At 45.1% G+C, this 287,990-nt stretch overlaps 2 protein-coding genes and 1 long non-coding RNA gene across 5 annotated transcripts; 2 read left to right on the top strand and 1 right to left on the bottom strand.

Annotated features, from left to right (window-relative positions):
• Nucleotides 1-44,424: 44,424 nt before the first annotated feature.
• On the top strand, nucleotides 44,425-111,693 carry RILP (Rab interacting lysosomal protein). 3 transcript variants are annotated; one of them, XR_011319787.1, is made up of 8 exons: nucleotides 44,425-44,776; nucleotides 78,189-78,312; nucleotides 82,127-82,248; nucleotides 99,850-100,044; nucleotides 104,285-104,445; nucleotides 107,084-107,206; nucleotides 109,252-109,767; nucleotides 111,248-111,693. XR_011319787.1 is itself a non-coding variant. In XM_069761343.1 (8 exons), exons 1-8 carry the CDS (start codon nucleotides 44,501-44,503, stop codon nucleotides 111,357-111,359), a joined length of 1,194 nt encoding a protein of 397 aa, XP_069617444.1. In that variant the 5' UTR covers nucleotides 44,429-44,500; the 3' UTR covers nucleotides 111,360-111,693. The 3 variants fall into 3 exon arrangements, 2 of the variants coding, with proteins under 2 accessions (XP_069617444.1, XP_069617445.1); XM_069761343.1 differs by having other exon boundaries at nucleotides 44,429-44,776; nucleotides 109,687-109,767; XM_069761344.1 differs by having other exon boundaries at nucleotides 44,440-44,776; nucleotides 109,687-109,767; nucleotides 111,232-111,693.
• Nucleotides 111,694-124,962: 13,269 nt separating this feature from the next.
• Nucleotides 124,963-210,037, top strand: SCARF1 (scavenger receptor class F member 1). Its single transcript, XM_069761342.1, has 11 exons — nucleotides 124,963-125,234; nucleotides 139,350-139,411; nucleotides 143,894-143,995; nucleotides 146,907-147,432; nucleotides 168,058-168,276; nucleotides 175,475-175,603; nucleotides 192,604-192,707; nucleotides 197,487-197,598; nucleotides 200,261-200,385; nucleotides 206,122-206,259; nucleotides 208,854-210,037. Exons 1-11 carry the CDS (start codon nucleotides 125,122-125,124, stop codon nucleotides 209,903-209,905), a joined length of 2,682 nt encoding a protein of 893 aa, XP_069617443.1. The 5' UTR covers nucleotides 124,963-125,121; the 3' UTR covers nucleotides 209,906-210,037.
• LOC138672901 (uncharacterized) lies at nucleotides 196,417-284,121 on the bottom strand. Its single transcript, XR_011319786.1, has 4 exons — nucleotides 283,936-284,121; nucleotides 199,741-199,921; nucleotides 197,453-197,565; nucleotides 196,417-197,347 (listed from the first exon to the last, which is right to left on the bottom strand). It is a non-coding gene; the product is annotated as an uncharacterized lncRNA (long non-coding RNA).
• Between the last annotated feature and the right edge of the window lie 3,869 nt (nucleotides 284,122-287,990).

Here is a 287,990-nt window from a genome sequence, read left to right as displayed (position 1 = left end):
CTGCCAGGCTACTCTTCCCCGCCCTCAAAGCTCTCCCCTCTGCTCTGCCTGCGATGTCCCATGTGCCCAGGAGCCCTCCACCGCCACCGACTCCGGCGTGCCTAGCCCCCCCCCCCCCTGTGGGTCGCTTCACTTTCGCAGTCCGTGGATTTTTTAGCCAACGCCATCAAATCCATTCAAAATCCTCCCGGGGAACGGGGCAATCCGTTACAGGTCCTAAGAGATCCCTCCGTAGCAGGGGAATCGTCGCCCAGCAGGGGCCGCTCTCTCCATAAAGAGGCACGGTCATCCAGAAAACGGACCCGCACTACCTCTCCTGAGCGTTTACCTCGCCACTCAGACTCTGGCATCTCCACCTCTCGCTCACCCTCTTTGGGGGCTCGCAGCGTTCACGACTCTGAACATGAGTCCGAAGTATCTTTGGACCCGGAGGCTCCGGAGTTCAGAGCTACGGTTGACTCCCTCATTGTAGCAGTCAATCACGCACTTAAGGTGGATGATGACTCTAATTCCGCTCCGGAACACGCTGTCTCTTTTACCAGAACCAAGCGTTCCCACAAAACTTTTGCCTCTCACCCAGATTTTCTGGATATAGTCAGGCGACACAGGGAGCGTCCAGATAAGCGTTTCACGGGTAAGAAGGACCTGGTATCTAAGTATCCCTTTTCAGCAGATCTCGTGAAAGACTGGACGGATCCCCCTATAGTAGATCCTCCGGTCTCGCGCCTGGCCTCTAAAACGCTTCTTTCAGTCCCGGACGGCGCTTCAATTAAGAGTCCCACCGAACGCCAGCTAGACTCTCTAGCTCGCTCTGTGTACGAAGCCTCAGGCTCTTCCCTATCCCCCTCCTTCGCCGCGGCTTGGGTGGCCAAGGCAATGGTTTCCTGGGCGGATGCTCTAGCGAAATCCATTCATGAACAGGACCTCCCGTCTGAGATGGCGGACCTGGCTAAACAGATAGCCATGGCTAGTGATTATGTGATGTACGCCTCCCTTGATGCAGCGAATTGCGTAGCATCGGCGGCTTCTAACGCCATCTCTATCAGAAGGGCTCTTTGGCTCAGAGAGTGGCGCGCAGATTCCTCCTCTAAAAAATCTCTGATCTCTCTCCCTTTTCAAAGTGGGTGCCTTTTCGGTGAAAAGCTAGACCAGCTGATTTCCGACGCCACAGGGGGAAAGAGCAAGTTCCTTCCCCAACAGAGGCCCAAGGCGGCCTTCCAGCGCCAGCCTTACTTTCGTTTTCGGCCCTTTCGTACCAGCCCAGCCTGGTCCAATCCTACCGGTCTTTCCAGATCAGACCGATCCGCTTGCACAGACAGAGACACTCGTCCCTCCTTCAGGCCGAATCCTTCCTGGCGCGGAAAGCCGAGGCAGTCCAGAACCAGAGGTTCGAGACCCCCCAGATTCCCATCTCAATGACTCGGGAACGGCGCCAGTCGATACCACCAGAGTAGGAGGACATCTACTCCTTTTTCAGCAAGCCTGGCTCTCCGTCATTCACGACGAATGGGTCAGGGATCTGGTATCGTCTGGCTACAAAATAGAGTTCTCCGCGCCTCCTCCAACTCGGTTTTTCCCCTCTCGTCTCCCCAGCTCGGGAGCTCAGTCTCGCGCCCTCCGTTGCGCCATTCACTCCCTCCGCCAAAGCGGGGTCATTGTTCCGGTCCCGGAGCACGAGAGGTTCAAAGGTTTCTACTCAAACCTCTTCGTCGTGCCAAAGAAGGACGGAAAAGTGCGCCCCATTTTGGATCTGAAGCTCCTGAACAAGTGCGTAAGAGTACGGCACTTCAGGATGGAATCACTCAGATCGGTCATCTCGTCGATGGAAAGAGGGGAATTCTTGGCATCGATAGACATCAAGGATGCCTATCTTCACATTCCGATATTCCCTCCTCATCAGAGGCTCCTCCGCTTTGCTGTTCTGGAGGACCACTTCCAGTTCACGGCCTTACCCTTCGGTCTTGCCACGGCGTCCAGGGTATTCACAAAGGTCATGGCGGCTGTCATGGCCATCCTTCATTCTTGAGGAGTCGTCGTGTTACCTTACTTAGACGATCTCCTCATAAAGGGCCCGTCTTTTCAGGCCTGCGAGTCAAGCGTCCACATTACCCTGGATTCTCTTTCGCGCCTGGGCTGGTTGATCAACTTGGACAAGTCCTCTCCCGTTTCTGCCCGTCGGATCTCCTTTGTGGGAATGATCCTGGACACTTCAAGGGGGCTGGTCTTGCTTCCTCGGTCCAAGGCCCAAGCGCTTCAGCAGGGAGCCCGAACGCTCTGCCATCCTCGCCCGCGAACCATTCGGTTCGCCATGAAGATTCTGGGAAAGATGGTTGCAGCAATCGAAGCGGTTCCTTTCGCTCAACTCCATCTCCGCCCCTTGCAAAAGGCTTTGCTGGGCAACTGGGACAGGAGTCTCCCATCTCTCGACCGCCCTTGCCCCCTGTCCCCACGGGTCAGACAATCTCTCGTATGGTGGACCCTGGGTCAATCTCTTCTCCAGGGGAAGTCCTTCCTCCCGATCCGCTGGTTAGTGGTAACTACCGACGCCAGTCTTCTCGGCTGGGGGGCGGTGTTTCTTCACCACTCCGCCCCGGGCCGTTGGACAGTTCGGGAATCCAGGCTCCCCATCAACATCCTGGAGATTCGTGCTATCAGACTTTCCCTGAGTCGCTTTCACACCCTGCTCGCAGGTCACCCAATACGAGTCCAATCGGACAACGTCACGGCGGTGGCTTACATCAACCACCAGGGGGGTACCCGCAGCAGGGCAGCGATGCAGGAAGTCTCTCACATCCTTCGTTGGGCCGAAACCAACCATTCCATCATCTCTGCGGTGCACATTCCGGGAGTCGAGAACTGGGCGGCGGACTTCCTGAGCCGCCAGGGCCTTGACTCGGGGGAGTGGGAACTCCACCCAGAGGTCTTTCGACAGATCTGTCTTCGCGGGGGACCCCGGACGTGGATCTGATGGCGTCCAGATTGAACGCCAAGGTCCACAACTTCATTGATCGCTCTCGGGATCCCCAGGCCATAGGAGTAGACGCGCTGATTTCTCCGTGGCATCCGGTTCAACTCCCTTACGTGTTCCCTCCTCTCCCCTTACTGCCGAAGGTGATCCGGAAAATCAAGACGGAGGGAGTTCCGGTCATTCTGGTCGCCCCAGACTGGCCACGCCGCGCTTGGTACGCGGAACTCGTTCAGCTCGTAGCCGACGTTCCCTGGCGGTTACCAGACCGCCCAGACCTACTCCGCCAAGGTCCGATCTGCCACCAGAGCTCAGGGGCCCTACGTTTAACGGCGTGGCTGTTGAAACCTGGATTCTAACTCGTGCCGGTTTCTCTCAGCAGGTCATTCCCACCATGTTAAGTGCTCGAAAGGCGTCTTCCGCCTCCATTTACCACCGCGTGTGGAAAACCTTCTTCTCATGGTGCAGGCTCCGAGGGCACCCTCCGCTCGTTTTCTCTATCCCTTGCATCTTGAATTTCCTTCAGTCCGGTCTGGACTCCGGATTGGCACTGAGTTCCCTCAAAGGCCAGATCTCAGCGTTATCCGTGCTGTTCCAGCGCAGGAACGCCGCCAACCTTCAAGTCAAGACCTTCATTCAGGGAGTCTCCCATGTGGTTCCCCCTTACAGGATGCCATTAGAAACCTGGGATCTCAACTTGGTCCTGGGGGTTCTTCAGGAGCCCCCATTCGAACCCCTTCAAGAAGTTCCACTCTCTGTCCTCTCATGGAAGGTTGCCTTCCTGGTAGCGGTGACGTCCATCAGAAGGGTTTCAGAGCTCGCTGCTTTGTCCTGCCGGGCACCGTTCCTGGCCTTTCATCAGGACAAAGTGGTCCTACGCCCTTCCCCGGCGTTTCTTCCGAAGGTGGTCTCATCTTTTCATCTTAACGAGGACATCATCCTTCCCTCTTTTTGCCCGCAGCCCAAGCATAGGGTCGAGAAGGCTCTCCATACTCTGGACGTGGTACGGGCCCTCAGGAGGTACATTTCCAGAACGGCTCATTTCAGAAAATCGGACGCCCTTTTCGTGCTCCCGGAGGGTCACAGAAAGGGTTTGGCTGCATCTAAATCCACGATAGCCAGATGGATCTGATCTGCTATCCAGGAATCCTATCGGGTCAGGGGCAGTCCTATCCCGGCGGGGATTAGAGCTCACTCCACTCGGTCGATGGGTGCTTCCTGGGCCATCCGGCACCAGGCAACAGCGGAGCAGGTTTGCAAGGCCGCAGCGTGGTCCAGCCTGCATACCTTCACAAAGCATTACAATGTCCACATCCATTCCTCTGCGGATGCGGCCCTTGGCAGGCGTATCCTGCAAGCGGCCGTTGCGCATTTGTAGTCAGATGGTACACGGAGTTATTTGGTTGTTTTGTTTCCCTCCCAGGGACTTCTTTGGGACGTCCCATGGTCCTGTGTCCCCCAATGAGGCAAAGGAGAAATAGGGATTTTTGTGTGTACTCACCGTAAAATCCTTTTCTCCGAGCCACTCATTGGGGGACACAGCACCCACCCTGGTTGCCTTACGGCTCGTTACCTTTTTTGGTCTTTGACTGTTTGTTTGACATGTTATATACTAATGATACTTGATATATTGTTATTATCCTACTGCTTTTGCACTGAACTGGGTCTCTGGAAGCCAGCATGAGGGTGTATACTGCAGGGGAGGAGCTAACCTTTTTTTGTCTCAGCTTAGTGTCAGCCTCCTAGTGACAGCAGCATAACCCATGGTCCTGTGTCCCCCAATGAGTGGCTCGGAGAAAAGGATTTTACGGTGAGTTCACACAAAAATCCCTATATTTCATGTTTGAATGCTATAGCACTACAGAGTGCTACTTTATTGGTTGGTTGTGTATGGAGATGGCTACTCTTAGTAAGCACCTGTTCATCACTTCCAAACAAATCAGGTGTTACTAAGAGTAGCCATCTCCACACACAACCAATCAATAAAGTAGCACTATAGCATTGAAACGTGAAATATATGAATTGCATTGCTGCTCTTGAAAACTCTGAAACTTATAAAACCTATGTGGACAATGCAAGGACTGCCAAAAATTAGAAGAAAGAACTGCAATATACCCTGGAAGACACATAGAGAAGGGCCTAAAAAAAAAATTTTTTCCCATTTTAAGGAGTGGGACTCTTAGACTGGTAAAACCTATGCATTAATTGCAAGGCTGACAAATATTAGGAGGGACTGCAATGTACCCTGGAAGACACACAGAGGAGGGCCTCAGAAAATATTTTTTTCCCATTTTTAAGGAGTAGGACTCCTAAACTGGTAAAGCATATCTACTAAGTGCAAATGCTGAAAAATAGTTAACCCTGGGGCATATAGAGAGAGAGAGAATTGTAGAGGTAGGCCTCATACACATGTTCTGCTATCCAACTGACTAGCTGTTTGCACTGCTCTCGGTTTAAGAGTGGTGACCTGTACCCCCCTGCAAAGAGATAGGAAGCTAGGTCTCATGGATGAGTGTGTTTGTTGTGCTCCCGCTAGTGGTGGGCAGTCCGGCTCTTTTTTGGTGATCCAGCTCTCATGGCTCCGCTCACCAAAAAGAGCCGTCTCTATTTGGATCCTAAATGGATCCCTATTGAATAGGTGTTCAGGTGTCTGAAACCCCGCCCACCTACTGCAGAAACGCCGCCCACTTGTTAGGAACCAATTAAATTGATAAGTGGGTGGAGTTTTGCTCAGGTGGGTGGGGTTACGCTTGCCGATGTCCAGGATTTTACGCCCAGTGAGAGGCATTCAGAGAATTCAGTGTCTCTCACTGGGGTGCCGGCTCCCATCGTTCACAGCAGGGAGCCGACTCTCGCGAACGACACATCACTAGCGCCACAGCAGGCACAGTTTCACCAGGCCCACGGCCTCTGCTTGCACCATCGCAGCACATCCACTTGCCTGGCCCTTACTGCATGCCTTGTGCATTTTAAATTAGGTATATAATATATGCCTGCAAACTTCCCAGTGTTAATAGGGAAAAGAAAATATGTAGCCCTGAAAAGGAGGTTTGTTTTTAGGTTGCAGCAGCACTATACCTATAGAACGCAGCATACCTTTAGAATGACTATAAGGCGATACACCCTACCTATATGCCTGTAATCCAAAACTATCCCTCCTCCACCAGCTATCCCTACACTGAATGCAAGTGGAGGAGGGATAGTTTTAGATTAGAGGCATATAGGTAGGGTGTATTGCCTTACTAGAGAAAATATAACAGCAATATGTAGCCCTGAAAAGGACTTTTGTTTCAATGGTGCAGCAGCGGTATACAAGTACTGCAATAGAAATTAAACACTGCCTATATACCTGCTCCAATCTAAGCTCTCCGTCCTAGATCACCTCTGCCTGAACTTCCAGAGGAGAGTGTGCCAAGCATAGTCTCCCGGTCTTATATAAGACCTGATGACGCGATGCTAGTAGCCAACATGGCTTCGGCATTACCGTGTATGGCAGGCAACTCCTTCATATTTATATATGTTTATATTTACTACATAACCGGTACAAAACAAGCAGGGAGGGGGACTCGAGACTGGCGCTCGAGCATCCGCGATACTCGATCAAGTAACGAGTGTACCCAAGAACCCCGGTGCTCGATCTAGTATAGAGCAGTGGCGAGCACGCTCGCTCATCACTAGCAGGCACAGGAAATCCGAGAGAAAGTCACCAAAAATCAGAGAAGGATTTCATAATGGAACATTTCCGATAATTATTATCTAGATGTAAAATTCACTGATACAAATTCTGAGAGTTGTGGAAACTGGAATATACAGGAAGGAAGTTCTACCAAATCCTGAATAAAAAGCTTTATTTAGGGAAATATAATTTCTACAGTTCATGGCATTTTTTAACAAAGAGGATTTATCAGAAGGAAATATAGACTTCCGAGAGAGCTTGGCTACGGCTATGTCAACTTTAGGAGGATCATCCTATAATTCACATACTTTGCCCACCAGATAATGGAAGGGCTTGGTTTGACTGCCCGTGACATTGTAACTTTTTTCAGATTTATCTCACTTCAGCAGGAATTTGTCAGGCATAAAATCAGCAGGAAAAGCTTTAGCATTACAAATTGGAAGGTAAAAAAGAGTGTTTCCTACCTGTATGAACTTTATCCAATTTTAACAGTCCTAATGAGCTTTAAAGCATTTTCCTTCTTTACCAGGAAATAATCCTTTAAATCAGTAGCTTTAGAGTCAAAGGACTCAGGGAAAGAGAATAGGAGAAAGGTAGAACTGTAAATCCTATATATAGGGGGATAGGGGCTTCTTTACAAATCGATTTTTGGGATGGGGCCTTAAAGGGGATCTGTCACCCCAAAATTCGCCTAGAAGCTAAGACCATCGGCATCAGGGGCTTATCTACAGCATTCTGTAATGCTGTAGATAAGCCCCCGATGTAACCTGAAAGATAAGAAAAACAAGTTAGATCATACTCACCCAGGGGAGGTCCGGTCCAATGGGTGTCGTGGTCCGGGTCCGACGCCTCCCATCTTCATACGATGACGTCATCTTCTTTGCTTCCTGCCGTGGCTCCTGCGCAGGCATATGTTATCTGACCTGTTGAGGGCAGAGCAAAGTACTGCAGTGCGCAGGCGCCAGGAAAGGTCAGAAAGGCCCTGCGCACTGCAGTACTTTGTTCTGTCATCAAAAGGGCAGACAAAGTACGCCTGCGTAGGAGCCGCGGCAGGAAGCAAATAAGAGGACGACATTGTATGAAGATGGGAGGCGCTGGACCCAGACTGCCCCTGGGTGAGTATAATCTAACTTGTTTTTCTTATCTTTCAGGATACATCGGGGGCTTATCTACAGCATTGCAGAATGCGTACCGTCAACTTAATGACAAAACTTGTTATAAAAAAACTAACTTTCAACCCTCTCTCAAAATTTAGATTACAATTAAATTCTATCCTAGATAGAGCCGTTGATGGTGTTATCAAAAAAGAACTGGCTTCGGCACTCATTATAGCAGAACCTACTATCTCAACGTTCTATCTACTACCTAAAATTCATAAGAATAACATCAGCCTCCCTGGACATCCTATTATCTCTGAAGCGGGGAATTTCTTGGAACATGTTCATCGTTGGATAGATTCGATATTGCAGCCATTTGTAGAAAGTCTTCCTTCTTGAAGGATACCGGTGCGTTCCTCAGGTCAATTGATGACCTCCATTTAGATCCTGATGCTGTTATGGTAGTAGCAGACGTCGAGTCTCTACGAGCATCAGGCATTCAGATGGTCTTCGTGCAGTCAAATACTACTGTCCAACTTCCCGGTTAATTTAGTGTGGGAGATCCTGGAATTTACTTTAACTCATAATTTTTTCATATTTAAGGGGTCCTTCTTCCTGCAGCTCCAGAGGACAGCCATGGGGGCGGCCTTTGCGCCGGCCTATGCCAGTCTGTTCCTGGGGCTGTGGGAGAGGGAGCTCTTCCTGTCGGATCGGGCCTCATCTATGGACCGCGTTCCTCTTTGGACGCGGTACATTGATGATGTTTTCTTGATCTGGCAGTGACCTGTCGATCTTCTACAACAATTTATGGGATCTCTGAACAATAATGACTGCAATATTAAATTAACCTATCCAGGGCCGTATTTAGAGTTTCTGCTGCCCTAGGCACTTTTAGTGCTGCCTCCCACTTTGGTGAGTAAGACACTATCGGCAGTCGCCTTTTGCATCAGATCGGCAGTTTTTCTGCATCTGCCGCGTACCGGATCACTTACGGCAACACTGTGTTCAACCTCATTCATTCCCTATGGGATTTGCGGCACTTGCCATGATCTGGCAAATGTGGTGCCATACCTCCCAACTTTTGAAAAAGGGAAGGAGTTATGAAGTTTGCGGCGCACTACGTGCGCCGCGGCAAATTTTAGGCCACACCTCTGACCACACCCATTTCACAACTAGTCACACCCATATCCACGTCCCAACCACAGCCATTTAGCACTGCTGATCACACTGTTTTATATACAATAATTATAAACAAAAAAAAATATGGCCACACAGTGCTCCATACTGTATAATGGCCACACATGATGCTCAATACTGTATAATGGCCATTGGCCACACATGATGCTCCATCCTGTATAACGGCCACACATGATGCTCCATCCTGTATAACGGCCACACATGATGCTCCATCCTGTATAACGGCCACACATGATGCTCCATCCTGTATAATGGCCGCACATGATGCTCCATCCTGTATAATGGCCACACAATGCTCCATCCTGTATAGTGGCCACACATGATGCTCCATCCTGTATAATGGCCACACAATGCTCCATACTGTCTAATGGCCGCACGTGATGCTCCATACTGTATAATGACCACACATGATGCTCAATACTGTATAATGACCGCACATGATGCTCCATCCTGTATAACAGCCACACATGATGCTCCATCCTGTATAACAGCCACACATGATGCTCCATACTGTATAATGGCCACACATGATGCTCCATACTGTATAATGGCCACACATGATGCTCCATCCTGTATAATGGCCACACATGATGCTCCATCCAGTATAATAGCCACACAATGCTCCATACTGTATAATGGCCGCACATGATGCTCCATCCTGTATAACGGCCACATGATGCTCAATACTGTATAATGGCCACACATGATGCTCAATACTGTATTATGGCCACACACAGTTCTCCATACTGTATAGTGACCCCCCCTCTTGTATGAATGGCTCATATTCCACCCCCCCTGTATGCATGGCTCATATTCCACCCCCCCCTGTATGTATGGCTCATATTCCACCCCCCCTTGTATGCATGGCTCATATTCCACCCCCCCTGTATGCATGGCTCATATTCCACCCCCCCTATGCATGGCTCATATTCCACTCCCCCCGTATGCATGGCTCACATTCCACCCCCCCCCTGTATGCATGGCTCACATTCCACCCCCCCCCCTGTATGCATGGCTCACATTCCTCCACCCCCCCCCATGTGCATGGCTCATATTCCTCCACCCCCCACACCTGTATGCATGGCTCATATTCCTCCACCCCCCCTTGAATGGCGTGGCTTATCGTCCTCCTTCTTCCCCCCTCCCCTGTCCCCCCATCCCTCATACTCACCTGCTCCTCACCACGCGGCCGCGACGTCCCTCTGGCTGTCCCGACTCCCGACGCGCTGCACCTTCTTCCTGCGTGAGTGGTCAGGTGATACCGCTCTGCTCATTAAGGTCATGAATATGCGCATATTCATGACCTTAATTAGCGGTACCACGTGACCGCTCATTAAGGACGAGCTCCAGACGCCAAGACCAGGCATCGCTGGAGCAGCAGGGTGAGTATTGTCTTCAAGGAGGGCGGGTGGGAGGCTTCAGGGAGGGTGGGAGGCTTCAGGGAGGGAGGGAGGGTGGGCGGCCAGTTGGGGCGGGCGGCCAGTTGGGGCAGGGGGGCGGGGTCGTTCGGGAGGTGACCCAGCTTTAAAAAAAAAAAAAAACTTGCTCAGGTGCCGCCCCCTGCATTGTCCCCGCCCTAGGCACGTGCCCTCACGTGCCTAGTGGCAAATACGGCCCTGAACCTATCACTTTGACAGAGGAAGTGTTGCATTTCTGGATGTATTGGTGAAGCGTGATGACAGAGACCTCATTCAGACTGACATTTTCAGAAAGCCTACATCTACAAATACCTTGCTGCATGCCTCATCCTCAAATCCGAGACATGTGATCCAGTCTGTCCCGTTGGGCCAGTTTCTTTGTCTTCGTAGAATCTGTTCAAGCGATACAGATTTTGAAAGACAGGCGACTGATCTTAAATTGAGATTTTACGAACGGGGATACAGTCGCCGAATGGTAAAAAGAGCATATAACCGTGCTAAGTATTCCTCTCGACTCGACTTGGTTTATAAATCAGAAAGGAAATTGCCTGTGGATAAGGTCAGATTTGTTACCAACTACCATAATCGCTTTGCACTTGTGAGGGAGGCCCTTACTAGATCATGGCCTATTCTTCAAGCTGACCCAGTTATCTCTAAGTACATACCGGAGAGACCAGCCATCACTACCAGACGCTTTAAGAATCTCCGTGATATGTTAGTGCATAGCCATTACACTGGTAATTGTAAACCTACATTCTTAGATCTCTATGCCAAAAAATGTGGATGTGCCCCGTGTGGACGCTGTGTGGCCTGTCCAAATGTGGAAAACTGATTCATTTTTCAATGCTGACAAATCTAGGATTTTTGAAATAATAAAAATATATCACTTGCACTACCCGCTATGTGATCTATTTTGCTACATATCCCTGCAGACTTATATACATTGGACACATGTCCTCTTAAAGTCCGTATAAGAGAACATGTATTAGGTATTTTGGCAGCTGCTGAACATACTGACACATCCACTCTAAAAACTATCCCCAGACGTTTCTGGTTATGCCATAATATTGATGCTACCTTGCTTTGTGTAAGGGGCATTGACTCCCTTGACGTGAATATTCAGGGGGGCAAGATTTCTGTTAATGTTGATGATTATGGCTTACAGCCAATGAAAACACAAAAGTCATTATCTCAGTAAATTAAAATACTTTATAACATCAGCTTGAAAAATTATTTTAAAATCCGAAATGGATTTAACAGTCCACTAGCCGCAGTTTGGTCAAACACACCAATAACTATACAGGCAAGGTAGAAACAAACCTAACAAACTAGGAAGACCAAGAGTAAAGGCAGGGCCGTAGGAACCAGAAAGCACCAAACACCAGAACATTTTGGATTTTAAAATAATATTTCAAGCTGGTGTTATCTAGTATTCTAATTTACAGAGATAATGACTTTTGGGTTTTCATTGGCTGTAAGCCATAATCATCAACATAAACAGAAATAAACACTTGAAATAAATCACTCTGTTTGTAATGACTCTATATAATATGAGTTTCACTTTTTATATTGAAGAACTGAAATAAATTTAGTTTTTGATGATATTCTAACTTCGTGAGAAGCATTTGTAGATATTCTCCTAAGAAAGACAACAACTCAATTTTACTTTCTTATATTGAGGTTTCAGGTTGATTAACCTTTTGGATTGACCAACAGCACTGTGGTTGTTCAATAACATAATAAATAATCAAAAATACAAATTGCCTAACAATTGTGTGCACAATGGAACCTGAAGCTAACTGTTGAAGATTACACCAGGTGATAAAGAAGTTCCAGACTCTAAAATAAAGCTTGAAGGGATATTCTCAAATTATTAAATTGCTTTTACTTAGCATGAAAATAAGCAAGTTTGCAATTGAATTTCTTTTTCTGTCTGCTGTAATTCTTCTGCCTGTTAAAGCTTTTATCTTTCATAGTGTACAGCTGATTTCCATGTAGCTTGGCTACTAGAAACCATGAAGTGGTTATATTCCAAGAGAGGAGTTAATGCCTAATATACCAGTCATCTCTCTTCAGCCCATTAATTTATATACAGTAATTAGCTGCTCACCTCCCTGTTATGATTAGGTAGCCTTGGAGCAACATGAAAACCTTCACTGGAGTAGGTGGTAACTATACTGACCGCAAACCCTGATCTTATCACCGCAACTAGAAGTAGCCGTGGGGTGTGCCTAACAAAACCTAGACACCTCGACACAGCCGGAGGACTAAATTCCCCTAAAGATGGAAATAGGAAAACTATCTTGCCTCAGAGTAGACCCCCAAAGGATAGGCAGCCCCCCACAAATAATGACTGTGAGTTGGAGAGGAAAAGACACACGCAGGCAGAAAACAGGCTTAGCAAAGGAGGCCACTTCTAGCTAAATAGAAAAGGACAGGACAGGATACTAAGCGGTCAGCATAAAAATACTACAAAAATATCCACAGCAGAAAATACAAAACTCCACCACCTAACTAAAGATGTGGAGAGTATATCTGCAACTCCAGAGAATCCAACCAGACTGAGAAAAACAACTGACACAGTCTAAGCTGGACAAATAGAAACAAAAGATCAGCACTGAAAATAAGCACACAGCAAGTGTGCTTCAGAAAAAGAAACAGACACTTATCTTTGCTGAACTGGCAGATAAGCAGGAGAGGCCAGGCTGAGATCCAACACTTCCAAAGAAACATTGACAACTGCCAGGACTAAAGAGTCCAGGAAAGCTAAATAGCCCAGTCAGAATTACAATTAGCGGATACACCTGTCCAAGACTGCAGCCCAGAGACAACTGCATTACCATCTACAACCACCAGAGGGAGCCCAAAAGCAGAATTCACAACACCTCCCTTCCTATCCTCTCAGCTTCTGACAAGCAGCTACAATCTTGCAAAATCACCAGCCCTCAGCATTGGCTGGTTTCAGATTTTTTTTCCTAATTATGGCTGTCACTGTTGGAAGCTGTGTGCTTGTTTAAATGGCCTGTTATCTCTCTGTGTAAAGTGGTAATAGGGTAAACTCCAGAACAAACCAATAATAGGTGAATATATTATAGCAGAACTTGTGCTGCACTTTAGAGTTCTACTAATACTACAGTTCTATTGCTCACCAGAAATGGCACTCAGGGAAGCGTGAATGCCTTGCTAGAAGCCAGGAAGTATAAGAGTGTGTTATTCTCAAGATGCATCTTGAGAATAACACTTTAATGGTAGGCGGTTGTTTCGCAGCAGCTAGAGTATTATTACCTTTTCTGGAAACTGTGCCTCGGGTCCTTCAGCTGAAGTTTAGACAGACCAGGGTTGAGATAACTGCCCTGTGACAAGAGATTGCAGTGAAGATGTAGTTTCCATAATCTGCCTCTCGAAAGAGAAAATACAAACAAAAATCAAACCATTTGAGGTCAAAATGGAAGCATGGCTTCCACTTCCCTTCTGATCTTGTTGAGAACTCTGATCATAAATTGTAGAGGGGGAAAGACATAGATCATCATGTTTTTCCACAAAATGGAGAGACAAAATGGAAAGCCCAAGGATGATTTATTCTCTGAAGGGAGCAACATTTTGTTCTTTTTGTATTGCTCCTGGTTGCCATCAAATCAAAATCTGAAATTCTCATTTTGAGAATTGAGATAGAGATTCTCTTCATCTTGACTCCATTCAGAATGAATAAGAATCCACCTAAGCCAATCTGCTCTGAAGTTTAGACCTTAGATGTGAACCCTTGTGATATTTTTTAGATTCTACTCAGCCCAGATGAATATGTGGCGACATTTGTTGGCTAGTACTGGACTTCTTGTACATTTCAGTTTATTAAGGTACAAAACATGAGTGGAAGTGGAAGAGTGCTAGTTTGACCACCCTTAAATCTCTAAGGTTGTATAAGAAGATAAGTTATTTCGAGGTCCAAATCACCTTAACACAATATCCTACATGAGCAGCTCAACCCAAGTGGAATGCATCTGAAGTGAGGACTAGATGTCAGTGGCGGAGAAGACATTTGTCTATCAGTAGACAACCTTGAGTTTGCTACAACCTCAGATTTTCTTTGGTGGATGTGAGAATGTTAAAGGGAACCTGTCACCCCCAGGTGAGCTAAGCCTACCAGCATCAGGGGCTTATCTACAGCATTCTGTAATGCATTACAGTATGCTGTAGATAAGCCCCTGATGCCGATGGGCTTGGCTTACCTTCCATTTGACAGGCTCCCTTTAATGAGAACATTCAGGAAACAAGGGTTTTGGTCCCAAGTTCAAGATGTTGGATTGAAAAGCTCGGAAATTAGCTTTTGCCTATTGGACAGCTTCTATTGCATAGGTGATTAGGGGAAGAACACTCATACTGGAATCTGGAATGGGATCTGAGAGCTATAAATCAGAGAAGACACTGCTGCATGAGGCTTGTGGATTCTGTCAACTTAGAGACTTAATATCATGAGTGTTATTGGGAAATACCATAAACTTGAGGTTCTTAAAGGAGTTAGCAGGGATTCCTTGTTCATGAGAAACCCATAAGTTCTTAGGCAATTCAGAGCAGTATGAAGATGATGAATCGGATCTTAATCTGAAGAAGCCTTGATTAGCCAGTCATCTAAGTATGGAATGACATGGCATCTTTGCTATTGCTACTCAAGTTCTATATGCCTTGATCTTCGTTTATTTAGTACTTGCCATGTTTCATTATCTGATGCTATTTGGTGTTATTTCAATGTTTCCAATCATTTTTGGTCCTTTGAGTCTTTGCACTGCACCTTACTTATGCTGCTAAATTTGACTATCTTTATTGTTTGCATTGCACTTTATCAATAGGACCAAACAGTTGTGACTCATTAATTTCCTAATACTTTAAAGGACTTTGTGCTTTTTTAGACCCCCCTATAGGCCACTTGGTCTTATTTTTGCACATCTGGCCAACTGTCCCCTATACATTGACGCTATGTCTATTAGTATTGTGTATGTCATACCTTATTAATTGAGAAGTTAGTTTTATGAATTTGTGACCGTATTTATTGCACTGCACTTTACTTATGTATTTTGGACTAATTAGCATTTGGCCATTTCTGAACAGCACTTTCTATTTATTAATTTGGTGTTTTCTCCTGTTTATTTGAATGTTGGGTATATAAATTACACTTTATGTGGATCATGTTTAGGAAAGATCTGTATCATCAATTTTTGGAGTGACCTAGCATACTTTGCATCTGTTTCTCTTTTTAATATTTATGTTGTCTATTATTCTGTGTTGAAATTAATAAATATTTATTCATTTTATTCAATTGGGCATCGGATTCCCCTTTTCTTGTAAATTTTTACATTGTATGGAAGTACCTATTCTATTTCTTGGGCCATAACTGGGATTTCTTGTTGTTGTTAGACAATTCAGAGTAGTATGAAGGTGATGAATCGGATGTTATACCGAAGAAGCCTTGATTAGCCAGTCATTTAAGTACAGAATGACATGGACATCATCCGTCTGAGGGCCGCAAAGTAAACTGCTTCCCTCTTTGTAAAAATTCTCCAAGCTACCGAAATCTCAAATGGAAAACTAAAGAATGTTGAGATATTTCCTGTGAATTGGGAGAATTGGGACATGGTGATAGGTAAACATGAGATCTATAGTGGCTAGAGAGTTTTTTTTATAAAATGGTTGAATATATAGACTCAATGTTTAACTTTATCTTTAGTTAAAAGTTGTTCAAGTAAATCAAATCTATTACTAAATGCAATTTCTCTCCTGGTTTGGATACAGTAAAAATTGTAAAGTAAACCCCCATACCTGCGGCATGAAAAGGCACTTGTTCTAAGGCGCCTTTGATGACAAATGTTTGTATAAGATGCATGACAACTAGATGTTAAGCTTTTTTTTTTTTTTTTTTTTTTAAAGTGGTCTGGTGGAAACTTTCTAGCTCCAGAGAATAGCCTCTTGTAACAATGGCTGTTACCCATGCGTCTGATGACGGTGTGGACTAGATGAGACAGAATGAGGACAATCTTCCTCCTATTGGAGGTCAACTTTGGGAATCACATGTCAATCTCTGGAATTTTTTCTTGAGGCAATGGGATCAGACTTGGGTCTGGAATGTATCCTGTTACAGAATTTTCTGTTGAACTTTAGAGATCTCTTGTCTCGGGAACAAAAAGGAGAAAAAAGTATTAAGGAAAAGGTACATAGTTTTCCCTTCACTATGGGACTTGAGAATTTCTTCCAGCTGAGAATCAAGCAGGGTTGAGAGTTGAAATGGCAAGGTACAGAAGTGTTTTTTTTTTAAAGAGATATCTCCAGACTGCTGTTTAATCCACAACAATTGCCTGGCTGCATTAGACAATACAACATTATTATAGCGCCATTCATTCCATGGCGCTTTACATGTGAAAAGGGGCATACATACAAAAAAACAAGTACCATAATCATGAACAGTTTAAGTCACCAACTGATACAGGAGGAGAGAGGTCCCTGCCCGTGAGGGCTCACAGTCTACAAGGGATGGGTGAGAATAGAGCTGTCCGTGCAGCATTATAGTGGAGTGAGGTAGGTCTTCAGGTTCCTTTTGTAGGTTTCCACGGTAGGTGAGAGTCTGATGTGTTGGGGTAGAGAGTTCCCGAGTAGGGAGGATACATGGAAGAAATCTTGTAAGCGATTGTGGGAAGAGGAGATAAGAGGCGAGTAGAGAAGGAGATCTTGTGAGGATCGAAGGTTGCGTGCAGGTACAGTTGGACTGAAAAGTTTAAATACCCCAGTAGAATTTTTGCTTTCTTGACTTTTTTTCAGAGAATATGAAAGATAACACCAAACCTTTTTCTCCACTCATTGTTAGTGGTTGGGTGAAGCCATTTATTGCCAAACTGTGTTTTCTTTTTTTAAAATCATAATGACAAGCCAAAACATCCAAATGCCCCTGATCAAAAGTTCACATACTCCATTTCTTTATACCGTGTATTGCCCGCTCTAACATCAATGGCAGCTTGAAGTCTTTTGTGGTAGTTGTGGATGAGGTTCTTTATTTTCTCAGATGGTAAAGCTGCCCACTCTTCTTGGAAAAAAGCCTCCAGTTCCTGTAAATTCCTGGGAGCCTGTGCTTCACATAGCAGAGCTTTAGCTCTGCTATGTGTAGCATAAATCATGACACTGACCACGGGCTGCCGCTCATAGGAGATGAACAATAACAGTCACAGGGGTCTTCTGCTGAACCTCAGCTGCCATGACAACCCATCGATGCCCCGCAATCACTTGACAGGGGAGCTGACTGGCATGTCTTATGACACGCATCTGACTGACGCGAGTTAAATGTCACAGATTGACAGCGGCATTTAACATGTTAACAGCCGTCAATCCACCCATGGCTGTTAAGAGGAACATGACATTTGATCAGATCAGCCGTCATGGGCAGGGAAAGATGTGGGCTCAGCGCAGGAGTCTGTATTAAATGCAGGGAGACTACCTTGGACGTACCTACAGTACAGACCAAAAGTTTGGACACACCTTTTCATTTAAAGATTTTTCTGTATTTTCATGACTATGAAATTGTACATTCACTCTGAAGGCATCAAAACTATAAATTAACACATGTGGAATTATATACTTAACAAAAAAGTGTGAAACAACTGAAATTATATCTTATATTCTAGGTTCTTCAAAGTAGCCACCTTTTGCTTTGATGACTGCTTTGCACACTCTTGGCATTCTCTTGATGAGCTTCAAGAAGTGGTCACCGGGAATGGTTTTCACTTCACAGGTGTGCCCTGTCAGATTTAATTAGTGGGATTTCTTGCCTTATAAATGGGGTTGGAACCATTAGTTGTGTTGTGCAGAAGTCTGGTGGATACACAGATACTGAATAGACTGTTAGCTGCTTTTTTCTTGCCATAATACAAATTCTAAGTAAAGAAAAACGAGTGGCCATCATTACTTTAAGAAATGAAGGTCAGTCAGTCTGAAAAATTGGGAAAACTTTGAAAGTGTCCCCAAGTGCAGTGGCAAAAACCATCAAGTGCTACAAAGAAACTGGCTCACATGAGGACCGCCCCAGGAAAGGAAGACCAAGAGTCACCTCTGCTTCTGAGGATAAGTTTATCCGAGTCACCAGCCTCAGAAATCGCAGGTTAAAGGGAACCTGTCACCCCCAAAATCAAGGATGAGCTAAGCCCACCAGCATCAGGGGCTTATCTACAGCATTCTGGAATGCTGTAGATTAGCCCCCCGATGTATCCTGAAAGATGAAAAAAAGAGGTTAGATTATACTCACCCAGGGGCGGTCCCGCTGCAGTCCAGTCCGATGGGTGTTGCGGTTCGGGGCCTGCCCTGTTGAGGGCAAAGCAAAATACTGCAGTGCACCGGGAAAGGTCAGAGAGGCCCGGCACCTGTGCAATGCAGTACTTTGCTCTGCCCTCAACAGGGCAGACAAAGTACGCCTGTAGCGGAGCCACAGCATGAAGACAAGAAGAGGATGTCATCCTATGAAGATAAGAGGCCTCGGACCGCGACACGGATCAGACCGCCCCCCGATCGGATCGGACCACTCCCCAGGTGAGTATAATCTAACCTCTTTTTCTCATCTTTCAGGACACATCGGGGGCTTATCTACAGCATTCCAGAATGCTGTAGATAAGCCCCTGATGCTGGTGGCCTTAGCTCATCTTCGATTTTGGGGGTGACAGGTTCCCTTTAACAGCAGCTCAGATTAGAGACCAGGTCAATGCCACACAGAGTTCTAGCAGCAGACAGATCTATACAACAACTGTTAAGAGGAGACTTTGTGCAGCAGGCCTTCATGGTAAAATGGCTGCTAGGAAACCACTGCAAAGAACAGGCAACAAGCACAAGAGACTTGTTTGGGCTAAAGAACACAAGGAATGGATATTAGACCAGTGGAAATCTGTGCGTTGGTCTGATGAGTCCAAATTTGAGATCTTTGGTTCCAACCACCGTGTCATTGTGCGACGCAGAAAAGGTGAACGGATGGACTCTACATGCCTGGTTCCCACAGTGAAGCATGGAGGAGGAGGTGTGATGGTGTGGGGGTGCTTTGCTGGTGACACTGTTGGGGATTTATTCAAAATTGAAGGCATACTGAACCAGCATGGCTACCACAGCATCTTGCAGCGGCATGCTATTCCATCCGGTTTGCGTTTAGTTGGACCATCATTTATTTTTCAACAGGACAATGACCCCAAACACACCTCCAGGCTGTGTAAGGGCTATTTGACTAAGACGGAGAGTGATGGAGAGCTACGCCAGATGACCTGGCCTCTACAGTCACCAGACCTGAACCCAATCGAGATGGTTTGGGGTGAGCTGGACTGCAGAGTGAAGGCAAAAGGGCCAACAAGTGCTAAGCATCTCTGGGAACTCCTTCAAGATTGTTGGAAGACCATTCCCGGTGACAACCTCTTGAAGCTCATCAAGAGAATGCCAAGAGTGTGCAAAGCAGTCATCAAAGCAAAAGGTGGCTACTTTGAAGGACCTAGAATATAAGACAGAAATTTAATTGTTTCACACTTTTTTGTTAAGTTTATAATTCCACATGTGTTAATTCATAGTTTTGATGCCTTCAGTGTGAATGTACAATTTTCATAGTCATGAAAATACAGAAAAAATTTTAAATGAGAAGGTGTGTCCAAACTTTTGGTCTGTACTGTGCATCAAGGTCGTAAAGAGGTTAAATGGAAAAATGTAACATTTTAGAGTCCTCAGTGGTTGATACATTTTAATGGCTTACTGAAAAGATGGTAACAAATTGCAAGCTTTCCTCAGCCCTCTTCATCAGGCATAGGATAACACAAAATCTGAAGAGTCACATATTTATACACAACTGGATGCAGGAACAGTGCAGCAAATAAGACAAGTGATGTGAAGCAAAACTTTCACATTCCTTATCTATAAACTGCTCCAATATTTAATGACACAACTATTTCTCTCCTTCCCACACTGATAGTGATACTACGTGAGTTGACATGTCTGCTCATTAAAGTCCATACGACAGTGTAATGGGGTATTGTTAATAATAATGGCATCACTAACGCTAACGATCTGGACCGTTGCCCTGAATTTGTGGCCCAATGTCGGCCACTGTGAACTGTGTCAACATGATGAAGACACAGTTCAATCCAACTCTCACCATCTTGTAGTCCACAGCAAACCTGAGCAACAACATCACTGCCCTGTGTCTCCAGAGCTGGCCCGCTGTTTATACTAGTCATAACAGGTGATGTAGGCCTCAATGGACAGGGAGTCAGGAATAGGTAAGCAAAAGCTTTATTGTTTTTTATATTATGGGACCCATTAGTCAGAGGCATCATTCTGTGTATTGAGGGTTGTATGGGGGCATTAACCTATGTGGGGGGTAGAGTTATATGGAGGACTGTGGGGGCATCATACTGGGGGGGGCTGTGGGGGCATCATACTGGGAAGAGGGCTGTGGGGGCATCATACTGGGGGGCTGTGGGGGCTATAGGCGCAGGATACTACTTTGTGGGGGCTGTGTTGGAGGTTGTATGAAGAATATTGTGTGGGGGGCTTTCGGTGTATTATACTGTGTGTGGAGTGACGTCACAGTGTGGAGAAATATACTATGCTGAGGCACTAAGGGGGCATCATACCTTGCTGTGGGCACTGTGATATCATACTGCGCATGTGGGGATAACGTGGGACATCATACTGTGTCTCTAGGGCATTTTGGGGATATCGTAGACTTTGGGTTTCAAGAAAAGGGGTATCATAGTAGGTGAGAACACTAAGTGGATTTAATAAGGGCAAAATGACTGTGTAGGAGCCACAAATCATGTCCCTCTTTCTGTCTTTAAATAAAACCTGAAAGGATACGATGGCTAGCACTTAACTTAAAGATTAGAATGATGGTGCTAGGGAAAGGAGCCAGTGGTCCCAAAAACAATAGTTCAAAAAAATCACTGCACACATACGAGTTGAAAATTATGCTTCAAGTGAGAATTTATTAACCGTGATTGCTGAAGCTACAGGCAAAATAAAAACTACTATTTAAATAAAACCTGTCAGCAGCTTTTAGTTCCTCCAACTGGTTTAATCTGTGTTAGATCGCTGTAATGTAAAATAGTTCCGTACCTTTTCAATCCTTTATTCCATTCCCGAATAATCACTTTTCCAATTTTTATGTAAATGAAATGCGGCCTCTTTCCTCATTGTCCTCCGGTCGCTGAATAATATGTGACTTGTGAGTGATCTGCCTTCCCCGCCAGACATCTCGTGCAGGCACTTCCATTGCAGGGCCGGCACATACATAGTGAAGTCTTTATGATGTTCTAAAGGGAACCTGTCACCCTCAAAATGGAAGGTGAGCTAAGGCTACGTTCACATTAGCGTCGCGTCGCTGTTGCGTCGGCGACGCAGCGGCGACGCGCCCCTATGTTTAACATAGGGGACGCGTGCGTCTTTTTGCACGCGTTTTCCGACACGTGCGTCGTTTTAGACGCTAGCGTCGGACGCAAGAAAACGCTACAAGTTGCATTTTTCTTGCGTCCGATTTCGTCAAAAAACGACGCACGCCGCAGGGCGGCGCAACGCTAGTGTGAACGTAGCCTAAGCCCACCAGCATCAGGGGCTTATCTACATTCTGTAATGCTGTAGATAAGCCCCCGATGTATCCTGAAAGATGAGAAAAAGAGGTTAGATTATAGTCACCCAGGGGCGGTCCCGGTCCGATTCTGGTCCGATGGGCGTCGCGGTCCGGGGCCTCCCATCTTCATAGGATGACGTCATTTTGTATTCACGCTACGGCTCCGGCGCAGGCGTACTTTGCCCTGTTGAGGGCAGAGCAAAGTACTGCAGTGCGCAGGTGCCGGGCCTCTCTGACCTTTCCCAGGGCCTGTGCACTGCAGTACTTTACGCTGCCCACAACAGGGCAAAGTACGCCTGCGCCGGAGCCGCAGCGTGAAGACAAGAAGAGGACGTCATCTTATGAAGATAGGAGGCCCCGGACCGCGACGCCCATCGGACTGGACCGCAGCGGGAACGCCTCTGGTTGAGTATAATCTAACCTCTCTTCCTTATCTTTCAGGATACATCGGGGGGCTTATCTACAGCATTACAGAATGCTGTAGATAAGCCCCTGATGCCGGTGGGCTTAGCTCACCTTCGATTTTGGGGGTGACAGGTTCCCTTTAAGAGAAGGACTATGGCTCTCCACATGCTTCCAGGGAGTGACAGCGCCTGCGTGAGATCTCTGGCAAGAGAAGCAGGTCACTCAGAGTGCTGCAGACTGGCTGCGCTCAGCTATCTCCGCCACTCCCATTAACAATAAATGGAATTAGCAAATCACATGATCAACCAACGCTCCATTCACACGGGGCTGTGAGAACATCAGACTGTATAGGGGGCTGCGGGAACATCAGACTGTATATGGGGCTGTGGGAACATCAGACTGTTTAGGGGCTGTGAGAACATCAGACTGTATATGGGGCTGTGGGAACATCAGACTGTTTAGGGGCTGTGAGAACATCAGACTGTATAGGGGCTGCGGGAACATCAGACTGTATAGGGGGCTGTGGGAACATCAGACTGTATATGGGGCTGTGAGAACATCAGACTGTATAGGGGCTGCGGGAACATCAGACTGTATATGGGGCTGCGGGAACATCAGACTATAAGTGGATGTGGGAACATCAGACTGTATATGGGGCTGCGGGAACATCAAACTGTATAGGGGGCTGCGGGAGCATCAGACTGTATAGGGGGCTGTGGGAACATCAGACTGTATATGGGGCTGTGGGAACATCAGACTATAAGTGGATGTGGGAACATCAGACTGTATATGGGGCTGCGGGAACATCAGACTGTATATGGGGCTGCGGGAACATCAGACTGTATAGGGGGCTGTGGGAACATCAGACTGTATAGGGGGCTGTGGGAACATCAGACTGTATAGGGGCTGTGGGAACATCAGACTGTATATGGGGCTGCGGGAACATCAAACTGTATAGGGGGCTGCGGGAGCATCAGACTGTATAGGGGGCTGTGGGAACATCAGACTGTATAGGGGGCTGCGGGAGCATCAGACTGTATAGGGGGCTGTGGGAACATCAAACTGTATAGGGGGCTGTGGGAACATCAGACTGTATAGGGGGCTGTGGGAACATCAGACTGTATAGGGGGCTGTGGGTACATCAGACTGTATATGGGGCTGTGGGAACATCAGACTGTATAGGGGGCTGTGGGAACATCAGACTGTATAGGGGGCTGTGGGAACATCAGACTGTATAGGGGGCTGTGGGAACATCAGACTGTATAGGGGCTGCGGGAACATCAGACTGTATAGGGGGCTGTGGGAACATCAGACTGTATATGGGGCTGCGGGAACATCAGACTATAAGTGGATGTGGGAACATCAGACTGTATATGGGGCTGCGGGAACATCAAACTGTATAGGGGGCTGCGGGAGCATCAGACTGTATAGGGGGCTGTGGGAACATCAGACTGTATATGGGGCTGTGGGAACATCAGACTATAAGTGGATGTGGGAACATCAGACTGTATATGGGGCTGCGGGAACATCAGACTGTATATGGGGCTGTGGGAACATCAGACTGTATAGGGGGCTGTGGGAACATCAGACTGTATAGGGGGCTGTGGGAACATCAGACTGTATATGGGGCTGTGGGAACATCAGACTATAAGTGGATGTGGGAACATCAGACTATAAGTGGATGTGGGAACATCAGACTGTATACGGGGCTGTGGGAACATCAGACTGTATAGGGGCTGCGGGAACATCAGACTGTATATGGGGCTGTGGGAACATCAGACTGTATAGGGGGCTGTGGGAACATCAGACTGTATAGGGGGCTGTGGGAACATCAGACTGTATAGAGGCTGTGGGAACATCAGACTGTATATGGAGCTGTGGGAAAATCAGGCTGTATAGGGGGCTGTGGGAACATCAGGCTGTATAGGGGGCTGTGGGAACATCAGACTATAAGTGGATGTGGGAACATCAGACTGTATATGGGGCTGTGGGAACATCAGACTGTATATGGGGCTGTGGGAACATCAGGCTGTATAGGGGGCTGTGGGAACATCAGACTGTATATGGGGCTGTGGGAACATCAGACTATAAGTGGATGTGGGAACATCAGACTATAAGTGGATGTGGGAACATCAGACTGTATATGGGGCTGTGGGAACATCAGACTGTATAGGGGCTGTGGGAACATCAGACTATAAGTGGATGTGGGAACATCAGACTGTATATGGGGCTGTGGGAACATCAGACTGTATATGGGGCTGTGGGAACATCAGGCTGTATAGGGGGCTGTGGGAACATCAGACTGTATATGGGGCTGTGGGAACATCAGACTATAAGTGGATGTGGGAACATCAGACTATAAGTGGATGTGGGAACATCAGACTGTATATGGGGCTGTGGGAACATCAGGCTGTATAGGGGGCTGTGGGAACATCAGGCTGTATAGGGGGCTGTGGGAACATCAGACTATAAGTGGATGTGGGAACATCAGACTGTATATGGGGCTGTGGGAACATCAGACTGTATATGGGGCTGTGGGAACATCAGGCTGTATATGGGGCTGTGGGAACATCAGACTTTAAGTGGATGTGGGAACATCAGACTGTATATGGGGCTGTGGGAACATCAGGCTGTATAGAGGGCTGTGGGAACATCAGGCTGTATAGGGGCTGTGGGAACAGCAGACTGTATAGGGGCTGTGGGAACATCAGACTGTATATGGGGCTGTGGGAACATCAGACTGTATATGGGGCTGTGGGAACATCAGACTGTATATGGGGCTGTGGGAACATCAGGCTGTATAGGGGGCTGTGGGAACATCAGGCTGTATAGGGGCTGTGGGAACATCAGACTGTATAGGGGCTGTGGGAACATCAGACTGTATATGGGGCTGTGGGAACATCAGACTGTATAGGGGCTGTGGGAACATCAGACTGTATAGGGGCTGTGGGAACATCAGGCTGTATAGGGGGCTGTGGGAACATCAGGCTGTATAGGGGCTGTGGGAACATTAGACTGTATAGGGGGCTGTGGGAACATCAGGCTGTATAGGGGCTGTGGGAACATCAGACTGTATATGGAGCTGTGAGAACATCAGACTGTATATGGGACTGTGGGAACATCAGACTGTATATGGAGCTGTGAGAACATCAGACTGTATATGGGGCTGTGGGAACATCAGACTGTATATGGGGCTGTGGGAACATCAGGCTGTATAGGGGGCTGTGGAAACATCAGGCTGTATAGGGGCTGTGGGAACATCAGACTGTATAGGGGCTGTGGGAACATCAGACTGTATATGGGACTGTGGGAACATCAGACTGTATATGGGACTGTGGGAACATCAGACTGTATATGAGACTGTGGGAACATCAGACTGTATAGGGGCTGTGGGAACATCAGACTGTATAGGGGCTGTGGGAACATCAGGCTGTATAGGGGGCTGTGGGAACATCAGGCTGTATAGGGGCTGTGGGAACATCAGACTGTATAGGGTGTCGGGATCACACTCAGTCGGAGCAGCCTTTGGAAGTGGGGATCACCAGAAATAATACACAAGACACGTCTTGTATAGTGTATCACTGGGAAGTCTCTGAAGCACGCCTGCCTTCAAGGTGCTATCCCTTCTTTATATAGTTGTTTCAGTAGGTTTAGTGGTTATACAAGTTTTGCATGTTTAAACAAAGAGACAAAACAGGAAAGAAAGAAAAGAAAAGAAAACAGTTTCGTGGGCGGCAGTTTCACAACAAACAGTACAAAGGCAATTCCACAGACAGGAAAAACAGGATTTCATACTATAGCTAAAATGTCCTTGAATGGACAGGTCAATATTTATCACAAATTCTTTTTTTTTTTTTTTTTTTTTTGTTCATTGAGGTAATCTTTTTTGTTCTGCTCTTCACAATCCCCCCTTTGACATATTCCATTCAAAACCTTGTCGATCATTTTAGTCATTCTTTTTGTGATATTACAAAAAAAAACTTTATATTCTCGCATCCATTACACAAAATTTATTTGTGCATACCGAGATACCCTTGAGTACAACCTTGAACAATACATATATAATTACAATAACCATAACTGTATGTATTAGGCTTTGCATAATCCCGGTAACCCACCCACCGATCCCTCTGAACCAATTGGCCGGGTTAAGAAAAGAAAAGGTATCTGACCACCAGCTATCCTTATTTTGGTCATTGTCTTTGTCATACTGATCCCTGAGTCGTTGTACGTCTTTTAATTTAAATCTCATACTCATAGTACTATTCGGGTCTATATAATGACAGCAGGTAGGTCCGATGATTTGACACATACCCCCTTGTGAGGCAGTTAGGTAATCCAATACCAGGGTATGTTGGTTAGTGACTATTATAAGCTGATTCTGTACAGCTATACTAGTATTTAATATGTCCAATATATCCCAAATCTGATCATCTAGATAATCCGTGGCTCTAACTAATTTATCCCACATCTGTGTTAACATAGGATAAATAAAAATGGTACTAGCAATTTTGTTGGGAATTCCCATTTGTACTATATGCGGCCTCCCCGAGGGATGTGGTGAGTTATCTGCAGCTCTTTTATACAGTGTGTGCTTGGGCACGGCTTGCATATTCACTTGTTTATTTGAAATTATGAAAGTAGCCGGGGTTAGGCGTCCTAATGTACAAGTACCCTTTATACCTACGGGAAGCCATTTATATGCTCCTTCTCCGCATATCCAAAATGTACCCTCAGGCAGATCCCACAAAGCTGAGTGCTGCAATACCAATCTGTGAGCCAAATCCACAAAACTAGATACATTCTGAAGCATACACCAAGAGGGTTTTTGTCCCAAGGGGCTACAGTACCCGGCTGCGGGATTCCCACATTCATGCATTCCGTTGACATACTCATTGGATTCATTACAAACCAGGTTCCCCGGCTTACTTGTACAACTGTTTGCATCACCTTGGGGGAACAACTCAGAATGTTCCCATTTTCTATTATGTATGTATCTTTCCAATACTGTAGGTTTGAAAGCATCAGAGGAAGGGGTGGTTGTACTGAAACTGAGCTGTAGATTTTCAGTGGGGACCTGTCCTAAATCAGTTAATCCAGTCTTATTCCTAGGTACCCATTTTCCTCCCTTGAATGCTAAATATTGTAAGTTGTCTATTTTTCCTGTAAGATTGCCCTGCCACCAAGGAAATTCTACCCATCCCACAATTGGTATGGCGATTGTAGTATTCCATAGTCTAGTATTGCCAGGTTGGTTGTTGGCCAGGTTGTCTGAACAATTAGGCCAAGCGAATATTTCTTCAGCTGACACGGGAACTGCTAGAAAAGGTATACTTGTGGCTGATACTGGTGAATGGGTACAGATCCAACAATCTGCCAGGGGTTGCGTATTATTTAACAAGTCATGCACTAATTTTCTATGATGTTGTACGAATGTATTGTTCAAAGGGGCTAGAGAATTCAGTCTTTCCCATGCCTCCGTTGAGGTTAACATTATTAACATCAATATCATGAGTCTTATACTGCTTTTTTGCAATGGCTTGCATGTATCCATGATGCCTTTCCTTCAAGCTTGACTGCTGTTGGAGTTGTTAACAGGACTTGGAAAGGTCCGTCAAATCTCGGTTCCAGATTCTTTCTGGTGTGTCTTTTCATGTAGACTTGATCACCAGGTTCCAACTTGTGGCCTCCTTCGAGATTTTCTGGATCTGGAAGGGAAGCAAAAACTTGCGAATGCACTTTAGTTAAACGTTTTTGTAATTCTTGTACATAAGCAGTTAAAGTCTCAGTATTCAACATCAGTTGTTGTGGAAAATAACAACCCAAATTTGCTGCTCTACCAAAAAGAATCTCATGTGGTGACAGCTTAGCCTTCCCCCTTGGGGTGTTTCGGATGGAATACAGGGCAAGTGGTAGACACTCGGTCCAAGGCTTTCCTGTTTCTGCCATGGCCTTCTGGATTTTTAATTTTATTGTCCCATTTAATCTTTCCACTTTACCTGAACTCTGTGGATGATATGGAGTGTGAAACTGGTTTTCTACTCCCAACATTTTCATAACATTCTGGAATATTTCCCCAGTAAAATGGGTACCTCTATCTGACTCGATCACCTCAGGCATGCCGTAACGGGGTATCAGTTCATGTGCTATTTTAATGGCAGTAGTTTTTGCTGAGGCTCTACGAACTGGATAAGCCTCTGGCCACCCTGAGAACATGTCCACACACACAAGCACATATTCGTATCCATTGTACCTAGGAAGTTGGATGTAGTCGATCTGGAGTCTTTGAAAGGGATACAGTGGTCTTACATGATGCTTGGTTGGGGTTTTAATGGCCTGGATTGTGTGCCAGGCATATAGCGCATGCAGCACACATGTTCCGAGCAAAATTACCAAAACCTGGAGCCAACCACCTTTCTTTTACCTTGAGCGTCATACCATTTGCCGACACATGCGTGGGTAGGTGGAGGTCACTTGCCACTGCGGGGTACCAGGCTCTGGGTAAACACATCAAACTTCCTTTTTTCCATAATCCTTGCTGATCTTCTGCCCCTTTTTTCTGCCACTGCCCTCGTTCTTCGTCGTCTACCTGTTTCTGAGCTTCCTTCAATCTTTCCTCATCATCTTCAGAGCTATCTAGTGTGTGGGCATGATGTAAGGGTTTACGTGCTGCCTGTTTTGCTGCCTTATCGGCTTTATCGTTACCCCTGGCTTCCTCGGTGTCGAGTCTCACATGTGCAGCTACCTTTATCACCGCTATTTCTTTAGTTTCTTGTGCTGCCTCCAGAATCTGTCTAATGAGGGAGGCATGTTTAACAGGTTGGCCTGAAGCAGTCATATAACCTCTGGCTCTCCATATTACGCCAAAATCGAAAATAATGCCATGTGCATATCTAATACAAAACTCCCAAATACATATTGTGAGCGCACGGGGTCTGGCAGTAAATACGCCAAAAGACCCCGACCTCACCAAATCAGCTCAAAACAAACCATGCCAAAAGGAGAGCAATTCAGAGCAATGATTTATAAAACAAACTTTAATTGTCATAAATAATACAAAAACATATATCAAAATATTACACTATCTAATGACTAGAGCACAGGATGAATGTCCCAGGAATGCTGGAAAAGCGCCCATCCCCCCGCTCCCCCAGATGTAAATACCCTTGTAATGGTATGCATAAGAAAAAGCACCTACACTATCCAACCAAAGTCACCCCAAAGCAGTGGGACTCTATAGTAATGCCATTAAGTATGGTGGTGGAAAAAGGGTGCTAGCACTTACCACTACACAGAGGTAGGGGGGGGCGGTCAGGCGATGGTCCCCAACGCACGTTTCGTGGCCACCAGTGCCACTTCCTCAGGGGGATAACCATGTACTGCCTAACAGGACCTTAAAATAGCCCTTGGCCCCGGTCACATGGTACACAGCAGCCAATCACAGTGGCGCCATCGGCACATGTGCATTGTGTCCGGCAAGTCCCAGCAGTGGAAATCAGCGTCAGACCAGGTGCGCACGCCCAGGACAAAGAAAAAAAAAAAAAAAAGTCCGGAGCGCACACACCGAGCCCTAAGACGCCGGTCCACACAGGGACAGGACGAATCACAGCGCAATGCGCACGGCCACTGGTGAGGGAAAATACTGGTGAGGGAAAAACTGTCTACTAGGCGTACTTATGATAACTTAACCGCTAAACAACGGCAGGCTATCGGGCAGCTTCAATCATTGCGGGATGTTGTATTCAAGCCTGCGGACAAGGGGGGGAACATTGTGGTCTGGCCAAGTGATAAATATGAGCGTGAGGCATTTCGCCAGCTCCGGAACTCTGACACCTACATTAGGTTGTCCTCCAATCCGATGGTGATATACCTGCGGGAGTTAGAGCAGGTTCTATTTGGAGCTTTTGAGGGGGGTATTATCCCCAAAAAGGTCTTCGATGGTTTGATGGTCAGATCCCCCAGAACTCCTACTTTTTATTTGTTGCCCAAAGTCCACAAGGATGCCCTCAACCCCCCGGGACGTCCGATTGTGTCTGGGATTGGGGGTTTATGTGACCGTGTGTGTCAATTTATTGATTTCTATCTGAAGCCCCTAGTCCAGACATTACCTTCTTATATTCGTGACACCACGGATGTCCTAGCGCGGGTTGACGGCATCCTTGTGGACAAAGCAACCCTTCTCGTCACTGCTGACGTTGAAGGGTTGTATACTTGTATAGAACACTCTTGTGGGTTGGAGGCGGTTCGCTTCTTCCTCGGGACTTCCGATCTGGGCGGCCCTTTACGTGGATTGGTACTTGAGCTGCTGGACTTTGTTCTCACACATAATTTTTTCGTCTTTAAAGACGTTTTTTATTTACAGAAGCGCGGCACAGCCATGGGCGCGGCCTGTGCGCCTTCGTATGCTAATCTCTTCCTTGGTTATTGGGAGAGATTCCTTTTTGGCGACGAGGGCCCACCGGCCGCGTCCCATGCTCTGTGCTGGTATCGCTTCATTGATGATATTCTTTTTTTGTGGGATGGGACTGTCCAGCAGCTCCAGGACTTTATGGGTGCTGTGAATAACAACACTCTTAATATTAAACTTACGCATGTTTACAGTGAGGTCGCGGTCGACTTTCTGGACGTCCGTCTTGAGATCGACAACCATCGTCGCATCCAGGCGGATGTCTTCAGGAAGTCGACCTCTGTTAACGCACTGTTGCATGCCTCATCGGCACATGATCCGTCCACGGTTAGGGCCGTCCCGATCGGACAATTCCTGAGGATGCGGCGAATCTGTTCCTCTGAGTCAAAGTTTGAGGCACAGGCCTCTGATCTCAGGGACCGATTTTTGGCTCGGGGGTATAGCCGGCGATCCATAAAACATGGTTATGATCGTGCCAGAAAGACCCCACGTGAGACTCTACTGCATCCACGTGACCGGCAGATTGGCAGCGATGGGGCTGGCACCATTCGCTTTATTTCTACGTACAATCATGAGTGAAATGGGATGCGCTCCATCCTTGCCAAGCACTGGTCAGTTCTTGGGGCTGAGCCCTCTCTGGCGGCCTCCCTTGGCCCATACCCTCAGATGACCTCTAGGAGATGCAAAAATTTGAATGACCTGCTGGTGCGTAGCCACTATGTCCCCAGTCCGAGTAACCCATTTGGTTCGAGGGGCCCCACTTTGGGGTGTTTCCCCTGCGGTCACTGTCTTGCCTGCACCAATGTCCTACGATGCTCTAGTTTCACTTCTACTGATGGAACGAGAGAATTTGACATCAGGGAACGGATTTCATGCGGCACAACCAATATAATCTACTATGCGACATGCCCGTGTCCCATGATTTACATAGGTCTTACCACACGGGAGCTGAGAGTCCGTGTCCGTGAGCATGTCCGGGACATTGGTGCTGCCAAGACAGTGACCGACACGTCAGATCTGAAACCCATTCCACGACATTTTTTGCGGCACCATAAGTGCAATGCAAATCTATTAAAGGTGAGGGGTATTGATGCCTTGCACTTGGGTATTCGGGGTGGGGACAATAAAAAACTTCTAGCACAAAAGGAAACTAGGTGGATAGTTAGACTTGGTACTATGTCACCAGCGGGTCTGAATGAGGCTCTGAGCTTTGCTCCCTACTTATGAGTACTTAACGGCCACACTAAGCAGAATGTGCCTGCCCTCGTCAGAATGCTAAGCAGCTTTAGGCTAGGCAGGGACCAGCATGGGAGACTGGCTGGGAATCCCTGGTACCCTTTGTACTCCTTATTATTTATTCCTTATTTGTGTGTGTGCCAAGGTGTCATCCTCTGCCTCCTTTTGTATTTAAATATATGACCCTTCCAGCCCTGGGCGTCCTTAACCCCTGTATGGTTCGGGATTTTTTGGTTTTAGCATTTGTTTTTATGTTTGTGTTTGTGATTTTAACCTCTGGTTTATTTACATTATTAGTGATAATAATTGATCCGTGGCCTTAAGGTATGCCTTTTGAATATGTCCTTGGCTCCATTTAAGTAACCAGCGTGGATACCATCCAAACCGGGGCAAAGTGGACTCATCAAGACATCTGCTTCAGAGAGAATGGGACAAATATTCTTACTATGAAGACTGTTAAACTGAAGCGATGCACTTTTTCCACTATAATGTGATGCCGATGTATAGAAAACGGTTTAGTTCCACTTTGTATACTTGTTCATTTACCGGTTTTTATTGTGAGCTGTATTTTTGATGGGTCCCCAATTGTCCTGTATTGGTAGCAGCTATGAGTAGTGGATGTGGAGGGAGTAGCTTTTATACTTATATTGTGCACTTTTAGTATTTTCCCTCACCAGTGGCCGTGCGCATTGCGCTGTGATTCGTCCTGTCCCTGTGTGGACCGGCGTCTTAGGGCTCGGTGTGTGCGCTCCGGACTTTTTTTTTTTTTTTTTCACTTTTTTTTTTTTTTTTTTTCTTTGTCCTGGGCGTGCGCACCTGGTCTGACGCTGATTTCCACTGCTGGGACTTGCCGGACACAATGCACATGTGCCGATGGCGCCACTGTGATTGGCTGCTGTGTACCATGTGACCGGGGCCAAGGGCTATTTTAAGGTCCTGTTAGGCAGTACATGGTTATCCCCCTGAGGAAGTGGCACTGGTGGCCACGAAACGTGCGTTGGGGACCATCGCCTGACCGCCCCCCCTACCTCTGTGTAGTGGTAAGTGCTAGCACCCTTTTTCCACCACCATACTTAATGGCATTACTATAGAGTCCCACTGCTTTGGGGTGACTTTGGTTGGATAGTGTAGGTGCTTTTTCTTATGCATACCATTACAAGGGTATTTACATCTGGGGGAGCGGGGGGATGGGCGCTTTTCCAGCATTCCTGGGACATTCATCCTGTGCTCTAGTCATTAGATAGTGTAATATTTTGATATATGTTTTTGTATTATTTATGACAATTAAAGTTTGTTTTATAAATCATTGCTCTGAATTGCTCTCCTTTTGGCATCATGTGCATATCTAGAATCAGTGTATATGTTTGCTGTCTGATCTTTGGCTATTTTTAGAGCTTCAACTAATGCCGTAAGTTCTGCTTCTTGTGCAGACTGATTAGCAGGGAGAGGTTCTGCTTTCAGCACTTCATGCTGAGTTACTACCGCATAACCTGTATGAAATTGTCCATTCATATCTGCATATCTACTGCCATCTATGAAAAGTTCAAATGTAGCATTACAGAGTGGCTTGTCACGTACATTACATAAGCCCTGAGTCTCTTGTTCCATTAATTGTACACAATCATGCATTGACTTTGATGGGTCAAAGGAGTTGGAGAGTGCAGTTGCAGTTTCCTCAGGTATGGTACCCCCCTCAGACTCTAAAGGGAGCAAAGACGCGAGATTAAGAGTCTGAATCCTGGCAAAGGAAATGTTGGGCGGCAGTAGTAGGGCACATTGGAGACGGAGGTGTCTGGCCATTGAAATATGTTTAGGTTGGACCTGGTTAAGAATGCCATGTACATCATGAGTGGTCTGAACTAGAAGTGGGTGATCAAGAACAATCTCAGAAGCTTTATCTAATAACAGTGAAATTGCGGCTACTACTCTTACACAAGAAGGTGCGGCTCTAGCTACAGGGTCCAGATGAGCTGATATGTATGCCACAGGTCTCTGTTTGTTTCCATGTTTTTGTGTGAGCACCCCTGTAGCATGTGAGGATATCTCAGCTGCCATCAATTGAAAAGGTTTAGTGTAGTCTGGGAGTCCCAAAGCCGGAGCTGATACCAGTGCTGTTTTCAAAGAGGAAAATGACTGTTTAGCCTCTTCACTGAGTGAATATGGTGTGTTGGCAATACAGTCATATAAAGGCTGCATGAGTTGACTTGCATGTATGATCCACTGTCTACAGTGTGAAACAATACCTAGGAAAGCACGCAGCTGTTTGTGATTCCTGGGTTCAAGCATGTTACGTATGACTTCTGTACGTTGAGGTGTGAGGTGTCTGATGCCCTGTGATATGCAGTGACCTAAAAACACGACTGTTTGTTGACAAGCCTGGAGTTTCTGTCTATTTACTTTACAGCCTTCTTGCGCTAGGAAAATTAAGAAATTAACAGTTGAGGTAACTGCCGTCTGTTCATCAGGGCAACAAATAAGTAAGTCATCTACATACTGTAGAATGACTACTCTTGGTTCTGGGATGAAATTTTTTAGCACGGTCTGCATTGCTTCAGAGTACAAAGTTGGTGAGTGTACCATACCTTGTGGCAATCTTGTCCATGCTAATTGTTTACCCTTGAATGTAAAGGCAAACAAATGCCAACAGTTCTTATGTAGTGGCACAGAAAAAAATGCGTTTGATAAGTCAATTACCGTAAAATATGCAGCAGTGCTGGGAATTTGAGACAGTAAGGTATGAGGATTCGGTACCACAGGGGTGACCGGTGCCAAAACCTTATTGATTTCCCGTAAGTCGTGCACCATGCGATATTTCACCATAGTTTCTTTGGAGGACACTTTCTTTTTAACAGGATATAAGGGTGTATTGGCGGGTGACCTGATTTCTACCAAAACACCTTGTAACACATAATCCTGAATTTGTTGAGAAATCGCCTGTTCTTGCTGGGCGCTGATGGGGTATTGCCTAAGCTGAGGTAATATGGTTCCCGGGGCAGTTTCTAACAGTATAGGAGCTACTGATAAAAATCCTACATCAGTGTCTCCTTTTGCCCATAGGCTGTCAGGAACCCGAGACAAGTCAATTTTTGCTTGTTGAGTGTAAATTTCGGGAAAATCCTCCATTGCCTGTATTCTAACATATGGTTCCAGAGTTTCTGCATCTTCAGGGATGGTCAGCATAACTGTGCCATCTTCTCTAAAATGGATGTTTGCATGCATTTTACTTAAGACATCAGTACCCAACAAGCAGGTAGGTGCACCTTTAGCAAATAAAAATTTGGATACAAAAGTTTTAGGGCCAAAGCTCACATTTAAAGGTTTTGTAAAGAGCAACGCCTGAATTTTACCATCATACCCTTCTGCATATGTAACCTTTGAGGATATATTGTCAGGATATGGTAAAAAGTCCTGATTTAAAATGGAGGATGTTGCTCCCGTATCTATCAGAAAAGGTACATTTTTACCCTCAACTTCAACTTGTATTATTGGTCTTCTAGAAGGAAGAGAGACCTGCATAACTTTCAGTCATTCTGAGCTGTCTGTTTGATCAGGCACTGGGTTATTTATCCTATTTTTGGGTACAAAGGTTCCTGAATCTATATCTGCTTTTCTCTTCCTACATTCCCTTTGGAAATGTCCTGGCTTCTTACAGTAATGACAAGTAAACTTTTGATTAGCAGAGCCAGTATTAGCCTGTGCAATTCTTACTGGCTTAGAATTTTCTCTTAAGTCCATTTCTATCCCTACAGCTTTCTGTCTAGCCAGGTGTGGGTCTTCCAAGGTTCTCCAATCAGGGGTTGCGGCCTTAAGCTTTTCCTTCACTTTTGGAGACAATCCATCTATAAAGGTTTTTGTAACTAACCTCATCATTCCTGGAGCGGTTAGATCCATGCCTTCAACTCTGAAATTATTTTCTACACTTAGATAATATTCGTCTACTGATTGTCCAGATTTCTGAGCCACCACTCCCGTTGTTCCTCTCTGCCTCTGTCTCTCCCTGATGAAAACCATTAAGTGATCTACAAATTGTGTACCTGATTCTATCGTTTGTAAGGCACCATCTCCTGCTTGGGGCCTATGTACCTGTAGATTCGCTAATAGCTCCTGGAAGAGTCCAGGAGTCATTTTCATTCTACATAATTCAGATAATGATATCTAGTTCCCATTACTCCGTCAGCACCAGGTTCCCTAAAGGGTCTTGGTACTACCCTAACAGGGGCAAGTACAGCGCCATGTCTAGGTGTACCACAGGCTAGGCAATCATTTCTCCAGTCTGGATTTTGTTGTCCACAGTGCGGACATACCCATCCTCCTGGTCCGGCTAAACTTTGAGGTGGTGTTTGGAGAAAAGATGGGGCATGTGGGTTAAGGTATGGGGGTGGGGTATTTTTAGATTCCACATTTTGTTTTTCTCCACAGCCTGTGGGTCTAATACACCACTTTTTACTCTGTTGATTATATGTCCATCCCTCATTTTCTGCTACCCTAGAGACATCAATCAATGCTTGGATCTGATCTATCCATTTCTTGTCTCTGATTATGCCTTTTTTCCTTTCCTGAATTCCTTCCCATAGTTTTCTACAAAAAGCTTCTGCCCTAGTAACTCCAAACTTACTAAAAATCTTTTTCAGCCCCTTAGTGGCATCTTCACCACTTCTCTCCTTTATGATAGTATAGATATCTAATTCTTCTGGTTCCGACTTTGTTTGCTTATTCCCCATTTTCTTATCCTGAGCTTTCTTGCCCTAGGTGGCGTTTGGGTATGAGAATACCTCGTTACCTTCTTCCTAAGGAGCTAGGATGTCTTTTTCTTGCCCTAGGTGGCGTTTGGGTATGAGAATACCTCGTTACCTTCTTCCTAAGGAGCTAGGATGTTTAAACTGTGTTGATGTAAGAAAATCCTGATTCCTACACCTATAGCAAACAACACAAATGCAACCAGACAGAAAAAGAAAAAGAACATACAACGTATCTTGTCCCAGGCTAATTTATCTGTCCTGGGCTTATACTACCGTATCACATACAACGTATTCTTGTCCCAGGCTAATTTATCTGTCCTGGGCTCATACTATCATACACTTATCCGTCACCAGGTTTTTGTCAAAGACAGGATCAGAGATTGAACATAGGCGCGGAGGTCTCCCCGAAAGGACGCAACCACGTTGCCCAGTGGGACAGTCACTTCTTCTGTTTCAACCCCCTGGGCGGCTTATAGGGCTATTCCCAAATTCCACACACCTTCTATTCACATTCACTCTCATTCAATGCCGTACTCCGTGAGGTGATCAATTCCTAAATAGTTCAAGAACCCGAGCTATAGGTATCCTCCTCTACTAGAACTACCCGCTAAAGAACACGACACAGAAAATCTTACGGACAGTGCAGGGCAGATATAAGAGATCTAACAGTGTCTCTTACCTGGCCAGGTTTTTGTTCATCTGCCGTCCATTATCCCAGATTCTCTTTTCGTTCGTATTCTGCCAGTGTTCTTGAAGGAATACACAGACCTCGGGTCCCTGTTCGGGCGCCAGGAAATGTCGGGATCACACTCAGTCGGAGCAGCCTTTGGAAGTGGGGATCACCAGAAATAATACACAAGACACGTCTTGTATAGTGTATCACTGGGAAGTCTCTGAAGCACGCCTGCCTTCAAGGTGCTATCCCTTCTTTATATAGTTGTTTCAGTAGGTTTAGTGGTTATACAAGGTTTGCATGTTTAAACAAAGAGACAAAACAGGAAAGAAAGAAAAGAAAAGAAAACAGTTTCGTGGGCGGCAGTTTCACAACAAACAGTACAAAGGCAATTCCACAGACAGGAAAAACAGGATTTCATACTATAGCTAAAATGTCCTTGAATGGACAGGTCAATATTTATCACAAATTCTTTTTTTTGTTCATTGAGGTAATCTTTCTTGTTCTGCTCTTCACAAGGGGGCTGTGGGAACATCAGGCTGTATAGGGGCTGTGGGAACATCAGACTGTATATGGAGCTGTGAGAACATCAGACTGTATAGGGGGCTGTGGGAACATCAGACTGTATAGGGGGCTGTGGGAACATCAGACTGTATATGGGGCTGTGGGAACATCAGACTATAAGTGGATGTGGGAACATCAGACTGTATATGGGGCTGCGGGAACATCAGACTGTATAGGGGCTGTGAGAACATCAGACTGTATAGGGGGCTGTGGGAACATCAGACTGTTTAGGGGCTGTGAGAACATCAGACTGTATAGGGGCTGTGGGAACATCAGATTGTATAGGGGCTGCGGGAACATCAGACTGTATAGGGGGCTGTGGGAACATCAGACTGTATAGGGGGCTGTGGGAACATCAGACTGTATAGGGGGCTGTGGGAACATCAGACTGTATATGGGGCTGTGGGAACATCAGACTATAAGTGGATGTGGGAACATCAGACTGTATATGGGGCTGCGGGAACATCAGACTGTATATGGGGCTGTGGGAACATCAGACTGTATAGGGGGCTGTGGGAACATCAGACTGTATAGGGGGCTGTGGGAACATCAGACTGTATAGGGGGCTGTGGGTACATCAGACTGTATATGGGGCTGTGGGAACATCAGACTGTATAGGGAGCTGTGGGAACATCAGACTGTATAGAGGGCTGTGGGAACATCAGACTGTATAGGGGGCTGTGGGAACATCAGACTGTATAGGGGGCTGTGGGAACATCAGACTGTATAGGGGCTGCGGGAACATCAGACTGTATAGGGGGCTGTGGGAACATCAGACTGTATATGGGGCTGCGGGAACATCAGACTATAAGTGGATGTGGGAACATCAGACTGTATATGGGGCTGCGGGAACATCAAACTGTATAGGGGGCTGCGGGAGCATCAGACTGTATAGGGGGCTGTGGGAACATCAGACTGTATATGGGGCTGTGGGAACATCAGACTATAAGTGGATGTGGGAACATCAGACTGTATATGGGGCTGCGGGAACATCAGACTGTATATGGGGCTGTGGGAACATCAGACTGTATAGGGGGCTGTGGGAACATCAGACTGTATAGGGGGCTGTGGGTACATCAGACTGTATATGGGGCTGTGGGAACATCAGACTGTATAGGGGCTGTGGGAACATCAGACTGTATAGGGGGCTGTGGGAACATCAGACTGTATAGGGGGCTGTGGGAACATCAGACTGTATATGGGGCTGTGGGAACATCAGACTATAAGTGGATGTGGGAACATCAGACTATAAGTGGATGTGGGAACATCAGACTGTATATGGGGCTGTGGGAACATCAGACTGTATAGGGGCTGCGGGAACATTAGACTGTATATGGGGCTGTGGGAACATCAGACTGTATAGGGGGCTGTGGGAACATCAGACTGTATAGGGGGCTGTGGGAACATCAGACTGTATAGGGGCTGTGGGAACATCAGACTGTATATGGGGCTGTGGGAACATCAGGCTGTATAGGGGGCTGTGGGAACATCAGGCTGTATAGGGGGCTGTGGGAACATCAGACTATAAGTGGATGTGGGAACATCAGACTGTATATGGGGCTGTGGGAACATCAGACTGTATATGGGGCTGTGGGAACATCAGGCTGTATAGGGGGCTGTGGGAACATCAGACTGTATATGGGGCTGTGGGAACATCAGACTATAAGTGGATGTGGGAACATCAGACTGTATATGGGGCTGTGGGAACATCAGACTGTATATGGGGCTGTGGGAACATCAGGCTGTATAGGGGGCTGTGGGAACATCAGGCTGTATAGGGGGCTGTGGGAACATCAGACTATAAGTGGACGTGGGAACATCAGACTGTATATGGGGCTGTGGGAACATCAGACTGTATATGGGGCTGTGGGAACATCAGGCTGTATATGGGGCTGTGGGAACATCAGACTATAAGTGGATGTGGGAACATCAGACTGTATATGGGGCTGTGGGAACATCAGGCTGTATAGGGGGCTGTGGGAACATCAGGCTGTATAGGGGCTGTGGGAACATCAGACTGTATAGGGGCTGTGGGAACATCAGACTGTATAGGGGGCTGTGGGAACATCAGACTGTATATGGGGCTGTGGGAACATCAGACTGTATATGGGGCTGTGGGAACATCAGGCTGTATAGGGGGCTGTGGGAACATCAGGCTGTATAGGGGCTGTGGGAACATCAGACTGTATAGGGGCTGTGGGAACATCAGACTGTATATGGGGCTGTGGGAACATCAGACTGTATAGGGGCTGTGGGAACATCAGACTGTATAGGGGCTGTGGGAACATCAGGCTGTATTGGGGGCTGTGGGAACATCAGGCTGTATAGGGGCTGTGGGAACATCAGACTGTATAGGGGGCTGTGGGAACATCAGGCTGTATAGGGGCTGTGGGAACATCAGGCTGTATAGGGGGCTGTGGGAACATCAGGCTGTATAGGGGCTGTGGGAACATCAGACTGTATAGGGGCTGTGGGAACATCAGACTGTATATGGGGCTGTGGGAACATCAGACTGTATAGGGGCTGTGGGAACATCAGACTGTATAGGGGCTGTGGGAACATCAGGCTGTATAGGGGGCTGTGGGAACATCAGGCTGTATAGGGGCTGTGGGAACATCAGACTGTATAGGGGGCTGTGGGAACATCAGGCTGTATAGGGGCTGTGGGAACATCAGACTGTATATGGAGCTGTGAGAACATCAGACTGTATATGGGACTGTGGGAACATCAGACTGTATTTGGAGCTGTGAGAACATCAGACTGTATATGGGGCTGTGGGAACATCAGACTATAAGTGGATGTGGGAACATCAGACTGTATATGGGGCTGTGGGAACATCAGGCTGTATAGGGGGCTGTGGGAACATCAGGCTGTATAGGGGCTGTGGGAACATCAGACTGTATAGGGGCTGTGGGAACATCAGACTGTATAGGGGGCTGTGGGAACATCAGACTGTATATGGGGCTGTGGGAAAATCAGACTGTATATGGGGCTGTGGGAACATCAGGCTGTATAGGGGGCTGTGGGAACATCAGGCTGTATAGGGGCTGTGGGAACATCAGACTGTATAGGGGCTGTGGGAACATCAGACTGTATATGGGGCTGTGGGAACATCAGACTGTATAGGGGCTGTGGGAACATCAGACTGTATAGGGGCTGTGGGAACATCAGGCTGTATAGGGGGCTGTGGGAACATCAGGCTGTATAGGGGCTGTGGGAACATCAGACTGTATAGGGGGCTGTGGGAACATCAGGCTGTATAGGGGCTGTGGGAACATCAGACTGTATATGGAGCTGTGAGAACATCAGACTGTATATGGGACTGTGGGAACATCAGACTGTATTTGGAGCTGTGAGAACATCAGACTGTATATGGGGCTGTGGGAACATCAGACTGTATATGGGGCTGTGGGAACATCAGGCTGTATAGGGGGCTGTGGGAACATCAGGCTGTATAGGGGCTGTGGGAACATCAGACTGTATAGGGGCTGTGGGAACATCAGACTGTATATGGGGCTGTGGGAACATCAGACTGTATAGGGGCTGTGGGAACATCAGACTGTATAGGGGCTGTGGGAACATCAGGCTGTATAGGGGGCTGTGGGAACATCAGGCTGTATAGGGGCTGTGGGAACATCAGGCTGTATAGGGGGCTGTGGGAACATCAGACTGTATATAGGGCTGTGGGAACATCAGACTGTATATGGAGCTGTGGGAACATCAGACTGTATATGGGGCTGTGGGAACATCAGACTGTATATGGGGCTGTGGGAACATCAGACTGTATAGGGGGCTGTGGGAACATCAGACTGTATAGGGGGCTGTGGGAACATCAGGCTGTATAGGGGGCTGTGGGAACATCAGACTGTATATGGAGCTGTGGGAACATCAGACTGTATAGGGGGCTGTGGGAACATCAGACTGTATAGGGGGCTGTGGGAACATCAGACTGTATATGGGGCTGTGGGAACATCAGACTATAAGTGGATGTGGGAACATCAGACTGTATATGGGGCTGCGGGAACATCAGACTGTATATGGAGCTGTGGGAACATCAGACTGTATATGGAGCTGTGGGAACATCAGGCTGTATAGGGGGCTGTGGGAACATCAGACTGTATATAGGGCTGTGGGAACATCAGACTGTATATGGGGCTGCGGGAACATCAGACTGTATATGGAGCTGTGGGAACATCAGACTGTATATGGAGCTGTGGGAACATCAGGCTGTATAGGGGGCTGTGGGAACATCAGACTGTATATAGGGCTGTGGGAACATCAGACTGTATATAGGGCTGTGGGAACATCAGACTGTATATAGGGCTGTGGGAACATCAGACTGTATAGGGGGCTGTGGGAACATCAGGCTGTATAGGGGCTGTGGGAACATCAGACTGTATAGGGGGCTGTGGGAACATCAGGCTGTATAGGGGCTGTGGGAACATCAGACTGTATATGGAGCTGTGAGAACATCAGACTGTATAGGGGGCTGTGGGAACATCAGACTGTATAGGGGGCTGTGGGAACATCAGACTGTATATGGGGCTGTGGGAACATCAGACTATAAGTGGATGTGGGAACATCAGACTGTATATGGGGCTGCGGGAACATCAGACTGTATATGGAGCTGTGGGAACATCAGACTATAAGTGGATGTGGGAACATCAGACTGTATATGGAGCTGTGGGAACATCAGACTGTATATAGGGCTGTGGGAACATCAGACTGTATATGGGGCTGCGGGAACATCAGACTGTATATGGAGCTGTGGGAACATCAGACTGTATATGGAGCTGTGGGAACATCAGGCTGTATAGGGGGCTGTGGGAACATCAGACTGTATATAGGGCTGTGGGAACATCAGACTGTATATAGGGCTGTGGGAACATCAGACTGTATAGGGGGCTGTGGGAACATCAGGCTGTATAGGGGATGTGGGAACATCAGACTGTATAGGGGGCTGTGGGAACATCAGGCTGTATAGGGGCTGTGGGAACATCAGACTGTATATGGAGCTGTGAGAACATCAGACTGTATAGGGGGCTGTGGGAACATCAGACTGTATAGGGGGCTGTGGGAACATCAGACTGTATATGGAGCTGTGAGAACATCAGACTGTATAGGGGGCTGTGGGAACATCAGACTGTATATGGAGCTGTGGGAACATCAGACTGTATATGGAGCTGTGGGAACATCAGGCTGTATAGGGGGCTGTGGGAACATCAGACTGTATATAGGGCTGTGGGAACATCAGACTGTATATGGAGCTGTGGGAACATCAGACTGTATATGGGGCTGTGGGAACATCAGACTGTATATGGGGCTGTGGGAACATCAGACTGTATAGGGGGCTGTGGGAACATCAGACTGTATAGGGGGCTGTGGGAACATCAGGCTGTATAGGGGGCTGTGGGAACATCAGACTGTATATGGAGCTGTGGGAACATCAGACTGTATAGGGGGCTGCGGGAACATCAGACTATAAGTGGATGTGGGAACATCAGACTGTATAGGGGCTGCGGGAACATCAGACTGTATAGGGGGCTGTGGGAACATCAGACTGTATATGGGGCTGCGGGAACATCAGACTATAAGTGGATGTGGGAACATCAGACTGTATAGGGGCTGCGGGAACATCAGACTGTATAGGGGGCTGTGGGAACATCAGACTGTATAGGGGGCTGTGGGAACATCAGACTGTATAGGGGCTGCGGGAACATCAGACTGTATAGGGGCTGTGGGAACATCAGACTGTATAGGGGCTGTGGGAACATCAAACTGTATAGGGGGCTGCGGGAGCATCAGACTATTTAGCGGCCATGGTGGGCATATACTATTCTAACAGCCACAACAAACGTGGAAAAACCCTGATACCTGCATTTTTTTGGTGGATTTCCAGCATTTTTTCACCACCCATTACATTTAATGGGTGTAAAAAACAGTGAAAGAAGTGACAATGTCTAAATAGCAAGCAAAGCATAAAATACTGATGACAAAAAAAACAGGTGTGTGCATGAGATTTCTGAAATCTCATCGACTTTGCTGGTATTGTAAACGCAACTGGACATTTGCATGAAAACATATAAACCCGCTAAAAACCGCCTGGTGTGAACACAGCCTGAGACGTCTGCATAGAGCAGATTTGCCATTTCTTTATACATTCACTCATTTATCTGAATCATTTAAAGCACTGTAGTGTATTCCGGGCCTAGCAGTGAGTGTAGCGGCCCGGATAGCGGTATCCCGGCACCAATACACGAGGGTGGCCAGAGTGACCTCTGACCTGCAGCCGCACTGAGGGCACCGGCGCGACAAGGCGAAGGTCATCCGGTGCGGTGGGCGGGGCAACACATTGCTCAGTCAGTGGGCGGCATGTTTGTGGGCGGGGCAATACATGGCCAGTGAGTGGGCGGCTGCTGTTTGTGGGCGGGGCTACTATTCGCCTTGTTGCTGCTCTTGACAGCTGTGGCGGCAGATTGCAGTCAGAACGCGGCGGCGGGATGGAGGCTCCGGAGCGAGTGTGGCTGCGGGCCCCGGGGCTCCTGTCCCTGGAGGATGTGTACAGCATGGCGAAGAGCCTGGGCTCCGAGCTGCAGAAGCTGACCGAGCAGTACGGCCCGGAGTCGGTGTCCGGGGTGGTCCCGCAGGTGGTGCGCGTTCTGGAGCTGCTGGAGGGCTTCGCTGCCACCGGGAGAGAGCGGGGACCCCCGGAGCATGAGCTGCTGATCCGGGCGGTGCAGAGCATACATATGGGCAGAGACGAGCGCCCCGCACCGGTAAGGCTGGTGTAGTTATAGCGTTATGTAACGTGTGGAACTACAAGTGCCAGCAGCTAGCTGTGTGTTGTCCTGTGGGAGTTGTTGTTCTCAGCTATCTTCTTAAGGTCCACGTTCAGGATTGCTTCAGGATTTGGTCAGGATTTTATGCAGGTAAAATCTGCACCTGAGGTCACTGGCAGGTCACCTGCGCTGTCCTTGAGTTATTTGAGCATTGTAAGGGTATGTGTCCACGTTCAGGATGGCCGGCGGTATCGCCGGAGCGGCTTAGCCGCTCTGCGGTAAGCCCCGCCCCCTTTCTGGGACGCGATGATGCTGGATGTGTTCACAGCACACATCCGGCATCATCGCTCCCCACCATAGGGCCCTGTGCTATATCTTGCGGCGACGCAGCGTCGCCGCAAGATATACAGACATGCTGCGATCTGAAAAGACGCGCAGCATGTCTGGAGTCGCAGGGCCGCCGCGTGCGTGTTACCACGCATAGTGGAGACGGGATTTCATTAAATCCCCCTCCACTATGCTGTAACATCTGGACGCTGCGTGTCTGACGCTGCGGCTCTTTGCAGGGTCAGACACGCAGCGTTTCCTGCACGTGGACACATACCCTAACATGCTGTGTTCTTAAAAGACGCGCCGCATGTGCGTTTTCGCGGGTCTGCCGCATGCGTCTTTTAATGCAGGGGTCCCCAACTCCAGTCCTCAAGGCCCACCAACATGTCCTGTTTTCAGGATTTCCTTAGTCTTGCCCAGGTAATAATTGCATCACCTGTGCAATGCAAAGGAAATCCTGAAAACATGACCTGTTGGTGGGCCTTGAGGACTGGAGTTGGGGACCCCTGTTTTAATGCATAGTGGAGACGGGATTTCATGAAATCCCCTCCACTATGCTGTAACATCTGGACGCTGCGTTTTTGCTGTTGCGGCTCATCGCAGTGTCAAACACGCAGCGTTTCCTGAACGTGGAAACACACCCTTGGGCTACAATCACACCATGAGCTTTTATCGCGTTTTTGACGCTGTGTATTTTTGCTGCGTTTTACATATCGCGCACAGTGGACGGGATTGATAATCTGCTGCTCGCTCTGCTTCTTAGGCTACTTTCACACTGGCATTTTTTTTAATACGTCGCAATGCGTCGTTTAGGGGAAAAAACGCATCCTGCAAAGTTGTTTGCAGGATGCGTTTTTGCCCCATAGTTACATTACCGATGCATTGCGACATATTACCACACGTCGCAACCGTCTTGCGACGGTTGCGCCGTGTTGTGGCGGACCGCCAGGAGCAAAAAACGTTAAATGTAACGTTTTTTTGCAGCCGACGGACCGCTTGTTCCGACCGTGCACGCGTGGTCGGAACTCCGCCCCCACCTCCCCGCACCTCACAATGGGGCAGCGGATGCGCCGGAGAAATGCATCCGCTGCACCCGTTGTGCGGCACGACAAACGCTAGCGTCGGAATCTCGGCCCAACGCAATGCGACGGGCCAAATCCGACGCTAGTGTGAAAGTAGCCTTAACTACGCTGTGCTGCCATTTTCCGATCCGCAGCACGTTAATTTCTCTTGTTTTCTGTGCAGATTTCCCCATGCACTTGGATTAGATTTGGAAAATCCGCAGGTAAAAATCACACACATTGTTAGTGCGTTTACGAGGCCTAAACACATGTAATCTGCATCTAAGACCGTATGACGGGGCGAGGCTCAGCGATAGAACGTCGGATGGCTCAGCCCAGTGTTCCTCTATGAGGCAGCTCAGAGCTGAGGTTTTCTTATGCCGATTCAGCATCAGAGAACAATGGCAGCGATTTTCAGCGACACTCTGCTCACAGGCACTCATACAAGTCTATGGGCGCTAGTGACACATCAGACTGCGCTCAGATGTCACCCGAGTGCAGGCCGATATACGCTGTGTCAGGCCATGGAGGAGAAAGAGGAATTGCTTTCTCTGTCTCCTCCTCAGCTGTGCTCCGATCCTGTCATGTGAGGGGCTCGGAGCACTGACACCTGGAGCCCAGGGTCATTACCACATCGCATCCCACAAGGTACACTGGGGTGATTCCAGCATTAGAATGTTTCAAAAACAAAGCAGCTTTATTTAAAGCATGATACACCAAACAAAGACAAAAAAACACACAATAAAACGCAGGTAAACTAAGAAATTCTACAGCGTCAGAAACTCAACAAACACTGATCGTGGAAACGTAGCTGTCTCCTACAGGACCACCGCTGAGCTATCAAATCAGGACCCCTTAGGAAATGAAACGAGTCACATTCACGTTCTGCAGCTGCACCTTTCCAGTGATAGCAGTGCAATGTGGGTCACATGACATTGTTGTCATGTGATCCCTGCAACCAATCAGCAGCTGCTGCTCCTCAGTATTCCAGTACCGTGGACGTCCACTGAGGGAATAATAATGGCTGCAGCCAGTCAGGAGACACAAGACACGGCAGTGTCACATGAGCGATGGGAGAACCGTCACCGATGTGGCTGGGACAGCGCCGCTGCGTGCGGTTACTATAAGCTCTTCTTATGTTACTCAGGAAACTCCTGTTCAAGGTGTGGGAAACCTCTCATCAGCTCCCACCCCAATATTACACCAGTGGCACCAATAGATCGGACCACAGCAACTAAAGGCTTCGTATTATTTCTCAGAACAAGATTTAGAGGCCATGTATCGGATTAAATGGTCCCCCCCAATTGTTAGCAGGGCACATATTGGCATTGGATCTGACTTCTGCGATGTTCAGGTGACAGATCCGCTGCGTTTTCCAGTGACTGCGTCGTACTGGATCCTCGCGCTGCAGAAAGAACCTGCAGAGTAATTACCACAGTGCAGTGGATCTGCCACTCGGAGCATCGGCCGATACTGTGCAGAGGGTGACGTTGGCGATCGACACTCATTATTTGCACATAGTATCCTGAGCGCTAACTGCACTATTATGTGTGTTTTGCCGCTGCAAAAATCCTATAGCAAATATGTTGTGCGTGAAGTTACGTGAGCAAAAACCCGCTGCGTATTACAGCACCAGTGCCGGGGACAGGATTTTGTGATCTCTCATCCACACACTGCAGAGAAAGTCTGCTCCTAATATTGAGCCGCGCTGTGGATTTGACATCCGCAGTGTCGATTTCTGTATCACATTTCAGCCTTATCAATAGAAAAGAGTGAAATCTGTGGCGTTTGCACAGTAAGTCGGACCACGTGCTATGGTGTTCCGTGTGGATGAGCTGTTTGTGCTGGGGAGAAGCTGCTGTCAGGGATGTCGGTAAGCGGTTCATACGCTCTCCCTATTAAATGCACATAGATATTGAAAGTGACCCAGCGGGCATACCGGGCATATAACTTTACTGGTGCAACTGGTTAGTTGCAACCCATTGAATCAACATATGTCCAATAGTAATAGTTGGAAACCATGTAGATTATATTATTAGCTTCTGGTCACATCTACGTTTATTAGAGAATCACTCTTGGCAACCATTGTATCCCCCTAATCCTTTGTAAGTTTGTATGGCAGGTAGTGTATGTGCATTAATATATTCACTGATCGCAGTCATCCCTGGTTTCCAGCGAGGCGCCTCTCCTCTGCTCTGTCATGTGACTTCAAGTCAGACTAGCTGGACGACACAGGAGTTTATGTGGACCAGAAGTAGTTTTTGTAATGTAAGTGCATGGAGGTTTGTTCTGAGGCTGTATAGGCTTATGCTGAAGGATGTAGCACAATGGTAACTGCCCCTGGGTGAGCTGGCACAGCCGTGATCCAGAAGAGGACCAGAGAAGTGCTAGAAACTAGGGAAGACTGCGACCTGTAAGTATTTTAATGCACCTACACAACATCACATACACACTTAGAAAACCTTTGGGGGTACCGTTTTTGTTGGGAGTACTTCTTAAAGCCTATTGTGTTTTTTTTGTTTTGTTTTTTCTCTGTCATAGTAGTACGTATAATAATGTTAATGGATGATGTCATATGAGTAGTGCACCATTGATCAAAGAATTTCCCCAGGGAAAATTATCACATTTCTAAAGCTGGCCATACATATTACATCACTGACTGCTATTCCTCCTTACTGCCCCCTGACTCGGCCATGGGTTCCTGTGTTCTCTGAGACAGTCACTGCAAGAATCATCAAACTGAATTCCAGTTGCCGATTGTAATATCTTGTGACATAATCTGTCAGGGGACAGTCGGAAGGCCCCCATGCAATTTTGGCGGCTCTCCGCAAAAATACTTTTAAGTCCTGATGGTCTTGGAATGTTTAGATGAACAAGTTGTCCATGCAGCAGATTTCTGTTGTCTTTCCCAATTTCAGCTTTGTATTCTTCAGCTTTGTACATTTTTCTAACCTCTTGAAGCAGTCTGCAAATAGTTCTTCATAAAACACTCAGATACACTTAAACAATCTTGTTTCACGTGCATTTTTTTATCAGTCGATATTTACTGTGGGAATTACAAAGGTGGGGGGGGCGGACAAAAGGGGAATATCATGTCCCCTCTGCCCAGGGGCGCAGCCTGTGGGCTGATACATTAGGGACATGCACCTCACATGGAACCTATTATACATACATATAACTGCACAACATATTCTGGGTGCTGAGTAGTTCCGTAACACGTAACACCATCTTTATCGACTGTGGGCATGCGCCGGAGCCACTGTGGGTCACGGGCTCTGTGACGTCGCTCATCACTGCGCAAGCGTGGGAGCTGCTCAACACTGCGAAAGTGTGGGATTTTAGAACCGATTCTGGTGACGTTGGTTCACCCCGGAACATCAGTAAGAGTGCATGAGCGTTGACAATATGATGAGGCCATGGCTGAAAGAAAATGAAGCGCCACCCTATGACTGGCAGAGATGAAACTGTATAACTATACAAAGTGATTTTTGGAGATGATTACAGCGCCGTTTTGATTGAAAACCACGTGTTGGTGATGCATATCGCATGGCTAACGGCACACTGGGGACAGTTTAGTTGCTACAAGTGACATGACAGGTTCCCTTTACTGGCAATGCCATAGGCACGCTTTACTCTGCTGAGGAACCACATTCCTATATTTGAGTAAATAATAAACCAGTAGAAGTGTCACACCAGTGGGGGGAGGCCACAGACAAAAATAGGGTTTGTGACCGAAAGTAAAAAGAAGTGAACATCGTACTCAAGCCAAAACAAAAAAATTGAGCTTCACTTGAGTTGGTACACAATAAGCTCCTAAGTGCATGTTCACATTTGCTATAACACCTACAAGAGAAAAAATAGGCAAAATCCCTGCTGTAACTAAGTAAATAAAAAGCAAAAAGTGCATCTAAATAAGAGTTTTTAGTAATAGTGTTTTTGATCAAAAACACAAGACGTCTGGTTCAGCACCATTATGCCATTAGCCCATATAATAATATTCTTTATTTTTATATAGCGCTAACATATTCTGCAGTGCTTCACAGGTTGCACACATTATCATCACTGTCCCCGATGGAGCTCACAATCTAAATTCCCTATCAGTATGTCTTTGGAATGTGGGAGGAAACTGGAGTAAATCCACGCAAACACGGAGAGAACCTACAAACTCTTTGCAGATGTTGTCCTGGGTGGGATTTGAACCCAGGACTCCAGCGCTGCAAGGCTGCAGTGCTAACCACTGAGCCACCGTGCCGCCAATATATTTGTCAGCACAATCTCCTATAACTAATACTAAGAAAAAGAAACACCTTTCTATATTTCATGATTGTTTCCAAGTGAAGGATGCTGCCAGGGGCATTGCATGCAGGAATGTACCGTACACGGGATCTGCTCCGACACGATGGAGAACAGCTGGGAAATGAGACTGCACGCCACCTTTATTTTCCTCCAATCTGTGTGCAACATCTTCATTGTTAAGCATTGCATTCAGTTCATCAGACGGTATTGTTTTCCACACTGTAGTGTACAGATGTTCTGCTCCGGTGCTACTCTGTCTGCAATATTACACAAATAGTATAATGGTATTGTTGGAAGCTCTCCTTTTATGCGAGCAGGTGAATTGATAGTAACATTTAGGGCTCATGCAGACAAGTGTGTGTGTGTGTGTGTGCATATACAGTACAGACCAAAAGTTTGCACACCTTTTCATTTAAAGATTTTTCTGTATTTTCATGACTATGAAAATTGTACATTCACACTGAAGGCATCAAAACTATGAATTAACACATGTGGAATTATATACGTACTTAACAAAAAAGTGTGAAACAGCTGAAAATATGTCTTATAGTCTAGGTTCTTCAAAGTAGCCACCTTTTGCTTTGATGACTGCTTTGCACACTCTTGGCATTCTCTTGATGAGCTTCAAGAGGTAGTCACCGGGAATGGTCTTCTTCAAGATTGTTGGGAGTTCCCAGAGATGCTTGGCACTTGTTGGCTCTTTTGCCTTCACTCTGCGGTCCAGCTCACCCCAAACCATCTCGATTGGGTTCAGGTCTGGTGACTGTGGAGACCGGGTCATCTGTTGTAGCACCCCATCACTCTCCTTCTTGGTCAAATAGCCCTTACACAGCCTGGAGGTGTGTTTGGGGTCATTGTCCTGTTGAAAAATAAATGATGGTCCAACTAAATGGAAACCAGATGGAATAGCATGCCCCTGCAAGATGCTGTGGTAGCCATGCTGGTTCAGTATGCCTTCAATTTTGAATAAATCCCCAACATTGTCACCAGCAAAGCACCCCGACACCATCACACCACCTCCCACATGCTTCACGGTGGGAACCAGGCATGTAGAGTCCATCCGTTCACCTTTTCTGCGTCGCACAAAGACGCGGTGGTTGGAACCAAAGATCTCAAATTTGGACTCATCAAACCAAAGCACAGATTTCCACTGGTCTAATGTCCATTCCTTGTGTTCTTTAGCCCAAACAAGTCTCTTCTGCTTGTTGCCTTTCCTTAGCAGTGGTTTCCTAGCAGCTATTTTACCATGAAGGCCTGCTGTACAAAGTCTCCTCTTAACAGTTGTTGTAGAGATGTGTCTGCTGCTAGAACTCTGTGTGGCATTGACCTGGTATCTAATCTGAGCTGCTGTTAACCTGCTATTTCTGAGGCTGGTGACTCGGATAAACTTATCCTCAGATGCAGAGGTGACTCTTGGTCTTCCTTTCCTGGGGCGGTCCTCATGTGAGCCAGTTTCTTTGTAGCGCTAGATGGTTTTTGCAACTGCACTTGGGGACACTTTAAAAGTTTTCCCAATTTTTCGGACTTACTGACCTTCATTTCTTAAAGTAATGATGGCCACTCGTTTTTCTTTACTTGGCTGCTTTTTTCTTGCCATAATACAAATTCAGTCTATTCAGTAGGACTATCAGCTGTGTATCCACCAGACTTCTGCACAACACAACTGATGGTCCCAACCCCATTTATAAGGCAAGAAATCCCACTTATTAAACCTGACAGGGCACACCTGGGAAGTGAAAACCATTCCCGGTGACTATCTCTTGAAGCTCATCAAGAGAATGCCAAGAGTGTGCAAAGCAGTCATCAAAGCAAAAGGTGGCTACTTTGAAGAACCTAGAATATAAGACATATTTCTCTATCCCCATGATGGCACCACGGAGAGAGGGGTCCGCCCCCAGGGACAGGAAACCTACAGGTGAAAAAGGGCGTACCTCTCTCCCACATCAGTTGGTTTCCTGTCCCTGACTGGGAACCTACAGCACGTACCTGAAGGATACTCCGTGGGATTCCAGGGGCTGGTCCAGTCGGTTCCTGACAGGGGGCGCCCTGTCACGGCTAGGATCGAGCAGGTTTTCTCTCCCCCCTTTTTCCATTCCCTGAAGCACCACCGCTGGGGTTGGCGGGCCTTATGGGTGAGTGTGAAGGGGGAGACAGTGAAGAGGATCAAGCCTGCCTTCCCCACGATACAAAAAAAAAAAAAGGGGGGAGGAAGGAGGCAGGTGGCGGCGGTCACCGATATAGCCTCCGTACCGCTGCATAACGGTACATGGAGGTAGCAGCGGCTACCATCCCATGAGGTCCCAGGTGCAGAAGCCGGTATCTGGAGCGCACATGGGACCGCTGCAACGCCGGGAGTTGGATTTGGTCATGGCTTCACTGTCGAGTCTAGGTTGGCTGCTAAACATACCCAAATACAGAATAGTGCCAACCCAGGTACAGGAGTACTTAGGGATAGTCCTAGACTCGATCACGCAGAAGTGCTACCTTCCTCAGGGTAAGATTAAAAAATTACACAGGCAGTGTTACAGTTGACGGTATCCCCAGTCACTACTCTGAGAAAAGCAATGTCCCTGCTGGGCTCTATGACTGCCTGTATCCCGGCCGTGCAGTGGGCACAATGTCATACCCGGGACCTACAATGGGAGACTTTAGATTCAAGCATATCTCTGCGCGGAAATTTAGACGGGCAATTAAGTATCTCATCAAACACGATACACTCCCTAGTATGGTGGGCAGACCCAGTGAATTTAACCAAGGGGGTTCCTTGGGCAGTACCGATGGAAAAAATCCTAACGACGGATGCAAGCCCCTGGGGGTGGGGAGCACACATAGACAATCAAGTGGCACAGGGGAATTGGAGCAAAAGTCAAGAGCTAGCCTCTTCCAATATGAAAGAACTGTTAGCCGTAAAATTGGCCCTAACACACTTTCTAAAACTCCTTCACTCCCATCACGTAAAAATCTTTTCGGACAACCAGGTAGTGGTAGCTTATCTAAACCACCAAGGGGGCACCAGGTGTCGAGCATTAATGGAGGTAACCCAATCCATCTTCCACATAGCAGAACACAATCTGAAGTCCTTAACAGCTCTCCACTTAAAAGGCTCAGAAAACCAAACTGCAGACTTCTTGAGCAGGACATGCTTAAAACAGGGGGAGTGGGAGCTAAATCAATCTGTATTCAGCCAGATCGTAAAACTTTGGGGTCTGCCAGAAATAGACCTATTCGCGAACAGTCAAAACCAGAAAGTAAAAACATTCTGCTCAATCGATCCCTGGGGAGGCCCAGCAGCTCTAGACACCTTTACAATTCCCTGGAACTATCGCCTCGCCTACGCGTTCCCTCCGATATCCTTCATCCCCTTAGTGCTGAGGAAAATTCGGGAGGAAGGAGCAACAGTGATAGTAATAGCTCCATTCTGGCCCCGCAGAATATGGTTTTCTTGGCTAAGAAAAATGTCCATATCAAGCCCTTGGGTTCTACCAGACACTCCGAAACTTTTATCCCAGGGTCCGGTGTTTCACCCCAGTGTAAAAAACCTACATATGACAGCCTGGCTTTTGAAAGGAAGCTTCTAAGCGATAAAGGTTTCTCCCCCAATCTAGTATCCACTCTATTACAGAGTAGAAAACTTGTAACCACCAAAATATATGGGAAGGTGTGGAAAAAATTTGTCGGTATCCGGCGCAGACCCATCCGGGGAAATCCCAATATAAAAAATTCTTGAGTTTCTGCAGAAGGGATTGGAAAAAGGTCTAGCTACAAGTACTTTAAAGGTTCAGGTAGCAGCCCTGGGAGCTTTGTATAACCATGATCTAGCCAGGAATCGATGGATCATGAGGTTCATTAGAGCCTCAAGTAGGTCCAGGCCCATTTCTCTCCATAATACTCCTCCATGGGATCTAAACCTTGTTCTAAATGCCCTAACCAAACCTCCCTTCGAGCCCTTGGCAGAAGCTCCTTTAAAGATCTTATCACTGAAAACCACACTCCTAGTGGCCCTAACCTCGGCCCGTCGCGTTAGCGATATACAAGCATTATCTGCATTCCCACCCTTTATTCAAATACTTGAAAACAGAGTCATTCTTAAAACTGACCCGGCTTACCTCCCTAAGATCGCGTCACAATTTCATAGAACGCAAGATATCTCTTTGCCCTTCTTTTGTCCCAGCCCCAAAAATGAGGGGGGAAAAAACTTTGCATACCCTAGACGTAAAAAGGTGTCTGGTCCAATATCTATCAGCCACTAGGGAGTGCAGGTAGGATAGGTAGGGCTCTGTTTGTCTGCTTCCAGTTCCACGGAAGGGACAAAAAGCATCGAAAGCCACGTTGGCGAGATGGATAAGAGACGCCATCGCCCTATCCTACTCATCCTGTGGGACAGCCATCCCGGAGAATATAAAAGCTCATTCAACCAGAGCAGTGGCATGATCCTGGACGGAGAGAGCTGGCGCTTCAATGCAACAGATATGTAGAGCTGCCACTTGGTCTTCCCAGTCTACATTTTTCAAACATTACCGTTTAGACTTGACCTCCTCTGATCTCACCTTTGGGCGAAGGGTTCTAGAGGCAGTGGTCCCTCCCTAAGAGTTCTATCTATGCAAATCTCTCCGTGGTGCCATCATGGGGATAGAGAAAATTGTAGTTACTTACCGATAACGGTATGTGCACATTATAATGTATTAGTGTTTAGCTTTAGTCACGGTGCCTCTGTTAAAGGGAACCTGTCACCTGAATTTGGCGGGACTGGTTTTGGGTCATATGGGCGGAGTTTTCGGGTGTTTGATTCACCCTTTCTTTACCCGCCGGCTGCATGCTGGCTGCAATATTGGATTGAAGTTCATTCTCTGTCCTCCATAGTACATGCCTGCACAAGGCAAGATTGCTTTGCGCAGGCGTGTACTATGGAGGACAGAGAATGAACTTCAATCCAATATTGCAGCCAGCATGCAGCCAGCGGGTAAAGAAAGGGTGAATCAAACACCCGAAAACTCCGCCCATATGACCCAAAACCAGTCCCGCCAAATTCAGGTGACAGAGTCCCTTTAAGTTAAATTGGTTAAGTTTAATTTGTGCAAATATTGAGTTGCAGCTGAAGTTCTGTATAAGGCTCTGTAATCCAACTGATGTGGGAGAGAGGTACGCCCTTTTTCACCTGTAAGTTTCCTGTCCCTGGGTGCGGACCCCTCTCTCCGTGGTGCCATCATGGGATCAGAGAAATACAGTTATCGGTAAGTAACTAGAATTTTTCAGTTGTTTCACACTTTTTTGTTAAGTATATAATTCCACATGTGTTAATTCCTAGTTTTGATGCCTTCAGTGTGAATTTACACTTTTCATAGTCATGAAAATACAGAAAAATCTTTAAATGAGGTGTGTCCAAACTTTTGGTCTGTACTGTATATTTCATATTCTGTCCGATTTTTGATCGGATACCCAATGGATAGTGCATTGATCCATGCTATTCAATAGTGCTGTTCAGATGAATGATTTTTTTTTTTTTTTCTCTCCGACTGTCCTTGAGAACAAAAATCGCAACTTGCATGACTTTCTTCCACATTTCGTATGAGGCTCACCCATTTAAATCTTTGGAGAAAAAAAACAAACATGGACCATCCGAGTGGCATCCGATTTTTACAAATAGTTTCCTAGCTTTATAATAGAAATGTATTTGATTACCGTATGTACAATGTAATTGTATGAAAACAGATTGCATGCAGACATCACATGAACTTACTTGCACCTTCCCATGGCTGTGGTTAGGAGATGATCTTCTGCTACCCAGGCATTCAAACACTGGAGGTGCTGCGAGCGTGTCTGTGTACATGTATATACAATGTTCTGCGTAAATGAGAAGTAAGATTTTAATCAATATCTCGCGGAACACATAAAACATTTCCAAAATTTTGACACGAATGAGTTTGAGTTTTTCCAAAATCTAACATGAAAGTAAGGTTAATAATACTTTAATTTCAAAATCTTCGGTTTTAACCCTTTTCTGCCCTCGAACGGGATAGTACGTCAGATAGCGAGGTCAGATCCCCCGCTTTGATGCGGGCTCCGGCGGTGAGCCCACATCAAAGCCGGGACATGTCAGCTGTTTTGAACAGCTGATGGGTGCCCGCAATAGCGGCGAGTGGAATCGAGAATCCCCCGCCGCTGTTAACTAGTTAAATGCCTCTGTCAAATGCTGACAGCGGCGTTTAACTAGCGCTTCAGGCCGGAAATGCGTGCATCGCTGACCCCTGTCGTCGGCGTAACAACCAGAGGTCTTCTTGAGACCTCTATGGTTGTTGATGCCGGATTGCTGTGAGCGCCACCCTGTGGACGGCGCTCATAGCAATGCAACAGTTCTACATAGGAGCGATCTGAGGACGGGAGACAGCGTGACACACTGCGTACTCCCATTTGGTTATGTTGTTGCTTTTCTCTACCTGTAAATTATAATATACTGTGCTGATTACTATACACATACTTATGAGAACTCTCTGAATGTTTCTAAATGCTTTTTGGTACTATATGATGCGTTTGTTGTATAACATCAGAGTGGGTGTTGGCATCAGGATGAGCTTTACTTTGTTAGAGCAGATGTGTCACTCTGTCTTCCCTGTCATGTAGTGTGCGTTTGATTGCCAAGTTTAGTCCGCCTAGCTGCTAGAGACCTTTTTGTATTTTGGTATATTTAATAAACTTTGTAATGTGTACAGTATCTAATTTGTAGACTACTGCACTGATTTATTCCTGCGGATTTTTGTTGTTTGCTCCTATGTAGCAGAGGCGGTCGAGTTGTGCCAGCTTCTAGTTTCCAATGGAGACTATTGAAGCATGGCAAAAATACTATTTAAAAAAAAAAAAAAAAAAAGTTTTCAAAAATGAAAAAATTAGTTTGAATCACCCCTCTTTCTCCCCATTAAAAATAAAACAATTAAAAGAAATCAAACATACACATATTTGGTATCGCCGCGTTCAGAATCGCCCGATCTATCAATTAAAAAAGGATTAACTTGATCACTAAACGGCGTAGCGAGAAAAAAATTTGAAACTCCGGAATCACGTTTTTTTTGGTCGCCGCAACATTGCATTAAAATGCAATAACTGGTGATCAAAAGAACGTATCTGCACCAAAATGGTATAATTAAAAATGTCAGCTCGGCACGCACAAAGTAAGCCCTCACCCAACCCCAGATCATGAAAAATGGAGACGCTATGGGTATCGGAAAATGGCACACTTTTCTTTTTCACCACTTAGAAACCAAACATGACTAGGTTATTTTTTATCTATGTACTCGTAATGACCTGGAGAATCATAATGTCAGGTCAGTTTTAGCATTTAATGAACCTAGCAAAAAAGCCAAACAAAAAACAAGTGTGGGATTGCACTTTTTTTGCAGTTTCACCGCACTTGGAATTTTTTTTCCCGTTTTTCTAGTACATGACATGGTCAAACCAATGATGTCGTTCAAAAGTATAGCTCGTCCCGCAAAAAATAAGCCCTCACATGGCCATATTGACCAAAAAAAAAAAAAAGTTATGGCTCTGGGAAGGAGGGGAGCGAAAAACAAAAAAATGAAAATATCCCTGGTCATGAAGGGGTTAATCAAATGAGTGATGCTCAACTTATCGCTGCAGAATTCCGCATCAGTGTTTCAGTAGGGTTCAGAGCAGGAGACGTACTTTGCCATTGAATCACTTTCACCTTATTCTTCAGAAATGTAACAGATGTATATTTTGGATTACTTTCGTGTTTGCAAAATGCACGTCTACCAAAAGCACAGAGTGATGGTAACGTAATCTCTCTTAATAGAGAGCAGTACACCTGTGAATTTATGATGCCATCAATGAAATGTAGGTCCCCGACCTCAGCAGCACTTAAGCAGCCCCACGTAAGGAGCCTGCCTCTCTGCCATGTTTCACTGCAGCCACCATGCATTTAGAAAAATGCATGGGGAACTACATTTCATTGATGGTATCATTAACTGACACATGTACTGCTCTATATTGAAAGAGAAGATGCCATCATGACGCCGTGCACTTTTCCTACGTGACCGTGAGCCACATCTAAGGCCACTGTTGCATTTGTGAAAAAAAGGGTGAGGCTGTGTGCACACGTTGCGTTTTTTTTTTCGCGGTTTTTCCCGATAAAAACGCTATAAAACCGCAAAAAAAAACCGCATACAATAAGCATCCCATCATTTAGAATGAATTCTGCATGTTTTGTGCACATGATGAGGTTTTTTTCCACAAAAAAAACGCATCGCGGTAAAAACTGCAGCATGTTCATTAATTTTCTGGCTTTTTTGCGGATTTCCCACTCCAAAATGCATTGGGAAGTGTCTGGAAAAAACCGCGGCAAAGATGCATGTGGATTTCTTGCAGAAAATGTCCGGAATTCTCAGGAATTTTCTGCGAGAAATCCTGAACGTGTGCACATGGCCAGTGAATCACTTTCAGGCTAAGTGTCTCCTTATCTGATCATCTATGGGGGGTTCTGAAGAGACAAGTTGAGCATCGCTCTCCTTTCAGCATCCAGGCTCTAAAAGAAGTCTTTCTTCAAGGAATGAAAAAGTTATATTTTCCAGTTTGTCGACAACGTAAAATAAATTTTTGCATCCACTAATTTAAGTAAAATTGAAGATTTTGGAATTAAAGTTGTACTATTAACCTTATTTCATGTTATGAGTTAAAACCTGTTTTGTGAAACGGTCTTGTCAAAATTTGGTAATTTTTTTTGCGTTCAGTAAGATATTAATTAAAATCTTACTTTTCAAAGAGGGTGTGCTCATTTATGCCAAGCACAGTATGTTTGTAGTCTATTGTACTTAGCTGGGGTGGGCAATACATGTCCTAAGGAGCTACATGTAACCATGTAATAATTATTTGTTTTATATTTGTATCACTTGATATTGAGCAGAATTAAAGGGAACCTGTCACCCCGAAAATCGCGGGTGAGGTAATCCCACCGTCATCAGGGGCTTATCTGCAGCATTCTGTAATGCTGTAGATAAGCCCCCCGATGTTACCTGAAAAAGGAGAAAAAGACGTTAGATTATACTCACCCAGGGGCGGTCCTGCTGCTGGTCAGGTCTGATGGGCGTCTCCGGTCCGCTGCGGCGCCTCCTATCTTCTTTCCATGACGTCCTCTTCTGATCTTCAGCCACGGCTCCGGTGCAGGCGTACTTTGCTCTGCCCTGTTGAGGGCAGACAAAGTACTGTAGTGCGCAGGCGCCGGGCCTCTGACCTTTCCGGCGCTTGCGCACTGCAGTACTATCCTCTGCCCTCAAGAGGACAGAGCAAAGTACGCCTGCGTCGGAGCCGTGGCTGAAGATCAGAAGAGGACGTCATGGAAAGAAGATAGGAGGCGCCGCAGCGGACCAGAGACGCCCATCCGACCTGACCAGCAGCGGGACTACCCCGCCACCCCCCGGGGTGAGTATAATATAACGTCTTTTTCTCCTTTTTCAGGTAACATCGGGGGCTTATCTACAGCATTACAGAATGCTGTAGATAAGCCCCTGATGATGGTGGGATTACCTCACCCGCGATTTTCGGGGTGACAGGTTCCCTTTAAGTATGTTGAGCCAGACAGTGTGACTACATGTTACAATAGGGCTCCTGCTATTCAGACTTAATAAATATAAAAAAAAAATTGACACTGCTAGATATTTGATATTTACTATTTAATGGCACCCTTTAAAATTAATGGACAACTTTTTCAAGTCTACCAGAGTTAGAGCCACAGAGAGTTCCCTGCTTGGGATCATTGTCTATGTATGGCATCCGAATAGGTAGAGGTGACTCTAGTTATCATGGCTGTGCTGCCTTTGCTTTTTTTTTTACTGTGAGCATACTGAAAAACTACTACCTGGAAACTGTCCGCAACCTGCTATTGACAATGTGTTTTCTTTTTGTTTGTGTGTTTCTATTTAGCCTTTTGTAAATAAAGCTTAATCATTGAATAATAGAAAGTTGCTCAATGTTTCCTGACATCTCTACTTGAATCCAGTGGAAACAATGTTGTTTACATAATTACATTGTTCTCAATGTCAAGCAGCAGCAGCAAAAGCAAACAAGATAATTAGGATGTATAAAAAGAGATAAAATCCCATGATCCCTACGTATTAAGGTACCTTCACACTGAGCGACGCTGCAGCGATACCGACAACGATGTCGATCGCTGCAGTGTCGCTGTTTGGTCGCTGGAGAGCTGTCACACAGACAGCTCTCCAGCGACCAACGATCCCGAGGTCCCCGGTAACCAGGGTAAACATCGGGTTACTAAGCGCAGGGCCGCGCTTAGTAACCCGATGTTTACCCTGGTTACCAGCGTAAACATTAAAAAAACAAACACCACATACTTACCTTCAGCTGTCTGTCCTCCGGCGCTCTGCTTTCCTCTGCACTGTCAGCCGGAAAGCAGAGCGGTGACGTCACCGCTGTGCTTTCTGGCTGGCCGGCGCTGACACAGGATGCAGGAGGAGTGCAGAGAAGCACAGCGCCGGGGACAGACAGCTGAAGGTAAGTATGTAGTGTTTGTTTTTTTTACGTTTACGCTGGTAACCAGGGTAAACATCGGGTTACTAAGCGCGGCCCTGCGCTTAGTAACCCGATGTTTACCCTGGTTACCAGTGAAGACCTCGCTGAATCGGCGTCACACACGCCGATCCAGCTATGTCAGCGGGAGATCCAGCGACAAAATAAAGTTTCAGACTATCTGCTACGACGTACGATTCTCAGCGGGGTCCCTGATCGCAGTAGCGTGTCAGACACAGCGAGATCGTAACGATATCGCTGGAACGTCACGGATCGTGCCGTCCTAGCGATCAAAGTGCCACTGTGTGACGGTACCCTTACCCCTTTATAAATCACTGGTGAGGTCAAATCTAGAATATGGGACCAGTTCTGGGCTCCACATTTTAAAGGATATTCAGAAGTTGGTTCAATGGTAGGCAACTAGATTATTACAATGGATGTCCAGCGTCTCATATGATGAGAGGTTGGACTTGTTTACCGTATATGCTCAAGTATAAGCCGACCCGAGTATAAGCTGAGACCCCTAATTTTCCGCTCCCTCTCCCCTGCCGACCCCTGGGAATGACTCGAGCATAAGCAGAGAGGGGCCTTTTCAGCCTAAAAAATTAGGCTGAAATTCTCGGCTTATACTCGAGTATATACGGTAGCTTAGGTAAAAGATGTCTGAGGACCCCTTTGGAAAGACTGGCACATAATTTATTCCTTCCAAAGACCATACTAAGGACCAGGGGGCACTCATTATGGGTGAAGAAAGGCGATTCCAGCAGCTAGATAGGAAAGGGTTCTTTTATAGTTAGAGCAGTCAGACTGTGGAATGCCGACCACAAGAGGTAGTAATAGCCGCCACTAGAAAAGCTTTTTTTTTTTTTTTTTTTTAAAAGGCCTGAACGATTTCTTCGACACACACACACCTACACATGATAGGCCGCTCTGAACAAATGTGTTTTGAGGGAGCGCTTAAAACTATGCAAATTGTGGATGGTCCTAATATCTTGGATTGGTGCAGCAGAGGCGAGGTCTTGGAGTCGGGAGTGGGAGGTACGGATTAGTGCAGAGGTTAGTCGAAAGTTGTTTGCAGAGCGCAGCGGTCGGTTAGGTCGATAGACCAAAATTAGGGAGGAGATGTAAGGGGGTGCCGCACTGTGAAGAGCTTTGTGGGTGAGAACAAGTACTTTGAATTGGATGTACATGCTCGGCAGTGATCAGGACTGTGGGGTCGTAGATGAGATGAATCTGTGCTGCAGTTTATGTACATGCTCAGTAGTGATCAGGGCTGTAGGGTCGTAGATGAGATGAATCTGTGCTGCACTTTATGTACATGCTCAGCAGTGATCAGGACTGTGGGGTCGTAGATGAGATGAATCTGTGCTGCACTTTATGTACATGCTCAGTAGTGACCAGTTCTGTTGGGTCGTAGATGAGATGAATCTGTGCTGCACTTTATGTACATGCTCAGTAGTGACCAGCGCTGTGGGGTCGTAGATGAGATGAATCTGTGCTGCACTTTATGTACATGCTCAGTAGTGACCAGTTCTGTTGGGTCGTAGATGAGATGAATCTGTGCTGCACTTTATGTACATGCTCAGTAGTGACCAGCGCTGTGGGGTCGGGAGTCGGAGGTTTGGTTTACCGACTCCACAGCCCTATACTTATCATTATGTAATCTTTTTTTTTTTTTTTTTTTTTTTTTTTTTATATACACTTCATATCATGTACTTGCCTCAGACTGGCATCTGGCTGGTCGGGATTGTTGTGCGGTATACCAGTTATTTCTTCCATGTGTTATGAAGATGGAAGATGATCTACTGTAGAAAGGATTGCTATGGCGATTAGGTGCACAGTGTATGACATGGCAAATGACAGCACCCACATATTATTGGGCATTTAGAATTCAATAGAAATGATAGTGGAATAATAATTCTATTTCATGGATGTCACTGGTATAAAGAGCCTTTCAGCATTAGATTCTGTTTATTAAGGGTGTTCTCATGATAATATGCTTGGATTCCCAGTGGATGTACTTAGAAAGTACATAAAGTGTTTTTTTTCCCCCCAAAATAAATAGCATAAGGCGGCAGCAGCCTGACTGGCCGCACTCGGCAATACCTGCCGCCAGCACTTGCTGCTCACGTGGACAACGTATAAAAATCGCCACAAGTGTGTGGAAATCAGGGTGTCACCCGCTGGCCAATGATTGCCAGAATGCAAACTATGGAATTAATATTTTCTTAAAACGTCTATTTTCTCTGCAGTTTACATGTTCCCTCTTTTATCTATAGCAGGCTTGGGTAAAGTGCGACCCTCTGTCCACATTCAGCTCTTTGGACAATCCTATATGGCCCGCGGACCAGGACAGCCAGAGGGCTGCACGCAGTGGAAGAACACAGCAAGCAGCTGCCCGGTAGTGGATACAATGGTGGAGGAGGGAGCCATCAGCTCTCAGCCCCACTGTTCAGCCTGTGTGAGGCTAAATTTGTATGGCTGCGTAGTTCCTCCCTTAAGCTCCACCTACTTCCGTATGCGTCCTTTGTACCTATCTTTAACATTGGGTACGCAGGGACATGCGTTATATGCGGATGTGGCGTTTTGACGTTCAAGATTGTCCTTGCTGTGCAGAACCTCACTTCACACACTGCACAAAGCAGTGCATCACGGAACACGGTTAGGTGAGTAGATTTTTAATTTTTGAATTGTCAGTTCTTGGGGGAAATCGGAACATCATGCTGTAAAGTTTCATCATGCTGGGGGAGGGGGCCATCATATTGTGTGTGTGTGGGGGGAGCTGAGGGGCCTTCATACTGTGTGTGGGTAAGGCATGAGGGGGCTATCCTGCTGTGTATGTGTTTGTGTGGACGCTTTAAAAACCATCATAATGTGTGTGGGGGGGGGGGGGGAGCTTCTGGGACCATCATAGTGTTTGTGGGATTCGGGAGCTGTGAGGACCATCATAGTGTGTGTAAGTAAAAAAAACAATCTTATAAAAAGCAGTATATTTTATGGGCTTGATTTGCCGCTGCAGGTGAGAATACAGGTTACAATAAGCCATATCATAACATGTATTAGCAGTAGGAGCTAATCGCTATACATAATTCTGCTCAATATTAGGAGATACAAGCTAATATACCGTAATATAATGGAGTAGACGTAAGTGGGACCTGTTGGCTAGGACAGCCACTGTCTCGTGTGGAATATTAGTTGCCCACCCTTGATCTATAGTGAAGAGGGGGAAAAGAAAGCAGAATGAAAAATGTATTTCTGAAACCTCGATCTGAGTAAGAGAAATGTCGGGGAAAGCCCACCCTCCTCCACTCATTAATTTACATGAAGATTTCCACTGGGGATTTTCCTTAAAGAAACATGTGATGTGAGATTGTAAGAAGTTCCTCAAAATGAGATTGCATGAAAGCCCACTCACCTGTTATGCTGCATTATTCTGTGTGGGAGTGATAGTCCTGATGGAAGATCGTGGTCCTAAATTCTGAAGGGCGTCTGCTGCCAGCATGATGGCAGATGTCATACAGGTCATGGAGATTGCTTGTTTGTGTACCTTCTTGGTTTCTTTCCCCAATCAAAAAAAATATACTAGGTAGGGGAACCTGAAGAGATTAAAGAGCATATTATATTATAGACTACTGTTTGCACACTAGCCCTTTCAATGAATCGGCTGTCTGATGAAGGTGCACTTAAAGGAACCGGTCACGTTGTCCTTGTAGTTTGCATTGTGGACAGAATGGTATAGAGAAGTAGAAGATGAAAATAATGATGTATAGGAAAAGATTCATATCCTGTGTTTTATTCATTGAAATATGTATCTGTATGAGTCCAGTGGGCGGCCCTCCTCAGTGGGCGGCCCTCCTCAGTGGGCGGCCCTCCTCAGTGGGCGGCCCTCCTCAGTGGGCGGCCCTCCTCAGTGGGCGGCCCTCCTCAGTGGGCGGCCCTCCTCAGTGGGCGGCCCTCCTCAGTGGGCGGCCCTCCTCAGTGGGCGGCCCTCCTCAGTGGGCGGCCCTCCTCAGTGGGCGGCCCTCCTCAGTGGGCGGCCCTCCTCAGTGGGCGGCCCTCCTCAGTGGGCGGCCCTCCTCAGTGGGCGGCCCTCCTCAGTGGGCGGCCCTCCTCAGTGGGCGGCCCTCCTCAGTGGGCGGCCCTCCTCAGTGGGCGGCCCTCCTCAGTGGGCGGCCCTCCTCAGTGGGCGGCCCTCCTCAGTGGGCGGCCCTCCTCAGTGGGCGGCCCTCCTCAGTGGGCGGCCCTCCTCAGTGGGCGGCCCTCCTCAGTGGGCGGCCCTCCTCAGTGGGCGGCCCTCCTCAGTGGGCGGCCCTCCTCAGTGGGCGGCCCTCCTCAGTGGGCGGCCCTCCTCAGTGGGCGGCCCTCCTCAGTGGGCGGCCCTCCTCAGTGGGCGGCCCTCCTCAGTGGGCGGCCCTCCTCAGTGGGCGGCCCTCCTCAGTGGGCGGCCCTCCTCAGTGGGCGGCCCTCCTCAGTGGGCGGCCCTCCTCAGTGGGCGGCCCTCCTCAGTGGGCGGCCCTCCTCAGTGGGCGGCCCTCCTCAGTGGGCGGCCCTCCTCAGTGGGCGGCCCTCCTCAGTGGGCGGCCCTCCTCAGTGGGCGGCCCTCCTCAGTGGGCGGCCCTCCTCAGTGGGCGGCCCTCCTCAGTGGGCGGCCCTCCTCAGTGGGCGGCCCTCCTCAGTGGGCGGCCCTCCTCAGTGGGCGGCCCTCCTCAGTGGGCGGCCCTCCTCAGTGGGCGGCCCTCCTCAGTGGGCGGCCCTCCTCAGTGGGCGGCCCTCCTCAGTGGGCGGCCCTCCTCAGTGGGCGGCCCTCCTCAGTGGGCGGCCCTCCTCAGTGGGCGGCCCTCCTCAGTGGGCGGCCCTCCTCAGTGGGCGGCCCTCCTCAGTGATTGACATCTATCTCTGCATGCACAGACATGGTACTGCTCCTCCTGCTCCATAACATTCGGCCTGCAGATCTGATAACATTTTTAACCTTTTCCCATAATGATTTAAACATTACCGTAACCGAATCCTGTATTGTAGATAAAAACATATATCAAGAAGTATCAATCAAGAGTGATGTTCTTATTTCTTCGTTATCGAGGATCTGAACAGTGACTGGTAGCATTGGCATGTTGGTTATCTGAGCGCTGTCATTCAACAACCCTGTGTGGTCATCACATGACTTTCTTAATTTATCTACTTGATGTATACTATAAATGTTTCTAGAGGATGATAGGAAGCCGAATCACTGAATCATTGGTTACAGAGAATATATTACATAGCTGTATACATTGAGTAATATTTATCTGATGATGACACTTGTGTTTAATTCACACGTTAAGTACTTGATGCATTATTTGTCACAAAAGCTGAAGCATTTCCTAGTGCCATCAAAGTGAATGAGATTCCTGAAGTCTCATGCACACATTGCCTGTTTTTTTTTTTTTTTTTGTTTGTTTGTTTTTTCCTTGTAGATTTGAAGCCTTTTCAGATCTGCACCATGTCAATTCTTTCAGTTTTTGCAGCATTATTCACCTTTTTCAATAAATGGGGAGGGGGGGGAGAAAATAAAAAATGTGCTAAAGTGTGTAGTTTTTGCAGTATTTTTTTCTTTCCTGCAAACACATTAGTATTTGCAGCAGATTTTTCTGCTATAAATTCTGAATGGGCACATACCCTAATAATCTGGAGATGAAAATTCTAAGTTTTCTCTTTTATAAGTCCAAAAAACACACATACAGTCAGCGCACCTAAATGTAGGCTACTCCTCATCTGTTCCTGCACCGATAGGTTTGAGCAAACGATCCACAGATCATGGCTGTGATTTATCATGGCTTAATCATGGCAATGATTAAGAATTCTGTTGAAACGCGTCGGAATAACGCTGTTATACTTTGAAATTTTGCGTGACATGCTGTGAAATATTCATGTGTTTCATATTTTGGAGTGGTGTACCATATTTTTAATGAAGAAATAAATAGACTGATTTTAATGTCAATCCTGCTGGATTCAACTTACTTTGCTCTCTTATAAGGCCCCATTCACTCAATCGTTTTTCTTGTACATGTGCCATCAATACTTTTAACAAATAGTGTGTGTATATCTATTATCTATCTAGGGTCACACTGTGTTATGTGACCCCGTTTAACGGACTACGTTACACCGCGGCATAACGCGGTGTAACGTAGTCCGTTAACGCCGCCATTGATTGTAATGGCGAACGCATCGCTAGCGCACGCCCACATTGGGTGTGTGCTAGCGATGTGCCGTCATTTGAGTGCTATGTGCTAAACGGACTACACACACACAGACACACACACACAGACACACACACACAGACACACACACACACACACACACACACACACACACACACACACACACACACACACACACACCCTGCCTGTGACTATTTACACATTTTTTTTTTATTTTTTTGCAGAAAGTGTAGCCATGATCGAGTTTGGTCCACTTTGCATTGATTCATCGATGTGAATGTACTGCAAATGTATGCATTCTATGTGCTGCCTGTTATAAACCTGGACATGTTAATTCTACTTTCTAGTTCTTAGAAATATTTTTATATATCCTATGTCTGGCTTTCCACTGTAAAGCAAATCTCACAAGTAGCTGCTTGCAATATTTGTCATAATTGTGCTTCTATCTTTGACCATATTAACGGGCGTCTGGTTGGAAATATTGAGTGTCCCCCTCCCCCTCGTATCCCACAGTGTACAGCAGTCGTCACATTTTACTGTTCTTTATATTTTTCTTCTTCCTTTATCACAGTTTCACTTTCCTTTTTCTTCAATTGCTGTCAAGTGAACAAATATATTGTGGCAGCATGAAAGTTCAATATTTGTTAAGGGCCTTTTACACGAGCAAAGACCATTCAGACAATCATTTTTTCCTCATCATTAGATACATAGAAACATATACATAAAATATATTTATGTACCCAGTATGCTACAAAAGTAAGAATGCTTTAAAAAATAGTAGTGTTTACTAGTTTAACTTTTGTTATTTCGCAAAGTGCAAAATGAATGAACAAAAGAGAAATCTAAATCCCATTAATATTTGGTGTGACTTGCACACGGTTTTTGAAGAAACTCGGCAGTGAGGTTGTTCCAATCATCTTGGAGAACTAACAACAGATCTTCTGTAGATGGAGGCTTGTGCAAATCATTTTTTCTCAGTCGCCCATGACAGCACTACCAGAGAGGGAATCCGCCCTTCAGGACAGGAAACCTACAGGATAAAAAGGGCGGTACCTCTCTCCTGCGTCAGTTTGGTTTCCTGTCCTGACAGGGAACCCTCTAGGATGGTACCTGAGATCCGGAGCCGACCAGTCGACCTATGATGGCGGGGAGGCCCCTGTCACGGCTGGCGCGGTATCCGACGCTGCCGCTGCTGGGTCCGATGGGGCTGCAGAGTGCGCGGAGGGAAGCGCGGCCGCCTCCCCAGATTGGGGTAGGGGCTTCGGGGACCCGGTGTGCCTCGGCGGTGAGCAGGCACTTCCTGATTCGGAGCGGTGGCGTGTGTGTAAGGACACCAAGATGGCCGCCGCACCGGATATAGAAAGTACTACTTCCGGGTCCCGGGCAGAGCGCGCATGCTCAGTGATCCAAGGGGGATCAGCACTTTCCGGGAACGCAGCCCTGGAGGAGGGGGTGAATCGGCGATATGCCTAACCAGTCGACACCGCAGACTACGGATCTGATACAGGATCCTATACCTCCTCCAGAACCGGTACCTGTGGCTGCGCAAGATGGGTGAGTGATCTTCGTGAAAGTTCACCAAATAATTGGGGTCCCCCTTTTCCGTTTGTTTTTAGGCAAGAAAAAAAACGGAGAAAACTAAGAATAGAGTCTGCCCCTTATGCAGTGAACCCCTGTTGCAAAACTGGGATAAGAAATTGTGTGGCTCCTGTATAGGACAAGTCCTATGTGAAGAAACCCCTAGTTTCGCCTCTGAATTGCGATCTGTAATAAGATCAGAGGTGGAAACAGCATTTAAATCTCTTAAAGGGGAAGGGGTCGAGGAAAAAACACCTGTGCCCTATTCTCACTCTGATTCTTCTAGTCCTGAGGGGGACGCTTCAGACAGACAGGGTTCCTCCTCCTCCTCGGATTCTGAGAGCGGAGGCCGCCACTGCTTCCCATTAGACGAAGTAGATGCCCTTGTAAAGGCCGTAAGATCAACCATGGGGGTTGTAGATCCTCGTCCTGACAAAACAGTACAGGACATTATGTTTGGGGGCCTAGGACAGAAAAGGCGCAGAGTCTTCCCACTTAACGAGAATATTCAAGCATTAATTAAGAAAGAGTGGGAGAAACCAGAAAGGAAAAATTCATCTGTCCCCTCCCTTAAAAGAAAATATCCCTTCGAGGAAGAGGCTTCTACGTCATGGGACAAGGCACCAAAACTCGACGTAGCAGTAGCCAAAGCGTCAAAAAAATTCGCATTGCCCTTTGAGGACATGGGAACTCTGAAGGATCCCCTCGATAAAAGAGCTGATACCTTCCTTAAAGGGGCCTGGGAATCGGCAGGGGGGTGTCTAAGACCTGCAATAGCAGCCGCATGTACTTCCAGATCTTTAATGATCTGGATAGATAACTTGGAAAAGCAACTAAAAGATGGAGTATCTAGACATAAAATGATTGAATCAATTCCCATGATTAGAGGGGCGGCAGCCTTTTTGGCAGATTCATCAGCCGATTCAATCAAGCTTACTTCAAAATCGGCAGCCCTGTCCAATGCAGCTCGTAGGACGCTGTGGTTAAAAAGCTGGCCGGGCGACCTACAGACCAAACAAAAACTCTGTTCAATTCCATGTGAAGGGAAATTCTTATTTGGGGAAACCCTAGATGACATTTTGCAAAAAGCAGGGGATAAGAAAAAGGGGTTCCCTATCTTAGCCGCACCATTTGTTAGACGGCCCTTTCGGAGTAGGAAGTTTTTTCGCAGACGTCCCCCAAGGGAACAGAACAGATGGGATGATGGGAGAAGGAAGGATAGGGGCTTCCTCTTCGGTAATTCTCCAAGAGATAAAAAACCCCCCTAAGTGACACCTTCCCCAGGGTGGGAGGGAGATTGTCTCAATACCTTCCGGCCTGGGAAAAAATTTCAACCAATTCTTTGATTTTAGATCTGATAAAGATGGGACTTCAAATAAACTTTACCTCCCTTCCTCCCCAAAACTATGTGGTCACCCCACTAAAACCCTCACCTCAGCAACAACAGGCCTTGGAACAAGAAATTTCAAAGCTCATAATGAAAGAGGTGATCCAAGAAGTTCCCCTACTGGAAAGAGGCAAAGGGTTCTTTTCCCCACTATTTCTAGTCCCAAAACCGGATGGTTCTTTCCGCACAATAATCAATTTACGGAAACTAAACAGTTATGTAAAAAATCAATCCTTCAAAATGGAATCAATAAAATCAACAATAAAAAACCTGTTTCCGAATTGCTTCATGATAGTGTTGGATCTCAGCGACGCGTACTATCATGTCCCCATCCACAAAAATGCCCAGAAATACCTCAGACTAGCGGTAGTTATGGGAGGAGAAATAAAACAATACCAGTACAAGGCCCTTCCATTTGGCATCTCGGTAGCGCCTCGTATATTTACCAAATTGGTAGCGGAAATGATGGCCCACATAAGAGAAAAAGACATTATAATAATACCGTATCTGGACGACTTCCTGATTGTCAGCAACTCAGCCCAACATTGTCGCCAACAATGCGACAGTGATAAAAATCCTAACAGAGTTAGGTTGGCTCCTAAATCTCCAAAAGTCAAAACTAGAACCGACCAGGGTTCAAGAGTTTTTGGGCCTCACTTTGGACTCGATAACACAGGAATGTCGTCTTCCAGACCAGAAAAAACAGAAAATATTAAATCTCGTGTCCAGAGCTTGTTCAAACCCTCATATGACCCTGAGAGGGGCGATGTCACTGCTGGGGTCCCTTTCTGCTTGTCTCCCGGCAATACAGTGGGCACAAATTCACACGAGGGATCTCCAGTGGGATATTCTGAGGAATCAGGTTACACTGGGGGGACACCTAGAAGGAAAAATGTCTCTAAATTCAAACACTATTCGTTCCCTAGCCTGGTGGTTAGATCCCAAAAACCTATCAAAGGGGGTTCCATGGGTGATAGACACATCTCGGATAGTTACAAGGGATGCCAGTCCCACGGGGTGGGGAGCTCACCTGGACGACAGTATCACTCAGGGGGTCTGGACAGATCAAGAATACGAGGTATCTTTGAATCAAAAAGAACTTTGGGCAGTGAGTCACGCTCTATCATATTTTCTTCCCAACCTACAGGGGCATCATGTCCGGGTTTTTTCGGACAATCAGGTAGTGGTAGCCTACCTGAACCTTCATTAGGGCTTGGGATCTGGTTCCCCCCTGATGGCTACCTTCCAGATCTTCATCTTAGCAGAAGACAACTTCCTATCCCTCTCTGCGCTGCATATAAAGGGGGTAGAGAACCAAAAAGCAGACTTCTTAAGCCGTACCCGGTTAAAACAGGGGGAATGGGCACTAAACCAAAGCATCTTCGATCGCATTACCAAAATCTGGGGGGTTCCTGTAATAGATCTCTTTGCCAGTGCAGAAAACAGGAAAGTAAGGGATTTTTGTTCTCTGAACCCCAAAGGGGGCCCTCGGGCTCTGGATGCATTTACGATTCCTTGGACTCAGGGTCTAACATACGCATTTCCTCCTCACATTCTTATTCCGGCTGTTCTGCGGAAAATCAGGCAGGACAGGGCGAGAATCATCCTAATAGCCCCCTTCTGGCCCAAAAGGGCCTGGTTTTCATGGCTGAGAATTCTATCGGTCTCCGATCCCTGGGTTCTCCCGGATCTTCCGGATCTCTTATACCAGGGACCGGTGTTCCACCCTCAGTCAGCAAACCTCCACTTGACAGCGTGGAACTTGAAAGGTCACTACTAAGGGCAAGGGGCTTTTCAGATAATTTAGTGTCTACACTGTTAAAAAGTAGAAAATTAGTAACAACTAAGATCTACGGTAAGATCTGGAAAAAGTTTTTATCCACCTCTGGGGTGAAATTACAAGACGGGGTCCAAGTGGTCAAAATATTAGAATTTCTGCAAAAAGGCTTAGAGATGGGCCTCTCGGTGAGCACCTTAAAAGTGCAAATAGCGGCCTTAGGTGCGTTATATAGTGAGAGTATTGCCTCTAACCCATGGGTAACAAGGTTTATTAAAGCTGCGATACAATCTAAACCTTTAAAAATCAGAAGCCTTCCATCCTGGGACTTAAATTTAGTCCTATCAGCTCTGACAGAACCCCCATTCGAACCCATAGATTCATTACCACTTAAAATCTTATCTTTCAAAACGGCCCTTCTCACAGCTTTGACATCTGCCCGTAGAATTAGTGACCTCCAGGCTCTATCTGCGAACCCTCCATTCACACAAATCATGGATGATAGGGTAATACTAAAAACAGATCCCGCTTATCTACCCAAAGTTGCTTCCAATTTCCACAGGTCCCAAGAAATAATCCTTCCCTCCTTTTGTCCAAACCCTAAAAATAAAAAAGAGGAAAAGTTCCACACTTTAGATGTGAGAAGATGTTTAATACACTACTTAGAATCCTCCCGACAGTATAGGAAGGGAGGGTCTCTCTTTATCTGTTTTCAGGGACCTAGGAAAGGATTCAAAGCCTCCAAAAGCACTATAGCTCGCTGGGTAACTGATGCGATAGCCTTGGCATACTCGTCCACGGGAAACGCAGTTCCTGAAGGGCTCAAGGCGCATTCTACAAGAGCCATGGCGACCTCCTGGGCCGAAAGGTCGGAGGTACCAATAGACAAAATCTGCAAGGCGGCCACCTGGTCATCACCTTCAACCTTCTTTAGGCACTACCGCTTAGACCTGGCCTCTTCATCTGACTTAGCCTTCGGAAGAAGGGTCTTGCAGGCTGTGGTCCCTCCCTAAAGCAATGATCTCTGTAATTCTCTCTGGTAGTGCTGTCATGGGCGACTGAGAATACGGTAGTTACTTACCGATAACGGTATTTCTCAGAGCCCATGACAGCACCTGCTTATTCCCACCCTATCACGTGTGCGGTGAGCACCTTATTATATGAAATGTGTGTTTCTAATTTAGACACGGTGTAATCCTGATAAGTATTTTGTTAAAATTGTATATTTTCCTGTTGTCACTAACCTGGAGGACCTCTGATGCTATGTAAACCAAACTGACGCAGGAGAGAGGTACCGCCCTTTTTATCCTGTAGGTTTCCTGTCCTGAAGGGCGGATTCCCTCTCTGGTAGTGCTGTCATGGGCTCTGAGAAATACCGTTATCGGTAAGTAACTACCGTATTTTTTTTTTTCTCCATGTAACCAAGGAATACTTGATAATGTTGACTTCAGGGTGCTATAGGGGCCATATCATCACTTCCAGGACTCCTTTTTTTTCTTTATGCTGAAGATTGTGTTAAAGGACATTGACTGTATATTTGGTGTCATTGTCCAGCAGTGGAACACATTTGGAGTCAATCTGACACCTCCCTGATGGCATTGTATGATGGATCAGTATCTTACTGTATTTCTCAACATTGAGGACACCACTAATCCTGACCAAATCAATATGCTGAAATTCAGCATAACACTTGCAAGTACCCTCCACCATGCTTTACTGTTGCCCATAGACACTTATTATTGTAACACTTTCCAGACCTTCGTCAAGTTTTGAGTCGTCAGTCCAAAGCACCAGCTGACATTTTTCTGCAGTTTAGCTTTTATGATTTTGTGCATAGTTGAGTTGCTTGACCTTGTTTTTATGTTGAAAGAGTGTGGGGGGGGGTTTGCCACAAAGTTTCCATGAAGGCCACTTATGGCCAGACGTCTGTGAACAGTAGATGGATCCTGCTGGGTCCCACTCTTTGCTGCCAGTTCTGAGCTGATGACACTGCCGGACATCTTGTGATTTCCAGTTGATGTGTCTTTCATCTTTTGTGGTCAGTTGCCTTGGCTGACCACTGCTTCCATGATCCTCAACGTTGCTAAGAAATACAGGCAGATACTAATCCATTATGCAATGCCATCAGGTAGGCATCTGGTTGGCTGTGTGTTTGGGTTTGTTCCGCTGCGGGTTATAATCAGTGTAATGAAGAACAAGAAGTTCTGGAAGTGATGATATGGCCCCTCAGATCCCAGATCTTATGGAGTGTGTGTGTGGACTTGCAAGAAGAGATGGAAATATTTGCGCATACCTACGTCCTGAGAAGATCATTGATTCTCCAAGATTTTAGGAACAACCTCCCTTCTGAGTTCCTTCAAAAACTATGTGCAAATGCACCTAGAAGAATTGTGGATCCTGGTTTATTCACAGAGCAGCATGTACCCGGCATTGAATTGTGCATACTGTTCCATAACTTCTATATAACTTTCACTTGATTCACCTTATGTTGTTCATTCGATAAAATCTTGCATTTAGATTTAGAATTTAAAGGGAACCTGTCACCCCCCTCAGGTGTTTGTAACTAAAAGAGCCATCTTGTGCAGCACAAATGCTGCATTCTGACAAGGTGGCTCTTTTAGTTATGATGCCTGCACACGCTGAAATAAACGTTTATAAAATGTGTCCCATATACCCTGAAATCGTCCCGGGGGCGGGACTTTCCTTCCTAATCAGAAGCTGCATTATCGTCCCCGATGCCTGCGCTGTAAGTACAAAGGGTAGCGCAACTGTGCACGCCCGAAAAAAAATCTTAATGCGCCGGGGACGATAATGCTGCAAGATGAGGCGGCGCCCGCAGCGCACAGGCCCGGAGTGACGGCTGCGCTGCGTCTAATTAGGAAGGAAAGTCTCGCCCCCGGGACGATTTCAGGGTATGTGGGGGCACATTTTATAAACGTCTATTTCAGCATGTGCAGGCATCATATCTAAAAGAGCCACCTTGTCAGAATGCATCATTTTTGCTGCACAAGGAGCCTCTTTTAGTTACAAACGCCTGAGGAGGGGGGGGGGGGGTGTGAGACAGGTTCCCTTTAACGATTTTACAGTCGCTACAGGTAAAAATGGTAACAAAATAAAATATTTTACTCAGCTGTTGTGGAGATGTGTATGTGTGTATATATATATATATGTATATATGTATATATATATATATATATATATATATATATATATATATATATATATATATATATATATATATAATATATAATATATATAATATATATATATATATATATATCTCAGACCAAAAGTTTGGACACACCTTCTCAAAGATTTTTCTGTATTTTCATGATAATGAAAATTGTACATTCACACTGAAGGCATCAAAACTATGAATTAACACATGTAGAATTATGTACTTAACAAAAAAGTGTGAAACAACTGAAATTATGTCTTATATTCTAGGTTCTTCAAAGTAGCCACCTTTTGCTTTGATGACTGCTTTGCAGACTCTTGGCATTCTCTTGATGAGCTTCAAGAAATAGTCACCGGGAATGGTTTTCACTAGGTGTGCCCTGTCAGGTTTAATAAGTGGGATTTCTTGCCTTATAAATGGGGTTGGGATCTTCAGTTGTGTTGTGCAGATGTCTGGTGGATACACAGCTGATAGTCCTACTGAATAGACTGTTAGAATTTGTATTATGGCAGGAAAAAAGCAGCAAAGTAAAGAAAAACGACTGGCCATCATTACTTTAAGAAATGAAGGTCAGTCAGTCCGAAAAATTGGGCACACTTTGAAAGTGTCACCAAGTGCAGTGGCAAAAAACCAACAAGCACTACAAAGAAACTGGCTCACATGAGTATCGCCCCAGGAAAGGAAGACCAAGAGTCACCTCTGCTTCTGAGGATAAGTTTATCCGAGTCACCAGCCTCAGAAATCGCAGGTTAACAGCAGCTCAGATTAGAGACCAGGTCAATGCCACACAGAGTTCTAGCAGCAGACACATCTCTACAACAACTGTTAAGAGGAGACTTTGTGCAGCAGGCCTTCATGGTAAAATAACTGCTAGGAAACCACTGCTAAGGTCAGGCAACAAGCTGAAGAGACTTGTTTGGGCTAAAGAACACAAGGAATGGACATTAGACCAGTGGAAATCTGTGCTTTGGTCAAAGACACGGTGGTTGGAACCAAATATCCCAAATTTGGACTCATCAGACCAAAGCACAGATTTCCACTGGTCTAATGTCCATTCCTTATATTCTTTAGCCCAAACAAGTCTCTTCTGCTTGTTGCCTGTCCTTAGCAGTGGTTTCCTAGCAGCTATTTTACCACAAAGTCTCTACAGTTGTTGTAGAGATGTGTCTGCTGCTAGAACTCTGTGTGGCATTGACCAGGTCTCTAATCTGACCTGCTGTTAACCTGCAATTTCTGAGGTTGGTGACTCGGATAAACTTATCCTCAGAAGCAGAGGTGACTCTTGGTCTTCTTTTCCTGGGGCGGTCCTCATGTGAGCCAGTTTCTTTGTAGCGCTTGATGGTTTTTGCCACTGCACTTGGGGACACTTTCAAAGTTTTCCCAATTTTTCGTACTGACTGACCTTCATTTATTAAAGTAATGATGGTCACTCATTTTCTTTACTTAGAATTTGTATTATGGCGAGAAATAAGCAGCTAACAATCTATTCAGTAGGGCTATCAGCTGTGTATCCACCAGACTTCTGCACAACACAACTGATGGTCCCAACTCCATTTATAAGGCACTATACCATACCTGACAGGGCACACTTGTGAAGTGAAAACCATTCCCGGTGACTACCTCTTGAAGCTCATCAAGAGAATGCCAAGAGTGTGCAAAGCAGCCATCAAAGCAAAAGGTGGCTACTTTGAGGAACATAGAATATAAGACATAATTTGAGATGTTTCACACTTTTTTGTTAAGTATATAATTCCACATGTGTTAATTCATAGTTTTGATGCTTGAATGTACAATTCTCAGTCATGACAATACAGAAAAATATTTAAATAAGGTGTGTCCAAACTTTTGGTGTGTACACACACATACATACATACATACATACATACATACATACATACATACATACATACATACGTACGTAATTTTTTTTTTTTTTACAGTTGGCTACACAGGATGTTAGACCACCTAATATCACTTATTGCAGCATAATATATCCTTGCCCTTAAAGGGAACCTGTCACCCCCAAAATCGAAGGTGAGCTAAGCCCACTGGTATCAGGGGCTGATCTACAGCATTCTGTAATGCTGTAGATAAGCCCCCGATGTATCCTGAAAGATGAGAAAAAGAGGTTAATTAGACTCACGTGGGTGGTCCGATCCGATGGGCATGGTGGTCCGGTCCGGGGCCTCCCATCTTCATAGAATGACGTCCTTTTCTTGTCTTCACGCTGCGGCTCCGGGGTACTTTGTCTGCCCTGTTGAGATCAGAGCAAAGTACTGCAGTGCGCAGGCGCTGGGCCTCTTTGACCTTTCCCGGCGCCTGCACACTGCAGTACTTTGCTCTGATCTCAACAGGGCAGACAAAGTACGCCTGCCCCGGAGCTGCAGCGTGAAGATAAGAAGAGGATGTTATCCTATGAAGATGGGAGGCCCTGGACTAGACCACGACGCCCATCGGATCGCCTGCCCAGCTGAGTATAATATAACCTCTTTTTCTCATCTTCGGGCAGCACGGTGGCGCAGTGGTTGGCGCAGTGGTTAGCACAGCAGCCTTGCAGCGCTGGGGTCCTGGGTTCTAATCCCACCCAGGACAACATCTGCAAAGAGTTTGTATGTTCTCTCCGTGTTTGCGTGGGTTTCCTCCGGGCACTCCGGTTTCCTCCCACATTCCAAAGACATACTGATAGGAATTCTAGATTGTGAGCCCAATCGGGGACAGTGATGATAATGTGTGCAAACTGTAAAGCGCTGCGGAATATGTTAGCGCTATATAAAAATAAAGATTATTTATTTATTTCAGAATGCTGTAGATCAGCCCCTGATGCCGGTGGGCTTAGCTCACCTTCGATTTTGAGGGTGACAGGTTCCCTTTAATATATGTCCTGATTAATATTGTTAAGCGCTTCAGTAGGCAGTGGTTTTAATAATGGTTTTAGCATTTGCATGTGCTTACACATTGCCATCTTTGCTGTAGAATTTGCAGTATATGTGGATGGATATCTGCCGTGTACTAAGAATAAATAATGAGACTTAATCTCTAAACTTTTGATTTTTGTTCCTGTGCATTTTTACACAGGATCTAGAGCAGAAACTTCTTGAAGCTCAAAGAAAAGAACATGACCTCCAGAACCAGCTTTCCCAGCTTACAGAAGAGAACCAGAAATTATTGGGACAACTGACCGAGACAAAGTCCCAGGGAGGTGAGAGCAGGTTATTAACTCCGATATTGCCCATTCTGCAATAACCCCCATTTACGATATAGTTGGTTTATTTGAAAATGACAAAGGTTGATGCCAATATGAGGTATGTCACAATGTGTAATCCAATTCATGAAAATAGAGGGAGAGATGCATGGTGATAATTGTGGATCAGAATAAGAGGAAAGCTGGGCAGACAAATAAAATGCTGCATATCAGGCCTGAAAGATGGTGGTTGCATCTCATATGGGTCATACCTGGTGACAGGTTCGCTTTTCAGGTCAAACTTTATCACTACGTAATATCCTTTATGTTAAACCTGAGATTGGTGATCTACTAGGGGACAAAGGGGCAGCACATATGGACACTGCAGCATGTTTCCTGCCCCTCTTTCAGAGTCGCCAGTGCATCTATAATAGTGATAGGAGCATATGTAGCTAGTGCACTTGTGACCACATTTATACCTTCACCATACAGATCTGATCGGCATTCACAACTAGGATCTGTATGCATCTGCACACTTTTTTTTTTTTTTTTTTTTTTTATGGTCTATAAATATTAGATATTTTGTGTAGATTGAATAATAGTGTGTTTCCTTACATCATAACCCCTTTACTTAAAAATCCATCCCTGGACCAGAACTGCACTGCTAACTACAGACTTGTCTCTAACCTTTCCTTCATCTCTAAACTCCTGGAACGCTTGGTCCACTCCCGTCTAATCCGCTATCTCTCGGGTAACTCTCTTCTCGACCCCTTACAATCTGATTTCTGCTCTTTACACTCCACTGAAACTGCCCTTACTAACTAAGACTAAAGGTACCGTCACACTTAGCGACGCTGCAGCGATACCGACAACGATCCGGATCGCTGCAGCGTCGCTGTTTGGTCGCTGGAGAGCTGTCACACAGACAGCTCTCCAGCGACCAACGATCCCGAGGTCCCCGGTAACCAGGGTAAACATCGGGTAACTAAGCGCAGGGCCGCGCTTAGTAACCCGATGTTTACCCTGGTTACCAGCGTAAAAAAACAAACAGTACATACTTACATTCAGCTGTCTGTCCCTTGCCGTCTGGTTCCTGCACTGACTGCTGGCCGTAAAGTGAAAGTGAAAGCACAGCACAGCGGTGAGTCACACAGCGGTGACTCACCGCTGTGGCTGTGCTCTGCTTTCACTTTACGGCCAGCAGTCAGTGCAGGAACCAGACGGCAAGGGACAGACAGCTGAATGTAAGTATGTACTGTTTGTTTTTTTACGCTGGTAACCAGGGTAAACATCGGGTTACTAAGCGCGGCCCTGCGCTTAGTTACCCGATGTTTACCCTGGTTACCAGTGAAGACATCGCTGAATCGGTGTCACACACGCCGATTCAGCGATGTCTACGGGGAGTCCAGCGACGAAATAAAGTTCTGGACTTTCTTCCCCGACCAGCGATCTCCCAGCAGAGGCCTGATCGCTGCTGCCTGTCACACTGGACGATATCGCTAGCGAGGACGCTGCAACGTCACGGATCGCTTTCGATATCGTCTAGTGTGACAGTACCTTAAAGTCTCTAATGATCCAATAACTGCTAAACCAAAGGTCATTGCTCCCTGCTGATTCTCCTGGATCTCTCTGCCGCATTTGACACTGTGGATCACCAGCTCCTCCTCACTATGCTCCGCTCCATAGGCCTCAAGGACACAGCCCTCTCCTGGTTCTCCTCCTACCTCTCTGACCGCTCCTTCACTGTATCTTTTTTGGCTCCTCTTCCTCTCCTCGTCCCCTTACTATCGGGGTTCCCCAAGGCTCAGTCCTAGGCCCCCTCCTCTTCTCTCTATACACTGCCCCTATTGGACAAACAGCAGATATGGGTTCCAGTACCATCTCTGTGCTGATGACACCCATTTATACACTTCTTCCCCCGACATCACCCCTACCCTAATTCAAAATACCAAGGATTGTCTGTCTGCTGTCTCTAACATCATGTCCCCCCTCTATCTGAAACTAAATCTCTCCAAAACTGAACTTCTTGTGTTTCTCCCCTCTACTAACCTCACTCTACCCAACATCGAAATTACCCTGGAGGGTTCAACCATAACTCCCAAGCAGCATGCCCGCTGTCTTGGGGTCATATTCGACACCAAACTTTCCTTTACTCCCTATATCCGATCACTCACTCGCTCTTCTCACCTGCATCTTAAAAACATCTCAAGAATCCGACCTTTTCTCACCATTGAAACTGCTAAGACTCTTACTGTCGCTCTTATTCAGTCTCGCCTGGACTACTGCAACTCTCTTCTGATCGGTCTCCCTCTTGCCAAACTCTCTCCTCTCCGATTCGTCTTGAATGCGGCAGGGTCATATTTCTGTCCAGCCGCTTCACTGATGCCTCCATCTTGTGCCAGTCATTACACTGGCTACCCATTCACTACAGGGTCCAGCATAAACTCATCTCTCACCCACAAAGCTCTCCACAGTTCTGCACGTCCTTATATCTCCTCTCTCATCTGTCTATCGCCCTACACGTGCCCTCCGTTCTACAAATGACCTAAGACTAAAGATGGGTACCATCACACATAACGATATCGTTAACGATATTGTTGCTTTTTGTGACGTAGCAATGATATCGTTAACGATATCGTTATGTGTGACAGCGACCAACGATCAGGCCCCTGCTGGGAGATCGTTGGTCGCTGGGGAAAGTCCAGCACTTTATTTTGTCGCTGGATCTCCCGCAGACATCGCTGAATCGGTGTGTGTGACGCCGATTCAGCGATGTCTTCACTGGTAACCAGGGTAAACATCGGGTTACTAAGCGCAGGGCCGCGCTTAGTAACCCGATGTTTACCATGGTTACCGTTGTAAATGTAAAAAAACAAACACTACATACTTACATTCCGATGTCTGGTCAGGTCCCTCGCCGTCAGCTTCCCGCACTGACTGGTGAGCGCCGGCCAGCCGTAAAGCACAGCACAGCGGTGACGTCACCGCTGTACTTTACATCCGGCGCTCAGTCAGTGCGGGAAGCTGAAGGCGAGGGACATGACCAGACACCGGGAATGTAAGTACATTTACAACGGTAATCAGGGTAAACATCGGGTTACTAAGCGCGGCCCTGTTCCGATGTACCGGCATCGTTGGTCGGTCGCTGGAGAGCTGTCTGTGTGACAGCTCTCCAGCGACCAAACAGCGACGCTGCAGCGATCGACATCGTTGTCGGTATCGCTGCAGCGTCGCTTAGTGTGACGGTACTTTAACATCCCCATAATTCGAACCTCGCACCTCCGTCTCCAAGACTTCTCGTGCTGCGCCAGCTCTCTGAAATGCACTTCCCCAGACGATCAGACTGATACCTAGCCCCGACCTATTCAATCACGCTTTAAAACCCATCTCTTCAAACAAGCCTACCACATCAACTACTCAGTAAACTAACTTTGCCCTGTTCCCTCCTTCCAAATATTATTCTGAATCTGCACCCTACTATTCATCTGTCTCCACACCCTCCATGCACGCGATAACTGCACTTGATACTTGACTATTGCACTTAAACACATGGGCTGATGACCGGATCATGCAGCTTTATATGAAAATCCCTTTTTATTATAATTGCCAGACCTGAAATAACAAGCACTTTTCACCTATTGTGTCCCCCCACATTTCCTTGTAGATTGTAAGCTTGCGAGCAGGGACCTCACCCCTAATGTCACTGTTTACATTGTCTTAACTTGTACTGAATTTATTGTCTGTACATGTCCCCGCTTAATTGTAAATTGCTGCGTAATATGTTGGTGCTATATAAATAAAAATTATTATTATTATTATTATTATTATTAAGAATGTGCAGCAAGGGAAGAGCGAGATCTGATGCTGAAGTTAAAGGTAGTTGTTGACAGACAGAGGGACGAAATCCGATCCTTGACACATGAGATCCAGCAGAAGAACAAGGACAGCGAAGCGGTAAGAGCCAGAAAGCAGTTCTTTCATCTTCCCATTATTGATGATTTTGTGGGTGTTCTTCATTACGGAAGATCCAATGCCATGCCTAATTATTTTCAATTAGCTTTGTATTGATCTTCCCACACGGTGAATCAGTGACACCAGTCATCCTGCACATTGCTTTTTAATAAGCACACACGTTTGTCATAGTGTACTTATGCAAATCATAGCACGTTGTGACATTTAGGGTCGGGTTAATTGCAGTGGCAAGAAGCCCATTAGAGATCACACGACTGCTCAGCCAAGCGTTCCTGTGTATGGCGGAGTTGGGGGAGAGAGCTGCCGGCCAAATGATCTTTCATCTGACGGTTATGTAATCTCTATGGCCGGCTTTAGTACATGTTGAGGATGGAGTAAAGCTGATAAATCATTAATGGAGGAGAATCTGAGTGTTATTGTAGATCATAGACTAAAGGTACCTTCACACTAAACGACGCTGCAGCGATACCGACAACGATCCGGATCGCTGCAGCGTCGCTGTTTGGTCGCTGGAGAGCTGTCACACAGACAGCTCTCCAGCGACCAACGATGCCGGTAACCAGGGTAAACATCGGGTTACTAAGCGCAGGGCCGCGCTTAGTAACCCAATGTTTACCATGGTTACCATCCTAAAAGTAAAAAAAACAAACGCTTCATACTTACCTAACGCTGTCTGTCCTCCGGCGCTGTGCTTCTCTGTACTGGCTGTGAGCACAGCGGCCGGAAGGCAGAGCGGTGACGTCACCGCTCTGCTTTCCGGCCGCTGTGCTCACAGTGAGTGCAGGAAAGCACAGCGCCGGAGGACAGACAGCGGAAGGTAAGTATGAAGCGTTTGTTTTTTTTACACTTAGGATGGTAACCATGGTAAACATCGGGTTACTAAGCGCGGCCCTGCGCTTAGTAACCCGATGTTTACCCTGGTTACCAGCGAAGACATCGCTGAATCGGTGTCACACACGCCGATTCAGCGATGTCAGCGGGAGATCCAGCGACCAAATAAAGTTCTGGACTTCTAGCCCCGACCAACGACATCACAGCAGGATTCTGATCGCTACTGCGTGTCAAACTGAACGATATCGCTAGCGAGGACGCTGCAACGTCACGGATCGCTAGCGATATCGTTTAGCGTGAAGGTACCTTAAGCTAGAGCATACAGTGCCAGTGAGCTGCTTCTAAGGTATTAGCCCTCATGTGCAGAATTGATCTGTAAAGATTACCTCAGGATTAGGATAACTGAGTCATTACAGGATCATTGAAATGGCTTAAGGTACTGTGACGCCCAAGAGACCGGGATACCCAGCACCGGACCAATGGGGTCTGTCTCTTAAGCGGGATGTCACGGGTGGCTTGACCCGGTGCTGTGGCCTCAGGCAATGCACAGTGTAAGGGGTATCGTGAGGGGACAGGCACTTACTTGATCAACAGCAGGTTCTCCCAGCGGTGACGATCCCGATCCTGGATAGATGGCTATTGCCCAAATGAAAGACTGAGGCGTTGAAACGTTTAACCAGTTTACTTTAACATAAAGGGATTTACAACCAATCCTGTCACCGGAGTCTGTATGGGAACTCTGAGTTACTTTGACCCTGCCGGGGTCTTCACCTCTTATTGTACGCAATTTCTGTGTGGCCCTGCTGCTGTATGTGAACTGGCTGCCGGCCCAATCTGTCCCCTCCGGGTCCTGGTTCGATAGGCAACCCGAGTCCTTTTATCAGCTTACCCCCTCCGGGAGTACCGCTGAACTCTGTGTCTGTTGCTGCGTCCGGCCCTAGTGAAGCTGATATCACCTCACGTTTTTCCGGTTGCTGTATTATATATAATGAATACAGCCACGGATCCGGTATCCGTCTTTGCGCCTGTTCTGGGTAGTGATTAATGCTACCCGGTTCTCACAATATCCTTTTTCTCTGTCCCTTTTCTCCTCAGGCCGGTGATTTGGACCTGGAAACCGTCATAGGGCTGTTAGAAATTCAGCTGTATGACCTCTCACTTTCAGCTCCTTAGCCCAACTGCCATTTCTTCTCTCAGACCAGAATGGATCAAGGGGAGTCTCTGGAGCTCCCCCTTCTGGCCGGAGGTGGTAGTGCAGTCTTGCTATTTTAGTATTTGTATTTACTGTCAGTAACTATTTTTGTGGCAAATACCCCTAGGGGTGCCACATTCCCCCTCCATTAATACAGTTCTATCCTTGAAGGTATTAGGAAAGGCACTGTACTTAGTGTCCAGGAATTTAGTTCCATTTTTCCAACGGAGTTATCAATATAAAGTCTAAAGAAAGTTCAAAAAGAGCAAAAAGCAAAGTTCAAAAAGCAGTCTTTCCGGAGCTTTGATTTAGTGCCTCCGGGCTGATAAAAAGTTCAAGAATATGCAAGAAGTTCATACAGACAAGTCTCTGTAGGCACTGGGCTTAAACGTTGCAGACTGATAACAATGACTATACTACATTTTCTGTTTAACTATATACGGCATAACATATATACAATTCACATTATGAGCTTTATAGTTGGTAATCTGCATACCTGGCCGGTAATTGACCCTGGGTACTACGCTGTGATCTACGTAATAGCGGTGTCTCTTCATGTGGTGTACTACTGTCTACTGCGGATATTAATAAAATAACACAGAACACCCACCGTAAGTTTAAAATGATTCTCTTATCCCTTTAAAAGGGAATAAAAATGGAAATTATACAATTAAAAGGATATACCAAACCACCAGGGTGTGCTGTGCCCAATTGTAGTACAACCACTACATAATTAGAACTAAAACCAAAGCAATACTACATGGACCAAAAAAGGAAATTATATGCAAGACACGGGAATATTAAAATACGGCTTTATTAAAGGGAATGCCAAATATTATATAATCAAAATATATATTTAAAAACATAAACACTTTCACGTGACAACAGGATATATCGCTATATAAAAAAATCCACCAGTCCTCTCACCTCCAATTATACCAGGATTTAAATATTTATTTAGGGCCGTACAAGAAGCACTATATATTGCATAAAAGAAGGGTGGGAGGGGGATGGAAAAAATGGGGAGAAGGGAAAAGATAAAATAACCTAAATAATGTGCAAAATCTGCTTATATAAAGTGAATAAGTGCTTTATAATGCCAATATGATTCAGCACATATACAGGGCACATAGAAGGTGTATACAGTCTGAAAAAAGGGGGCACATGAAAAAAACTACTAAAATCACCATCAATGTGTATACAAAAAAAGGGGGGAGGGAAAGAAAACGAGGGGGGTATAATACCCCTGTAATACCAATTGATTTATATAAAGTGCAAACATATAAGGTGCAGTTAAAAGTGATAATGTGCCAAAATCTCAGTGAAAACCACCCTTACAACTAGTTACCATGTGGAAGACTATAGCATCCACCTGCAATCACATATAGCACTGTGCAACTGTACTGCCAAAATGATCTATAATAGTCACATATACCTGGGGAGGGAGGGCCTCTGTTCCTGTGTCAGCGCGTACCCGACGCGCGTTTCGGAATTATCCTTCGTCTGGGAAGGATAACGATAATTCCGAAACGCGCGTCGGGTACGCGCTGACACAGGAACAGAGGCCCTCCCTCCCCAGGTATATGTGACTATTATAGATCATTTTGGCAGTACAGTTGCACAGTGCTATATGTGATTGCAGGTGGATGCTATAGTCTTCCACATGGTAACTAGTTGTAAGGGTGGTTTTCACTGAGATTTTGGCACATTATCACTTTTAACTGCACCTTATATGTTTGCACTTTATATAAATCAATTGGTATTACAGGGGTATTATACCCCCCTCGTTTTCTTTCCCTCCCCCCTTTTTTTGTATACACATTGATGGTGATTTTAGTAGTTTTTTTCATGTGCCCCCTTTTTTCAGACTGTATACACCTTCTATGTGCCCTGTATATGTGCTGAATCATATTGGCATTATAAAGCACTTATTCACTTTATATAAGCAGATTTTGCACATTATTTAGGTTATTTTATCTTTTCCCTTCTCCCCATTTTTTCCATCCCCCTCCCACCCTTCTTTTATGCAATATATAGTGCTTCTTGTACGGCCCTAAATAAATATTTAAATCCTGGTATAATTGGAGGTGAGAGGACTGGTGGATTTTTTTATATAGCGATATATCCTGTTGTCACGTGAAAGTGTTTATGTTTTTAAATATATATTTTGATTATATAATATTTGGCATTCCCTTTAATAAAGCCGTATTTTAATATTCCCGTGTCTTGCATATAATTTCCTTTTTTGGTCCATGTAGTATTGCTTTGGTTTTATGTCTACTGCGGATGTAGTATCTGCCCGCTCTGCTAAAGATAATTCCACGACTATGGAGTTGGCAAGTCCACTGTGAATGGGATTACTCTGACCAGGAATCTGTTCTTCCTGGCCTGGAACCTCCTGTAGTACGGGGTCAGCCTCTTCCTGTCTTGGGACTTCTGGTATTGGGTTCGGTGTTGGGTAAAAGGCCACCATGGGAACCACTACTGCACCATGGTATGTTAGTAGGGTTTTGGGAAAGTCTCCTATACAGGTGTGATACACTTCCTCTTCTTTTTCCTTTACTGGTTGAACCTGTATGGGTTGAATAACTTCTGGTTCTGGCTGGACAACGTCTGGCTCTTTCAATGCTTCCGGACATAATTTAAGATTGTCTCTTGACACTAGTACAGATGTTAAGCCTCCGTTTTTGCTAATGAGACACATTTTAGGATTATCCACTCTTGTTGGTAAAACTGTGTAGGGTACGGCTTCCCACTGATTGTCCAGTTTATTGGTTCGACGATTTCTCTTGAGCACTTGGTCACCCGGTCTTAATGGGGTCGCTAGAGCATTCTGGTTGAAAGTTCGCTCTTGTCTTTCTCTAGTTTGCTGAAGGCTTCTTTCCACACTCTCTTGCACTTGGCGATACTGCTTTTGCCGTATGATATCCCAATTGGAGTCTTGAACTTCTGCGTCTGGTTTCAGAATTCCCATTTCTAGATCGATTGGTAATTGGCCGGGTCTTGCACGCATAAGGTAAGCTGGGGTGCAGTTGGTGGAGCTCACCGGGACATGATTATACAGATCCAGCAAGTCAGGCAATTTCTCTGGCCATTGATTCCTTTCTGTCTCAGGTAAAGTCTTTAGTAGGTCTATTACAATATGGTTCATCTTCTCGCATAAGCCGTTTGTTTGTGGATGATAGGCCGTCGTCCGGATCTTTTCGCAACCATACATATTACAGAATTCTCTGAAGATCTCTGATTCAAAGGCTGTACCTTGGTCGGTGAGAACCTGTTCCGGATATCCATGGGGTCTACAAAAGTACGTTTGGAACGCTTTGGCTGCTGTTTTTGCTGTCAGATCTTTTACGGGTACTACTACCAAGAAGCGTGAATAATGGTCCACGATGGTCAAGGCATAGACATAGCCGGACCGGCTTGGTATTAACTTCACGTGGTCTATGGTTACAAGTTCAAGTGGTTGTTTGGTGATTATGGGCTGCAGTGGTGCTCTTTGGTTCTTTTGATCGTTTCTTCTGAGGTTGCACGGGCCACAATTTCTGCACCACTGTTCGATTGATTTTCTCATCCCGACCCAATAAAATCTTTCTCTTAGAAGTACTTCTAACTTTTTCCAACCGAAGTGACCAGCACCATTATGGTAAGCTTCGAGGACCATCTTGACATGTTGTTTAGGCACGATAATCTGCCAAACCAATTCATGTGTTTTCGGATTGGTGTATCTTCTACAGAGCTTCCCTTGATACAGGAACATTTTGCCTCTCTCTTTCCAGAGTTGATGCGTCTCTTCTGGGGCATCCTCATCGGGATATGCACTTTGCTCAGTTAACAGTTCCTTCACCAACTTCACAGCCGGATTGCTGTCTTGGGTGTCAGCCCATCTATGGTGTGCTAACGGATTAAAATTCACCTCTTGTTGTTTCTGATAGGTACTTGACTGATGATGTTTTGCCTTGGGATGATGGAAGGCTGGTAGTTCAATTTCTTCAAGCTCCCCCGTTTCTTCTTCTACATCTCTCAAGTGTGGCATCCGGGATAGGGCATCAGCATTTCCATTCTTGCGACCTGCTCGATACTTGATCTTGAAGTTGTAATTAGATAACCGGGCTATCCATCGCTGTTCTAACGCACCTAATTTGGCTGTGTCCAGGTGGGTTAACGGATTGTTGTCAGTATAGACAATAAATTCTGCAGCGGCCAGATAGTGTTTGAAACGTTCAGTCACAGCCCAAACTACTGCCAGTAGTTCCAATTTGAAGGAGCTATAATTTTCTGGATTTCTTTCAGTAGGCCGGAGCTTTCTACTTGCAAAGGCGATGACTTTCTCCCGACCTTCTTGCTTTTGTGACAGCACCGCTCCTAGTCCCACATTACTGGCATCGGTGTAGAGGATGAAAGGTTGATGGTAATCTGGGTATGCCAGAACCTCTTCTCCGGTTAGTGCCTTCTTTAGTTGTTCAAAGGAGTCTTCCCTTTCGTCGTTCCACTGGAAAGGAGGGTTTCGGTTTGAAGGTTTCTTCGTCTGCCCTACCAAGGCGTCTTGCAAGGGTGCTGCCAACTTGGTAAATCCTTTTATAAATCTGCGATAGTAACCCACCAATCCCAGGAATTGCCTCACTTCTTTTGCGCTGGTAGGTCTCGGCCAATCCCTTATGGCGGTTATTTTCTCGGGATCCGGTGCTACTCCCTCCGAACTCACGATGTGTCCCAGGTACTGTACCTTTGGCTTGAGAAGGTGACATTTGGATGGCTTGATTTTCATGCCATACCTGGATAAGGCTTCGAACACTTCTGCCAGGTCTTTTAAGTGTTGTTCGTAAGTCTTTGAGTAGACAATCACATCACCTAGGTACAGGAGGACGGTCTCAAAGTTCTTGTGTCCGAGGCAGCATTCCATCAGCCGCTGGAAGGTACCGGATGCATTGCAGAGTCCGAACGGCATGCGATTAAATTCACTTAGACCCATTGGTGTGGTGAATGCCGTCTTTTCCTTATCTCTCTCAGCCACAGGGACTTGCCAATACCCGCTTGTTAAGTCTAAGGGTACCGTCACACTATAACATTTTGATCGCTACGACGGTACGATTCGTGACGTTCCAGCGATATCGTTACGATATCGCTGTGTCTGACACGCAGCAGCGATCAGGGATCCTGCTGAGAATCGTACGTTGTAGCAGATCGTATGGAACTTTCTTTCATCGCTGGATCTCCCGCTGTCATCGCTAGATCGGTGTGTGTGACACCGATCTAGCGATCTAGCGATGCGATCCAGCGATGCGTTCGCTTGTAACCAGGGTAAACATCGGGTAACTAAGCGCAGGACCGCGCTTAGTTACCCGATGTTTACCCTGGTTACAAGCGTTAAACTAAAAAAAAACAAACAGCACATACTTACATTCTGGTGTCCGTCAGGTCCCTTGCCGTCTCTGCTTCCCGCACTGTGACTGCCGGCTGTAAAGTGAAAGTGAAAGCACAGCGGCTGTGCTTTCACTTTCACTTTACGGCCGGCAGTCACTGAGTGCGGGAAGCAGACTGCAAGGGACCTGACGGACACCAGATGTAAGTATGTGCTGTTTTTTTTTTTTTTTTAGTTTAACGCTTGTAACCAGGGTAAACATCGGGTAACTAAGCGCGGTCCTGCGCTTAGTTACCCGATGTTTACCCTGGTTACCCAGGGACCTCGGCATAGTTGGTCGCTGGAGAGCTGTCTGTGTGACAGCTCCTCAGCGACCACACTACGATTTACCTACGATCACGGCCAGGTCATATCGCTGGTCGTGATCGTAGGTAAATCGTATAGTGTGACGGTACCCTTAGGTGGAAAAATAATTAGCAGATTTCAAAGCAGTCAAGGACTCTTCTATCCTAGGCAAAGGGTAGGCATCTTTATGGGTGATGTTATTAATCTGCCGGTAGTCTACGCACATTCTCATAGTTCCATCTTTTTTTTTGACAATCACTAGAGGGGCCGCCCAGGGGCTACAGCTGTCTCTTATTACCCCAGCCTGTTTCATTTCCCTCAGCATATCTTTTGCACATTGATAGTGAGCGGGCGGTATGGGTCTATATCTTTCTTTTATTGGGGGATGGTCACCTGTGGGGATTGTGTGTTCTACCCCTTCTATCCGTCCGAAGTCCAATGGGTGTTTACTGAAGACTTGTTCATATTCCGTCACTAGCCTATACACCCCTTGTTTTTGATGGGTAGGTGTTGAATTTATGCCCACGTGTAGCTGTTGGCACCAATCCTCCAATTCTCCATCTGAGCCGTTGACTTCCACCTGACAGGTTGGTTCTAAGGGCTCAATGGTTGTGATGGCATTGTTGTCAACAGTATATAGCTTTGCCACTGTAGCATACCTTGGCAAAGTGACCTCTTCCTCTCCACAGTTCAAAAGTCGTACCGGCACTCGTCCCCGGTGTACCTCGACTACCCCTCGTGCTGTGAGTATAGTGGGCCTGCTGTCGGTGTACACTGGTTCTATTAAGGCTTGATAATCTCGTCCCTTAGTACCAATGGCTGCTCTACACCATACCAGCATTTCTGTTTTTGGGGGGATTACAATAGACGTTGGATCACTTACCCTCACACTGCCGATTTCTCCACCTGCAACTTCTACCTGTTGCCTTAACATCAATACTTTTATTTCCCTCCGGAGAACTCTCTGATGGCAGGATTGGGCAGTTTCAGCAATTTGCTGTAAGACAGAAATGACTTCGGAAAAGCAGTTCTCTAACACATTCATTCCTATCAATACAGCTGGTTCACAGTTCCGCCGGTCAACATCAACAACAATTATACCCTGTTTCTTCAATTCTACTTTACCAATCTTTATGGTCATCTCCCTGAATCCTAGTTTCGGTACCAACTTACCATTACTGGCCCATATATCTAGTTCAACATCAGAGGGCCCTTTATCAATATCTGCATCAGCCCAGTACCTCTTATAAAGGATATACGGTATAGATGAAATCTGGGAACCTGTGTCCAGCAAAGCGTTGAGGGGCATTCCATCCAGCACGATGGGGATAATGGGTCGTCCTCCGATGTACCTGTCGTGCCAGGGTGTTGGGCCTTGAAAGTTCATTCCTGCGAAGCGGCCCGCATTCCCAGGGGATTCCCATTTAAATCACAATCTCGTGCAAAGTGGCCTGGCTGCTGGCAACGGCGGCAAATGGGCTGTCCATCCGGTTGGTAGCGGTCGCGGGGTCGTCCTCTCCATGTCGGGTATCTCCGGGGTCTCATCCATGGAACATCTTCTCTACGGTTTGCCAATTCCAACTTGGGTCCTCTCATCTCCTGCATGCTTTTAGCCATTGAAGCAACAACATCAGTTAAAGAGTCAAGCTTTTGTTGAAGAGCCTCATTAGTACTGGGCCCCAGGGGCTTAGCAATGGCCCCGGACATAGCTGATGTCACTGGTACTCCATGTTGTTGAGGAGCCTCTGCCATGAGTTGCGCAGGCTCCTGATCCCGAGGTGCTTCTGCCAGCTGGAGACGTATAACGCTCTCCTTTAATTGGGCAAATGTCAATTCAGGGTTCTTAAAAACAAGCATGCTCACATGCCCCCGGTGAGAAGGGGTGTAGAGTCCCTCAATAAATTGATCTCTTAGCAGTTTATCCGCTCCGGTGTTAAAAATGGGTTCAGCCAGTGTAAGTGATTTAAGGGCTTCCTGCAGGTTTAAGGCAAAGTCTCTCACGCACTCATTAACTTTTTGTTTGCAATTAAAGAATCGTACTTTAGCTTTGCTGCTGGCAGTGGTTTCAAATGTAGCTTTTAATCCAGCAAATATGCGTTCAACAGTGCCTTTTAGATCAGCTGCCCATGCTGTGACTTCTCGCTTAGCATGGCCACTTAACTGCATCATCAGGAGACTAACACGCTGAACTTCACCCACGGGGAACATGTCAAAATGGGCCAGCATCTTTTCTCTGAAATCGTCAAGGGTATTAGGCTCACCTTCATACATTGGAAGCCACGGGCCACCCGGGATATATGGCATCAGCACCGGCATGATGGGCGCCACTCCTTGCACCACTGCACTACCGGACTCTCTATCGACACTCTGTCTTTCAGCTGCATTAGCGTCGCCGGGTGCTGCGGCGTCTCCGTGCTGCGACATACTGTGCCCCCTTAGTTAATCCGGACCCTTCCGGTCCTCCGCTTCCGTCGGGATAGTGTAGATTCGTTCCGCTGTGCAGCAGGATTGGTTTTCCCCATGCTCTGATGTCAGAGCGCTCAGCTTGGTGCCGCCCACAATGACACCCACCCACCGCGCTCTGTAATGGCGGATTCTGAAGTTTTTCAGTTAGACTGGGGCTCAGGTGATGGCGTAGCTCAATTAACAGTCTCGTGCCTAACGGTTATGAAGTGATTACCTCAGGGGATGGCGGCCATCTTTACTCCATTATAACCAATGGGGAAAAGTCACTTTCAATATTTTTCAATGGGAAATGGAATTTTCTTTAATAAAGTCAATCTTCAAGATTTTTCATCCAAGTTTTCACAGTTTTGGGCTCCAATCACGGCACACAATACCCGGTATACGGGCTGGCTGGATCCTGTTCATGACGCCAATTGTGACGCCCAAGAGACCGGGATACCCAGCACCGGACCAATGGGGTCTGTCTCTTAAGCGGGATGTCACGGGTGGCTTGACCCGGTGCTGTGGCCTCAGGCAATGCACAGTGTAAGGGGTATCGTGAGGGGACAGGCACTTACTTGATCAACAGCAGGTTCTCCCAGCGGTGACGATCCCGATCCTGGATAGATGGCTATTGCCCAAATGAAAGACTAAGGCGTTGAAACGTTTAACCAGTTTACTTTAACATAAAGGGATTTACAACCAATCCTGTCACCGGAGTCTGTATGGGAACTCTGAGTTACTTTGACCCTGCCGGGGTCTTCACCTCTTATTGTACGCAATTTCTGTGTGGCCCTGCTGCTGTATGTGAACTGGCTGCCGGCCCAATCTGTCCCCTCCGGGTCCTGGTTCGACAGGCAACCCGAGTCCTTTTATCAGCTTACCCCCTCCGGGAGTACCGCTGAACTCTGTGTCTGTTGCTGCGTCCGGCCCTAGTGAAGCTGATATCGCCTCACGTTTTTCCGGTTGCTGTATTATATATAATGAATACAGCCACGGATCCGGTATCCGTCTTTGCGCCTGTTCTGGGTAGTGATTAATGCTACCCGGTTCTCACAATATCCTTTTTCTCTGTCCCTTTTCTCCTCAGGCCGGTGATTTGGGCCTGGAAACCGTCATAGGGCTGTTAGAAATTCAGCTGTATGACCTCTCACTATCAGCTCCTTAGCCCAACTGCCATTTCTTCTCTCAGACCAGAATGGATCAAGGGGAGTCTCTGGAGCTCCCCCTTCTGGCCGGAGATGGTCATGCAGTCTTGCTATTTTAGTATTTGTATTTACTGTCAGTAACTATTTTTGTGGCAAATACCCCTAGGGGTGCCACAGTACCTTCACACTAAACGATGCTGCAGCGATCCGGATCGCTGCAGCGTCGCTGTGTGGTCGCTGGAGAGCTGTCACACAGACAGCTCTCCAGCGACCAACGATGCCGGTAACCAGGGTAAACATCGGGTTACTAAGCGCAGGGCCGCGCTTAGTAACCCGATGTTTACCCTGGTTACCATCCTAAAAGTAAAAAAAACAAACGCTTCATACTTACCTTCCGCTATCTGTCCCCGGCGATGTGCTTCTCTGTACTGGCTGTGAGCACAGCGGCCGGAAAGCACAGCGGTGACATCACCGCTCTGCTTTCCGGCTGCTGTGCTCACAGTGAGTGCAGGAAACTTTATTTGGTCGCTGGCTCTCCCGCTGACATCGCTGAATCGGCCCTGCGCTTAGTAACCCGATGTTTACCCTGGTTACCAGCGAAGACATCGCTGAATCGGTGTCACACACGCCGATTCAGCGATGTCAGCGGGAGAGCCAGCGACCAAATAAAGTTCTGGCCTTCTAGCCCCGACCAACGACATCACAGCAGGATTCTGATCGCTGCTGCGTGTCAAACTGAACGATATCGCTAGCGAGGACGCTGCAACGTCACGGATCGCTAGCGATATCGTTTATTGTGAAGGTACCTTTAGTGTTTCATGATCTTTACATAATGACATCAACTTCAGAATGTCTGTGCATCCTAGGCTGGGGGACCATCGCAAAGAATCCAACTTGGATTAATGGGGTTTTCCTCCACTCGAAGTTGGATTCTTTGCGATGGTCTCAACATATTTTTTGTAAGGGGAATAACCAATATTGTGTTGGGGATGAAGTAATCCCACAATCTTATTGTGATGTGTGTACGACCAAGTTTCCCCCAGCCTTTGTTTCCGCTTTGTAAAATAACACCTCTACTCCACTCTGATGCCCGAGCTGTTCCAGTGATGTCAGCACTGGCTGTCCCGGAGATTGCGTGACATTGTCACACAATCTCTGCAGCTAATCTGCGTTGGCTTCACTTTCCTCCCCTACAGATGAATTACATACATGAGATTGACGAGGGGATGTATGTGATTTGTTCATAGGAGGGGAAAGTAAAGCCAGCGCTGTTTGGCTACAGGGACATAATGTCACACGATTCCTCAGGAGAGCCAGCGGTGGAACGGCGCCGGCACCAGAGGTGAGTATGAGTGTTGTTATTTTATTTGGGAATACAGACAGATTTAGAAGGGTTGTCCGAGCAGTGGACAATCTCTTTAAATATTTGTAGCCCTAGCATCAGTGGCTGTAGGGGAAAAAGAAGGCTACAGTCTCCAACTGTGAAGATACTCATCATATCAACCAAACGGAGAGTTTGCCCCTTCTATATGTTTTCTGTAGAGCGACAGACACAAGGTCTCGTCATCTGATAGGAAAGCCACAATGAAAAATTCCCTTTGATAAAAAGGGAATTTACGTAAATCTTTGTGTTGATCTACTTTTAAAGGACAGAGATACAAGTCACGTTACCAAACAGCAAAAAGCAACACAACTCCGTATAGCTGGAGACGGTGAGGTTGGCTGGATCACATCCAAGTTACGTTCATTGCTGGAGGGAGATAAACATTACAAACGGGAAATATCATCTCACCTGTGCAGATTCCAGTCTCCTATACGTCACACGCTGCAGACATTTCCCAGAATGCAGTTCACTATTTCAGAAATGCACAAAAAATTCTTTCTGCAAACGAAATCTTCTTTTCCAAGGTTAAGGATGATATGGCATATCCCTTCCACATCTGTCTGGCTGTGGCCAAGACACTGACATGAGCTCTGTTCACTGACCATTGTTCTTACGTTTTTGTTTGTGGAGGAGAGCACATGTAATCTACCTATCTCTCTTTTCCTATGTCCGTCCTATCTGCATTCTGTTTCTCCCTTCCTTTTCTCCCATTTTTTCTTGTTACATATACTATTTCTATGTATATTTTCTCATGTGTGTATTGTAACCCTACACTATAAAATTAATAAAAAAATTTTGAAGAAAAAAAATCCATTGCTGAGTAGAGTAGACAGACTACGTCTACATATTCTTATGACCGGATCCCTTTAAGTGGTTATTTTTCAGCAGGCGCATGCAATCCAAACCACAGGCCGCGGGAATCTGAGACCGGCAACTGCATTCCAAACGCATAGCGTTTCAGAGAAAAACCTTAAAAGTGCGACTTTGACCAGGCGACTAGTCCAAGAGGTGTGTGCCCGCTCAGCCAGACTGACTGGTATCTACCTACATGCGCACACATAGCGAGGTACCGATCAGTCTGGCTGAGCAGGAGGGGAGAACACCTCTTGGACTAGTCGCCTTGTCCCCCAGCCGCACACTTACTATGGTTTTCTCTGAAATGCCGCAGTGTTTCAGAGTAAAATGTAGATGTTTGGTCGCGGTAACGTCCCCGCTCTCGCAGATCCCCGATCTGCGAGAGCGGGGAACGGACCGCGGGCGCGCCTCGGACGCTGCGAGCAGCGTCCGCGGCGCGCCAGGAAACACCGGCGCGTCGCTAGCGCGTGCCGAACATGGCACGCGCTAGTGCTGCGCGTTCCCATTGCCGTGAATGGGCGCGCTAACGGACGCGTTGCACGGCGTTAATTTCGCCGTGCAACGCTGTCCGTTAGCGCTTTCCCATTAACGCAATGGGAACCAAGACTAATGGAAGAGCTGGTGCCTGAGGTTTGAGCATGAAGCTGCTGACATGTTCCCTATAAAGGGCTTTTCTGAATTGTAAAACCGATTTTTAAATCTGAGTTTGAATTGCTACAAGAGGCTTGTGTAATGCTGTAAGACCCAGCGTGCCTGTGTGTTACTCCCAGGGGCTAAAATTAAAACTCTGATGCCTTTAGGCATTACAAAGTGGCTTTCCACACCGAGGCGGCTCCTTCGGTAAGCCCATCAGTGTCACCAGCGATCAGTGTCGATGGGTCACCACCGTCCAGTGTCGATGGGTCACCACGGTCCTGCGGTGATTAATTGGGAAACATTTTTACCAGAGACAAACCTGCCATTGGTGCAGCCATATAGGGGTCCTTCTACCTCCAAAGCAGGTGAAATGATGGCTTATAATGATCTGTTGGACTGGAAAAGGGCCCATGTACTATTCTAGAACAATGCTCCTTTAATATCTCCCAATATCTAGCAAAGTGTTGTGCGTTTTAATCTATACTGTCAGGGTTTCTATGGGGCTGACATAGGTGACGGCTAAGTCTCAGTATTGTGGAAACCCACAAGTGCACTGGCATGCCGCCTATTTGCACCATAAAAATGCTTAGCTAAATTTGATTAATTATACATTTTTTTTTTTCTGCAGTGGATAACAATTTGTAAAAGCTCCAGTTCAATCACTGCTGCTATATAATAGGTCCTGTTTAGGCTATTTAAGACACAATCTAGATCTTATAAAAGTAAAAGAAAAAACCTTGATAAGATTGCAGCAATTCTTTTACAAGTAAAGGTTAGAAAGTGCTTCTCTCTGGACTGCACATATCTCCTTCCTCCAGTGAGGTGGCCATAAACTAATCCTGTGTCCATAGTGTATGTGGTGTCAGGAAGGGTGACCCGGCCACGTGCTCCTCCATTAGAAAGCTCCGCGGCCTATGTATAGTCGCCGTAGGTGCTATTTCTGACCCCGGGATTGTGTTTCGGTCTGGAGCTTCTCCTGGAACGTTCATGTCTTTTATAGAAGAACCTCTCGCCTGCTGCTTATTATGTAGAATTTATAAGTAGTGATGAGCGAACGTGCTCTGACAACGTGTCGCGCTCATGTGCTAAAAATCTGTTCGAATCACGACGTCTGTTCGACATCCGCAGTGCAGGCAGGGATTTCCTGTTTGTTTGACAATCCCTGCATGTGTTGTAACTGTCGAACAGTCGCGATATATGCAGCCGTGGGGACTCGCATATTATTCAAGCACGACGAAGACACGCGGATAGCACCCGAGCATGCTCAGATAACACCTTATCCAAGCATGTTCGCTCATCACTGTTTATAAGCTATCCGGCACAGTGTGCGGTGGAGGCTGTTGCATACATGATTGCCGAGCAGGCTGTGCTAGAACCGGTGTAGTCATAGATATCTCTGTAAATATTGCCTCGTGGTGTCTGAGCGTGCAGTGCCTCATACCTATAGTCCAGTTTGCCCTAGAACTGAGCGCTCAGTAAATATAGGCCTGTTTATGTGGATGTCTGTTATCCGGTCCTGTAATGACCATTATATTACCTTGTTTATGGGACATAAAGGTGATAAGCCGGATGGCTGTTGTCAATCTTACCGTGACTCAGAAACAGATGATACTTATGTGTATATGGGAAAATCCCATCTCAGTGTTACACATGTTACGACATGAACTCTGGTTTCCCTTGTTATTTCTGTTTGTTTTTGATTAGAACTTTCTTGAAGGGGCTGTCCTTCCTGCTCGGGAGCACCCCGCTGCCCAGCCTCCTCTCTTCCTGATTGCTGGGGTGGATACTCTTCCTTGATTGACAGTGGAAGCAATGCAACAATGCCGCTGGTACAAACTGACTGTGCGCTGCCATTTCAGGGGCTGGACTTAAAACCTTAATAGAAAAGAGCTTGTAAGCGCTGCGCTTGTCGCCCAGCGCTGCTAGATTGCAGAAGTAGCCTGTCCCCTTGACAACGGGCATTAAAATGTGTGTTTTTACAAGCACGATCCCACAATACCCATCAATGGAGATGGGGATGACTCTTTAAAGGGACACTGTCACCTGAATTTGGAGGGAACAATCTTCAGCCATAGGGGCGGGGTTTTCGGGTGTTTGATTCACCCTTTCCTTACCCGCTGGCTGCATGCTGGCTGCAATATTGGATTGAAGTTCATTCTCTGTCCTCCATAGGACACGCCTGTGCAAGGCAGGATTACCTTGTGCAGGCATGTACTACGGAGAACAGAGAATGAACTTCAATCCAATATTGCAGCCGGCGGGTAAGGAAAGGGTGACTCAAAAACCCCGCCTCCATGGCTGAAGATTGTTCCCTCCAAATTCAGATGACAGTGTCCCTTTAACTAAGTCTAATATACAGGTCTTGCCAATTGGAGAAAAAAAAAAAAAAGTTTAGAAACCTGTAAATAGGTTAATTTTGTGCTTTTATTAGGCTTCTTTCACATTTCCGTCTTTCTGCTACCGTCGCAATACGTCGGTTCCTGCATTTTCCCATAGACTTGTATTTCCGACGGTTCGCGACGTATGGCCACACGTTGTGTCCGTCGTGCACTGGTTGCGTCGGGTTTTGGCGGACCGTCGTCACAAAAAAAATGTTCAAGGGAACGTTTTCCTGTACGTCGCATCCAGTGTTTCAGACTGCGCATGCCCAGCAGGAAATATCGCTCTCACGAGCTTTCCTCACCCTGCAGTCTGATGGAAATGTGAAAGCACACACTTCCGTCCGTACGTCGCGCCGACGCTTCGTGACAGCCCCGTACCGACGGAAATGTGAAAGAAGCCGAAGGTATTTTATTCAGTCACATCAGATCTACCCATAAAAAAAATACATCTCTGACTTTTATATGTTTGCTCTTCGTGTCACACTGACTCTGTAATGCTGCCGAAAAATGGAAACCGCGACTTCTGCATTCAGAACTTGTGTTTTTTACAGAGAACTGATCACTTCAGTTCCTTGTTACAGCAGTGTCCGACTTTCATGGAGCTGTGTCAGTATGATATTTACTAGCTAACTTGTGTTGTAAACGGTTTATTTTCCTGAACGTCTGCTTTCTATTGTTTTTTTTTTATGTTTGTTCTGTGGTCAAAGTTTTTTGTAACAAGTTTTGCTCACAAAAACATTGGTTTTTTTTTTTTTTTTTTTTTTTTTTTTTTTTATAAAACACATGGGTGGGGGTGAGGCCGACATTCTAAAACCATGCAGGCCCCACACGGACACCCTGGTCAGGTCAATATACCTGCTGAAATATATTGGTGAGCCGGAAGTACAAGGATCCTGATCTTTACAGTATTTTGTTGCGGCACTAAAAATCTTATGCTTCCTATAGCTGGTGCATACTAACTATCAGTACTGCGTATAGCTGATGTGTGTTTTCTCTGGACATTGCAGCTACAGGAACAGTTGAACCGTTTCATGAATATGAATGAAGACTTGCGCCGAAAAGCCGCTGTTGTCCACGCTCAACTTAAAAGCTCCCTGCAGAGGAAAGCGGATCTGGAGAACCTGCTCCAAGAAAAGCAGAAGGAGATGAATGCCCTGTTAGAGAGGTCCCCTGTAGCCCAAGCTGTTCCTGATAAAAATATGGTACGTCATGGTAATAAGCAAAATCTGCACTTTATTACATTAACTGCAAGTTGTATTAAACAACGAGAAAACCCACTTGAAATGTAGCTTCTCTCCTCCTGATGAAGTACTGAGAAGAAACGTGCGTTGGGGACGCTTCAACAAGTAGAATCTTCTAGGTAAGTATTGCTTTTATGCTTTGATCTATTTGGCTTGAACTGCTGGAAATGTTTCACCCCTCGTACCGTTGCCTATCCTGATTTATAACACATGACAAGCATATTACCATGCCTTACCTGTACTTTATAGCGTCCCCACTATTGACTGTCCAGTAGTTCCTTTGTTTTTATTTTATCTTGTGTCCATTTTAACATGTCTTATAAAATTATTATTTTTTAAGGGTGTATACTCCTTGGTCATTTATTTAACTGCTTTTTTGAGTCCACATGCAAGTTGTATAAGTAGATTATTTTAATATGCAACTAAAATTTCCAAATGTCTTTGCAAACATACAGATTGTAGATTTTGCTGAAAGACGTGTTTTATAGAGACTACTCGGTTTATCTTTGTTTGGGCCTTACACTAATGAACCTGTTGGGTCTCCTGACTGTCTTCAACCACTGCAGTAGAGGTATGGGTGAAGATTTCCTTAGTGGGATAAGGAGTTTAATTTGATGCTGTAATAGTTTTTTTTTTTTTCCTGATGTCGCATTTGCTAATGAAGCAAGACTAGTTAGCCCCCATGACTAGTCCTGCCTCAAATCTTCTAATCACACATCTCTAGGCATCATTGACGGCCTGCATAATGATCCTAACAAAGGGGATTGTATGCAGACTGTCCGTTCACATCTACAGGATTAGTCCTGCCTTAGTAGTATATACAATGCTGTGGAGTAAGCAGTACATTGCAGTATTAGCATGTTACGTCACACACCTTCTAACATTAAAGAAATCTACATGCATACCTCTATAGTAGCGGTTGGGTATAGTCAAGGGACAGGACAGGTTCCCAGGGTAGCTATGTCCAATAGTTGGTCCTAAAGAGACTGTTTGCTTCCTTCTGGATCAGAACCAACTTGTCTCCTTTTTCCTACTCAGCTATGTCTTCAATATGGAAGTGTACCCAAATATGCCCTGCTGACGGCTTTATTTTTTCACTTACCACTACATGTTAGGATCTCCCTAGGTTTGTAAGCTGAGGCCACCGCTGTATATTGGGCACTGCTTTTGATGAAGGCAGTGGTACAGAGTAAGGCTAGGGCCATACAGCGACTTTAGCCGCTACCGCTATTGTCGGTTCCATTGCTACATCGCGGTGCTATAGAAGTGAATGGGATCTCATTGTGATGCCTACACTGCCGCGACAAGGAAGTCGCAAAAAGTCAGACTGTGCTGGATTTCTTACGACAAGGTTGTCGCAGCAGTGTAGGTATCGCAATTTGACCCCATTCACTGCTGTAGTGCCATGATGTAGCAGCAGCACTGGACAAACTTTAAAGGGGTTATCCAGGCCAATCACAAGTCTGCAGTCACTCTGCGATTCCTTATATCGCTCGCAGCGTGAACTGATCGAGACTGCACACATCTGGTCAAAATGTTGCCAGGAGTATGCATATCGCATGCATGAGGTAACATGTTTTCTTGGTCTTGCCACAAGCATTGGAGACTCTTTACAGTGTGCGCGATGTGAGAATTTACAAGTCTGCCGTCATAGTGTGACTCCAGACTTTCGTGATAGACCTAGACTACCCCCTTAAGTCATACGACTGCTGTTGTGGCAAAAATCACTGCGTAGCACTAGCCTTAAAATTAAAAATGGTGATAACACCCTTATTACACCCTTGCCCCTGATTGATAAGGGCATCAGCACGTGCCTCAGCTGGCGCCATCATCAGATATGATCGTGTATACATAAATGAATATCCCCAGATCTGGGCAGCTCAGCTGATTACGTGCCCGTATCCCTCACACCGCAGGAGTCCGGCAGTAATAAAGTAAGGTGAGCACTCGCTACTTGGAGCTTGTGTCTTGTCTTGTTTATCTTCTCTACCAATAAATCCCCATTACGGTTACTCAGTGCATAATAAACTGATCCAGGCACTAAGTCACAACATTATTTTAGCATTGTGACTGCAATGAAGTCCTAGATTTATTTTTTAAAATGGTTTTTATTATGATTTGCATAGACAAAGGTCATAGGAGGATTGCAATAACACAGCAAGGTCCAAATATTCCAGTATAAAGCAAACAATAGACGTGATGTTAGATTTTTAATGAGGCTGCCAGTTTTGGATAAATTGGCCTAGTAATGGGGCTGCCAGTGCTGGATACAGTGGTGTAGTAATGAGGCTGTGAGGCTCGACTGCAAGGGTCTAGCACTGAGGCTGTGAGGCTTTTCTACAGGGGTCTATCTAGTACTGAGGCTGTGAGTCTTTGCTACAGGGGTCTATCTAGTACTGAGGCTGTGAGGCTCAGCTACAGGGGCTAGTACTTCGGATGTGAGACTTTGCTACAGGGGCTAGTACTTCGGCTGTGAGACTTTGCTACAGGGGCTTAGTACTGAGGCTGTGAGGCTTGGCTACAGGGGTCTAGTAATGAGGTTGTGAGGCTCAGCTACAGGGGGCTAGTACTGAGGCTGTGAGGCTTGGCTGCAGGGGCTGGTACTGAGGCTGTGAGGCTTGGCTACAGGGGTCTAGTAATGAGGTTGTGAGGCTTGGCTGCAGGGGTTAGTGCTGAGGCTGTGAGGCTTGGCTAGAAGGGCTAGTACTGAGGCTGTGAGGCCTGGCTACAGGGACTTAGTACTGAGGCTGTGAGGCTCGGCTACAGGGGCCTAGCTATGAGGCTGCAAGGTCTGGCTACAGGGGCATAGAAATGTGATTGTCAGTCCCAGATACAGGGGCCCAGTAATGAGCCTACATGGCGCGGTTACAGGCGGCTAGCAGTGAGGCCCGACTACAGGGGCCTAGTATTGAGGCTTCCAGACCCGGAGCTTAACAATGACTCTGCCAGTCCTGGATACCATGGTGAGGCTGCCAGTCCTGAATACTGTGGTCTAGTGCTGAGGATGCCATTCCTAGATACTGTGGTCTAGTGGTGATGCTGCCAGTCCTGGATACCGTGTTCTAGCGGTGAGGATGTGAGTCCTGGATCCCATATTCTAGCGGTGAGGATGTGAGTCCTGGATCCCATATTCTAGCGGTGAGGATGTGAGTCCTGGATATCATGTGCTAGTGTTGAGGATGCCATTCCTGGATACCATTTTTTTACCGGTGCAGATGTCAGTTCTGGATGCCATGTTCTAGCGGCAAGGATCAAACTGGTGAGAGAAGCAGCTGCACTCCAAAAAAAAAAAGGTATTTTATGCTTCAGTTTGCAAGTAAAAAAAGATTTAAAGTTTATTGAACATTCACCACAGGAAAATATCACTGCAATGAAGTGCCAAGGTAAGGTAACGTTTCGACCCTGTTCCCGGGTCTTTATGAAACCTCACTTAATGTATCTGGAATAATGGCGCCGTCTGTGGTGGTCAGTCGACCATGTAAATGTTTCTTTTGTATGCACTAGATTTTCTTTTAAAAAATAAAAGGAAAATCCAGTCCTGTTGAGCCGGACTCCAATTTTTTCTATTTTCATTGAAGCTATGGACTGGCCCGGCCATTCCCCAGACCTGACTCCAATTGAACACATCTGGGACATCATGTCTCGCACCATCCACCAACGTCACGTTGCACCACAGACTGTCCAGGACATGGATGTTTTAGTCCAGTTCTGGGAGGAGATCCCTCAGGAGACCATCCGCCGCCTCATCAGGAGCGAGCCCAGGCGTTGTACAGTAGGGAGGTCATATAGGCACGTGGAGGCCACACACAGTATTGAGCATCTTTTCCTTGTCATGAGGCATTTCCACGGAAGTTAGATTTTGATTTTCCACTTTGATTTTGAGCATCATTCCAACTCCAGACCTCCATGGGATATTCGTTTTGATTTACATTGATCATTTTTATGTTTTATTGTTCTGAACACATTCCACTATGCAACGAATAAAAAATTGCAACTGGAATATTTCATTCAGAGATATCTGGGATGTGGGATTTTAGTGTTCCCTTTATTTTTTTGAGCAGTGTATATGACTGAATCTCCATTGCCATCTACTGGTCAGAAAAAAATATATAAAAGTTGAGAAGAAAAACTTTTCTTGCCTCTATTTTCTGCTCATACTTCGTTTATCACAGTTAATATTCACATTATGTGACTTTTTCAGAACACACCTGAGTGTAAGTCTCTGGAACAAGATGAAAAGGACCGAGCACGATCAAACCAACTATGTTTTACCAAGGAAGATGTGAAGCATATTGTACAGGAGAGGAATGAGCTGAAGACAAACCTGTTCTTGGTAAATGAGGAGTTGCAGTATTACCACAGGTAATTTATACCAGCACCTTTATAATAAATCTTCTGTCCATTCATTCTCTATGGGAATGCCAGGGATGGATTATTTCTGACATTCCTATAGAGAATGAAAGGAGCCCTATTCTTGGGATCTATGGCTTATTTCATAGCTATAGAGTTCACCATAGTATATTGCTATATTAAAGCCCCAGTGTGAGAGACGCTAAGGGAGAGCAGTGCCAACCCATTCACAGTTGAAACCAGAAGTTTACATACACTATATGTAAAACATACATATGTTTTCTTAACATTAGACATGTAATATAATTATACAGACCAAAAGTTTGGACACACCCTCTCATTTAAAGATTTTTCTGTATTTTCATGACTATGAAAAGTAAGTTCACACTGAAGGCATCAAAACTATGAATTAACACATGTGGAATTATATACTTAACAAAAAAGTGTGAAACAACTGAAATTATGTCTTATGTTCTAAGTTCTTCAAAGTAGCCACCTTTTGCTTTGATGACTGCTTTGCACACTCTTGTCATTCTCTTGATAAGCTTCAAGAGGTTGTCACCGGAAATGGTTTTCACTTCACAGGTGTGCCCTGTCAGGTTTAATAAGTGGGATTTCTTGCCTTATAAATGGGGCTGAGACCATCCGTTGTGTTGTGCAGAAGTCTGGTGGATACACAGCAGATAGTCCTACTGAATAGACTGTTAGCTGCTTTTTTCTTGCCATAATACAAATACTAAGTAAAGAAAAACGACTGGCCATCATTACTTTAAGAAATGAAGGTCAGTCAGTCCGAAAAATTGGGCAAACTTTGAAAGTGTCCCCAAGTGCAGCGGCAAAAACCATCAAGCGCTACAAAGAAACTGGCTCACATGAGGACCGCCCCAGGAAAGGAAGACCAAGAGTCACCTCTGCTTCTGAGGATAAGTTTATCCGAGTCACCAGCCTCAGAAATCGCAGGTTAACAGCAGCTCAGATTAGAGACCAGGTCAATGCCACACAGAGTTCTAGCAGCAGACACATCTCTACAACAACTGTTAAGAGGAGACTTTGTGCAGCAAGCCTTCATGGTAAAATAGCTGCTAGGAAACCACTACTAAGGACAGGCAACAAGCAGAAGAGACTTGTTTGGGCTAAAGAACACAAGGAATGGACATTAGACCAGTGGAAATCTGTGCTTTGATCTGATGAGTCCAAATTTGAGATCTCTGGTTCCAACCACCGTGTCTTTGTGCGACGCAGAAAAGGTGAATGGATTGACTCTACATGCCTGGTTCCCACCGTGAAGCATGGAGGAGGAGGTGTGATGGTGTGGGGGTGCTTTGCTGGTGACACTGTTGGGGATTTATTCAAGATTGAAGGCATACTGAACTAGCATGGCTACCACAGCATCTTGCAGCGGCATGCTATTCCATCCGGTTTGCGTTTAGTTGGACCATCATTTATTTTTCAACAGGACAATGACCCCAAACACACCTTCAGGCTGTGGAAGGGCTATTTGACCAAGAAGGAGAGTGATGGGGTGCTACGCCACATGACCTGAACCCAATCGAGATGGTTTGGGGTGAGCTGGACCGCAGAGTGAAGGCAAAAGGGCCAACAAGTGCTAAGCATCTCTGTGAACTCCAAGATTGTTGGAAGACCATTCCCGGTGACTACCTCTTGAAGCTCATCAAGAGAATGCCAAGAGTGTGCAAAGCAGTCATCAAAGCAAAAGGTGGCTACTTTGAAGAACCTAGAATATAACACATAATTTCAGTTGCTTCACACTTTAAGTATATATATATATATATATATTCATAGTTTTGATGCCTTCAGTGTGATTGTACAATTTTCAAAGTCATGAAAATACAGAAAAATCTTTAAATGAGAAAGTGTGTCCAAACTTTTGGTATGTACTGTATATGTATATATAACACATGTGGAAGCTCAAAGGTTAAAGGGAATCTGTCACAGGTTTTTGCTGCCCCATCTGAGAGCAGGGTCCTATATGGACAGAGACCCTTATTCCTATGTGTCACTTATTGGGCTGCTTGCTACAGTTTTGGGGGAAAAAAAAATTCTTAGCGGCAGTTCTACCAGTTCTTTGAATGCTGAGCTGTGCATAACCCTGCCCACACCACTGGCTGACAGCTCTAAAAGTACACTGTACGTAGACAGAAAGCTGCCAATGATTGACGGGGTGGGGTTATACAGAGCGCATAAATATGAAGGACTGCACGGCAGCAGGTTTCCTAGTCCTATGATCTCCTACTGATATGACTACAGCAAGCAGCCCAGTAAGTGACACATCGCTGGAATCAGGGTCTCTGTCTCTACATTAGCTTTAAACTTACAATTAGAGCAAACTCCAATTGCAGCAGTTTCCCTTGGGATTCTGACTGTATAACACAAATGGTGCCTGCACTGTAAGGATCAAGTTCAGATCCCGAGTCCTTTCCATACAGTAAGGGCGCATGTCTGCTGTAAATATTCGGCACATTTTGTTAAGGGGTTAATAGGCGGCCATGTTATGCAGATAATGTGAGTGCAATACAAATGTGTGTTATCATGAAACGATTGTTGGTTTGGCACGTGCTTCATCCATACGAGGAGATATTTTAGGAGGATGCACCTTGGTCGGATAATAGATTTTCTTTTTGCTACACAGGGAGCTGCTGAATGATGAGAGGATCCCCAGCCTTTTGTTGTGTGGCATGAAATCTGCCATCAGGAAGCAGAAGAAGAAAATCAAAGCCAAAATGCTGGGCATCATGGAATCTCCCAGCAGCAGGTCGGCATTCAGTTCTGTTATGATTGCAACATGTACAACAATGCTATAGGGAAACTGTCATCACTGGAAATGCTATTTACCTGTAGATATAAGATTAATCTGCAGGTAAATGGCCTTAACTCTGTGGATCCGGTTGACCTGAAGTGCAGCTACATGGCAAACATTTTAGTGTAATGACTCCCTCCACTCGGCGCACACACACTGCAGGAAGGCAGGCTGTCACTAAAAGTGGTGGGCTTGTGATTACAGTCGCACTCCCAGTGTACGGGGTATACCAGTTTTATCAGCGTCGGGTTAACTTTAGAGGATGATACATAACAAGTCAATTATACAGGATGCCGACATTGTAGGAGTATCTATCAGAACGCACATTGTGTTCTTCACTTCAGTATAAGTGCTTGTTGCCGTATTGTGGACTAAAACCGTGAAATTGTGATAATGCGGCATCTTCATTACCATCAGGGTTGCCAGATTATTGGAGATTCTCTGCTGTTGTAAGGTACTACGTGGGAACGTCTACACGCTCCAGAACCCCATAATCTTCCACATGATCATGAGAAAGTCAAGAGTAAAGGGCTAAGCAATGCCCAACGCAGCAGCCAGTGAATGCACATTTATACCTACAGGCCATACACAGGGGTCTACAGTGCTATAATGACTCGTTCAAATATTCTATGTGAATTGATGGGTCTTTATGAATTATCTGGTCCATTTATTACATCACAAAGTGAAGGAATAAAAGAAATGGCATCTAGTGACATTCTCCTCTTCTTTCCCTTGGTACATTTGGCCTGCTGGTTTTCACTTAGTTAGGTCCATATATATTTGGACAGAGACAACATTTTTCTAATTTTGGTTATAGACATCACCACAATGAATTTTAAACAAAACAATTCAGATGCAGTTGAAGTTCAGACTTTCAGCTTTCATTTGAGGGTATCCACATTAAAATTGGATGAGGGGTTTAGGAGTTTCAGATCCTTAACATGTGCCACCCTGTTTTTTAAAGGGACCAAAAGAAATTGGACAGATTCAATAATTTTTAAATAAAATATTCATTTTTAGTACTTGGTTGAAAACCCTTTGTTGGCAATGACTGCCTGAAGTCTTGGACTCATGGACATCGCCAGACGCTGTGTTTCCTCCTTTTTGATGCTCCTCCAGGCCTTCACTGCGGTGGTTTTCAGTTGTTGTTTGTTTTGGGGCCTTTCTGTCTGAAGTTTAGTCTTTAACAAGTGAAAGCTCAATTGGGTTGAGATCAGGTGACTGACTTGGCCATTCAAGAATATTCCACTTCTTTGCTTTAATAAACTCCTGGGTTGCTTTGGCTTTATGTTTTGGGTCATTGTCCATCTGTGGTATGAAATGACGACCAATCAGTTTGGCTGCATTTGGCTGGATCTGAGCACACAATATGTCTCTGAATACCTTAGAATTCATTCGGCTGCTTCTGTCCTGTGTCACATCATCAATAAACACTAGTGACCCAGTGCCACTGGCAGCCATGCATGCCCAAGCCATCACACTGCCTCCGCCGTGTTTTACAGATGATGTGGTATGCTTTGGATCATGAGCTGTACCACGCCTTCGCCATACTTTTCTCTTTCCATCATTCTGGTAGAGGTTGATCTTGGTTTCATCTGTCCAAGGAATGTTCTTCCAGAACTGTGCTGGCTTTTTTAGATGTTTTTTAGCAAAGTCCAGTCTAGCCTTTTTATTCTTGATGCTTATGAGTGGCTTGCACCGTGCAGTGAACCCTCTGTATTTACTTTCATGCAGTCTTCTCTTTATGGTAGATTTGGATATTGATACGCCTACCTCCTGGAGAGTGTTGTTCACTTGGTTGATTGTTGTGAAGGGGTTTCTCTTCACCATGGAGATTATTCTGCGATCATCCACCACTGTTGTTTTCCGTGGGCGCCCAGGTCTTTTTGCATTTATGAGTTCACCAGTGCTTTCTTTCTCAGGATGTACCAAACTGTAGATTTTGCCACTCCTAATATTGTAGCAATTTCTCGAATGTTTTTTTTTTTCTGTTTTTGCAGCTTAAGGATGGCTTGTTTCACCTGCATGGAGAGCTCCTTTGACCGCATGTTTACTTCACAGCAAAACCTTCCAAATGCAAGCACCACACCTCAATCAACTCCAGGCCTTTTATCTGCTTAATTGAGAATGACATAGCGAAGGGATTGCCCACACCTGTCCATGAAATAGCCTTGGAATCAATTGTCCAATTACTTTTGGTCTCTTCAAAAACAGTGTGGCACATGTTAAGGAGCTGAAACTCCTAAACCCTTCATCCAATTTTTAATGTGGATACCCTCAAATGAAAGCTGAAACTTCAACTGCATCTGAATTGTTTTGTTTAAAATTCATTGTGGTAATGTCTATAACCAAAATTAGAAAAATGTTGTCTCTGTCCAAATATATATGGACTTAACTGTATATAATGGTAATAATGTCTTTTGTATGTTTGGCAGTGATGATGAGAGCACGTGGACACAGACAACAGCGACAGACTGTGTAGACGCCAAGACTCCAGACTCAAAAATCAAGAGTTTGTAAGTCTCCTTCTCTAATTTCATCTGTTTGTTCTTCTGCCCAAGGAATAGTCAAGTACTGAGGAGCGGCTGGTCAGAGTTCCGGCTAGATTCACACTTGAATACAGACCTAATAGCAGGATTGCTCCTATTGAAGGCATTGGGGCAGGTTTACTGCTGTCACTATTCAGTATTTATTGTTTCTTCATGGCTGCTCATTGCTGTGTGTGGCGGCTGAGCTGTCTATTGCAGCTGTGCCCCATCTAAATAAATGAGTTGGATCTCCTACCAATGTAATCTTGAATCAATTTAATTAAAGTAACTAACCCTTTTAAAATGTGCTTCCAATCTATCAAGAAAATTGTTCATGGGGCGAAATGGTATAAAATAAAGGACCTAAAAGGTGGATGAAAGGGTGAGTAAGGGTTAATCCAACACCACTGCCGCAGTGGTCCCCCACCAATCCCTGGGCTCAGTGGTGATAGTAGCTTGGTTGCCATGTAACCACTGAGGTCAGTGATAGACTGCAGCGGTCACGTGCAGTAAGAAAGCAGATCAGCAGAAGCCAGTGGAATCGTGTTACAGGAGACAGCAGGGGACTAATAGACAAATGCAGCTTATTCATTTAGTTTATGCCATTTCTTCCTTGCAAGTATTCCTAAAAAAAAAAAACCTGAAAATCCCTAGAAGCTAAATTTTCATCCGTGCAAATTCTGGAGGTACACAAGTAGAACAAGTACAAAGCATCGTGGTTCTAAAATTTGACCATGAAAAGTACTATATAGTTGATAGTTGGTTGTATCTTTAATGAAGTAAGAAAATATAAATCTTGAAGGAAGATATAACGTCACATAATGGGACAAATGCTTACATCAACTTATTTTGATTTTACTGCACAAGGGTCCTAGATTGGCCAATGTTGCCGCAACTGATTTATTAATTTTTTCTTTTGGAGGCTTAATGTGGGTGATATAGGTGACCATTCACAGGTAGAGTTGAGCGAATTTGATCGGGTCAGGGCTTATTCGGCAACTATAGTGCTTACCGAATCGGCTGCAGAGGGAACCTGGATACATGGAGCGCGCCGGCTGAGCAGATGTCCAGCACCGCAGCTGCATGTGTCAGTCTCAAGACATACAGTGATGCCACCTGCTAATGTGACTCCAGCGTAAAGCTGATATTTGCTCTGGTATCATCTGATATAAGCGATATACGGCGGTCCTGCACATGTCTTAGGGGCTGGTGACTGGTACTACTGTTTATCTACCATTCACTTGAAATGGATATAAAGTGCAGTTCTTGGCGGCAGCCTCTAAGTGATGTACAGGAACTCCATGCTTCACCCCGAACATCGCTTATATCAGCTGTTGCCAGAGCAGATTAACGCTGATCGGTGTGGAGGCCGGGAATCAAAGTCCCACCAATCTCATTGGTTATCAGTTTTTAAGTACCAAACAAATGGACACAAACTTACTAATACCTCAGTATTTTTCTTCCGCAGATTTGGGATGTGGTACGGTAAACAGGAAGCTGAACCGGGCCCCTGGGAAATCATCAATGTGAAAGAACTCAACACCATCGAAAAAGAAGAAAGCGGAACGGACAATGTCTGACTTAATGTACAAATGTCTTGTGAAAAAAATCTGGTTCTCTACCCCCATTGTACAGCCTGATGCAGATCGCTGGTGTCCGGGGACGGAGCAGTCGTATCTGTGCAGCATAGCCGGCTGTACATCCAGGGAAAAATGTTTATTAATTGTCCCACGAAAGGGTACACAATATATTTTTCTAACACTATTTTATTGAAAATCCTTTTTATAATATATTGCAAATTTTAAATGTCTGTATAAAAAGTGTTTTTTTCAACTGTAAATTATTAATGTATATCTGGATATTTCTAGTGTTTATTAATCTCAAAGCAATGGAAAATAAATATTTCATGGTAAATTTTAGCAGATTTCTCACATTTGTAATTGGTGAAATATTGCCATTATTTTCTATTATACTCATGTTTCAGATCACTTCGCCTAGTACATGAATTTAAGGGCTCGCTCAGACGGGTGTATATTCTGACTAATAACTGGTGTACATGTTCCTTTAGAGATAAACGTCCACTTATAAAGACCAAATTCTTTATTTCTGATCCATTACAATATGTTCTGCTAGCCCATAAGACCTTCTGTGACACATTTCTAGCTCTAACTGCACCCTTAGTCGTAGAGATATTGTCAGTATTGAGTAGCACCTATTTAAAATCACTCTTGACCAGTCAGAATACCGTATGTAGCATTTTTTACAAATAGACGTGCATTTTTTACAAATATCCAAATATTATTCTTCATATTAATACTATAGGATCGTATCATCTTGGAAATTTAGTCCATTTAATTGTTTTTTTGGTTAAACTAGGAATCCAATAAATTTCTCTTAAAAACGCTTTTTTTTTTTTTTGCCAGTGACCGCCCGTCAGGATAATTAACCTTTTCAGTCCCATTGCTTGATCTTTTATTCAGTAACAGTCATTACTTGTTCGGTAATGACTCCATCTCCGATAGTGTTCTCCAGGTTGTCAGCTACATCCGAATAAGGCCCCTTATCTTCTGCCGTTTTAATTCATATCATCGGTTCTTAAGGGGTTAATCAACAAGTGTGGATTTTGCACAAAATGCACGGGAAGTTACATAAAAGCAAGATGAACAAGAAAATTCTTTATTGTAGCCAATTCTGCAACGTTATTGGAAATTAATTATTGCACCTTTTCCTTTTCTCTTCAAAGCTTCTTTTGATACCTTTTCTTTTATAGAAGGCCTGCGGATCTTCTCTGTGAAGCATGCAGCAGTAGTCCCCAATCATGTTCATGTTATCATGTTCCATCTCCTTGACATCCTGATGAAATCTTTCTCCTTGCTCTTCACTAACCGCTCCAAGGTTTCCAGAAAAGTAGTCCAAATGGAAAAAAAAATCCCCCTAGTTAAAAGTATATATTTTATTAATATTGATTAAAAGCTACAACAAATGATAACAATACCCCAAAACACAAACTCAGGGGAAGAGGTAGGGGACAGAGACTCATTATACCCTGCATAATAGCCGCAATCAAATCTCCATTGATATGGTGTAGGGTGACCAGAGTAGATGGTAGGGGGTAGGGGGGGGGAGCGAGCAAAGATAATGCATTCCCTCAAATGCAACCCTAAAAAAATCCCTTACCTAGCAGCAGAGGTTGACACCCTAGATCAATAATGCAATAAAGTGCCCCGACTCCACATCATCTCACCCTAGGAGACCCTGAACAAGCCCAATCCTACCATACCAATCCTTCCTAGCAAAAACTCCCCCCAATCAATATGAGGGCGCAAAATTCATATCCATATGGAAATGGCAAATAATTCAAACATGAAAAATACCATAACTACCCACCACATCTAATGGTTACATACAGTAATGCTGAATAAAGTGCTATTGACCAATGTGGAAATCCTGTAAATCGGGAGGAGGGTACATCAATGCAAATTCCACAATGTACACAAAAATCAGACAATAAAGTGAATTGGTTACAAGGAACCCAATGTAACTAAAAGCCCCTCCCCTCTCCTTGGTCTTTGATTCATTTGATAGGATATATGTAGGATGGTGATATTGTGGATAGACATTCTGATATCCTGGGACATTACCCTTATACATCTTCCAGAATGGAACACCAATTACATAACTCCTGATGAATATTAAGATGGAGAAACATGTCAAGGTCATGGCTTGCCAAGACGGCTCCCCAAACCATCACTGATCATGGAAACTTCACACTAGATTTCAAGCAGCTTGGATTGTCTGTCTTTCCACTCTTCCTCCAGACTGGGACCTTGATTTCCAAGGTCTAGTGTGAAGTTTCCGCAATCAATGATGGTTTCGGGAGCCATCTCATCTGCTGGTGTAGGTACACTGTGCTTTATCAAGACCAAAGTCAGCGCCGCCGTCTACCAGGAAATTTTAGAGCACTTCATGATTTCCTGTGCTGACAAGCCTTTTGGAGATGGAAATTTTATTTCTCCAGCAGGACTTGGCACCTGTCCACACTGTCAAAAGTACCAATACCCTGTTGAAAAACAACAGTATCACTGTGCTTGTTTGGCCAGCAAGCTCGCCTGACCTTAACCCCATAGAGAATCTAAGGGGTATTGTCAAGAGGAAGATGACAGACACCTGACCCAACAATGCAGACGAGCTGAAGGCTGCTATCAAAGCAACCTGGGCTTCCATAACACCTCAGCAGTTCCACAGACTGATCGCCTCCATGCCACGCTGTATTGATGCAGTAATTGATGCAAAAGGAGCCCCGACCCAGTATTGAGTGCATTAACTGAGCATACATTTCACTAGGCCAACATTTCGGATAATAAAATAATTTCTTCAAGCTGCTGTTATAAAGTATTCTAATTTACTGAGACAATGACCTTGCGCAGGCATGTACTACGGAGGACAGAGAATGAACTTCAATCCAATATTGCAGCCAGCATGCAGCCAGCGGGTAAGGAAAGGGTGAATCAAACACCCGAAAACCCCGCCTCTATGGCTGAAAATTGTTCCCTCCAAATTCAGGTGACAGAGTCCCTTTAACCTACTGATGTCTCAATTAATTTTACTTTTATTGGTATCTATTTTTATTTTTGACATTTACCGGTAGCTGCTGTATTTTCCACCCTAGGCTTATACTCGAGTCAATAAGTTTTCCCAGTTTTTTCTTGCAAAATTAGGGGGGTCGGCTTATACTCGAGTATATACGGTAAATCAAACTTCTGTGAAATCAAATTGTCCACTTAGGAAGCAACACTGTTTGACAATCAATTTCACATGCTGTTATGCAAATGGTATAGACAACAGATGTAAATTATTGGCAATAATCAAGACAATAAAGGAGTGGTTCTGCAGGTGGGGACCACAGACCACATTTCAGTACCAATGCTTTCTGGCTGATGTTTTGGTCACTTTTGAATGTTGGTTGTGCTTTCACACTCGTGGTAACATGAGACGGACTCTACAACCCACACAAGTGGCTCAGGCAGTGCAGCTGATCCAGGATGGCACATCAATTCGAGCTGTGGCAAGAAGGTTTGCTGTGTCTGTCAGTGTAGTGTCCAGAGGCTGGAGGCGCTACCAGGAGATGTGGAGGGGGCCATAGGAGGGCAACAACCCAGCAGCAGAACCGCTACCTCAGCCTTTGTGCAAGGGTGAACAGGAGGAGCACTGCCAGAGCCCTGCAAAATGACCTCCAACAGGCCACAAATGTGCATGTGTCTGCACAAACGGTTAGAAACCAACTCCATGAGGATGGTCTGAGTGTCTGATGTCCACAGATGGGGGTTGTGCACACAGCCCAAAACCGTGCAGGACGCTTGGCATTTGCCACAGAGCACCAGGATTGGCAAATTCGCCCCTGGTGTCCTGTGCTCTTCACAGATGAAAGCAAGTTCACACTGAGCACATGTGACAGACGTGACAGAGTCTGGAGACGCCGTGGAGAGCGATCTGCCTGCAACATCCTTCAGCATGACCGGTTTGGCAGTGGGTCAGTAATGGTGTGGGGTGGCATTTCTTTGGAGGGCCGCACAGCCCTCCATGTCATCGCCAGAGGTAGCCTGACTGCCATTAGGTACCAAGATGAGATTCTACGACACCTTGTGAGACCATATACTGGTGCAGTTGGCCTTGGGTTCCTCCTAATGCAGGAAAATGCCAGACCTCGTGGCTGGAGTGTGTCAGCAGTTCCTGTAAGATGAAGGCATTGAAGCTATGAACTGGCCCGTCCGCTCCCCAGACCTGAATCAGATTGAACACATCTGGGACATCATCTCGCACCATCCACCAACGTCACGTTGCACCACAGACTGTCCAGGAGTTGGTCAATGCTTTAGTCCAGGTCTGGAAGGAGATCCCTCAGGAGACCATCCGCCGCCTCATAAGAAGCATGCCCAGGCATTGTAGGGATGTCATACAAGCACGTGGAGGCCACACACACTACTTAGCATCATTTCCTTGTCTTGAGGCATTTCCACTAAAGTTGGATCAGTCTGTAACTTCATTTTCCACTTTGATTTTGAGCATCATTGCAACTCCAGACCTCTGTGGGATATTAGTTGTGATTTACGTTGATCATTTTTAGGTTTTAGCATTCTCAACACATTCCACTACGTAATGAATAAAAATTTACAACTGGAATATTTCATTCAGTGACTTCTAGGATGTGGGATTTTAGTGTTCCCTTTATTTTTTTGGAGCAGTGTATGTATATGTATATATATATATATATATATATATATATATATATATATATATACACAAGATATAGCACCTCATGTTGGCGAAGTCGGGTTAGTTATATATGGCTAATCATAGGTCCGTTATACAGTATATTGCTTTTGATAGATCAGTCAAGGGTAATTCAATGATTGCATGGGACATAAACTGGGTATGATATAATGGCTCATGGCTAGTGAGCCCCAAACAACAAACAGAAGAAAGAAAGAGGGCAACCAAAACAAGTTTAAAACTTGTAGGGAGGCATCAGATTGTTTGCTGCTTAGCTGTAGCCTCTGTAACATACGCACCTTCGACACGTTTTTCTACTCCATCTAACGGTTCGTCAGGAGGCTCATGGAATGACCAGTGTCCATATGATGTCTGTGATGTGTTGTGGCCTAATTGTAAGTCCAATAAATCTGAATATTTAAAAAATAAAAATGTAGGTTTTGTTTTTCTCAGGAGAATATGTGTGAAGCATAATTTTGGGAAAACAATCTCCCTAATAATTCTGCACACCTTGATAAAGGGTGTTGTATCCTTAGGCCGCACCCTCTCTCGTTACACAAATACACATCACCTGATCTGCTTCATCCAATAAGAATTTAAGGTTATACACTCGGAGTTGGAAAATCTGCATAAAAATTATATGGTGAAAATACTCACTTGCCTAAAAATTGTGCACACAATGTATGTACAGTACCTTGCGAAAGTATTCAGCTCCCTGGAGCTTTTCAACCTTTTCCCACATATCATGCTTCAAACATAAATATACCAAATGGACATTTTTGGTGAAGAATAAACAACAAGTCGAACACATTTGTGAAGTTGAACAAAATTTATTGGTTATTTTAATTTTTTGTGGAAAATCAAAAACTGAAAAGTGGGGCGTGCAATATTATTCGGCCCCTTTAACTTAATACTTTGTTGCGCCACCTTTTGCTGCGATTACAGCTGCAAGTCACTTGGGGTATGTCTCTATCAGTTTTGTACATTGAGAGACTGAAATTCTTGCCCATTCTTCCTTGGCAAACAGCTCGAGCTCAGTGAGGTTTGATGGAGAACGTTTGTGAACAGCAGTTTTCAGCTTTTTCCACAGATTCTGGATTGGATTGAGGTCTTGACTTTGACTTGGCCATTCTAACACCTGGATATTTTTATTTGTGAACCATTCCATTGTAGATTTTGCTTTATGTTTGGGATCATTGTCTTGTTGGAAGACAAATCTCCGTCCCAGTCTCCAGGTCTTTTTCAGACTACAACAGGTTTTCCTCAAGAATGGTTGAGTATTTGGCTCCATCCATCTTCCCATCAATTTTAACCATCTTTCCCGTCCCTACTGAAGAAAAGCAGGCCCTAACCATGATGTTGCCACCACCATGTATGACAGTGGCGATGGTGTGTTCAGGGTGATCAGCTGTGTTGCCTTTACGTCAAACATATCGTTTGGCATTGTTGCCAAAAAGTTCAATTTTGGTTTCATCTTACCAGAGCACCTTCTTCCACATGCTTGGTGTGTCTCCAAGGTGGCTTGTTGCAAACTTTAAACAACACTTTTTATCTATATCTTTGAGAAATGGCTTTCTTCTTGCCACTCTTCCATAAAGGCCAGATTAGTGCAGTGTACGACTGATTGTTGTCCTATGGACAGACTGTCCCACCTCAGCTGTAGATCTCTGCAGGTCATCCTGAGTGATCATGGGCCTCTTGGCTGCATTTCTGATCAGTCTTCTCCTTGTTTGAGATGAAAGTTTAGAGGGACGGCCGGGTCTTGGTAGATTTGCAGTGGTATGATACTCCTTCTACTTCAATATGATCCCTTGCACAGTGCTCCTTGGGATGTTTAAAGTTTTGGAAATAATTTTATATCTAAATCCGGCTTTAAACTTCTCCGCAACAGTATCACGGACCTGCCTGTTGTGTTCCTTGGTCTTCATGATGCTCTCTGTGCTTCAAACAGAACCCTGAGACTATCACAGAGCAGGTGCATTTATACGGAGACTTGATTACACACAGGTGGATTATATTTATCATCATTAGGCATTTAGGACAACATTGGATCATTCAGAGATCCACAATGAACTTCTGCAGTGAGTTTGCTGCACTGAAAGTAAAGGGGCCGAATAATATTGCACGCCCCACTTTTTTGTTTTTGAATTTCCACAAAAATTTAAAATAATCAATAAGTTTCATTCAACTTCACAATTGTGTTCCACTTGTTGTTGATTCTTCACCAAAAATTTACATTTGGTATCTTTATGTTTGAAGCATGATATGTGGGAAAAGGTTGAAAAGTTCCAGGGGGACGAATACTTTCGCAAGGCACTGTATATTTGCACTCACTGTCTGAGACACAAGCAGTGATTCATTCCCTGCTCCCGGTAATACAATACTCTCACAAATCTAACAATGAAGATGGCAGCCACTTCCTGGTGAGTGACACACTTCCTGTGCTTTCCTTAAAGTCTGCTTGAATCACCAAATAATACAATTCATGCATTTTATTTCCTTACACGGACAGCTGACTGTCAAGAACTATATTTAGACCACAATTTATTTTCTTTGTGGTTTCATAATTTGTGTTCTTTAGCGGTAAGATGTGAGTTTTGGATCATTCATTGGTCTGAAGACTGGAAGGACCAGAGGAAACAATCTTATGTGAAGAACTCAAAGGACATAATGCGACTGCCAGGAAGACCCAGCCTGATCTACTGATATGTGCAGGAAAAAGGTGCTTCCTACAAAACTGCTGACTGCTGCGGCAGTAAACCATGACAAGGAGACGGAGTGGTAACAACAATGATAGGAACACCCAAAGCAACTCAGAGAATTCCATAATGAAACCATCTGCCCACATAAGTTACTAAGGGTCCATTTACCTGAACTAACCAGCGGCACCAAATATTAACCGACCGGCAGTAGTTTAGAAACCGGTTACATATTTAGAACGCAATAAACCATCTGCACTAATTGATCTGTAGTTAATTGTTCAGTGTACTTCAGTGCCATTGTTCTGGACAGTGAGAGTCCTGATTACACGGCAAGAACAACAATTTTTAAGGAACTTAAAAATAATTTCACCAGATGAAATGAGTGTTCTGCCTATTTATTGGGTGATCGGCAGACTGTTTACTCTGCAAAATTATCGTGAACTAAGTGTTCCTAAGAAGTGAAAATGCACCTTAAGAAATCTGTCCAGTTTGATGTATTGAATTCATAGCCCTGCACTACATGGCCAATAGTATGTGGACGCTGATTGTCACACCCACAAGAGCTTGGTAACCATTCCATTTTAAAAACCATGAGCATGGAGTTGGAACCCTGTTAGCATTATCAACCTCCAATCTTTGGGGAAGGCTTTCCACAGGATCTTGGAGTGTGTTTGTGGGAATTTATGCCTGTTTTGTCAAGAAAGCGAGGTTATTCACGCAATTCAAATTCCTCCATGCCGCATGTCTTCAACTGTTACCAATAAAAGTGGTAGTGGTAGCACTTGGCCTTGCAGAGCTGGGGTTCTGGGTTCAAATCCCATCAAGGATAACATCTTTAAGGAGATTGTATGTTCTCCCCATGTTTGTGTGGGTTTCCTCTGGGTGCTCTGGTTTCCTCTCACACTCCTAAGAAATACAGATAGGGAAGTGGCAACAGTGATGATAAAGTTTGTAAAATGCTGTTAAATTATTGGTGCTATATAAGTGAGTAAAAGAAATAACTAAAAATTGGAAGTCTAAAATGTCTTTGTATGCTGCTGTTGGACTAACATTACCCCTGACGAGAAATATGAATCTAGCCCAAACACAAAGCCAGCTCCATATCATCCCCTCCCATCCTTTAAAGATGAAAGAGGTCCTCCAGTGGAAAATATCCACTATATAAATTGATAATCCATTTGGCATAAAAAAACTATAGAAACCGACGCGTTTCATCAAAGTGCCATGGTGTGTGATTAATGATTAAGGCACTTCGCTGAAATGCGTCGGTTTCCATACATGCCATCCTCCTAGGTGGCCAGTTTTTATGTTTCTTATTTTTCTTATATTTCTCAGCAACAACACATCTGATATGAGACACACAGGTATCACTCTCCTCTGCATTGGTAACCTGTATGCCCATATTAATAGTTTAGATAGGTCAAATGTGGTGACAGATTCCCTTTAAGGACCCAACCAATTATAATTTTTTTTGCTTTACTTATTTCCTCCTCTTCTTCCAAAAGCCATAACTTTGTTTTCCATTGACATAGCTTGCTTTTTATTAAACTGGTTATATTTTTGGATGATACCATTCTTTTTATCATCTAATGTACGGAAAACTAGAAATAAATTCCATGTAAGTTGAAATGGTGATAAAAATGTAATTCCACTGTTTTATGAGGTGTGCTTTTATGGTGTAAATTGTGTAAAAATGACCAGGAAACATGATCAGTACAATTCCAGCATAACAAATTAATATATATTTTTTATTATTATTTTAGAGGTTTAAAGGGAATCTGTCAGATAATTTTTGCTATGTAATTTGAATACAACATGAGGGGCTACCCAAAAAAAATAGATGTACAACCATAATATCAATGAAGGGTGCACCATAATGTATCCAATATTAAGTTTGAGGTGTCTTTTATACTGATAACAAGTTCAAACAGGTGCCATTACTACAGGTAATGAGTGGAGGACAGAGGAACCTCTTAAAGAAGACGTTTGTGAAAACCAGAAATCTTGCATGTTTTTAGGTGACCAAATACTTATTTTCCACCATAATTTGCAAAATAAATCTTGCCAAATCAGACAAGGTGATTTTCTGGATTTGTTTTCTTATTTTGACCCCATAGTTGTGGTCTACCTATGATGTCAATTACAGGCCTCTCTCATCTTTTTAAGTGGGAGAACTTGCACAATTGATGGCTGACTAAATACTTTTTCCCCACTACATGTGTGATGGTTTAGCCCTATTTTCAGGTCCCATGTTGTTTCTCCCATGTACCATACATTACACGGACATTGCAACAAATAACTAACTCTGAATCATACTCTAAGTACTGATTAAATGTAAATTTTTCATTTTTAAGATGCAAATTGCCTCTTCTGAGAAAAAGAGGACTTAAAATCTATAGCGCCACCTGTTGGAAGGAGCGATCCTACAAGTCACAATCAACCCTTTAACGAGTCATGCAATATGACTTAGGATAAAAGCCAAATCAGTATCTCAATTCGCAGACACGGTGTTTCGGGCTGTTGGCCCTCAGAAGAGGCAATTTGCATATTATATTTCCCAGAGGAGCATTGCACGGAGAATAAGCCTCCTTACCTTGACAAGCCAGAGATGGTATGTCACTCTCCATAAGGAGAAACGATACCCCTTATACCCCAGTCCAGAGCCTCTCACCTAGCCAAATTAGTTCTCATGCTTCGCACTGACGAGGGCCAACAGCCCGAAACACCGTGTCTGCGAATTGAGATAGTGATATATATTATACTATATGAAGAACTATGGGGCGCATTATACTATGGGAAGTGAATTGTACTATATGGATGACAATGGCGGGGCATTATACTATATGGAGCACTATGAGGAATGTATTATACTATTTGGAGGACTTAGGAGTGTATTATACTATATAGAGGACTGAGGTGCACATTATAATATATGGAGGACTTTGGGGTGTATTATACTAAACAAACAAAATGCTGCCTATTCATCGAGTGATTGGATTGTTTATGTGGGAACAGAAATCCTTGTTCTCAGCAGCACATCGCCGGTGTAAACTGTAGATGTGCTGCTGATAACATGATGCTGTACGGGGACAGATTGATCTAATTGTGATTGTTCTGTTCCCTTCACTCTTTCTCAGTTGGTGTAAAGAGGCCGGGAAACAAGCAAACGATTTCAGTATTGTCGATCACACTCGTTTAACGGCCTGAGATCAGTGCATGTAAATACAGCAGAAATGCTTCGCAGGGAGACCAGGCAAGGATGATGACAGTTGTAGTTAGCACCCGGCGCCTGGGAATAGCGCTAACTCTACTGCTTTTCCCAGCCGCCAGAGCATTAAATTCTGGTATGTGTAATGATTTTTAGGGTTGATGTCAGCTGCGTAATGTCAGCTGCTATCAATCCCTGGTGTAAGTAATGGAGAGGTCCCAGCTCTATGCAGGTGTGGTTCTGGGATTTTTGCTCACCGTTCTTGTGATCATTTTGACCCCACAAGGTGAGATCTTTCATGGAGCCACAGATCGAGGGAGATTATCAGTGGTCTCGTATGTCTTCCATTTTCTAATTATTGCTCCCACAGTTGATTTCATCACACCAAACTGCTTGCCTATTGCAGATTCAGTCTTCCCAGCCTAGTGCAGGGCTACAATTTTATTTCTGGTGTCCTTCGACAGCTCTTTGGTCTTCACCATAGTGGAATTTGGAGTGTGACTGTTTGAGGTTGAGGACAGGTGTCTTTTATACTGATAACAAGTTCAAACATGTGCCATTACTAGTGGAGGACAGAGGAGCCTCTTAAAGAAGAAGTTACAGGTCTGTGAGAGCCAGAAATCTTGCATGTTTTTAGGTGACCAAATACTTATTTTCACCATAATACGCAAAATAAATCTTACCAAATCAGACAAGGTGATTTTCTGGATTTGTTTTCTCATTTTGACTCTCATAGTTGTGGTCTACCTATGATGTCAATTACAGGCCTCTCATCTTTTTAAGTGGGAGAACTTGCACAATTGGTGGCTGACTAAATACTTTTTTTCCCCACTGTATATAGATGGAACAGTAGGTGATAGTACATGATGTGACCCTGACCAATAGAAAATCCAGCCCAAAATAGGCTACGTTCACATTTGCGTTCTGCCGGGCTGCGTCTGCATGCGTTTTGCGATGCATGCGTCTTTTTTGCCACAAGCGTTAGGGCGCAGAGGACGCAGAAAGATGCATTTTTTTTGCGTCCAAAATCCGGCAAAAAAAGGACGCATGCGTCGCAAAACTATGCGTTTTGCATGCGTTCTTGTTTGCGTTGTGCGTTGCGTCGCCGATGCAGCAGCACACAACGCAAATGTGAACGTAGCCATAGAGACAGTTATGTTGTCAAAGGCATGTGCATGCCAAGAAAAGGAGGTAATAATCAATACAGGTAAATGGAGTGAGTGTATAGCAGAATGGAGTGCCACTTTAAATTCAAGAATCAAGACACTGTATTATACTATAACCTTTAAAGTGTCTGTGCATGAAAAGATTCCATTAGTTTAATAAGCTCAAAATCTATATATATAATTGTCTAAGGGTTTTTCCGTCTGTCTGTCTGTCTGTCTGTCCTGGAAATCCCGGCTCTCTGATTGGTCGAGGCCGCCAGGCCTCGACCAATCAGAGACCGGCACAGCATCGACATAGAAATCCTGCGTCTGTGATTGGTCGAGGCCGCCAGGCCTCGACCAATCAGCGACGAGCACAGCGACGATGATGTCATAAAGGACGTAGATATCCCGCTACTGATTGGTCGAGGCCGCCAGGCCTCGACCAATCAGCAACGGGCACAACGACGATGATGTCATAATGGTTGCCATGGCGACGATGATGTCATAAAAGTCGCACAACAGACAACCATACACAAATATGCACAAATCATCATTGGCCATATACTACGGGGACATGTATATTCTAGAATACCCGATGCGTTAGAATCGGGCCACAATCTAGTATCTAATAATAGAATAACTTTTTTTCCAAAAACTATTTGTAGATAGGGTTATGCAATTATAACAGTGATGAAAACTAGATTGTATGTTATCAGGGCTCTCTCCTATACATTTATACTACCTCACAATCATTAAATATTAAGAGGATAAATCTCCACATACTATATGCTACACGCCTGACCAATGTAGGTAAGCTATTATAGTAAAGGCCAAAATATATGGGTGGGATAGGACATAGTCCTGTGTATGCTATGCAACTTACTGGACCAAGATAAATGACTGCGTCTGTCCTGCATCACTCAGCCCCGACGCGCGTTTCGTCCACACTTGCTCAGGGGGCGTATCAGGGAGGAGGGATGACAGACCTTTAAAAATATGATGTGCCAATGGTGGATTGAGTTCAGGTGTCATGTGAGCAGTCAGGGTTGCTAGGAGTATGATGTGGAGCACTGTCATCCGTCCGCCTCCGGGAAGTAACTCGTCACCTCCGGTGGTTGGGCTGCAAGCCTGCAGTAAGGCCAACATGATGGCCGCTATGTGTTCGAGCAGGATCAGAGTGTTGAGGGTGGATTATACTAATAAAAACGCATGATACAGTAAGGGTGATGTATATATATATATATATATATATATATATATATATATATATATATATACATCACCTTTACTGCACCATGTGTTTTTATTAGTATAATTAACACTTTTAGCACATTTTCCATTCACATTATTATTCGCATTATATTCTGTAGGCCAACCTTCTTATTCTTGTATCTATGCATGTCCTCCCTACACTTATAGGCTGTGCTGCTCAGGCTTGCCGAGAGTGAGTGTGCATGTCGATCAGCGCTGCCCCCTGACTTGATTTACCCCTGGCAATCTGACCCTGCTGGAACACACAGTGGCCATCATATTGGCCAGGTGGGCAACCGCAATGTGTATGACATTGGATTTGTACCATTTATTCTCAAAACTAGATACTTATAGTCTTAGGTCTGATATTGATAAGTAAGCCCTTAGTGTGATCTTCAAATCTGACCCCTATTGTATGTAAAAAAGTTCTGTTACACTTAGCCCATATATTTATATATGATTCAATATTTTGGCATTTACATTTATTGCACTTCATATCCTGTGTCACTGTTCTCCCTCCCACTAGAAAGATTCAATAGCAGGAATTCTGCATCCCCTCCTTTACTTCCTCAGGAAAAAAATCAAGAAGGCTCTTGATCCCAATGAAAGGGCACACACACTGGGATGGATACTGCAGGGAAAAGACCACTCATCCTGTGACTACGATGGAATTATTCTATGGCAGCGCCTGGCTTATCTTTCAGCCTTTCTAGGATTTAATTCTCCTGGTTTCAAACTTATTCCATGCAGCAGTATATTAAACATGTCCCATCATAGCAGAAAGCTGATACTGATGCTAATGCTCTGGACCTGGATACAAAGAGTGAAATCTCAGGAGCTGGATCCTGCTGGTAGAAATGTCTGTAAATCTGATAGGTAAGCACTCATGTCAGCTCTACTGGCTTAAACTCAGTATGTGATTATCTGTGTAATATTGCAATCTCCAGACACTTTCTGATTATCAGACTGTAATTCCAGGAAAATGCTGGGGAACATCTCAAGGTTTTGACAACTGCAAAAATCTGTTACAATGTAGAAATGAAGGTGCTGTATAGAATAATGGCTGCATCTGCTATCACGCCATTGTTTATTACGATCTTACCGTATATAATATATGAATCCAGGTTTAGGAGCAAACATTAGGTCAAGTGCATACAATTCTGCCATACTAAATACATAAACATATATATTGGTTGATTTTTTTTTTGTAATTTTCCAATTGCAAAAGTGTCTGTGAAAGGCAACATTTAAAAACTTTATTAATTGGTTAGAAAATATGGATTTTTAATTCTCTACTTCACTGTTTGTAAACATAGCTGATCTCCTACTAACACATTCTCTGCTCCTCCTCACTGCCGGTGATATCTCTCCAAATCCTGGTGGTCCTCACCACATCTCCACAGTCACTTCTACCTCTCATCCAGGATCTATCACAAATTTCCACAACCTTTCTTATCTCATACTCATTGGCCCAGCCTCCACTTCCCCAGTCCCTCTAGCAAGAGGTCAATGGAACACTCGCTCTGTCTGCAACAAACTTTCATATATCCATGATCTTTTCATTACTAACAAACTTTTCTTCCTCTACATTGCCAAACCCTGGCCTCCCACCTCTGACACAGCCTCTCCAGCTGCACTTTCTTATGGGAGACTCCAGCTTTCTCACACCCCCTGCCCCAGCAGCTAGCACTCTGTCCTCCACCTCCTGGACCTGTCCTCTGCTTTTTACACTGCTTTTTTCCCTCTTATTACCGATTCTCTCATCATCACAGACCTGGTTCTATCTCGGATCTCTTCATACCTAACAGACTGGACATTCAGTGTCTCCCTCTCACACATCACCTCCTCACCTCACCCCCTTTCTGTTGGTGTCCCCCAAGGTCCAGTTCTAGGACCCCTGTTCTCCATCTACACCTTCGGTCTGGGACAGCTCATAGAGTCCCACCGCTTTCAGTATCACCTCTATGCTGATGACACACAGATCTACCTCTCTGGACCCAATATCACCACCTTACTAACCAAAATCCCATAATATCTTTCCACTATTTCATTCTTCTCTGCTATATTTGTAAAACCTAACATGGACAAAACAGAATTCATCATTTTTCCCCCATCTCAATCAACTCCCCCAACAGACCTATCCATCAAAGTCAATGCCACAAACTCGCTGCCTCGTGGTAACTCTGCAATCCAATCTCTCCTTCAAACCACATATCCAAGCCCTTTCCACTTCCCGCCAACTCCAACTGAAAAATATTTCCCAGATCCATACATTCCTTAGTCAATAATCTGCAAAAACCCTAGTGCATGCCCTCATGATTTCCCACCTCAACTACTCCTCCTGCTCAGTGGACTCCCTTCTAACACTCTCACGCTCCTCCAATCTATCCTGAACTCTTCTGCCTGACTAATCCACCTGTCCCCCCCCCCCCCCCCGCAATTCCCCTGCCTCTCCTATCTATCAATCCCTTCAATGGCTCCCTATCGTCCAGAGTCTCCAGTTCAAAACCCTAACAATGGCTTACAAAGCCATCCACAACCTGTCTCCTCCATACATCTGTGACCTAGTCTTCCGTTACTCACCTGCACGCAACCTCCAATCCTCGCAAGATCTCTTTCTCTACTTGCCTCTTATCTCCTTTTCCAACAATCGCATTCAAGCTTTTCCAGTGCATCCCCCAAATCTAGAACTCTCTACCCCAACATATCAGATGCTCACCTACCGTGGAAACCTTCAAAAGGAACCTGAACACCTACCTCTTCTGACAAGCCTACAACCTGCAGTGACCCTCACTCCACCATACCGTCACAGCCAGCTCTGCCCTCACCTACTGTATCCTCACCCATCCATCCCTTGTAGATTGTGAGCCCTCGTGGGCAGGGTTCTCTATCCTCCTGTACCAGTCAGTGATTTGTATTGTTTAAGATTATTGTACTTGTTTTTTTGTTATGTATACCCCTCTTCACATGTAAAGCACCATTGAATAAATGGTGCTATAATAATCTGTCGTGGTTAGGACATGGTTAATGTCCTGTTCTCGTAGGGTTAATATGGTTGGACTCTCTTTCAAGATGGGAGGGATATTTATACTTGCTCCCAGCTGGGGCTCCTTGTCAGCTATACTTATGTTTTGGTTTGTGTGCCTGTCTCCTGGAGAGTATGTTCGGTCTGCACTGTGTTTACCTTGCTTTCCGTGCGTTTCTCTGTTTGCTATTCTGGATTCCTGATCTCTAGGTTTGCTTCTGACTATCCCCTGTCTCGTCCCTTTGGTACGTCGTGATCTTCTGGTCCAGATCTCTGATTGTTTGGTATTTCTCTAAGTATTTATCTCTTCTCTGTTCCCCAGCATCTGGCACCGCCCCCTGACCTCCTCCCTTTTTGTCACATGTCTAAGGTCCTGTTGGCTACCTGGTCACTCTGTCACATGTCTAAGGTCTTGTGGGAGACCAGGTTAGTACCCAGCGATTTAGCTCAGCTCCGTGGCTGCTGTGTGCAGCTCTCTCCGCAGCATTAATACCCGGGAGCTTTGACATAATCTAGGCAAGGAGCCCTTGTAAGCTCTTGGCTATAGAGCAAGCAGTCATTGCTCTAAAGCTGACTTCATTGCTTAATCTGGTCAGTTTCAGTACCACTGTGCTACCCTGATACTGTAAAGACAAAGCTGCCTCTGCTTGCAGTATTGGAGAGCACCGAGTTCAGACCAGTGGGGCATCCATTCTGCTGATCTGAACTGTCAATCATCAGGAGCATATGGCCCTCAGCAAGCAGGAAGCCTGGAGTCCTGGGAGTAATGTTCTGCTGAAGACTGGTGTTGAAAAACCCTTTTGATTACTATAACTATTTAATAAAAATATTGCCCAGCCATGTAGTATATTGTCCAGCCACGCAGTATATTGCCCAGCCACGTAGTATATTGCCCAGCTAGGTAGTATATAGCACAGACACATAGTATATTGCCCAGCCACGTAGTATATTGCCCAGACATGCAGTATATTGCCCAGCCATGTAGTATATAGCACAGACACGTAGTATATTGCCCAGCCATGTAGTATATTGCCCAGCCACGCAGTATATTGCCCAGCCACGTAGTATATTGCCCAGCCAGGTAGTATATAGCACTGACACGTAGTATATAGCACAGACACGTAGTATATAGCACAGACACGTAGTATATTGCCCAGCCACGTAATATATTGCACAGCCACATAGTATATTGCACAGCCACGTAGTATATTGCACAGCCACGTAATATATTGCACAGCCACGTAATATATAGCACAGCCACGTAGTATATAGCACAGAGACATAGTATATAACACTGCCCATGCAGTATATAACCCAGGCCACGTAGTATAGAGCACAGCGATGTAGTATATTGCCCAGCCACATAATATATACCACAGCCATGTAGTATATAGCACAGCCCACATAGTATATAGCACAGAGATGTAGTATATAACACAGCCCACACAGTATCTAACACAGCCCACGTAGTATATAGCAATGTGGGCACCATATCCCTGTTAAAAAAAAGAATTAAAATAAAAAATAGTTATATACTCACCTTCCGTCGGTGACCCTTAGACAGTTATATAGTAGATAGTAATAATAATAATGCCCTCCTGTGCCTCCTTATAATAATTTCCCCCTCTGACTCTTTATTGTAATAATGCCTGCAACTGTGCCTAATAATTATGTCCTCTACTGTGTCTCCTTATTATAATGTTCTTCATTCTACCTCCTTATAATAATGTTCCTTATTGTGCATCCTTATCACAATGCCTTACATTGTGGTACCTTATAATAATTTCCCCCTATATCGTACATATCAAACTCTGGCTCACGGGCCAAATCTGGCCCACAGGGTGATTATATTTGGCCCCTGATGCCGGCATCGCCCCACCCCGCCTCCGCTCGGCATTACACTTTCAACTGTATTGGCATCCTGGAGTTACATCAAAAGCAATCCTGGAAGATGAGCCATCCACTCCCTCATCATTCTCATTCTGCATCTGACATCTTGGTAATGTCACTATTTCACGAACGCAATGAAGCGCTTCGGAGGGCTCGTTGACGACACAGGAGCAGCGGGAGAACTATGTGGAACCCATTTTACTGTATGGAGGACTATGTTGGGCTCATTATTCTGTATGGAGGACTATGTGCACTATTACACTGTATGGAGGACAATGTTAGCCCATTGTACTGTGTGGAGAACTATGTGGAGCCCATTATACTGTATGGAGGACTATGCAGGGCCATTATACTGTATGGAGGACTATGTGGGGCACATTATACTGTGTGGGGGACTATGCAGGGCCATTATACTGTATAGAGGACTATGTGGAGCCCATTATACTGTTTGAAGGACTATGTGGGGTTATTATCTATATATATAATTGCCTAAGGGTTTTTCTGTGTGTCTGTCTTTCTGTCTGTCTGTCTTTCTGTCTGTCTGTCTGTCTGTCCTCGACCAATCAGAGACGGGCACAGCATCGACGTAGAAATCCCGCATCTCTGATTGGTCGAGGCCACCAGGCCTCGACCAATCAGCGACGGGCACAGTGACGATGATGTCATAAAGGACGTAGACATCCCGCGTTTCTGATTGGTTGAGGCCGCCAGGCCTCGACCAATCAGCGACGGGCACAGCGACGATGATGTCATAATGGTTGCCATGGCGACGATGATGTCATAAAGGTTGCCTCGATCAATCAGCGATGGGCACAGTCTGCCGCGATTTCGGGAATCATCATTGTCTATATAGTACGGGGACATGCATATTCTAGAATACCCGATGCGTTAGAATCTGGCCACAATCTAGTTTTGTATAAAGGACTATGTGGGACCCATTATACTGCATGGAGGACCATGTGAGGCCATTATTGTGTATTGAGGATTATGTGGGACCCAAAATACTATGGGAGGGGGCCCAATTAGAACTTCTGCTATGTATGCCCCCTACTCACGAGGAAAAACCCAATACTCCGGTTATGTGTTTTTACTCTAAAGCTCTATTAATTAAACTGTACTTTGTTCGTGGGAGAACCCTTTTAAGCTTGTTTCCATAAGAAAAAGTTCATTGTTATATTTGATGATAGGGAAAAACTTTCTAATTGTAGACTTATTTTTAATAAATATGAAGGTTGGCCCATTACTTTGTCCAAGTTTTTAATTTTGGCCCTCTGTGTATTTGAGTTTGACATCCCTGCTCTATGTGGACATCATTTTGGAACATTTGAGATTTAGGGGACCCTATTTAGTGGATATACAGCAAAACCCAGCAAAATAACAGAGCTGGGTTTCCTTAGTGGCATATAAAGATGCTAAGCAAACTTTATAAATACTCAGGTAGTTTAGAGCTGGCCTAAAACGCCTAGGAGAATGACATAGGAGCTGAGCGCTAGGCTACCATGGTAATTCGATGCGGATGAGAGCAGAAGGGGCAAGCCGCCTTGGAAGTAAGACATGGATCCTGGCGCTGGATCCAAGATAGGTTAGTAACAGAGATGCACCAACCCATAAAGTTCTTGTATTAAAGAATATAAAAGTTCAAAAAACCTGTGCCTCGTTATTGTAACAATGCCATCCACTGTGCTTTATAATTCTGCCCTCTATAGTGCAGCTTTCATTGTGCCTCCTTATTATGATACTTACCATTGTGCCTCATTTTCATAATGCCCACATTTTAATATAATATAATCGTCTAATTCTGTCTGTTTGTCTGTAACGGAAACCCCGCGACGCTGCTTGGTCGCGCCAGCCACCCGCGACCAATCAGCGACAGGCGCAGTCTGGCTTCGAATTGGCGCGGGATTTGAACCACGCTTCGCTGATTGGTCATGCCCGGGTGGCCACGACCAATTAGAGCTATTGGCACGGGATTTAAACACCGCTTCACTGATTGGTCGTGCCTGGCCATCCGCGACCAATCAGCGACAGGCGCAGTCTGGCCGCGAATTGGCGCGGGAATTGAACCACGCTTCGCTGATTGATTGGTCATGGCCGGCCGGGCGCGACCAGTGATATTGGTGCGGGATTTAAACCAATTTAAACAGTTAGATATTCATGTAATGCTTTATATATTTTGATGATCTGTTTAATAATTTCGCTCAGTTGTATTAAGTTCTATGAGCAATACAATTTAATGATAATATATTTATTTTACCTGGACAATCCTGAGTATTCATTGCATTATTCTTAAATCTTCATAAATAAACTACAAACATATTCTAGAATACCTGATGCGTTAGAATCAGGCCACCATCTAGTTTTAATATAACTGTAGAAAAAGACATGAACCAAACATCCAAAACTCATACATTGATCTATTGCGGATAAGCAAAAATTTGCAAGAGTGAACATGAGATTCTTAGTTGACATTCTGTTCAGATTGTATGAAACTCACAGCCAATCTCTTGGTGAGTTCCTGACCTTAAACCAACACAACAATACCACACCATCATGGGGAGAGATCCAGGTGCCTCACAGCACAAGCTGCAAGGCAAAGCCCCCACATCTCCAAGTCACACCACCACAGGTACAGCCCCACAGCAATACTGGCCATACAGCACCAACGCCAAGTGAAAGGAGCTACAAAAACCTCATCTTCCACATGGTCGCAGACAAAAAGTTGAGAAAAAAATCCACTCCTGCCTATGACCCCTTTATTATTGGATTACTTTTCAGCTTTGTGTATCATGATGCATTTAGTGCCATGTGACTCAGAGTTCATAACTAAGTTGTTGTATCAGAAATGTTGGTCGGATTTAATGGTGGTAACTTCTGACATGTACGGTTGAATTGCTGATGAACTAATTTGCAGCTTTTAGTTATTAAGTAGTGGTCTTCGCACATAAAGCAATGCAACCCAAGTGCGGGCGTTATGGACTGCGTCCTGACATCTGCTGTCAAATTGATTCTAGGGAAATTAGAAAATTGATTACTTATTATGATAGGGATACATGGTTGTGTAAAAAATGTCCAACCATTAACCATAAATGAAGCATCATGACCACATCTTGGCCTCATGCTGGGTGTTGTTATGGTTTATCTCATGGCGTTGATTTTCTAAGCCTTAGGACTGGAGGAACAGCTCGGACTGACTGAGAATAGCGAAGCTGGACATGCAGGACACAATGTAGAACAGCGAGGAACAGTCAGATACCTAGATACAGCTGAACCGAGTATACAGACAGGACCTTGGAACAGCAGAGTGCGCAGAGATGCATCTAGATACAAGAGATACAAGTGTGCGGATAGCATCTTAGAACACCATCGTGGGGTATGCAGTCAAGCACTTTTATAATTCAGAGCCAAGTGTTTGTATAGCACTTGGGAACGCTTGAGATGTAAGAGGCAGTCTTTAGTGGATGTATAGCAAAGCTCTGTAAAATAACAGTGCTGGCTCTGATTAGTTTGATGACAAAACAGCACTACTTGTCAGAAAAATGTACACTGCAACAAATTAGCAAAAATTCCAATATTCTCTACAAAAAATATCAAATCTACTCTAACTATTGAACCAGTTTAAGAATTGTGGTGGAATTGTACAGGTTATCTGCATTGTGATTTCGGAGCTGCACACAGTAATAGCATGCTTGTGTACATTTGTTTCCACATCCTGTTTGTATTCAGCCACACTTCCTTTCCAACAATAGGGGATTCCATTTCTGGACTTTCTCAGGTTTTGGAGGCTGCTCAATATACAATGTAACATGACATGTCATTTTATAGAAAACACAGACCTTGCAAAAACCTCTTCTTCAATATTAGGCATATATAAAATATATTATAAAGTAAGTTGTTAGAGTTATAGATCTGGGCTTTGATTACAAACTAGAATATAGGGCTTCCTGGGTCTTGCTGTTAGTTATAGTATGTGGCAAAACTAAAAAGTATCTATATGTACAAGTACTGTTCAAATGTTTTAGGCAGGTGTGGAAAAAATGCTGCAAAGTAAGAATGCTTTAAAAAATGGAAGTGTTAATAGTTTATTTTTAGAAATTAACAAAATGTAAAGTGAATGAACAAAAGAGAAATACAAAATCTAAATCAAATCAATATTTGGTGTGACCACAATTCATCTTCAAAATCTAATCAAAGCTTCAGTTCTTCTAGGTACACTTGCAAACAGTATATGAAGAAACTTGGTAGGGCTGTTGTTCCAAACATCTTGGACAACTAACCACCGATCTTCTGTAGATGGAGGCTAGCTCAAGTTCTTCTGTCTCTTCATGTCATACCAGACAGACTTGATGATGTTGAAATTAGGGCACTGTGAGGCCACATCACCACTTCTAGGACTCCATGTTATTCTTTATGCCGTAGTTACGGTAGTTTTTAATGTTATTGGTTGTTATTGGCTCTGTGTTTGGCATCGATGTCCTGCTGTAGAATACATTTGGAGCCAACCAGACACAATACTGAAGATATTGTATGATGGATAAGTATCTGCCTGCAAGTCCACAAGTTACGAAGACAGAGTGCTATGCAGTAACCTCACCGAAAGTTACAGGTGTCTGGATGGACCAAATTTCATCTAAGATTTGCTTTCTTCCTCAAGGATAAGTCACTGCTTCACCTAGACTCCTTAGGCTGGGTTCACATTGCGCTAGGTGTGTCCGTCTAACGGACTCGTTTTTAAGTAGTAAAAACGCAATGTAACGCACATACTAACGCGCCCATAGACTTGCATTGTCTGACGCATCGTGACGCATCCCTAAATTGGTATGCGTTTGTCACATAACGTTTTTTTTCTGACGGACCTTCAACGCGGCTTGCAGCGTTTTCGGGTCCGGCCAAGCTAACGCACTACTAACGGAAGCGTTCATTCTGCCATAGAAGGCTATGGCAAACGCAGTCAGACGCAAATCATGAAAAATTTCCAAATAGAACCACACGTTTTAATAGCTTTTGAAGGTGGTCACATGTGGTCATGTGACAGGAAATGTGACTTCGGCCATTAAAATATCCCACTCACACAAAGTCTCCTGCACGTGACAGAGTGTTTTGCCGTAGAATGAATGTTAACATTATTTAATGTTAAAATATTTTTTTTTACATTTTACATACACAATAGGTTGTGGCACAAGGAGGACAAAAAAAGAAAAAAGGTCCCTAGCCGTCTGTCGTCGCCACAACTGCCAGTGGTAAATATAAAATAGAAATATTCTATCCAATATTTACCAACAAAAAAAAAAGAACAACTTTATTGACAGTGACAAACGCAGACAAACGGATACTTCGTAAACGGACATCAAAATGAAAAAACGCGATCACATGCGTTAACGCTAGCGTTACCGTGACGACGAATTTCACATATTTTTGCTCCGTTTCTGTACATGCGTTTAACGCATCCGTTTGACGCCATGTACTTGACGCAATGTGAACCTAGCCTTACATAGCTGCTTGTGGTTGTCAACTAGTACACGTGTGGTACTAATCATTCCTTTGGATCATCTGCAATGCCCATGTGATCATATTGGAAATTAACACTTTCAATGAGTACGGTTTAAAATAAATAAAAATAAATATATGGCTATCATTATTGTCCTGCAAAAAATATTAATTTAATTTTATTAATTCTATAGAAAGTAAAATGCTTAAAAAAATAAAAAGATACAAAAAAGTCAAATATGTGTGAATTATGACCAGTATGCCTTCTCATAAGTATCTTTAAAAGGGTCCATAATGAGAGTGATACAATAAATAATGGAAAAATGTTTGAAAAATGTTAATAAAATTTGGATTCCTACTTATATCAGAAGTACCATCTTACTACAATTTAACCCAGGACACCAGTTTTGGCTTCACTTACAAGCAGCTAAGATACTAACAAAGGTTGGTGCATATTAATCCAATAAATGTTACACTGGTTTCTTAGTTTAGACTCTTGCACAGGAGGTATTTATTTGTATTCTTAGTCCATCAAGTGTATGCAGACACACCTTATCCTGCTACAGTTTCACTTCTACTGTAGGAGCTCTGGTGCATATCTCTGTGTGCGTTTATTACATATCTAAATCTCTAAAGTTATTTTTGAGCTTGCTTATAAATTATCGGCAGCAAATCATCCTGTGTAAACAGGACATGTGCTGCCAAGAACAAGAACAGAACAATCTATTAATGGTTATGGGTGCATCAAAAGCACTGTCACTCTGTCTAAACATGCAATCGAAAGACCGCTGATTGGTAGTGAGTGTGTGATAGGAGTTCACGCTCTCCTAGGTGGCAGAGGGCCATAAGAATACTCAAAAAGTAATATCAATATACATAACAATAAAGAAAAAATTGCAGATTGTTTTGCGCAGCACATTTTAACTATATTCAAGCCTAAATAGGAAAGAAAAGGTTATTACAGTCAGCTTGGTGCCCTTGTCAGGGTCGAGATGTAACAATTTTTGTTTGATATATAAAACCTTCATGTGTATTGTATCTCCTTCCCTTTAAAAAAATCAATAAAAACAATTTAATGAAAAAGTTATGTCAATTGTTTAAAAGTTTACACAGTTTGTGCCTGCACTTTACATAATGTAATAGGTAAGCCACCGCTCTATATCACTGCCCCAGTGATATCCCCAAAAGCATATATGAATGTAAGTTATTATTACCTGCGCACAGTCCGCAAAAGAGAGGATGATAGATCCGTCAGTTGTGGTGAAGGAAACCAGAGGCGGTAGAGGGTGGATGTTTGGTCAAATACGGGATACAGCATTGAGAGCGCCCGGCCGGTGGGGTCTCTCAAAAACAACTGTTTGCACTGCCTCAGTGATGTCACTGCAAAACTATGGAGGTCTGGAGGGTTCAAAAAATGTACTAAGCACTTTCCTTCATCGGGGCTATCACAGATTTTCAGACTTTTTATCGTAGTATGTATTAGCCAGCGAGTTACTCACACGTGACGGATCGATCATTCTTTCTTTTGCGGACTGTGCACAGGGGTACTGGTCAGTAGCTCTTGCAGTGTACCCCAAAGCACTATTAACTTGTACCCACATATGTTTCCTTGGTATACTAGTAGAGCAGTGATATAGAGGGATGACCTCTTACGTTATGTAGCACTAGGGGCACATATAGTCACCCTACAGGGGCAGCGGGTCCATGGAGAGTCTGAAAACTGGGGTTAAGATGAAACCTTTGACTAAGTCATAGAGTGCAATGACACGAACAGACCCCAACTGGACTCTGCATGTGCTTTCTTCAGCGGTATCTATTTTTACAGATTGGTGCAACAATGTCTACATTTAAAGGAGCATTCCCTTCTCCAATATGCTATCCCAATATGTAGTAGGTGTAATAGTAAAGGGGTTGTCCAGTCCAAATCAATAAGTCTGCAGTCACAAAGAGTGACTGCAGACTTATGAATCCCCCAGTGCACACACTGTGCTGTGGGGATTCACCAGAGGGTATGCATGCGTTATACATACTCCCGGCCAGAGCCTGTCCAGTGGGCATGGCCTCGCTTCATACACTTATATACTAGTGTGTGGAGCGAGGTCGTGCCCACTGGACGCGCTCTGGCTTGGGATATGCATAATACTCAGAAACCGGATAATACATGGCAGTTGGAGCGCCCCCAGATGCAGGGCCGCGGGGTACTCGGTACCGGTCCTCTCTGTCTTGGTCCTGGGGTTGTCACGGTGGCTAGACCCGGTCTGTGACCCTGCTAAGGGGCGTCTAATGAAAGGTGATGAAAGTTTGTCAAGTGTTCGTGACGCCACCTGTGGTATTCGGTCAGGGTGACCGACGCTGCTTGGGGTCCACTGGGGTGGTGTTATGGCAGCTAGAAGGTATACCTTCCCACAGGTGAAGTGCTTCCCAAGGGCTTCCCAGTAGTGTAGGTGGCGATGATGTGAGGCGCGGTTAATAATGAGGACGCAAGGTTGCAGTCTCTTTACCTTTTTACTGAAGACTTCATGATCCGCAATCCAGAGCACTGCTAACAGGGCTGGCTAAGACCGGCCGGTCCGAAGGCACATCCAGAGTTCCCTTTGCAGGTGGAAATCAGTGCCCACCAACTAGCGCCTGTGTGTTGTAGTCCTTCCCTGCTGAGCACCACGGGATAGTCCTCACAACTGTCGTATCTGTTCTTTCTCTTCTCCGTCCCCCAGTTTATCTGGCTAGGACACGCCCGTATGACGGGTAGGCCTGGAGTTATTCTGGGACCCTAGAGACGCCCCTCTCCCACAATTGCCTCCTACGTCTGCTTAGGTGATTTAAGGTAGACAGCCAACCTATAATCAACTGTCCTGCCGCTGTTTGAAGTAATGCTTGAAGTCTGTTACTTCCTCTGCGTTCCGGCCACCGGCTACGCACCTCAGTAGGATGTTGCCGATCTCGGGGCACGACTCCTACTGGTTCTATCACCTTTGTGCTGTGATCTCGTTTCTCACTTCTCCACAATATACTTCGCTTCGTGTCCTTCCTTAGGATGCCGCCGCAAGGTAGTGCAGGCGCGGCTCCGTAACGATCTGTCCTTTCTGCTAGGTACCTGCCAGGAACCCACCCCTGACAGGTCCTCCCTGGAGCTCTCCCAGGGTGCTTCTCACTAACTTCCTATCCAACCCCCAGTTTTACCAGAGTGTGAGGAGTGGCATAATACATAGAACCTTTTGCTCCCCCTGGTGGCCGGAGTGTGAAGTGTAATGTGTGACTGTGATACCTGGTCAGGTGAACTCCTTTAGTGCAATCAGACATAACATCACTCCCCTTAGTGGCAGAGCGACATTACTGCAACGATCAGGACTCTGGGGCGCTGCACTTGCACTGGGGGGATTCATAAGTCTGCAGTCAAACAGAGTGACTGCAGAGTTATCGATTTGAAGCGGACAACCCCTTTAATAATATTAGCAAATACCTCCAATTAGAAATTTAGCGTAGCTCTTCAGATTCTCTGTTACTCACCTCATATAGGGCATTGCAGTAGCTTAGGTATCCATGGTTATGATCACTCATATAGTGACAGCTAGTTAGAAAGCTCTAACTGGTCGTAACCATGGATACCTAAGCTATTATAAAGCCCTACATGAGGTAAGCGACATAGCGAATCTGAAGAACTATACTAAATTTCTAACTGGAGAGATTTGCTAATATTATTATTACTAGACTGTGGCCCGATTCTAACGCATCGGGTATTCTAGAATATGCATGTCCCTGTAATATATGGACAATGATGATTCCAGAATTCGCGGCAGACTGTGTCCATCGCTGATTGATCGAGGCAACCTTTATGACATCATCATCGCCATGGCAACCATTATGACATCATCGTCGCTGTGCCCGTTGCTAATTGGTCGAGGCCTGGCGGCCTCGACCAATCAGAGAGCTGGGATTTCCAGGACAGACAGACAGACAGACAGACAGACGGAAAAACCCTTAGGCAATTATATATATATAGACTAGATTGTGGCCCGATTCTAACGCATCGGGTATTCTAGAATATGCATGTCCCCGTAGTATATGGACAATGATGATTCCAGAATTCGCGGCACACTGTGCCCGTCGCTGATTGGTCGAGGCAACCTTTATGACATCATCGTCGCCATGGCAACCATTATGACATCTACGTCGATACTGTGCCCATCGCTGAATCAGAAACGTGAGATGTCTACGTCCTTTATGACATCATCGTCGCTGTGCCCGTTGCTGATTGGTCGAGGCCTGGCGGCCTCGACCAATCAGAGACACGGGATTTCTACGTCGATGCTGTGCCGGTCTCTGATTGGTCGAGGCCTGGCGGCCTCGACCAATCAGAGAGCCAGGATTTCCAGAACAGACAGACAGACAGACAGACAGACGGAAAAACCCTTAGACAATTATATATATAGATTACACCTACTACATATTGGGATAGGATCTTGTAGATGGGAATATCCCTTTAACACAGTTTCTTAGCACAGTTTGCACACCATCTGCCTAGTGTCAATTTCAGGATGTCACTAAAAGAAAATGATGAAACTAATCAACTTCCTGCTTCTCCCTTCCCTTAGTGTCACCAAAGGGCTGGTGTGCTGCCCAGGCTGGAAACCGGAAGGACGAGAGTGCACAGCTGGTAAGAAAGTCTATCCTTAAAAGCTGACAGAATGACTTTATTCATTTTAATGTGTGCTAGTGGTCATTACTACTGTCTGGAATAAAGTGCTCAGTCCTCCTAATTATAATAGAGAATCTGTCACAATGAAATCCCTTTCATGCTCTCACAGAAAGTTGGTTCTTGATCTCCAAGGTAATGCTTTCTATGTGGTCATCAGCTCAAAAAGTAGCATAGAAGATTCCTACTAGACCCTTCTCTAGCAGAGAGGACATTTGTTGACTTAAGGTAGTGTCACATTAAGCGACGCTGCAGCGATACCGACAACGATGCTGATCGCTGCAGTGTCGCTATTTGGTCGCTGGAGACCTGTCACACAGACAGCTCTCCAGCGACCAACGATGCCGAAGTCCCCGGGTAACCAGGGTAAACATCGGGTTACTAAGCGCAGGGCCGCGCTTAGTAACCCGATGTTTACCCTGGTTACCAGTGTAAATGTAAAAAAAAAAACACTACATACTTACATTCCGGTGTCTGGTCACGTCCCTCGTCTTCAGCTTCCCGCACTGACTGAGCGCTGGCCGTAAAGCACAGCGGTGACGTCACCGCTGTGCTTTGCTTTACGGTCGGCCGGCGCTCACAGTCAGTGCGGGAAGCTGAAGGCGAGGGACGTGACCAGACACCGGAATGTAAGTACCAATCTATTGTTTTATTATATATCAATTACAAACCCAAACTTAAAAAAAATTGGGACGCTGTGTAAAATGTAAAGAAAACAAGAATGCAATCGTTTGGAAATATTTTATAGCCATATTTTACATAACATAGAACACAGATAAGAAGGCAAAAGTTAAAGACTTTTCAATTAAAGAGAACCTGTCATTTAAAATAGCGCTATTAACCTGCATATATCTGGTTAATCTGTAGAGTAAAAGCAATCTGACACTGGGTGGCATCCATTCTGAAAGCTTTGCTTCCAGAAGGAAGTGAACTTTATTCCCCTCGTTAGGCTTGCACTTTCAGTCATAGGGGTGGCATTGTCACGGTTTCAGCCACCGCTCTGTGCATAGAGAGCGGTGACTGTAACCACACCCTCAGCACTGACTGATAGCCAGCTTTTATGCTCAGCCGGCTGACAGTCAGCGCTGGGGGCGCGGTTACTGAGTGCCAACGCTCTCTATGTAGCATCTGAGGTTTCAATAAAGAATTTCAAATTTTTATTTATTTGACCACAGAAAAGTTTGAGTTGTTGCCCCAGTCCACTTAAATGAGCTTTAGCCCTGAAAAAATGTAAACGTTACTGGATTATGTTGCTATATTTACTCGCTTACATATCCCCATCATATTCCGCAGTGCTTTACAGATATTAACATCATTGTCCCCAATGAGTCTCACAATCTAAGTTCCCTATCAGTATGTCTTTGGAGTTTAGGAGAAAATCTGAGAACTTGGACGAAACCCATGCAGACACGAGGAGAACATATAAACAAATGTGACTTTTTCTTTGCAGTATAGAATTTTCACTGGCATGGCAAACTGTGGTCATAGTTCACACAATGATTTCTGGAACTACACTGTGCGCATAATTATTAGGCAAGTTATATTTTAATCACATGATACTTTTTTATACATGTTGTCCTTCTCCAAGCTGTTCAGGCTTGAGAGCCAACTGCCAACTAAGTAAATCAGGTGATGTGCATCTCTGTAATGAGGAGGGGTGTTGTCTAATGACATCAACACCGTATATAAAGGTGTGCTTAATTATTAGGCAACTTCCTTTCCTTTGGCAAAATGGGTCAGAAGAGAGATTTGACGGGCTCTGAAAAGTCCAAAATTGTGAGATGTTTTACAGAGGGATGCAGCAGTCTTGTAATTGCCAAACTTTTGAAGCGTGATCACCAAACAATCAAGCGCTTCATGGCAAATAGCCAACAGGGTCGCAAGAAGCGTGTGGGGCAAAAAAGGCGCAAAATAACTGCCCATGAATTGAGGAAATCAAGCGTGAAGCTGCCAAGATGCCATTTGCCACCAGTTTTGCCATATTTCAGAGCTGCAACGTTACTGGAGTAACAAAAAACACAAGCTGTGCGATACTCAGGGACATGGCCAAGGTAAGGAAGGCTGAAAAACGACCACATTTGAACAAGAAACATAAGATAAATCGTCAAGACTGGGCCAAGAAACATCTTAAGACTGACTTTTTAAAGGTTTTATGGACTGATGAAATGAGAGTGACTTTTGATGGGCCAGATGGATGGGCCAGAGGCTGGATCAGTAAAGGGCAGAGAGCTCCACTCCGACCCAGATGCCAGCAAGGTGGAGGTGGGGTACTGGTATGGGCTGGTATCATCAAAGATGAACTTGTGGGACCTATTCGGGCTGAGGATGGAGTGAAGCTCAACTCCCAGACCTACTGCCAGTTTCTGGAAGACAACTTCTTCAAGCACTGGTACAGGAAGAAGTCGGTATCGTTCAAGAAAAACATGATTTTCATACAGGACAATGCTCCATCACATGCCTCCAACTACTCCACAGCGTGGCTGGCCAGTAAAGGTCTCAAAGAAGAAAAAATAATGACATGGCCCCCTTGTTCACCTGATCTGAACCCCATAGAGAACCTGTAGTCCCTCATAAAATGTGAGATCTACAGGGAGGGAAAACAGTCCACCTCTCGGAACAGTGTCTGGGAGGCTGTGGTGGCTGCTGCACGCAATGTTGATCGTAAACAGATCAAGCAACTGACAATCTATGGATGGAAAGCTGTTGAGTGTCATCATAAAGAAAGGTGGCTATATTGGTCACTAATTTTTGGGGGTTTTGTTTTTGCATGTCAGAAATGTTTATTTCTAAATTTTGTGCAGTTATATTGGTTTACCTGGTGAAAATAAACAAGTGAGATGGGAATATATTTGGTTTTTATTAAGTTGCTTAATAATTTTGCACAGTAATAGTTGCCTGCACAAACAGATATCCTCCTCCTAAGATAGCCAAATCTAAAAAAAAAAACACTCCAACTTCCAAAAATATTAAAGGGAACCTGTCACCTGAATTTGGCAGGACTGGTTATGGGTCATATGGGCGGAGTTTTGGGGTGTTTGATTCACCCTTTCCTTACCCGCTGGCTGCATGCTGGCCGCAATATTGGATTGAAGTTCATTCTCTGTCCTCCGTAGTACACGCCTGCGCAAGGCAATCTTGCCAAATTCAGGTGACAGGTTCCCTTTAAGCTTTGATATTTTAGACTTTTGGGTTGATTGAGAACATAGTTGTTGATCAATAATAAAAATAATCTTCTAAAATACAACTTGCCTAATAATTCTGCACACAGTGTAGTCCTGAGCCCATTCAGTGATTTGCACTACCGAATCCTGCCTGTTTTTAACACAGTGCTCACTGAGGGTCGATTATGTGCTTTCAATATTGAAAATTGGCATCGTCCCTTGTGCACATGGATTTCTCCAGTATCCCTGAATCTTTTGTATTGTAGATGGTGGGATATTCAAAGTCTTTCAAACTTTAAGTTGAGGAACATTTTTTTTAAATTGCTCCACAATTTTTAGATGCAGTTGTTCACAGATTGGTGAAACTCTGACCATCTTTGCTTCTGAGAGACTCTGCCTATCTAACATCATTTTTTATACACAGCCATAACCTTTAAAAATTGACCATATGGCTGTTTTTCATTAGTTTCACTTACTTTTCAAACCTTTTTTTAACCGGGACTCAAATTTTTTGTGATGTTTGTTGCCATCAATTTCTAAATAAGTAATTTTTTTTCAAATGAAATGGAGAATGTTTGTGAGAGAAGGTGCTTGCAGTTTAGTTGGATGCAGGCCCTTGTGGAACTGCAGTAGTTGCACCAATGATGTGTCCTTCCCTGATTCCTCTTATTATAATGCAATAATAATATAGTAATAAGGCAGGCAGTAATTCACAAAGCAACATGCCACAAACAGATATGGAGACTACTCTCTAAGATGTCCATATGCCCTGGTTGTGCTGTGTCATTTGCGCAGCAGAACTATTATGACTGACAGCAAGGCAGGGCCGGACTGGCCATCTGGCAATTGTGGTAAATGCCAGAAGGGCCTGTCTGGTCATTGGCTGCATTGTCTGCTACATTTTAACAGAATCTGTGTTCTCAAGACACCCATAATGTTAAGAGTTGTGACGGAGCACAAAGTCGCCGACTCCGTCACTTACTCCTGCAGGCCACGGGTATCATTAGAAATATTGGTTTTGTAGAAAATCTTCCTTTCCTCCATCCAGGGTAATATTAGTGATATATCCCATCTGGTTCATCGGGATGGGGACAACATGGGCCTGTGTGATTTCAAATGCCAAGGCTGAATTTCAGCCCCTGTCCATACCTGCAGCAATGTAATATATTAACACATTACAGTCTAATTAATTTTCCAACATGAAATAACCCTTTTAATATATTTTTTAAGAACTATATTGAATTGGACTCTTTTTTTAATTGCGACTTTTCTTTCACCTCAGCAATTTGTGAAGGGAAAGATGCCTGCAAAACAGATGAAGTTTGCCTAAGACCAGGAGTATGTGGTTGTAAACCAGGTTTCTTTGGTGCTGATTGCTATTCACGTGAGTACAGCCACAGATTTGTAATCTATAAATGCAGAATTAGTTTACATGTATATGAGGCCTTGAAAAAGTATATTCACAGGCGAAACGGCTGTACGTAAAGTACACTTCCATGTGCCTGCTATCCAGAAATAAATGAAGATGAATGCACATTTGATAAATGCTGTGGATTGTATCCTCTGAAATTGGCTTACATGTACATATCTGGTGTCATTCATAAATACTCCATACTCTACCATTCTAGAAATGTTGCCAAAAAATGGTATACCATCATCTGAAGATCTGCTGTACAATGCAATGTACTCTAGATCCTTAGGGTAAGTTCACACAGGGCGTTTTTTTTGCTGCTTTTTTATGCTAATTTTCAGTTGCTTTTTAGGCTATGTGCACACATTCAGGATTTCTTGCAGAAATTTCCTGAGAAAAACCTGAAATTTTCTGCAAAAAATCTGCATGCGTTTTTTGTGCGTTTTTCCGCAAGTTTTTATCGCGTTTTTGGTGCATTTTTTTTGCAGATTTTTCCGGACATTTCCCAATGCATTATATAGTGGGAAATTCGCAAACAGTCCGCAAAATTGATGAAGATGCTGCGTTTTTTACCGCGATGCGTTTTTTTCACAGAAAAAACGCATCATGTGCACAAAAATTGCGGAATTCATTCTAAATGATGGGATGTATAATGTATGCTTTTTTTGCAGTTTTATAGCGTTTTTTATAGCAAGAAATGTGAACAAAAAAACGCGAAAAATCAGCAACGTGTGCACACAGCTTTACAGTACCATCAAAGCCTATGAGATTTCAGGAATCTCATGCACACACATTGGTTTTTTGTGTCATCAGGATTTTTTTGCTTTGCTGCCTTTTTTGGACATAGAGCATGTCACTTCTTTCAGCGTTTTTGCAGCGTTTTTCACCCATTGGCTCTGAATGGGTGTTGAAAAAGCACAGCAAAAACGCAGAAAAAATGCTGCAAAAACGCAGGTACCATTATTTGCAGCGTTTTTACTGCAGAAAGTCAATGGACATTAGCATGGACAAAGAGACAAAAAAAACGCACCAAAAACGCACCAAACCTGCTTTTTTGCCACAGCTTCTTTCCTGCCAAGAAGATCAGGTTTTGCTGCAGAAAAAAACCCTGCAATAACGCCTTGTGTGAACTTACCCTACTCAGGAGGATTACACTGCAGACTTTTTCCATACCATCTGAAGTTACTATTAGACAAGGCTTATGTTCTGCTGCTCCCCGCCACTCAAAACCAAAACATTGAAGCATAAGTACAGTGCCTTGAAAAAGTATTCATGCCCTGTGAACTTTTCCACATTTTTTCACATTACACCCACAAACTTAAATGTATCTTAATGGGATTTTATGTGATGAACCAACACAAAGTAGCAAGTGTTTTTGAAGTGTAAAGGAAATGATACATAGTTTTTAGATATTTTAAAAACATAAATCTGAAAATTGTAATGTGTATTTATATTCAGCCCTCCTGAGTCTAAACTTTGTAAGACCACCTTCTGCTGCAATTACTGCTGCCAGTCTTCTGGGGTATGTCTCTACCAGTTTTTTACATCTAGAGGATGAATTTTTTGCCTATTCTTCTCTCTCTAGCTCAGTGAGATTGGATGCAGAACTTTTATGAACAGCAATTTTCAAGTCTTGCCACAGATTCTCAATAAGATTTAGGTCTGGACTGTGACTCGGCCATTCAAATACATAAATATGCTTAGATGTAAACCATTCCATCGTAGCTCTGGCAGTATGTTTTGGGTGATTGTCCTTCTGGAAGGGGACCCTACGACCCAGTCTCAAGTCTTTTGCAGCCTCTAACAGGTTTTTATCAAAGATTGCCCTGTATTCAGCTTATTCAGCTGCATTCATCTTTCTATCAACTCTGACAAGCTTCCCTGTCTCTGCTGAAGAAAAGCATCCTCACAGCATGATGCTGCGACAACCATGTTTGATGTTGCTTTCAGGGTGATATACAGTGTTAGCTTTCTGCCAGATATAGCGTTGGCATTTAGCTCAAAATGTTCTACTGTGGTCTTATCTGACCAGAGCACCTTCTTCCGTATGCTTGTTGTGTCATATAGTATTGTGGGGAGGAAAAAAAAATCTTCATCAAAATGATGCCGCTGGCGGCACCTGCGCAGTAGCATCTGTTCCATTGTGATAGATGCTACTGCATAAGCACCGCTGATGCCATTTTGCTGGAGAAAATAAATTGGATTAATCAAAATGGCGCTAGCGACACCTGCGCACCAGGCAACGCTGGTACCATTTTGATGGAACCTAACATTTTTTTTCTTTATCAAAAGGGTGCTGGCAATTGTGTTCCAATACATGCTACTGCGCAGGCGCCTCTGCTGCCATTTTGCTGGAGACAAAATTTGGATCAAAATGGCAACGGCGGCGCCTGCACAGTAGCCGCCACCGCCTCCATCTTGGTGGGGCCCAATTTTTTTTTCTCTAGCAAAATGGGGCTTGCTGCTCACCATAGCATCTAAGGGGGTTAAACTGTTGCAGTCAGAAGTAGCTTTAATCACAGCAGCTAATGGCACTCTCCAGGTATGGAGCAGGACTCATTGTGTCAGTCTGCTCACTACAACTTCTCCTGAATTCTGCCATACATCAGATATTAGGAGAAGTGGACAGATGCCAGGCAGTGTTGTTTATAGCCGAGTTTCCCCAGCTTACAGGGCCTATATCAGCTGGATGACCTACAACTACTGCATCCTGACACTATTCAATTGAATTCAGACCTCGGGAATATGAAGTTAACACCTTGAACATGAAAATGTTATAGCTGATTGGTGCATTGTAGAGATATGTGTGACGTAAAGCCTTAAAATTGTTTGGTTTCAATCTGATACAAAAATGTAATTAACATTTTCTTTTTTCATTTTGTAGCATGCCCTGATCAGTACTGGGGTTCAGACTGCAAGCAGACTTGTTCATGTCATCCCAATGGAAAGTGCAATGGGGTGACTGGCAAATGTACATGCAATCCTAAGCAATGGGGGCTTACTTGTCAGAACCCCTGCCACTGCGGTCTGCACGGGACCTGTGACCAGCTCACTGGATTGTGTAAGTGTGAGCCAGGCTGGTGGGCTCAGCACTGCAATAAACAATGTCTGTGCAACCTGGAGACTTCCTACTGCAATCAGACTAATGGACAATGCATATGTCACAGCGGCTGGTGGGGAAATCGATGCAGTATAAAATGTAGTTGCAACAAATCTCCATGTCTACGAACAAACGGAAATTGCATGTGTCTAGAAGGATGGTACGGTCAGGGATGTGAACACCGATGTGACTGTGTGAATGGCAAATGCAACTCCAAAAGTGGCCACTGTGAATGTTACACAGGACACCAAGGAAAAAGATGTACAGAACGCTGTCCTGCTGGATATTACGGACCCAAATGTGAGAAAAGGTATGACAAGGGGTAGCAAGAGATGTATATTCCCAGCAGGTGCTTGCCGATTGCTTATATTCACTGTCATAATCAACTGCATGATTCAATGTAATGACAGTGATGCATCAACACCAGACTAAACCCAATGAAACATTAAAAGGACTGTCCGGTCACCAGGGCCGGCGTCAGCACCCGGCGTACCCGGGCAACTGCCGGGGCCCTGAACAAATGGGGGCTCACTGGTGGCCGGGCCACCAGGGAGCCCTGGATGCTACCTCAGCAGCTTCGGCACTACTTGAGCTCAGCCGTCACTTAAACAAACATGGTCGCGCACAGTGCACTCTGCAGCTGTAGTAATGATGCGGCCGGGCAGACACACAAGCAAAGTTAAAGGCACAGTGCCGGCCCGACCGCATCATTTAGTAGCAGACACAGCTGCAGAGTGCACTGTGTGCGGCCATGTCTGACTGCCATCAAACCACATGCCAGAGCAGCCTGATAAGCAACAAGCCTGGGGGAGGTGAGTGGGGCTCGTGTCTGTCTGTGTATGCATGTATGATGTGTGTATATCAGTGTGTATGACTGTATATATTTATGTATTTTGTGTATTTGTCTTCAAATATATGTATGTACATATCTGCGTATTGTGTGTGTATGTCTGCGTATTGTATGTGTATATCTGCGTATTTTACTGTATGTGTGTGCTGTGCATGTCTCCGTATTGTGTGTGTGCATGTCTATGTACTGTAAGTGTGTGCATGTCTGCATATTGTATGTATGTGTATGTTTACGTATTGTATGTGTACGTGTGTGTGTGTGTGTGTGTGTGTGTGCATGTCTGTGTATTTTGTGTGTGCAGATCTGCCTATGTGAAGGATGAGGGGAAAGGCTAGGCCCTGTGTAGTATATCTATATTTCTCCACAGTATCTGTGCATCATGAATCATGGTATGTGGGCCCACTGAGACTCTTTTGCCCGGGGCCCACAAAAACCTGGAGCCAGCCCTGCCGGTCACTACATACTGATCCATACTGTCCATAGAATAGGTCATCAATATAAGATTGGTGGGGTCCGACACTTGACACCCCCACCCATCAGCTGTTCTTTTTCCCAATGGTGGTGATGTTAAAGCTTTGAACAGGGCTGCAGAGAGCAGCTTGATTCAGTGTGTAGCAGCGCAGCCAAGTACTGCAGAACAGCTCGTTTTCCAAAGAATGCATATGCTTTAGGCCTACTAGAAATGTCACAAATATACTGCAAAACAAGTGTCGTCTTTATTAGTGGGGGCATCGTACTTGGAGACCTCTGCTGTATATCATAAAGTTTCAATGCAGGAAGGAATTAATATACATTATTAACAGCACTCGGTAGATGAAAGACCATGTCAGGACAGGTATTTAATGATTCAAATGGCAAATGTATACAATAAATCTCTCCTAATTAATTCATTTGTTGGCATTTATTCATATGCATTAGAGACTATGCTCCATTAATATTAATACAAACCTTTATTTGATATTTGTGAAGCAGACTGAAATCAGAAGGATTATATTGCTCTGATCACATCTACCTCCATCACAGATCCTGCCATCTGTACTGGAGGAAAATATTGCAGAATGCAATGGATACCATGGGGATAAACCAATAGACCCTATTACAGTCAATGTTCAGAAAATGAAAAAAAAACTGCGTTCATTCTAATGAATAAAAATATGTATTTTATTGAAAAACTTAAATAACAAATATAGACACATAAACACATAAGTAGTGTGCAAAATAGGGGTAAAACAGTGACAGTTAAGTTATAATAACCAATGGTAACAACCATAAATGCATAGAAAAAGGATAGTGACAGAGAAAATTAGGTTAAATATGGCAGCAATTACCCATTAGTATAGTTGTAGCAGAACGTCGGCTCACTATCCCCGACATACGTTTCGCTTTTTCGTTGCTTCAGGGGGCGTGCTATTATAGTCAATGTGGTTAGTCATGCACCTCTAATGACCATCATGTGAGAGAACTGTCCCCTGCTTGCATTTTCACTTTTTGGTCTTTTAAAGGAAAAGAAAAGCAGAGTTTCATATGCAGATGTGTTCAGAGCCTAATGAACTCTAGACAATTAGATAAGTGGTAGCTAAAGAATGGTTTGGCCAACAGCTATCTCCCCCAACACCCTCATATACAGGAGCACTTTACTCTGCTTAGTGCTCTTATGTTCTCAATGAGAATGCAATTTCCAGAATGATCTGGTGGAAGACTACCTTAACCCCTTTACCCCCAAGGGTGGTTTGCACGTCAATGACCAGGCCAATTTTTACAATTCTGACCACTGTCCCTTTATGAGGTTATAACTCTGGAACGCTTCAACGGATCCTGGTGATTCTGACATTGTTTTCTCGTGATATATTGTACTTCATGATAGTGGTAAAATTTCTTTGATAGTACCTGCGTTTATTTGTGAAAAAAATGGAAATTTGGCGAAAATTTTGAAAATTTCGCAATTTTCAAACTTTGAATTTTTATGCAATTAAATCACAGAGATATGTCACACAAAATACTTAATAAGTAACATTTCCCACATGTCTCCTTTACATCAGCATAATTTTGGAACCAAATTTTTTTTTTGTTAGGGAGTTATAAGGGTTAAAAGTTGACCAGCAATTTCTCATTTTTACAACACCATTTTTTTTTTAGGGACCACATCTCATTTGAAGTCATTTTGAGGGGTCTATATGATAGAAAATACCCAAGTGTGACACCATTCTAAAAACTACAACCCTCAAGGTGCTCAAAACCACATTCAAGAAGTTTATTAACCCTTCAGGTGTTTAATAGGAATTTTTGGAATGTTTAAATAAAAATGAACATTTAACTTTTTTACACAAAAAATTTACTTCAGCTCCAATTTGTTTTATTTTACCAAGGGTAACAGGAGAAAATGGACCCCAAAAGTTGTTGTCCAATTTGTCCTGAGTACGCTGATACCCCATATGTGGCAGTAAACCACTGTTTGGGCGCATGGGAGAGCTCGGAAGGGAAGGAGCGCCATTTGACTTTTCAATGCAAAATTGACAGGAATTGAGATGGGACGCCATGTTGCGTTTGGAGAGCCACTGATGTGCCTAAACATTGAAACCCCCCACAAGTGACACCATTTTGGAAAGTAGACCCCCTAAGGAACTTATCTGGATGTGTGGTGAGCACTTTGACCCACCAAGTGCTTCACAGAAGTTTATAATGCAGAACCGTAAAAATGAAAAATCATATTTTTTCACAAAAATTATATTTTTGCCCCCAATTTTTTATTTTTCCAAGGTTAAGAGAAGAAATTGGACCTCAAAAGTTGTTGTCCAATTTGTCCTGAGTACGCTGATACCCCATATGTGGCAGTAAACCACTGGGCGCATGGGAGAGCTCGGAAGGGAAGGAGCGCCGTTTGACTTTTCAATGCAAAATTGACAGGAATTGAGATGGGACGCCATGTTGCGTTTGGAGAGCCACTGATGTGCATAAACATTGAAACCCCCCACAAGTGACACCATTTTGGAAAGTAGACCCCCTAAGGAACTTATCTGGATGTGTGGTGAGCACTTTGACTCACCAAGGGCTTCACAGAAGTTTATAATGCAGAGCCATAAAAATAAAACAACATTTTTTTCCCACAAAAATTATTTTTTAGCCCCCAGTTTTGTATTTTCCCTAGGGTAACAGGAGAAATTGGACCCCAAAAGTTGTTGTCCAATTTGTCCTGAGTATGCTGATACCCCATATGTGGGGGGGGGAACCACCGTTTGGGCGCATGGGAGGGCTCGGAAGGGAAGGAGCGCCATTTGGAATGCAGACTTAGATGGAATGGTCTGCAGGCGTCACATTGCGTTTGCAGAACCCCTAATGTACCTAAACAGTAGAAACCCCCCACAAGTGACACCATTTTGGAAAGTAGACCCCCTAAGGAACTCATCTTGATGTGTTGTGAGAGCTTTGAACCCCCAAGTATTTCACTACAGTTTATAACGCAGAGCCGTGCAAATAAAAAATCTTTTTTTTTCCACAAAAATTATATTTTAGCACCCAGTTTTGTATTTTTCCAAGGTTAGCAGGAGAAATTGGACCCTAAATGTTGTTGTCCAATTTGTCCTTATTACGCTGATACCCGATATGTGGGGGGGGACCACCGTTTGGGCGCATGGGAGGGCTCGGAAGGGAAGGAGCATCATTTGGAATGCAGACTTAGATGCATTGGTCTGCAGGCGTCACATTGCGTTTGCAGAGCCCCTAATGTACCTAAACAGTAGAAACCCCCCACAAGTGACCCCATATTGGAAACTAGACCCCTCAATGAACTTATCTAGATGTGTTGTGAGAACTTTGAACCCCCAAGTGTTTCACTACAGTTTATAACGCAGAGCCGTGAAAATAAAAAATCTTTTTGTTTTCCCACAAAAATTATTTTTTAGCCCCCAGTTTTGTATTTTCCCAAGGGTAACAGGAGAAATTGGACCACAAAAGTTGTTGTACTATTTGTCCTGAGTACGCTGATACCCCATATGTTGGGGTAAACTCCTGTTTGGGCACACGGGAGAGCTCGGAAGGGAAGGAGCACTGTTTTACTTTTTCAACGCAGAATTGGCTGGAATTGAGATCGGACGCCATGTCGTGTTTGGAGAGCCCCTGATGTGCCGAAACAGTGGAAACCCCCCAATTATAACTGAAACCCTAATCTAAACACACCCCTAACCCTAATTCCAACGGTAACCCTAACCACACCTCTAACCCTGACACACCCCTAACCCTAATCCCAACCCTATTCCCAACTGTAAATGTAATCTAAACCCTAACCCTAACTTTAACTCCAACCCTAACTGTAGCCCCAACCCTAACCCTAGCCCTAGCCCTAACCCTAGCCCTAGCCCTAATCCTAGCCCTAACCCTAGCCCTAACCCTAGCCCTAACCCTAACCCTAGCCTTAATCCTAGCCCTAACTCTAGCCCTAGCCCTAACCCTAGCCCTAACCCTAGCCCTAACCCTAACCCTAATGGGAAAATGGAAATAAATACATTTTTTTTTATTTTTCCCTAACTAAGGGGGTGATGAAGGGGGGTTTGATTTACTTTTTTTTTAGCGGATTTTTATGATTGGCAGCCGTCACTGTTATGTTTGCTAATGACAGGTGTTATGAAGGCAATCCAGAAACACAGTGTGCTTAGCGATCAGAGCGCACACAGTGATCTGACAAATACCCAAAAATACAAGAACGAGCTCTGAGACGTGGAAACTCTGTAGACTGCACACCTGATCCTATCCTAAACACAACTAAAAGCGGCTGTGGATTGCGCCTAACAACTACCTAGGCAACTCGGCACAGCCTAAGAAACTAGCTAGCCTGAAGATAGAAAAATAGGCCTGACTTGCCCCAGAGAAATTCCCCAAAGGAAAAGGCAGCCCCCCACATATAATGGCTGTGAGTAAGATGAAAAGACAAAACGTAGGGATGAAATAGATTCAGCAAAGTGGGGCCCGATATTCTAGGACAGAGCGAGGACAGTAAAGCGAACTTTGCAGTCTACAAAAAACCCTAAAGCAAAACCACGCAAAGGGGGCAAAAAAAAACCACCGTGCCGAACTAACGGCACGGCGGTACACCCTTTGCGTCTCAGAGCTTCCAGCAAAACAAAAGACAAGCTGGACAGAAAAAAAAGCAACAAAAAAGCAAAAGGCACTTAGCTATACAGAGCAGCAGGTCACAGGAACAATCAGGAGAAGCTCAGATCCAACACTGAAACATTGACAAGGAGCAAGGATAGCAGCATCAGGCGGAGTTAAGTAATGAAGCAGTTAACGAGCTCACCAGAACACCTGAGGGAGGAAGCTCAGAAGCTGCAGTACCACTTGTGACCACAGGAGTGAATTCAGCCACAGAATTCACAACAGTACCCCCCCCTTGAGGAGGGGTCACTGAACCCTCACCAGAGCCCCCAGGCCGACCAGGATGAGCCGCATGAAAGGCACGAACAAGATCGGAAGCATGAACATCAGAGGCAAAAACCCAGGAATTATCTTCCTGAGCATAACCCTTCCATTTAACCAGATACTGGAGTTTCCGTCTAGAAACACGAGAATCCAAAATCTTCTCCACAATATACTCCAATTCCCCCTCCACCAAAACCGGGGCAGGAGGCTCAACCGATGGAACAATAGGTGCCACGTATCTCCGCAACAACGACCTATGGAATACATTATGTATGGAAAAGGAGTCTGGGAGGGTCAAACGAAAAGACACAGGATTGAGAACCTCAGAAATCCTATACGGACCAATAAAACGAGGTTTAAATTTAGGAGAGGAAACCTTCATAGGAATATGACGAGAAGATAACCAAACCAGATCCCCAACACGAAGTCGGGGACCCACACGGCGTCTGCGATTAGCGAAAAGTTGAGCTTTCTCCTGGGACAAGATCAAATTGTCCACTACCTGAGTCCAGATCTGCTGCAACCTATCCACCACAGAATCCACACCAGGACAGTCCGAAGACTCAACCTGTCCTGAAGAGAAACGAGGATGGAACCCAGAATTGCAAAAAAATGGAGAAACCAAGGTAGCCGAGCTGGCCCGATTATTAAGGGCGAACTCAGCCAACGGCAAAAAGGACACCCAATCATCTTGGTCTGCAGAAACAAAACATCTCAGATATGTTTCCAAGGTCTGATTGGTTCGTTCGGTCTGGCCATTAGTCTGAGGATGGAAAGCCGAGGAAAAGGATAGGTCAATGCCCATCCTACCACAAAAGGCTCGCCAAAACCTTGAAACAAACTGGGAACCTCTGTCAGAAACAATATTCTCAGGAATGCCATGCAACCGAACCACATGCTGAAAGAACAAAGGTACCAAATCAGAGGAGGAAGGCAATTTAGCCAAGGGCACCAGATGGACCATTTTAGAAAAGCGATCACAGACCACCCAAATGACTGACATCTTTTGAGAAACGGGAAGGTCAGAAATGAAATCCATCGAAATATGTGTCCAAGGCCTCTTTGGGACCGGCAAGGGCAAAAGCAACCCACTGGCACGAGAACAGCAGGGCTTAGCCCTAGCACAAATCCCACAGGACTGCACAAAAGTACGTACATCCCGTGACAGAGATGGCCACCAGAAGGATCTAGCCACTAACTCTCTGGTACCAAAGATTCCAGGATGACCAGCCAACACCGAACAATGAAGTTCAGAGATAAGTTTATTAGTCCACCTATCAGGGACGAACAGTTTCTCTGCTGGACAACGATCAGGTTTATTCGCCTGAAATTTTTGCAGCACCCGCCGCAAATCAGGGGAGATGGCAGACACAATGACTCCTTCCTTGAGGATACCCGCTGGCTCAGATAAACCCGGAGAGTCGGGCACAAAACTCCTAGACAGAGCATCCACCTTCACATTTTTAGAGCCCGGAAGGTACGAAATCACAAAGTCGAAGCGGGCAAAAAATAACGACCAACGGGCCTGTCTAGGATTCAAGCGCTTGGCAGACTCGAGATAAGTCAAGTTCTTATGATCAGTCAATACCACCACGCGATGCTTAGCTCCTTCAAGCCAATGACGCCACTCCTCGAATGCCCACTTCATGGCCAGCAACTCTCGATTGCCCACATTATAATTACGCTCAGCGGGCGAAAACTTCCTGGAAAAGAAAGCACATGGTTTCATCACTGAGCAATCAGAACCTCTCTGTGACAAAACCGCCCCTGCTCCAATCTCAGAAGCATCAACCTCGACCTGGAACGGAAGAGAAACATCTGGCTGACACAACACAGGGGCAGAACAAAAACGACGCTTCAACTCCTGAAAAGCTTCCACAGCAGCAGAAGACCAATTAACCAAATCAGCACCCTTCTTGGTCAAATTGGTCAATGGTTTGGCAATGCTAGAAAAATTACAGATGAAGCGACGATAAAAATTAGCAAAGCCCAGGAACTTTTGCAGACTTTTCAGAGATGTCGGCTGAATCCAATCCTGGATGGCTTGGACCTTAACTGGATCCATCTCGATAGTAGAAGGGGTAAAGATGAACCCTAAAAATGAAACTTTCTGCACACCGAAGAGACACTTTGATCCCTTCACAAACAAAGAGTTAGCACGCAGGACCTGAAAAACCATTCTAACCTGCTTCACATGAGACTCCCAATCATCTGAGAAGATCAAAATGTCATCCAAGTAAACAATCAGGAATTTATCCAGATACTCACAGAAGATGTCATGCATAAAAGACTGAAACACAGATGGAGCATTGGCAAGTCCGAACGGCATCACTAGATACTCAAAATGACCCTCGGGCGTATTGAATGCAGTTTTCCATTCATCTCCTTGCCTGATTCTCACCAGATTATACGCACCACGAAGATCTATCTTAGTGAACCAACTAGCCCCCTTAATCCGAGCAAACAAGTCAGATAACAATGGCAAGGGATACTGAAATTTAACAGTGATCTTATTAAGAAGGCGGTAATCAATACACGGTCTCAGCGAACCATCCTTCTTGGCTACAAAGAAGAACCCTGCTCCCAGTGGTGATGACGATGGGCGAATATGTCCCTTCTCCAGGGATTCCTTCACATAACTGCGCATAGCGGCGTGTTCGGGCACGGATAAATTAAATAATCGACCTTTAGGGAATTTACTACCAGGAATCAAATTGATAGCACAATCACAATCCCTATGCGGAGGTAGAGCATCGGACTTGGGCTCTTCAAATACATCCTGATAATCAGACAAGAACTCTGGGACCTCAGAAGGGGTGGATGACGAAATCGACAAAAATGGAACATCACCATGTACCCCCTGACAACCCCAGCTGGATACCGACATGGAATTCCAATCCAATACTGGATTATGGGTTTGTAGCCATGGCAACCCCAACACGACCACATCATGCAGATTATGCAACACCAGAAAGCGAATAACTTCCTGATGTGCAGGAGCCATGCACATGGTCAGCTGGGCCCAGTATTGAGGTTTATTCTTGGCCAAAGGTGTAGCATCAATTCCTCTCAATGGAATAGGACACCACAAAGGCTCCAAGAAAAACCCACAACGTTTAGCATAATCCAAATCCATCAGATTCAGGGCAGCGCCCGAATCCACAAACGCCATGACAGAAAACGACGACAAAGAGCATATCAAGGTAATGGACAGAAGGAATTTGGACTGTACAGTACCAATGACGGCAGACCTAGCGGACCGCTTAGTGCGCTTAGGACAATCAGAAATAGCATGAGTGGAATCACCACAGTAGAAACACAGACCATTCAGACGTCTGTATTCCTGCCGTTCAACTCTAGTCATAGTCCTATCGCACTGCATAGGCTCAGGTTTAACCTCAGGCAGTACCGCCAAATGGTGCACAGATTTACGCTCGCGCAAGCGTCGACCGATCTGAATGGCCAAAGACAAAGACTCATTCAAACCAGCAGGCATAGGAAATCCCACCATGACATCCTTAAGAGCCTCAGAGAGACCCTTTCTGAACAAAGCTGCCAGCGCAGATTCATTCCACTGAGTGAGTACTGACCATTTCCTAAATTTCTGACAATATACTTCTATATCATCCTGACCCTGACACAAAGCCAGCAAATTTTTCTCAGCCTGATCCACTGAATTAGGCTCATCGTACAGCAATCCGAGCGCCAGGAAAAACGCATCGACACTACTCAATGCAGGGTCTCCTGGCGCAAGAGAAAATGCCCAGTCTTGAGGGTCGCCGCGCAAAAAAGAAATAATAATCAAAACCTGTTGAATAGGATTACCAGAAGAATGAGGTTTCAAGGCCAGAAATAGCTTACAATTATTTTTGAAACTTAGAAACTTAGTTCTATCTCCAAAAAACAAATCAGGAATAGGAATTCTTGGTTCTAACATAGATTTCTGATCAATAGTATCTTGAATTTTTTGTACATTTATAACGAGATTATCCATTGAAGAGCACAGACCCTGAATATCCATGTCCACACCTGTGTCCAGAATCACCCAAATGTCTAGGGGAAAAAAAAAAGTGAACACAGAGCAGAAAAAAAAAAAAAAATGATGTCAGAACTTTTTCTTTCCCTCTATTGAGAATCATTAGTTTGGCTCCTTGTACTGTTATGTTTGCTAATGACAGGTGTTATGAAGGCAATCCAGAAACACAGTGTGCTTAGCGATCAGAGCGCACACAGTGATCTGACAAATACCCAAAAATACAAGAACGAGCTCTGAGACGTGGAAACTCTGTAGACTGCACACCTGATCCTATCCTAAACACAACTAAAAGCGGCTGTGGATTGCACCTAACAACTACCTAGGCAACTCGGCACAGCCTAAGAAACTAGCTAGCCTGAAGATAGAAAAATAGGCCTGACTTGCCCCAGAGAAATTCCCCAAAGGAAAAGGCAGCCCCCCACATATAATGGCTGTGAGTAAGATGAAAAGACAAAACGTAGGGATGAAATAGATTCAGCAAAGTGGGGCCCGATATTCTAGGACAGAGCGAGGACAGTAAAGCGAACTTTGCAGTCTACAAAAAACCCTAAAGCAAAACCACGCAAAGGGGGCAAAAAAAAAACCACCGTGCCGAACTAACAGCACGGCGGTACACCCTTTGCGTCTCAGAGCTTCCAGCAAAACAAAAGACAAGCTGGACAGAAAAAAAAGCAACAAAAAAGCAAAAGGCACTTAGCTATACAGAGCAGCAGGTCACAGGAACAATCAGGAGAAGCTCAGATCCAACACTGAAACATTGACAAGGAGCAAGGATAGCAGCATCAGGCGGAGTTAAGTAATGAAGCAGTTAACGAGCTCACCAGAACACCTGAGGGAGGAAGCTCAGAAGCTGCAGTACCACTTGTGACCACAGGAGTGAATTCAGCCACAGAATTCACAACACGTCACACACTGAAAGACGCTTTTTATTGCAAAAAATATTTTTTGCAATACCACATTTTGAGAGCTATAATTTTTCCATATTTTGGTCCACAGAGTCATGTGAGGTCTTGTTTTTTGCGGGACGATTTGACGTTTTTATTGAAAACATTTTCGGGCACGTGACATTTTTTGATCGCTTTTTATTCCGATTTTTGTGAGGAAGAATGACCAAAAACCAGCTATTCATGAATTTATTTTGGGGGAGGCGTTTATACCGTTCCGCGGTTGGTAAAATTGATAAAGCAGTTTTATTCTTCGGGTCAGTACGATTACAGCGATACCTCATTTATATCATTTTCTTATGTTTTGGCGCTTTTATACGATAAAAACTATTTTACAGAAAAAATAATTATTTTTGCATCGCTTTATTCTCAGGACTATAACTTTTTTATTTTTTTGCTGATGATGCTGTATGGCGGCTCGTTTTTTTGTGGGACAAGATGACGTTTTCAGCGGTACCATGGTTATTTACAGTTAGGGCCAGAAATATTTGGACAGTGACACAAGTTTTATTATTTTAGCTGTTTACAAAAACATGTTCAGAAATACAGTTATATATATAATATGGGCTGAAAGTGCACACTCCCAGCTGCAATATGATAGTTTCCACATCCAAATCGGAGAAAGGGTTTAGGAATCATAGCTCTGTAATGCATAGCGTCCTCTTTTTCAAGGGACCAAAAGTAATTGGACAATGGACTCTAAGGGCTGCAATTAACTCTGAAGGCGTCTCCCTCATTAACCTGTAATCAATGAAGTAGTTAAAAGGTCAGGGGTGGATTCCAGGTGTGTGGTTTTGCATTTGGAAGCTGTTGCTGTGAGCAGACAACATGCGGTCAAAGGAACTCTCAATTGAGGTGAAGCAGAACATCCTGAGGCTGAAAAAAAAGAAAAAATCCATCAGAGAGATAGCAGACATGCTTGGAGTAGCAAAATCAACAGTTGGGTACATTCTGAGAAAAAAGGAATTGACTGGTGAGCTTGGGAACTCAAAAAGGCCTGGGCGTCCACAGATGACAACAGTGGTGGATGATCGCCGCATACTTAATTTGGTGAAGAAGAACCCGTTCACAACATCAACTGAAGTCCAGAACACTCTCAGTGAAGTAGGTGTATCTGTCTCTAAGTCAACAGTAAAGAGAAGACTCCAGCTCAGTTCTGGAAAAGTATTCTATGGACAGATGAGACAAAGATCAACCTGTACCAGAATGATGGGAAGAAAAAAGTTTGGAGAAGAAAGGGAACGGCACATGATCCAAGGCACACCACATCCTCTGTAAAACATGGTGGAGGCAACGTGATGGCATGGGCATGCATGGCTTTCAATGGCACTGGGTCACTTGTGTTTATTGATGACATAAGAGCAGACAAGAGTAGCCAGATGAATTCTGAAGTGTACCGGGATATACTTTCAGCCCAGATTCAGCCAAATGCTGCAAAGTTGATTGGACGGCGCTTCATAGTACAGATGGACAATGACCCCAAGCATACAGCCAAAGCTACCCAGGAGTTCATGAGTGCCAAAAAGTGGAACATTCTGCAATGGCCAAGTCAATCTCCAGATCTAAACCCAATTGAGCATGCATTTCACTTGCTCAAATCCAGACTTAAGACGGAAAGACCCACAAACAAGCAAGACCTGAAGGCTGCGGCTGTAAAGGCCTGGCAAAGCATTAAGAAGGAGGAAACCCAGCGTTTGGTGATGTCCATGGGTTCCAGACTTAAGGCAGTGATTGCCTCCAAAGGATTTGCAACAAAATATTGAAAATAAAAATATTTTGTTTGGGTTATGTTTATTTGTCCAATTACTTTTGACCTCCTAAAATGTGGAGTGTTTGTAAAGAAATGTGTACAATTCCTACATTTTCTATCAGATATTTTTGTTCAACCCTTCAAATTAAACGTTACAATCTGCACTTGAATTCTGTTGTAGAGGTTTCATTTCAAATCCAATGTGGTGGCATGCAGAGCCCAAATCGCGAAAATTGTGTCACTGTCCAAATATTTCTGGCCCTAACTGTATATCTGTCTTTTTGATCGCGTGCTATTCCACTTTTTGTTCGGCAGTATGATAATAAAGTGTTGTTTTTTGCCTCGTTTTTTTTTTTTTCTTACGGTGTTTACTGAAGGGGTTAACTAGTGGAACAGTTTTATAGGTCGGGTTGTTACGGACGCGGCGATACTAAATATGTGTTCTTTTATTGGGTTTTTTTTTTATTTAGATGAAGAAATGTATTTATGGGAATAATATATATTTTTTTTTTCATTATTTTGGAATATTTTTTTTTATTTTTTTTTACACATTTAGAAATTTTTTTTTTAACTTTTTTACTTTGTCCCGGGGGGGACATCACAGATCGGTGATCTGACAGTTTGCACAGCACTCTGTCAGATCACCGATCTGATAGGAGTGCAGGCTGCTTCACAGTGCCTGCTCTGAGCAGGCTCTGTGAAGCCACCTCCCTCCCTGCAGGACCCGGATCCGCGGCCATCTTGGATCCGGGGCTCGGGCAGGCAGGGAGGGAGGTAAGACCCCCGCAGCAACGCGATCACATCGCGTTGCTGCGGGGGGCTCAGGGAAGCCCACAGGGAGCCCCCTCCCTGCGCGGTGCTTCCCTGCACCGCCGGCACATCGCGATCATCTTTGATCGCGGTGTGCCAGGGGTTAATGTGCCGGGGGCGGTCCGTGACATATAGTGCCGGATGTCAGCTGCGATAGGCAGCTGACACCCGGCCGCGATCGGCGGCGCTCCCCCCGTGAGCGCCGCCGATCGCGCTGGACGTACTATCCCATCCAGGGTCAGATAAGCCCAGGGCACCTCGACGGGATTGTACGTCTAAGGTCACAGAGGGGTTAAGAGAAAACAAAAGGATTAGCCACTGAAATTTAGTAGGTTAGACTCTTCTTGCTCTCACCGTGATGTTGGGAGAGAGTCGGGAGAATCCATATACAACCCCAATTTTAAAAAAGTTAGAACATTGTGTAAAATGTGAAGAAAACGAGAATGCACTTATGTAGAAATCTGTTGTAGCTTTATTCTATTGACCGCAGAACATAGAACACAGATCAGAAGGTGAATTTTGGACATTTTCCCATGTCATTTGAAACAATTAACTCATTTAGAAATTGATGGCAGTAACATATCTCAAGAAAAAGTTGGGACTGGGTCAAGAAATGGCTGGAGAAGTAAATAGTACTAATGAAAAACAGCTGGAGGGTCAACTAACCGCTAATCACATGATTGTGTATAAAAAGACCATTTTACGAGGCAGAGTCTCTCAGAAGCAAATATGGTCAGAGAAACAATTTCAGAAAAAGTGTTCCTCAACATAAAATTTCAAAGATTTTGAATATCCCACCATGTGCAATACATGATAGCATCAAAGATTCAGAGATTCTGCAGAAATACATCTGCACGAAGGGGTCAAAGCTGCTCATGATCTACGGGTCTTCAGGGTGTACTGCATTAAAAACAGGCATGATTCGGTCATGAAAATCAGTGCAATGACTTAGGAATACTTCTAGAAAACACAGTTCGTCATGCAATCCACAAATGCAAGCTCAAGCTCTATCATACAAAGAAAAAGCCATATAACAACACAATCCGGAATTGCTGTCATTTTCTCTGGGCCAAAGCTCACTTAAAATGGACTGAGGCAAATGGCATGCAGTTTAATTAGTGCCTATTGCATGGCCAGCTTACACAGCTTGAAAGGCATCATCAATGCATAGCATTATATAGAAGTTTCAGAAAACAAATGCTCCCATCCAGCCAACGTTTATTTCAGGGAAGAACCAGGGGTGGATTAAGGGTAGCCAGGGCCCCGGGCTGTTCAGACACTGTGGGCCCCCCCCGGTCATGTGACGGGGGTCATGTGACGGGGGTCATGTGACGGGGGTCATGTGACGGGGGTCATGTGACGGGGGTCATGATATACCCGAACCAGATTATTCCAGAAAAACGGCCGGGCCCTACTCTACTGTAACCTATTAAATATTTGTTAGAATCTGCAATACAATTTAGGTATATTTTGACCAATAATATCACATACAAGGAACAAATACCACCGCACCATGACCAGACCACAAATTACAACCACAGTGATCGAATAATATTACATACAAGGATCAAATACCACCGCGCCATGACCAGACCACATATTACCACCACATAGTGACTGAATACTACAATACTGATCAGTAAAAAACAACAACACAATACTATCACCATAAGTGCCAGTATTCACAGGAGATCTGTACTTCGTATGCAGTGTCTGTGTATAGGTAATACAGTGATCACTGGTGACATTGTACACAGGACCACTGTATATAGTATACAGTGTATAGTGTCAGTGTATAGGTAACACTGACTCACCAGTGACGTCTCTAGGTGAAGTCCTTCATCTTTCAGCCAGCACAGACCGCCATCATTTCTTCCAGCCAGGACTCGTTTCTGCAGGAAATAACACAGTTATCTCGAGCTCCGCTTGCAGAACACATTACTTAATTTTTCACAACTTCTACATTACACCACATGAAGAAAAAAAGGCGATATAGTGTCACTCTGCACAGTAACAGGACCGCCCCCCATTTAAAACAGTATACTCAAAAAATAAAATAAATACATCACTGCAGTAACAATATCCCTTAATTATCCCCTATGGTAATAATATTCCCCACCCTGGCCCCGTGTGTCTCATTCCTGGCTCCAGCCATATGCTCTCGCATCCTGCCCTCATGAGTATCCATTCTACCCCATATGATCTCCACATCCTGCCCCACCAGCCTCCATCGTATCCATCCTGCCACATGTCTTTAATTCTGCCCCGTGTCTCCAATCATGCCCCGTGTCTACATTCTGCCCATGCCTCCAGTCCTGCCCCCATTGTGTCCAGCAATCTGCCCCAGTATGTCCAGCATATTGCCCCAGTGTCCAGCAATCTGCCCCAGTGTCTCCAGCATATTGCCCCCAGTGTGTCCAGCATTGCCCCCAGACAGTGTGTCCAGCAATCTGCCCCAGTGCGTCCAGCATTGCCCCCAGACAGTGTGTCCAGAATATTACCACCAGTGTGTCCAGAAATCTGCCCCAGTAAGTCCAGCATTTCCCCCAGTGTCTCCAGCATTGCCCCAGTGTCCTCCAGCTCCAGCAATCTGCCCCAGTGTCCTCCAGCATTGCCCCAGTGTCCTCCAGCAATCTGCCCCAGTGTCATCCAGCAATCTGCCCCAGTGTCTTCCAGCCATCTGCCCCAGTGTCCTCCAGCCATCTGCCCCAGTGTCCTCCAGCCATCTGCCCCAGTGTCCTTCAGCCATCTGCCCCAGTGTCCTCCAGCCATCTGCCCCAGTGTCCTCCAGCATTGCCCCAGTGTCCTCCAGCATTGCCCCAGTGTCCTCCAGCCATCTGCCCCAGTGTCCTCCAGCCATCTGCCCGTGTCCTCCAGCATTGCCCCAGTGTCTTCCAGCATTGCCCCAGTGTCCTCCAACAATCTGCCCCAGTGTCTTCCAGCCATCTGCCCCAGTGTCCTCCAGCCATCTGCCCCAGTGTCCTCCAGCATTGCCCCAGTGTCCTCCAGCATTGCCCCAGTGTCCTCCAGCATTGCCCCAGTGTCCTCCAGCCATCTGCCCCAGTGTCCTCCAGCATTGCCCCAGTGTCCTCCAGCATTGCCCCAGTGACTGTCCTCCAGCAATCTGCCCCAGTGTCTTCCAGCCATCTGCCCCAGTGTCCTCCAGCCATCTGCCCCAGTGTCCTCCAGCATTGCCCCAGTGTCCTCCAGCCATCTGCCCCAGTGTCCTCCAGCCATCTGCCCCAGTGTCCTCCAGCCATCTGCCCCAGTGTCCTCCAGCATTGCCCCAGTGTCCTCCAGCCATCTGCCCCAGTGTCCTCCAGCCATCTGCCCCAGTGTCCTCCAGCATTGCCCCAGTGTCCTCCAGCATTGCCCCAGTGTCCTCCAGCATTGCCCCAGTGTCCTCCAGCCATCTGCCCCAGTGTCCTCCAGCATTGCCCCAGTGTCCTCCAGCATTGCCCCAGTGTCCTCCAGCATTGCCCCAGTGTCCTCCAGCATTGCCCCAGTGTCCTCCAGCATTGCCCCAGTGACTGTCCTCCAGCAATCTGCCCCAGTGTCTTCCAGCCATCTGCCCCAGTGTCCTCCAGCCATCTGCCCCAGTGTCCTCCAGCATTGCCCCAGTGTCCTCCAGCCATCTGCCCCAGTGTCCTCCAGCATTGCCCCAGTGTCCTCCAGCATTGCCCCAGTGTCCTCCAGCATTGCCCCAGTGTCCTCCAGCATTGCCCCAGTGTCCTCCAGCATTGCCCCAGTGACTGTCCTCCAGCAATCTGCCCCAGTGTCTTCCAGCCATCTGCCCCAGTGTCCTCCAGCCATCTGCCCCAGTGTCCTCCAGCATTGCCCCAGTGTCCTCCAGCCATCTGCCCCAGTGTCCTCCAGCATTGCCCCAGTGTCCTCCAGCCATCTGCCCCAGTGTCCTCCAGCATTGCCCCAGTGTCCTCCTGCCATCTGCCCCAGTGTCCTCCAGCATTGCCCCAGTGTCCTCCAGCCATCTGCCCCAGTGTCCTCCAGCATTGCCCCAGTGTCCTCCAGCCATCTGCCCCAGTGTCCTCCAGCATTGCACCAGTGTCCTCCAGCATTGCCCCAGTGTCCTCCTGCCATCTGCCCCAGTGTCCTCCAGCATTGCCCCAGTGTCCTCCAGCCATCTGCCCCAGTGTCCTCCAGCCATCTGCCCCAGTGTCCTCCAGCATTGCCCCAGTGTCCTCCAGCATTGCCCCAGTGTCCTCCAGCATTGCCCCAGTGTCCTCCAGCATTGCCCCAGTGTCCTCCAGCCATCTGCCCCAGTGTCCTCCAGCATTGCCCCAGTGTCCTCCAGCATTGCCCCAGTGTCCTCCAGCATTGCCCCAGTGTCCTCCAGCATTGCCCCAGTGTCCTCCAGCATTGCCCCAGTGACTGTCCTCCAGCAATCTGCCCCAGTGTCTTCCAGCCATCTGCCCCAGTGTCCTCCAGCCATCTGCCCCAGTGTCCTCCAGCATTGCCCCAGTGTCCTCCAGCCATCTGCCCCAGTGTCCTCCAGCATTGCCCCAGTGTCCTCCAGCATTGCCCCAGTGTCCTCCAGCATTGCCCCAGTGTCCTCCAGCATTGCCCCAGTGTCCTCCAGCATTGCCCCAGTGACTGTCCTCCAGCAATCTGCCCCAGTGTCTTCCAGCCATCTGCCCCAGTGTCCTCCAGCCATCTGCCCCAGTGTCCTCCAGCATTGCCCCAGTGTCCTCCAGCCATCTGCCCCAGTGTCCTCCAGCATTGCCCCAGTGTCCTCCAGCCATCTGCCCCAGTGTCCTCCAGCATTGCCCCAGTGTCCTCCAGCATTGCCCCAGTGTCCTCCTGCCATCTGCCCCAGTGTCCTCCAGCATTGCCCCAGTGTCCTCCTGCCATCTGCCCCAGTGTCCTCCAGCCATCTGCCCCAGTGTCCTCCAGCCATCTGCCCCAGTGTCCTCCAGCCATCTGCCCCAGTGTCCTCCAGCATTGCCCCAGTGTCCTCCAGCATTGTCCCAGTGTCACCCAGCAATCTGCCCCAGTGTCCTCCAGCATTGCCCCAGTGTCCTCCAGCATTGCCCCAGTGTCCTCCAGCCATCTGCCCCAGTGTCCTCCAGCATTGCCCCAGTGTCCTCCAGCATTGCCCCAGTGTCCTCCAGCCATCTGCCCCAGTGTCCTCCAGCCATCTGCCCCAGTGTCCTCCAGCCATCTGCCCCAGTGTCCTCCAGCATTGCCCTCAGTGTGTCCAGTCCACCGTTGTAAAAAAAAAACAAAAAAAAAAAAAACAAAGTCTCCTCACCTGTCCTCGCTCCAGCGCCGCGGTGAGCTCCCTCCAACAGAGCACACTCGCCGGCGACTGACAATGATGTCAGACGCCGGCGACGTGTGCGCCTGCGGCCGACATCAGCCGCCAGCCTCCAATTGGCTGGCGGCTGGTGTTAACTATTGACGTGCGGGCTCGTGCCCGCACGTCAATAGGAAACCGCCGCAGGCAGCGCCGGAAGGGGCCCGGTGAGCAGATGAGAAGGGGCCCGATGCGGGCCCCCTCTCTCTGCCCACCGGCTACGGCAGGGGGCCGGGGGCGGGCACATAAATGCCGGCGGCGGCCGCCGGCAGCGGCATTCGAATAACAGATGATCAGAGGGTCAACAGTGCGGTAGCCCAGGGCCCCCCCAGACCACTGGGCCCTGGGCTACCGCCCATATTGACCCTCTGATAATCCGCCCCTGGGAAGAACTTTCAGTAAAACAATTCTAAACCACATACTGCATCCATCACAACAGTATCGCACCACAGAAGAAGAGTTCAGCTGATGACCTGGCGGCCAAGTACAGTCCAAACCTTTCACCAATAGAAAACATTTGGCTCTGTCATGATCCGTTCCAGGGTTTAATCCTGTCTGCCCTTTTTCCTGCAGATCATGTCAAGGGTTAACTTTGCTCTGTCTCATTCTGGGCTCAGGTTTGCTACTTAGCTTCGATGCATCCTGCAGGAGGTGTCAACTATAGTTCTGTCTTCAGCGTATGTACCTGACTCTGGTAGCCCTTGATTTGTCCTGCTGTGATCCCTGACTTGTCTGTTTACTCCCTCTCTCAGCCCTTTTCCCTGTTTGTTGGTTTGATTCTCTGGTTTTTGACTTGGCTCGTATTCGGACTCACTTCTGCCTTCTGTCTTTGTCTTATCCGCTTCTGACCGTTGCTGAAACCCCTGGCTTGTTACTGACATGTGTATTGCTGCTACTTTAGGTACTTCTGCTTCTGTTTTTTGACTCGGCTTGTCTGACCACTCTCTCGCCACTTGGCGCCTGTGCTGCTGCTTTTGTGGTGTTTCTCTGTGTATGCAGTCTCACTTCCCTCTCAAGCTCCCTCTGGTGGAGGTTGTGCTATGCTGCACTGCAGCAGCTTGACAGGCTCATCATGAAATTAAAAATATGGTAAAGTAGATCCAGGACTGTTGAGCAGCCAGAATCCTAAATCAGACAAGAATGGGACAAAATTCCTCTCCCAAAACTCAAGCAATTGGTTTCCGGACTTCTCAGACGTCTATAGACTTTTATAAAAAGAATAGGGGATGGTACAGAATGATAGACATGGCCCTGTCCCAATTTTTTCCAAGATGTGTTGCTGCCATCAATTTCTAAATAAGTTAATTTTTTCATGTGAAATTGAAAAATTAGTAGCATTCACCTTCTGATCTGTGTCCTACGTTATGTTATGAATAAAATATGGTTATAAAAGATGTTTAAATCATTACTTTCCTGTTTTCTTTACATTTTAAATAGAGTCCCATCTTTTTGGATTTAGGGTTGTACATTAGCCAGTAGGTTGATCCTGCCAATATTGTTGGATTTAACTGACTTTACCCTAATGTGTATGGGGGCTTAAACCAATAAAATTCATTGTTAAAAAACAGTAACGTATTTATAGGCACAGAAGCTTTTTTTAGTGTTGATTACCACTGAAGGAATTCCCTCTCTGCTAAATATTGAAAAAAGGGTCAAAGGACAAGGGTCATTTAGATTAAAATGATAATTCTGGTGCTTATAACTCCGACAAATACAGATAGAGCTGCTTCATTCAGTGGTCAGACATTGACACTTTGTTAATAAATGTTTTCCCAGTATCATGAATAATATTTCATTTTTATTGTGCTGAATTTACTAGCTGTGGAAGATGCAAAGCGGGTCACTCGTGCTCCCCTTTTGATGGCTCCTGTGGGTCCTGTGAGTCTGGCTGGATGGGAACGCGTTGTGATTTGCTTTGTTCAGCGGGATATTATGGAGAGAACTGTACACAGAAATGTCCAAAGTGTCTTGGGGAAGAAGCATGCAGTCGAGAGAGTGGAACATGTCTAAACTGTGATCCTGGCAAGATGGGATCAAGGTACTTGATTATTATTTATTTTATTATTATTCACAATACTTAATTGTGCATTCATTTTGTACTTATATTAAAGCAACCAAGAAGTGGGCTCAAAAGAATGGGAACAAAATGGAATTTCAGCAAGTTTATAATCATTTTCATTTTGTCAAAGTGAGTCATGTGGGTGCTTTATGATCTACGACAGCTGCACTGAATGGGAGTCAATTGGCATAAATATGCTAAAGATTATTACAGTCTTCAAGAATTGATGGGGTACACATCCCCTCCGCACAATGAGAGTAACGGGGGCTGTCACACAGAGCCATATCCATATACATAGGGTGCAGTGCCACTCTCTTGCCTTATCTAAGCCATCCACAGTACAAAATGGCTTTCATTTAATTCTCTTCTTTCTGCTGATTCTGTCCCATTCTACAAAGAAAAACTGTTAAAGGCACATTTATACTTAGTGATGCGCAGCGTTAGACTATCAGATTTGCAGGTTGGCAGTCATTTAATAAATTTTTAAATTGGCCCACCCAGCTTCAGATGGCACTGAATGAATTGTAATAGACAGTTTATGCCTATAGGCTGACATTACTCTTGGCAGTGCAGGTTCTGTGTACATAGAATGTTGCACTGCCAAGAACGACCATCTTTTGAGTAAACCAGAAGAATCATTTCACCTGACAAATGAGCATTTTGCTTGTTTGTCAGGTGATGGGCAGGCTGTTTAGATTGCACAATTATAGTGAAACCAACATTTCTATCTGTTGTCCATAATAGTCATGGACTGTAAATGTACCCTACGTCACTTGTACTATTGCACAGTTTTAACACAATTATACCAAAATGTGATTAATGCAATTTGTTCATCTGTAAAGCCAATAAATCTGTTGGCAGCGGATTAATCTCTGTATTATCCAGACATTCAACAGTGAATATATATTTATTCAGGAACAAAGATAGCAGCTCACAACTGGTATTTCTTATAGCTTAGGATCTTAGCATGTTGTCTGTCAACTTGCAAAGTGAAAGTAAAAGTGTGCTCCAGCTACACACACAGTGAATACAGGAACTTCCTGTTTTTTTTTGGTTTTTTTTTATTTAACAATGCATAATTGGTAATATAACAGTATTGCTGAAGACAGAAATTCTCTCTCTATTAAACAGTAGCAAATAGTAGTTGATTTGAATATATGTAATAATAAACATTATTCCAACACCCTCACTCAACAACTACTTAGTCTCATAGTGGTTCTGAATTCTTCAAATTTAGCTCTTGGATGTCACGCCGTAAATGGCGATAAAGGGGCAGGACGGCGTACTGGGACCCGCACCTGTCCCTACCACTTAATGGGGCCCTGGCTTTCCCTTATCTCGGGGGTACCTATGATGGTTAGGAGGCCTGAGCTGCCAGCGTATCCCTGTCTCCTGTGCAGGCCCTATCAGGGGTCCCCTCTAACCCCAAAGGAGGTGGACTGCACCAGTGTAATAATACAACAAATAACAGGGTATACAGACAAGGTAACTAAAAGTTTCAAACTCACCAAATGCTCACACAACCACAGAGGAAATACAGAGAAGGGAAGAAAAGGAATAAACTTAGGAAGGAAAACAGGTTTAACATGCAACCAAAACTGCAGACACCAATCTCTGTAAATAAACCTCCAACACCAACACTACACTCCATCAACCTCCAAGCCAGGCAATAGAACTGATCACTGACACTAGCTGAAGTCAGGACTGGGTCTATATAGAGGATCAGATTACAAAATCCACTTCAGCTGAGAGACCCAGCTCTCAGCAACTTAGCAATAAGGTTAACTCCTGCACTGCTGACACAAAGCAGCTAGGTCAGAATACAGGTGAAAAGCTTCTGTTCACTGTGTGTGAACGAGGCCCAGAGCGCTGCGGTTCTCTGGAACCTCTCTGTCGCGGTAGCTCCATGACATTGGAAGTGGCTTTATCATAACATCAGCTATCATCTGGCCAGTCCTGCAATAAACAAACTCAATAACACCACGTTGTATCGCATCACGCAGGTGACGATGTTTAATGTCAATGTGTTTGGTTCTCACATTGATCTTCTCACTGCATGCAAGTTTAATGCATCCTTGGTTGTCTTCATAAATCACCATCGGTTGAGTTGATGGCTTACCAAGATTGCCTACCAATTGGTTTAACCAAATGACCTCTTGACTTATATGGGCTGCCGACACATACTCTGCTTCTATAGATGACAAGACTACAGACACCTGTTTTCTGCTAGACCAAGAAATTGAACTCTCTCAAAGCTTGAACAAATAGCCACTTGTCGATTTACGATACATTAAGTCACCAGCCCAGTCTGCATCCACATAGCCTGTGAGTTTTAAATGTTCTGCTGCAGATATCGTTAAATTTATGTCTTGAGTCTCTTTCAAATATTGAAGAACACTCTTAACGGCACTCCAGTCTTTTTGGCCCATTTTTTCCACATATCTGCAGAGATTTCCAATTGTTGCTGAGATATCTGGTCGAGTCAGAGTTGCTATGCATAGAAGTGCCCCCACTACCTGTCTGAATTTTTCTTTGTAGGTAACAACTTTAAAGGGAATCTGTCAACCCCTGGGATGTATATTACCTATTAATATGGGCATACAGGTATCAGAAATGTCAAGCTATTCCTACCTGTATGTCTCATATTAATGGTCTCGTTGCTAAGAAATGTTATATATTCTTTCTTTATGTTAATGATTTCTTCCAGGCTCTGGGGCGTGCGGTGCCTGGAAGAAATCCCTGCCTCCTATCTTCATTGTAATTTGCTCTCCCCACTTCCTCCCTGCACAGTCATCACTTGGAACCATGTGTACATGGCGATAACTATGCAGGGAGGAGAGAGCACCTTATCGGCGTGCACACCAGAGGTCACTGCAATGGGAGTCGCCAATGCCAGCGCAGAGGATCCCTGTGTACAGTGCCCACAGAAAGGAGGATGAGGTATGTATTTCTGAGGGAGTGCAAGGCTCAGGCGCAGGATTCCAGGGCCGTAACTGACACTGCTGGGAAGGGGTAGGTATTTCAATGAAGACAGGAGGCAGGGATTTCTTTCAGGCACCGCAAGCTCTGGAGCTTGGAAGAAATCATTAACATAAAGAAAGATTATAACATTTCTTAGCAACAAGACTATTATTAATATGAGGCATAGAGGTAGTACTAGTGTAACATTTCTATTACCTGTATGCCCATATTTATAGGTTATATACGACCCGGGGGGTGACAGATTCCCTTTAAGTAGGTTGCAGTTGATACACCTTCGGCTTCTGACATTACAAACTGAATCAGAATTTTGTTGATTTTTGCACTTTGGTTTGGAAGAAAACTTCCTTCCTCTTCTCTTTGGTCCTGGATTCCTAGAAAATATATTACATTTCCAAGGTCTTTAGTCTCAAACTGCTGATTCAGAATTTTAGTCATCTTTGCAATTTCTGTTTCCTCTTGATGAACCATAATCACATCATCCTGTTTTGATGTCTAAATGTATGTCTAACAAAAATCTTTTGTACAGCAGCTATTGGTGATCGCCAATAGCTGCTATTGCGCAGGCGCTGGTGGCGTCATCTTGGAAAAGGGCATTTTTTTCTCTAGCAAGACGGCACCCGCCGACGCATGCGCAGTAGCAGCTATCGGATCACCTCTATATACACCAACAGCTGCTACTGCGCAGGTGCGGTGGGTGCCATTTTCAAATGGAGTTTTTTTAAATATCAGTATAACCTCAACCATAATAATGATATACGCTTTACAAATGCGATTATGCTGCAGCAAAGGTGCCACGACTGTTGCCTGCCTGCAGAAGTTTTTTTTAGCATGTTTATATAATATTCATTATGTAAACTAGGGGGCAAGTCAGTGAGGGATCAGTGACCTATCAGCAGTTTTCGTTATGAATACCAAAGCAAAGCACCAAATAAAGACCCCCCAGCCCCGCACAACAGCACGAGCATATCATTAACTCAAAACTGAAAAGAAAGATTAAACAACAATCACAAGATGTACTTCATCAAACAAGATATCATTTTAATCAGAATAATGGCACCAACCTTACAGTGTCTCTAGGTTACTGTGCACAATCCTGCTGACAGGTTCCCTTTAATGTGGTCTGCTTAGCAACTGAAGAAAATGTGACGTCACAATTATTACCACATTTATAAGAATATCCTTTTGTGACTAATCTTGCTTTAAATCTGTGAACCTTGCCTTCAGTCATACTTGGTCTTAAAATCCCATTTACTTTTGATTGCCTTGCGGTAGTTTGTTGAGTTTCCAAGTTTGAAGTTGATGAAGGGACATCATTTCCTCATGAGCAGCATTAATCCAGTTGTTGCATCTTATCCCATGGCTGCAGCTCTGACTCAGGTAGTGTTTTGACATTTAGGATAGACGTTTAGCTGGTATACCCTTGTTTGATCTTGAAGATCTCCTGACTTCAGGATCACCTGATTTTTGTAATGCTTCTTCAGCGGCTGAAGAACCTAACCAAAATTCTACATCCTTTTCCATGTTGTTTTGAAATTGTTACTGAGATTGTTGCTGTTTCAGCTGAACTTTTGATATGATGTCATTAAACTTGAGCGACACGAAGTTCTCATTAATCATTACATCTCTGCTTATTGTTCATTTCTGGGTGTAATATTCTATATCCTTTCTGGGTTTCACTGTAGCCCACCAGGATACCATATTTTGCATGAGATTTCTGCTTGGCATGTTTTTCTTTGGCAATATGTACAAATACAGTACTTAACTTACGAATATCCTTAGTGTTATAATTCAGGCTTCTTGCTGTTTCATTGCTCAAATGGAGTTTTCTCAGTAGCTTTACCTGGTTATTTGTATTGAAGATAGCAAGTTTTCATGATGGCTTCACCCCAATATGTTGCTAAAAAATCTGCGTAAAATTGCATTGTTCTTCCACTTCCACAAAATGTCTGGTTCCTTATTTTCGCTACACTAATTTGTTCAGTGTTGTATGGTAAAATGGCCAAAAACACGATTCCTTTTTACCTTAAAACGCTTTGTGTCTCATTAGTTCTTTATTCCGTTTCATTATCTGCAAGCAGAATTTTTGGTATTTTCCAAAATTTGTTATATACTTCTTAAAGATATATTTTAGGTTTCTCTGGAACTTCATCTATGCTGTGAAGCAGATAGATAACTTATATCTTGAATATCATCTATAAATGTGAGAAAATATCTCTTCTTTCCAGGAGTTTGAGTACTCATTGGACCACAAACATCTGTGTGTATTCTATCCACAAGCGGTTCTGATTTTGTAATACTATTCTTAGGAAAGGATTTTTTTTTCCATTTTCCATTTAAGACAGCTAGTACGTTTCATTGCCTGACTTCATAGATGGACTATACCATCAGCAAGTTGTTTTTTAACTATCTTTCTTACTGCTTCTGGGTCTCTATGTGCAAGACACCTGTGCGATACATGGATACAACTTTTGAGCTGTTTGTGTTTAGTAGTGTATACACTTTACTTGCAGTTTAGGTGGTACAACTCATCTTTGATTTTTCCTTCTACTAGTGTGTGACCTACTGATTATTAGCCAAAATCCCATTCTCTGACTTACTTTGGTCAAGGTTAGAGAAGCTTCTGCCATTAGACATATGACTAGCTGCCCCAGAGACTATATACCTTGCATGCTTTGATGTTCTTTCATTAAGGCTGGGTTCACACTGCGTGTCACCCATTTAACGGACCAAGTTACACCGCGGAATAACGCGGTGTAACATAGTCCGTTAACGCCGCCATTACTTTCAATGGCGGATGCATCGCTAGCACACGCCCACAATGGGCGTGCGCTAGCGATGTGCCATCATTGAGTGACGGACCCGAGACGCGGGCTGCAGCGTTTCCGGGTCCGTCACTGCTAGCGCAGATGGAGCTAGCAGATGCTCTATCTGCGATAGCACTGTGCAAACGTCGGCACTTGCGCTAGTGCAGTCCATTTAACGGATGTGTTGAACGGACTGCACAACGCAAGTGTGAACTTAGCCTTACAGTAAACACAGTTTCAGTACTTGAAGTATCATATTCTTCCGTAGTAGTACTTTTAACCCTTTGATGATTATTTTGCTTTTTCAGCTGATTCATTTTAGCTTTCCAGGCTTTGTAGTCAGCCTTTAGTTGAACGGATTTCTTGAAGGCAAAACACTCACTTGTTTCCTTCAAATCCCTTTTATTTTTGGGTAGATCTTAGGTTTTTAAAGCGGATTCGGCTTTAGATACTCCACTGCTGCTTACACTTTCTGTCTTTCGCTTATACTCATCTACACGTTTTTCTCGGACATAGTCCAATGTAAGCTCATAATCTGGGCACGCATCTAGTGCAGTTATAAGTGTGCAATAGTTTTCTGGTAGAACGCGTAGTAGTAGTGCATCAACATGGAAATCCTTTAGATCTTCCCCAATGTCCCGCACAATATCTAGAGTATTCCTTATGTAATCCTGCATATCTTGGCCCGTATTTAGCTTAGACTGATATAGCTTTCTCATTAAATAGATCTTATTGCTGAGATTTATCCTTTCATGTACTTTCTGTAGCTGTTCCCACATTTCTTTTGCAGTTTCACATTCACATACATGCACAATCTGATCATCATCTCTACTGAGGTAACTAGTGTTTTGTGCTTTTTGATCCTTCGCTACCCAGTCTTTTAGTAGTGGGTCAGGTCTAGAGACCTTCTCTTATCGGCAGCATCTTTACCTTAAATTTCCAGGATTGGTAGTTCTGGTTAGTCACATTCGGCACTGTGAACTGCCATATTTGCTTCTTCTTCCTCTTAGCACATGGTTTTTCTCTCTCCTTTGGGCTGTTCTCTGGGTCCCTTTCTAGGCCCATAACCTGGTGGCAGCGGATTAATCTCAGTACTGTCCAGCAGTTCAACAGTGAATATATATTTATTCAGGAACAAAGATAACACAGCTTACAACTGATATTTCTTATAGCTTAGGATCTTAGCATCATGTCTGTCAGCTTGCAAAGTGAAAGTAAAAGTGTGCTCCAGCTAAGCAAGCCCACACAGTGAGCAGGAACTTCCTGGTTTGTTTGCTTTTTAACAAAGTATTATTGATGATATAACATTACTGATGACCTGAAGTTTTCTTGCAATTTACTTGGTTTGCTCAGACTGATATGGGTTGTAACTGTTTTTCTTATCGCCAAAGGTGTGAATTTTTATGTCCAGCTGGAAATTATGGAAACCGATGCAAACACTTGTGCCCACCCTGCATCCATGGGAACTGTGACTCTGTGACAGGAGAATGTGTTTGTGACATTGGATACTGGAAACACAGGTATAACATTCATAGGTGTATGCAAGAGAAGAACTATGGCATCCATTAACCCATTATGCTCATCACCATCGTAAACCTGTCATCTGATTTATGCTGCTCAAACCACACAAGTAGCATGAACCAGAGCCTGGCTGCATCATTAGCACTGTGTATGTTTTAAGGTGAAACTATACAGCATTTCAAAGAAAACATATTTTGAACAGCCATCCGTGGACTATGTGTTGCAACTTACTAATGCGAGGCCCGTCCCCAGAGGCGTATCTAGGGTTTCTGGCACCCGGGGCAAGAATTAAATTTGGAGCCTCCCCCCCCCCCCAGGACGTATGCGATTTTCACACTTAGTCATGTACCGACGAGCTCCTCTCCCCAATGCACTCAATGATCAGTGAAAAACTGAGAGAAGCAGAAGAGAAGCTCGTTGTCACAGGACCACAAGTATGAAAGTCGCATATGAGTGACGTGTCCATGTGACGACTACTGGAACCTGCAGAGCTGAATCCTGACATCGCAGGCTTCTGAATTCTCACAACGCATGCACTGCACACTTTTAGGATTCTCCCTTGCCTGTGGACAGTCATGTCAGCACAAGCATGCGATTTGTATACTTCTGAACACATTACAACTAGACGTGCCCGGCCTCGCTCAGTTCATTGAGTGAGGCCACACATGTCTAGTCAGCATGTGACCACATGTATCTAAATCGCCAGCATGATAGAATCCTGACAGTGTGCAGGGCGCACTGTGAGAATTCAGAAATCTGCAGTCACAAAGAATAATTGCAGATTCATTACAAACCTGGACATTCCGTTTAAAGCTCCTAACATAAATAAAAACATGAGAATTAGTTAGCATCACACATAACATTTACATCCAGGTACCTTATAGATGACGTTGTCTCTGGAGCCGATCTCCTTCTTTTCTTCATCTTGTCCAGACCCCATGATGAGTTTTCTCATCCACAGCCGTCTCTGCAGAGCCGTCTTCTCCGTTCTTTTGCAGAAAATCTCCACATGACGCCCTTAAAGATACAAGTGTCATTAAAATGCTCCTGAATAAAAAATTGCCCCTCACTGTATTGTCTGCACAAAATATGACCCCCACACTGTCCCTCTTATGGTTCATGCTCTTCACACTGACCTCTCCTTTCCATACCGGTCCCTTCTTCACATTGTCCTCTCATACTGTGTTCCCCCTATAGGGCCCAGTATTTATACTGTACTCTATCATCAAACTCCCCCTTCCTGGTATACTGTCCCCTCCTGGCTGTGCCCTCACACTGTCCCTCCATGCTACACCCCCACTATTCAGAACCACAATGGACCTTGAAGTTCAGAGCATACAAAGTGACCTGACATTTACCAAAAACATATGACGAGCTCTGAGACGTGGAAACTCTGCTGATCGCAATCCCTAATCCTATCACACCACACTAGAGGTAGCCGTGGATTGCGCCTAACGCTCCCTATGCAACTCGGCACAGCCTGAGAAACTAACTAGCCCTGAAGATAGAAAAATAAGCCTATCTTGCCTCAGAGAAATTCCCCAAAGGAAAAGGCAGCCCCCCACATATAATGACTGTGAGTAAAGATGAAATACAAACACAGAGATTAAATAGATTTAGCAAAGTGAGGGCCGACTTACTGAATAGACCGAGGATAGGAAAGATAGCTTCGCGGTCAACACAAAAACCTACAAACAACCACGCAGAGGGGCAAAAAGACCCTCCGCACCGACTAACGGTACGGAGGTGCTCCCTCTGCGTCTCAGAGCTTCCAGCAAGCAAGAAAAACCAATATAGCAAGCTGGACAGAAAATATAGCAAACAAAAATAACATAAGCAGAACTTAGCTTATGCAGGATAGACAGGCCACAGGAACGATCCAGGAGGAAGCAAGACCAATACTAGAACATTGACTGGAGGCCAGGATCAAAGCACCAGGTGGAGTTAAATAGAGCAGCACCTAACGACTTAACCTCATCACCTGAGGAAGGAAACTCAGAAGCCACAGTACCACTCTCATCCACCAAAGGAAGCTTATAGACAGAACCAGCCGCAGTACCACTCACGACCACAGGAGGGAGCTTGGCCACAGAATTCACAACTATTCCCCTCCCTCCTTATACTGTCTCCTCTCACATTCCTCCTGTTCACCATACTGTCTCCTCATATATTTACCCCCTCACTTTCTATACTGCCTGCTCACCTAACTCCCCATACTGTGTCTGCACACATCCCATCACCCTCACTTCCCGTACTCTGTCCACATACATTTTTCACATCGCTCTTCATACTGTGCTCTCATTCTCCCATATTGTTTTCTAATACATGCCCCCCATTCCCTCATACTGTTTTCTCATACATGCCCCAATTCCCCCATACTGTTTCCTCAAACATGCCCCCAATTCCCCCATACTGTTTCCTCATACATGCCCCCCATTCCCCCATACTGTTTCCTCATACATGCCCTCATTCCCCCATACTGTTTCCTCATACATGCCCCCAATTCCCCTGTACTGTTTCCTCATATATTGCTCTTCATTTTGTGTCAAGTCTCCCACACACATTAAATCCCCCATCCCCACTACAAATCTCACCCCACACATAATAAATTCCCCCATCCCCAAATTCTCCCCACAGATAATAAATCCCCCTATCCCCACTCAAATTGTCCACACACATATTATTGTCCTCTACCCCACCCCATCATCGCTCTCTTCACCACCTCCATCATTGCCTTCTCCGTCATGCCCATCATTGCCCGTTTCACCACCTAAAGCATTTCCTCCCCAGCAATCCCATAATTGCCCTTTCCACCACATCCATCATTTCCTCCTCCTCCACCATCCCCATCCTTGCCTATTCCACCACTTCCATCATTTCCCCCTCCCCCACCATCCCCATCCTTGCCCATTCCACCACTTCCATCATTTCCTCCTCCACCACCATCCCCATCCTTGCCCATTCCACCACTTCCATCATTTCCTCCTCCACCACCATCCCCATCCTTGCCCATTCCACCACTTCCATCATTTCCTCATCCCCATCCTTGCCCATTCCACCACTTCCATCATTTCCTCCTCCACCACCATCCCCATCCTTGCCCATTCCACCACTTCCATCATTTCCTCCTCCACCACCATCCCCATCCTTGCCCATTCCACCACCATCCCCATCCTTGCCCATTCCACCACTTCCATCATTTCCTCCTTCACCACCATCCCCATCCTTGCCCATTCCACCACCATCCCCATCCTTGCCCATTCCACCACTTCCATCATTTCCTCCTCCACCACCATCCCCATCATTGCCCTCTCCTCCCCCTACACACACACAAACACACACCATTTACTTCTCTGCACATTCCACTGCAGCGCGCAACACACACACACGCATGCACGCGCGCACGCACACACACACACACACACACACACATACACACACACACACACACCCCTCTCACCTCTCCTCGGGCTCTGCCACAGCATCTCCATCGCCTTCCTCTGACACAGCCGGCCGCTGAATGATGACGTCATCCAGCGGCACGTCTGTGTGAGAGGAAGCGTGGGCAGGAAGCAGGAAGACAGATCGCTTCAACTCCGCTGCTATTTTCTCTTGTAGGCAGCGGAGCTGCAGGGATTTCTCCCTGCCTGCCACAGCCACCCTGCAGGGGCCCCCCTCCACCTCCGCACCTGTTGGGAGTCGGCGCTCTGCAGCTTCTCTGTGCCGGCTGTCAGCTTGACAGTCGGCACAGAGAACAGCTGACTCCCAGACCGGGGGCGGCAGAATGCATCCGCCGGGGGAGACACTGCGGATCGCCACATTAGGCCGCCCGACTGCGCCCCCCTGCCGGCTGCCACCCCCCCCCAGATACGCCACTGCCCGTCCCTTAGGCTGACAGGTCTTACCTTACATCAGGTAACAATAACAGATGAACATATCTATGTACATGAAAAGGATTAAAAATTAATTAAAAACAGGGACGCACACCCAGACATGATAATGACCGTAGGCAGGAGGGAGAAAAAGGCTAAATGTTGAATAAAAATAAATATAAATACTGAGACGAATGCATGGTGTATAAAGGATCTGTAAAATATAGAAAAAGCATACAAGGAGTTGTAGAAAAAATGTACAAATATCAGTAAAGTGCTAGTGCACAACAACTCCAGTAGGTGTCATTGTAGACCCACTGTGGACGCCATCCAGGAGAGTGAGCCCTACATTACTCTTGTAAGTACTCTTACTTCTCCATTAAGTCTTCTTACATAATCATTTAACTTTTTTCTTCTTTGAGTACCTTGCTAATATGTTGTCTCATCATGCCCTTATACCATTAATATGACTACATATATTTACAGTAGAGAAAAAAAAGTATTTAGTCAGCCATCAATTGTGCTAGTTCTCCCACTTAAAAATATGAGAGAGGCCTGTAATTGACATCATAGGTAGACCACAACTATGAGGTCAAAATGAGAAAACAAATCCAGAAAATAAACCTTGTCTGATTTGGCAAGATTTAATTTGCAAGATATGGTGGAAAATAAGCATTTGGTCACCTACAAAAATGCAAGATTTCTGGCTCTCACAGACCTGTAACTTCTTCTTTAAGAGGCTCCTCTGTCCTCCACTTATTACCTGTAGTAATGGCACCTGTTTGAACTTGTTAACACTATAAAAGACACCTGACCACAACCTCAAACAGTCACACTCCAAACTCCACTATGGTGAAGACCAAAGAGCTGTCTAAGAACACCAGAAACAAAACTGTAACCCTGCACCCGGCTAGGAAGACTGAATCTGCAATAGGCAAGCAGCTTGGTGTCATGAAATCAACTGTGGGAGCAATAATAAGAAAATGGAAGACATACAAGACCACTGATAATCTCCCTCCATCTGGGGCTACTGTTGTGAATTCTGTTGTCGAACTCCCTCCTGTGGTCGTGAATGGTACTTCGGCGAGTTCTGTCCATGGACTCCCTCTGGTGGCTGTGAGTGAAGCTGCTGCTTCTGAGGTTCCTTACACAGGTGACGTGGTTTATCCTATGGTTGGCTGCTCTATTTAACTCCACTCAGATCGTTACTCCATGCCAGCTGTCAATGTTCCTGCATTGGTTCAGTTCGCTCTTGGATCTTTCTGGTGACCGGTCTTCTCCAGCAGAAGCTAAGTTCCTGATAGTTATCATTTGTTCATTGTTTCCTTGTCCAGCTGGTTATCATGATTTTGTCTTGCTAGCTGGAAGCTCGGGGATGCAGAGTGGCATCTCCGCACTGTTAGTCAGTGCGGAGGTTTTTTTTGCACACTCTGCGTGGTCTTTTGTAGTTTTTTGTGCTGACCGCAAAGATACCTTTCCTATCCTCTGTCTGTTTAGTAAGTCTGGCCTCCCTTTGCTGAAACCTGTTTCATTTCTGCATTTGTGACTTTCATCTTTACTCACAGTCAATGTATGTGGGGGGCTGCCTTTTCCTTTGGGGAATTTCTCTGAGGCAAGGTAGGCTTTATTTTCTATCTCTAGGGCTAGCTAGCTCTTAGGCTGTGAAGAGGCATCTAGGGAGAGTCAGGAACGCTCCACGGCTATTTCTAGTTGTTGTGACAGGATTAGGGCCTGCGGTCAGCAGAGCTCTCACATTCCAGAGCTTGTCCTGTGTGAGTTTAACTATCAGGTCGTGCCGGGTGCTCCTAACCACCAGGTCATAACAGTACAGCTGGCCAAAAGTATTAATGCATCTCAATAGAGGGATAAGAGAAGTTCTGAGACCATTTTTTTTTCTTTGCACTGTGTTTTGTCTTTCTTTTCCCCTAAACCTTTGGGTGGTTCAGGACACAGGTGTAGATATGGACATTCAAGGTCTGTCCTCTTGTGTAGATCATCTCACTGCAAGGGTACAAAACATTCAAGATTTTGTGGTTCAGAATCCTATGTTAGAGCCTAGAATTCCTATTCCTGATTTATTTTCTGGGGATAGATCTAAGTTTCTGAATTTCAAAAATAATTGTAAACTGTTTCTAGCTTTGAAACCCCGCTCCTCTGGTGACCCCGTTCAACAAGTAAAAATCATTATTTCTTTGTTGCATGGTGACCCTCAAGACTGGGCATTTTCCCTTGCGCCAGGAGATCCTGCATTGCGTGATGTTGATGCGTTTTTTCTGGCGCTTGGATTGCTTTATGATGAACCAAATTCAGTGGATCAGGCAGAGAAAATCTTGCTGGCTTTGTGTCAGGGTCAGGATGAAGCGGAGGTGTACTGTCAGAAGTTTAGAAAGTGGTCTGTGCTTACTCAGTGGAATGAGTGTGCCCTGGCGGCAATTTTCAGAAAGGGTCTTTCTGAAGCCCTTAAGGATGTCATGGTGGGATTTCCCACGCCTGCTGGTCTGAATGAGTCTATGTCCTTGGCCATTCAGATCGATCGGCGCTTGCGTGAGCGCAAAGCTGTGCACCATCTGGCGGTATTCTCTGAGCATAGGCCTGAGCCTATGCAGTGTGATAGGACTTTGACCAGAGCTGAACGGCAAGAACACAGACGTCGGAATGGGCTGTGTTTTTACTGTGGTGAATCCACTCATGCTATCTCCGATTGTCCTAAGCGCACTAAGCAGTTCGCTAGGTCTGCCACCATTGGTACGGTACAGTCTAAATTTCTTTTGTCCGTTACTCTGATTTGCTCTCTGTCGTCCTATTCTGTTATGGCATTTGTGGATTCAGGCGCTGCCCTGAATTTGATGGACTTGGAGTTTGCCAGACGCTGTGGTTTTTTCTTGGAGCCCTTGCAGTATCCTATTCCATTGAGAGGAATTGATGCTACGCCTTTGGCCAAGAATAAGCCTCAGTACTGGACTCAATTGACCATGTGCATGGCTCCTGCACATCAGGAGGATATTCGCTTTTTGGTGTTGCATAATCTGCATGATGTGGTCGTTTTGGGGTTGCCATGGCTACAGGTCCATAATCCAGTGTTAGATTGGAAATCTATGTCTGTGTCCGGCTAGGGTTGTCAGGGGGTACATGGTGATGTTCCATTGTTGTCAATTTCGCCTTCCACTCCTTCTGAAGTCCCTGAGTTTTTATCAGATTACCGGGATGTATTTGAAGAGCCCAAATCCGGTGCCCTACCTCCTCATAGGGATTACGATTGTGCTATTAATTTGATTCCTGGTAGTAAGTTTCCTAAGGGCCGTCTGTTTAATTTATCTGTGCCAGAGCACGCCGCTATGCGGAGTTATATAAAGGAATCCTTGGAGAAGGGTCATATTCGCCCGTCGTCGTCACCATTGGGAGCAGGGTTCTTTTTTGTGGCCAAGAAGGATGGCTCTTTGAGACCTTGTATTGATTACCGCCTTCTTAATAAGATCACAGTCAAATTTCAGTATCCTTTGCCGCTGCTGTCTGATTTGTTTGCTCGGATTAAGGGGGCTAGTTGGTTCACCAAGATAGATCTTCGAGGGGCGTATAATCTTGTGCGAATTAAACAGGGCGATGAATGGAAAACAGCATTTAATATGCCAGAGGGCCATTTTGAGTACCTGGTTATGCCATTCGGGCTTTCTAATGCTCCATCTGTGTTTCAGTCCTTTATGCATGACATCTTTCGAGAGTACCTGGATAAATTCACGATTGTATATTTGGATGACATTTTGGTCTTTTCGGATGATTGGGAGTCTCATGTGAAGCAGGTCAGAATGGTGTTCCAGGTCCTTCGTGCGAATTCCTTGTTTGTGAAGGGGTCAAAGTGTCTCTTTGGAGTTCAGAAGGTTTCATTTTTGGGTTTCATTTTTTCCCCTTCTACTATCGAGAAGGACCCTGTTAAAGTTCAGGCCATTTATGATTGGACTCAGCCGACATCTGTGAAGAGCCTGCAGAAGTTCCTGGGCTTTGCTAATTTTTACCTTCGCTTCATCGCTAATTTTTCTAGTATTGCTAAACCGTTGACTGATTTGACCAAGAAAGGTGCTGATGTGGTCAATTGGTCCTCTGCGGCTGTAGAGGCTTTTCAGGAGTTGAAGCGTCGTTTTTCTTCTGCCCCTGTGTTGTGCCAGCCAGATGTTTCGCTCCCGTTTCAGGTCGAGGTTGATGCTTCTGAGATTGGAGCAGGGGCTGTTTTGTCGCAAAGAAGTTCTGATGGCTCGGTGATGAAACCATGTGCCTTCTTTTCTAGAAAATTCTCGCCTGCTGAGCGCAATTATGATGTTGGCAATCGAGAGTTGTTGGCCATGAAGTGGGCATTCGAGGAGTGGCGACATTGGCTTGAAGGAACTAAACATCGCGTGGTGGTCTTGACAGATCACAAGAATTTGACTTATCTCGAGTCTGCCAAACGGTTGAATCCTAGACAGGCTCGATGTTCACTTTTTTTCTCCCGTTTTGATTATGTGGTTTCATACCTTCCGGGATCTAAGAATGTGAAGGCTGATGCCCTGTCAAGGAGTTTTGTGCCTGACTCTCCGGGTGTTCCGGAGTCGGCGGGTATTCTTAAAGAGGGGGTAATTTTGTCTGCCATCTCCCCTGATTTGCGGCGCGTGCTGCAGAAGTTTCAGGCTGATAGACCTGACCGTTGTCCAACGGAGAAACTGTTTGTCCCTGATAGATGGACTAGTAGAGTTATCTCTGAGGTTCATTGTTCGGTGTTGGCTGGTCATCCTGGAATCTTTGGTACCAGAGATTTGGTGGCTAGATCCTTTTGGTGGCCGTCTCTGTCACGGGATGTGCGTTCTTTTGTGCAGTCCTGTGGGACTTGTGCTCGGGCTAAGCCCTGCTGTTCTCGTGCCAGTGGGTTGCTTTTGCCCTTGCCGGTCCCGAAGAGGCCCTGGATGCATATTTCCATGGATTTTATTTCTGATCTCCCTGTTTCTCAAAGGATGTCGGTCATTTGGGTGGTTTGTGATCGCTTCTCTAAGATGGTCCATTTGGTACCCTTGTCTAAATTGCCTTCCTCCTCTGATTTGGTGCCATTGTTTTTCCAGCATGTGGTTCGTTTGCATGGCATTCCAGAGAACATCTTCTCGGACAGAGGTTCCTAGTTTGTTTTGAGGTTTTGGCGGTCCTTTTGTGCTAAGATGGGCATTGATTTGTCTTTTTCTTCGGCTTTCCATCCTCAGACTAATGGCCAAACCGAACGAACTAATCAGACTTTGGAAACATATCTGAGATGCTTTCTTTCTGCTGATCAGGATGATTGGGTGTCCTTCTTGCCTTTGGCTGAGTTCGCCCTTAATAATCGGGCAAGCTCGGCTACTTTAGTTTCTCCTTTTTTCTGTAATTCTGGTTTCCATCCTCGTTTCTCTTCAGGGCAGGTTGAGCCTTCGGACTGTCCTGGTGTGGATACGGTGGTGGACAGGTTGCGTGGTGGACAATTTGACATTGTCCCAGGAGAAGGCTCAACGTTTCGCTAACCGCCGGCGCTGTGTTGGTCCCCGACTTCGTGTTGGGGATTTGGTTTGGTTGTCATCTCGTCATGTTCCTATGAAGGTTTCCTCTCCTAAGTTTAAGCCTCGTTTCATTGGGCCATATAAGATTTCTGAAGTTCTTAATCCTGTGTCATTTCGTTTGGACCTTCCAGCTTCTTTTGCCATCCATAATGTGTTCCATAGGTCGTTGTTGCGGAGATACGTGGCGCCTATGGTTCCCTCCGTTGATCCTCCTGCCCCGGTGTTGGTCGAGGGGGAGTTGGAGTATGTGGTGTAGAAGATTTTGGATTCTCGTGTTTCGAGACGGAAACTCCAGTACCTGGTCAAGTGGAAGGGTTATGGTCAGGAAGATAATTCCTGGGTTTTTGCCTCTGATGTTCATGCTGCCGATCTAGTTCGTGCCTTTCATTTGGCTCATCCTGATCGGCCTGGGGGCTCTGGTGAGGGTTCGGTGACCCCTCCTCAAGGGGGGGTACTGTTGTGAATTCTGTTGTCGAACTCCCTCCTGTGGTCGTGAATGGTACTTCAGCGAGTTCTGTCCATGGACTCCCTCTGGTGGCTGTGAGTGAAGCTGCTGCTTCTGAGGTTCCTTACACAGGTGACGTGGTTTATCCTTTGGTTGGCTGCTCTATTTAACTCCACTCAGATCGTTACTCCATGCCAGCTGTCAATGTTCCTGCATTGGTTCAGTTAGCTCTTGGATCTTTCTGGTGACCGGTCTTCTCCAGCAGAAGCTAATGTTCATTGTTTCCTTGTCCAGCTGGTTATCATGATTTTGTCTTGCTAGCTGGAAGCTCGGGGATGCAGAGTGGCATCTCCGCACCGTTAGTCGGTGAGGAGGTTTTTTTGCACATTCTGCGTGGTCTTTTGTAGTTTTTTGTGCTGACCGCAAAGATACCTTTCCTATCCTCTGTCTGTTTAGTAAGTCTGGCCTCCCTTTGCTGAAACCTGTTTCATTTCTGCGTTTGTGACTTTCATCTTTACTCACAGTCAATATATGTGGGGGGCTGCCTTTTCCTTTGGGGAATTTCTCTGAGGCAAGGTAGGCTTTATTTTCTATCTCTAGGGCTAGCTAGCTCTTAGGCTGTGAAGAGGCGTCTAGGGAGAGTCAGGAACGCTCCACGGCTATTTCTAGTTGTTGTGACAGGATTAGGGCCTGCGGTCAGAAGAGCTCCCACATTCCAGAGCTTGTCCTGTGTGAGTTTAACTATCAGGTCGTGCAGGGTGCTCCTAACCACCAGGTCATAACAGGCTACATGCAAGATCTCACCCCGTGGGGTCAAAATGATCACAAGAACGGTGAGCAAAAATCCCAGAAACACACAGGGGGACTTAGTGAATGACCTGCATAGAGCTTGAATCACCGTAACAAAGGCTACCATCAGCAACACACTACGCTGCCAGGGACTCAGATCCTGCAGTGCCAGACGTGTGTCCCCCTGCTTAAGTCAGTACATGTCCGGGCGCGTCTGAAGTTTGCGAGAGAGCATTTGGATTATCCAGAAGATTATTGGGAAAATGTCATATGGTCTGATGAAACCAAAGTAGAACTGTTTGGTAGAAACAAAACTCGTAGTGTTTGGGAGAGACAGAATGCTGAGTTGCATCCAAAGAACACCATACCTACTGTGAAGTATGGGGGTGGCAACATCATGCTTTGGGGCTGTTTCTCTGCAAAGGGACCAGGACGACTGATCCGTGTACATGAAAGAATGAATGGGGCCATGTACCATGAGATTTTGAGTGCAAACTTCCTTCCATCATCATGGGTATTGAAGATGAAATGTGGATGGGTCTTTCAGCATGATAATGATCCCAAGCACACTGCCAGAGCAACAAAGGAGTGGCTTCGTAAGAAGCATATGAAGGTCCTGGAGTGACCTAGCCAGTCTCCAGATCTCAACCCCATAGAAAACCTTTGGAGGGAGTCGAAAGTCCGTGTTGCCCAGCGACAGGCCCAAAACATCACTGCTCTAGAGGAGATCTGAATGGAGGAATGGGCCAACATACCACCAACAGTGTGTGACAACATTGTGAAGACTTACAGAAAACTTTTGACCACTGTCGTTGTAAACAAAGGATATATAACAAAATATTGAGATGAACTTTTGTTAATGACCAAATACTTATTTTCCACTATAATTTGCAAAAGAAATCTTGCCAAATCAGACAAGGCGATTTTCTGGATTTGTTTTCTCACTTTGACTCTCATAGTTGTGGTCTACCTATTATGTCAATTACAGGCCTCTCTCATATTTTTAAGTGGGAGAACTTGCACAATTGATGGCTGACTAAATACTTTCCCCCCCCACTGTATATTGTGGGTCTACAGTGACATCTACTGGAGTTGTTGTGCACTAGCACTTTACTGATATTTATACATTTTTTTTTACAACTCCTCGTATGCACTTTATATGTTTTACAGATCCTTTATACACCTGTATGCATTTGTCTGAGTATGTTTATTTTTATTCAACATTTTGCCTTTCTCTCCCTCCTTACTATGGTCATTTTCATGTCTGGGTGTGCATCCCTGTTTTTATTTAATTTTTAATCCTTTTCATGTACATTGATATGTTCATCTGTTATTGTTACCTGATGTAATTCAATAAACTATTACTGTTTTTTTTCACTACATTGTGTATGTACTTTATGATCGGCCTCTCTCTTTGTTTTTCCCTAGTTTATTTCCGACGGTCCATTTATTTCACATACGTCCAGTTTCTTGATGCAGGATTATTACTTTCACTTTAATATCCACTTTATCTAGGGCACCCTACCACCAAGAACTTTCCTTTGCTTTTGTTCTCATATTCTCCTGATCTCACTGCAGAGCTGTGTGTGATTACCACTAACATAGTACAGCAGAACTGGCCATTGTCTCATTACAAACACATCTGCAATTGTACCTTCCCACTTCCCACTCATAGTGCTGTCAGCTCTTCTGGGCTCCTCTCCCCACATTGGCAACTGACATGGAAGCTGAAGAAATGTTAGTTGGAATCACACACAGCTCTGCAGTGATATCAGGAGAGCAGACTGTCAGACATTACATGTCTCACACTGTTAATGCCCTCCTTCATTTAAAATATGCCCTAGATACAGATTCTCAAGTAGATATATGTCCTGCCAATAGATTTTAATTGCTCATTTACATAATAAGAAAAATGTGGATTTCTCTGGATTAAGACATTGGATCACAGATATTTAGGTATCATTGTATTCAGCTTTCTATGATCTGGATGTCCATATAGACGGCTTAGAAGGGTTCATCCTTCTGACAGATTCTCTTTAATCCCAAAACATAGTTTAGTATTCAGATGTACAGATGCTTATTTTAGAAGGTATAAATATGTTGTAGATAATGCTGGAATTTGTGCATTACTATCCCATGTAGGGATTCACTTGCTCTGGTAGGCATTAGCATTAGGCCTTAGATAGAATCCACATAGGAAATGCAGTTTTGGTTCAAACGTGTGCACCTAGCCTGTTTATATGCAGAGCTATCCAGGTGTAATCAAAGCCTCCAGAGCTAGGATTTAGCCCTAACTTAGGCCAGTCTCACACGTCAGTGTCTCCTGTACGTGAGGTCTCAGTTTCCTCACGTACCGGAGACACTGACACACGTAGACACATAAAAATCAATGCATCTTTTCAGATGTCATTGATTTTTTGCGGACCGTGTCTCCGTGTGGCAAACACGGAGACATGTCAGTGTTCGTGGGAGCGCACGGATTACACGGACCCATTAAAGTCAATGGGTCCGTGTAAAACACGTACCGCACACGGACATTGTCCGTGTGCAGTCCGTGTGCCGTGCAGGAGACAGCGCTACATTAAGCGCTGTCCCCCCACTGGTGCTGAAGCCGCGATTCATATGTTCCTTGCAGCAGCGTTTGCTGCAGGGAACATATAAATATTAGTGTTTAAAATGCAGATCCAGGTGCCCCCCCGCCCCACCCCCTGTGCGCCCCCTCGCTGTGATTAAAATACTCACCTAGCTTCCGGATCCCTCGCTGTAGCGTCCTCTCCTGGCCGCAGCGTCTCCTGTATGCGGTCACGTGGGGCCGCCGATTACAATCATGAATATGCGGCTCTGCCTCCCAAAGGGAGGATCTGCATTTTAAACACTAATATTCATATGTTCCCTGCAGCAAACGCTGCTGCAGGGAACATATGAATCGCAGCTTCAGCACCAGATGCTGGTACGTGTGGTACCCAGCACCGTGCGTTTGGTACCCAGTGGGCACACGGGCGGCACACGTGTGCCGCTCGTGTGCCACACTGATGTACCACAGAAACGTAGGGCACACGGACACGGATAATTCCGGTACCGATTTGTTTCCAGTACCGGAATTATCTGGACGTGTGGGACTGCCCTTACCTGGCATTGCTATACCTGCAAATAGAACTATTTGGGTTAAAATCAAAGTATGCGTAGCACGTCTGATATCTAGGAGTTTACACCTTTAATATCCAGAATGTTTTGTCCAGCACAGCTTTTTATAAAATATTGGGGTGTCTGATATGGCAACTGAAAAAATATTGAAGAGAAACAATATGTTTGATTTACAAAGATTCTTGGTATATTACATCTAATTACATTACAAATTTACATATATTTTTCTTTTATCTCATGACTTTAGTTTACTAGCTGCAGAAGGCAGTATTGCTCTCCCAATTATTATAGGAGTGTTCAGTCAAGACTGGAGGGAGGAGCATTTAATAAAGCACTATAATGTACAGTATATCTGAGCGCACATGCGACAAATTCATTAAGAGGAATTCATGTATTCATTAATCGCAGCATGTTGATGCATAGTGCATCTATACGTTTTGTGGTACAGTGGCTCACTTGGCTGGACAGAGAGGTGTAACCTGAACACTGTCTCTTTATGAAAATGCTTGGTTTATTAAAGACAGCATAAACCAAGCTTTGGAAATTAAACACGCCCTTCCAGGCAAAACAGTAAAACAAAGAAACAAAAAGAAACAGTCCTTTTCCTAGCGGGTATCAGCCTGCTATCAGGCAGTAATGTCCACAGTTCAGATCAGCACACTCTTTCCTGGAGTGCTCTCTCTCCAGGCACCTCCTGAACACTGGAAGCTTAAGGGTGTGTTTCCACGTGCAGGAAACGCTGCGTGTCTGACGCTGCATAGAGCCGCAGCGTCAGACACGCAGCGTCCAGATGTTACAGCATAGTGGAGGGGATTTAATGAAATCCCGTCTCCACTATGCGTGGTAACACGCACGCGGCGGCCCTGCGACTCCGGACATGCTGCGCGTCTTTTCAGATCGCAGCATGTCCGTATAGCTTGCGGCGACGCTGCGTCGCCGCAAGATATAGCACAGGGCCCTATGGTGGGGAGCGATGATGCCGGATGTGTGCTGTGAACACATCCGGCATCATCGCGTCCCAGAAAGGGGGCGGGGCTTGCCGCAGAGCGGCAAAGCCGCTCCGGCGATACCGCCGGCCATCCTGAAAGTGGACACATACCCTTAGGGTATGTGCACACGTATCTGTGAGGGCTGCGGATTTTTCAGCAGCGGATTTGATAAATCCGCAGTGCAAAACCGCTGCGGTTTTTCCTGCGGATTTATCGCGGTTTCTATTGCGGATTCTGCTGCGGGTTTACACCTGCAGTTTTCTATTGGAGCAGGTGTAAACCCGCAGCGGAATCCGCACAAAGAATTGGCATGCTGCAGAATGTAAACCGCTGCGTTTCCGCGCGTTTTTTTCCGCAGCATGTGCACTGTGTATTTCGTTACATTATACTGTAAATGCATGGGAAACCGCTGCGGACCCGCAGCAAAATCCGCAGCGTGTGCACATACCCTTAGCAGTCAGCCATTTAAGCTCAGACCTTGTGATCATTCCATCATGTGACTGATCACATGATCCTGACATCACACAGGTCCTGTAAGGACACTGCAGGGGGAGATACGTGGACCTTCTCCCACCTGCTCTATGGGGGTCCACTAAAACCAGCCCATCAAATAACTTTATATAAACTGTCCCAACACACAGTGTGCTGGAGGAAATTATTCTAGTTTGTGACACGTATCTCCCCTCCATCACTTCACCACTGACTTTGTGGGCAGATATGTGGGCATTATTTTGTATTTATGATAGTGAGTGGGAACAGTATGACAGTCTGCCCAGTGTAGTTTGCATAATGTTCCTAAACAATTTATGACATTTACTAGGCACCCTATGACCCATCTGTGTACAGGCTGTACTCAGCCCACATGGGAACATGTGAAGCCATTGGTGGACCCTTGTGCAGGAGTAAGCCCTCACCCCACTATGAGCGGCAGTTTGAACTATACACTTGATTGGCTATTTACAGACAAAGGCAGCATCTCATCATTCATAGTTTCTTATTATATAAAAATAGAAGTACGGGTAATGTCATATTTGTATGTAGCTAAACATTGGGCCCCCAGAGTCAATGCTGCTGGTGGACCCCTAGCTCCCGAGTCCAATATTATCTCTGTAGATGATGCAGTTTGCTTATACTATATGGTACTGTGCATCACATGGTTCTCTCCAGTCAACGTGTATATAATTACCTAAATAATCTCAATATATCTTGATGGTGCTGTTTGTGATTGGCAAGTGGGTGAATATTCTACAATGTCTCGGCACAAGTTAGTATGTTTTTCTTTGCCTCGGTCAGAAATCTCTCACATAACTAAACGTTACAAACCTTCTCTTCAGCATAGCCACATGCCATGAATTTTATTGGTAGCTTAAAGCACCACTTTGGATTTTATTTTTTAAATTTGACCCCCAGAGACACCATTGTCTGTTCTCTTCAGCTAGAAAAATACTTAGCAGCTGCCATCTTGTGCTTTATCCAGTACCGCTCCAGTCCCGTTCCACCATCTTGTGACCACAGCTCCTGACTGACCAGAAGTCAGAGGTATCAGTCACAAGTTCTTGATGTAGGTCTTCGGGGGCCTCATCCGGGCTCTCATAGACTTACATTGAAAAGTGAATCAAATACTCCTTAGCTCACAGCACCTCATGCAAACACAGGGTTAACATTTCCCAAGGTTGTAGCGCACGTCAGAACCAAGGAGTAAATCTTGGAAAAGGTTCAGACATCCAATATTAAAGTAGGGACAGCGCTGCACAGGTAGGTGAATTTATATCTCCTTCATTCTGCCTTTTGTGCTTGATAAAGATCCTGTAGGATCAAAACGTTGCAACAAAAGGCAGAATAAAGGAGCTCTAAATTCACCTACCTGTGGAGTGCTGTCCTTATATTGGGAAGTGACTTCCGGCTAACCCGCAAACACTGGAGCAATCCAGCAGGTCACAGCCTGTAAAAGACTGACAGGAGCAGCGGTGAGAGCAGAAGTCGGCGGCTGGTAATTACTCTGCTACATCCCGGGAACATTCATTAGTGATTCCACTCCGGTGATGCAATAAGAAAAAATGCTGGAGTGGTGGTTCAAAATATCAAACTAAATAGTATCTACTACTCACACCGATTAATGTGCGCACCCATCTACATATATCGTTTGAGTTATTAAACGAAGAATTATACAGAATGTTATTTAATGACATTTTTAATTCCTGTTGTCTGCAGTTGCAATGAATCATGTCCTCATGGATATTTTGGATTCAACTGTTCAATCATCTGTGATTGCAGTGGTGGCCCATGTGACCCCAAGCATGGAACATGTCTACTGAGTAAGCAAGTTTTCAACTATTCATATTCACATCTTCCACCTCCTCATGTGCAGCTTTCCTATACTTTTTCTTTGAATATCATTCCTCTCCTGTGTCTCAAATACAAACACCTACACCTGAAAAATGACTACATTTTGCTTTGAAGACCTATCATCTTAAAGGATTATTCCCCAAAACAAGTTATCAATAAGATTGGGGGGAAAAAAACTTTAGATCAATGTACAGTGCCTTGTGAAAGTATTCGGCCCCCTGGAACTTTTCAAACTTTTCCCACATATCATGCTTCAAACATAAATATACCAAATGTAAATTTTTGGTGAAGAATCAACAAGTGGAACACAATTGTGAAGTTGAACGAAATTTATTGGTTATTTTAAATTTTCATGGAAATTCAAAAACTGAAAGTGGGGCGTGCAATATTATTCGGCCCCTTTAACTTAATACTTTCTTGCGCCACTTTTTGCTGCAATTACAGCTGCAAGTCGCTTGGGGTATGTCTCTATCAGTTTTGTACATCGAGAGACTGAAATTCTTGCCCATTCTGCTTTGGCAAACAGCTCGAGCTCAGTGAGGTTTGATGGAGATCGTTTGTGAACAGCAGTTTTCAGCTCTTTCCACAGATTCTCGATTGGATTGAGGTCTGGACTTTGACTTGGCCATTCTAAAACCTGGATATGTTTATTTGTGAACCATTCCACTGTAGATTTTGCTTTATGTTTGGGATCATTGTCTTGTTGGAAGACAAATCTCCGCCCCAGTCTCAGGTCTTTTGCAGACTCCAACAGGTTTTCTTCAAGAATGGTCCTGTATTTGGCTCCATCCATCTTCCCATAAATTTTAACCATCTTCCCTGTCCCTGCTGAAGAAAAGCAGGTCCAAACCATGATGTTGCCACCACCATGTTTGACAGTGGGGATGGTGTGTTCAGGGTGATGAGCTGTGTTGCCTTTACGCCAAACATATCATTTGGCATTGTTGCCAAAAAGTTCGATTTTGGTTTCATCTGACCAGAGCACCTTCTTCCACATGTTTGTTGTGTATCCCAGGTGGCTTGTTTCAAACTTTAAACTAAACTTTTTATGGATATCTTTGAGAAATGGCTTTCTTCTTGGCACTCTTCCATAAAGGCCAGATTTGTGCAGTGTATGACTGATTGTTGTCCTATGGACAGACTGTCCCACCTCAGCTGTAGATCTCTGCAGTTCATCCATAGTGCTCATGGGCCTCTTGGCTGCATCTCTGATCCGTCTTCTAATTGTTTGAGATGAAAGTTTAGAGGGACGGCCGGGTCTTGGTAGATTTGCATTGGTATGATACTCCTTCCATTTCAATATGATCGCTTGCACAGTGCTCCTTGGGATGTTTAAAGTTTTGGAAATCATTTTGCATCCAAATCCGGCTTTAAACTTCTCCACAACGGTATCACGGACCTGCCTGTTGTGTTCCTTGGTCTTCATGATGCTCTTTGTGCTTCAACAGAACCCTGAGACTATCACAGAGCAGGTGCATTTATACAGAGACTTAATTACACACAGGTGGATTATATTTATCATCATTAGACATTTAGGACAACATTGGATCATTAAGAGATCCACAATGTACTTCTGCAGTGAGATTGCTGCACTGAAAGTAAAGGGGCAGAATAATATTGCACGCCCCACTTCTCAGTTTTTGAATTTCCACAAAAATTTAAAATAACCAATAAATTTTGTGCAACTTCACAATTGTGTTCCACTTGTTAATTCTTCACCAAAAATTTACATTTGGTATCTTTATGTTTGAAGCATGATATGTGGGAAAAGGTTGAAAAGTTCCAGGGGGCCGAATAGTTTCGCAAGGCACTGTAGGTCCAACAACTTGGTCCCTAAGCGTTCCCAAAATTGGGGTTTGGGAACCCTGTGAAGGGAACTTTGCAGCACGTCTTAAATGGAGCAGAGGTTCATATGCTTCACTTCCGATCTTTTCTTTTTCTGTAGGACTGCCAAAAATAGCAAAGTGCTGTACTTCGCAGTTCTATAGACTAGTAGGAGCCAAAAATCAGAGCGTGTCCACAACCACTCTGTATGATGCCCGCCCTAACACTGAACAAGGTGCTGGGCTCCTCCAGTGCTAATGCGCACATGTAGGAACCTGAGATTACAGTTTTAGCAGTGAGCGCAAGCTAGTGACAGAAAGTTTGCCACATGTACCGTAATTCTTTCGCTTTGAATGAGTCCAAGAATAGAAGAGTGGTTTAGCTATAGGTGGTGCAGATATAGAAGTCAAAAACATCCTCCAATTTGTGAGACAACTAAAACCCCACCATGCCACATAGGAGAACTGCTTCACTATATATTGTAACAAAATCCGAGCATTCCTGTGCTGTCTTTGAGAAAGCCACTGCTAGACTCTTGTGGCAGCTGCTTATCGCCTAGAGCAAAAAATGATTGGGAGTTGGAAGTCAAATAGATCCTTCTTTCCTACACAAATTAGACTGTTGGATGATCTCTCTACTATCGGCGACTTTGGACACCTTTAGTTCAATGTGTATTGAGGCTTTAAGTGGTGGAGTACTGAGCCAGTGGCTCTGATTTCAGCCATAGTTTACATCTAAAATCAGCGATGGAAACTGTTGGGCCAGCCACCTTCTTTTACTGTTTCTGCATTTGAGTCACCCACCTGGGCAGTGGGGTTACTCGGTACCGGGTCTGGTCGCTTTTAAAGGGGATATCATGGTGGCTGCGACCCGTTCCGTGGCTCTGGGCACTCAATAAAAGGGGAAAGTCTTTAAAGGGAATTTGGTAATAAAGTTTATTCATGACGCCACCTGTGGTTCTCGGTCAGAGGAACCAACGCTGCTTAAAGGGGTCCTCTGGGGTGATGTTGTCCTATGCCCGCCGGCTCTGCTATGTGTCCTAGAGTACAACACAGCCTCGGGCTCCCAGTGCCTGGTTCCTCTGCTTTTGGCTCTGAGGGTGCCCGGTCACAGTTCCCCTCTTTCTCCTCAGTAGCTCCACCACTTTCAACCCCTCGGGTTCACTTCCTTTCCCTGGACCTGCAGCTCTCTGTTCCAGACTTACTTCTCTGTCCACTGTCTCTCACCAACTAACTTAACTCCTCCTCCAGACCAGAACACTTAGGGTATGTTTCCACATGCCGGATTACATCCGGATTAGCTGCGGATTGAACTCTGCATACAGCCGCAGCGTTTAATCCGCAGCGTACAGATGTTACAGCATAGTGGAAGGGATTTTATGAAATCCCATCTCCACTATGCGTGCGAACATGCATCCGGTGGCCCTGCATTTCCGGACATGTGGCGCGTCTTTTTAGAACGAAGCATGTCTGTTTACCTTGCAGCGATGCTCCGTTGCCGCAAGGTAAATAACAGGGTCCTATGTAGAGGGTGCGGTGATTCCGGATGTGTGCAATGAACACATCCGGAATCACCGCGCGTACAGAAGGTGGCGGCGCTTTGGGTGGAGCGGGTTTTCTTCTCCATCATTACGGACCACGGACACGCACCCTTAGGGCTGGGGAAGCTCCCCTGAATCCGGGTCCTGAGCTCCCTCTTCTAGCCTGGATTCAGAATGTGTTGAATGTGGATGCATTACCTGGTAAAGGGAATCTTCCTTGCCTTCAAGCATGATATCGCCCTCCACGAAAAGAGGGCAATATCACTGTAACAACCGGTTACTTGGGGTGTTACACATTCACCATATGCTATATATATTTTTAGATTTTATTTGTTCAAGCATTTACACAGATGGTAATACCAAACTTTAATTGTTTACAGTTAGAAAATTCCGTTTAAGCAGTGGTTGATTTAAACTTATATAAATATTTATTATTTTTTTATGCTTTGTAGATAGTTGATTAGTCCCCTTAGGGGACTTGACCCTTTGGTCGTTAGATTGCCTATGGAAAAGCATAAAGTTGCAGTGTATTGCAAAACTGACAATCTCCTATGAAGCCCAACCTCAGGAAAGGCTTCATAGGAGATCGACAAGGCAGACATGGAGGCCGTAAGAATGCTCCTGGCTGCCGTGGACACTGATCAGCATCTGCAATTGTGTTGCATGGCATGTTGGTGGCTGTGAAAAGTGAAGGTCACCATACTGATGTTATAGAGGCGTGCACGAAGCTGCTGCAGTCATCGCTCAGCGCAGCACACTCTACAGTGAGCGGTGGTTGTAAGCATGCCCTGGCACTTTGATTGACAGCTTGCTCTGCAGTGATGTGGTGCAGCCACTACCTACAGTATAGTGTACAGTGCTGTGACTGTAATCGATCTGTCTCCACCCTATGACTGAAAGTCGACAGTTCCTGAGAGGAAATAAGTTCAAGGTAATGCGACCAGGAAACATTATAATGCTATTTACCTGCAGATTAACCCTATATATGCAAGTAAATAGCATTTTCAGAGATAGCAGGTTCCCTTTAGTCTTTTTTGTTTTATTTAAATGGTGAAAAAAATTCAAAAATTTGCAAAGAAACATTTTTTTTGCTTGTGATACCATTTTTAAAGAGCCATAACATTTTGAGTTTTCAGAATATAGAACTGTTTGATCGGGGGGGTTCTTGTGACTTGAGCCAATGTTTTTACTGATATCATTTTGGGGTGGACACAATGTTATTACATTTTTCTTACGTTGATATTTCTGAAAAAAAGAAAGAAAATACTAAAATGGCAAACTATTAAAATGAAGACATGTAGAAAATATGAGTAAAACGAGTATGTGTATCTCTTATAACTTGCTATATACCCTGCTATTTCTGGATGTGTTTGTTTTGTTGTAGCCTCCAGCCAAAAAGGAGCCATAATTGCGGGGGTTCTCGTTCCTCTATTCCTGCTCTTGCTCTTCTGCTGCTGTTGTTGCTGCGGAAATAATGAACCAGAAAATAAAGACAGGTAAGTCTTAGGCCGCCTCTTTCACATTTCTGTCGTTGGCTGTGTCATAGTGCAGTGAAATGACGTATCAATTGAAAATAGAGGAAAACGTGTGTGACGTATCCAGTATTATGACGGATGCGTCGACTGAGTTCCTGGACGAATTTTATAATATAAGATTCTGGGAGAGAGAGGAGAGAGAGAGAATTTTTCCCTGCCTTGAAAATCCTTCCAGGCATGCTCAGAGGGAAAAAACGTGATACGTAGCTGGATTCCTGTGTGTGACAGGCAGCGACGGTTCCTGCGTCCATAGGCTTCCATTATAGCCAACAATGGACAGCGCAGGACCCATCGCTGAGCGATTTTCCGACGTGCAGAAAAAAAACAAAGAAGAACTGCTTACATTTTTGTGCCAGGAGCAGTGTGAAAGACTGGTGGAAAGCATGCCAAGACACATGAAAGCTGTGATTAAAAATCATGGTTATTCCACAAAATATTGATTTCTGAACTCTTCCTGAGTTAAAACATTAGTATTGTTGCTTCAAAATGATTATGAACTTGTTTTCTTTGCATTATTGGAGGTTTGAAAGCACTCTTTTTTTTATTTTGACCATTTTTCTTTGTCAGAAGAAAAATACAAAATTTATTGCTTGGAAATTCGGAGACATGTTGTCAGAAGTTTATAGAATAAAATAACAATTTACATTTTACTGAAAAATATACCTATAAAGAGAAAAATCAGACAAACTAAACATTTTGCAGTGGTCTCTTAATATTTGCCAGAGCTGTATATTGGCACCTAGCTGCCTGTTAGTTTTAAGGCCCATAGTAAAAAAAATATTATTTTCCTTTACAATATATACAGAGCGGCAATACTCCCATACCACAGGCATCCACAATACAAAAATAACCAGGGCTAGTTTTAGAAAACCTGTGGTCCTACACAAAATGCAAAATAACCCACTAGCTGCTGCCTTTACACACAATTTTAGTGAACAGCTTACTAAAACAGGACCTGCCTGCTCTTTCCTTCAGAACATCTTAGGGTGGTTTCACATTTGCGTTTTTTTTTGCGTTTTTGCAGTAAAAAACGCAAAAAAAGCATGCGTTTTTTCCCTATGTTTAACATTAAAAACGCATGCGTTTTTTGTTTGCGTTTTAACGCGTTTTTGCAACGCATGCGTTTTTTTCTGCATGCGTTGTGTTGCAGAAATGCAACATGTAGTATTTTTAGCTGCGTTTTTTTTTGCGGCAAAAAAATGCATTGCTGTCTATGTAAACGCATGCGTTTTTAACCACATGCATTTAAAAAAAAACAAAAAAAAACACACTGATAAACCACCCCACACCATAAAATTGATAAAGGGATCCTACCCCTAACCCTAACCCTACCCCTACCCCTAACCCTAACCCTACCCCTAACCCTAATCCCTTTAAGGGTAGGGTTAGGGTTAGGGGTAGGGTTAGGGTTAGGATCCCTTTAGGGTTAGGGGTAGGGTTAGGATCCCTTTAGGGGTAGGGTTAGGGTTACGATCCCTTTAGGGTTAGGGTTAGGGGTAGGGTTAGGGTTAGGATCCCTTTAGGGTTAGGGGTTAGGATCCCTACCCCTAACCCTACCCCTAACCCTAGCTCTTTCTGTTTATAGTGGGTTTTTTACTTTTAAAAAACGCAAACGCATGAAAAAACGCATGTAAATGCGTCAAAACGCCGCGTTTTTTTCACCACATGCAAAAACGCATGCGTCAAAAAACCACAGCGTTTGCACGAGTTTACATGCGTTTTTTCACCATGCGATTTTTTTTAAACGCATGCGTTTTGAAACGCAAGTGTGAAACCAGCCTTAGTCTCCCTCCCAATATACAGTGCTACTTCTTCTCTGCTGCTCCAGTCGTTGTTGATCAGCTGCAGCGATGACATCACAACTAAAGCTAATCACTGGGCTCAGTAGCTGGTACCAGCTACATCAGCAAATCAGCTGAGCACAAAGATTGGCTGCAGTGGTCACAAGCTGTTACACGCCTGTCCTGGGTATCCCAGTCTATGCTCCCTTCTCCTGGGTCCGCTGCCCTCTGCTGTGTTCCATGTTGGGTTTTGCAAGTTGCTCGTCATGGATCAATGACATCATCTCCCCACACCTCATTTAAGCCCCATTGACACACACACCTGTGTCTTGGGAGTGTTTCAACTTGCATTCATCCATGCCTGGTTCCATTCCATCTGTTCAACTGTTCCTGATTTTCCAGTTAGTCTTAGTCCTTACGATTCCACGTATCCTCTTGAAGCTGCACCAACGCATGTGGTCTGTGTGCCCAACCGGACCAGAGGCTTAGCGGATCCACATGACCTGGTGAGCCCAAACACAAATGTTATAGAAGTGATCAACCAACAAAGATAGGAGCAGCAGCAGAGAGACAGTGCTTTACCAGCCCTACAACAGCTCCGTTTGTTATTATGGACCTCTACAACCCAATGGAACAATAACATTTTAAAATGGACAAACCCATTAATTTCTGAGTATAAAGCCATCTTCTCATCCAGAACATTTAATGACTTACATCATATTGTTTTATTGTGGAATACCTGCACATCCCACAAACTAGACCACCTATGCAGGTACATATGGATTAACTGTTTGTTGTGACCTCCATCCATACACATGCATTTCATTGTCTCTTTGTTGCAGAGTATCTAAAGGTGACAGAGGATGTTTATCAAGGATGAAGCACAATTTCCAAGGAGCCCTTGTTAACTTAGGCTCCTACTTGCCATGCTGTTCTGTTAGGAGTGATAAAGTTTCTTGGGTTACCGGTAAGAATTTTGTTTGTAAAAAATAGTTTATAGACATTATTTAATATTTTACAAATTTGCATCATTTCTGAATATAATAAATAATGCACAGAATGTAGTCGTCCATATTCACACATTCTTCCTGTGTGAAAATACCCATACAACGCAAAAGGAAGGACTCAGTGACAAAAGCGACACAGAAAAAGAAAACCTCTTTATCTACTATTTAGCAAAGGTTGATTTAAAAATAAAAATAATAATTATCTCTTGCACAATCTGCATCCAGCGGTGTAGACTTAGTAGTTGGATGTATGCACTGGTGTGTAAGGGGGTTCACAGTCACCCCTGCCACAAAAAAAGACACCTGATCATACAGAGGGCACAAGGCAGGTAGAGGGTCTTGCACAGAGCGGCAGCCCCATCATTCAAGTCTCATTAAAATTTATTAGTCGTATGTATTGGTGTATACACTACATGCAACTCCATCCTGTTTTTCTCCATCCAAGCATTTCTTGGCACAGTTTAGCATATCACTTAATGCAAACTTTCTTTTTAAACTCTTTTTATTGATTTTTAAAAATGACAGTCCAGACAGTAACAGCAGATAATACAGACCTTGAGTTCCATCAACGCAGCTATTGGTTAACAAACATTGACATTTATCATCAAAATTAAAGATGTGTCCCATGAACTCAAGGCCAAACCAAGTTCTTTGAGGTTTTTCAAGTGGATAGTGAATCAGATCACAAGGCACGTATATCAGGGTTAAGGTTTAAACTGCTGGTCAGCTGGCCTTATCTACAAAAACCTCCAACAGCTGAAGTTATGTTTGGGATTGCATAAGAAGTCTAGAGAGGTCAGGGGAGATAAGAGTTTATATGGTGGGTGCAGACCTTTTTAAACAATGTTTCTAACCTCTTGGCTGGTTAATTCCTCGAATCAGAATATTTGGTCAACTATTTGTTTCTACTACTTAAATGAAGGTGATATTTTGGATCTCCGCGAATTGGGTACCAGAATCTTAGTGGCTGCAAGCATGTGTCTGATTAGTAAAAGTTTGGGTTTAGGGATTTTATCAGAGAATAACTTCAAGATGCTGAGTTCTAGGGTCACAGAAAAGGGGCGTAACTATGATAGGTGTGGAGGCCCTGGAGCCTAAAGGGGGGCAAAAGAATCCTTTGGTCTTTATGAGAATACCAATGCTATTAAAGATTAGTATGATAGTGGGAGACATGCTAGACATTTTTCAAGAGGACCAATGAGCTTCAAGTTGCAACCCCATGGTTAGTGATCTGCGACGTGTTTCGAACCATGCGTTAACAATAGTTTCCTATCATAATGCGTGACCACCACATGTGAAATATAAGCCCAGCTCTTTAACACATCCCCAGGAGTTGGGGTAATAAGTGGAATTATATTTGTGAAGTTTCAATGGAGTGAAGTGCCCTCTAGTAAAAACCATGAAGCCACTCTTTTTAAGGTGCCATTAGTTTAATATGGGTTTCATCAGAGATTATTTTTTTTAGTTAGATCATTATTTCGATTTTTGACTATTAATGGTGATGGAATAATGCTTATTATTGTATATATTGCAACAACTACTATTTACTAATTTTTAATAGTGCATGAGGTTCTGTGTCCATCAAAATTGTTATATTGCGAGTCAGGGCTGACTCCAGGTTTTCGTGGGCCCTGGGCGAAAGAGTCTCAGTGGGCCCCTTAAACACATACCATGATTCATGATGCACAGATACGGCAGAGAAATATAGGTATAGTACAATGCCAAAGATTTTACTTACTTCTTACATTACATGAGTAATATGGGCACCACATAGTGCTTCATACAGAATAATGACCCCATGCATTGCTCCATACTGTGTTATAGGCACTACATAGTTCTCCACCCAGAATAATGACCCCATATATTGCTCCATACAGTATTATGGGCACCACATAGTGCTTCATACAGAATAATTAGCCCCATATATTGCTCCATAGAGTATTATGGGCACCACCTAGTGCTCCATACAGAATAATGAGCCCCATATATTGCTCCATACAGTATTATGGGCACCACATAGTGCTCCATACAGAATAATGAGCCCCATATATTGCTCCATACAGTATTATGGGCACCACATAGTGCTCCATACAGAATAATGAGCCCCATAGATTTCTCCATACAGTATTATGTACACTACATAGTGCTCCATAGAGAATAATGAGCCCCATATATTTCTCCATAAATTATTATTGGTGCCACATAGTGCTCCATACAGAATAATGAGCCCCATAGATTTCTCCATACAGTATTATGTACACTACATAGTGCTCCATAGAGAATAATGAGCCCCATATATTTCTCCATAAAGTATTATTGGTGCCACATAGTGCTCCATACAGAATAATGAGCCCCATAGATTTCTCCATACAGTATTATGTACACCACATAGTGTTCCCTTGAGTATAATGAGCCCCATGTATTTCTCCATAAAGTATTATTGGTACCACATAGTGCTCCATACAAGAATAATGAGCCTCATTTATTGCTCCATACAGTATTATGGGCACCACATAGTGCTCCATACAAAATAATAAGCCCCATAAAATGCTCTATACAATATAATGAGCCACATATATTGCTCCATATAGTAGAATGAGCCCCATATATTGCTGCATACAGAATAATAGACCCCATGTAATGCTCCACACCATATAATGAACCCCAATATATTGCTCCAAATAACAAAGAAAAGGATGTAGAAGTTTGGTTAGGTTCGTCCATTACTCAAGAAGCAACAGAAAAATCAGGTGATCTTGAAGTCAGGAGATCGTCGAGATCAAACAAGGGTATACCAGCTAAGCAGCTATCATACTTTGTCAAAATACTGCTTGAGTAACAGACGCAGTCATGGGATGAGATGCAAAAACTACCTGTTCATGAAAAACTGAAGTGGATTATTGCTGCTAATGAGGAAATGAACTCCGTTCCTCAACTTCAAACATGAAACTCACAAGACTAGATCAAGGCTAGTAAGCAATCAAACGTAAGTGGGATTTTAAGACCAATTATGACTGTGAGAACAAGGTTCATAGATTTAAAGCAAGATTAGTAGCAGAAGGATATTCTCAAAAAATATGGTGAAGATTATGATGCCACATTTTCTCCAGTTTCTAAACAGACCACATTCAGGATTCAAAGGGCTACAGCTGCAGTATAAACTATGTGTCAGAGATTTGAATATCAAAACTGCCTTTTTAAATGGTGTCTTAAAGTTAAACTTTAAGTTTTCGCCAATATAAGACACCTTTCAGGGCTTATACACAGCGTTCTATAATGCTGTATATAAGCCCCCAACCCAACCTGGAAGAACTGAAAAATACGTTTTATTATACTCACCTCAGAGGCGGTCTGGTCCGAGGGGCATCGCTCTTCTTGGTCCAGCACCTCCCATCTTCTTATGATCACCACCCTCCTGCTTGCTTCTTGTGGATGACGCGACCCTGCGTCATCCACACAGGCTCCCCAGAATCACGCTCCTGTGCAGGCGTACTTCTCTGCCCTGTTGAGGGCAGAGCAAAGTACTGTAGTGCGCAGGCGCCACAAAAGGTCAAATAGCCTCGCCACTTGTGCACTGCAATGTGACATGGCATTCACAATCTGTTCCAGCTAAAATTGGAAGAATTCAATTTGGCTCCTTCCCCTTCAAGAGCCATTGACATGCCAGAACAGCAAAAGAAAACACAAGTGACCCTATTTTGGAAAGTACACCTCTTGAGGAATTCATCTAGTGGTGTAGGGAGCATTTTTAACCCTCAGGCGATTCACAGATTTGTATAACATTGGGCTGAATCAATGGAATTTTTTTTTCTGCTAAAATGTTACTTTGGCCTCAAGTTTTCCATTTCCAAAAAGGATGATAGGAGCAAATGGACCAAAAAATATGTTACGCAATTTCTCCTGAGTACGCAATACCTCCTATGTGGTCGAAAACTCAGAAGGAAAGGAGCGCCATATTGTAGTGCACATTTTGCTGGAATGGTTTGAGGGTACCATGTCACATTGACATAACCCCATAAGTGACCCCATTTTACAAACTACATTTCTTAGTTACTTCATCTAGGGGTGCATTGATCATATTGGCATCACGGATGTGTCACAGAATTTTATACCTTTGGCCAATGAAGAAAAAAAAATATTTTTGCCACAACAATTTTGTTCTTGCCCAAAATTTTGCATTGTCACATGGGGAAATGGCTATAAATGGCACCAAAGTTTGTCACACAAGTTCTGCTGAACGTGGCAATACCCCACGTATGACTGTACAGTAATGCTTAACCACACAGCGAGACTTGGGATGTAAGGAGCGCTATTTGAATCTTGGAGAACAGATTATCATAGAATAGTAGGTAGACTCCACATATTGAGTCCCTAAGTACCAGAAGAACAGAATCCCCCTCAAATGACCCCATTTTGGAAATTGCACCCCTTTTAGAATTTATCTGCAGGTGTAATGGCGATTTAGACTCCATGGGTGTTTGCAAGAAACAAGCAGCAGTGAATGTTGCTGAGTGAAAATTGCAAATCTGCCATTGTGGTGCCTGTACATTGTAGTGCCCAGGATGTTGTAGTACCCAGTAAATTATGCCCAGCTTATGCTTCTGAAGACATGGACGTCGTAAATTAAGTGGGCTCTCGTGGCTACAGAATTGCCAAATGCGGATGCTAATGCTGTTTAGACACACTATAGTGCTTAGAAGGGAGAGGGGGCATTTGGATTTGGAAGCGCAGAATTCGCTGGCTTTCTTTAGGGGGTGAGGAGCCATTTTGCTTTTCCAGAGAATTTGTACTATCAGGAACATGGTAGACCCATATATTTCCATTGAAAGATGATGGTCCTGAGTGGGGACTTGCAATTTTTTATGGCTTGAGTTGGAGCTTTTATTGGGAACATTTTACTAGACTACCAAAGAATAACCCTATATAAAACTTAGATATATAAAATATAACCTTTAATGAATACTCTTAAAGACAAACAACAATCACCGTGTAAGCAACCATGCTAGCTGAGTTCACCCTGAACAAAATATTCTGGACTCAATCTCTGCCTAACAGCGGACAAATGAACGAGAATGGCGTCCCCGTACCTCGGCGGCTGTCCCTTAAACTCTGAAATAACCTTATGCTGGTGATCCAAACAACCACCCAAATATTCCAGCATAGAGGAAAAGAGAATATTGAATGCTGTATCAACACATCCAACTTCCTGATGATCCACAATGTAGTATGCTATGAAGCTACCCCATTGTGCCAATCAGAGCTGAGAGGAAGCTCCCTCCCTCTGCAGTGCCGATCGATGTCGCTATCACTATCAATATCAGCATCAGAAGAGTTAAACGCCCGCGATCAGCACTAGCACCAATTGTGGTGTCAACTGTCATAAAGCGCTGACTTTTGATTGTGCCGGCACTTGGAGTGAGTCTTTGTCACACCGCGCATGTACGACAGTTTGCGGGAACACACCTCCCGTAGCGCCGTACATGTACGGCGAATTTAATGAAAGGGTTAACATAGCTGTGTATGTCTGAAATAATGTAACAATAATCAGCATGTGATGTTCTTAAAATACATCCACTTATTAAATATAAATGCGACATTACTGACATAACTGTTCTAGACCTCTGGTATAATACCTGTACTTATCTAAAAGCAATGTGTGTCATAAAGTAAATTCTTTTAAATCATTTATCTTCCAGTTTCACACCATGACGCCGAGCTGCCCTTCAACCACAGCTTCATTGAATCCCCCTCTACAGGCTGGTTATCCGAAAACTCCTTTTCTTCATTTGAATCAGAAGAAGAAGGACCTGTGTACTGCGTTCCTCCAAGAGAAGGTGACAGCAGTTTTCTTATCTCAGTTGCACGTAGATCATAAGACAAGAAATATATTTACCATATATACTCGTGTATAAGCCGAGTTCCCAGCAGATTTTTTTGTGCTGAAAAAACCTCCAACGTGTTATGCATGAGTCATTGTCCCAGAAAGACGTCGGGGGAGGGGGAATGGTGGTCCAGCGGGTCACAGAAGCAGGAGCCGGCGACTGCGGCTGTAACTGTGTCCGCTGCTAAAGAGAAATGAATATTCACTGCACTTACAGTGAATATTCATTTCTCTTATAGCGCCCACAGTTACAGCCACAGCCTACATACCTTCCCTGCGCGCCCTCACTGCATCTCCTTCTGATGCCAGTCTTCCGACTGAGCGATCACGTGTCCCCCGCTCATTAAAGTAATGAATATTCATCCCTCTCCACTCCCAAAGATGTGGAGTGATATTCATTACTTTTAATGAGCGGGGACACGAAGAGCTGCTGATGCTGTAACAAGATGCGGCAAGAGCGTTCAGGAAAGGTAAGTAGGATGTGTTTTTTTTTTATAGGAACCATGAATACAAGGATGGGGATAAGGAGCCATGCATACAGGGACAGGGAGCCATGCATACAAGGATGGACGGGGAGCCATGCATAAAAGGATGGGGAGCAATGCATACAAGGAAGGACGGGGAGCCATGTATACAAGGATAGGGATGGGGAGCCATGCATACAAGGACGGGGAGCCATGCATACAAGGATGGACAGGGAGCCATGCATACAAGGACGGGGAGCCATGCACACAAGGACGGTGAGCCATGCATACAAGGACCAGGAGCGATGCATACAAGGACGGGGATGGGGAGCCATGCATACCAGGATAGGGATGAGGGTACAATGCATACCCGGCTTATACTCGAGTCAATAGGTTTTCCCTGTTTTTCGAGACAAAATTAGGTGCCTCAAGCTTATACTTGGGTTGACTTATACTTAAAATAAAATAAAAACATACTGCCTAAACACCAATACTCCCTATATTGACTTGCTCTCATTTATCATTTAGACATCATTTATTAGGGGCACAACATTTCAAAGAAGAAACAGAGAAACAAGTACTTTCTTTAATATACAGTACAGACCAAAAGTTTGGACACACCTTCTCATTTAAAGATTTTTCATTCATTCACACTGAAGGCATCAAAACTATGAATGACTGAAGGCCATCCAATTTGCTCTGCAAATCACAGCGTGCTGCGATTTTTTTTTCTCTTCTGATTGTTGCCTGTCCTTAGCAGTGGTTTCCTAGCAGCTATTTTACCATGAAGGCCTGCTGCACAAAGTCTCCTCTTAACAGTTGTTGTAGAGATGTGTCTGCTGCTAGAACTCTGTGTGGCATTGACCTGGTCTCTAATCTGAGCTGCTGTTAACCTGCGATTTCTGAGGCTGGTGACTCGGATAAACTTATCCTCAGAAGCAGAGGTGACTCTTGGTCTTCCTTTCCTGGTGTGAGCCAGTTTCTTTGTAGTGCTTGATGGTTTTTGCCACTGCACTTGGGGACGCTTTCAAAGTTTTCCCAATTTTTCAGACTGACTGACCTTCATTTCTTAAAGTAATGATGGCCACTCGTTTTTCTGTACTTAGCTGCTTTTTTCTTGCCATAATACAAATTCTAACAGTCTATTCAGTAGGACTATCAGCTGTGTATCCACCACACTTCTGCACAACACAACACAACTGATGGTCCCAACCCCATTGATAAGGCAAGAAATCCTACTATTAAACCTGACAGGGCACACCGGTGAAGTGAAAACCATTCCCGGTGACTACCTCTTGAAGCTCATCAAGAGAATGCCAAGAGTGTGCAAAGCAGTCATCAAAGCAAAAGGTGGCTACTTTGAAGAACCTAGAATATAAGACATAATTTCAGTTGTTTCACACTTTTTTGATAAGTATATATATTCCACATGTGTTATTTCATAGTTTTGATGCCTTCAGTGTGAATGTACAATTTTCACAGTCATGAAAATACAGAAAAATCTTTAAATGAGGTGTGTCCAAACTTGTGGTCTGTACTGTATATAAAATAAATATAAAACATATTTATATTTTTTATATATATATATTTGTTATATATTTTGAAATTCTAAATTTTTAAGAATTTTGTACCCAGGTCAACTACCTTGTTGCTTAATTCTTATACTATGCCATTAAATGAGCCTCAGACTCTTGTTAAAGGGGTTTGTAAGATATGTCATATTGATGACCTTAATGACCTATGCTATTTATTTTAGCTGTGGCAGTGGCCAGATGTATACATTGAATTGTGGGGAAAAGCACAGCTTCATCAATATTATATGCATGGACATCCCATTTAAACTGTTCTGATGAATGCGGTCCAATTAGCATTATCCTGTACAAACCACAAAGCAAAAAGGGTTCTGCTTTTCAGTGGCCCAACCGATATTTCAAGTATCACTTAGATATTAGGAATCTCTGCTTTCATAGAGAACTCAAGCTGTGGAGTGAAAATCTGAGTGCGAAAAATGATCATTTTGACTTTAACTCAGACTGAATTGTGGATATAATTTACCAAAATATTTTATCTTTCTGTTTTATAGCAATGTCTGTTGCGGACTTAGATGGCTTTCAAGAAATAAGCTCTAAATGCAATGTGTTCCCCGATGCCATGATTTTGAGCACAGATGATGCATCCCTTCCATTTTCTATTCCTAGAACTTCTAGCATTGCCAAATCCAAAAGACCCTCCGTATCATTTGCTGAAGGAACCAAATTTGAGACCAGAAGATCATCCACAACTGAAACCCCTAAACTTGCTCGGAAACCCAAACTTGCTGTGAGTCTCCCAAAGTTGCCCTCTATACAATCACAGACAATAAATGGAGATGAGTCACAAAGAAATGAAGATAATAATGTGCACTATGACACAATAAACTACAATCCAGAATCAGAGGATCATCCAAAACTCCAGAGAAGCGGTCCAGTTGGCCGCCGGAGAACAATGTCTAATGCACAGAAGGCATCTTTCAAAGGAGAAGTAACAGAGGCGAGTTTAAAAGAGAGCTCTGAAATTAACAGGAAGACTCACAATATTTCCACTCTTTATGTGACTGTTGGTCCCCCAAGAAAGCCTTATAAACCTCGTAGAAAGTCAGAAGGGAATGTGGACGGGGCAGTACAAGCAGTATTAAAACGTTTGGGCAGTTTTCCGAAAGGAATCCCGAAACCTACAAGGGTAAGTTTGTTTCAGCATTCAAACTCCAAAGTGACTCAGCCAAGGCCTAGTTATCCAGAAGATGTCAAAATTATGATTAAAAACACTTCAAATGATAAACTACAAGATAGCCAGACAAAAAAACTAGTTCTTCCAAGTTCTTCTATCCTTAAAAAACATTTGCCTGAAGATGAATATGATATAGGGAAAGTAGAAAATCCTGATAAACCAGAGAACATGTACTCCAACTTACATGATCCAGAATTGATGGAACAAACTCAAAATGTTGATCACATTTACCAAAGCACAGATGACGGAGCGGACTCAGAACCGAAGTATGAAAACATAAGTATAACAAAGAGTTTTGTGGACCATGAACTGGAACCGTCTTCCTTATATGAAGATGCAGAAATGAACTGTGATAATCTTAGTTGTTGAAACTTTATGCACATAACAAACATAAGGAGAAACGTATTAGTGACCGTCCATAGCCTTTTTTTATCAGTACTATGTTGTTTGAGCTGTGCCATAGGCTGTTTTTTATGATTTTGATAATAAAACATTGTTGGTGACGTGTTGGGGTATTTTCTGGGAGTCAGTAAATAAATTTAATGAGCTGCGAAACTTCTGAGTGGGCCCCTAACCAGGTAACCTTGATTACAACTCGGTGACGCGCCATAATATACCTTATATAGATAATCACTATATAAAGACCAATATTGATATTACCACCATATGGTCAGTGGTAGATACCAGTTCTACAGAACATATAAGAGATTACAGCACAGTTACAGATAACGTCTTGCCGCTGACGTTCTTTCTGATGGAATCGTTCATTTTTCCCGTCTTTTCCATCTGGCCCAGACCGACATGACAACTTCTTCCAGCTACAACTCGTCTGCAGAGAATACAACAAAGACACGTTTCTTCTTCTCATATTCCAGCCCCAACACCATCTATTCCCAACCTGCACAAACTCCTCATCCTGCTGAAACCCCAATACTGAGCCGCTGCTGCCGTATATGTCCCTATTACTGCACCTGATACCCCAATACTGAGCCGCTGCTGCCGTATGTCCCTATTACTGCACCTGATACACCAATACTGAGTCGCTGCTGCCGTATGTCCCTATTACTGCACCTCTTACCCCAATACTGAGCTACTGAGCTGCTGAGTATGTGTCCCTATTACTGCACCTGCTGTGTGGTTCTCTGTGCCCTCTAAATTCTAAAGCACCCCTCTATAATACAGTAATGCCGGGAGCAAGTGTCCTAGAAAACAGTGCCCATATTTTGCCCCCTAGAAAGTAATATTGCCCTGTGTATCCTTTGATAGCCACAGTAACCTGAGTTCCCCTATAACAATAAGTGCCCACTTTACATTTAATAGTGTCCTGAGTCTGCCCCCTGTACAGCTCCCCCATACACATCATGCTGCTCTCTTATACACAGTATAATGCCCCCTCACTGTATAGTACAACCCACACAGTATACTGACTCCTTAGTAGCCTCCAAACTGTTTGATGGCTCCAACAATGTATAATGACCCCCACACTGTAATCTCCACACTGTTTGATGGCCCCCTAGATAGCCTCCATATACAGTAGCATAATGCACCAAATAGTCCACAATATAGTATAATGCACTCCCCATAGGCAGACTTTATAGCATAAGGCAGCCCCCATAGGCAGACACTGTAAAAGGCAGCACCCCCATAGTCAGACTCTGTAGTAAGGCAGCCCCCATAGTCAGACCTTGTAATAAGGCAGCCACCATCGTCAGACCCTGTAATAAGGCAGTGCCCATAGTCAGACCCTGTAATAAGGCAGCACCCCTATAGGCAGACTGGTCTCAGTGTCTGTGTCATTGCTTTGCCCTGTTTTGGTCTGTCTGCCCTCCAGGAGGCAGAATATCCTGGTCACTGTATCTTTGTTCTTGTACCTTGTCCTGTTCCATTACCTTGTCTGAACTTTGTCCTATCTCAGTCTCCTTTTCTGTGGTTTCTTTCCCTGCAGTGCCTCTGCTCTCGGCTCCACTCTCTGCGACCTTGCTTTGCTCTTGGCTCTGCACTCTGTGCCTTCACTCTGCTCTTGGCTCTGCACTCTGTGCCTTCACTCTGCTCTTGGCTCTGCACTTTGTGGCTCTACCCTTGTCTCTTTGCGGCTTTGCCTCTTCTCCGCACTCCTGCGGTTCTGCTCCGTTCTACTCTGCTCCGCACCTGCTGCTGCAGAAATCTCTTGCTGGAGCTCTCCTCAGCATTCCTTGTGGTTCCTCTCTGCTTAGCTTCTGCTGCTGCAGTAATCTCTTGCTGCAGCTCCTCTCTGCATTCCTTGTGGTTCCGCTCTGCTTAGCTTTTGTTGCTGTGCTATCTCTTGCTGCTCTACCGCTCCTATCCACAGCCTTGCGGTTCTCTTTCTGTGTGAACAGGTCCCAACCTGTTCCTTTATTCTCCTTTCCTTCTGGCTTGTTTCCATACCTGCACCTCCTGTCTGAACAGGACCCTACCTATTCCTTCATACTACATATCCGTACCTGCACCTCCTGTGTGAACAGGTCCCTACCTGTTCCTTCATACACCACACCAAACAGCCCTGTGTCTCTGCCGTATCTTCCAGCCCTGTGTCTCTGCCGTACCTGCCAGCCCTGTGTCTCTGCCGTACCTGCCAGCCCTGTGTCTCTGCCGTACCTGCCAGCCCTGTGTCTCTGCCGTACCTGCCAGCCCTGTGTCTCTGCCGTACCTGCCAGCCCTGTGTCTCTGCCGTACCTGCCAGCCCAGTGTCTCTGCCGTACCTGCCAGCCCAGTGTCTCTGCCAGCCTTGTGTCTCAGCCGTGCCAGCCTACTCGTCTGAGTTTCAGCCGTGCTCTTCTGCCAGTCCTGCCTGATGCCCGCACCTGTCCTAGTGTTCCTGTTCTCCAAGTGGGATCAGCAGCCACAGCCAGACACCACCCCGGAGTAGCACCTGGCAGCTGCCTGCTGCACAAGCCTGACCTCACCATCAGAGGGTCCAGTGAAGACCAAGGCAGCTGTCATAGTCACGCCCCTTCCAGGGTAGTCTGGTTTGTGGCACAGTGGGGCCACAAACCCCTCGAGCTCACGCCCATCAGTCAGGGCGTGAGCGCGGCACCACACGACACAACTGGAATGGAAAACCACACAGCTGGCATAAGCTTGTGGTTGCACTGTACACACTGTAGTTAAATGGGCAGCACCCTATGATCACAGCAGCATCTGAATTAATTCAAGCTATTTCTGCAGAGTGGTAGCATTCTTCACTCAGGATCTTCAGTTTCTTCTTAACACACCGTGTGAGGAAAAGCCGTACCAACAGGGCTTTATATGAATTTAAAAAGCCCGCCAATAGCCAAACAGACCAATGAAAAGCTGTTAAAAACGGCGCCAAAGGACTGGCCTAAACCTGATCTAACTGCTCGTGGTGCTAAAAATACCACAGCTCCTTGCCTCAATATAACATATAACATACAGTTTATATACAAAACTCCCAATATTAATTCCTCAGGGCCTGTGTTTCCATGAGACCCCCCCCCCCCCCCCCTATAATGCTATTATGTACGGGGGAGGGCTGTCATTATATTTTGTGTGTGGAATACTGTGCGTGGGGTGGGCACTGTGGAATATCATACTGTGTGTGGGGACACCGCAAACATCATACTGTGTGTAGATTACACTGGTGACATCATGCTGTTTGTGGGGGCATAATATTGTGCATTGGAGATCACTAAGGACATCATTCTATGTATGTGGGTCTCTATTTGGACAGTATACTGTGTGGTGGGATCCTGGGTACATCATACTATGTGTAGGGAGATACTGTGGCAGTATCATATTGTGTTTGGGGACACTAAACACATAATGCTGTGTGTGGGGAGGAGACTGGGACATTAAGCTATATGGGGGGACATATGTGAATCATGCTGTGTGTGTTGGCAGGGGGAAGCACACTGTGTGAGGAGGGGGCACTATGAGGCCTCATACTTAGTGTGGGGGCAATGTGGGAACATCATACTGTGTGTAGAAATCTCTGTGGGGTAATTCTACTGCGTACGGGCACGCCGCATTTACTTTACACTGATCCATAATGCATAAATGCTCCCCATTACAGGCACATAGATTATTTCTAAACAAACAATAATTGCTCTGCACTAATACAATTATTCTTTATCATTGTGAGAAAATAATTATCTGTAGCACAATTGATAAATGTGAATGCATTTTACTGACTTTAACAATTGCTACTACTACTTAGTGCCCAGCCAGGTCCTGTTGTTTAGTGGACTGCGTTCCCAAAGAATCATGGACTCTACTTGGAAATACCGGGCACACTATGCTGTACCCAATCTACAGTATATACATAAAATTAGCTTTACCCCTAAAAATTAATATAGTGGCTTAATATTAACACCATACCTAATTGAATAATACAACTCTACCATACTATGACTAGATAACACTATCACACAGTTACTAGCACCATATTGCTATCTTTCCAAATGTTAAAATATGCTGCACCTATACATTACTATACAAACCAACATGCTGAATTGAAAAGAACACCTGTTATCAATGAGCCGGTTAATGGAATGCAGAAGTAATCTCTATATGGTGTTCAATACCTAACCAAATAAACCATTAAAAAAAAAGTTATTGGGCATCACCAATATAGATTGCACAAATTAACTTAATCTATAGAAAAATGGATTAAATTATAAAGCCCTTAACATATTAGATAACTGTCTGCTCAACAGTTGTTCAGCCGACAGCTATCACCTCTGCATTCCCCATACACAGAAACGCTCTATGATAGAGCCACTCTCCAGACTCCTCTGTCCTCTCCCAACCCTTTCTGTCCTCCTCTAATCCATTATGTTCTCAAGACTCCTCTGTCATCCTCTAAACCCTTCTGTCCTCCAGACTCCTATGTCCTGCTCCAAACCCTTCTATACTCTAGACTCCTGACCTCCTCCAAACCCTTCTGTCCTCCTCAACTTTTCTGTCCTCCAGACTCCTCTATCCTCCTCCAAACCCTTCTGTCCTCCAGACTCCTCTGTCCTACTCCAAACCTTTCTGTCCTCCAGACTCCTCTGTCCTCCTACAAACCTTTCTGTCCTCCTCTAAATCTTTCTGTCCTCCAGATTTCTCTGTCCTCCTCCAAAACCTTCTGTCCTCCTCTAAATTCTTCTGTCCTTCAGAATCCTCTGTCCTCCTCCAAACCCTTCTGTATGCCAGACTCTTTTGTCCTCCTCCAAACTCTACTGTACTCCAGACACCTCTGTCCTCCTCCAAACCCCTCTGTCCTCCAGACTCCTCTGTCCGCCTCCAGACTTTTCCAGCGATGTCAGCACTTCAATTCCCAGCTGCTGATCGTCTGCTACCTTTATTAATCCATTAGAGCAGACGTCCACACAGACAGAATATTGATGAGCTGCAACCAATAAAGGTATTATTTTTATAGGGGCACGCGTATACAAAGGTATAATTTTTATGCAGGAGCATGTGCATAAAAGGTATAATTGTAATAAAGGGACCAGCGCCTACTCATCTAAACTACTACTTCCAAATGTAAAAATATGCTGACAGGTTCCTTTTAGGGTGGACATACACATTAGATAGCTGTTGGCTGACCGCTATCTTTCCCGAAGCAACCATACACATTCAAATGCTGCTAGCCATGAATGCATGTGTTCTACATGGGTAGAAATGAGTAAGCCACTGACAGACATTTTTGGGGGCAGGTTATTTTCCGGGAGCAGAAAACCATCAGACATTTAAATTTAGTCAGTCCAATGTTCCTCTCTCTAGACATCATCTGTCAGGGAAGAGGCGGGTGGCAATCATACACATCAGATGGTTGTCAGGTCTCTGCAAAATTGGTAGGTTGGAATGACTTTAATATGTATGGGGGCCTTTATGGTTTATTTTCAGATATCAGACATTGAGGGTGCCTGCCAATAAAACTGACCTTCCCAGAAGCAAGTAATGTTTTGATGGATATAATGCAGATTTGATGTTCTATGACATTCAGTTTTGTTGATATTGGTGCAATAATTATTATTGTGTTACCAGATTTGCATCATTGTAACATATATGTATACTACAAATAGAAGTTGTATTTTGAAGTTATTCAGTAGGGTTGCTCAACTTCTCTGGACTCTGGAATTTGCTTTTCAGATTAAAAAAACAAGGACAGCCATCTTTGTCACATCCAAAGGAAATAACAGCGTAAATCTGTGTAAAGAGGGATATTTCTTTGTACAAAGTGTTCGGCCAAGTTTTGTCTCTGTTAGATAAAATTAATCACTCTTAAAACATCAGTTAGCCGTTATCTACAATATGTGAAGATGTTGGTCACCAGAGATCTTATCATATTAGTGTTTTCTTAAATTGAAAACACACTTTACAATGTCACTGCATGTAACATGTTCTGACTGTGGCAGAGCTGACATCAGTGGTTTTTTTAATTGTGTTGTCATTTCAAAAAATTATACCATGTAATACAAAAAAAACCAATAGTATGGCTGTAGTAGGCTGTAATAGGAAATATCAAGTTACCCAACAATAGAACAGTTAAAGAGGTTGTCTGCTACTTCATCTGCGGCCCCTAACAGAAGACGGAGCAGCTCTGCAGTTGGTGACTTCCGGTCCAGAACAGTTTATCGGTGGGGGTGTCAAGGTAAAAATATATGTCTTTATACACTTTTGTACTTTTATATATTCTTATGCTGTGAAACAATAAGTTTTTCCTTCATGCTTGCTAATGCATATGTAATTGTATTTAAGATGGCTGCCAGTATTCACTTTTGCCTTAGTTTTTGTTCTTGCCAAGAATCTACTTTCGTTTCTGAAGCTAAAGTATCGTTTCTGGAGAAATGGAAACTTAAAGTGACGTGGATGAAGGAGGATCCATCATATGACGTCAGACCAACCAGAAGGGCTGAATATTAGATACATTGCTTAAACCCTGCCTATCCCCGCCCTCTGCACACCTTCCCCCAATAGATCATATAATGTTGTGTATCAGGAAATAAAGTTCAGTTGCTGTGACGTTACACACGAGCATGCAATGAGTTTGAACCAGCATTGTGTCTGACTCATTCTTATCCGGTACCAACATGCTCTTAATCTGATTTGGAATGACTGGTGGATGAAGGGTATTTGTTATGATAGGCAATTCAGTAACACAATGTACATAGCGATCAGAGCACATACAGTGATCTGACAATAACCCAAAATAATAGAACGAGCTCTGAGACGTTGAAACTCTGTAGACCGCAATTCCTGATCCTCTCCAAACACAACTAGAGGCAGCTGTGGATTGCGCCTAACGCTCCCTATGCAATTCGGCACAGCCTGAGAAACTAACTAGCCTGAAGATAGAAAAATAAGCCTACCTTGCCTCAGAGAAATACCCCAAAGGAAAAGGCAGCCCCCCACATATAATGACTGTGAGTAAGATGAAAAGACAAACGTAGGGATGAAATAGATTCAGCAAAGTGAGGCCCGATATTCTAGACAGAACGAGGATAGGAAAGATAACTTTGCGGTCTACACAAAACCCTAAAGAAAACCACGCAAAGGGGGCAAAAAGACCCTCCGTACCGAACTAACGGCACGGAGGTACACCCTTTGCGTCCCAGAGCTTCCAGCAAAACAAATAGACAAGCTGGACAGAAAAAATAGCAACAAATAGCAAAGAAGCACTTAGCTATGCAGAGCAGCAGGCCACAGGAATGATCCAGAGAAACACAAGTCCAACACTGGAACATTGACAGGAAGCATGGATCAAAGCATCAGGTGGAGTTAAGTAGAGAAGCAGCTAACGACCTCACCAGATCACCTGAGGGAGGAAACTCAGAAGCTGCAGTACCACTTTCCTCCACAAACAGAAGCTCCCAGAGAGAATCAGCCGAAGTACCACTTGTGACCACAGGAGTGAACTCTGCCACAGAATTCACAACAGTACCCCCCCCTTGAGGCGGGGTCACCGAACCCTCACCAGAGCCCCCAGGCCGACCAGGATGAGCCACATGAAAGGCACGAACAAGATCGGGAGCATGGACATCAGAGGCAAAAACCCAGGAATTATCTTCCTGAGCATAACCCTTCCATTTAACCAGATACTGGAGTTTCCATCTTGAAACACGAGAATCCAAAATCTTCTCCACAATATACTCCAATTCCCCCTCCACCAAAACCGGGGTAGGAGGCTCAACAGATGGGACCATAGGTGCCACGTATCTCCGCAACAATGACCTATGGAATACGTTATGTATGGAAAAAGAATCTGGAAGGGTCAGACGAAAAGACACAGGATTAAAGACCTCAGAAATCCTATACGGACCAATAAAACGTGGTTTAAACTTAGGAGAGGAAACCTTCATAGGAATATGACGAGAAGATAACCAAACCAGATCCCCAACACGAAGTCGGGGACCCACACGGCGTCTGCGATTAGCGAAAAGTTGAGCCTTCTCCTGGGACAAGGTCAAATTGTCCACTACCTGAGTCCAAATCTGCTGCAACCTGTCCACCACAGTATCCACACCAGGACAGTCCGAAGACTCAACCTGTCCTGAAGAGAAACGAGGATGGAACCCAGAATTGCAGAAAAACGGCGAAACCAAGGTAGCCGAGCTGGCCCGATTATTAAGGGCGAACTCAGCCAAAGGCAAAAAGGACACCCAGTCATCCTGATCAGCAGAAACAAAGCATCTCAGATATGTTTCCAAGGTCTGATTGGTTCGTTCGGTCTTGCCATTAGTCTGAGGATGGAAAGCCGAGGAAAAAGACAAGTCAATGCCCATCCTACCACAAAAGGCTCGCCAAAACCTCGAAACAAACTGGGAACCTCTGTCAGAAACAATATTCTCTGGAATGCCATGCAAACGAACCACATGCTGGAAGAACAAAGGCACCAAATCAGAGGAGGAAGGCAATTTAGACAAGGGTACCAGATGGACCATCTTAGAAAAGCGATCACAGACCACCCAAATGACTGACATCTTTTGAGAAACGGGAAGGTCAGAAATAAAATCCATAGAGATATGTGTCCAAGGCCTCTTCGGGACCGGCAAGGGCAAAAGCAACCCACTGGCACGAGAACAGCAGGGCTTAGCCCGAGCACAAGTCCCACAGGACTGCACAAAAGTACGCACATCCCGCGACAGAGAGGGCCACCAAAAGGATCTAGCCACCAACTCTCTGGTACCAAATATTCCAGGATGACCAGCCAACACCGAACAATGAAGTTCAGAAATAACTCTATTCGTCCACCTATCAGGGACAAACAGTTTCTCCGCTGGGCAACGATCAGGTTTATTAGCCTGAAATTTTTGCAGCACCCGCCGCAAATCAGGGGAGATGGCAGACACAATTACTCCTTCCTTGAGGATACCCGCCGGCTCAGATAAACCCGGAGAGTCGGGCACAAAACTCCTAGACAGAGCATCCGCCTTCACATTTTTAGAGCCCGGAAGGTACGAAATCACAAAGTCAAAACGGGCAAAAAACAACGACCAACGAGCTTGTCTAGGATTGAAGCGCTTGGCAGATTCGAGATAAGTCAAGTTCTTATGATCAGTCAATACCACCACGCGATGCTTAGCTCCTTCAAGCCAATGACGCCACTCCTCGAATGCCCACTTCATGGCCAGCAACTCTCGGTTGCCCACATCATAATTTCGCTCAGCAGGCGAAAACTTCCTGGAAAAGAAAGCGCATGGTTTCATCACTGAGCAACCAGAACCTCTCTGTGACAAAACAGCCCCTGCTCCAATCTCAGAAGCATCAACCTCGACCTGGAACGGAAGAGAAACATCTGGTTGACACAACACAGGGGCAGAAGAAAAACGACGCTTCAACTCTTGAAAAGCTTCCACAGCAGCAGAAGACCAATTGACCACATCAGCACCCTTCTTGGTCAAATCGGTCAATGGTTTGGCAACACTAGAAAAATTGCAGATGAAGCGACGATAAAAATTAGCAAAGCCCAGGAACTTTTGCAGACTTTTCAGAGATGTCGGCTGAGTCCAATCATGGATGGCTTGGACCTTAACCGGATCCATAGTAGAAGGGGAAAAGATGAACCCCAAAAATGAAACCTTCTGCACACCAAAGAGACACTTTGATCCCTTCACAAACAAAGAATTAGCACGCAGGACCTGAAAAACCGTTCTGACCTGCTTCACATGAGACTCCCAATCATCCGAGAAGATCAAAATGTCATCCAAGTACACAATCAGGAATTTATCCAGGTACTCACGGAAGATGTCATGCATAAAGGATTGAAACACTGATGGAGCATTGGTAAGTCCGAACGGCAACACTAGATACTCAAAATGACCCTCGGGCGTATTAAATGCAGTTTTCCATTCATCGCCTTGCCTGATTCTCACCAGATTATACGCACCACGAAGATCTATCTTAGTGAACCAACTAGCCCCCTTAATCCGAGCAAACAAATCAGATAACAATGGCAAGGGGTACTGAAATTTAACAGTGATCTTATTAAGAAGGCGGTAATCTATACACGGTCTCAGCGAACCATCCTTCTTGGCTACAAAAAAGAACCCTGCTCCTAATGGTGACGATGACGGGCGAATATGCCCCTTCTCCAGGGATTCCTTCACATAACTACGCATAGCGGTGTGCTCAGGCACGGATAAATTAAACAGTCGACCTTTTGGGAATTTACTACCAGGAATCAAATTGATAGCACAATCACAATCCCTATGCGGAGGCAGGGCATCGGACTTGGGCTCATCAAATACATCCCGGTAATCAGACAAGAACTCTGGAACCTCAGAAGGGGTGGATGACGAAATTGACAGAAATGGAACATCACCATGTACCCCCTGACAACCCCAGCTGGACACCAACATGGAATTCCAATCCAATACTGGATTATGGGCTTGTAGCCATGGCAACCCCAACACGACCACATCATGCAGATTATGCAACACCAGAAAGCGAATAACCTCCTGATGTGCAGGAGCCATGCACATGGTCAGCTGGGTCCAGTATTGAGGCTTATTCTTGGCCAAAGGTGTAGCATCAATTCCTCTCAATGGAATAGGACACTGCAAGGGCTCCAATAAAAACCCACAACGTTTAGCATAATCCAAGTCCATCAAATTCAGGGCAGCGCCTGAATCCACAAACGCCATGACAGAATACGACGACAAGGAGCATATCAAGGTAACGGACAGAAGAAATTTTGACTGTACAGTACCAATGGCGGCAGACTTAGCGAACCGCTTAGTGCGCTTAGGACAATCAGAGATAGCATGAGTGGAATCACCACAGTAGAAACACAGCCCATTCAGACGTCTGTGTTCTTGCCGTTCAACTCTGGTCATAGTCCTATCGCACTGCATAGGCTCAGGTTTAATCTCAGGTAATACCGCCAAATGGTACACAGATTTACGCTCACGCAAGCGTCGACCGATCTGAATGGCCAAAGACATAGACTCATTCAAACCAGCGGGCATAGGAAATCCCACCATGACATCCTTAATGGCTTCAGAGAGACCCTTTCTGAAAATGGCTGCAAGCGCAGATTCATTCCATTGAGTGAGCACGGACCATTTTCTAAATTTCTGGCAATATAGCTCTATCTCATCCTGAGCCTGACAAAGAGCCAGCAAATTTTTTTCTGCCTGATCTACTGAATTAGGCTCATCGTACAGCAATCCAAGCGCCAGGAAAAACGCATCGATATCACTCAATGCAGGATCTCCTGACGCAAGAGAAAATGCCCAGTCCTGAGGGTCGCCACGCAAAAAAGAAATGACGATCCTAACCTGTTGCGCTGGGTCACCAGAGGAGCGAGGTTTCAAAGCCAGAAACAGTTTACAATTATTCTTGAAACTCAGAAATTTAGTTCTATCTCCAAAAAACAAATCTGGAATAGGAATTCTCGGTTCTAACAAAGAATTCTGAACCACAAAATTTTGAATATCTTGAACTCTTGCCGTGAGCTGATCTACACATGAAGACAGACCTTTAATGTCCATTGTAACACCTGTGTCCTGAACCACCCAAATGTCTAGGGGAAAAAATAGACAAATCACAGTGCAAAGGAAAAAAAATGGTCTCAGAACTTCTTTTTTTCCCTCTATTGAGAATCATTAGTACTTTTGGCTTCCTGTACTGTTATGATAGGCAATTCAGTAACACAATGTACATAGCGATCAGAGCACATACAGTGATCTGACAATAACCCAAAATAATAGAACGAGCTCTGAGACGTGGAAACTCTGTAGACCGCAATTCCTGATCCTCTCCAAACACAACTAGAGGCAGCTGTGGATTGCGCCTAACGCTCCCTATGCAACTCGGCACAGCTTGAGAAACTAACTAGCCTGAAGATAGAAAAATAAGCCTACCTTGCCTCAGAGAAATACCCCAAAGGAAAAGGCAGCCCCCCACATATAATGACTGTGAGTAAGATGAAAAGACAAACGTAGGGATGAAATAGATTCAGCAAAGTGAGGCCCGATATTCTAGACAGAACGAGGATAGGAAAGATAACTTTGCGGTCTACACAAAACCCTAAAGAAAACCACGCAAAGGGGGCAAAAAGACCCTCCGTACCGAACTAACGGCACGGAGGTACACCCTTTGCGTCCCAGAGCTTCCAGCAAAACAAATAGACAAGCTGGACAGAAAAAATAGCAACAAATAGCAAAGAAGCACTTAACTATGCAGAGCAGCAGGCCACAGGAATGATCCAGAGAAACACAAGTCCAACACTGGAACATTGACAGGAAGCATGGATCAAAGCATCAGGTGGAGTTAAGTAGAGAAGCAGCTAACGACCTCACCAGATCACCTGAGGGAGGAAACTCAGAAGCTGCAGTACCACTTTCCTCCACAAACAGAAGCTCCCAGAGAGAATCAGCCGAAGTACCACTTGTGACCACAGGAGTGAACTCGGCCACAGAATTCACAACAGGTATTGTCGTGACGACCCCGACAATTTGGCGCAACCAACGTGGGGCGTGGCCGGCGATCCGAGACCCCCTGGACCCATGCCTGGACGTCCGTGGATGACACCCGTAGTGGCTGACCTCGAGGACTGATCACCCTCCAAACACGATAAGTGGAGATCACATACTATGTATGTGTCACACTTGCTAGAGTTTCAGCCATTATTGGTTAGTCTGTGGTCTCCTTGGGTCTGGGGAGTGACCGGTCGAGTGGTGAGACCGAGCGCGATCCCGTGCCACGCTTCGAACCAGCAACTGAGAGACTGTTGTGAATTCTGTGGCAGAGTTCACTCCTGTGGTCACAAGTGGTACTTCAGCTGATTCTCTCTGGGATCTTCCGTTTGTGGAGGAAAGTGGTACTGCAGCTTCTGAGTTTCCTCCCTCAGGTGATCTGGTGAGCTCGTTAGCTTCTTCTCTACTTAACTCCACCTGATGCTTTGATCTATGCTTCCTGTCAATGTTTCAGTGTGGGACTTGTTTTTTCCCTGGATCATTCCAGTGGCCTGCTGCTCTGCAAAGCTAAGTTTTGCTTATGTTGTTTTGTTGCTGTTTTTCTGTCCAGCTTGCTTTATTGGTTTTTCTCGCCTGCTGGAAGCTCTGAGACGCAGAGGGACCACCTCCGTACCGTTAGTCGGTGCGCAGGGTCTTTTTGTCCCCTCTGCGTGGTTTTTTATAGGTTTTTGTGCTGACCGCAAAGTTATCTTCCCTATCCTCGTTCTGTTCAGCTAGTCGGGCCTCACTTTGCTAAATCTGTTTCATCTCTATGTTTGTGTTTTCATCTTACTCACAGTCATTATATGTGGGGGGCTGCCTTTTCCTTTGGGGAATTTCTCTGAGGCAAGGTAGGCTTATTTTTCTATCTTCAGGATTAGCTAGTTTCTCAGGCTGTGACGAGGCGCCTAGGTTCTGGTCAGGAGCGCTCAACGGCTACCTTTAGTGTGGTTTGATAGGCTTAGGGATTGCGGTCTGCAGAGTTCCCACGTCTCAGAGCTCGTTCTATTATTTTGGGTTATTGTCAGGTCACTGTATGTGCTCTGACCTCCATGTCCATTGTGATTCTGAATTGCCTTTCATAACAGTACAGGAAGCCAAAAGTGCTAATGATTCTCAATAGAGGGAAAAAAGAAGTTCTGAGACCATTTTTTTTTCTTTGCACTGTGTTTTGTCTTTTTTTTCCCCTAGACATTTGGGTGGTTCAGGACACAGGTGTAGCAATGGACATTAAAGGTCTGTCTTCATGTGTGGATCAGCTCACGGCAAGAGTTCAAAATATTCAAGATTTTGTGGTCCAGAATTCTTTGCTTGAACCGAGAATTCCTATTCCAGATTTGTTTTTTGGAGATAGAACTAAATTTCTGAGTTTCAAAAATAATTGTAAACTGTTTCTGGCTTTGAAACCTTGCTCTTCTGGTGACCCAATTCAACAGGTTAGGATCGTCATTTCTTTTTTGCGCGGCGACCCTCAGGACTGGGCGTTTTCTCTTGCGTCAGGAGATCCTGCATTGAGTAATATCGATGCGTTTTTCCTGGCGCTTGGGTTGCTGTACGATGAGCCTAATTCAGTGGATCAGGCAGAAAAAAATTTGCTGGCTCTTTGTCAGGCTCAGGATGAGATAGAGGTATATTGTCAGAAATTTAGAAAGTGGTCAGTGCTCACTCAATGGAATGAATCTGCGCTGGCAGCAATATTCAGAAAGGGTCTCTCTGAAGCCCTTAAGGGTATCATGGTGGGATTTCCTATGCCTGCTGGTTTGAATGAGTCTATGTCTTTGGCCATTCAGATCGGTCGACGCTTGCGTGAGCGTAAACCTGTGCACCATTTGGCGGTATTACCTGAGTTTAAACCTGAGCCTATGCAGTGTGATAGGACCTTGACCAGAGTTGAACGGCAAGAACATAGACGTCTGAATGGTCTGTGTTTCTACTGTGGTGATTCCACTCATGCTATCTCTGATTGTCCTAAGCGCACTAAGCGGTTCGCTAGGTCTGCCACCATTGGTACTGTACAGTCAAAATTTCTTCTGTCCATTACCTTGATCTGCTCTTTGTCATCATATTCTGTCATGGCATTTGTGGACTCAGGCGCTGCCCTGAATTTGATGGACTTGGAATATGCTAAGCGTTGTGGGTTTTTCTTGGAGCCCTTGCAGTGTCCTATTCCATTGAGATGAATTGATGCTACGCCTTTGGCCAAGAATAAGCCTCAATACTGGACCCAGCTGACCATGTGCATGGCTCCTGCACATCAGGAGGTTATTCGCTTTCTGGTGTTGCATAATCTGCATGATGTGGTCGTGTTGGGGTTGCCATGGCTACAAGCCCATAATCCAGTATTAGATTGGAAATCCATGTCGGTGTCCAGCTGGGGTTGTCAGGGGGTACATGGTGATGTTCCATTTCTGTCAATTTCGTCATCCACTCCTTCTGAGGTCCCAGAGTTCTTGTCTGATTACCGGGATGTATTTGATGAGCCCAAGTCCAATACCCTACCTCCGCATAGGGATTGTGATTGTGCTATCAATTTGATTCCTGGTAGTAAATTCCCAAAAGGTCGATTGTTTAGTTTGTCCGTGCCTGAGCACACCGCTATGCGCAGTTATGTGAAGGAATCCCTGGAGAAGGGGCATATTCGCCCGTCATCGTCGCCATTAGGAGCAGGGTTCTTTTTTGTAGCCAAGAAGGATGGTTCGCTGAGACCTTGTATAGATTACCGCCTTCTTAATAAGATCACGGTTAAATTTCAGTACCCCTTGCCATTGTTATCTGATCTGTTTGCTCGGATTAAGGGGGCTAGTTGGTTCACAAAGATAGATCTTCGTGGTGCGTATAATCTGGTGCGAATTAAGCAAGGTGATGAATGGAAAACTGCATTTAATACGCCCGAGGGTCATTTTGAGTATCTCGTGATGCCGTTCGGACTTGCCAATGCTCCATCAGTGTTTCAGTCCTTTATGCATGACATCTTCCGAGAGTACCTGGATAAATTCCTGATTGTGTACTTGGATGACATTTTGATCTTCTCGGATGATTGGGAGTCTCATGTGAAGCAGGTCAGAACGGTTTTTCAGGTCCTGCGTGCTAATTCTTTGTTTGTGAAGGGATCAAAGTGTCTCTTTGGTGTGCAGAAGGTTTCATTTTTGGGGTTCATCTTTTCCCCTTCTACTATCGAGATGGATCCTGTTAAGGTCCAAGCCATCCATGATTGGACTCAGCCGACATCTCTGAAAAGTCTGCAAAAGTTCCTGGGCTTTGCTAATTTTTATCGTCGCTTCATCTGCAATTTTTCTAGTATTGCTAAACCATTGACCGATTTGACCAAGAAGGGTGCTGATGTGGTCAATTGGTCTTCTGCTGCTGTGGAAGCTTTTCAAGAGTTGAAGCGTCGTTTTTCTTCTGCCCCTGTGTTGTGTCAGCCAGATGTTTCTCTTCCGTTCCAGGTCGAGGTTGATGCTTCTGAGATTGGAGCAGGGGCTGTTTTGTCGCAGAGAGGTTCTGGTTGCTCAGTGATGAAACCATGCGCTTTCTTTTCCAGGAAGTTTTCGCCTGCTGAGCGTAATTATGATGTGGGCAACCGAGAGTTGCTGGCCATGAAGTGGGCATTCGAGGAGTGGCGTCATTGGCTTGAAGGAGCTAAGCATCGCGTGGTGGTATTGACTGATCATAAGAACTTGACTTATCTCGAGTCTGCCAAGCGCTTGAATCCTAGACAAGCTCGTTGGTCATTGTTTTTTGCCCGTTTTGACTTTGTGATTTCGTACCTTCCGGGCTCTAAAAATGTGAAGGCGGATGCTCTGTCTAGGAGTTTTGTACCCGACTCTCCGGGTTTATCTGAGCCGGTGGGTATCCTCAAGGAAGGAGTAATTGTGTCTGCCATCTCCCCTGATTTGCGGCGAGTGCTGCAAAAATTTCAGGCTAATAAACCTGATCGTTGCCCAGCGGAGAAACTGTTTGTCCCTGATAGGTGGACGAATAGAGTTATTTCTGAACTTCATTGTTCGGTGTTGGCTGGTCATCCTGGAATCTTTGGTACCAGAGAGTTAGTGGCTAGATCCTTTTGGTGGCCCTCTCTGTCGTGGGATGTGCGTGCTTTTGTGCAGTCCTGTGGGATTTGTGCTCGGGCTAAGCCCTGCTGTTCTCGTGCCAGTGGGTTGCTTTTGCCCTTGCCGGTCCAGAAGAGGCCTTGGACACATATCTCTATGGATTTTATTTCTGACCTTCCCGTTTCTCAAAAGATGTCAGTCATTTGGGTGGTCTGTGATCGCTTTTCTAAGATGGTCCATCTGGTACCCTTGTCTAAATTGCCTTCCTCCTCTGATTTGGTGCCTTTGTTCTTCCAGCATGTGGTTCGTTTGCATGGCATTCCAGAGAATATTGTTTCTGACAGAGGTTCCCAGTTTGTTTCGAGGTTTTGGCGAGCCTTTTGTGGTAGGATGGGCATTGACTTGTCTTTTTCCTCGGCTTTCCATCCTCAGACTAATGGCCAGACCGAGCGAACCAATCAGACCTTGGAAACATATCTGAGGTGCTTTGTTTCTGCTGATCAGGATGACGGTGTCCTTTTTGCCTTTGGCTGAGTTCGCCCTTAATAATCGGGCCAGCTCGGCTACCTTGGTTTCACCGTTTTTCTGCAATTCTGGGTTCCATCCTCGTTTCTCTTCTGGACAGGTTGAGTCTTCGGACTGTCCTGGTGTGGATACTGTGGTGGACAGGTTGCAGCAGATTTGGACTCAGGTAGTGGACAATTTGACCTTGTCCCAGGAGAAGGCTCAACTTTTAGCTAATCGCAGACACCGTGTGGGTCCCCGACTTCGTGTTGGGGATCTGGTTTGGTTATCTTCTCGTCATATTCCTATGAAGGTTTCCTCTCCTAAGTTTAAACCTCGTTTTATTGGTCCGTATAGGATTTCTGAGGTTCTTAATCCTGTGTCTTTTCGTCTGACCCTTCCAGATTCTTTTTCCATACATAACGTATTCCATAGGTCATTGTTGCGGAGATACGTGGCACCTATGGTTCCATCTGTTGAGCCTCCTGCCCCGGTTTTGGTGGAGGGGGAATTGGAGTATATTGTGGAGAAGATTTTGGATTCTCGTGTTTCAAGACGGAAACTCCAGTATCTGGTTAAATGGAAGGGTTATGCTCAGGAGGATAATTCCTGGGTTTTTGCCTCTGATGTCCATGCTCCCGATCTTGTTCGTGCCTTTCATGTGGCTCATCCTGGTCGGCCTGGGGGCTCTGGTGAGGGTTCGGTGACCCCTCCTCAAGGGGGGGGGGGTATTGTTGTGAATTCTGTGGCAGAGTTCACTCCTGTGGTCACAAGTGGTACTTCGGCTGATTCTCTCTGAGATCTTCCGTTTGTGGAGGAAAGTGGTACTGCAGCTTCTGAGTTTCCTCCCTCAGGTGATCTGGTGAGCTCGTTAGCTTCTTCTCTACTTAACTCCACCTGATGCTTTGATCTATGCTTCCTGTCAATGTTTCAGTGTGGGACTTGTTTTTTCCCTGGATCATTCCTGTGGCCTGCTGCTCTGCAAAGCTAAGTTTTGCTTATGTTGTTTTGTTGCTGTTTTTCTGTCCAGCTTGCTTTATTGGTTTTTCTCGCCTGCTGGAAGCTCTGAGACGCAGAGGGACCACCTCCGTACCGTTAGTCGGTGCGGAGGGTCTTTTTGTCCCCTCTGTGTGGTTTTTTATAGGTTTTTGTGCTGACCGCAAAGTTATCTTCCCTATCCTCGTTCTGTTCAGCTAGTCGGGCCTCACTTTGCTAAATCTGTTTCATCTCTATGTTTGTGTTTTCATCTTACTCACAGTCATTATATGTGGGGGGCTGCCTTTTCCTTTGGGGAATTTCTCTGAGGCAAGGTAGGCTTATTTTTCTATCTTCAGGATTAGCTAGTTTCTCAGGCTGTGACGAGGCGCCTAGGTTCTGGTCAGGAGCGCTCCACGGCTACCTTTAGTGTGGTTTGATAGGCTTAGGGATTGCGGTCTGCAGAGTTCCCACGTCTCAGAGCTCGTTCTATTATTTTGGGTTATTGTCAGTTCACTGTATGTGCTCTGACCTCCATGTCCATTGTGATTCTGAATTGCCTTTCATAACAGAGACGTTGCATTCTGCGCATCCTTGTGTACACTGTTGTGAACAGGTAATTCAGAACCACAATGGACCTTGAAGTTCAGAGGACACAAAGTGACCTGACATTTACCAAAAACATAGGACGAGCTCTGAGACGTGGAAACTCTGCTGACCGCAATCCCTAATCCTATCACACCACACTAGAGGTAGCTGTGGATTGCGCCTAACGCTCCCTATGCAACTCGGCACAGCCTGAGAAACTAACTAGCCCTGAAGATAGAAAAATAAGCCTACCTTGCCTCAGAGAAATTCCCCAAAGGAAAAGGCAGCCCCCCACATATAATGACTGTGAGTAAAGATGAAAATACAAACACAGAGATGAAATAGATTTAGCAAAGTGAGGCCCGACTTACTGAATAGACCGAGGATAGGAAAGATAGCTTTGCGGTCAACACAAAAACCTACAAACAACCACGCAGAGGGGCAAAAAGACCCTCCGCACCGACTAACGGTACGGAGGTGCTCCCTCTGCGTCTCAGAGCTTCCAGCAAGCAAGAAAAACCAATAAAGCAAGCTGGACAGAAAATATAGCAAACAAAAGTAACACAAGCAGAACTTAGCTTATGCAGGATAGACAGGACACAGGAACGATCCAGGAGGAAGCAAGACCAATACTAGAACATTGACTGGAGGCCAGGATCAAAGCACCAGGTGGAGTTAAATAGAGCAGCACCTAACGACTTAACCTCATCACCTGAGGAAGGAAACTCAGAAGCCGCAGTACCACTCTCATCCACCAAAGGAAGCTCATAGACAGAACCAGCCGAAGTACCACTCACGACCACAGGAGGGAGCTTGGCCACAGAATTCACAACAGTACCCCCCCTTGAGGAGGGGTCACCGAACCCTCACCAGAGCCCCCAGGCCGACCAGGATGAGCCACATGAAAGGCACGAACCAGATCGGCAGCATGGACATCAGAGGCAACGACCCAGGAATTATCTTCCTGACCATAACCTTTCCACTTAACCAGATACTGGAGTTTCCGTCTCGAAACACGAGAATCCAAAATCTTCTCCACTATATACTCCAATTCCCCCTCAACCAAAACCGGAGCAGGAGGATCAATAGATGGAACCACAGGTGCCACGTATCTCCGCAACAATGACCTATGGAATACGTTATGGATGGAAAAAGAAGCCGGAAGAGTCAAACGAAAAGACACAGGATTAAGAACCTCAGAAATCCTATATGGACCAATGAAACGAGGCTTAAATTTAGGAGAGGAAACCTTCATAGGAATATAACGAGATGACAACCAAACCAAATCCCCAACACGAAGTCGGGGACCCACACAGCGCCTGCGGTTAGCGAAACGTTGAGCCTTCTCCTGGGACAAAGTCAAATTGTCCACTACATGAGTCCAAATCTGCTGCAACCTATCCACCACAGTATCCACACCAGGACAGTCCGAAGACTCAACCTGCCCTGAAGAGAAACGAGGGTGGAACCCAGAATTGCAGAAAAACGGCGAAACCAAAGTAGCCGAGCTGGCCCGATTATTAAGGGCGAACTCGGCCAAAGGCAAAAAGGACACCCAATCATCCTGATCAGCAGAAACAAAACATCTCAGATATGTTTCCAAGGTCTGATTGGTTCATTCAGTCTGGCCATTTGTCTGAGGATGGAAAGCCGAGGAAAAAGACAAATCAATGTCCATCCTAGCACAAAAGGCTCGCCAAAACCTCGAAACAAACTGGGAACTCTGTCAGAAACTATGTTCTCTGGAATGCCATGTAAACGAACCACATGCTGGAAAAACAATGGCACCAAATCAGAGGAGGAAGGCAATTTAGACAAGGGCACCAAATGGACCATCTTAGAGAAGCGATCACAAACCACCCAAATGACTGACATTCTTTGAGAGATGGGAAGATCCGAAATAAAATCCATAGAGATATGTGTCCAAGGCCTCTTCGGGACCGGCAAGGGCAAAAGCAACCCACTGGCACGAGAACAGCAGGGCTTAGCCCGAGCACAAATCCCACAGGACTGCACAAAAGAACGCACATCCCGCGACAGAGACGGAAACCAAAAGGATCTAGCCACCAAATCTCTAGTACCAAAGATTCCAGGATGACCAGCCAACACCGAACAATGAACCTCAGAGATAACTTTATTCGTCCACCTATCAGGGACAAACAGTTTCTCTGCTGGGCAACGGTCAGGTCTATTAGCCTGAAATTTTTGCAGCACCCGCCGCAAATCAGGGGAGATGGCAGACAAAATTACCCCCTCTTTGAGAATACCCGCCGGCTCAGGCAAACCCGGAGAATCGGGCACAAAACTCCTAGACAGGGCATCCGCCTTCACATTTTTAGAGCCCGGAAGGTACGAAACCACAAAGTCAGAACGGGAGAAAAACAGCGACCAATGAGCCTGTCTAGGATTCAACCGTTTGGCAGACTCGAGATAAGTCAAGTTTTTGTGAGCAGTCAAGACCACCACGCGATGCTTAGCTCCTTCAAGCCAATGACGCCACTCCTCGAATGCCCACTTCATGGCTAGCAACTCTTGATTGCCAACATCATAATTTCGCTCAGCAGGCGAAAATTTAGTGGAAAAGAAGGTGCATGGTTTCATCACCGAGCAATCAGAACTTCTCTGCGACAAAACAGCCCCTGCTCCAATTTCAGAAGCATCAACCTCGACCTGGAACGGAAGCGAAACATCTGGTTGGCACAACACAGGGGCAGAAGAAAAACGACGCTTCAACTCCTGAAAAGCTTCCACAGCAGCAGAAGACCAATTGACCACATCAGCACCCTTCTTGGTTAAATCAGTCAACGGTTTAGCAATACTAGAAAAATTATTGATGAAGCGACGATAAAAATTAGCAAAGCCCAGGAACTTCTGCAGACTCTTCAGGGATGTAGGCTGAGTCCAATCATAAATGGCCTGAACTTTAACAGGGTCCATCTCGATAGTAGAAGGAGAAAAAATTAACCCCAAAAATGAAACCTTCTGAACACCAAAGAGACACTTTGACCCCTTCACAAACAAAGAATTAGCACGCAGGACCTGGAACACCATTCTGACCTGCTTTACATGAGACTCCCAATCATCCGAGAAGACCAAAATATCATCCAAGTACACAATCAGGAATTTATCCAGGTACTCTCGGAAGATGTCATGCATAAAGGACTGAAACACTAATGGAGCATTAGAAAGCCCGAATGGCATAACCAGGTACTCAAAATGGCCTTCGGGCGTATTAAATGCTGTTTTCCATTCATCGCCCCGTTTAATACGCACAAGATTATACGCACCACGAAGATCTATCTTGGTGAACCAACTAGCCCCCTTAATCCGAGCAAACAAATCAGACAGCAGCGGCAAGGGGTACTGAAATTTGACCGTAATTTTATTTAGAAGGCGGTAATCAATACAAGGTCTCAGCGAAACATCCTTCTTGGCCACAAAAAAGAACCCCGCTCCCAATGGCGACGATGACGGGCGAATATGACCCTTCTCCAAAGACTCCTTCACGTAACTCCGCATAGCGGCGTGCTCAGGTACAGATAAATTAAACAGTCAACCCTTAGGAAACTTACTACCAGGAATCAAATCGATAGCACAATCACAATCCCTATGCGGAGGTAGGGCATTGGACTTGGGCTCATCGAATACATCCCGGTAATCAGACAAGAACTCTGGGATCTCAGAAGGGGTGGATGATGAGATAGACAGAAATGGAACATCACCATGTACCCCCTGACAACCCCAGCTGGACACAGACATTGATTTCCATTTTAATACTGGGTTATGGACTTGTAGCCATGGCAACCCCAACACGACCACATCATGCAGATTATGCAACACCAGAAAGCGAATATCCTCCTGGTGCGCAGGAGCCATGCACATGGTCAGCTGGGTCCAATACTGAGGCTTATTCTTGGCCAAAGGCGTAGCATCAATTCCTCTCAATGGAATAAGACACTGCAAGGGCTCCAAGACAAACCCACAGCGCCTAGCAAACTCCAGGTCCATCAAATTCAGGGCAGCGCCTGAATCCACAAATGCCATGACAGAATAGGAAGACAAAGAGCAGATCAAAGTAACGGACAAAAGAAATTTCGACTGTACCGTACCAATGGTGGCGGACCTAGCGATCCGCTTAGTGCGCTTAGGACAATCGGAGATAGCATGAGTGGAATCACCACAGTAGAAACACAGCCCATTCTGACGTCTGTGTTCTTGCCTTTCAGCTCTGGTCAAAGTCCTATCGCACTGCATAGGCTCAGGTTTATGCTCAGATAATACCGCAAAATGGTGCACAGATTTACGCTCACGCAAGCGTCGACCGATCTGAATGGCCAAAGACATAGACTCATTCAGACCAGCAGGCATAGGAAATCCCACCATGACATCCTTAAGGGCTTCAGAGAGACCCTTTCTGAAAATAGCTGCCAGCGCACATTCATTCCATTGAGTGAGCACGGACCACTTTCTAAACTTCTGACAATAAATCTCTATCTCATCCTGACCCTGACACAGAGCCAGCAAATTTTTCTATGCCTGATCCACTGAATTAGGTTCGTCGTACAGCAATCCGAGCGCCAGAAAAAACGCATCAATATTACATAATGCAGGATCTCCTGGCGCAAGGGAAAATGCCCAGTCTTGAGGGTCGTCACGTAATAAAGAAATAACGATCTTAACTTGTTGAACTGGGTCACCAGAGGAGCGGGGTTTCAAAGCCAGAAATAGTTTACAATTATTTTTAAAATTCAAAAACTTAGCTCTATCTCCAGAAAATAACTCAGGAATAGGAATTTTAGGTTCTAACATAGGATTCTGAACCACTAAATCTTGAATGTTCTGTACTCTTATAGTGAGATTATCCATCAAAGAGGACAGACCCTGAATGTCCATGTCCACACCTGTGTTCTGAACCACCCTGATGTAAAGGCGAAAAGAAAGACAGAACACAGTGCAAAGAAAAAAAAAATGGTCTCAGAACTTCTCTTTTCCCTCTATTGAGAAGCATTAGTACTTTGGGCCTCCAGTACTGTTGTGAACAGGTAATTCAGAACCACAATGGACCTTGAAGTTCAGAGCACACAAAGTGACCTGAGATTTACCAAAAACATAGGACGAGCTCTGAGACGTGGAAACTCTGCTGACCGCAATCCCTAATCCTATCACACCACACTAGAGGTAGCCGTGGATTGCGCCTAACGCTCCCTATGCAACTCGGCACAGCCTGAGAAACTAACTAGCCCTGAAGATAGAAAAATAAGCCTACCTTGCCTCAGAGAAATTCCCCAAAGGAAAAGGCAGCCCCCCACATATAATGACTGTGAGTAAAGATGAAAATACAAACACAGAGATGAAATAGATTTAGCAAAGTGAGGCCCGACTTACTGAATAGACCGAGGATAGGAAAGATAGCTTTGCGGTCAACACAAAAACCTACAAACAACCACGCAGAGGGGCAAAAAGACCCTCCGCACCGACTAACGGTACGGAGGTGCTCCCTCTGCGTCTCAGAGCTTCCAGCAAGCAAGAAAAACCAATAAAGCAAGCTGGACAGAAAATATAGCAAACAAAAGTAACACAAGCAGAACTTAGCTTATGCAGGATAGACAGGCCACAGGAACGATCCAGGAGGAAGCAAGACCAATACTAGAACATTGACTGGAGGCCAGGATCAAAGCACCAGGTGGAGTTAAATAGAGCAGCACCTAACGACTTAACCTCATCACCTGAGGAAGGAAACTCAGAAGCCGCAGTACCACTCTCATCCACCAAAGGAAGCTCATAGACAGAACCAGCCGACGTACCACTCACGACCACAGGAGGGAGCTTGGCCACAGAATTCACAACAGTACACCACACTTCCTCCACCGGTCATTGTACTCCATTCAAGCACCCTACCCGTGACTATTATCTAGTAGTGATAGAGTGAAAGATTGATGAAGTTTGTGGATTGGGGGCGGCTTTGAGAAAGGGATAGGAGACGCAGCCTCTGTGATATTGTACACGTTGGTAATTAAGACGTCCCAAGTGGGGGGACCACCAGAATCACATTGGTAATTAAGACGTCCCAAGTGGGGGGACCACCAGAATCACATTGGTAATTAAGACGTCCCAAGAAGGGGGACCACCAGAATCACATTGGTAATTAAGACGTCCCAAAAGGGGGGACCACCAGAATCTCAGTGGAGGGGTCTCACTAGGAGACAGCCTCCCAATGTTTAGAATATCGTGACAGGGCAGACTGTAATCACTGGTGTTCAGGTTAGGGAAAAATATTGAGCGCGAGGCTCTTTATTCATAGCAGGTCGAACGTGAGGCTCCGTGCTTAGGACACAAGTGTTGCTGTCGCTGTCAGCGGCCTGCTGCAGAAGGGCGTAGTATTCTGTGAGTCATGTTGCGTCTCTTATAGCAGAAGAAGTCCGTGCCCCACGAGTTAAGTGAGGATGCTGTGGAAGTCAAGACAATAGTAGAGTCACGGGAGGGCAAGAAGGCAGTCAAGAATATTGAAAGATAAAGGACTGTTAGAACAAGCGCAAGCTCATCTGCGAGTTGCGCGAGGTTTAAAGAACGAGGAATGGAAAAAGGTTGATGGAGAGGAAAGATGAAAGGATGCAGAGCCCGTGTTTGGTTATAAAATACCTCAATCATTAGTTTTTCTAGGGTGTTCTGGCTTATGAGTTGTGTGAAGGTTTTGCAGAAATGAATTAAGTCTGAGAACTGCTGTATTTCGTTACTCTGTGTGGTTTTCCGAGACACCCGATGGGAGGGGTCAAACAGCTGCGCTGTGCCTTCCTTCTTTGTGTTGAGGAATGCTGTCATGTTCTTATCTGTTCCGTGTTTCTGGTATGGAGGGGGTCGAGTCGCTGCGTCCTCTCCTTGTGTAGTAAGAATTATTGTAAGTTTAAAGTACACATCTATACACACATGCATTGTTTTTTTTGTTTTTTTTTCCTGATGACAATACCACTGCCTGTGTTATGAATCTGTTGAGGGGTCTAAAGCCCACTGATTGCTCAGATTATGTCCCACTAATTCACGAAGAACCCACACTAAAGGTCCCAGGAGGGATAACTGTATTAGCTGATAATTATACTTGCTATAATTCCCACGACACTACAGGTACACCAGTAGGGGTCTTCGAGACAGGTTTCTGCAAAGAGAACAGTTCCCTAGATACTGACTTGCTAGCTAATCATACACAGTATATGTACGACATTTATTGGTTATGTGGAGATGGTAAGCTCCGTCCTAGGTTGCCTAATGCCTGGATAGGTCAATGCACCCTTGTTAAACTAGCTATGCAGTTTAAAATTTTACCTTGGGATCCAGAGACACCTGATGAATATACCAGAAAGAGGAGAAGTCTCGATCAGCTCCACATGAGTTATGAAGAAAATCCATTGGTATATGTCAATGGCATTGGAGTGCCAAGGGGGGTGCCTGACCAATTTAAGGCCCAGAACCAGATCTATGCTGGCTTTGCTTCTATAATCCCACAGGTGCAGATTAATAAAAATGTTGATTGGATCAATTACATATATTACAGTGAAGAAAGGTTTGTCAATTTTATCTGTGATGCTTTCCAAGGTATAGTTGAGGAGTTGGGCCCTAACACTAGAATGACCCTCCAAAACCGACTAGCCCTTGATATGATCTTAGCTGAGAAAGGAGGAGTCTGTGGGATGATGGGAGAGGAATGTTGTACCTATATCCCTCAGAACTCTGGGGTAAATGGAAAGACCATGATAGCCCTTAAAAAGTTAAATGGGTTAGCAGCAGAATTAAAAACTAATGCTGGAATAGACACATCTTTCTTTTCCGGTTGGTTGGGTGGGCTCAAAGGATTCTTTCAACGAGCTTGTCTTGTACTGATTGCTCTCCTTGTAGTTGGATCGATAATCCTCTGTTGTGTTATTCCCCTGTATAAAAAGGTTATCACTGAGGCAACTTTGACTGGCACCTTCCTCAACCAAGAAGTAGACCCACTAGAGTACAATGGCACTGATCCAGGGGACATCCCCAAGTATGTCCCCCTCAAGAAGTTAGACAAAACCGCTAATTCTCAGATGATGCTAAGAGATTTGGTTTAGGGACAGCGGGAGAACTCCATGTGAAGCTAGTGAAGGGTTCAGCTGCCTGGAGGCCTCTCACAAGGGGAGAGCTTCTGAGGTGTCTGGATGAAGAAATCCATCTCCCCTTTCCCCATCACATGGACAGTCTTGAAGGATCTTTCTTTTTAGGGAAAAACTTAGTGTTTAGGGGGGATTGTCAAGGTAAAAATATATGTCTTTATACAGTTTTGTACTTTTATATATTCTTATGCTGTGAAACAATAAGTTTTTCCTTCATGCTTGCTAATGCATATGTAATTGTATTTAAGATGGCTGCCAGTATTCACTTTTGCCTTAGTTTTTGTTCTTGCCAAGAATCTACTTTCGTTTCTGAAGCTAAAGTATCGTTTCTGGAGAAATGGAAACTTAAAGTGACGTGGATGAAGGAGGATCCATCATATGACGTCAGACCAACCAGAAGGACTGAATATTAGATACATTGCTTAAACCCTGCCTATCTCCGCCCTCTGCACACCTTCCCCCAATAGATCATATAATGTTCTGTATCAGGAAATAAAGTTCAGTTGCTGTGACGTTACACACGAGCATGCAATGAGTTTGAACCATCATTGTGTCTGACTCATTCTTATCCGGTACCAACATGCTCTTAATCTGATTTGGAATGACTGGTGGATGAAGGGTATTGTCGTGACGACCCCGACAGGGGTGCCTGGTGTCAGAATGCGATGATCAGACATTGATGAGCTATTCTAAGGATAGCTCATAAATGGTAAAGTGGTAGACAATCTCTTTAAGAAATATGTACATGACCCAGATAACTCGAATAAAGTTCCATTCACACAGGCTGATTTCTGTCTAGAAAAAAGCACTGATTGACGACATACAAGTCAACTGATGCTCATTTAATTGCGTGTTCAATTCGGCAGACATTACTGGTCCAGGACAGAAAGATTGGTATCGTGGTTATTTTGTCCATGTACAGCATATATGTTGTCAGCATCACATCCCGTTTACATGGGGTAATATGCTGATGACAGTAATTTTTATGCCAATGTAAACGACCCCATCAGGGGACAAATGATGATCAGCAGCATGTTGACATTCACATTCATATGAAGACCTGTCCATATCAGCCTATGTAAAGTGATAAGATCTAGAGACTATAGCAGTGCTGGTACCAGGCATCCATTGTCAGACCACAAAGGGTCATTACCGGGTAATCTGACACAACTCACGTCCACATCGGGTGGTAATGTCACTTCTACAGATATCTGTTGGAACGTGAGCGGGCAGATACAGTGGGGCAAAAAAGTATTTAGTCAGTCAGCAATAGTGCAAGTTCCACCACTTAAAAAGATGAGAGGCGTCTGTAATTTACATCATAGGTAGACCTCAACTATGGGAGACAAACTGAGAAAAAAAAATCCAGAAAATCACATTGTCTGTTTTTTTAACATTTTATTTGCATATTATGGTGGAAAATAAGTATTTGGTCAGAAACAACATTTCATCTCAATACTTTGTAATATATCCTTTGTTAGCAATGACAGAGGTCAAACGTTTTCTGTAAGTCTTCACAAGGTTGCCACACACTGTTGTTGGTATGTTGGCCCATTCCTCCATGCAGATCTCCTCTAGCGCAGTGATGTTTTTGGCTTTTCGCTTGGCAACACGGACTTTCAACTCCCTCCAAAGGTTTTCTATAGGGTTGAGATCTGGAGACTGGCTAGGCCACTCCAGGACCTTGAAATGCTTCTTACGAAGCCACTCCTTCGTTGCCCTGGCGGTGTGCTTTGGATCATTGTCATGTTGAAAGACCCAGCCACGTTTCATCTTCAATGCCCTTGCTGATGGAAGAAGGTTTGCACTCAAAATCTCACGATACATGGCCCCATTCATTCTTTCATGTACCCGGATCAGTCGTCCTGGCCCCTTTGCAGAGAAACAGCCCCAAAGCATGATGTTTCCACCACCATGCTTTACAGTAGGTATGGTGTTTGATGGATGCAACTCAGTATTCTTTTTCCTCCAAACACGACAAGTTGTGTTTCTACCAAACAGTTCCAGTTTGGTTTCATCAGACCAAAGGACATTCTCCCAAAACTCCTCTGGATCATCCAAATGCTCTCTAGCAAACTTCAGATGGGCCCGGACATGTACTGACTTAAGCAGTGGGACACGTCTGGCACTGCAGGATCTGAGTCCATGGTGGCGTAGTGTGTTACTTATGGTAGGCCTTGTTACATTGGTCCCAGCTCTCTGCAGTTCATTCACTAGGTCCCCCCGCGTGGTTCTGGGATTTTTGCTCACCGTTCTTGTGATCATTCTGACCCCACGGGGTGGGATTTTGCGTGGAGCCCCAGATCGAGGGAGATTATCAGTGGTCTTGTATGTCTTCCATTTTCTAATTATTGCTCCCACTGTTGATTTCTTCACTCCAAGCTGGTTGGCTATTGCAGATTCAGTCTTCCCAGCCTGGTGCAGGGCTACAATTTTGTTTCTGGTGTCCTTTGACAGCTCTTTGGTCTTCACCATAGTGGAGTTTGGAGTCAGACTGTTTGAGGGTGTGCACAGGTGTCTTTTTATACTGATAACAAGTTTAAACAGGTGCCATTACTACAGGTAATGAGTGGAGGAAAGAGGAGACTCTTAAAGAAGAAGTTACAGGTCTGTGAGAGCCAGAAATCTTGATTGTTTGTTTCTGACCAAATACTTATTTTCCACCATAATATGCAAAAAAAATGATAAAAAAACAGACAATGTGATTTTCTGGATTTTTTTTTCTCAGTTTGTCTCCCATAGTTGAGGTCTACCTATGATGTAAATTACAGACGCCTCTCATCTTTTTAAGTGGTGGAACTTGCACTATTGCTGACTGACTAAATACTTTTTTGCCCCACTGTATCTGGACACATGACATGACTGACACAGGTCATCACTTGATGAGGAAATGTGAGGGTCTGTTTTAACTTTTGAGGGAACTGATTAGATCTAAAGTCTGTGTGGTCCATAAGTCAGGAATGTATTTTGCAGTTGTGCCAGATGGCTACTGTTAAAAAGTGACAACTCACCTGATGCAGATATATAGTAAAGTAATTTGCAGGAACCACACACCAACAGTTTCATCAGGCCTAAGAGACTCATGCAAGCGACATAAGAGACTGTACAGAGAAATACACGGTTCTGGATTATATTCTCCAGTAGAAGACTCTTCAAGCAGTGAATTCCTGGCTAAACGCCACATCATTTCTTCTGCCAGGCAACACGCAGAATGTCCAAGGGAAACCACAGGTCTTCCATCAGGAACTACAACTCCAAGACCACATCTTCTCCTCCACTCTGCCTAGGAATGTATTTCCATATCATTAACATGTCTATGAATATTGTGATTTCCATAATTCCATGACTTTTCCTCCTTGGTGTTGCAATATCAATGTAAAGGAGTATATCAGACCAGAAGAATCGTCTTTTTTACGGGCTGAGGACTGAAACCAGACAAAATGCTAGAACAACCAGAGCTGAACTCAAATGAGAACCAATGCTTGTATGAACTATATCTGGCAACTCCAAGCATAAAGTTGGAATGTTATGTAGGGAGTGGGGCATTCTAATTGGCAACAGCTGAACAGCACGCACACCCATACTGCCTGACTAGATGGCACATCTGGTACCAGTTACACTAGCCTCTGTGGCTGGACAGAGCCCGAGCTGCCAAGAATTCTGGTCCTGATGTCTCCTCCATTACCAGTGACATCCACAGAATGAATACAACAACACCTGATGACAGAAGCAGAAGTTGTGGGATCAGATCCAGGTGGAGATATGGCACCACAGTTGTGTTGGCAAGCAAATTCTATACTCAGTTCTGTACTGGCTGAGTATGAATAAATGTTGTAAAGACGATGAACCCTGTATCATATACGCTCCGGCATCCAACATACATTGTCTATCAGTACAAGCATGTCTTCTGTCGGGCAGCATCCTGTGTCCTGTCTCCAGTGTGAGCTCACATCCTCGCGCCATTTCCATTATTCACAGTGTTGCATGATGATCCACATACAGTATTAGAATAGCTGTATCTGTGATTATGCATGTACTCTAATGTTTGGAGGCATAGCAAAGGATGGCCGTGTCCTGGCTGCACAACAGCCAATCTGCATTCTCTTCATTTCCCAAATCTTCTAAAGGGTTGGAAAAAGTAAGTAACTAGAGCTAAAAAATTTACTCTAAAGGTTTTAAGAAGAAAAATGTTCAGTTTGTTAGACTCCATGTAGCTTATATATATATAGAGTATTGGTCTTTTATTTATTTTTTCTAGAAGTGACAAATACATCTTAATAATCAGACATCATTTGGATGACGGTTCTGACACCACAAACTGCCCTGAGACCATGAGCTCCATAGCTGCTGCTATGGCTTTGTGAGGATGTGGACTGTCTTACCCCGTCCCTACCCTGAAGACAACTGCCGTATGTTTATGTGTGATGTGAACAGTGTTATGTGTTTTATGCATTTAATGTGTATGTGTATAGTCCCTATGTAATGTGTTATGGTAATGCGTAGAATAGCGGGGTAAATACCGAAACCCTATAATAGTGTATAAAGATAAGAGCTTTATAGATAAAAGGAAGCAAGGATTATTAGTAATATACTGTAGAGATAGAAAATAAGGAAAAGTAAATGTTAGGGACAGGCCCACAGATGGGAGGGGAATAGTGTTAACCCCATAACTCCTGGAGGTATTTTCGTTTTTGTGTTTTCGTTTTTTGCTCCCCTTTTTCCCAGGAGCCACAGCTATTTTATTTGTTTGTCAATATGGCCATATGAGGGCTTGCTTTTTGCGGGATGAGTTGCACTTTTGAATGACACCATCGGTTTTAACATATTAAGTACTGGAAAAGAGAAATTTGTTTTATCATGTTCACTAAATGCTAAAACTGACCTGCCATTATGATTCTCCAGATCATTACCAGTTCATAGACATGTCTAGGTGCTTTCTTATCTAAGTGGTGAAAAACATTCCAAAGTTGGTTAAAAAAATTAATAAAAATTGCGCCATTTTCCAATACCCATAGCGTCTCTATTTTTTGTGATCACGGGTTGGGTGAGGGCTTATTTCTATGATCTTTTGTTCGCCCGTTATTGCATTTTAACGAAATGTTGCAGCAACCATAAAAACGTAAATCTGGAGTTTTTACTTTTTTTCTCGTTATGCCATTTAGCGACCCGTTTAATTATTTTTTAAATTGATAGATCAGGTGATTCTGAATGTGGCGATGCAAAATGTGTATTTTTTTTATTACCGTATTTTTCGGACTATAAGACGCACCAGACCATAAGACGCACCTTAAATTTTCAGAAGGGAAATAAGGGAAAAAAAATAATGTGTCAAATAGTGATCCGTCTTACAGTTCGAATTCAGCTTACCAGGGAAGGGATAAGCACAAGTGGAGGAGTGGTCACAGGGGTCGTTTGGTGGTCCAGGCTGGTGCAGTGGCCTCTGGGGAATCCCATCCCACGCTGGTGCGGTGGCATTGCTCTGTGTTGTGGTGGTGCTGTGTGCAGTGGCGGTGCTCTGAGGGGTGGCTGGGCTCTGTGGGGTGGTGGTGCTCTGAGGGGTGGCTGGGCTCTGTGGGGTGGTTGGGCTTTGTTTGGTGGCTGGGCTCTGTGGGGTGGCGGGGCTCTGTAGGTTGGCGGGGCTCTGTGGGGTGGCATGGCTCTGTGGGGTGGCTGGGCTCTGTAGGGTGGTGGGCCTCTGTGGGATGGTGGGGCTTTGTGGGGTGGTGAGGTGGCAGCGCTCTGTGATGTGGTGGCAGGGTTCTGCCGGCATTTCTTCAAAGCCCAGAAGCCCCCGCAGCTCCATTGCTGTGATGCTGTGCAGTGGTCACTGGCAAAATGGCCACCAGGGATGGCGAATGCTCAGATTCAGATCTCGGCAACAAGATCTCGTCCCGAAATCTCAGGGAGTCCGACATCAGCATACTATTACGCCCGATGTTGGAAAGGGGTTAATAAAAGGAGAGATGCTTCCTGGTTATGGGTGGTTAGGAGCCGTGGAAGATCTAAGCAAGTCCTTTGTGGAGTTCAAGTGCAGTGGGCTGCTAGGGCCAACATGGACCTATCACTCGTGGCAGTGGATTGCCATACAACTCCTCATGTGAATTCATTCATCGGGCCTGGAACCTCGAGACAGGTGCCAGGGCCATAGGGCACATCACAATTGCAGGCCTGTAGGGTAAGATGGACACAGGTGCACTGCCATCGGTAGAGAAGGATCCATAGAGGTAATGGAGACAGCAGGAAAAGGGATGCTCTATTGGGAACGAATGTTAGGGCTGAAGTTATGTCCGGTACCTGAGGGAAAGACTGTAACCTGTTATACCCTATCCCACATGCTCCACTGTAAGGACAGGGAACTGTTCAGTATAGGTTTGACTGTTGAAAGCACTTGGTGTCCCCTGGATTGTATGCAGTGGTTCCTGAAGATGGAAGCCTGGAGTCAGCGGAGGCCTATGGCCACAAGTGAGTGTGATGCACCCCACACCTAACAACACACTGGGAGTGGTACAGGATTTTCTTACAGGATGTCAGAGCATGCAGGAGTTACAGCTCACCCACGACTGACCCCTTGGGGACCATACAGCTACTATGGTAATAGTTACATACCTGGATATCTACCAACTAGTCCCTAAATCCTTGAAAAGATGACTCCCTCATTACCCTGTTCTCCTATGTCAAATATCCATCTCTCCGTCTGTTAAATAAGAAGCTATGCTATTGACTGAGATCAGTCTTAGCATTTGCCTATTCACAAGGCACTATAGATGAATCTGGGTTTGGTGAATGCCAGGAGAAAGTTACCTACCTGACTGCATTGTGCCAACTGTAAAGTTCAGTGGAGGAGGGATAATGATATGGGGCTGTTTTTCAGGGGTCGGTCTAAGCCTTTTAGTTCTAATGAAGGGAAATGTATTTGTTTATGCATACCAAGGTATTTTGGAAAACAGTATGGTTCCACCTTGTTGTGTCAGTTTTGCAAAGGCCCTTCACTGTGAGAACATGACTGTGGCCCAGTGTACAAAGTAAGGTCCAAAAGTTATGGTTGGGGGCAGTTTGGTGTGGAAGATCTTGATTTCCTGCAGAACCCAGACCTCAACCCCATCCAACACCCTTGGGATGAACTAAACTGGAGATTGAGCACCAGGCGGTGGAATGCCCCGCCAAGGCGCCCAAATAAAAGGGATAGTCTTTAAAGGGATTGTGAAGATGATAAAATTTTGTGACGCCACCTGTGGTACTCGGTCAGGGGTGACTGACGCTGCTCAAAGGGGTCTTCTGGGGGTGATGGTATGGCAGCAAAAATGGTTTCACTTCACACAGGTGAAGTGGGGTCCCCAGGGCTCCCGGTGTGTTTGGCCAGGGTGGTGTGGTGCCAGAATAAATGAAGGGCACAGGATTGCAATGTCTTTACCTGGCTTACTGTTGGCAGTCAGTTTCAGTCCAGGGTACTGGCAACAGGTGACGGTGGAGTCCAGGCAGCCTGGAAATGGATTGAACCCCCTTGGTCAGGTCAGATTGGGAGCCTTCCACTATGCACTGAATATTAGTCCCTTGCTGCCTGCGGCTTTCTGGCAAGGTACCCTTTCTCTCCTGTCCTGGGACAGTACCTGCACGGTAGGCAACTCGAGCCATTTCCTTGGGGTCTCAATTCTTGGTGACTCCGGGTTCTGGACCTTGCTGTACCTCAGGTAAAATGTGGGCAAGTCACTTGCAGTTTCCTGCCCTCTGATTCTGCTGTGGGACTTGTAGTTCCACACGACCTCGGGCTCCCGATGCCCAGTTTTTGCACTCTACCTTAGAGGAGGTCAACTCGCAGCTCTCCTCCAGCTCCTGATCTCTCCTGCGCTCCTTCACTGTCTCTTGTCGTCTACAGACTAACTCCTCCTCCAGACCAGAATGTATATAGGGAAGTTCCCCTTAAACCGGGTTCAGAGCTCCCCCTTCTGGCCTGGAGAAAGAATGTGTTGAATGTACAGCTTACCTGCTAAAGGGATTCTCCTCGTATCCAGGCATGGCATCACCCTCCCTGAGAGGAAGGCAATACCACTCTAGTACCTGAACTCCTGGGGTGCCACAGCGGTGTCATCCAACATCAATGTCTTACCCCATAAATGCTCTTCTGGATGAATGAGCAAAATTTTTCACAGACGAACTCCAAATTCTTGTTGAAAGCCTTCTCAGAAGAGTGGAAGCTGTTATAGCTGCAAAATGGGGACCAGCTCCATAATAATGGCTATGGGTTTAGAATGAGATTTCACAAAAGCATTTGTGGTTGTGATGTGTACGTGTCCCAATACTTTTATCCAAATGGTGTATATCACAACATATGCACTCCGAGGCTTATCTTCATGGTCCTATGTACCCACCAAATTACAAATAGTATTAGGCAACGTTCACACGTTCAGTATTTGGTGAGCATTTCACCTCAGTATTTGTAAGCCAAAACCAGGAGTGGGTGATAAATGCAGAAGTGGTGCATATGTTTCTATTATACTTTTCCTCTGATTGTTCCACTCCTAGTTTGGCCTACAGATACTGAGGTAAAACACTGACCGAATGCTGAACGTGTGAACGTGGCCTTATGGGATGTGCACATGCAGCGCCCCAGAGACCTGGTCGTTGCAGTATGGCACTCTGCCGCTAAGGGGAGTGGCGGTACGTCTGATGGCACTAAGGAGTTCTCCTGACCAGGTATTACCAGAACACATTACACTTCACACTCCGGCCACTAGGGGAAGAAAAAGGCTTTATTTATTGGGCCACTCCTCACATTGGTAAAACTAGGGGCTGGGGAGGAAGTTAGTCAGAAGCTGATTGGGTTGGATTCAGGCAACATCCCGTGGCAGGGGGTGTTGCAGGGAGAAGGCACAGGGGGGTCCCTGTCAGGCGTGGGAACCTGGCAGGTGCCTAGCGAACAGAACAGAACGTAACGGAACCGCGCCTGCACACCCTGCGGCGGTATCCAGGAGAGAGACACGAAGGGAAGGATATTGTGGAACAGTGTAAACGAGATCAAGCACAAAGGAGAGCCAGTAGGAGTCGTGCCGAGAGACAGAGGCAACATCTTACTGAGGCGCGTAGTCGGTGGCCGGAACACCGCAGGAGTAACTGACTTCAGGCCTTACTTCAAACTCCGCCGGACAGTTAATTATAGGTTGGCTGTCTACCTTACTACACCTACGAAGACATAGGGGGCAACGTGTGGAGAGGGGCGTCTCTAGGGTCCCGGAGCCTTCCCGTCATACGGGTGGAGTCCTAGCCATAACATACCTGGGGGACGTTAGAAACTAGTAACATCTGGAACCAAAGAACGAGAGAGCTGTAGAGAACGAACGAATGAGAACAGCAGTTGTGAGGACTATTCCGAATGCTCAGCAGGGTAGGACTACAACACACAGGCGCTAGTGGTAGGCAACGATTTCCATCTGCGACGGAAACTCTGGATGTGCCCATCGGACCGGCCGGTCTCAGAGAGCACTGTTACATACCTCCCAACCGTCCCTCATTGTGCGGGACTGCCCCGGATTTGATGCTTGTCCCGGCTGTCCTGCCCGGGACGCAGAGCTTCCCGCAGACAGAACAGGAGAAGCTGCTGTCACACGCCCCCTTTTGTTAGGCCACGCCCCTTCCCCGTGGTGTGTTCCTGAGTCTTCCAGTGTGCCTCACAGTTCAGAGAGAGGACACCTGAGGGGACATAACACAGCCGAACACAGCCTGGGTGGCGGCGGCAATGTAAGCAGCAGACCATGAGAGGACTGGAGGCTGCTAAAGTGACAGATGCAGAGAGATCAGTGAGTAGTGGATGTCACAGAGATGACTGACTCCGTCCAGTGCATTGCGGAGGAGGAGCAGCTGCAGCTCCCTGGGAGAGAGTGACAACACATCAATGTGGCTGCTTTATTTCCCCATGCATAAAAGGGCTAAGCCTAAGCCCCTATGACAGTCAGTCACTGTATCATCATGTGCTAATTACAAGCTGCAGCTCCGCTCGGTGCACACACGCGGCTGAGGCTCCGCTCAGTACACTTCGTACACAGACACACACGCAGCTCCGCTCAGTGCACCTCGTACACACACGTGGCTCCGCTCGGTGCACCTCGTACACACACGCGGCTCCGCTCGGTGCACCTCGTACACACACGCGGCTCCGCTCGGTGCACCTCGTACACACACGCGGCTCCGCTCGCTCCCATGTGTACGAGGTGTACAGAGCACAGCCGCATGTGTACGGAGCACAGCCGCGTGTGTACGAGGTGTACGGAGCGGAGCAACATGTGAAAGGTGTACGGAGCGGAGTCGTGTGTAAGAGGTATACGGAGCCATGTGTACGAGGTGTACAGAGCACAGCCGCATGTGTACGGAGCACAGCCGCGTGTGTACGAGGTATACGGAGCGGAGCAACATGTGAAAGGTGTACGGAGCGGAGTCGTGTGTACGAGGTGTACGGAGCCGTGTGTACGAGGTGTACGGAGCACAGCCGCATGTGTACGAGGTGTGCGGAGCAGCATGTGAAAGGTGTACGGAGCGGAGTCGTGTGTAAGAGGTGTACGGAGCACAGCCGCGTGTGTACGAGGTGTATGGAGCACAGCCGCGTGTGTACGGAGCGGAGCAGCATGTGAAAGGTGTACGGAGCGGAATCGTGTGTAAGAGGTGTACGGAGCACAGCCGTGTATGTACGAGGTGTACGGAGCACAGCCGCGTGTGTACGAGGTGTACGGAGCACAGCCGCGTGTTTACGAGGTGTACGGAGCTGAGCCGGGTGTGTACGAGATGTACGGAGCGGAGCAGCATGTGAAAGGTGTACGGAGCAGAGTCGTGTGTGTAATAGGTGTACGGAGCCGTGTGTACGAGCTGTACGGAGCACAGCCGCGTGTGTACGGAGCGGAGCAGCGTGTGAAAGGTGTACGGAGCGGAGTCGTGTGTGTAAGAGGTGTGCGGATCAGAGCAGAGTGTGAAAGGTGTATGGAGCGGAGCCACGTGTGTACGAGGTGTACAGTGCAGAGCCACGTGTGTATGAGGTGTACAGTGCAGAGCCATGCGTGCTCAAAGTATACGGAGCGTGTGCAATGTGTATAGAGCGGAGCTGTGTGTGTACGAGGTGTACGGAGTAGTGCCGTGTGTGTACAAGATGTATGGAGCGGAGCCGTGTGTGTATGAGGTGTATGGAGCGGAGCCGTGTGTGCAAAGTGTACGAAGCGCAGCCGCGTGTGTAGGAGTAGCTATGTGTGGCCATTATACGGTACAAAGTATCATGTGCGGCCAATATACAGTATGGAGCATCATGTGCGGTCATTATACAGTATGGAGCATCATGTGTGGCCATTATACAGTATGGAGCATCATGTGCAGTCATTATACAGTATGGAGCATCATGCGCGGTCATTATACAGTATGGAGCATTATGTGCGGCAATTATACAGTATGGAGCATCATGTGCAGCCAATATACAGTATGGAGCATCGTGTGCGGTCATTATACAGTATGGAGCATCATGTGCGGTCGTTATACAGTATGGAGCATCATGTGCGGTCATTATACAGTATGGAGCATCATGTGCAGTCATTATACAGTTTGGAGCATCATGTGCGGTCATTATACAGTATGGAGCATTATGTGCGGCAATTATACAGTATGGGGCATCATGTGCGTCATTATACAGTATGGAGCATCATGTGTGGTCATTATACAGTATGGAGCATCATGTGCGGTCATTATACAGTATGGAGCATCATGTGCGGTCATTATACAGTATGGAGCATCGTGTGCGGTCATTATACAGTATGGAGCATCGTGTGCGGCTATTATACAGTATGGAGCATCATGTGCAGTCATTATACAGTATGGAGCATCATGTGCGGTCATTATACAGTATGGAGCATCGTGTGCGGCTATTATACAGTATGGAGCATCATGTGCAGTCATTATACAGTATGGAGCATCATGTGTGGTCATCATACAGTATGGAGCATCATGTGCGGCCATTATACAGTATGGGGCATCATGTGTGGCCATTATACAGTATGGAGCATCATGTGTGGCCATTATACAGTATGGAGCATCATGTGTAGCCATTATACAGTATGGAGCATCATGTGTGGCCATTATACAGTATGCAGCATCATGTGTGGCCAATGGCCATTATACAGTATGGAGCATCATGTGCGGTCATTATACAGTATGGAGCATCATGTGTGGTCATTATACAGTATGGAGCATCATGTGCGGTCATGATACAGTATGGAGAATCATGTGCAGCCAATGGCCATTATACAGTATGGAGCATCATGTGCGGTCATTATACAGTATGGAGCATCATGTGTGGTCATTATACAGTATGGAGCATCATGTGCGGTCATTATACAGTATGGAGAATCATGTGCGGTCATTATACAGTATGGAGCATCATGTGTGGCCAATAGCCATTATACAGTATGGAGCATCATGTGCGGTCATTATACAGTATGGAGCATCATGTGTGGTCATTATACAGTATGGAGCATCATGTGAGGTCATTATACAGTATGGAGCATCATGTGTGGTCATTATACAGTATGGAGCATCATGTGTGGTCATTATACAGTATGGAGCATCATGTGTGGCCATTATACAGTATGGAGCATTATGTGCGGCAATTATACAGTATGGAGCACTGTGTGGCCATTTTTTTTGTTTATAATTATTCTTTATGAACAGTTTGATCAGCAGTGCTAAATGGGTGTGGTTGAGACGTGGATATGGGTGTGACTAGTGAATGGGTGTGGTCAGAGGTGTGGCCTAAAATTTGCCGCGTTGCGCCCCGCAAACTTTGTCCCTCTTTCCCATCTTCAGAAGTTGGGAGGTATGCTGTTAAACATACTCTGGATTGAGGATCCTGAAGCCTTCAGTAAAGAGGTAAAGAGACTGCAACCTTGTGTCCTCGTTATTACCTGCACCTCACACCATTACCATCCACCTTACTGGGAAGCCCTGGGGACATACTTCACCTGTGGGAAGGTATACCATGCAGCTGCCATTCCATCACCCCAGCGGACCCCACAGCAACGTCGGTCACCCTGACCGAACGCCACAGGTGGCGTCACGAACCCTTGACAGACTGTACCTCCCCCCTTTACTGGACGCCCCTTAGCAGGGTCACGGACCGGGTCTAGCCACCGTGACAGCCTCAGCACCGAACCAGAGAGGCCCGTTACCGAGAACTCGTGGCCCTGTGTCTGGGGGGGATCCACACACGTTCAGCATTTTCAGCAAAAAAATTTGCTGCAAATCCTGGAATGATGGCAGCAAAAACACTACATAAGGCCGGTTTCACACGTCAGTGGCTCCGGTACGTGAGGTGACAGTTTCCTCAAGTACCGAAGCCACTGACACACGTAGACGCATTAAAATCAATGCATCTGTGCAGATGTCATTGATTTTTTTGCGGACCGTGTCTCCGTGTGCCAAACACGGAGACATGTCAGTGTTCGTGGGAGCGCACGGATTACACGGACCCATTAAAGTCAATGGGTCCGTGTAAAACATGTACCGCACACGGACGTTGTCCGTGTGCAGTCCGTGTGCCGTGCAGGAGACAGCACTCCAGTAAGCGCTATCCCCCCCACTGGTGCTGAAGCCGCAATTCATATCTTCTGTGCAGCAGCGTTTGCTGTAAAGAAGATATGAATAATCCATTTTTTGTGTTTTTTTGTGCATAAAATAAAGGTCCATGTCCCCACCCCCTGTGCGCCCCCCCCCCCCCCCGTTCTGAAAATACTCACCCACCACCCTCGTTGGCTGTTGCTGCTTCCTCTCCTGGCCACACCTTCTCCTGTATGAGCGGTCACGTGGGGCCGCCGATTACAGTCATGAATATGCGGCTCTACCTCCCATAGGGGTGGAGCCGCATATTCATTACTGTAAATGAGCGGCCCCACGTGACCGCTCATACAGTAGAAGGTGCGGCCAGGAGAGGAAGCAGCGACAGCCAACGAGGGAGCTGGGTGAGTATTTTCAGAACAGCGGGGGGGGGGCGCACAGGGGGTGGGGACATGGACCTTTATTTTATACACGAAAAACCACAAAAAAAATGGATTATTCATATCTTCTCTGCAGCAAACACTGCTGCACAGAAGATATGAATCGCGGTTTCAGCACGATGCAGGGGACAGCGCTAAACTTTAGCGCTGTCTCCTGCATGCTCCGTGTGGTACCCAGTGGGCACACGGGCGGCGCACGTGTGCCACACTGATGTGACACAGAAAAGCAGGGGCACACAGACACGGATAATTCCGGTACCGATTTTTTCCGGTACCGGAATTATCTGGACGTGTGAGACTGGCCTAAGATACACATGTTTATGCGTGCATTTTTTTATGCTTTTTTTTTCCTCATAGATTTGAGTGGGAGACAAAGGCTGCAAAAAAAAAAATTGAAAGAATTGACATTCGGAAGATTTGAAACTGCAAGGAAAAGATAAGTAGCTTACATAGTAACATAGTAACATAGTTAGTAAGGCTGAAAAAAGACATTTGTCCATCCAGTTCAGCCTATATTCCATCATAATAAATCCCCAGATTTACGTCCTTCTACAGAACCTAATAATTGTATGATACAATATTGTTCTGCTCCAGGAAGACATCCAGGCCTCTCTTGAACCCCTCGACTGAGTTCGCCATCACCACCTCCTCAGGCAAGCAATTCCAGATTCTCACTGCCCTAACAGTAAAGAATCCTCTTCTATGTTGGTGGAAAAACCTTTTCTCCTCCAGACGCAAAGAATGCCCCCTTGTGCCCGTCACCTTCCTTGGTATAAACAAATCCTCAGCGAGATATTTGTATTGTCCCCTTATATACTTATACATGGTTATTAGATCGCCCCTCAGTCGTCTTTTTTCTAGACTAAATAATCCTAATTTCGCTAATCTATCTAGGTATTGTAGTTCTCCCATCCCCTTTATTAATTTTGTTGCCCTCCTTTGTACTCTCTCTAGTTCGATTATATCCTTCCTGAGCACCGGTGCCCAAAACTGGACACAGTACTCCATGTGCGGTCTAACTAGGGATTTGTACAGAGGCAGTATAATGCTCTCATCATGTGTATCCAGACCTCTTTTAATGCACCCCATGATCCTGTTTGCCTTGGCAGCTGCTGCCTGGCACTGGCTGCTCCAGGTAAGTTTATCATTAACTAGGATCCCCAAGTCCTTCTCCCTGTCAGATTTACCCAGTGGTTTCCCATTCAGAGTGTAATGGTGATATTGATTCCTTCTTCCCATGTGTATAACCTTACATTTATCATTGTTAAACCTCATCTGCCACCTTTCAGCCCAAGTTTCCAACCTATCCAGATCCATCTGTAGCAGAATACTATCTTCTCTTGTATTAACTGCTTTACATAGTTTTGTATCATCTGCAAATATCGATATTTTACTGTGTAAACCTTCTACCAGATCATTAATGAATATGTTGAAGAGAACAGGTCCCAATACCGACCCCTGCGGTACCCCACTGCACTTAAGATTTCAGAAATATTATTCACTTTGCTGATACTGTCAAACGCTGCAATTTTTTCTGCTGCATGAACTCGTGGAAAATAAAAAATAAGGCAAAAATGCAACGTGTGAACATGCTCCTACATGCCATAACTATGTAAAACTGTAAGGTCAGTCTTTGCATATCTTCTGAAATGTGACTGTGTTTGAGCCCAAGCTCCTCGGGAAAATGCATCTTCTGATACATTGGTCTCAGAAACGTCTTTTATTTACTACAACAAGATGTACATTGCAGACGATTTATTTCCTGATGATTCTATGGCGCCAACATATTCAGCAGCGCTGTCAGGGCCGGATTTAAGAGGTGGATGGCCTGGGGCCCATTTTGGAGGGAGGCCCATTTTTCAAGGTGTTGCAAAATGTAATGCAAAAAACACAAAATGAAATGAACGCAAGTTTATTTACAGAAATCATTTACGCAGAGTAATTCAGGTAAAATCATTCATTTTTTACAAACCAGGCACTTTCCTTGATTTTCGTGCTGCAAAATCACTAATGATGTCACTAAAGTCCAATTCACGCAGTATATCTGACTCCATCCTCATGATAGCCAAATTTACAAGTCGTTCCTGCTTCATGGATGTCCTTAATCGGTTTTCAACTAATTTGAGTTTTGAGAAGGAATGCTCACCACTGCAGTTTGTTACCATCAAAATTAGATATATCCTTAGAGCTATCTCAATATTTGGGAAAGTGTCCTGCACACCCTTTTCCATGATAAGTGTGCTGTTCCCTGTAAGTTGTGTTCTTTAGTTTTATGCATCTTCATGCTATGTATGTTGTTATATTTAACTCTGCTGCCACCCAATGGCCTTTTTCAGTATGGCAGTTGGTTATTCATTATTTCTTGTGGGCATGTCTTTCACTTCTGGTTCAGGGGTCAAGTCTTCTCTTCCTCTGGCAGTCATTTTTAGTTTGCATGTTGTTGTGAGAGGACACGCTTTAGCCGGCTTAGGAAGGCATCAGTCTTTCGACCTCTCTCTTGCTGCTCACACTTGCAGTCATACTTGGTGCTACTTCTTACTGTTCCCTATCTACACCTGCATTTCTGGAGAAAGTACTGTATTACCAGTTATATGCTGTATGTACAGATTTACAAATAAATAGGGGCGGCACGGTGGCTCAGTGGATAGCATAGCAGCCTTGCAGCGCTGGAGTCCTGGGTTCAAACCCCACCAAGGACAACATCTGCAAAGAGTTTGTATGTTCTCTCCGTGTTTGCGTGGGTTTCCTCCGGGCACTCCGGTTTCCTCCCACATTCCAAAGACATACTGATAGGGAATTTAGATTGTGAGCCCTATCGGGGACAGTGATGATAATGTGTGCAAACTGTAAAGCGCTGCGGAATATGTTAGCGCTATATAAAAATAAAGATTATTATTATTATTAAATAAACAAGTCTGGATTGCACAATCCCTGGTGTGCATCATCTCTCCGGACGCTGAGCAGCATTGGTCCTGTCTGCCTCATGTGGAGGAAATACTGAAGGTACCATTCTCTCTCTCTCTCACAACCCCTATTAGTCAACGACACCTCCATTCGCCTCATGTGGGGACAGAACAGTCGAAAGACTGCCTTGAAGCCCGGCCAGAATCATCCTTATATCCCTATCCATGCGCCCACACTCTGCCTGCTCACATACTGCATCCCTGCTCTGCTAAGAAATCTCCTGCAGCATCACCTCAGACTGCATCGTGCATAAAGACTCTCTGTTTATTATACCACATCGATGCAGAATGTCAGACCGCAGAACCCCACAATTCTCCAAAAACACCTTGGGAATCTTATCAGGGGGTCGCAACTAAGCTGCACCACGATTTCCAGCTCCCGATTCAAAAGTTCAGTTTATTAAAGGGACAGCGCACCTTAAATCAAAATGGCCGAAAAGGACCTTACGCAGCTCCCTAATGCTGAATCAGAGCAAATACAACCCGATACTGTCCATTATGAAGACCAGGAAGCAGAGCCCACTTCTGCAGCAGACCCAGATGCACAACCAGTACGCACCACCAAGCCAACATTAAAGGTCCTTGAGAATTACTGTTCCACAAGGGATGAGTTCAATGACAACCTGGACGACCTATGGGAACGAGTTGCCTCCCTCATGTCAAGCGTCCAACGCCACAAAGATGATGCAGTGAGTTTACAGGACACTATAAGACCGCTACTGCATGTAGAAAAGCCACGGAGACACCATCACGTGTTTCTCAATGCAAGCAATGAATAGCCAGGTCTTTCACCGGGAAGGAACAACCACGGGAAGAGCAGCATCCAAAAGGAAAACCACCTATGCCAAAACATGGTATCCATCCACAGACAGCTGTTTCGGGGTATTTGCCACTCATCAGTGTGGAGTAGGAAACTGGCTATTAGGAGCAGTTCACGTGTTTCTCAACGCAAGCAATGAATAGCCAGGTCTTTCTGATATGCCTAATCAGAGTTTACCCAGAAGGGCAACCAGAGAAGGCAGTAAAAATGTATGCTATTCAGAGATCGGTTCCCACACAAGTCCAATTGGTTGTGGCTGGACCTTATGTTTAAGACAAGTTCAACCAGATATAAAGTTATATCGCGCATGTACTCCCGACTCATTACTCCTTCTCTACCATTTAAACCCTCTTTCATATACTCTTGGGAATCTGAGCTGAACTTCAAGTTCTCAGACGACCAGGTTTCTAAGATGTTGAGGTTTGCCCGAGGTTTCTCTCGTTGCATTCTGCTTCAGGAGAACTCATATAAGATACTTACCAGATGGCACATGACGCCGGTCAAGCTTCTCCACCTTGGTCTGTCTGACTCCGACTTGTGCTGGAGGTGTCGGGCTGTCCAGGGAAGCCATTCACACATATTCTGTGAGTGTCCTAATATCAGAAGGTTCTGGGAGGGAGTCGACTTAACACTTAAAGAATTAAAACTTACTAAAACTAATCTTATGGCTGTTGAGGCTATTCTTTCGTGCCCGACAAATAATTTTAGACCATCTAAACATGGCCTCCTCTCCCTAATGCTTAGTGCAGCAAAGCTTTTAATAACTACTAGGTGGAAGAGTGAATACCCCCCTACACTAGGAGAATGGTTCAACAAAATTGACCATATATGTAGACTGGAGGAACTCTCAAGCTGGGAAGCGCATGCCCATGAACGCTTTACCTCAAATTGGCTCCCCTGGAAAATGTTTAGATCCGAGTTGCCCTAAGGTTGCTGCATAACTGCATTGTTTCCTGCTTCTTTGAAAAGCTAAACTATTGTATTGTATATTATTGGACGTTAATTTCACGTGTGTATGTTCTGTTATGTTATTTGTTCTCCCACTTCCCCTTTTTTTTTTTTCCCAATTTTCCCTCCCGGGCCATTTCCGCCCAGGCCCTTTTCCCTTTCCTTCATCCTTCCCTTCCCCTCCCCCCCTTTACCTTCTCCTTTCCTTCCTTCCCCGCTGTTGTCAGTCTGGGCTTACATTATGCCATTATTGAATCTGTAACACTTTTATTGGCTCTTTCATAAACTGTATGTAATGTTCCCAGTCTTTATTTTAAATAAAGAATTTACAAAAAAAAAAAAAAAAATGTATGCTATCATTGACGATCAGAGCAATCGATCCCTAGATGGCTCGAGATGGCTGGACCATCATTGTAAATACATCATTGTAAATACACACCTGTACTTTGTATTTCCCCACCTCATTGTAGATTGTAAGCTCTCATGAGCAGCGTCGTCTTGTGTTGCTTTAAAGGGACACTGTCACCTGAATTTGGAGGGAACAATCTTCAGCCATAGAGGCGGGGTTTTCGGGTGTTTCATTCACCCTTTCCTTACCCGCTGGCTGCATGCTGGCTGCAATATTGGATTGAAGTTCACTCTCTGTCCTCCATAGTACATGCCTGCACAAGATTGCCTTGTGCAGGCGTGTACTATGGAGGACAGAGAATGAACTTCAATCCAATATTGCAGCCAGCATGCAGCCAGCGGGTAAGGAAAGGGTGGATCAAACACCCGAAAACCCCGCCTCTATGGCTGAAGATTGTTCCCTCTAAATTCAGGTGACAGTGTCCCTTTAATTATTGTATTGTTATCATTGTTACTTATGACTGTTGTGTTTGAAGCTGTTAAACTGTAAAGCGCTGCGGAATATGTTGGCGCTATATAAATAAAGATTATTATTATTATTATCCCTAGCTGGACCTAAGTTCTTTGAAGCCTTTAGAATCAAGGGACCAGCAACGCCCTACACTCTAAATACTTGCTCGGGGCGCATAGAGACTAGCGTCAGAAGAGCACAAGGTTTCATTGCTTCTCCTGTCAATGAAGACGTAGAAATACCCCTACCTACGCTAATCGAATGCGATCAAATACCAGACCAAAGGGATGAGATCCCTACCCCGGAAGCTGCCTTCCACTAACCACACTTAAGGCACCTAGCCAGTGTTATCCCACCTTTGGACACAGATGCTGAAATCCTACTTCTACTCGGCAGCGATAATTTAAGGATACATAAGGTCCGCTAACAGTGTAACGGTCCTGACTACGCCCCCTACGCCCAGAGGCTTGACTTGGGGTGGGTAGTCTGTTGTGAATTCTGTGGCCAAGCTCCCTCCTGTGGTCGTGAGTGGTACTTCGGCTGGTTCTGTCTATGAGCTTCCTTTGGTGGATGAGAGTGGTACTGCGGCTTCTGAGTTTCCTTCCTCAGGTGATGAGGTTAAGTCGTTAGGTGCTGCTCTATTTAACTCCACCTGGTGCTTTGATCCTGGCCTCCAGTCAATGTTCTAGTATTGGTCTTGCTTCCTCCTGGATCGTTCCTGTGGCCTGTCTATCCTGCATTAGCTAAGTTCTGCTTGTGTTACTTTTGTTTGCTATATTTTCTGTCCAGCTTGCTATATTGGTTTTTCTTGCTTGCTGGAAGCTCTGAGACGCAGAGGGAGCACCTCCGTACCGTTAGTCGGTGCGGAGGGTCTTTTTGCCCCTCTGCGTGGTTGTTTGTAGGTTTTTGTGTTGACCGCAAAGCTATCTTTCCTATCCTCGGTCTATTCAGTAAGTCGGGCCTCACTTTGCTAAATCTATTTCATCTCTGTGTATTTCTTCTTTACTCACAGTCATTATATGTGGGGGGCTGCCTTTTCCTTTGGGGAATTTCTCTGAGGCAAGGTAGGCTTATTTTTCTATCTTCAGGGCTAGTTAGTTTCTCAGGCTGTGCCGAGTTGCATAGGGAGCGTTAGGCGCAATCCAAGGCTACCTCTAGTGTGGTGTGATAGGATTAGGGATTGCGGTCAGCAGAGTTTCCACGTCTCAGAGTTCGTCCTATGTTTTTGGTAAATCTCAGGTCACTTTGTGTGCTCTGAACTTCAAGTTCCATTGTGGTTCTGAATTACCTGTTCACAACAGTACTGGAGGCCCAAAGTACTAATGCTTCTCAATAGAGGGAAGAGAGAAGTTCTGAGACCATTTTTTTTTCTTTCCACTGTGTTCTGTCTTTCTTTTCCCCTTAAAATCAGGGTGGTTCAGAACACAGGTGTGGACATGGACATTCAGGGTCTGTCCTCTTTGATGGATAATCTCACTATAAGAGTACAGAACATTCAAGATTTAGTGGTTCAGAATCCTTTGTTAGAACCTAAAATTCCTATTCCTGAGTTATTTTCTGGAGATAGAGCTAAGTTTTTGAATTTTAAAAATAATTGTAAACTATTTCTGGCTTTGAAACCCCGCTCCTCTGGTGACCCAGTTCAACAAGTTAAGATCATTATTTCTTTATTACGTGGCAACCCTCAAGACTGGGCATTTTCCCTTGCGCCAGGAGATCCTGCATTATGTAATATTGATGCGTTTTTTCTGGCGCTCGGATTGCTGTACGACGAACCTAATTCAGTGGATCAGGCAGAGAAAAATTTGCTGGCTCTGTGTCAGGGTCAGGATGAGATAGAGATTTATTGTCAGAAGTTTAGAAAGTGGTCCGTGCTCACTCAATGGAATGAATGTGCGCTGGCAGCTATTTTCAGAAAGGGTCTCTCTGAAGCCCTTAAGGATGTCATGGTGGGATTTCCTATGCCTGCTGGTCTGAATGAGTCTATGTCTTTGGCCATTCAGATCGGTCGACGCTTGCGTGAGCGTAAATCTGTGCACCATTTGGCGGTATTATCTGAGCATAAACCTGAGCCTAAGCAGTGCGATAGGACTTTGACCAGAGCTGAAAGGCAAGAACACAGACGTCAGAATGGGCTGTGTTTCTACTGTGGTGATTCCACTCATGCTATCTCCGATTGTCCTAAGTGCACGAAGCGGTTCGCTAGGTCCGCCACCATTAGTACGGTACAGTCGAAATTTCTTTTGTCCGTTACTTTGATCTGCTCTTTGTCTTCCTATTCTGTCATGGCATTTGTGGATTCAGGCACTGCCCTGAATTTGATGGACCTGGAGTTTGCTAGGCGCTGTGGGTTTGTCTTGGAGCCCTTGCAGTGTCTTATTCCATTGAGAGGAATTGATGCTACGCCTTTGGCCAAGAATAAGCCTCAGTATTGGACCCAGCTGACCATGTGCATGGCTCCTGCGCACCAGGAGGATATTCGCTTTCTGGTGTTGCATAATCTGCATGATGTGGTCGTGTTGGGGTTGCCATGGCTACAAGTCCATAACACAGTATTAGATTGGAAATCAATGTCTGTGTCCAGCTGGGGTTGTCAGGGGGTACATGGTGATGTTCCATTTCTGTCTATCTCATCATCCACCCCTTCTGAGGTCCCAGAGTTCTTGTCTGATTACCGGGATGTATTCGATGAGCCCAAGTGCAATGCCCTACCTCCGCATAGGGATTGTGATTGTGCTATCGATTTGATTCCTGGTAGTAAGTTTCCTAAGGGTCGACTGTTTAATTTATCTGTACCTGAGCACGCCGATATGCGGAGTTACGTGAAGGAGTCTTTGGAGAAGGGTCATATTCGCCCGTCATCGTCGCCATTGGGAGCGGGGTTCTTTTTTGTTGCCAAGAAGGATGGTTCGCTGAGACCTTGTATTGATTACCGCCTTCTAAATAAAATTACGGTCAAATTTCAGTACCCCTTGCCGCTGCTGTCTGATTTGTTTGCTCGGATTAAGGGGGCTAGTTGGCTCACCAAGATAGATCTTCGTGGTGTGTATAATCTTGTGCGTATTAAACGGGGCGATGAATGGAAAACAGCATTTAATACGCCCGAATGCCATTTTGAGTACCTGGTTATGCCATTCGGGCTTTCTAATGCTCCATCAGTGTTTCAGTCCTTTATGCATGACATCTTCCGAGAGTACCTGGATAAATTCCTGATTGTATACTTGGATGATATTTTGGTCTTCTCGGATGATTGGGAGTCTCATGTGAAGCAGGTCAGAATGGTGTTCCAGGTCCTGCGTGCTAATTCTTTGTTTGTGAAGGGGTCAAAGTGTCTCTTTGGTGTTCAGAAGGTTTCATTTTTGGGGTTAATTTTTTCTCCTTCTACTATCGAGATGGACCCTGTTAAAGTTCAGGCCATTTATGATTGGACTCAGCCAACATCCCTGAAGAGTCTGCAGAAGTTCCTGGGCTTTGCTAATTTTTATCGTCGCTTCATCAATAATTTTTCTAGTATTGCTAAACCGTTGACGGATTTAACCAAGAAGGGTGCTGATGTGGTCAATTGGTCTTCTGCTGCTGTGGAAGCTTTTCAGGAGTTGAAGCGTCATTTTTCTTCTGCCCCTGTGTTGTGCCAACCAGATGTTTCGCTTCCGTTCCAGGTCGAGGTTGATGCTTCTGAAATTGGAGCAGGGGCTGTTTTGTCGCAGAGAAGTTCTGATTGCTCGGTGATGAAACCATGCGCCTTCTTTTCCAGGAAATTTTCGCCTGCTGAGCGAAATTATGATGTTGGCAATTGAAAGTTGCTAGCCATGAAGTGGACATTCGAGGAGTGGCGTCAGTGGCTTGAAGGAGCTAAGCATCGCGTGGTGGTCTTGACTGATCATAAGAACTTGACTTATCTCGAGTCTGCCAAACGGTTGAATCCTAGACAGGCTCGTTGGTCGCTGTTTTTCTCCCGTTTTGACTTTGTGGTTTCGTACCTTCCGGGCTCTAAAAATGTGAAGGCGGTTGACATGTCTAGGAGTTTTGTGCCCGATTCTCCGGGTTTGCCAGAGCCGGCGGGTATTCTCAAAGAGGGGGTAATTTTGTCTGCCATCTCCCCTGATTTGCGGCGGGTGCTGCAAAAATTTCAGGCTAATAGACCTGACCGTTGCCCAGCAGAGAAACTGTTTGTCCCTGATAGGTGGACGAATAAAGTTATCTCTGAGGTTCATTGTTCGGTGTTGGCTGGTCATCCTGGAATCTTTGGTACCAGAGATTTGGTGGCTAGATCCTTTTGGTGGCCGTCTCTGTCGCGGGATGTGCGTTCTTTTGTGCAGTCCTGTGGGATTTGTGCTCGGGCTAAGCCCTGCTGTTCTCGTGCCAGTGGGTTGCTTTTGCCCTTGCCGGTCCCGAAGAGGCCTTGGACACATATCTCTATGGATTTTATTTCGGATCTCCCCGTCTCTCAAAGAATGTCGGTCATTTGGGTGGTTTGTGATCGCTTCTCTAAGATGGTCCATTTGGTGCCCTTGTCAAAATTGCCTTCCTCCTCTGATTTGGTGCCATTGTTTTTCCAGCATGTGGTTCGTTTACATGGCATTCCAGAGAACATCGTTTCTGACAGAGGTTCCCAGTTTGTTTCGAGGTTTTGGCAAGCCTTTTGTGCTAGGATGGGCATTGATTTGTCTTTTTCCTCGGCTTTCCATCCTCAGACAAATGGCCAGAGTGAACGAACCAATCAGACCTTGGAAACATATCTGAGATGTTTTGTTTCTGCTGATCAGGATGATTGGGTGTCCTTTTTGCCTTTGGCCGAGTTCGCCCTTAATAATCGGGCCAGCTCGGCTACTTTGGTTTCGCCGTTTTTCTGCAATTCTGGGTTCCACCCTCGTTTCTCTTCAGGGCAGGTTGAGTCTTCGGACTGTCCTGGTGTGGATACTGTGGTGGATAGGTTGCAGCAGATTTGGACTCATGTAGTGGACAATTTGACTTTGTCCCAGGAGAAGGCTCAACGTTTCGCTAACCGCAGGCGCTGTGTGGGTCCCCGACTTCGTGTTGGGGATTTGGTTTGGTTGTCATCTCGTTATATTCCTATGAAGGTTTCCTCTCCTAAATTTAAGCCTCGTTTCATTGGTCCATATAGGATTTCTGAGGTTCTTAATCCTGTGTCTTTTCGTTTGACTCTTCCGGCTTCTTTTTCCATCCATAACGTGTTCCATAGGTCATTGTTGCGGAGATACGTGGCACCTGTGGTTCCATCTATTGATCCTCCTGCTCCGGTTTTGGTTGAAGGGGAATTGGAGTATATAGTGGAGAAGATTTTGGATTCTCGTGTTTCGAGACGGAAACTCCAGTATCTGGTTAAGTGGAAAGGTTATGGTCAGGAAGATAATTCCTGGGTCTTTGCCTCTGATGTCCATGCTGCCGATCTGGTTCGTGCCTTTCATGTGGCTCATCCTGGTCGGCCTGGGGGCTCTGGTGAGGGTTTGGTGACCCCTCCTCAAGGGGGGGGTACTGTTGTGAATTCTGTGGCCAAGCTCCCTCCTGTGGTCGTGAGTGGTACTTCGGCTGGTTCTGTCTATGAGCTTCCTTTGGTGGATGAGAGTGGTACTGCGGCTTCTGAGTTTCCTTCCTCAGGTGATGAGGTTAAGTCGTTAGGTGCTGCTCTATTTAACTCCACCTGGTGCTTTGATCCTGGCCTCCAGTCAATGTTCTAGTATTGGTCTTGCTTCCTCCTGGATCGTTCCTGTGTCCTGTCTATCCTGCATAAGCTAAGTTCTGCTTGTGTTACTTTTGTTTGCTATATTTTCTGTCCAGCTTGCTATATTGGTTTTTCTTGCTTGCTGGAAGCTCTGAGACGCAGAGGGAGCACCTCCGTACCGTTAGTCGGTGCGGAGGGTCTTTTTGCCCCTCTGCGTGGTTGTTTGTAGGTTTTTGTGCTGACCGCAAAGCTATCTTTCCTATCCTCGGTCTATTCAGTAAGTCGGGCCTCACTTTGCTAAATCTATTTCATCTCTGTGTTTGTATTTCTTCTTTACTCACAGTCATTATATGTGGGGGGGCTGCCTTTTCCTTTGGGGAATTTCTCTGAGGCAAGGTAGGCTTATTTTTCTATCTTCAGGGCTAGTTAGTTTCTCAGGCTGTGCCGAGTTGCATAGGGAGTGTTAGGCGCAATGCACGGCTACCTCTAGTGTGGTGTGATAGGATTAGGGATTGCGGTCAGCAGAGTTTCCACGTCTCAGAGCTCGTCCTATGTTTTTGGTAAATGTCAGGTCACTTTGTGTGCTCTGAACTTCAAGGTCCATTGTGGTTCTGAATTACCTGTTCACAACAGTAGTCATAGGAAATGTATGCTTGGACCGAACAGGAGTCCATTCCTTTAAGACCTACGTACGCCGAGACGGGCGCACTACTTTCTGCAAACCATGTCCACATCACTATGAGGTGAAGGAAAAACTTCCAGATCCTGTACAGCTGCCTGATGTTATCCCTTCTCCCTATGCAGACGACTTGGGAAGATCGGTGTTTCGTACCACTAAGGATGACAACAAAGTAGCCCCGTCTATGGAAGACAAGGAATTTGTCAGGATAATGGACAATGAGTTCCTTAAGGACGAGACCAATCACTTGGTTTTTCCCTTACCCTTCCGAGCTACCAAGGTAAGGCTCCCGAACAATCGTGAACAAGCCTTGTCCAGATTCAACTCTCTCCAGCGCACACTAAGCAATAAACCGGAGATGAAAGAACACATTGTCACCTTTATGGGCAAAATATTCCATAACAACCATGCGGAGCCAGCGCCTCCCTTAAAGGAAAACGAGGAGTGCTGGTACCTACCCTCATTTGAAGTATATCACCCAAAGAAACCTAAACAAATTAGAGTTGTCTTTGATGCATCAAGGCGTATCGCTCAATGATGTCCTCCTCACAGGTCCTAATCTGACAAACAACCTAGTAGGAGTGTTGAGGAGGTTCAGGAAAGAGCTCATTGCCATCACCGCCAACATTGAACAGATGTTCCACTGTTTCATAGTCAGGGAGGACCACAGGAATTTCCTCAGGTTCCTGTGGTACAAGGACAACGACGCCAGCAAAGAGATGGTGGAGTATCGTATGCGGGTGCACGTATTCGGGAACAGCCCTTCACCCGCAGTGGCAACCTATGGCCTGCGGAGAACCACACTAGAAGGAGAGTCCGAGTATAGAACAGACGCCAGAGACTTTGTAGAGAAAGACTTCTACGTAGATGATGGACTAAAATCTCTACCCACAGAAGACGTGGCAATCGACCTACTTAAAAGGACCCAACATATGCTGTACCGAGCTAAGCTTAGACTGCACAAAATTGCTTCAAACAGCCTGGCTGTCATGAGAGCCTTTGAGTCAAGTGACCATGCACCTGGATTCAAGGACACAGACCTAGGACCAGACCGTCCGCCTGTGCAGAAAAGCTTAGGCCTGAGGTGGAACCTGTCAGCTGACGCCTTCGGTTTCCAAATCAACTGTGCAGACAAACCATTCACTAAACGTGGTGTCCTGTCAGTGTCCCAGCCTGTATGACCCACTGGGATTCGTGGCACCAATTACCATACAAGGTATATCCCTCCTGAGACAGCTTTCCGAAACCGTCAAGGACTGGGATGCCCCGCTACCTCCTGTTAAGGAATCGAAATGGGAAACCTGGAAGGAGTCTTTGTGTGCTTTGGATGAAATCCATATACCGAGATGCTACGCCGGAATCTCATTTGCTGCTAGCACTAGGACGGAACTCCATGTGTTCTCGGATGCATCCACGGAGGCCATTGCAGCTGTTGCCTACCTGAAGGTAACAGGATCCGACAATCAAGATCATGTTGGGTTTGTTTTCGGCAAGGCTAAGTTGGCCCCCAAGCCTGACCACACTATTCCCAGGCTTGAACGCTGCGGAACCGTGCTTGCAGTAGAACTTGCAGACTCTATTCAGCATGAGCTGGACACTCACATAGATGACGTACAATACTACAGTGACAGTGTCAAGGTGAAAATATATATCTTTATACTCTTTTGTACTTTTATATATTCTTATGCTGTGAAACAATAAGTTTTTCCCCTTATGCTTGCTAGTGCAAATTTAACTGTATTTAAGATGGCTGCCAGTATTCACATAAGTTAGAAGATATTCAAAGACTCAGAGATTAATATGATAAAGACAATGACCGTAATAAGGACAGTTGGTGGGCAGACACCTTCTCCTTTCTTAATCCAGCCAATTGGTTTGAGGGACTTGCGGCTGGATAGCTGGAATCTTACAAAGTTTGTTATATATCACTGCCTTTATCCTTGTCATGTATGTAATACTAAAACTTGTTCTTTGGTGTATTTCTGTATGTATTAGGAAATTCTGCACTAAGACAACTAATGATGAAACCAAAAGCGTTGCCACCCCTGCTCTCTACACCGATTTCACAAAGTTACCAGATGAAGATGTTGAAGCCAAGCGCATGGCTATCTTCAAAAGATCCCAACTACTGTTATCAATAATTGTTATTCGTAAATTCTAGTATACAGGGGGGACGGGTACGCTGCAACAGCCATGGCTGGTAACATGGCACCAGTCATGTGAAGACCAGTACCCCTCGAGCTCATAGCTTGGGATAGTACCTCTGATGCTGGACATTAATTAACAAAATTTATCTAGGAGGGAATGTGAAGGAACAAATTATGAAAGATTCTCCATTTTGTGCTTTGACTCCATTTTGTTTTTGGTTAAAGATAAATTCTGTTATTTACTTAGGTAGAAGATTACAGCTGCTATGAAATAACTGTCCTGTTTCTCACGAAGATAATATTTTGTTATTCAGCTAGTCTATGGTTCATAATTGGTATAAAGACCTTGAGTATTCTAACTCAAGTGAGCCAGATAAGAGACTCGTGGGGGTATCGCTATACAAGACTGAGGCATCTGTTAATATGTTTTTCTATGCCAAAAAGACATGACCATATCTGTAGTTCCCATTTTTCCTGTATCCTCATGGGTTAAGTTTTTCCTGTATTCTTATAGGTTAAGAACTGTGAACGTGTTCTTATGCTGATTGGTTGAAGTATAATTTCTATGACTATGAAAAGTCAGACAATAAAACGGGGGCACAGAGATCTGCTCGATCCCCCCCACACAGAGGCACGAGTCTCCGTCTGGTCATTTTCAGTTGCCGGCAACGCCCTGTAGATTAATCTGGAAATCACTGAGTCAACCGTGAAGGATCACTTTAGATCCTCCCTCAACAGCTTGGCGCCCAACGTGGGGCCCCAACCAGGAACGCCTCTGCCCCCCGGAGGACAACCAGACAAAGGACCCTCGGAGCGGACACGGGCACTGGAAAATTGGGACTGATCATCCCCCACAACAACCACGGTAAGTTGGCAGTTATACTGTCCAGACTGACCGTTTGGTGTGGTTTTCCTGTGTTTGTTGCTGCAAAGAGGATCTGAGGTTTGTCCCCGATGGTGGGTGATTTTTGGGTGGAATCATATAGAGGTGTAGTTCCGTTGGGAGCCCAGTGCTCGAACCGTACCTCATAAGGGACGGACACCCCGGATTGACCAGTGATGTAATTCTCTTTATAGTCAAAATATCCTGAATTCCTGATCATTGTTAGAATCAGGCGCGGTGAGGTGATCGAAGATTGGATAGGATACGTAACTCAGGAATATATAGAAGTATACAATATATATATATCCAGAGGTATTCGGAGGGAAGTTTAAGACTCCCTCCTCCTTTCACTGAGTACCGCGTTTTTGGGTTGTCCCAGTGGTGGACAGAGAGACCCAGTGGAACAAACCGTAAAGGCCTCTCGGTATTGTGCACAACTAGGTAAGGATATTTAGCTCTAAAGGAGAATCATGTTTCCATGGAAGTAAGAGAAGACTTTGAATTTGTGTGTTGAATCTGATACTGTTAGCCCAAAGATGAGGAAAATATTCTCAATGATTGGTTTTTCTAAGGTGTTCTGGCATATGAATTGTGCGATGAAGGTTTTGTAGAAATTAATTAAGTCTGAGAACTGCTGCATTCTGTTTCTGTGTATAGATTTCCAAAATATCCGATGGGAGGGGTCAAACAGCTGCGCTATTGCTTTATTTTGTGTTGAGGAATGCTGTGATGTTCTTATCAGTTCTGTGTTTCTGGTATGGAGGGGCGAGTCGCTGCGTCCTCTCGGAATTTTCTATCCTTGTGTTGTGTAGTATGTGCAATAGTACAATGTTGTATTGAATTAGAAAGAAATATCGAAAGTTCAAGTTGGAATTTGGAAGTGAAAGAATTGTGCCTATTTTAGAAGAAAACATGTAAGAGATTGTTTGGTTATCAGTGTAAGTAATTAAAAGATTGGTAAAAGATTTATCTGCTTCAAGTTGAGTGGTTGATATATAGCAAATTAAGGATTAACAGAGAAAGTGAATTCGGATTTGTTTTTGTTACGTTGAAAAAGGAAAGTTGTCTATTACTATGACAAAAACTGGATATTTGTGGTGCAAGAAGGAACTGAAAAAGTGATTGAGGGTAATGTGTTAGAAAGACAAACAATTAAAAATGATAATCTGAAACAGGGGGGCTCCCTGCTAGAAGATAAGGTCCCTCCCCAGGAAATCAAGTCTCTTCTCCCGACTGTAAGCCCTATGCCCCTTAACCCCAAAGCTCCAATATATCCTGGGTTGTCAAAACTTAGTGCACCCCCACCCTATAATCCTGCCGGGTGGATTTGTGATGTATGCGGAGTTACTAATTCTCAGTGGAGAGAGGTCTGTTACAATTGTGAAGCAAGAAGACCCGGAGTTGTAGCCTCCACCTTTCCCTTGCTAAACGCTGATGGCACTTATCAGCCACCGCCAGCACCAGTCTATAGACAAATAGCAGCGAATCGAGAGATTTATTCCACTCCCCGGAGAGATCTGTTACACTTACTCCATGTGAAGGATGGAGAGGGGTATTTTCCAATTATTGAGGGTGGCATGATGTATAACCTGGACGGGGGAACCTATGAGAGTGGTGTTGATTTCTGTAATGCTTTAAAGGTTTGGGCACAAGATAGATGAGCGGACCAAGCTACCCCCCTCACAGATGTCACACAGGACAAGGGGGAGACTGCCGAGAAGTTCTATGGGCGTCTTATGGTAGTACTTAAAGATTTGGGGTTTTCACTGTATAATAAAGCTTATTCACACCTTTTTGTGGCAACTTTGATGTCCGGCCTTAAATCTGAATTGAAAGAGCCAATAATGTCAGTTAGACCGGACATCAAGAATTCCACTCCGGACGATGCACTAAAAGTAATTAAAAGTTTTCAGAAGAACTTAACCCGCTCTGTATCAGCAGTAAAATTAGAGGTTAAATCAAGCAGCTGCGCTCTCTAGCCCCCAGCTCAGTACAAGGACGCAGCTGGTTCCTTATCAGTGGCCCAAGCAAAAGGCTGCAGCTCCAGCCCCCCTCCCTTACACAAATCCAGTCTCATACTTCAATATCCATTTTAACCCTGTGTCTGGAAATCTCCCTCGCTATGTTAATTCTCAGATCAAGAGTTTGTTTTAATTAGAGTAGATGGCAGACCCAATAAACATACTCTTACAAAACCCATCCCTGTGGGACCTTTCCCTGAAGTTACTGCTCAGTTCGTAATCTCTCCCTCATGTCCGGTAAATTTACTGGGGACAGATTTATTATCACAGTTCCGCTCCAGATTATAATTCCAAGATGATGGTCAGATGGTATTTACGTTATATAACCCCTATGCAGATGAACATAATGAGATGTGTATCTTACATGCCCTTCCCACGGTTATGATGGCCCTGATAGGCCCAGATTCACCCCAATAATACCTGTAAAACCAGTAAAAGTGTTTCTCAAACCTGGTGCCCCCTTTTCCCAAAGTCCATCAGTACCCTTTGAAACATGATCAGGAGCGGGGCCTCAAGGGGCAAATACAAACGTTATTCGATAATGGTGCCCTGGTACCGTGTGTTTCTCCATGTAACACGCCCTTGTTTCCCGTTAAGAAAAAGACCCCACCCGGCCAACCCCCTGCCGGTACACAGACCTACGGGCAGTTAATGCAGCTACTGTTCTAGAAACTCCGGTGGTGCCTAATCCATATACTCTTGTCCCAGATATCTCAGGATGCTGCTTGGTTCACAGTCATCGACCTCGCCAATGCCTTCTTCAGCATTCCATTACACCCAGATTGCCAGTTTCTGTTTACATTCACTTATCAGGGACGACAATTGATGTGGACAGTTATGTCACAAGGGGCCCAAAACAGTCCCAATCAGTTTGCAAAAAAATATGGGCGAGTGTCTCTTACCCTGGCAGTTAGAATATCCCTATGTCACGTTGCTTCAGTATGTGGGTAATCTTTTCTTGTGTGCACGAACAGAGCAGGAAGCCATTGTTGCCATTGTTAGCCTCCTCAAGTATCTGGCAGATCTGAACTGTCGGGTTTTGACCTTGAAACTTCGGTTCTGCCTTGGTCAAGTGATATTTTTGGGTCACTGTCTCCTTCAGGGTGCCAGACACCTCACAGAAGAAAGGAAAATAGCCGTCAGCTACAAAGGATGAGACCGAGCTCCAGCGTTTTCTTGGACTATGTACTTATTGTTGTCAGTGAATACCGGACGCATCCCGCATAATGCAACCTCTCTACAAGGCCCTGAAAGACTGTTCAAGATATGGTGATGATTTTGGCAGATTCCACACTGGATACGCTGTTACTACGGAAGACACTGTAGTGCACGGAGCTGCACTCCCTCCCTCCCTGGACAAGAAGCAGAACTTCAGGATCTGTCTACTGCATGTGTTCTGGCCAAAGACAGGCGGGCTAATAAATACACGGACTCACAGTATGTATTTGGTATTGTTCATGATTTCGGAGCCCTATGGGCCAATCGAGGATTTGTTACTACCGCCGGGACTCAGTGAAGAATGTTGAAGCTGTTAAAACCCTCATGGACTCAATCGAATTACCTACCCAGGTGGCCATTATCAAAGTTAAGGAGCATGGTACTATGGAACAGTCCACAGACTGGTAGTAATGCCTTTGCGGATATGCAAGCAAAAGCTGCTGCTCTCCTGCCTGTTGAACAGCCCATACCAGCTATGGTGACCACACGCTCTCAGCGTAAACAGTTACAAGAAACACTGACTCTACAGGAACCTGATGATCTATGCCAGACTGAGGTTTTCTGCCGGACCCCGCGAGACCGCTTAATGACGATGCAGAGAATGTCTCCAAAGGAAGAAGTGAAGCAGTGGAAAGCTGATGGAGCACGTATGGACAATGGTCGCTGGAAAAAGGACCAACTTGTGTGTCTCCCTAAGCGGATGTACCCTGCTATTGCCACGTGGGCGCATGGGCCCACACATCGAGGTATCTGTCAGACCTGCAATCCCGGTCAACTTCAAAGTGTACCCCCAAAGCATCTTGCTAAGCCCGACTATCCTTTCCAAAGGCTCCAGGTGGACCACATCACGTTGCCTAAGTCTGAAGGTATGAATATTGTCTGGTGGTTGTCGATATGTTCTCCAATTGGCCAGAAGCATTCCCCGTTACCAACGTGACTGCAAAGACCACAGCAAAGAAACTGGTGATGGAATTTATATGCAGATATGGTGTTCCAGAAGTTGTTGAAAGTGACCAAGGCCCGGACTTTTCTTTTCATGTGTATCAGGAGGTTCTGACAATGCTTGGATCCACTGTAGCCCTCCATACTCCGTACCATCCACAATCTAGTAGGAAAGTTAAGAGGCTGAACGGCACACTGAAGGGACAATTGACCAAAATGATGCAGGAGACTACGGCTCCATGGCCAGGGCTCTTATATATTCGTATTACCCCTATTGCAAAACATGGCCTGTCCCCATATGAGATATTGTTTGGTGCTAGGTTCTCAGTTGTAAATTTTCAGTCTCAGTAGTTGTCAGAAGAAACTGACCGTGCTGTTCAATATGTTATTCAGTTTAGTAAAAATGTTGCTAACACCCATGTTTTAGTTTCTTCTTTCCTTCCAGATTCAGCAGAAACCGATATTGGTTATAATTTGAAGCCTGGTGGTTTTATGGTCGTGAAAAGCTATGTCAGAAAACACGGACTAGAACCCTTGTATGACGGTCCCTACCAGGTCCTCCTCATTACTCCTATGTCAGTAAAGCTGGAAGGAAGGCCGACGTGGATCCACGTATCGCAGTGCAAGCTGGTCAAACAGACTAGTGGCAAATAAGGGGACATGATGTTTTGGTTTTTCGTATTTCCATTTAATAATATTGGTAACCGCATGGGGCAGTCTAAATTCCTCAATATCCTTGAATAATAAGTTTGTACAATATCATAAAAGATTAGTAGTACAGATGGGTATAGCCAATAAAATTGTCAGTTATACAGATGTGGGATAAATTGGTTAGGGCCACAGATTATCCAGATGATCAAATTTGGGATATATTGGATATACTTAATACTACTGCCTGTGTTATGAATCTGTTGAAGGGTTTAAAGCCCACTGATTGCTCAGATTATGTCCCACTAATTCATGAAGCACCTAAACTAAAGGTCCCAGGAGGGATAACCGTATTAGCTGATAATTATACCTGCTATAATTCCCACGACACTACAGGTACACCAGTAGGGGTCTTCGAGACAGGTTTCTGTAAAGAGAACAATTCCCTGGATACTGACTTGCTAGCTAATCATATACAGTATATGTATGATATTTATTGGTTATGTGGAGATGGTAAGCTCCGTCCTAGGTTGCCTAATGCCTGGACAGGTCAATGCACCCTTGTTAAACTAGCTATGCAGTTCAAGATTTTACCTTGGGATCCGGAGACACCTGATGAATATACCCGAAGGAGGAGAAGTCTCGATCAGCTCCATATGAGTTATGAAGAAAATCCATTGATATATGTCGATGGCATTGGAGTGCCAAGGGGGGTGCCTGACCAATTTAAAGCCCAGAACTAGATCTATGCTAGCTTTGCTTTATTAATCCACAAGTGCAGATTAATAAAAATGTTGATGGGATCAATTACATATATTACAGTGAACAAAGGTTTGTCAATTTTACCTGTGATGCTTTCCAAGGTATAGTTGAGGAGTTAACACTAGAATGACCCTCCAAAACCGACTAGCCCTTGATATGATCTTAGCTGAGAAAGGAGGAGTCTGTGGGATGGTGGGAGAGGAATGTTGTACCTATATCCCTCAGAACTCTGGGGTAAATGGAAAGACCATGATAGCCCTTAAAAAGATAAATGGGTTAGCAGCAGAATTAGAATCTAATGCAGGAGTAGATACATCTTTCTTTTCCTGCTGGTTGGGTGGGCTCAAAGGATTCTTTCAACAAGCTTGTCTGGTACTGATTGCCCTTCTTGTAGTTGGATCGATAATCCTCGGTTGTGTTATTCCCCTGTATAAAAAGGTCATCACTGAGGCAACTCCGACTGGCACCTTCCTCAACCAAGAAGTAGACCCACTAGAGTGCGATGGCACTGATCCAGGGGAGATCCCTAAGTACGTCCCCCTCAAGAAGATAGACAATACCCTTTACTCTCAGATGATGCAAAGAGATTTAGTTTAGGGACAGCGGGAGAACTCCATGTGAAGCTAGTGAAGGGTTCAGCTGCCTGGAGGCCTCTCACAAGGGGAGAGCTTCTGAGGTGTCTGGATGAAGAAATCCACCTCCCCTTTCCCCATCACATGGACAGTCTCGAAGGAACTTACTTTTTAGGGAAAACTTAGTGTTTAGGGGGGATTGTCAAGGTGAAAATATATATCTTTATACTCTTTTGTATTTTTATATATTCTTATGCTGTGAAACAATAAGTTTTTCCCCTTATGCTTGCTAGTGCAAATTTAACTGTATTTAAGATGGCTGCCAGTATTCACATAAGTTAGAAGATATTCAAAGACTCAGAGATTAATATGATAAAGACAATGACCGTAATAAGGACAGTTGGTGGGCAGACACCTTCTCCTTTCTTAATCCAGCCAATTGGTTTGAGGGACTTGCGGCTGGATAGCTGGAATCTTACAAAGTTTGTTATATATCACTGCCTTTATCCTTGTCATGTATGTAATACTAAAACTTGTTCTTTGGTGTATTTCTGTATGTATTAGGAAATTCTGCACTAAGACAACTAATGATGAAACCAAAAGCATTGCCACCCCTGCTCTCTACACCGATTTCACAAAGTTACCAGATGAAGATGTTGAAGCCAAGCGCATGGCTATCTTCAAAAGATCCCAACTACTGTTATCAATAATTGTTATTCGTAAATTCTAGTATACAGGGGGGATGGGTACGCCGCAACAGCCATGGCTGGTAACATGGCACCAGTCATGTGAAGACCAGTACCCCTCGAGCTCATAGCTTGGGATAGTACCTCTGATGCTGGACATTAATTAACAAAATTTATCTAGGAGGGAATGTGAAGGAACAAATTATGAAAGATTCTCCATTTTGTGCTTTGACTCCATTTTGTTTTTGGTTAAAGATAAATTCTGTTATTTACTTAGGTAGAAGATTACAGCTGCTATGAAATAACTGTCCTGTTTCTCACGAAGATAATATTTTGTTATTCAGCTAGTCTATGGTTCATAATTGGTATAAAGACCTTGAGTATTCTAACTCAAGTGAGCCAGATAAGAGACTCGTGGGGTATCGCTATACAAGACTGAGGCATCTGTTAATATGTTTTTCTATGCCAAAAAGACATGACCATATCTGTAGTTCCCATTTTTCCTGTATCCTCATGGGTTAAGTTTTTCCTGTATTCTTATAGGTTAAGAACTGTGAACGTGTTCTTATGCTGATTGGTTGAAGTATAATTTCTATGACTATGAAAAGTCAGACAATAAAACGGGGGCACAGAGATCTGCTCGATCCCCCACACAGAGGCACGAGTCTCCGTCTGGTCATTTTCAGTTGCCGGCAACGCCCTGTAGATTAATCTGGAAATCACTGAGTCAACCGTGAAGGATCACTTTAGATCCTCCCTCAACAACAGTAAAGTTGTCTTAGGTTACATCTACAACCAAACAAGGCACTTCTACATGTACGTCAGTAACCGCATTGAGAGAATAAGAAGGTCTTCCAAACCTGAACAGTGGCACTATATCCCATCTGAACTTAATCCAGCCGACCATGCCACTAGACCTATGTCTATAAATTCCTTTGCCAATTCTTGTTGGCTTTCAGGTCCAAAGTTTCTGCTGGAGCAGAAGGGAAGTGAATGTTTCCAGGAAGTCTTCAGCATCCAGGATCCAGATGATGATCCAGAAGTCCGCTCCAGGGTCAGTGCTCTGGCCACGAACGCTAAACCAACCTCCACCCTCGGTTGCCAGCGCTTAGCGCGCTTCTCCAATTGGATGAAACTCGTCAAGACTATTGCAAGGTTAGTCCACATTGCAAGATCTTATCTCAACTCACATGGAGACAAAGACTGTCGTGGTTGGCACGTCTGCCAAAAACTACTCTATCGAGGACATTCCGGAAGGATAAACCATGAACAGAACACTGCTCTAGTACTTTGTCCATTGGATTACAGTGGGTCAGAGATAGTTTGGCCTAGTGCGGCTTCTCTGATCCGAAGATAGGTTTTCCTTTGGATTATCTCAGGAACTGACTTAATGTCTTATCTTGTTTAAAGTTGTTATTGCATTGCATGCATGTTTAGTTTCATTTTCTAGGTTGTTGGACTTTATTTCAAGGACATTAATATAGTGAAATCCCTTATGGAATTTCAGACGGGGAGTGTGCCGTTCCCTGTAAGTTGTGTTCTTTAGTTTTATGCATCTTCATGCTATGTATGTTGTTATATTTAACTCTGCTGCCACCCAATGGCCTTTTTCCGTATGGCAGCTTGTTATTCATTATTTCTTGTGGGCATGTCTTTCACTTCCGGTTCAGGGGTCAAGTCTTCTCTTCCTCTGGCAGTCATTTTCAGTTTACTTGTTGTTGTGAAAGCACACGCTTTAGCCAGCTTAGGAAGGCATCAGACTTTCGACCTCTCTCTTGCTGCTCACACTTGCAGTCATACTTGGTGCTACTTCTTACTGTACCCTGTCTGCAACTGAATTTCTGGAGAAAGTACTGTATTACCAGTTATACGCTGTATGTCCAGATTTCCAAATAAACAAGTCTGGATTGCACAATCCCTGGTGTGCATCATCTCTCCGGACGCTGAGCAGCATTGGTCCTGTCTGCTTCATGTGGAGGAAATACTGAAGGTACCGTTCTCTCTCTCTCTCTCTCACAACCCCTATTAGTCAACGACACCTCCATTCGCCTCATGTGGGGACAGAACAGTCGAAAGACTGCCTTGAAGCCCGGCCAAAATCATCCTTATATCACTATCCATGCGCAAACACTCTGCCTGCTCACATACTGCAGCCCTGCTCTGCTAAGAAATCTGATGCATCACCTCAGACTGCATCATGCATAAAGACTATCTGTGTATTATACCACATAGCTGCAGATTGTCGGACCGCAGAACCCCACAATTCTTCAAGAACACCTTGGGAATCTCATCAGGGGGTCGCAACTAAGCTGCTCAGTGATTTCCAGCTCCCGATCCAAAAGTTCAGTTTCTTAAAGTGACAGCGCACCTTAAATCAAAATGGCCGAAAAGGACCTTACGCAGTTCCCCAATGCTGAATCAGAGCAAATACAACCCGATACCGTCCATTATGAAGACCGGGAAGCAGAGCCCGCTTCCACAGCACACCCAGATGCACAACCAGTACGCTCCACCAAGCCAACATTAAAGGTCCTTGAGAATTACTGTTCCACAAGGGATGAGTTCAATGACAACCTGGACGACCTATGTGAAAGAGTTGCCTCCCTCATGTCAAGCATCCAACGCCACAAAGATGATGCAGTGAGTTTACATGACACTATAAAACAGCTAGACACGGCCCATGGCAGATATAAGAGACTGTCCGTAAAGTATGCTGCCTTCCTAAAAGACTCTAAAGTAGACGAAGCTCTATCAGAGTTAAGCAAGGCAGATTCCAGAGACAGAGGAAGGGACGCTGCCGTGCAAGACACCAAAGACAAAGCGGAGCTTCGTATCGCCCATATGCAAGAAACTAGATTGCACAGGTCAGCCTCATCTAAACACTCTGTTTGGTCATACAAATCATCCTGCTCAAGAACTTCAGCCCTCAGCAACAGAATTTTAGAAGCCCGTTTAAATGCAGAGCGATCCAAACTAAGACGTTCCTACACAGAAATGAAAGCAGAAGCAGAAGCGAAGAAGGCAGAAGCGGAGGCTCGAGCAAAGATTCTTCAAACAGAAATGGAGGAAGAAATCGCATTAGCCGAAGTAAAAATACTCCAGCAAGCATTGAAGCAAAACCTCGACCCGATTTGCATGCCACCACAGGAAGAAGACGACCCAGCTGTTCGTACCAGAGACTACGTGCAGAAACAGATACCTGCAGCGCACACCTTCTCCAGCGATGTTCAACCCAACATTGCGGAAACGTCCAAGTCAGCCCAACCTATGGCGCCAGTATTGCCCACAGCCCCTACAGAGACCCAAGACCAACAACGTGATATACCCTCTCAGGAGCAGTCATCACCACAAGATGACCGCAAGGCACACTTCAGCCCGCCTCCACAGTTCAAGCAGCAGTCATCAGAGTCTCCAGAGGTTAAACCACAGCTCAACCCTGCAGCAACATCATTTTACCCGGGAACAATTCACCCTTCCACGCCACACAGCTTATACGCCCTAGGGGCACCACAAGCTACTACGCTAACAAGGAGTGAAGGATCAGACATGTCCGAGTTTGCCAGGATCATGGTGAGCAGAGAGCTAATCAGCACTAGCCTCTCAAAATTCGACGACCGTGCAGAGAACTACAGAGCCTGGAAAGCAACCTTCAAGGCCGCCATTGCTGATCTCAACCTATCCGCAGAGCAGGAGCTCGACCTCATGGTAAAATGGTTGGGTCCTGAATCCACGAAACATATCAAGAGTCGTAGGACTGTCTATGTGGGGCAAGCTGAAGCAGGTCTCGCTGCGGCCTGGCAGAGACTCGAAAGAACCTACGGCAGCGCTGAAGCCATAGAAAAGTCCCTATTCAAGAGACAGCAGAGCGTTCCACGGATCAACCTTAAGGAAGCCCACAAACTTCTGGACTTAAGTGACCTGCTTATGGAGCTGGAACTTGCTAAAAGAGACCCTCGTCTGTCTGGACTATGCTACCTGGACACTGCCCATGGGGTGAACCCAATCGTCTCAAAGCTGCCACATAGTCTGCAAGAGAAGTGGGCAGTGTGCGTCTCCAGGTGTAAAAGTCACATGATGTCACCTTTCCTCCGTTCATTCAGTTCTGCAAGTTCATTGACGAACAAGCCCAAATGAGGAACGACCCTAGCCTCGACTTCCTGGAGTCTAACGCTGCAGCTCCAGTAACACCTTCATCAAGGTATGAAAGCATCGCACACAGACGCAAGGACTCGAGGAACAGTGTAAGCGTCAGAAAGACTAACCTGCCATCACCTGCAGTAGCTGCCGATAAACTTTACACTATTCCGTGTCTGGATTGCATAATCCCTGGTGTGCATCATCTCTCCGGACACTGAGCAGCATTGGTCCTGTCTGGTCTCATGTGGAGGAAATACTGAAGGTACCATTCTCTCTCTCTCTCTCACAACCCTTATTAGTCAACGACACCTCCATTCGCCTCATGTGGGGACAGAACAATAAGCTTGTACATGAAAAGTTCAGTGCTGATATCTTTTGGCTCCTCATCTGTGAATAAATTGGCAAATGTTACAAACTGACACAGTTCATCGATAAATGTAATCGATAAATGTAAAGTTTCTGTTCTGTATTTTTCAGAAGGTCTGAGTTGTACTTCTTCCGTATGGCCATAATCCAGTGGATTGACACACACGTTTCGACACCTGTGTCGAGTTATCGTCTGAACATACTCAGATGAACTAGACAGCTCTTCGCCTTGCTTCTCATAAATTTTGAAGGAGTCACGCTTTGATGCGACAAAGTTTTTTTAAGCTGGTCAGTGATGCCACAGCAGTGTTTAAATCGAGTTTTGCGTGTTGTAGATTCTTACTAGGAGCATCTGTTCTTTGCAGGATATCATTCCAGAAGGTGGTGTTAATACCATTTTCAAGCTGATTCATTTGTCTTAATAGTCCTTCTGCATCACACCGCTGGGCTGTAGATATACAGTTATATGAAAAAGTTTAGGGACCCCTATTAATCTTAAGCTTAATATTTTATAAAAAAAAAAATTTTTGCAACAGCTATTGCAATTTCATATATCTAGTAACTGTTGGACACAGTAATGTTTCTGCCTTGAAATGAGGTTTATTGTACTAACAGAAAATGTGCAATCTGCATTAAAACAAAATTTGACAGGTGCATAAGTATGGGCACCCTTATCATTTTCTTGTTTTAAATACTCCTACCTACTTTTTACTGACTTACTAAAGCACTTTTTTTTTTGTTTTCTAACCTCATTGAGCTTTAAACTTCATAGCCAGGTGTATGCAATCATGAGAAAAGCTACTTAACCCCTTAGCGACCGCCGATACGCTTTTTAACGGCGGCCGCTAAGGGTACTTAAACCACAGCGCCGTTAATTAACGGCGTTGTGGAAAAAGTGAATAGCGCCCCCCAGAGTCGGATTTTCTCCGGGGTCTCGGCTGCCGGGGGTAGCCGAGACCCCAGAGAACATGATTCGGGTTTTTTTTTACCCACCCCGCATTTGCGATCGCCGGTAATTAACCGTTTACCGGCGATCGCAAAAAAAAAAAAAAAAACGCGATCTCTTTTTAATTTCTCTGTCCTCCGATGTGATCGCACATCGGAGGACAGAGAAAAGGGGTCCCAGGTAGCCCTCCAGTACTCACCTATCTCCCCCGGTGCTCCTCGTGGCTCCCGGTGGGCGCCGCCATCTTCAAAATGGCGGGCGCATGCACAGTGAGCCCGCCGGCCGGCCCCGCGAGAATCTTTGGGGTCTCGGCTGCCGGGGGTAGCCGAGACCCCAAAGAGCATGATCGGGGTTTTGCGATCGCCGGTAATTAACTGTTTACCGGCAACCGCAAAAAAAAAAAAAAAAAGTAAAGTGTAATTCTCTGTCCTCTGATGTGATCGCACATCAGAGGACAGAGAGAAAGGGGGATTCGGGGACCCTGTCATACTCACCTGTGTCCCTGGATCCTCCTGCTGCTCCTCCTGGCCGCCGGCAAAAGAAAATGGCGGGAGCATGCGCAGTGCGCCCGCCATCTGTCTCCATCTGCTGGCCGGCAGGAGAACAGCAGTTGGGGCTAAAATTAGGGTTAGGGCTAGGGTTAGGGTTAGGGTTAGGGCTAGGGTTAGGGCTAGGGCTAGGGCTAGGGTTAGGGCTAGGGCTAGGGTTAGGGCTAGGGCTAGGGTTGGGGCTAAATTTAGGGTTAGGGTTGGGGCTAAATTTAGGGTTAGGCTTCTTTCACACTTACGTTGGTACGGGGCCGTCGCAATGTGTCGGCCTGACATACCGACGCACGTTGTGAAAATTGTGCACAACGTGGGCAGCGGCTGTAGTTTTTCAACGCATCCGCTGCCCGATCTATGTCCTGGGGAGGAGGGGGCGGAGTTACGGCCACGCATGCGCGGTCAGAAATGGCGGATGCGACGTACAAAAAAACGTTTAATTGAACTTTTTTTGTGCTGACGGTCTGCCAAAACACAACTGATCCAGTGCACGACGGACGCGACGTGTGGCCATCCGTCACGATCCGTCGGCAATACAAGTCTATGGGCAAAAAACGCATCCTGCGGGCACATTTGCAGGATCCGTTTCTTGTCCAAAACGACGGATTGCGACGGATACCAAACGATGCAAGTGTGAAAGTAGCCTTAGGGCTAGGGTTAGGGTTGGGGCTAAAGTTAGGGTTAGAGTTGGGATTAGGGTTAGGGTTTGGATTAGGGTTGGTATTAGGGTTAGGGTTGGAATTAGGGTTACGCTTGGGATTAGGGTTAGGTTTGGGATTAGGGTTAAGGTTAGGGTTGTGATTAGGGGTGTATTGGGATTAGGGTTAGGGTTGAGGTTAGGGTTGAGATTAGGATTAGGGGTGTGTTGGATTTAGGGTTTTGATTAGGGTTATGGTTAGGGTTGACATTAGGGTTGTTTTGGGGTAAGGGTTGTGATTATGGTTAGGGTTAGTGATTAGGATTATGGATCAGGTTGAGATTAGGGTTAGGGGTGTGTTGGGGTTAGGGTTGGAGCTAGAATTGGGGGGTTTCCACTGTTTAGGTACATCAGGGGGTCTCCAAACACGACAGCTAGTTTTGCGCTCAAAGTCAAATGGTGCTCCCTCCCTTCTGAGCTCTGCCGTGCGCCCAAACAGTGGGTTACCCCCACATATGGGGCATCAGCGTACTCGGGATAAATTGGACAACAACTTCTGGGGTCCAATTTCTCCTGTTACCCTTGTGAAAATAAAAACTTGGGGGCTACAAAATCTTTTTTGTGGAAAAATATATATATATTTTTTTATGACTCTGCATTCTAAACTTCTGTGAAGCACTTGGGCATTCAAAGTTCTCACCACACATCTAGATAAGTTCCTTGGGGGGTCTAGTTTCCAAAATGGGGTCACTTGTGGAGGGTTTCTACTGGTTAGGTACATCAGGGGCTCTGCAAATGCAATATAATGCCCGCAGACCATTCTATCAAAGTCTGTATTCCAAAACGGCGCTCCTTCCTTCCAAGCTCTGCCGTGCGCCCAAACAGTGGTTTACCCCCCACATATGGGGTACCAGCATACTCAGGACAAATTGGACAACAACTTTTGGGGTCCAATTTCTCTTGTTACCCTTGTGAAAATAAAAACTTGGGGGGCTAAAAAATCTTTTTTTTATTTTCACGACTCTGCATTATAAACTTCTGTGAAGCACTTGGGCATTCAAAGTTCTCACCACACATCTAGATAAGTTCCATGGGGGGTCTAGTTTCCAAAATGGGGTCACTTGTGGGGGATTTCTACTGTTTAGGCACATCAGGGGCTCTCCAAACGCGACATGGCGTCCAATCTCAATTCCAGCCAATTCTACATTGAAAAAGTAAAACGGCACTCCTTCTCTTCCAAGCTCTGCGGTGCGCCCAAACAGTGGTTTACCCCCACATATTGGGTATCAGCGTACTCAGGAGAAATTGCACAACAACTTTTGTGGTCTAATTTCTCCTGTTACCCTTGTGAAAATAAAAATGTGTGGGCAAAAAGATCATTTTTGTAGAAAAAATGTGATTTTTTTTTTTCACGGCTCTACATTATAAACTTCTATGAAGCACATCGGGGTTCAAAGTGCTCACCACACATCTAGATAAGTTCCTTATGGGGTCTAGTTTCCAAAATGGTGTCACTTGTGGGGGGTTTCCACTGTTTAGGCACATCAGGGGCTCTCCAAACGCGACATGGCGTCCAATCTCAATTCCAGCCAGTTCTACATTGAAAAAGTAAAACGGCGCTCCTTCACTTCCAAGCTCTGCGGTGCGCCCAAACAGTGGGCACAACAACTTTTGTGGTTTAATTTCTCCTGTTACCCTTGTGAAAATAAAAATGTGTGGGCGAAAAGATCATTTTTGTGTAAACAAAAGCGATTTTTTATTTTCACGGCTCTACGTTATAAACTTCTGTGAAGCACTTGGGGGTTCAAAGTGCTCACCACACATCTAGATAAGTTCCTTAAGGGGTCTAGTTTCCAAAATGGTGTCACTTGTGGGGGGTTTCCACTGTTTAGGTACATCAGCGGCTCTCTAAACGTGACATGGCGTCCGATCTCAATTCCAGCCAATTCTGCATTGAAAAAGTCAAACGGCGCTCCTTCACTTCTAAGTTCTGCGGTGCGCCCAAAAAGTGGTTTACCCCCACATATGGGGTATTGGCGTATTCAGGAGAAATTGCATAACAAAATTTATGGTTACATTTCTGTTTTTACACTTGTGAAAATTAAAAAAAATGGTTCTGAATTAAGATGTTTGCAAAAAAAAAGTTAAATGTTCATTTTTTCCTTCCACATTGTTTCAGTTCCTGTGAAGCACGTAAAGGGTTAATAAACTTATTGAATGTGGTTTTGAGAACCTTGAGGGGTGTAGTTTTTAGAATGGTGTCACACTTCGTTATTTTCTATCATATAGACCCCTCAAAATTACTTCAAATGTGATGTGGTCCCTAAAAAAAAAATGGTGTTGTAAAAATGAGAAATTGCTGGTCAACTTTTAACCCTTATAACTCCCTAACAAAAAAAAATTTTGTTTCCAAAATTGTGCTGATGTAAAGTAGACATGTGGGAAATGTTATTTATTAACTATTTTTCATGACATATCTCTCTGATTTAAGGGCATAAAAATACAAAGTTTGAAAATTGCAAAATTTTAAAAATTTTCGCCATATTTCTGTTTTTTTCATAAATAATCGCAAGTAATATCGAAGAAATGTTACCACTAACATGAAGTACAATATGTCACGAAAAAACAATCTCAGAATCAGCGGGATCCGTTGAAGCGTTCCAGAGTTATAACCTCATAAAGTGACAGTGGTCAGAATTGCAAAAATTGGCTCGGTCATTAGTACCAAATTGGCTCTGTCACTAAGGGGTTAATATTCTTAATTTCACCATATTTACCATACTTCAGCGCCTGCAAAAAACGTAAAATAATAAACCGTATACTACCTGTCCGCCGTAGTCCAATTAATAACGAGTGTCCCACGATGATCTCCCCTATAGAACAGTGACATCGGGTGATGTCACTGCTCTATAGGACCTTCAGTGACACACTGACAGGAGACAATGGCTCCTGCAGTGTATCACTGAGGTTACTAAAGTCTCACTTTACGGCAATTGCTGCGTGGGGAAATTTCTCATGCAGCAATGCCATAAGTAAGGCTAGGGACTATTTTTTTCACAGTGGCGGAGGAATCCCTTCCTCCCGTCATTGTGTTTCTGGGGCCCCTGGAGAGTGGTTGCAACAACTGTTGCTGCTGTTCTCCACGGGAGATCGTCGTGGGACACTCGTGGATTTCTGTGGACAGGGAGTATATTGGTTGTTTGTTTTTTTCACCTTTTTTTACAGATAACACTGGCTTTGGGGATCAAAATGACAAGTAATGGTGAGTATGAACTCTATGTTTAATGTACTGTATGTCATGTATGTACTGTATGGAGTATGTATGGAGTATTTTTTTTTTCATTCAACACATTAACCGGATGATGGGACTACTACTGTCCCATCATTGGCTAATGTGTCAATCACTGTCAGTGTAGTAGGCATCGTCCGATGGGACTTGTAGTCCCATCGGACGATGCCCGCACTGAGACACCCTGCACAGAGACACGCCGCACACCGCAAATACACCCCGCACGCCCCGCAGAGACCCCGCCATTCACACGGAGACCACGCCCACGCAGAGACACCCCGCAAGCCGCACAGAGACCCCGCACGCCGCATAGAGCCCCGGCACACACGCAGAGAGCCCCACGGTCACACACAGGCACCGCCCGCACACACACACCCAGTCTCCGCCCACACTTCATTATAGTGCATCATTGCACTATAGGAACTTCCGATTCCGATTTCCGATATCGCAAAAATATCGGAACTCGGTATCCGAATTCTGATACAGTGAATATCGGCCGATACCCGATATTTGCAGTATCGGAATGCTCAACACTAGTGATGACACAACAATCTGAAGCAGCAGTACACAAGCCTCCCGAAGAAGCAAATATTGCGAAACGTGCGTTGGAGCTACGTACTCAGCGGGCAACATACCCACATGAGTAAGCACTATATGTATCACCTTATTAGCACTATGCACTTTATCACAGCGTTAACACATTTCTGCCTAGTATTTTGCCATTTTGTTTTCAACTGGGAAACGCTGCGTGAATAAGATTTACTAGATGTTGGCCAGATTGTAACGCATCGAGTACTCTTGAATATGTATGTAGTATATAACAAAGCCCACGTAGTATATTGCAATGTCTGGCTAGCCAGGTCAGTGGATGCTGACGCAGGTCAGGTGCCATGACTCTGCCTCTCTGCACCAGCCACTGAGATGTAGGACCGTAGCCAGGTCCCTACACTTTCAATAGTTTCTCTTTTGTTAAATGTTCCTTATCATTAGAAACGGTTCACAGCAAAGAGACGTGTATTTTACACGTTTTGAGATATTTCTCCCTATATTGGTGGGAGGCCCCCGCTTGGTGGGTGGCCCAGGGCCCGGGCCACTTGCCCCCCCCCCCCCTTAAATCCGGGCCTGAGAGCCGTACAGATATTATCATAACACATATTCCCAATAGAGCTCACAATAAAATGTCCTGGTCTCAGACACCCTCAAGATGTACATCACATAAAGCCAATTAACCTCTGATGAGTGTTTTAGGGGGCAGAAAGGAGCCCTTATGAGTACATGGAGCGAACCTACGAGCACAATGCGGATCCCACTTCTGCAGGGTCATAGTGTTTATGATCTGTCAATAGGACATGCCACCCTCCGACTGCTGGTAACGCCTGGTCTAAACAGATCAGAAATAAAAAACTGAGCAATATCGCAAATAGCCCTAATTATAAATATCCTCCGCAGATTTAGGACTTACCAGTTTGATGCGGTTTCTGCTCCATGGCTGCAGATTACAGCTCTGTTTCTATTCTGATCCCACAGTCATGTATAACCCGTCACATGGAAGCCCCGCTAAGCTCTAAACCTGCTTGTTGACAAGGAGGCATAGAAAGACATTCTGGAAATAAAAGGGGCAACGCAGAAATCAGCCAACATAACAGTAAAACTAGTACCCCTCTGTTTACATAGACTCATATCTGAAAATAATTTTTCCCCATAGCAAATGTGCAGATAAGCTGGAAACAATGCATCACTCTGAGGTCAACATGTCAGAAATAATGTACAAAATGATAAATTAAACAAAAACAACGTGTCGTTCCCGATAAGATCACAAGGTGGCAGTGCAGAACGAAGGACCCCTTTACAATATACAATAATGTAAGATGTCAAGCATGTCTGCTAAGCCGCCCGGAAATACGGAAAGTAATTAGCGAGATTTGCCAGTATACAAGCAAAATGGGAATCAATCCTTCTCCAGGTTCACCCTCAGGGGTTCCTCCTAACTAGATTATCAACAAGCTCATGGATCGGACTGATTATGTGCATATATGTACTAGGTATGCCCCTTTTTTCACTATATACATACACACACACTCTTTATGCGACACTATATGAGACGTTTGTCTATGAGACTGATCCACAAAGCAGAAAAATTCTCCCTTATAATAAATATAGCACCTATATGGCACAATTGTTTTCATAGCTATAAGAAATCTCTACCATAAAAGCGTTTTTTAGTGGTAAAATGTAAAGTTCGTGGATCCCAAGGCAAAATCTCCAAGGCTTGTGAGCCCCAACTATCAAGGGTCTTTAATAACCCTGTCTTCTCACACGGGCCAAAGAAACTTTTTGTGCCTCCCTAGATTTCAATGAGGGGCAAATACCCCGAAACAGCTGTCTGTGGATGGATACCATGTTTTGGCATAGGTAGTTTCCATTTTGGATGCTGCCCTTCCCGTGGTTGTTCCTACCCGGTGAAAGACCTGGCTATTTATTGCTTGCGTTGAGAAACACGTGATGGTGTCTCCGCGGCTTTTCTACATGCATCTGCATATTTCCCATAAGGGATGGGGGCAGTGTTCTGGATCACTGCGTTGAGAAACACGTGATGGTGTCTCCGCGGTGTTGGATGTTTTGATCTCCCCCAGGTCATTCATCCTTATGTTTATAGTCCCTAGATTTCAAGGCGTGGGTGCAACTCTTAGGGCTTGTCCACACCAGCATATACATTGGGAGAGTGCGATGTTTTATCAGAGAGCACTCAGACCAATGTTATTCTATAGGGCAGTGCGGATCAGCGTTTTTGTTTAACGCCGATTTGGCAGAGCAAGTTGGACGTCCTTCACCCATTCAAGCTTAGTAGAAAACATCAGACTGCACTCTGATGACACCTGAATGCAGTCCGATTTCTGCTAACACAATGGAGAAGATGGAGAAATCTTGTTCTCCATCTTCTCCTCTTATGTGCTCAGTTCTCTGATCCCACCAAGCTGACACTTGGATCAGAGTTTGATCGGAGTGTCAATTGAATGATCAATCTGATTCTCTCGGGATAGAGAATCTACAGTCGTGTGACCGTAGACTAACCCTGCACCCACTATAGCTATCCCTTAGGGCAGTGTTCCCCAATTCCAGTCCTCAAGAGCTAATGTTTTCAGGATTTCCTTACTATTGCACAGGTGATTGAATTAATGCCTGTGCATGTGATGCAACTATCACCTGTGCAATACTAAGGAAATCCTGAAAACATGACCTGTTGGTGGCTCTTGAGGACCGGAGTTGGGGAACACTGCCTTAGGGTTTTGTAGTACTGAAAGGCTATATGGAGATTACACTTGTGTGCATGTCCCCTAGAAATCCACCAGATGGCGATATGTGACCTCTTTTTCTTTGTTCTAGACCAACTGGTTTTGCAAATCATGTTTGAGGCTCTGTTCTACAGCTTTTACACAGTCATGTTAATCTCAGATCTTTCTAGGAGATTTGTAAAGAACAAAAACTACAGCTGGCTTCTTTTTGAAACAAATACAGTCTGGGATTTCAAATTCTGCCAAAGTCCAGTAATTCTCGTATGCTTTCTGTTTCCCTCAACCCAGATGAAGCAATAATCTGTTATTTTGGAAAAAGTAGAAGCTCTGCAGGAAAAACAGTCCATTAACTGCGCTGCACACAGAGACAAGGCTATAAGGACAAACCTGTAATTATACAGCAGTACCCCCAATAATGAGCTGATCTCCGGGAGTCGCCTTACTGCGCGGCTCTGCCGCCATGTTCACATCTTCCTACAGGACAATCTTTATGGGTATGTGCACACGTTGCGGATTCTCTGCGGATCCGCTGCGCTTTTTGAGGTGCAGAAACGCTGCAGATCCGCAATTGATTTACAGTACAATGTAAATCAATGAGAAAAAAAATGCTGTGCACACTTTGCGGAAACGCTGCGGTTTAAAAGAAGTAGCATGTCACTTATTTTTTGTGAATCTGCAGCGTTTTTGTACCCATTCCTTTATAGAAAACCGCAACAAATCCGCAAGAAAACTGCAGCAAAAACGCACAAAAAACGCTGCGGAACCGCACAAAAAAAGCGACAAATCCACAGCTGTGTTTTCAGCCAGGAGAGGCAGAATCCGCACCAGAAATTCCTAAGCCTAATCCGCAACGTGTGCACATAGCCTTTATCTTAGTGCAGAGTTCTCCAGAGTTTTAGTTGCTCTTTTCAGCAGCTGGTAACAAGGGATCCATAACAGTGTCCCCTCCCCCACTTACAAAAAAACAACCAAAGCATTTGTCCGAAGTCAGGACAGGTGCACCTTTAAAACTTTCTAAAGTGTTTGTGCTCCTCCGTGATCTCTTTTGGCTTTGGCCAGATTCCAGACACATTTGGTGACTGGCAAGCTGACATCACATTGCAGCCTAGTGTGTATTTACTGATCACTCAGCATTTTTCACTCACTTTATCCTTAAACACCCTGTACCAGACTGACTTTGGGGGGAAGTTTTTGAAACTATGCCCTTAAAACAAAGACAATAGTAGAAACCTCCCAAAAAAAGCAAAACTGATCGTATGGTGTTTGTGTGTTTCTGAGAATGCATCGCAAAAGTCAGGAATTACCGGCACAGGTGTCAGTTGTCAGAGTTGCTGCCTCCCTATTCCTGGCACATTCGTGGGAGTTTTTTCTTAATTCACTTGGGCTCAACTTGTTTCCAAAATGACATGTTGCGGGGTTACGTTGCCCCTTACGTTAGTGGGCCTAGAGCAAGAAGGCCATACGTTGGAAACCATTGCTTTATAATGTGCAGCCAAAACATACACAATTATATACTGTGCCTCCCTCTGCCTTCCCAAGGTTACACTGTAGAAAACTATTGTTAAGGAGACCTCAGTAGTTTGGTTATCGAGACACTGGGGCTAAACTTAAAGGGACACTGTCACCTGAATTTGGAGGGAACAATCTTCAGCCATAGGGGCGTGGTTTTCGGGTGTTTGATTCACCCTTTCCTTACCCGCTGGCTGCATGCTGGCTGCAATATTGGATTGAAGTTCATTCTCTGTCCTCCGTAGTACATGCCTGCACAAGGTGCAATCTTGCCTTGCGTGTACTATGGAGGACAGAGAATGAACTTCAATCCAATATTGCAGCCAGCATGCAGCCAGCGGGTAAGGAAAGGGTGAATCAAAAACCCCAAAACCCAGCCTCCATGGCTGAAGATTGTTCCCTCCAAATTCAGGTGACAGTGTCCCTTTAAATGAATGGCACCAAGACACTGTCGGTGACAATAGGGCTCTTTAATTTCATTTTGCCCTAATATTGCTGAGAGTATGCCCTGTGCACTCATAGCGATGGCCAAAGTTGATCCTTATAGTGTGCCTGCCCTAGGTACTATGTATGTAGCAGACATATATTCCCATGCTTGTCAATTCTTCCATGACAGCCCCAGGGTGTCCCATTGTCAACCAAACATACCCCTATGCCAGCCACATTGTCCCCACCAAGAAATAGTTATCTCCCAGGGCTCAAGCTACCCGTACCT

Source organism: Ranitomeya imitator, chromosome 3 (assembly GCF_032444005.1).
Source record: "Ranitomeya imitator isolate aRanImi1 chromosome 3, aRanImi1.pri, whole genome shotgun sequence".
Lineage (NCBI taxonomy): Eukaryota > Metazoa > Chordata > Amphibia > Anura > Dendrobatidae > Ranitomeya > Ranitomeya imitator.
The sequence above is the reverse complement of the archived record's forward strand: the minus strand, read 5'-3'. Positions and strand labels throughout refer to the sequence as shown.

What these genes read in the sequence shown, in the direction of transcription:
- RILP (XM_069761343.1), top strand. Translation starts at nt 44,501, where the DNA reads ATGGAGGCTCCGGAGCGAGTGTGGCTGCGGGCCCCGGGGCTCCTGTCC. An exon ending in CGAGACAAAGTCCCAGGGAG is followed by an intron (nt 78,313 to 82,126) that starts GTGAGAGCAGGT and finishes ATTATTATTAAG; the next exon opens with AATGTGCAGCAAGGGAAGAG. An exon ending in AGAACAAGGACAGCGAAGCG is followed by an intron (nt 82,249 to 99,849) that starts GTAAGAGCCAGA and finishes TGGACATTGCAG; the next exon opens with CTACAGGAACAGTTGAACCG.
- SCARF1 (XM_069761342.1), top strand. Translation starts at nt 125,122, where the DNA reads ATGTCCCATCATAGCAGAAAGCTGATACTGATGCTAATGCTCTGGACC. An exon ending in AATGTCTGTAAATCTGATAG is followed by an intron (nt 125,235 to 139,349) that starts GTAAGCACTCAT and finishes CCCTTCCCTTAG; the next exon opens with TGTCACCAAAGGGCTGGTGT. An exon ending in CTGCGTTCCTCCAAGAGAAG is followed by an intron (nt 206,260 to 208,853) that starts GTGACAGCAGTT and finishes TCTGTTTTATAG; the next exon opens with CAATGTCTGTTGCGGACTTA.